Here is a 288,358-nt window from a genome sequence, read left to right as displayed (position 1 = left end):
TCAAGTTTATATCATCATATAACCAATAATAAGTTTCAAGATTAATTACTAAAGAACCGACTATAATTAAACCTTTTGACCCTGATAATTTAACGATAGCTTTTGTGATTTAAATGTGTTTTTCGGTGAATCTTGCATTGCAAATGTACATCACAACAATAGATCCATGTACAGCTGGCAATACTATAGTATTTTGTTGGATGTGTTCAGGTAAATTGTTTGACTATTCATCTCAATATGATCTCATTAAAAAAAAGGAGCAAATTACCTAAATTGAAATGAAAATATGAAGTTTCCCAGCTATAATAACGTCTGAATATTTTCTCAATTGTTTCAGGTTTTCATCAATAACGGCTTCACTCCTGATAAAGACGATTATGAGTTCTGCACCAAAGTTGAAAACATGGTCATTCCTGAGTCTGGTTATTTTGGGATCTCTGCAGCCACCGGAGGACTTGCAGGTGTTTTTACTTATCCAAATACTTATACTTATCCGGTTGAAGGTCTAATGTTGTCTTTGTTACCCTCCAACTGGATCAAAATTGAACCAACAAAGATTAATGGCTGGCATTCAAACATTAAGTTATATGAAAGTAATCTAATGAATGGTTTGTATGCATTTCTATAGCAGGTTCTGTGGAAGAAGAGGTTTAAAACTTCGAAACGTGTTTAGTGTTGCTAGTGGCACTGAAATTACACTCTGCAGCTTTAAAAATATGGCTAAATTTCTTTCAACAGATGACCATGATGTGCTGTCATTTTTGCTGTTCAGACTTGCAGAGCCTGGGCAGAATCTGGTACGCATTTTCCTCGCCACACATTCGCATACACACATTTAAGTATGAATAAGTACGAAGAATCTTGCCATACTTATTTCATAAGTGTCTACCTCTTACTCCATTCCTCTTGTTCATTATAATTGGAGTATGCGTAAGTGTGTCTATGTGCGTGATTGTGTTTGAATGTGTGTTTTGTCTTTCTATAAAGCCTCTCCCAGAAAAAGAGATTCCCAAAGAGGAGAAGGACAAGTACCAGGAGGAATTTGAGAATTTCCAACAAGAGCTGGACAAAAGGAAAGAGGAGTTTCAGAAAGAGCACCCTGATGTCCAGGGGCAGCCCAGTGAGTTGCTCTCATTCTGTCTGAAGTTTTGACCCTCAGATTCACATTCAGCTTTGAGTTTTTATCATGTTTATAGTCAATAGAAATGGCCTGGAAACATTAAGAGAAACTCGCATAAAAACACAGAAATCTTGAATGGTAAAATGCATCCATTCCAAATTCACTGATCTTAAATCTATGGAAGCTTGTTTCCGTCACGGAGTAAAAAAATATAAAATGACTTCTTTTTTTTTTTCACAAATTTGACTTATCACAATTTGAGTTTATATTTCTCAATTCTAAGAAAATATTCAGAATATATTGGTGCTGGTAACCCAATGCATGGGACAATAGTGACACAAGAATAAAAATATTCATGATTCTGAAGCTGAAAATACAGGATTATTTTAGATGAATGTGCTTGCACTCTGTCACTAACTAGATATATTTAAAATAATGTAGGCCACTTTTTACTGGTAACATAAGATATTCGGCATTATCAGGACCCACAAATATTCCCACATTGCATTATTATACATTATATTAGTTTCATGTAGTACTGACACTAAAACTCTGAATTTTTTCTCACACAGTAATTTTTATTTTGGGTGAACTATACACGATACATATTGTCACTATCCACGATACATATTGTTGCATTTTTATATTGCGATATATTGTGACACGGTTTATTGTTACACCCCTAGAATTTTGAGATATAAATTCTCAATTGTCAGTTCTCTCAATTCTGACTTTACATCTCGCTATTGCGGGTTTTTAATTCATTTCTGAGAAAAAAGTCAGAATTGCAAAATATAACCTTGCAATTCGGAGAAAAATAGTCGCAATTGCGAGATAAAAAAAAAAAGTCAGAATTGTGAGGAAAAAGCAAGAATTGCAATTTAAATTTTTTTTTTTTTTTTTGAGTGTTGAGATATGAACTCTCAATTGCAAGTTCTAAAGTCCAAATTGTGAGGTATAAACCTATTTTTTACAGTCTATGGTATAAACCCGCAATTGCGAGGAAAAAAAAGTCTGAATTGTTAGAAAAAAAGTCGCAATTACCTTATTTATTTTTATTGCATTGCAGAAACAAGCTTCCATATAGATCTGATTGGATTAAGTTTGATTTGGTTGCTTTTATTTAAAAAAAAATTTGATATAAAAAATAATAATAATTATATATATATATATATATATATATATATATATATATATATATATAATTTTATTTTTTTAAATCTAGATTTTTTTTTTTTTTTTTACCGTCTTTAAGGGCATTTTAGGCGCAACATTTTTCCCTAAACCATGCATTCTCTGTGTTTATTCACAGATGTATTTACAACAGATTCTGTTTCTGATTCATTTTAAATGCCTTGATGAAAAATGAAAATCCATATTTGTAGAAAAACATCTGTTCAGTGTTTCTCTTCTGGCAGTTGAGGACCTGTTTGAAAGCGTTAACGACCGGGAAATCCGTCAGGTGTTTGAGGGGCAGAATCGAATCCACCTGGAAATCAAGCAGTTGAACAGGCAGCTGGCCATGATTCTGGATGAACAACGCCGTTATGTGTCAGTCATCACAGAGGAGATCTCCAAACGCACACCACAAGCACAGTCAGGACAGGTAGGACATGACAAATGCATTTAACAGCACCGGACACTCTTACGTTGACCAGATTTTTATATTGAATGCCATGGTGTCATCTCGGATCCAGTCAAAAACCCTTCATGAGATGTTATGACTTTAAATTGGTCAGTTTGTAAAGCACCAAAATTACATGGTTGATTTACATTCTTACATTTATTAAGCGAATTTATGTTCTAACCTGTCTTTGAGCCTAACTTATAGTTTACTTGCTTTTAGGCTCCCACTCATGAAATGGACACCATTATTAATACGCAACATGAGGTTTTGAGAAACCTTAATGAAGTAAGGTAAGTCGCCAAGAAAAAGTCATAAGTTGCACTGGGTCGAAATTCCATTTTGTTTACGTTTAGATACGTTTAAGAAATAATGTAAATAAAACCAAACATTTACAAATATTATAAACATCTATTTTAGTTCCCCTTACTCCACAACAAATCCTTTAAATTTAACGATATTTAGAACAGAGCAGGAATGAAAATAAGTACAAAACAAACAATTAATAGTGGCATTCATTATAAACAACATTTGTTATAAATGAATTTATTTAAAGTGAAACTAAAACCAGCGGCTGCTACACAAATAAACTTGCAAACACAAATGCAAATTTGGTTTTGTTTGCTTGATGTTAATTGCATGAGGTAAACCGCGTCTGGACATACAAGTCGCAGCACGTTTCAGATTTAAAAAAAAGATGCGATTTATATTCTGGAAAATACGGTATGCTCCAAAAAAATCCCTAGCCAATGAAGTGTTAAATCGCATACAATCTCTGAGTAAAACAACTACTTAGAGGCCTTAGCGCATTACATGCCTTTGCAAAAAACTGAACAACGCAACAAATTAGGTTTCATCTGTTAACTTTTGTTTGTTGTGTCTTTACGTAAAGATCTAAAGATGTTCGTCGTTTAATCCAGATTAAATACGTTTGTTTGTTATTCTGTTTTGACCTCTGTAATGTCAGCACTGTTTTTTTGTTTTGTTAGCGGACAGTTGTTTGTTTTCTTCCAGGTGTTTTTTAAGCGAGGTGTGGACGAACAAGGATTAAAGCACAAAGACAAAATCGAACAATAAGGCTTTAGGATTAGATGCCAAAATACAGCATTTAAAACTCTTTAGCCGTGCAAGTAGAGGATTAGCCCACAAAAGACTGTTTTTACAACTCTTTAACTCGGATGTGACCAAACTATAATGATTGTTAAACCGACTTTTAGCACAACACTTACCGGTGGTTTTGTTGTTTGGGATTTAGCCAAGAGGTTTGTTTGTTACGGATGCATTTAGATTAAGATTTTCTTAATAACCCAATTACATCATGTACTTTTATTAAAACTGAATTTTACTACAACAGTTGCTTTATTATCTTTTCCTTATCTGCACAATCTTGAATATTTTACACCATCTTTTCTGTCAACAAGATGGCGTTTAAACGAATCTGTCATTTTTCAAGGCATGCAACATTTATAAAAAGGTATTTGTTCGCTATTTAGTGCAAATATTGCTACCTTTATTTTTGCTATTAGCAAAGACATAGCAGTCTTCATCAAAAGGCCAGCATTGAGGCCACATTGTCATCCTGTTGTCGGAAAGACGTTGAAAAGATCAGTAATCTGTGTCGATTGTTCATTTAGGCTAATCCTATTGGCGCGCATTTAAACAGCATTTGGTCCGCAACAAACAAATGCTCAGTTGATCGAATTCATTTTATAGATTATGCACATATTAAGATCTTGACCTTTTCTCTTTTTTTTTTATCATAATTTCATATTACTCAAAAAACGGCTTCCTCTGACATATAGGTCATTTGAAGTGGATAAAGATTACTGGGAGATTCTAAATGTTCACTTTTTGCCTCAAGGGAGATTTATGTCTTTCCCCCCCCTTAAGAAACAAATTTGATTTTGTTTAGGCTCCTTATGGGCCTCTGTTTGATGGATTATATGCGAATCTTTAAATATGTCCATCATACACCAGCGAATACATGGTCTGCTTCTGATTGCTTTCTTGCCTTTGTAATTCCCCAAGGAGTCTGTACTTATGACTTACCAAACGTTTTCATTTTGCCCATCCCCTCATATATTTATTTGGTATTTTTTTATCCTTTTAATCATCTTAGAATTTTGAAGACGATATCCAAAGAAATGGGGTTCGGTCACAGGATAATATGTGATCAGTAAAAAAATGATGTTAAACTAGAAGATGTGTTCCTGATTAAAAGGTTAAACCGTACGCTGCTCTTTTTTTAAATGTGGTTTGACCTTGTTTTGATTAAACATTTCACTATATATTATAAGAATTTTATATAAAAAATTTCATCCTAAATGTAATTTAATTCCCTTTTTTTCCCAGAACGTTATAAGAAACAAAACATTTCTTTAATTTCCTTAGGGTTTTCTCTTTAATCATACAGTACTGAAGTATTTCTTCATTGTTTTGTTTATAATCCAATGTATCATCTTTTTTTATATATTTATCTAATACTACATCTTTAATGACTATTTATAGCTGAATGAAAGTGTCCCCCCCGAGGAAAGCTGTGGCATGGCCCGAATGGGTATTTCTTAATCATCTGAAATATGTTTAAGAAAGGGACCATGTTTTTTAGGAAGATTAATTTAGCAATCATTCCTGCTTGCGCTCCATGGTAATTTCATTTTTTCTATGAGGCTGGAGGATAAATGGCCTTTTGGGAGAGTTAAGATGAGGCTTAAAAGATTAGATTGGGACAATTCACTGTAATATTAAGATTTTCTTGGCTGAACTCCTTGGGCGCAGAAGTCATTTGCCAGTGTAATCAGGGATTTTTCACCAGCGTTTTTTTGCATGCAGTGCTCCTGAGATACCACTAGAGGTGAGAGAACGGCTCAACTTCTATAACAGCCAGAGCTGAAGAGTTTGGTTTGTTGCTCGTTGAGACATGAGGGAGTTCAGGAGATCCGTATTTGACAGTCCTTTGTTGCATGTCTACAGTTTTAAATTTGGAAATATAAATCAGGTACAAATAATTTGCATTTTTATTTTATTTCAAAGGTTATTTTATAACCATTTTGCTGGTGAATATTTGTCCTATGGTCATGTAAAACTTGGAAATATCTGGGAATTTATTAAAATCGTATTTTCCATGCCTGGAAAAGATATTGAAATGTGATCAATCTTAAAAGTCAAATGGAAATAATTGTGTGTGTGTATATAATATTTCTCTACATGTGCGCTCAGAAAAAAGAATCCTCTATTGAAACGCATTCAAATTTCAGAATGTTGTTTGTCTTTTATATACCAATAATTATAATCATTTAAGTCTATTAGCTTTAATGATTGGTGCGTTAAATGCTGCAAATTTATTGTAATACTTTGAGTGAAGAGAGGAAGTGCAAATCATCTTTTTGCATTCTCATGTCTACAATGGAGCAATAATGTCATGAAATCCAGATAACATGAGCTTTGTCTTAAGAATCAGATCAGATATTCAAAGCTTAAAGCTGTTTTATGCATTTAAAACTCAGATTAAGTCTTGTGACACTGTGTCTCAGAGGAATTGATTGTTTGATACGATCCTCTTGTATGACATACTGTTTCCTTGTATGTAAACAGCAGACAATGAGTTAGCCTTCCTTTTAAAGCCTTAATGTTGAACCATCTGGCATGAAAAATCTTTGAAAATGTTCAACTTGAAAAAAATTTTTTTTTTATAATTAAGTATTTCTTATTGTGTCTGACTCAATCCTTATCAGATTCATGAATGTTTTTCAAAACATGAGGGCAAATGAAGCATTGCACTAATGTTGTGCTTTGTAGGGACTCGTTGTCAGGCTCACTGAAACAGTTGGCAGTGGGTCAACAGCAGGGTAACGCTGGCGGACTTGGATCATACGAGACAATCCAGCACTTCAATGACATCAAGGAGCATTTGCATGTCGTCAAGAGGAACATCGAACACATCGTTCAGAAAAACGTGGTGAGTTCCCAATAAAGCAGCATTTCTGATATGGACAATACATTTTATAGCATGGCATATGTGTGGCTTAGCTGACAAATAGCGCACAGTTGGATTTCATAGTCATAGTTCGGATTTCTGTTCAGAGTTTGACTAAAAATGTATAAATGGAAATGTTTACAACATTTTTACAACAATGCAACTAACCAACTAAGCCATAAAAAGTATGTTACTTGAATAAAAAAGGTTTAACTGAAATAAAATATTATTATTATTATTAATAACTTATTTATTTCATCTAATTGCAAGGCATCATTCTCATTTTTTAGTTTAACCTGATGGTTTAACTTACAACTGAAACTGAAAAAAATGAAAACTACATTTGTGTGTATGTACTCAAACTTTAACTAAAATTAAAATGAAAACGGTTGTGATGTTGGCAGTGTTAAAATTCTATAACAATTGCAAAAAAAGACGCAACTACCAAATGTCAAAAATTTTGGACATATTCCTTAGAATCCCGCAGAAAAGGCACAATGTCCTGAACTTCCTTCCTTACCCTCCTGCCTCTCTACCACACACTTCCTGGTCTTCATCGTCATTCAGTCCCTCCTCTTCTTCGGCTACGTTATGTACAAGTGAGTGAATCTTTATGTTGCAGTGTCCATACAAAGCTCTTTAAGAGGTGTGTAAGAGAGTTCTGGGTGCTTCTTACAATGGCTTCCTCATGTTTTGGTAGTTAAAGCTCTGAAATCTCTCTCAGTGTCTTCGAATTAAATGTTCTCTTGTTCACATAATAAAAAAAGCAAGACAGAAATTAATCAAGACTGAGATTTTGTATGCAAGGAACAAAAATAAAAAGGTAGGTAATTTTCAGAGCGGCTAGCGATAGCAAATTAGCTTTGAAAGCATAAGATCCCATCCTCCTTTTAAAGCGTCTCCAAAGCCACTCCTCTTTCAAAACACATGAACACACAGCAGAGTCACGAGAGACGGTGTTAAACTACCTCACGTCTCAAAGCGCATTACATTAATAATAATGAACATAACTTGAAGAGCTCTGATCTATACTACCTGACTGCTGCAGATTTATTTTGGCGATGATGGTGTTGACATTGAAACGCATACATTTTGAGTCGCAAACCTTCAAATCTCTTTCAAATTACAGTAGTTATGGCGTGAACGCAGCAAAAGCTGGTTGTTTTGGTTCAGGAGGAACTGTAAAAGGTGGCTTCTGTTTTGTTTGTGCCGCTCAGTGACTGACATCTGTCTAATTCTGCATAGAGTGAAATGCGCTGATGATGTGTGATGTTTGTGCGCGGAGGTATGAAAATACATATGTTGACACTTACAGGCAGATATGACATCATACCATTGTATTTGGACGGGCTGCAATTATTAGACAAACATTTGATGGTCCATGGACAATATATATTCATATAAATACATTTAGACCACTTAACTTAGTGATTGCTATCAGGATGTGAAGAGACTTTCAACCAGCATAACAAAGATTGTTTCTGGAACAACTCGCCTACCCTGCCTTTAATGCTTCTCTCGTTTTTTGTTTCTCTCATCTACTTTCAGGAGTCAACAGGAAGCAGCAGCTAAGAAGTTTTTTTGATGATTCGTAGCTCTTGGTAAAACACAACACATGTAAATTGTCCATTTTTGTTAATTTCCAGTTTGTTTGTTTCCTGTTTGCAAACTGTAAATTATTGTACTTGAAGACTGAAGCATTTTGTTTGAGAATTTTTTTTAATTCGTCATTTTTAATTTGATCAGATTTGTACAGGGTTTGAACGACTGCTCTTTTCCAAGTGTGTGTGGCATTTTCAATGGAAGATTCCTGAATATGATGTAATATATTCTTTAGAGGTCCGACATTATATTTACTATTCAATACTGGTCCAGGAATCATTTCAAGATCTCAATCACTGTCCCAGGAACGTTCTGAACTGTGGTGACTGAAGCAATTAAAATAAGATCGAGCTATTTTAACACATTCACTTTGGCATTACCTTTACAATAAGACGTATTTTTCCTCCACAAGTGTTAAAGCTTTATTGTACTGGCGAAAGCAAGAGCCCAAAGGGTGCGAATGTGTTCTTTGAATCTTTAAAAAAAACTAAAATGTTTTTCTTCTCAAACAATTTACATAAAACAAATCAAATTACCTTGGTGGTGTCACATTTTGTCAACTTAACATACATGAGTGTTTTTTTTTTTTTATTTTGTTTTTTTTTATTATATTTATGCATATCAGGTGTTTTCAGATGTTATAGACAAACTTTTATGTTAGATTTAATAAATTGCGTTTAATCGATTTGACAGCACTAGTTATTTCTATAAAATAATAATAACAAAGTTAATTATATCAGTAGTAAGTCATACATGGCACACAAATTATGTTTTCTACTTTTAAAAGCTTATAAAATTCATAAGCATTTAGTCATAAACTTGCCAAAGATTATACGTTCTTAAAAGTTTTACAAGCCTGTTACAAGAGTATATTGTAATATAATTCACAGCTCATCATAGTGTCTAAATGAGTACAGAAGTGCGGAAGCTTTGAGCTCCTGGATGCAGATGTAACTCTGTCTGACAGGGACGGCCTCATGCCGGGGATTATGTAAGGAACCCAGCCGTGAGCCATAGTGCTGCTCTATAGAAGCTTCTGTGACCCGGGCCATCGTTAGGGATTAGATCAGAGACAGAGGGCTTTAACACACTTTCTCCACCTTCATTCAGCTCCAATCATCACAAACAACTGATTGCATGTTGGTTTAAAGGCTTTCTGTCAATGGTGAGGAAAAGGAACGGGAGCGATTACAATCCAGAATGTTTTGAAAAAAAGTATTTTGTTATGGGAAATATTAGAAATGTAGCTTACTTGTAAGTATTATATTATAGTATAGTATATTACATTATCATATTACATTATTTTTTTTATTTTTTTATTTAATTATTTATTATATCATTTTATTTTATTTTTATATTATTTGTTTTATTTTTAGATTTTTTTATATATATTATATTTTATTAATATTATATTTGTTTTTTTATAATATTATTTTTATTTTATTTTATTTATTATTATTATTTAATTTTATTATTAGCTTTATTTATTTATTTTTTTGTGGCGCTATCAAATCATTGTTTTTTGTTTTTGTATCCCAACTAGCCAGCAGATGTTAAATACGCCATACATATAGAAAGTTAGTGTTTGCGTAATTTGCTTTTTAAAATGTTTATGCAATATTAATAAATAATTATGCTCAGGAAGTTACGGAATCACTGTGTGGATGATACAGGCTTTCAGCGTCCTCTTTACTAGCGTCCTTTTGTGACATTCGAGAATTGCACGGGGATATGCCAATGATTCTTAGTGCTGATAATCCAGCCGTTCCCTCCCTCTGTCTCTCTTCGCTCTCGATCACTGCCCTACGCTTCAGATGATCACGTACTCTCGCTCTCTTCCCCACCCCCTCCCCTCTCTTTTCAGGGGATTACATGGAGGGATGGCGTGTACGTTTAGCACATCTGTCACTCCATCCCACCATGCTGTGCAATCAATCCAGCACAAGCTCACTGGACCTATGGGAGCACAAGCTGTCTAAATTGGCCACAAATTAAAATGGTCTCCAATACGTTTTAAGTTCACCTAGTTAGTTTAGGACACTTTGGATTAATTTATTATTAGTGCTAAGTGACGTTCAGGTTATATTTGCATTTTACCTTCAAACTTCCTGTATGAATAGTAGTTGTCTTCCAAGGCAACTGTATTGTCACCATGAAAATTACAATTTTAAGACCTTTTTGCACAACAATCCACTCTTTAAATGACCTTTCCTTCAGGAATAATTTGTTTTCGCCATGTTTATGCTTCCAATAGACTCATAATGGAACAGTTATTGGACTGTGGGGACACAATGGTGTCCTTGTTGCTTTAAGTGTCTTCACCTTGGACAGGCAATCTCAGCTTCGCCTCACAAAATTTGTTTAGTTTTGTGTATCAGGTCAATTCAAGTTGCAGTTTGACTGTTGTCCCACAAAAGAGGGACAATAATCGAAATGCAACATGAATTGACCTGATTCTTTGAATTCATCAACTGTGAATAATAAAATAAGTTCGTAGGTATCCCACCTTTACCACAGGACAATCATTGTGTCAAAGCTTGGAAGGGACATAATCACCTTACAAAATGAAAGCGCAATAGTCGTTTTTAGGTCAAAGGATCAATAACTGTTGAGTTAATTTACAAAGGTCATGGGAGGTCAAAGAATCGAAGATGCTTACTGTGTATTGTCTCAATATCTGATAACTGAGCTATTTCTTGTTTAAACCATGCAAAATCTAACTTAAGTCTTATGGTAGAAACAGCTTAAATCAGTCTGAGGTACACCACCTAAGCTGTTTTTACGCAGGACAATCAATGTGTCAGAGCTTTAAGAGATATTTAGCTCACAACATTCAAGAGTTGTTTTGTAAGACAATAGTCAAACTGCAAGATAAATTGACCTGATGTACTTGTCAACTGCAAATGATAAAATTAAACGAGACCTTTCAGTAGTTCTTTTCAGTTTATGCTGCTCCATGTGTGAATGCTATGCTACACGCTAATATGCTACTTGGCGAATTGAATGTCTGAAATGATCTGTTCTTTGTTTAAACCGTGCAAAATTTAACAGCTGAACAGTTTGAAGTTGTGTGCTTCTTACCTGACACCAGGTTGGTCAAGTTTAAAAGATTTTAAAAAGTTTGTTAGCTAAGTCAGTCTGGAAGATCAGCTCAGCTAAATTAGCTGAACACCATCTTTGAAGAACTAGACGACCTGAAGAAGACCATCTTGGCCAGTCTGGAAGACCAGCTAGAACACTGAAGACCAGTTTGGTCACGTTGGATGACAAACTAAACCACCAGAAATCCATGGTAAGTCTTTTTCTTTCTTTTTTTTTAAATGGTATTTAATGTCATGTTTAATAACCATTATCTGTTTTTCTTGAAACATCTCAACAGACAAGTATTGAAGAACGGATGAACCACTTCCTGGATGTTTGCTAGTAAATATGGTGTGTAAATTTGCAGCTCCTCGTCTTCATCCACATCCTGTGAAACAGATAAACAGGTTTGTAATCCTGTAGCTGTGCTTCGTTGGGCTCAGAAGGGGTATAAATGGAAAATCTGGGAACTAGCTGCATTGGTCAGTCCCTCATTAAGTAATGTGATTAGCAGTCAGTGGGTGGATACAACAAATGTGACGTCAATGGCGGACGCCAACCTAATCTCCAAAACACAAAATTCATAGTTTTCTCTCTGATCGGTGACTACTACTGATATTTTTTTTCCCTCTAGTTACAGCTTATGATTGATAAATACATTGGGTTCTTTCACTTTTATTGTGTGGAAAAGAGAAAGCACACAGCCATCTGCCTCTCAGCGTAGACGGCTGTATCTTAATCCAGATTATGGCTGCACCATAAACGGTTTTTTTTTTTTTTTTTGGTCCCCCTGGCCGCCATTTCTAGTCAACAGTGTGTCCTTGATAACAGACAGGCAGGTCGGTTAGCCTAGCTCCAATTAGACCACCAACAATCCATCTGAGGGACGTCTCTACTGGAAACTATAAGGAGTTTAACCAAAAGAGTTCAAGGAATCACAATTTGACGTCAAGCTAGAGCCTCCAACGGGGTAAATAATGGCGTTTTTAATCAAAAGTATGGTTGGGAACCCACTCAAGGGAATGGGACTTGGAGGAGGAGAGGAAAAGGCTGAGGCGGAGACCCCCAAGGACCCCGCAGCGGCCGCCGGCATGACTAGAGAAGAATATGAGGAGTACCAGAAACAAGTAGTGGAGGAAAAGTAAGTAAAGTTCGGGCCTCTCTGGCCCTATTTGTCCTTGCATATTTATCATTTAATGACCTTGACAAAGTAAGTGGGGGAAAAAAACATGCATATGGCATCTTGTATATTATGTTTTTAAGTTTGTTTTTTATCGATTGTTTGGTTCTTAGTGGGATCAATGTATTATTTATCCCAATGACAACTGTTTTGGATCCTTCTTCCATCCTTAAAGGTGTTGATGCATTACAGAAACACTTTTAGGCTGTTAAAATTAAAAGCTGCATTGATTTCTATTGCAAAGTGCAGCTTAACATGCATGAGGCAACATGAGCAGTGATGCAAGCTCATACATCTGAGTGATGTATTCATGCTAAGACCTGCACCTGAACTATCTCAGGGTGTGAAGAAGATGAGAACGTCAACCATTAAAGACGAACGGACTCCATGTTGGTATCAGAGAGCAAGCGTCAGATGCTAGCTGCTAATCAGTCCTGAGAGCAGAGCTTAGCGTGGGTTATCCTGGCCTTGTTGAGCTGGATAATGCTATTTTTAGAAACAATCACGGTAGCAAGGGAGTATTGAAAGTATTGGAGAATTATGAACCTCTGCATATTTCAAATCTTCCTTCCTTTTTTTTTTGTTAAAAAGACATTTCATTTCACTGTTGAAGTGCAACAATTAAAGTCAGAGTTATCTTAGAAAAAAATCTTTGTGATACTGAAATTCACAGTGTTTATCATTCAGTGCTGCTTATATGGGAATATGGTTAAATAACCAGATTAATACATGGATTGATGCTGCACATTCCAGTTAGGAAAAACATTTGCTTTTTGGTACCAATCATGATTGAATTTTTATACATAAAAACTATATAAGCAAACCAAATACATTTAGAAGTACATTTTACTCATTTTGTGAAACACTGTATGTGGTTCTGTATTTAAAATATTTATATTTAAGTTTATTAAGCTTGTTGCTTTTCGTATTGGGACAATAAGGAGATTTTCAAATCATACGGATCAAATTGTACAGCAACAAAAAAAAACTATTGCCAGTTTAATCCTAAGATTTGATATTATTCATGTTCAAGTGAGATGAGATAACAACTAGCATCAGCAGGCTCACTTAAGTAGAAATACGACCAGGTTAAAAACAGATGATTCATACAATAAACACACATGTCTGCTTTGAGATTACATCTAAACATCTGAAGATCTGAGTGTAGCTTCAGATCAAACATGCAAAGGATTTTATTATCTAAACTAGCTTTGCTTCAAGTGTAGTCGTCGCACTGCCTGAACAATGCCATAAGCATCCTGAAGCTCTTTATCTAGAGTTAAGCTGTAAAGCTAAACCCCAGGGGTCATGTCATTCTACCGCTACAGTGTTCTGTCACGCACACATTTTTAAACAAAATGTTCGTGCAATGCATGTTTTCCAGTGAATTATACATGTTTACCGATGGTATGTTTTTTTTTAACATGTACTGTATTACATAGTGTATTAATCAAAAAATTTTTTTTTAATTCTGTGTTCTTCTTAGCACGTGATAATGTGTTTTTAAAACATTTCCACAGAATGGAACGAGATGCAGATTTCTTGCACAAGAAAGCAGAGAGGGCGACTCTGAGGGTTTGTCTACGAGAAAAATACCGGCTTCCTAAAGTAAGTCCCTTTGCTCCCCCCTCCTTTCTCAAATACTTTGTCGGTTTTCAGTTGACAACTGATTTTAACTTTTTTTTTTCATCAGTTTGTAAGATTATTTATGTACACTACAGTTTTGAGGTTGTCTTTTGAAAAGTCTATTACACTCATTCGCTGCATTTATTTAATCAAAAATATAGAAAAAAAATTTGTTAAATATTATTACAGTTTAAAATAACTGTTTTCTATTTGAGAATATTTTAAAATGTAATTTATTCCTGTGATGCAAAGCTGAATTTTCAGCATCGTTACTCTTCAGTGTCACATGATCCTTCAGAAATCATTATAATATGCTGATTAGCCAATCAAGAAACATTAATTTTTATTATCAATGTGCTGCGCAATATTTTTGTGGAAACTGTGATTAATTTTTTTTGTTGAGAATTCTTTGATGAATAGAAAGTTCTAAAACAGCATTTATAAAAAATATATATAAAAAAAATTGTAACATTATAAATGTCTTTACTGACACTTTTGATCAATTTAATGTGTCCTTGCTGAATAGAAATGTGTTAAAATAAATCAATTAAAACTGATCCCAAACTTTTGAACTGTATGGAAAATGGAAAGTCTTTGTTTTAGATGCTGGTCACCAAGTTTTCAGCATTTAGAATAACCTAATAGCATTTTACAGTGCACACAAATGGTCCTCCAGCGTGACATGAATTTTATAGTAACTTACCGTAACAGATATTTATTGGGTTGAAAATAATTAATCTCAAAAATTCCTAATTTGCATTTGGCTCACACACATGCACATACACACAAATGTATTTTCTCCCATATGGATGCTTTGTGTGGCTCTGAGCTCTCGGCACTTCCAATAAATAAGCTAACCAGATTAAGAGAGTGAACTGAGGTCTGCGCAAACCTCCAACAATATTGGCTTTCCACAACATCTGTTTGTCTTTTTAGAGCTTCGGTTTCTCTCTTAATTCTTCAATATGTGATGCATTAATGCAAAATGGCTAACAATTAAGAATAGTCTAAAATGTTTGATGCACTCCTCTGGTACTCTTCGGTCATTCTTGTCATTCGTTTTTTTATTTTTTAGAATGTTTTACTTTATCGGAATGCTGCGAAACTTGGTAAAGGTTTTGGCACTTGATATGTGAATGCCCAAAAAAAATCATGGACATGATTTTGAAAATGTAAAAATTATAAATTGTACTCCTGGGAATGGGAAAAGAATGGGAAACTAATTTCATCTAGTGGAAACTTTTTGTACTGCACCCACACAAAATATTACTGAAAGTACATTTTTTTTAGATATCAACCTAAAATTTGGAACACAACCTTTTTAAGATTTATGGCTTTGATTTTTCTCACAGTTTTAGAGTAAAATTGTTTTGGAAAATATATATTTCATTAAAAAATTGAACTTTTTTTTTTTTGGTGTGTGCTTAACCCTTGTGCATCAATTAAAAAAAGTTACTCATAGGTCCAAAGAGGACAAAAATGTCCATGTCAAAAAACGGTCATAAAAAGTTGAAGCTTGGGAGCACAGACTTAACTTTGGTATCATTTTAAAGAATACCCTTGGCAGATTATTGCTGAAGTAAAAATTTTTTTATAAGTAAATCCAAAAAAAAGTTATATAGGTTTAAGTTTATGAAAATTATTTATGAATATTATTTTATATAAAATATATATTTTATGAAACAAGTTGAACTCTAAAACGGCTAGAAAATCAAAGCCATAAATCTAAATAAGTTGTGTTCCAAATTTGAGGTTGATATCTCAAAAAATGAGCTTTCAGTAAGATTTTGTTTGGGCGCAGTACCAGACTTTCCCCATTGGATCCCAGCAAAACTCCTCTGGTCACACAGTGATTGGCTTTGTTATTTGCAGTTGAGTTTTTCTCTATCAATACTACAAACACACACATGCACACAAACAATTTTTTTTTTTATATAACACACATACCAACCACACTCTGACATCCATACCAACACACCCACACAATTATCATTGCATAATTTATCCAACTGGCTCTATAATAGCTCAAAATTCATGCAGTTAACAGTAACAAAAAAACAAAAACTTACTCATAGGTCCAAAAGGGACAAAAATGTCCAAGTCAAAAAACTCTCATAAAAATGTTATGCTTGGGAGCAAATACTTAAGTTTGGTCTCATTTTAAAGAAGACCCTTGGCAGATTGTTGTTGAAGTGAAAAAAGTGAAAAACGTGCAACCAAATTTTTTTTATAGAAGTTCAAGTTTATGAAAAATATTTATGAACATTATAATCAATATTTTATATAAAATATATATAATTATTTTGTGTAACTAGTGCAACATTTTTTTTTTTTTCAAATGAAATGGGGGTGAAATAGTAAAATTACAATAAAAATAGACACCTGTGCCAAAATTAATGCAGTTAACATAAAAAAAAAAAAAAACTTACTCATAGGTCCAAAAGGGACAAAAATGTCCAAGTCAAAAAACTCTCATAAAAATGTTATGCTTGGGAGCAAATACTTAAGTTTGGTCTCATTTTAAAGAAGACCCTTGGCAGATTGTTGTTGAAGTGAAAAAATTGAAAAAAAGTGCAACCAAAAAAAATGTTATAGAAGTTTAAGTTTATGAAAAATATTTATGAACATTATAATCAATATTTTATATAAAATATATATTTTATGAAACATTTGGAACTCTAAAACTGATATAAATTCAAAGCCATAAATCTAAACAGGTTGTGTTCCAAATTTGAGGATGATATCTCAAAAAATGAGCTTTCAGTAAGATTTTGTTTGGGCGCAGTACCAGACTTTCCCCATTGGATGCCAGCAAAACTCCACTGGTGAACACAGTGATTGGATTTTCGATTTGCAGTTGAGTTTTTCCTCTCTCAAATATTACAAACACACACATGCACACAAACACATTTTTTTTTATAACACACATACCAACCACAATTAGACATCCATACCAACAAACCCACACAATTATCGTTGCATAATTTATCCAGTTGGCTCTATAATATGCCGAAGCAGAAAACAGGAATAAAGCGAGTATTTGCTTTATAGGCCTAATCTGAAAAAATGGCACCATCTGATAAAAAATGGTAAAAATGTCAATTTTGAAGCCTTGCCAACAGAATGAAAGCCTATTAAAAAAGATTGCATCATTTTATAGTTAAACGGCACAGGGATTAAAAATCGCAGTTTTAATGGGTTTCAATGGGGACATTTTTGTCCTTAAGGTCCTGAGAGGAAGTATTTTGTGTAACTAGTGCAAAATAGATTTTTTAAAGAAAATGATGATGAAATAGTAAAATTCCAATAAAAATACACACCCGTGCCAAATTTTATGCAGTTAGCATTAACACAGGCAAAGTGATCAAAAAAACAAAACTGAAAAAGCCAAAAATGTCCTCAAGGATGCACAAGGGTTAAACTTCTATAACCACTTTTTTTTTTTTTTTTTACACTTAAGCAATTATCTGCCAAGTGTCTTAAGTTTGTGCTCCAAAATTCAAGATTTATAATGGTTTAAGTTCAAATTTCAGTTCTCTGCTCGAAAAGTGGTTCACAGGTAATAAATGGAATATAACTATTGCATAAATATAATTTAGTACCATAAAATCCCCTAAAAATATTAAATAAAAAACATTATCAAACTAAAATATAGTACATTAATAATATCAGTAATTTTTTTAAATAAAGTTAAAAATAAAGGTTCTTTACATCTAAGGTTCCATGAAGAACCTTTAACATCCATGGAACAAAATGTTCTTTACACTAAGAAGAAAATGGCTCTTTTAAGGAACTGTCCACTGAAAGGTTCTTCTATGGCACAAAAATGGCTTTTATGTGAAAACCTTCTTTTTTTTTTTTTTTATATGTATTAATTCTAATTGTGTATAACAGACAAATCTTGAAATTCATTGGTTGAGCCAATGTAAGGCTGGTCGAGCTTCAAAAAACACTAATGTAAATGTGTCCTAAACAGTAACAACATGACTTCTGTCCCCGTTTGACTCCCTGTGTGTATTCCCCCCTCAGAGTGAGCAGGACGATAACATGCTCCAGATGGCAGGGGATGATGTCGATGTTCCCGAGGAGCTGCTGAAGATGGTGGATGAGGACGCCACAGAGGAGGAGGAGAAGGACTCCATCCTGGGGCAGATGCAGAACTTACAGAACATGGACATGGATCAGATAAAAGAGAAAGCCAGCGCTACACTGACAGAGATGAAGTCCAAGGCTGAGGAGAAGTGTTCTGTCATGTAATGATTTAGCAAATTCACACATTTACAATCCAGGTCTGCGTTTCCCAAAAGCGTCGTAATTCTTAACTTAGCTCAACTTAGCTCACAATGCTTTTGAGAAACACAGCCCTGGTTTCTTTTGGAAAAAAAAAAAACAGTATCTTAATTTTCCCTCCGCATTGATTTATTGCTGTTCAGGTTTCGGTGACTCTTTACAATAAGGTTTCATTTGTTAAAGGGATAGTTCACTCTACAATGAAAATTGTCATTTATCACTCACCCTCATGTCGTAAAGAGGCTTTTATTCACATTTAAACATTGATCAGTAGGTTCAGTTGAGCTTCTGTTTATGTTCGCTGATCAATGTTGAAATGTGAATAAAAGCCTCTTTATGAACTTCTTGAAGTGTCTCACAAGTTGGTAGTTGTGTAGCTGTCTATGGAGGGACAGAAATATCTTTATTTGTGTTCCAAAGATGCATGAAAGTCATATGGGTTTGTAACGACATGAGGGTGTGTAATTAATAATATAATTAAAAATTTTGGGTGAACTATCCCTTTAAAATGAACTATGAACATACTTCTACATCATTTATTCATCATGGTTAACCTTAATTCCAACATTTACGAATACATTTTTAAAATCAAAAATCAAATGAGACCTTATTGTAAAGGGTTACTAAAGTTTCATTTGAAGACAGTCACCCATTTTTAATTTCCAAAGCTGCAACATCTGATCAGCTTTTCAGCCTCTCTGAATGTCATTTGCTTGGCCCCATATTTTCTTTTTTTTCTTTTGTATGTTTTGTTAATTATGTTGTAGTGTCTTTTCTTTCCCTTTTTTTTTTGTGCATATGTTGCAATATTTACCTGTAAATACATCTAACAAACATATAATGACTTGAACCAGAGGCAGAGGAGAAGCTCTGTTTAATTCTCCCTCCTGCTTTTTTGCACAAGGGTTGAGGTGAATGTGATGCTGTTATTTCTTCTTTTCTTGACAGCAGACCATCTAGCATTGGCGCATATTGTAATGATTATTAGAATTCTTTAGTCTTATGTATTAAGTTACTTATGTAATGTGAGGTAAATAGGCATGAATATGATCAATTGTCTCATGTGTAAACAGACGAATAAAACAGACGATTGAAAAACTGCATCAGTTTAAAATAAGTCATTGTCTGTCAGATTTTCTTGGCCATAACATGCATACTTGCAAATATTTTATAGCGTTACATGCACAAGAAAACAGCCAAATCCAATAAAAAGGGCCTGAAAAATGTTGGTTTATTTAGCAATACCAGATGACAAGATGGGAGAAAATAAATATTAAATGATTCTAAGTTCGTGGTTATTAAAAAAGAGCATGTTTTTGGAGTTTTAAGATTACCTGATAATAGGATTACAAGGTCTAGGACAAGTTAAATTCCTTCAGTAGACATAACAGTAATTTTGTCTGTTCGCATTATATGACCTCATATTAGTGGAAATTTGCACTTTAAAAAATTGGCATGCCATTTATAATAAGATAGACAAACCAAATGGGTATAAAAAACAACATGCTTAAAATTGCCTACTTAAAAATATGTACTTTTCCCTTTTCTGTAAATATTCTTATATTAAAAGCCTAACCAGAAAATAATATTAAAGTATTTTTAGGTAGACTGATAGATAATTGTTTGAGTATAGGCCTATAAACACGTTCTTGTATTTTGCGGTGTTTGGTTTTTCGTGTGTGTGTGTGTGTATCTTTGAATAAATCTCGGAATACCAACATTATCTGTTGTAATTAGGGAAAAGCCAAGCGGTTGAAAGGATTTGGGCTGTTTTGGATAGAGGGGGGAAAGTGTGTAATCCCCTCAAACCAGCGTGTGTCCTGCGGATTATCAGACTGCTGTCAATCTTTGTTCGGAGCTAATTACACGTATCCATTCAATATTGAGGAAGTTTGCAAATTCTTCCAATTAACTGCACCTCAATTGTAGGCCAGCTCTCAGGGGTCGCGCGCTTGCTGCTTGAGATCGCGTTTTGTTCATGTAACAAAATCTCCTAATGGCCGAAGCCACTCCATGCTCGAAGTGTAGGCGTAAAGGAGTTCTTGGCGGTGTTTTATCGGTTTAGACTGGTAATTAGGCTTCTTAAATGTTTGATCACCAAAACTTATGATAGTTCAGTTAGATATAGGCTAATAGTTAAATCCTACCAATTTATCAAATTTTAAGGCTATTCTGAGCACATTCCATTCAGGTTTAAAGGGTTTCAATATTTTGCTGTTCACAAACAGACTTTAAATAACGTTCTAGAACTTGTATGAATAGCCAACTTTGTTATTTTTGTTAGTATTTTATTTTTATAGGATAGAATATTATCGCCTTTACAGTACAATCTTCCAAGAAAGCCAGAGCTTTAAATGTAAATGTTTTACATTTTTAAATGTCGGCTCTTTGTTTTGTTTTATTTTATTTTTATTATTTTTATTTAAGGCTATTTAGACCCATTTTAAAATATAAGTAGGCCTAACTCTTTGTTTTATAGGCCTATATATATTTTAATTAATACAAATTCCATTATTATAATAATTTCTTCATAGGCCTACAAATAATAGGTCTACTTTAAACATTGATCTCGTTTGAATTCAAAACATCAATCAAATAAAATTAGAAACAAATATAGAAATCTCTAAACAGACACTTTCCGCTTTTACTGTCACCTCATAGCTGTGATTTTCACATTGTCTCTTTTAGCTTAAACTGTGTGAGCTTTTTTTATGACGCTGGTGCCTAACAAACAACTATTTCGGTGCACGTGGTTACCAAGGAGAATTTTTGTAAACTGACGTTTTTAATGTTATTTTTGCGCGTGCAGAGATCTTGTAATTATGATCTGTTTCGGCCTTAAAGATGTAATCCAGCCCCAGTTCCTCTCATTTCTACAGGCCATCATGGTCAAGACATCTGGAGTGGGAAAAGATTATTTAAGATTTATGTAAGGCGGTTTATAAAGCTGCCATTATGCAGAAGAATCTCTGGGAGGAGTTAAATGCTCTTCTCAGGGACAATACTACATCCCTCACTCCGGCCAATCTGACGTTTCTTGACGTGTCGAAGGGGATGTCACTCACACAATAGAATCCCGGTCGAGGGGAATCCATATAAGGCCCCTGGGGGCCACTGCATCCTCAGTGTGTGCAGGACCACTACTGGAGAAAGTTGCTTGACTTGCCTCTGCTGGGACAGTCTGGACTATATTGGAAATTGATGTGCTGCTGAGTGTATTGAATAGGAAATATAGCTGAGCTTTCCATACTTTGTTTTTTTTTCCACATCAAAACGTTCGATGAAGCTTGTTGGATCCCAGTCCCAAGACATGGAAGAGCGCCTCTCCCCATCCGCGCGCTTGGTTCGCAGTCCTGGATCCCAAACGAGGATCCACAGCATTGAATCCATTTTGGGATTTAAAGGAGAGAATTTGTTCCACCCGGCGTTTTCCTATGGATCAGGAAAGCCCGTCAAAGACACTGAGCTCTTGCTGTCCCCGAAAAAGGACTCTAAGAACTCCAAGAACTTTGATGGTGAGTAAACAGATGCGTAAAGTTTCATTTTCACGCTTTAAAACTGGCCATTTTGGCAGCACTTTATAGCAAAATAACTTACATTTTCAAGGTATTAATAATCTACATGTACATCTGATGCATATTTAAATGGGCTGTTAATATAAATTGAAAGGTTTATTGAAAAGTTTTAGGCGTGTTAAAATTTATAGGCTATATTTAAATTGTAAATGAAATAGACGTTAAAATTGAATGAAATTTAAAGAAAGAAAGAAAGTTACATTATTTAAAGAATGATGGGCTGTAAAATATAATTACATAAATGACAATGTTAGCATATACGGAATATATAGCCTACCAATGCAAGTTTAATGACTTTTTTTTTATTTTATTTTTTTAAATATAAATAATGAAAATGCCTGATTTTTAACTAGAATATGAACACGTCACACCTTCTCAAGGAAAACTTTACATTATTTTCCCACAGGTGTGTGTAGATCTGCTGTTATGGTCAGTCCGGATCCAGATGCGGATGGCGGTAAATTATCGGATGATGAAAATCCCAAGAAAAAGCACCGGCGGAACCGGACCACGTTCACCACATTTCAGCTGCACGAGCTCGAGAGGGCGTTTGAGAAGTCGCATTATCCTGACGTGTACAGCAGAGAGGAGCTCGCGCTCAAAGTGAACCTGCCAGAGGTTCGAGTACAGGTGAGCACAGCGCGTGCGCAGCACAGATGATGGGCTTCATGAGCTCTGTACTTTGAGAATAAGATAATGACACATATTAGAAATAGGATTTCGCCTTATTTATGTGACCTTTCTTTTTACATGTTCATCATTGGTTTCTTTAGTTAGCCTACTTAAAAATATATAGGCTATATTAAAAATATATATATAAAAAAACAAAAACATTTTCGTTAATTTTTATTTATTTAATATAGCCTAATAAATGTTATTTTTAATATAAAAGTAAAAAATTATTATAATAAAAAAGTATTTATATATATTTATATAAATATATAGGCCTATATAATAATAATAATACAAACTCAAATAAAATAAAATAGGATAGTACTTAACAACGTATTTATTTATTTATTTATAATTGAGGTTATTTTTTATAATATATAGGCTATATAAGTAAAATTAGAAAAAGATAAGAGATTTCACATCAGTCATTTTTTCTTGTGTTGTACCAGAGTAAATTTGGCCTTCTCTTTGATTTCATTGGAATTTTATGTTCTGATTTAAAATGAGTAAATATTAGAAAATAATTTTAGTGACAGCTAAGTAACCTTTATCAAGGGGAAAAGGGTATCAAATTTAATTGGGTTTCAAATAACAAGTCAAGTAAATTATGATTCCATCATAAGCAATTGAGATATATATATATATATATATATATATATATATATATATATATATATATATATATATATATATATATATATATATATATATATATATTGATAAACATCAATTATGGAAACAGATGAATCCATTTTTGCAAGTGTAGACTGTACATTCTTACCTTAAAGAGCTATTTCTGGTTAACCCAAAAAGTTTTAAATTGATATATATAGGTTGGTTAAGTCATGTTATATAGATTTTTTCGTCTTAAAAGCAGTTAATTTAGATGTTACCATTTTTAGGTCACCTTTTTTTTTGTGTGTGTGTGTGTGTGTATTTGAAGGGTTTTTACATATTAAGAGCATCTAAACTTCCCTCACAATGTGAATTTTCAATATGTGCAACGTCTGCGTTATAAACTAAATCCTTTCTTATGTCACATTTCAGGTGTGGTTCCAAAACCGCCGTGCAAAGTGGCGACGTCAAGAGAAACTGGAGGTGAGCTCCATCAAGCTGCAGGAGTCCTCCATGCTGTCCATCCCCAGATCAGGGCCACTGTCTCTGGGTAGCGGTCTGCCGCTGGAGCCCTGGCTCACCGGACCCATCTCTTCCTCCGGCTCTCCCCTGCAGTCCCTGCCCAGCTTCATCACCCCTCAGCAGGGTGTTCCAGCCAGCTACACCCCTCCACAGTTCCTCAGCTCATCCACGTTCAACCACCCTCTGCCCCATATCGGGGCGGTGTGCCCCCCTCCGCCGGCGTATCAGTGCTCGGGGTTTATGGATAAATTTTCACTAGAAGAGGTAGACCCACGAAACACAAGTATCGCCTCGCTAAGAATGAAAGCTAAGGAACACATCCAGTCTATAGGGAAGACGTGGTAGACTGAGAATGATGCTGGACTGACTGAGACACTCAGAGACTTGTTTGCATCTCCTTTAACTTTCCAAATCACAGTCTGTTTGGTCCTGAAAGTGGTTTTCACTTCTGTTTGTCGTTCATAAACCTCCCCGAGTTGTTCATTGTACATTACTGTTTTTTTTTTGTGTTTTTTTTAGCAAGAGTTCAATAAAGCTTCCCTGCTAATTCGCACATAATTCAACCATTTTTGGACCAAAAAAGCATTTAAAGATTGAAATAAATATTGATTATATAAATTTGTCCCATTTAAAATAGCCATTCAGTGCTATAGGGTTTGTTCATTGTATTGTACAAAGCAGCTGGCCAATTTCCATGACGTCTTGTTGTATGTTTTCACTGTACAGATGAATTTTGTATTTTATAATAAAAACAAGCTCATAAAAATATAAAATGCAATCTGTCTCCAATAGTTTTTAATGCTTTTTTAAATTGTTGAGGTTGTCATGCTATATGACTACATACAACTTGAGTCAATTTTTATTCCATATTTATTATAAATTCATTTTAATTTCTACAGGCTATTAACTATCATTGCATATAGGGTAAATTCTATATAATCCTAGATATTTGTAATGAATTGTTTATTATATCCTCCTGGGACCCAGGAATAGACTTTTGTCCTCTGTAGTGTACATTATATTTTAGTGAATTTCTCTGACACCACACATGTCACAGTTTTAAGTCTGGATGTCCTGTAAAGAGCATGCACATCCAGGGCTTCAGAGATACAAATACATGGAGGTGTCACCATGACAATAACTTCTCCTTGGTCTTTAAAAATGACTGACATTACCTTAGTGATAAAATTTAGCACTCTTATGGAAAATTATAATATTCTGTAATTATCGTTTAAATCTGACTCATTTTCAAATTGTTTGTCTTAAATCAACAACATCTCAGGAAAATGTATGGGGTTTATAATCAAAATATGGCTTTCTGTTATACAAAACAGGGCACTGATTTCAGACATGTCCACTGTATAGGACACCAGAACTTTTGTTTATCAGGGAGACACGACAAGTGAAACAAGGGAAAGAAATGATATATCAATATTCGCTCACTGTGGCGCTTCTCCTTCATTATGCCGCCATCTAGTGGTTGCGTTTGGAACATTCCTCTCCGCCCACACTGTGGTAATAGACTAATGTGCTGGGTAACTGATTACATGTAATCTGGATTACGTAATCAGATTCCAAAATTAAGTACTTGTAATTAGATTAGATTATGTTTTTTTTTTTTTTTTTAAATACTCGGGAAAAATACTATGGAAGTCAATGGGTGCAGTCAACTGTCTGGTTAACAACATTCTTCAAAACTCATGCAGGTTTGGAAAAACATGAGGGCGAGTAAATGATGACAGAATTTTCATTTTTGGGTGAACAAACCCTTTACGAACCCCTGCAGTTTAATGCACTATATGTTGTTGATAACAAGGAATGGATTTTTTTTTCCTCAAAAGTAATCTAAAAGTAAGTAGTCAGATTATATTTACCTAAATGTGCAATGTAGTGGATTACGTTACTAATTAAATGTTTTGTCATGTAATTTGGAATTAGTAACTGACTACAATTTGTAAGCAATCTGCCCAGCACTGCTTACAATCTACACATTTTTAAATTTGTGGTGAATTTTTAGGTTGTGTTCTATTTCCCGCCTTCATTCAACTTTTTATTTTTTATTATTATAATCAGGAGTTATTATAAATCAGGGGTAAGTCCACAAATACACTCCTCAAATACAACAACCCCATAGTTGTAATTTTTATAATTTATACGGTGTAAAATTCAAATGAAGCATGTATTATAAAGCTGTATGATGTAGATAATTATTTCTCGACACACTAAGATGTGTAAACCTTTAAAATAAAATAGAGGTCCCTCTCAAGAGGTACATATTCACAAATTCATATAGTCAATATAGTTGTTTGCATTACCATATTCAAGACACCCGTACCAAACCCATGTACGTCTGCATGAACACACATCACGACTATCATCACCAAATCTAACATTTGGGATTTTTGCAGTAATTTTATCAATGATGCATTAGATTCTGATTGATGCTGAATTTCTTTTAGTGGTCGCTCATCTGTGACAAATGAGGAAAGCACACATCCCAGTGAACTAGATGAATTTAACCAAATGAAAGTGGCTCCAATTGACATTTTTCATTGTTAGAAACACTGGTGTGAATAATTGGAGCCATTATTGCGCACAGACAGCTGAGAGCGGGCGAGACAGGCCATCGACAATTTCCTGCCAGTTCTCACAGACAATGCAGAGGTTGTGATTTAGTTATTCAGATGGTCATTGGTGTGCGGTGAAGAGCTTTCCTGTCACCTGCCTGCCTCTGTTAAGTGAACGCTTGACTAATAGGCCGTTTATGGCCAGTCACCTCAATAGATCAATCATAACCAATAATAAATTTACTTTCAGAATGAGAAATTCCGTTTTTTTTTTTACTCTTCTGAGACACATACTAGCGCATTCAGCTTAGTACATTTACTGTTTAATCATAATGCATGGAAAGCAATGTATTTATATGTAGCAAATATACATAATACACACTGTCATTTTTATAAACCGCAGATAGCCCAACAAGTTCAAATGTATTATATATTATTCAGCTGAACTATGACTACAAAGCTTATATGGTGTCAGGTACCAAGAAGATGAATTCATTTATAAAATAATAGCATTAAATATACAGAATGATGACACTCAGTTTATGTGTATTTCATTGAGATAGTGACATACAAAAATATAACATGCTTATTTATATGTTGTGGAATAAAGTGATTTGTATATGACAGAGCCAGTTGACAAGCGAACTTCAAACCACAGTCTTTCGTCCAGTTTGTCCTCAGCTTTGGTTGTCATCCTGCTTTCTCAAAGCCTTTAACAAGAAGTCCTCAACCTGTATGGGAAATATATACAAAAATAAACATTCTTACAGTATAGAAGAAACAAAGGACAAAAAACGAAGTAATTAATCACTAGCTACTAATTACATCTTCAATAGTGTAATTAGATTACTGTACTAATTACTCTCTATTGCATTATTTTTAACATTAGACGTAAATTTTGTTGTTAAATCCACTATTGTTCTATAATCTATTCGATGTTTAATGCAATTACATCAGAAGTAACCAATTAAATTACAGACAATTTTAAAGTAATCCTTTGCTTTACTTTTTCAAGGGAAAAGTAATTGAATTACAGTAATGAATTACTTAGAAATGCATTAAACCCAACACTGATCATCATTATTTTGTCAAATAAAAACACTAGTCTATTAACTGTCCTGGTAGCGGGACACTTATTATTGCTTTCTTTCCCTATCACATATTTTGGTAATCATCATAAATTCATCATTCGAATGCTTAAACGCTCGAAATTCATGCTGTGAAAACCATTTCTATGCATGAGAGTTAACAGGTTAATAATAATAATAATGTTTGTTCATTATTGCAGACCAATTATGTGATAAAAAAGCACTATTAGATCAGAACCTTATGCACTTTCCATGCGTTTTGCATGCATTTATGCATGAACATAATGATCTTGTTAAGGATTTAGTTCCTATGTTCTCACCAGTTTGACTTGTCTGTCTCTCTCGTGATCTTCCTCCCACTGACGTCTCCTGGTCAGCATGCGCTCGAGCAGTTTCAGAGCATCGACCTCCTCTGTGCCATCCTGCGCTCTCTCCTCTCCTGTCCGTCCTCTCATGAGCGCATACAGGAGTGGAGGCAGATGTTTGTTGAATCTTTCCAGCAGCAGATCCTGGTCTGGGGTCGTCCTAAAGGTCTTATCATCACCTTCTGTTTCCTCTGGTCTGACCTGCTCATCTGTGCTTTTCTTGCCCATTAAGTGCCCTAAAACAAATATAGGTCATTATAGGCTGATTGTTGCTCTGATTTTAAGTAAAATGCATGCTCTTAATATAAATATGACTAAACGTATATGGATTTAATGTGGTTGCAAGTGTGACTGGTCCTATTCCTACCCACTCTGAGCGGGGATCGAACCAGTGTCACATGCATGGGAGGTGGGTGCACTAACAAGGACGTTAAAGACTGCAGCCAGCATCAGTTGCTGGTGCTCCTCTCGAGGCCAGGGGAGTGAGATATACTTGAACAGCTCTTTTACTAGCTGGCCTCTGTTACACTCGCCTCACTTCCATCCGGGTCACGGCACCAATGTGACTGGTCCTACTCCTACAGCTCAGAGCGGGATTTAAACCAGAGTCACCGTCATAGGAGGCGGTCGCACTAACTAGGACACTAAAAACCACAGCCTCTAGAGTCAGTCGCTAGTGTGCTTCTTGAGGCCGGGGAAGCGAGTTTTACTTGAACAGCTCTTTACGAACTGGCCTCTGTTACACTCACCCCCCTAAACCTCACTCCCATCCGGGTCACGGCACCAATGTGACTGGTCCTACTCTTACAGCTCAGAGCGGGATTCAAACCAGAGTCACCGTCATAGGAGGCGGGCGCACTAATAAGGACACTAAAAACCGCAGCCTCTAGTGTCAGTCGCTAGTGCGCCTCCTGACGCTGGGGGAGTGAGGTTTACACACACAGCTACTAGATGCAGGGTTTTTCCTACATTGAAAAATTTTTGGCGGCCGCCAAAACGATTTTTTGTCCCGCCAAAGCCTTATTTGATCAGTAATTGGGTTTTGCGAGTGAAGCAGGCTACTGATGGAGAGAACGATCACAGCGCCCCACCCCCGCACGGGCACTCTCCGTCTTCAGTTCTGTCTTTGCTCTCTCCCTCGCATCAAAATCAACTGATCATAAAGGTCGGAAGACCGAATCCATGTTTCACGTGGTGCATTCGGAGAATATTTTTGCTGAATTAGCGTTGGGTGTGAATTGCAGTAAAAAAAAGTTGCCTTATCTTCTCTTACAGCTTGTGACAAGCATTCCGCACATGCAGCTGACATAACTTTAAATAAACGCAAAAAAAAAAAAAAAAAAAAAAAAAAAAATCCAGTTTGAAGTGGTTTTTAGGGGTGTGCGATATGACGATTTTTGATCGTGGACGATTAAAATGTCTCCAAGATCTGCTTTTGAAGAAATATCGTAGAATCGTCCATTATATCTGTTCTGGCGCCTCCCAACATACTAAACAACGCGACGTATGTTCACATAAATGTTAACGCAGCGGAACGGGACACTGCAGTTCATAATTTGCATGTGCTTTAATGCCTTGTCGGTTAAACATTTAATTCGCGTGCTGATGCGCTGTTCTGACGTGTGGTGTGAAGCTCACATGCACTAAAAGCCTGTCTACCAGCGCCTGGTACTAAGTTATCTTTCGAGTCTTATTGTGCTTATACTGTTAAATACACACAAGGTTTATATAAACAAAGTCGGTTATGTCTAAAGTGAAAGCAAACTTGAGAAAATTGAGAGAAAATCTGCTTGTCAAATGCGTGTATATTAGACGCGTCGCGCGCAACTCTTAAAGAGACAGTAGTTATAGTAAACACGCTGCCGCTTGTCCTTAAAGGGATAGTTCACCCAAAAATAAAAATTCTCTCATCATTAATGCACTCTAATGTTGTTCCAATCCTATATTAATTTCCTTCTAATATTTTTATAATATAATTTTTTTGGAGAATGTGGCTATCCAAACAGTAGCTAATCCCCATTGACTTTCATAGGAGAATATACTATGGAAGTCACTGGGGTACATCAACTGTTTGGTTACCCACAATCTTCCAAATAACTTTTATTTTCAACAGAAGAAAGAAACTTATTCGAGTTTAAAACAACTTGAGAGAGTAAATTATGATAATTGAATTTTTAGGAGAACTATCCCTAGTAAGACAACAAAATGCAAAGAGAAAATCACTCACTGCTCTTCACTGATAACTTTAATAAGTATCAATGTATAATTTATACAGTGAAGTCTATGTTTTGTTTTATTTTCATATTTGTTCATTTAATTACTTTCTTTTCTTTAAGAAAAAAAAAAATCACAAACTGTTTCTTTGTATTTATTTTAAATGTAACATTTATTGTCGATATTGGGCTTGCGGATCATGTGGGTACTAGAGTACTCTTTGCTGCGTGTGGATGACCATGTCGGTCAGCCACCACCGAAGACCAATTTTGACCCAGGAAAAACCCTGTAGATGGCCTCCATTATACAAGCAAAAAGCATAATAATGCATATTATGTATTGAAAACACACATATTGAATCTAGTCTGGTATTAATGTGCAAACAAAATGTAATTTGAGCCAAAATAATCCATAATTCCTTCCATTCATCATGTCAAGATAGACTTCATGAGAAATTGTTGAATACAACACAAGTTCAGTAGCACAGAATACATCTCAACAGAACTAATTCAGACTCAAAATACAGAATCAAAAGAACATATATTACACCTTCTTATCTTAGCAAATTCATCACACAAACATACAAAAAGCCAGTTGCACAGCTCCTATTTTCATCCAGTTAAGATACAGGTGTTAGTCTGCTCTTTACACACCATGGATCCACTTTCACTCATCAGTCTCAAAGCTTAAGTGACACTTGAGCGTTTTGCAATCACTCCAGATATAGGCTACATAATACACGCACTTAATAAACTTCCACTGGTATGTTTAATCAAGTGGTTTATATTGTTATCGTTGCCTATAGTTATACTGATTTAATTTACTGTAAACTCTTAAAGCATTTCTTCAGTTTTTCAATGGTTTGCATGCAGGTCTGTTCAGCAACAAATCCTTTTATCCAGAACCATTTTTGCGTATATGTTTTTTTGGAGATCAACAATTCTAGAGGTTACATTATAGGTCCTCTAGATCAGCATATTTGTACTTATCATTTATTTATTCCACTTTAAAATGTATATTTTACAATTTGAATGTTATGTTTTAATTTAATAGCTTATATTTTATTACAGCCTGTTATTGTACACATCTTACTACTTATCTGTATAAAAAATACACTGTTGTTGCTCATTTGACAAATAAGACTTTGACTTCAATTCTCAACATTCAGTATTTAAGCACACCAGTGACTCTACGCATTTAATAGAATTTTCTATTTAAAAAAGTAACAAATGTAAATGCAGAGTAGCTTGTTTTGGATTTTTAAAATATGCAAGATAACTGCTGCGTTATGTAATGTAACATCAATTTAAATGCATTTACTCGGCTCCAAAACCGAGTATATGCTATAGCTATATGACCCAAACGTATAGGCTATTGTTGGTTTTGGTTTGGGAAAATTAAAAATAAGATTTTCACTCACCAACAGCCCAGTGATTTCCGCGTGGATAAACTTTTCCAATTGGTTGTACGTCTGATGCATACACACCACAGAGTATAACAACCAGAATCATGGACACCACTAATCTGGATCTCCATACGAGGCACATAACGCCCATATAAGACCCCTTCACCTTCCTTGATCAGTTGGCTACTCCTGTAACTACTCGTACAGTTATTGCTAGTAGAGGCCCCTGTAATGGTGCATTTGGATAATCAGTTCATTTATATACTCCCGTGACGACGACCACTTAGAAAGTGAAAGAAAATGACGCGATAATTTCCTGCGCTATAGAGAGAAATTGTCGTGCCAATGTCTGGATGGTTCGTGAGGGTGTTACGCTGAAAGTTTAATGCCCCCTCCCAGGGGTTCTGCGTCAGTATCTTGATGGGTTAGGCTACTTGATATAAAAAAAAATACAGAATGTCATGTTGAGCTAACCTGTCATTATCTCAGCCACGGGCTATTATGCTCCCCAAGACAGATTAAATGTGAAGTGTCATCGGTATTTCATTAGATGTGGGGTAAAAATAACTTGTAAATGGCTCCTTATTGTTTTCTCCTGCAGTTGCTTTATGTCATAGGAAAATGGTGATAAAAAAACAAACAAAAAAACAGTTGGCTAATTTAACTGGTCTCCCATTCTGACCAGCTAAATAGTGCACAAAACTCCTGTAAAACCAGCCACCAGTCCACATAAGGGGATTTTTTTTTTTTTTTTTTTTTATGAATAATGAAGTTCCTGGTAATGGACACTGCAGCCTAAAGCTGTCAACAGATCTCCAGTTACAAATCTGTTTATATTATAATACAGATGAATTTAAGACATTATAGGCATCAAATAGATAAAAATGTGTGCGTGTGTGTGTGTGGACCTGGTAAACCCTACATAATGGGACCTACAAAGATAGTGATTTTCGACCTTGTATGGACATTTTTTTGTCCCCATGAGGAAAACAGTTTATAAATCATAAGTGTGTTTTTGAATATGTAAAAAATGCAGAAAGTTTTCTGTAAGGGTTGTGTTTAGGTGTATTAAGGTTAGGAGATATAGAATGTACAGTTTGAACAGTATAAAATTAGTATGTCTATGGAAAGTCTTCATAAAACGTGAAAACACTGTATAATTTTTTTGTACTGCTAAACAAGCATTTTGATTCAAATAAAATGACTATAAAAATGGTCACAAAACCCCAGTTACTGCCGGACTGCACACAATTATGAAATAAGGAGTTCATATATTGCAGACAGCTACTGTAAAAAAGGCATTATAGTGGATGAAGTGAAAACTTAAAACTACCTAAAAGCTTAAATACCACAGCGAAGAAAGTACACACAACTCTGTCCATCATTGTAAAGTGCTTGGTGCAGATGTATAATTGGGAGAAGAATTTAAAGCATTAAGCGTGATGAAATTACTTGCCACTTTTTAATGATATCCGCTGTTAATTTCTCATCTCTCACCCAGCAAACAATGGCAGAATGGAAGTTTCTGCAAAGCCCACAAACAAGCATGTCATGCCATGGATAATAGGAAAAGCCTCAATAAAAGTTAAATAGTGTTAATTACATGGCAAACACTGACTGTTCATGCCTGCATTCAATGGCACTAAAGGAGAACAACATCCCCTAAAAACCTGTATTGTTCTGTAAATCAGAAAGAACAGATGCGCTTTGATGCTTGTGCTTTCACTTGGATGGAAAAACCAACAAGTGAACAATGCATGTATGCAGATGAGGCGATGTGCGTGCTTTTCTGTGAGTTATCATATTGGGATAATGTTGATGGATGTGTTTAAAGATGTAATAGTTCAGGATAGTGTGACCCAGATAGCAAAGCCTAAAAGAATGGATGATACCTCAAAGGCATCAGTTTTGTAAACAGTCCAGCAAAAAGCAGGACGGGCAAGGTGGATTTCTCATGCTGTCATTTACGTCATCATAATGGCTAATTCATGAAATGAAGTTGAATGTCAAAAGAGAACTGTTAGGTTATAGAAGTGAGTGGAAATAATCATTTGAAAAATCTTGCAAATCAAAGTATACTTTACATATATGTTGCGTAAAATGTTTTTTTCTTAATTAACTAAAATATTAGCAAGATATAAATAATAGATCAATGTGTCACAATTGGTCTAAAACACACACATACACACACAAAACTATATATATAGGCAAACTAGACCTAACTGCAGACAGTATTGCCCTGCAACCAATAAAATGTAATTCATGGAAATAAACACAGCATCACTTTCACCACTAGATGGAACTATTTGGTTTCATTTGAAGGTTATCAACCACATTAGGCTACACTAACTAACTAGTCTGGTGGCCTATCTGTTGATGAGAGGATGTCAGTTTACAAGGACAAAAGCTTCCATATTGGCACTTATGGAATAATAATAATAAAAACCTATGATAATAATAAAAGCCCAGTCACAGCTGATTATGGTAATGTTGATAATGATCTTATTATTTGATTTCATCATGTAAAAAACAGCATTTATTTGCAATATTGCAAATTGCTGTAGGCCTATATAGAATGCACTCGCCATAATAAAGTCATTTTAATACGTGGTCTTGTGGTCTTGTTTCGATATATGATCTCAGATCATTAACCAACCGTAGATTTTCTTTATCCAAGTGCGGTAAATGAATTGCTCGTTTGAGTCGGATTTCAATGAATCAGTTGAACCGGTTCACATAGCCGATCTTTCATCATACTGAACCCTACTGAACCCATAGATATTATATGACTGAACCGACAGAACGAATGTTTCACGAAACAGAGGTCCGATAATTTCTCGAGTCAGCTCCTCAAAACAAAACCTCAAGTCACACATTCAAAAGGGATCCGGATTAAGTGAAAAATAACTTTTTTCCAAACACCACAAAAGTGACAAAAAAGCTTATTCAAAAAAGCACTATCATTTCAGCTTGATAGTGTTGCCTTCTATGAATATCTAGGTTCTAAAATAAATACTTCTATTCTGAATCAAGGCTGCAACAAACTTCACCAGGACACATAAAATGACACTTTATAAAAAAACATAATAAATGTGTTAGAGCATAATATGCTACGCTGGAAGTACGCAATTGCGTCATGACGTAAAAGAATCCCTGAATCATTTTTGGAAATTATCTGTTCAAAAGAGCCGATTTGTTGAATCATGCCGCTGTGAAAATCGCAAGGGCTTGTGGGATTGACGGTCACAAAAAAGCTCAGCTCACAACATTAAAGCAGTGAAGTACAAAAAAAAACGAGATTATATAACGCAAATGTTCGTTCCATACCGAAAACCTTTTAAAAACGCGCAGCAATATATGGGCAAGCTTTGAGAGAACACTTCCCAAAAAAAAAAAAAAAAAAACCTATTTTGTTTACCCTTAAAAAGAGCGAATAAATACTCCGCGGTGGGCGAGATATTCGTGGTGGCATCATAGTACGTTCTGCTACTCAAATGTTCAATGTTGCAGCTGGCAGTATTATTACACGATTTGAGCAATCAATAGGACACAGGCGGTCATGTGACTGCGCTTACATCTCGGGGGGTGGGCAGCAACCTCTCCATGTTACTGCTGTATTCGGCGGGGGGAAAGCCATGCATTCTCGATCATTTTAGAGCAGTGCTGTCATGAGGGCTTCTTGCACCCATGAGCAACGTTTTGCAATGCTTTTTGACAGCACTGCAATGTATTCCTGAGTCCCTCTTTCATGCATACTGATGATGTCTGTCATTCTAGGTTGTGCTGTGCATAGCTGAATTTGGTGGTGCAACAGCAAGAATCATGGCTGGCCTTCTTGCTTTTGATATTTGCCTTTGCTGCCCTGCTGAGAAGAAGAGCCCTCACATGCAAGCTTTTAATTGAGACAAAGCTCTTTCTTACAAAAACCCACAGGTAGGTCAGCATCTGTTCTTTGCTCTTTGAATTGATACTTCTGATAGCTGTCATTGTGGAAGGCCAAGAGGGTTGCTGATAATGGGGGCGTAGTAGTGTGGAGAATATACATTACATGCATTTATTTACCATAGCATTGCTGCCGTCATGGTTTTCTGGTTTTATGATTGGAGGTTTTTGTTAGCTGGACTTTAAATCTGTTGTTTTTTCATGCAATAGCTACATGCATTCATATTCTTCTCATTCCAGAAATCATCAGAAGCGAACCTCCCTGTAAATGATTCAGGGTCCAGGGCTAAAGAATCCTCTGGTAGGCCACAATGAACAACCACCAATGTTTTCTTTATAAAACACAAGAAATGATCATCATTTTCTTTGATTATTATTTTTTTAATATTCCATTCCATTTTTTTAACATATCCCCATTTTTATTTAAAGTCAAAATTAAATCGAAATGGACCCCATTTACTTTATAGGTAATGATCCTTTGAGAAAATGCCTATATTTAATAAAAATGTATTAATATATTTATATAAAGTAAATATATATATATAATTGATTTTATATCTTATATTTAATCGAAATGATGTAACTTGCTCATCCTGTGAAACGATTTCACTGCTGATGTCATCACTTAGGCCGTGCAAAGCTTTAAAAATAACTTTTTAGGCATATTGTTTTTGTAAACTCGCTTTCGGTTTGGCTGCATACTGGTACGTAACGCCCACTTTTCACAATACAGTCAATTCCCAAATGGATAAAATCGAGTCCCGTCCTGGATTTTTTCTCATTGAATATTGAATATTCAGTCAACAATATTGGTTGTAATAATTAATTATGATTGGAATATAACTTTATCCATTTTTATTTAAAGTCAACAGGAAATCAAAATGGACCCCATTTACTTTCTTCATACATGTCTTGCTCATGTTATAGATGATTTTTTGGGACAAAAACGTCTTTGTAATATTAAAGGTGCATTGTGTAATATTTAGGAGGATCTGTTGACAGAAATGCAATATCATATGCATAACTATGTTTTGAGTGGTGTATAAAGACCTTACATAATGAACCGTTATGTTTTTATTACCTTAGAACGAGTCATTTCTATCTACATACACCGCGGGTCCCCTTACACGTTAAGTCGCCATTTTGCGCCACTATGTTTCTACAGTAGCCCTAAACGGACGAGCGTGTTTCGTCACTATGTTGTTCTTTGTGCAAAGAAGCTAGCTAAAGTCAGCGAATAAAACACTGACACAGTGATGAACAAGTAACAATAATATTTGCAATAACATATCGTTTTACTGAAAAATTAAGTAAACATAATTTCTTAATTTATCTTTGTAAAGAAACCTCATTGCTTAACTGGCTACTCTCTGCTGTCTCAGACGACGACATCTCTTCCTGTCGGCCACCGTAACTTCTGTTGGTTGCGATTCGTAACCTCACCACTAGATGGCGCTAAAATTAACACACTGCACCTTTAAATGAAAATGCTGTAACTTGCTTATCCTGTGAAATGACTTTACTACCAATGTCGTCACATAGGCCGTGCAACGCTATTAGATAATGCTAAACGATAGCCAAACATTTTGTATTATTAAACTAATTTACATTGTGTTTTTGTAAACTCACATTTGGTTCGACTGCATACTGGTACGTATGAATGAATGAAATCTAAATGAATACTGGTTTACATGGATATACATCAGATTAGTAGTGCAATAGGTTGCAAATGGAAAAGTTGACTTTGAAGAAAAATAACAAAACGGAATTTGCTTTGTGACTCATGAGTTCATAAGTTCATGGGCTCGTCTTTCTAGTGTTGGTAATAGCGTTTGGTTGGTTTTGACTTTAGTATTTTCTGCTTTGTTCAGTGTCTCAGATTAGTTTGTTTGCTTGGCAAAGGCCTAGTAGAAGAAACAAGAACATCTAGTGCTTATTTTTTTATAAATGGTGCCGCAGGGTCATAAATTAAGAAAACATCCACAACCATTGAATGATTATTGTAAATCATGTCACTAAAAAGGTTCTTTTTTTTATTCTCAATTTCATCATTATCTTTTTGAAATATGCCTGAGCCAATAGGATTGAATGTTTCTGTATGCACATGCATGAAAAAACCACAAGCATACGTGATTCGACTGCATTCTATCTTCAATCTAGCCAACGCCATCATGGGCCTTTGTTCTCTAAGCAAACGTCACTCCAGAAGAGCTTCCCTTCTCCCCTTACACCCCTCCTTCCAGTCCCGTCTCATATTCCCTCATTATTTCTCCACCTCTCCACTGCCTATTTCTCTCGTCACTCAGTCTTTCTCCTCAAATCTGTTTGTCTTCTTTGGCTGCAGCAGCTGGTTGCAGTCTCGAGCCAGAGTCTCATCCCGCATCCCCCTCCCCCCCACGAGTGCACGCAAAGACAAAAGGCCAGGGCTGCTTGTCAGAACACTGCCCCCTTCCTCCCTGCGCTGCCGTGCATCTGCAGAGGAGAGAGTGACCTATAGAACAGAAACCAGCAGGCTCATAGTGAAGAAAAAAAATCACACTCATACAGAATGGGGCCTGGCTGGACTGACGTCTTGCATAAGCCTTTCCACGAAGATTCCCGGTAGTAGGGCCGAGAAGCGGGGTAGGGCGAGAGCCTACTTTTTCCCTGTTTGTGTGTCTCTGTGTGTGTGTTTTTATACGTGTCACGGCCTTTGTTTTCTCTCTCGTTTGGCAGAGACCGGACACGGTTGCCCAGGGCTGGAGGATTAGGGGACGAGCAGCTGATTTTAATTGACAAAGATCCGTGTTTCTCACTGGTTTTCCGGGGAAAACACGAGAGGAGGAAGCAGGGACACTGGCTAGAAGAGAGGAACAGGGACCATGGAGAGAGTGAGGGAGAGAGAGAGAGGGAGAGGGGAGGCAGAGAAGGAAGTAGAAACAGTCCAGTGCTGCAGAATGGGGTAAAAGCGAGAGGCACAATCAAAAAGAGGTCAGGTACCGAGCCTGTTTAAATTCTACTTGCTGTCTCTGTGTCTTGTTTTCTTCTGTCAGGAAACTGTGCTCATCTTGTGGTTTTGGTTTACACAGTGCTTGTGGTTTTCCTTTGGAATGTGCATCTGCTTTTTGGCTTTTAATTTTTCCTTCTCTCGTCCGTCCGTCCATCCATCCATCCATATAAACCAGCTCTGAGCCTCTGGTGTGCATGTATTTTTCATAAACGTCTTCCATAGTCTGTGTTTCTCAGGCCTAGCGTTTGATTCAGCTCGGCAACGTGAATTGCACACGCATTCTGAACACAAACCTCTTCGATAATGTTAACACACACTCTAAGCAGGAATATTTTGCAGGAATATTGAAGATTTGATGAAGAAACTGGCAGCTCCTGTGTCTCCTGTGTGGCTGCACTGCAGCACACACATTATGCAGGGTGACCGGAACCGGCTGAAACCGGTTTGAGGCAGACGAGGAGGCTAGGAAACAATACAGTCACTGTGCTACAGGCAGATAGCCGACTGCTTCATGGCAGCCAAAATGGCAAAGGGGTCTTCAGGAGTGATACAGCCCCGAGCAGGGATGTTAGAAAGACAGTCTTTACACACCTTGAGACGGTTATGCACGTCAGGGTCGGGAGGCAGCCATGAGAACTGAGCAGATATGGTGACCGTGGGTCACTGTGCTGTTATTCATAGTGGTCATCATCCAGAATGGTCTTTGGCGTGCCATCCCGTGTCCCTCCTGGTGGATTGTTTCTTGATGGGCCCTGCCTAGTGCAAAAAGTGGATTTTTTTTCCCTCTGCTGTCAGGGAGAAAGGAGGAGGAGGGTGGTGGTGTTTTGTTGTGGAGGTGGTAAAAGGAAGGAAGGAAGGAAGGAAGAAGGGAAGCAAAGCAAGATTGTTTGCTGTAGTTGTCGGAACAACAAGGGTGAGGAGTGGCTCATTTGCATGTTTCCACTTCTATATGTTTGCATGTGTGTGTCTGTGTGTTCACTTTTATTGTGTGTGATAATCTATATTGTTCAAATAATTGGACTACTGCGTCGTACAGTGGCCTGATTTAAAAGGCCTCGGATAGAAATCCGAGAATCACAGTTGTTTTCCTGTGAGCGGCACCCTCATCTGAAATCAGGCTGCTCAGCTGTAAATGTGTTTAGGCCCCATACTGGCTTTAACAGCTTAATGTCTTTCATTAAAATACTCTTGTCCTTGTGTTATATCTTTTTCTGTCTTTTGTTGCTGCTCCTCTGCTTACGTGCCTTACCACATTGGCTTCATTGTGTGTGGGGAAGGCCGTCTTGGCCCTGCATACCCTGTGCGTGCAGATGTTATTAGCTGTAATGGAGGCAGGGCTGCAGTGCAGGGGGGGGGTAGCTAACCCTACTAGCACAACAGCTTTATTTTCCTTATATATATTTTTTTTTAATTCTTCTCTTACCACTTTAAATATTCCAAAATGTTGATGTTCATATGTTGGTTGATTTTTAGTTAGTGCTGATATTTTAGAATCAACCTTATGGAGGACCACATCTGTTTTTGTTGTTTGTTTTTTGCAAAATGTATTATTTACACAATGTGGTCTTCTTAAAATTCGAATTCTTTTTTTATTTTATATATTCCTTATTTTATCATTTATGTATTTAAGTCCTTTATTCATTTCTTTAATAATCTGTAACTGTTATTCTTACATTGTGTTGTTTTTGTATTATACAAATGTATTCATTTATTATTAATATCTCTTTTATGTATTGCTTTTATTTTTGCAGATTTGGTCCTGCATACTAGTGCCTTTGCAAAAAATGCTTAGGCTTAATAAACAGTTTTCTGTTTCTCTATATCTTAATGTTTATATTATTTTTTACATGTTGTATTTGGGGCTTTCTTAATATTTTTCAGCACCTTTATATACTGTTTTATTTACTGGTAGACTAAAAGTCCTATACAGAATGTCATGTCCAAATAATTCCAACTTTCCTTTCTTATTTACATGTATTTAACTCAATTTGTATCCCAGTAAGAGTTATAGTATCAACAGATATTAGCATGATAATATAATGATTGTAATATGCATTTTGGCGCATATATTTTAAATAGTTTTAATGCCTTGAAAAGACATTTTGCACTGGTTGTGGTCACTTTATATATTGCATAGTTCAACGCAAGAATATAATGTTAAAGGCAAGAATACTGGCAATTTTTTATATTTGTAATACAGTGTGTAATATAAAATATCTTTCCCCTTTTTTTCAAAGGTGTTTAGCTCATTCTTTTAAGACCATGGGCGACATGAAAACCCCAGACTTTGATGATCTACTTGCAGCCTTTGACATTCCTGACATGGTCGATCCCAAGGCTGCTATTGAGTCCGGCCATGATGATCATGAAGGACAACTCAAACACCATGCCCACCATGAAGAGGATTCCCATGTCTCCTCTGGTCCAGATGTTGGGGTTAGTGTTATTGTTAAGAACGTCCGGAATTTTGATACCACTGAACATCTCTCAGAGAAGGATGTTCATCCTACTGTCGAAAATGGACTGCACAACGGTTTCTTGCCTGTTTCACCCAACAATAGATACAGCAAAGAGAGTGACAAGCTTCAAAAAAGTGAAATCCATGGGATGGCAGGAAATATCTCCACATTCAACCAGTTTAGTCCCATCTCTAGTGCCGAGGAGTTTGATGATGACGACAAGATTGAAGTAGATGACCCTGCCGACAAACAAAGTAATTTACCATTTAGACCGAACCCTCTAACCGGTCTGAGCACAAAGGCTAAAGAGCCTCGTTCTCAACTCACTAAACCAGATGGTCCATCTAGACCAAGAACAAATGGCAACTACAATCATATGAAAGTAGAGAATAGTAGCACTAATGGCACAGTGGAACACTCAAACCTTTATGACTCTCGAAAACCAAGAAAAACTGAGGAGCCCTCCAAAGAAACCTCCAGATCCCAAGAAGCAAATGAGCCTGGAGAACCAGTCGTTGAGTTGAGTGCGACCAACCTCTCCCAAGCCAAGGCCAAATCATCTGCAAAGCTCTCATCCTGCATCGCTGCAATTGCAGCACTCAGTGCAAAGAAAGCTAACACAGAAGCAATGTCTCCAGAATCCCTTGCCACACCTCAAGACTCACCCAGAGAGGCTAAAGAGATCCCTAAGGTTACAGAGAAATCACCAGAGCAGGAGTCAGCTCTGGAGCTTGGCAAGAAGATGCTCTCAAAACAACCAGAGAGTCCTTGCAGTGTTACCAGTGAAAGCAGCAGTAAAGGGTCTCCAGCATCTCCAGCAGGATCCATACCAGTCATTCCCAAAGTCCGCATCAAAACGATCAAGACATCATCAGGGCAGATTAAGAGGACAGTTACCAGAGTCCTGCCCGAGTTTGATCCTGACGTCTTGAAGAAAGGTATTGATTCTTCATCCAATGTTGTCTCTTCTCTGCTGTCCACTCCAATCTCGACTTCTGTTTTCTCATCTCCCACTAGAACAACTTTGCCAACCACAGTAGTAGCTACTTCTGGAGGCTCTGCCATTGAGGTAACTAAACAAATGACCATCAAACCCGTGGCCACTGCCTTCTTACCCGTCTCAGCTGTCAAGACGGCAGGCTCCCAAGTAATTAATCTGAAACTTGCCAACAATACAACTGTAAAAGCCACTGTCATACCGGCGGCATCCGTTCAGAGTGCCAGCAGTGCCATCCTCAAAGCCGCTAATGCCATTCAGCAACAAACTGTCATGGTGCCTGCTTCTAGCCTAACAAACACCAAACTTGTGCCAAAGACAGTCCACCTAACTAACTTAAATCTCTTGCCTCAAAATCCATCAGCAGCTGAGCTCCACCAGGTCCTGACCAAGTCTCAACAACCCATCAAACAAGCCATTTTGGCCCAACAACAACAAAAGAAAGTGTCTCGGGTCCAGGTCCTAACTAGCTCCCAGAGCTCAGTGGTAGAGGCCTTCAATAAGGTTTTGAGTAGCATTAACCCTGTGCCAGTTTATGTACCCAATCTCAGCCCTCCGACTTCTGCCTGTATATCTTTACCATCCCGTGGCTACAAGTGCTTGGAATGCGGTGATTCCTTTGCCCTAGAAAAAAGCCTAAGTCAGCATTATGACCGTAGAAGTGTTCGCATTGAGGTCACTTGCAATCACTGCGGCAAAAACCTGGTCTTCTACAACAAGTGCAGCCTTCTGTCACATGCTAGAGGACACAAAGACAAAGGGGTTGTCATGCAGTGTTCACATCTCATCTTGAAGCCAATTCCAGCTGACCAGATGATCCTAGCGCCATCAGTAACCTCCACCGCTCCCACCTCTTCAGCTAATCTTGGATCCTCCATTGTGGGAAGTCAAGGGAAGGGAAACCCAACCACAGTGATCTCCGCACCCTCTTCAACCCCCGTTGTCGCTGCCATGCCATTGGATAAGGACACCGCCAAGGTCTGCAAATCGAATCTGAAGTGCTTGGAGTGTAGTGAGACATTTCAGGAAGAGTCATCTCTTGCAATGCACTACCAGCAGGCTCCTGAGTCAGGTGGACAGGTGAGTGTATGTATTATGTGTGAAGAGTTTTGAGTCTGAGTTCAGGCCAAGACCAGAAGAGGGTAGAGTCCAGTCTTGAGTACTACAACACTGACTTCCTCTTTTATTTACAAAATATATATATATATATATAAAATGTATTATTTCATTAATTACTCACCCTCATGTATATCCAATCCCGTAATACTTTTGTTCATATTCGGAACATAAATAAAGATATTTTTAATGAAATCTGAGTGCTTTCTGTCCCTCCATAGACAGCTATGCAACTACCACTTTGACGATTTTAAGAGTTCATAAAGAGATTGTAAAAGTAATCCATATGAATTTAGCAGAGTAGTCAATTTTCTGAAGAGACTGCATCGTTTTATATGATGAACAGATTGAATTTAGGCTTTTATTCACATATAAACATTCATCAACTCACACATCAGTTGTGGTAAACGCAAGCTCAAGCATGTTCACTTGACGTGCAAGAACCAATGAGGTTCATTCAAGTGTTACGCAGCACGTTTGAGCTTCTGCAAGAGGTTTGTTCTCACATGTCAAGTATGTTCGGTTGAGCTTCTGTTTATGTTCGCTGATCCATGTTTACATGGGAATAAAAGCCTAAATTTAATCTGTTCATCATATAAAGGGATTGAGTCTCTTCAGAACATTTGGATTAAACCACTAAATTCAATTGGTAGTTGCGTTGCTGTCTATGGAGGGACAGAAAGCTCGTAGATTTAATCAAAAAGATCTTAATTTGTGTGCCGAAGATGAACGAAAGTCTTATGGGTTTTGAAACTACATGAGGGTGAATAATCAATGACAGAACTATCCCTTCAAAGACTTTTTTAACAATTTGCTTGTGCTTTTCCTTCAACTTAAACAGAAAACCTGCACCATTTGCCAAATGCTACTGCCAAACCAGTGTAGCTTTGCTTCCCATCTGCGGATCCATCAGCACAAGTCTCCATATATCTGCCCTGAATGTGGAGCCATCTGTCGGTCTGTCCATTTTCAGTCCCATGTGACCAAGAACTGCCTGCACTACACACGCAGAGTGGGCTATCGGTTAGTACTGCATTACTCTCTATAACTGTCAAGGCAAAAACAAACTCCATGATTCCTAGAAATGGCTTTATTTTTCATGTAAAAGATGTTTGTTTATTTATTTATGCAAAGCAAATGAATACAAAATGGGAGATTTTTAACCTCAGCCGGAGATCAGCAAAACTGTGTAGTTATTTTCTCTGACCACTAGGGGTGTAGCAATGAATGATGCCACAGTATATCACAATTAAAAAATGCAGCAGCATACATTGACTGAGGATATGAAAAATGTATTGCAATAAATCATGCATTCTTTTACAAGAAAAAAAGTATAATGGGAGTATCGAGTCACGACTTCAGTGTTGTGTATTGAACCAAATTGTGAGATGAGTGTATCCACCCCTACTGACCTCATTTTATTCTTATTTCTGAGTTGACTTAAAAGCTCCTATTTATGCATAAAACAAGTTGAAATAAAAAATTTTAAAAGCTGTGTGAAAAAAAGCTAAGTGTTTAATTGGTTTTAAGTGGAACATGAAATGAGGGCTCATCATGCTTTCAAAATGGCAATCACAGAGCTATTCACTGTTATTATTCTGCCATTCACCCATGATTGATGCCGCATTAAAGGTGACTGGCATCGATTATGGAAACAAAAAAGATGGTTAGAAGAGTAACACTTTCTTTTTTTCTTCTTTGGACATAGCTGTGTTCACTGTAGCATCATCTTCGCTGACGTTGCTGCTCTCAAGTCACACATTCAGGGGTCCCACTGTGAAATCTTCTACAAATGCCCCATCTGCCCCATGGCTTTTAAATCGGCCCCCAGTACACATTCCCACGCCTACACCCAGCATCCAGGAGTTAAAATTGGAGAGCCTAAGTGAGTCATTTCTCTATAAATGTACAGAATTTATAAAATAGTGTGTGATTCATGATATCTTCTTTGTTCAGTTTCTATTTTTCTTTCTTATTGTTTTGAAGGTTGAAAATGTCTCTTTTTTTTTTTCTTTTTTTTTTGAGAAACCACATGAAGTAAAGGAAAATGTATAAATAGCCAGTAAATATGGCAAAATAAACCCAAATGGCTCATCTGATTTTATATTCTATTTATTACTTGACAAATGAGTAAATAATAGACATTAAATATTGATTTGAGTTGAAGTAATTGTATTATGTGAGAAGAAACACTGACGTGAAACCCACACAGACTGTTTTTCTGGGATAATGTATGGAGCGAATTATGTGCCATAATTAAACAAACAAATCCAGCATTTTGCAAACAAACTCGATCTACTTCGCAAAGAAAAACTCGACTCGCAAACAAACTCGATCTGCTTTGCAAAGGAAAACTTGACTCGCAAACAAACAGAAAGCAATGTGCAAGTACAAAGGTCAGTTTGAGTGAAGAAAACCTCAAAAAGGTTCATTATAGATCAAATAAGACAGAAACACACCTGTTCACCGGTCATTTTCCTCAGCTGTAGGCAAAGGCAAGTTTCAAATCAGTGCTTCTCCCGGGAGACTAGCGCTAAATTAATCCCCTAGTTTAGCGCCATCTACTGTTTTAGATGCTCAACTGCATTTGTGAGAAAATCTGCCTGGACACATTTGTGAGAAAATCGAGCCGAGAGATCTCATTAAAAGCCATGTGTCACACAATCATAACAGACAGATATGCATTTGTATGCACTAGATTTGGTATTTGTTCAAAGGTCACATGCAATTTGTAGGATGGTTTGTATTTATTTGTGAAGTATTATTTTGGCTCATTTATTTATAGTTGTAAAACACAATACATATTTTTTACTCCACTGCATTTTCACTCAAACTGACCTTTTTACTTGCACATTGCTTTCTGTTTGTTTGCGAGTCGAGTTTTCCTTTGCAAAGCAGATCGAGTTTGTTTGCGAAATGCTGGATTTGTTTGCTTAATTATAGCACATAATTCGCTCCATAATAATGGGCTGTTATACAGTTTGAGCAGTCATTATACAAAAATATTTGACCTCAGAGTGCTACGATAGACCAATCAGAAACAAGTATTTCATAGATCTGGATAATATTGTTTATAGCAGATGATACTATTGGATATTTATGCTTTGTGGATTGTTTTTTCACTAAGGTAAAACACTATCCATCTTCAGTGTTATTTTCCTATCGTGCAAACGCACGCATGCACTAAACACTGCCATCATTCTGACAAAACAAGCTTGCAGTAATTCTTAGTAGTAGTAGAGTGGAGAGAAACTCAATAGGTGTGTCAAATCGCTTCGTTTAGAACTCATACACCACTGACCTTTTCAGGTGCAGAAAGAAATTATGCACGGTGGCTTTAATTACTGTGCCCTCTCTTTGAACAAGAGGCCTGTCAGCACTTTTAATGAAAAGGCCAGATGGTTTGTTTGCACTTCCTGTGTTACCTGTATCTATGTTGGAAACATGATCAGCTGGTTTATTGACAACGTGAGCGTTTAATGCAGATGTCAGATACATAAATGAGCTGACAAGTTTCCGTATGGCATAATTCCTTCAACACAGCATTTACATTTTAGACAGAGAATGTTGTTTCTTTTGTACGGCCTGAGCTATTTAACCTTGTAATGAGAAGTAGGAATGTACACCTACACAAGTAGGAACAGGCAACCAAATATTTTAGAAAGTACTCTTTTCACTGGCAATGTATTATGTTTTGTTTTGCAGGCTGATCTACAAGTGTTCCATGTGTGACACCGTTTTTACCCAGCAGACTTTGCTCTATACGCACTTTGACCAGCATATATCTAATCAGAAAGTGTCTGTCTTCAAGTGTCCAGATTGTTCGGTGCACTACGCCCAAAAGCAGCTCATGTTGGATCATATTAAAGTAAGGGGGTCAAATCTGTGAATTTTTTATTAATTGTCATTTGCCATAATAAATTGTAGTAACAGGTCATTATTGCAATTGAAATCTTATATATATATATATATATATATATAAATATATATATATATATATATATATATATATATATATATATATATATATATATATATATATATATATATATATATTTTTTTTTTTTTTTTTTTTTTTATGAATTTACGTTATTAAAAAATGTGAGTATGTGTATATATATATATATATATATATATATATATATATATATATATATATATATATATACAAATTTTTTTAATAAAGTAAATTCATTTAAATTTTAAATCTTGATATTAATTTTAATTTTTTAACAGTTGCCATTTTATTATTATTTACTATTTAATATGAACAGTTATAATTGTAAAATATTCATATTAATAAACATTTTTTTTAATATATTATAATATTATTATTTTTATTTTATTTTTTATTTTTATTTTTTTAGTCCCTGCATGGCACCTTAAAGACCATCGAGGGCCCTCCAAACCTGGGCATCAATCTCCCTCTCAGCTCCAAACCTACTAATTCCATGAGCCTAAATAACAACAACAACAAGGAGAGTGGCTCTATCAACAGCCTTGAAAAGGGAGATAAGAAGCCAACATCACTGACAAAGAAGAAAAGTAATGGGACAGACCTTCCCAAAAAAGACCCATCGTCCACCTCCTGCCCTGGCTGGACTTGCATGGAGTGCGACCGCTTGTTTACACAGAGAGAAGTCTTCATCGTGCACATGAAAAGAGAGCATGGGAAGGTAAAATAAATAAATATAAACTCAGCTCAGAGAGACCCAGGGCTATAGGAACGATCTGAAAAGTCTGGAAGAAACATTATGAGCTTTAATTGAATGTATACATTATTGCACACGTATAGGCATGATTATGATAAATCTTTTTCTTTCTGCTACACCAGCAACTGAAAAAGCATCCGTGTCGACAGTGTGAAAAGTCCTTCAGTTCCTCTCACAGTTTATGTAGACACAACCGAATCAAACACAAGGGCCTACGGAAGGTCTACTCATGTCTGTGAGTATCATGTGTTTCTGTACCATTCATGCTTGTGAACTCAGTTCTAGGTCCCTCATGCCTGGAGGGGTCCCTCGGTTTTCATGCTTAAATACACTTCATTTTACTCTAAAGCCAATCTCAAACATTTATGAGTGTCAAACTGATCTCTCTTGGGTTTTCACAGACACTGTCCAGAACCTAGTCGCACTTTCACCAAAAGACTGCTGCTAGAGAAACACATTCAGTTGATGCATGGCATCAAAGACACAGAGGCCAAGCTTCCAGCAGATTCCAGCAGCACAGAGGCCACCGTGGACAAAGAGCAGGTAACCACCAGACAGACTAGCACATATGCATCTGGATTGTCTGGGAATGTTGCAAGTGCATTAGACAGATGTACACTACTGTTAGAAAGTTTGGAATCAGGAAGATTTTTGCAGTGTTATTGAGAGAATGTGCTCATCTAGGCTGCATTTGATCTAAAACGCAGTAAAAACAGTAATGTTGAACTTGTGAAGTATTATTACAATTTAAAAGAACTGTTTTCTATTTTAGCATATTTTCAAATGTAATCTATTCCTGTGGCAAAGCTGAATTACAGTCTTCAGTGTCACATGATTTGCTGCTCAAGAATCATTTATTTTTTAATGTTAAAAATAGGGCTGTCAAAATTAATCGGAGAAAAAATAACACGTTAAAAAAAATAACGCGACGGCGCCTCCGTGTCCTGATTATATTGTCTGCTATAGCCTATTTGCTTCTTATTTAATAAATCCAGGCAATTGATTAATGAAACATTGATTAAAATTAAGATACAATTTATACAAAACGAAAATCACATTAAAGAAAGGTTTTCTACAAAAAAAACTAAAATTAAAGAATTGGTCAAAATCATGTCTGCCCACTGATATAGGCTACTGTCTCCGATATATTGCGCATCTTATGATCTTACTCATGCTGTTATCCTTTCATATAATCAACATATGAAATAAAAAATACAATTATTTTATTTAAACATTAATATGAGACTAAATGCCTACTCAAATGTAATGTTGGAGCGGGATTTGAGTGAACGCCGTCTTACCGGTGAGCATGTTGGGGGAGAGGTACGATTTTCGAACAAACATCGAATATTATTTTTGCTTATAATGCCAATCCTTAATATTTGGTGTTTTAAATGCCTGTTTGAGGTCTCTGTGAACGTTTTAAAACAGTATTTTAGTGCCGCTTTCAGAGCGGTCACGTCCGTAACGGAGAACTGTCACGTCCGTAACACTGTTTTTTCCTCATAAATGCGAAAACGAAAAATAACATAAAATGAATATTTTATGTTCTGTGGAGAGCCCAACCCTTCTTCATTCAGTGGGTACTATTACTTTTGGTTTGCGCAGTGTAATTCATAGAATTACTAAAAAATATTTTGGCAACAAAAAGTTAGAGATTTTTTTTGTCATGTCCGTAACGCATGTGTATTTCCCTCATATTAAATATAAAACGCATGCGTAGACTGATATTTTTCTAATGTCTGGACTCCTTTATTAAGGGAGTATAGATATATAAACAGACGTTTACAATATATTGGTATTAAATGCATTTTCTGAGAATTTATATTTCAAGTTTTGACTGCAAATGTCACGTCCATAACGCTGGAATTGCCCCAATGTAATGCATGCTTGCTATATAAAAGTATTAATTTCTTTAAAAAAAAAACGTTATATGAACATGTAAATGACCTTATGAAGTCATAGTCTTTTATGAGAGATGCACAATATATTGGGACCATATTGTATTTTAGATTCTTTCATTTATTGATCGATATAGGTCAAAATTGGATATTTAATTGTGCACGCTAATTTTGAGATCCATTAAAATGCTGTGATGCCTTAAAAACCATTGATTTTAGATTTAACGGTTTTTTTTATTTTTTATAATGACTATTTTTTATATAGTCTAACAAAATACTATATCTATATATATATATATATCTGGCATCCATCTGCATGAAACTAACATGAACATTGAAATTATTATCAGCTTATCATTATCAACCAGAATTTTTAAATTTCAGTGTTTCATTCTAAATATTTTAGCATTGCATAAAGCATTGTTGTTATTTTGTATCCCCAGTTACCCAGTCCTAAACGAAAGCACCACTCTGAAGATGAGGATGCCGAGAGGGAACAGGAAGTGGAGGAGGGCGGAGGGGACGTGACTCCTGGTAAAAAGTCCAAGAGCTCATCCTCACAACCTCTTAAGAAGCTAAAGATCAATGTCTTCAAAACACACAAATGCGCCGTGTGTAGCTTCACCACCGAGGACATCGTGAGTTTCCACGAGCACATTCCTCAGCACAAGACCGACGTCTCGTCCTTCCAGTGCCGTGAATGCGGCCTGTGCTACACCTCGCACCACTCCCTGTCCCGACACCTGTTCATCGTGCACAAGATGAAGGAAGCCCAAGGACTCGGACGCCACAACGGTCAGCAGGAGAACACTCCCAACCCAGAGGCCAACGACGGCATCCCAGATACTCAATGTAAAGTGTGCTCCAAAACTTTTGAAACGGAGGGAGCCTTAAACACACACATGCGGACACACGGAATGGCCTTCATTAAGTCCAAACAGCTGAGCGCAGCTGAGAAGTAAGAGCGAGGTTGTGCCCCCTAGTGGATGGATGATGGTTTGCAAGGAATTCTTTGTTTGTATGTTGTCATAGAGAACGTGTTGTATTCCTTCACTCCGGCCTCTTTGTATGCTCATTTGTTGTGCATACGTATACATATATATAAATATACATATATATACAAAATGTATAAATCTATACACACAGAATGTGTGTTTAAAGATGTGTAATATATTAAAAACTGATTTATGTGTATTTAATTATCTATGAGAACACATTTTGTATACTTTATGATAGATGTTTGTATGCGTGTTGGATAGACCTTTTTTATAGATTTTTATTTTATTTTCTATTTTAGGCTGTTCTCGTTGTCTTCTCGTGGGAACAGATACTGTCCAAAACAGCTGTGTCAGTCTTGGGATGCACTTTCGGTCCTAATTCCCGAACTGCTGCTAAAAAAAAAAAAGTGCACAGAATGTCACAGTTACACTTCTCAATGAGGCATTTTGCACTCCAAAAGGACAATCAGTCCACAACTTACAACACAAGCAGGAAAAGCATCTCCTAAAGCGGCCGAAAATGGCGTTTGACTGAAGAATTGGTCATGGAATTGAGCCTGAAAGCTTCTGTTCTGTCAATTAGTTGTCCATTGAAAGCTACTATAATTTAGCACTACGGAAGAACATGAAAGTAGTTCTTTAAATCTAAATATATCTGCCACTGCCAAGAGGTCGTGTTGAATCAATATGTGCTTTCTTAACTTTAAAGTGTCGTCACACCCGGACGATTCTCCTCCCTTCATTTCTTCTCAGGCAGCTTGTTCCAGATCATAACTTTGAGTTATTTTTGATTGCATTTGCATTTGTATTATTCACATACTACAGTGGGTCAGCTTTGTTCTGTTATCACGAACCATATTTCGAATTGATGCCCATTTAATTTTGAGGTTCTTTGGGAAGCATTATTTGTCATTTGAATCCAAATCCACTTTGCTTTGCAGATTTGTGAAAGTATAAATGAAACAAATCCTGAATATCTTCATTTTATAAGTTCCTACCCTATAGTTCGTGACCCCACTCGTCGGTTTCTCATTCATGAAATCAGTAAATCATAAGTGCTTATATACTACACATTGTGGTCAAGTGCCTCCGGCGCTCAAAAGCAACGTCCTTCTGTTTTTTGTTATTTTTTTAGCAACATGGAAAATTGTTAAGTATAATGTTCCACTCACTGGGGAGTGGGGGGGAGCAACAAATGCTGCCTTTACTATAAATGAATGTTTTGGTCAAATGTGAATCGAGCTGTACACATTTTTTTGTGTTGCTTTTTTCTACCCCTCCAACTCAGCTGTAGCATTTCATTTCAACGTTTCACTTCATGATGAGCTCAGTTGTTCCTTTTTTTTTTTTTTGATTCCATCTCGAACCGCTGTATTTTGCTCTCCTTTTCCTTTGGATATACGAGGACGCATTATGTGCATGAGAGAAGCCATTCACAGTGGTTGTTCTGTTTTATAGAATGTCTTGCTGATGTTCGGTAGACCTTGTTCTATGTTTGTGCAAAAAAACCTGTTATCATTAATAAATGATGCATAAACAGGAATGTTCAGTTCACATTTATTTGTATAACGCTTTTCACAATACATATTGTTTTAAAGCAGCTTTACAGAAAATGCAATGCATGCATTTAAGGGCAGAAACAATGAGCTCATTGAAGTAATGAATATATGTTCATTATCCTAATGAACTATCCTGTATATCCTAATGATTAGGATATATAGAAAATGTAGCATTGGTGCATGTTGATTCAGAATATCTAACATATTTAAAGTGTTATGGAGTTTTGTAAATCTATTTTAATTAGCTGAAACGCATTTTTGTGTTAGCCGCTGTCTTGGTCACCATTAATACAAATTAAAAGTCAGAATAAGGGATCAGTGTGAATAAGGGACGCTACAGTGTGATTGATGCGTTCATGTTGGCAGGGGTGACATTGACTATAATGCAACTAAAATAAATCACACTGTACCCTAACTCTCAAAATAATTAATTGGTTTGAGTAGGGCAAAACAAATTAGTTCAATTAACTTTTATGAGATTTTAGAACTTTCTTTTTCTTTTGAGTTCACAAAACTCAAACATTTGAAGAAATCTGAATGTTTCATAGTTTTGAGTTTTATAAACTTGTTTCTTTCAATTTAGACAAACTTAAATATAACTGAAAGTGGGCTGGGATTTCTATTTCCCAGCATGCTTTGCCATGGCTCTCGAATGTTTGCTAAAAATTAAATGTTATAATATTTTTGTGCAAGATTAATGTTAAGTGGGAGGTTTAGTAGTGTTTAATGCTTTGCTATGCTAATTAAGAAGAGTTTATGTTGTACAGTAGTACATTATGTTCAATTTTCTATATTGCAGTATTCGTTCAGCAATTGCTATGCTATGCTAATGCTATCAAAGCAATAGTATTACCAACAAGTTAGCATTTGTTGAATTAGCTAATTAAAGCTAGACAAGTTTCCTCTAATGAAAACATAAGTTGAGATAATATGATGATTTAAATTAAATAAATGAATGAGCTTACTCAGATTTCAAGTTAAAAGCAAATAAAATGTCTGAGTACAAAATAAAAATTTCCTATAACTTAAAAATATTGATGTAACTTATTACCTTAGTTTTGCCAACTGCAGGTTTACAGCGCACAAAAATCCCCGTAAAAAAACTGTAATATTCCGTCAGCTGGGGTGCTGAAAAATTGTTCATGTAAGAGGGTGTTTTGTGTGAGAGAGACTGTATGTTGTGAGTGTGTGTGTATGTTGAGAGAGTATGTGATGGTGTGTGAGAGTGAGTGTGAGGATGTGTGAGAGAGAGTGGATGTGGATGTGGGTGAGAGAGTGAGAGTGAGGATGTGGGTGAGAGTGTATGCCAGGATGTGTGTGAAAGGGTGAGTGTGAGGATGTGGGTGAGAGAGTGAGTGTATGAGAGGATGTGGGTGAGAGAGAGAATGTGTGTGAGAGTGTATGCGAGGATGTGTGTGAGAGAGTGAGTGTGAGGATGTGGGTGAGAGTGTATGTTAGGATGTGTGTGAGTGAGCGTATGAGAAGATGTGTGAGAGTGAGTGTATGTGAGGATGCATGTGAGGATGTGTGTGAGAGTGAGTGTGAGAGAGTGAGCGTATAAGACAGAGGTCTTCAGTCCTGCTCCTGGAGGGCCACTGTCCTGCAGAGTTTAGTTCCAACCTGCTTCAGCACACCTGCCTTTGAATATTCAAGCGATTCTGAAGAGCTTGATGAACTGATTCAGGTGTGTTTGATTAGGGTTGGAACTAAACTTTGCAGGACAGTTGCCCTCCAGGAGCAGGATTGAAGACCTCTGGTATAAGATGATGTGTGTGAGAGAGTGAGTGTGAGGATGTGGGTGTGAGAGTGAGCGTATGAGAGGATGTGGGTGAGAGAGTGAGAGAGAGGATGTGTGAGAGAGAGTGTATGTGAAGATGCGTGTGAGAAAGTGAGTGTGAGCATGCGTGTGAGAGAGAGTGTGAGGATGTGTGTGAGAGAGAGTGTGAGGATGTGTGTGAGAGAGAGTGTGAGGATGTGTGAGAGAGTGAGTGTGAGGATGTGTGTGAGAGAGTGTGAGGATGTGTGTGAGAGAGTGAGTGTGAGGATATGTGAGAGAGTGTATGTGAGGATGCGTGTGAGAGAGTGTGAGGATGTGTGTGAGAGAGTGAGTGTGAGGATGTGTGTTAGAGAGAGTGTGAGGATGTGTGTGAGAGAGTGAGTGTGAGGATGTGTGTGAGAGTGAGCGTATAAGAGGATGTGTGTGCGAGAGAGAGTGTGAGGATGTGTGTGAGAGTGAGTGTGAGGATGTGTGTGAGAGAGTGAGTGTGAGGATGTGTGTGAGAGAGTGAGTGTGAGGATGCGTGTGAGAGAGTGTGAGGATGTGTGTGAGAGAGTGAGTGTGAGGATGTGTGTTAGAGAGAGTGTGAGGATGTGTGTGAGAGAGTGAGTGTGAGGATGTGTGTGAGAGAGTGAGCGTATAAGAGGATGTGTGTGAGAGAGAGTGTGAGGATGTGTGTGAGAGTGAGTGTGAGGATGTGTGTGAGAGAGTGAGTGTGAGGATGTGAAGAAAAGGTCAAGAATAATTTGCAACCTTTGTCCAATTTCGATCTTGTCACAGCTCCCTGAAAACTATCAACAAAACAGACAACATCTGCTATTCTTACTTTTGTCAGATATATTAATGACAGAGAAAACAAGCTGTTCACAGTCCAAGTTACGAGGATTTCAAAAACAACATGGACTTTGGAATCCAAAACACTCAAGGTTTTGGAATGGAATAGAAGCTTGCCTTGAAAGCATTTGTTTCTTTTGTTTAGTATCGCAATATCGCAAGTGTTTCAGTGTGTATCGCAAGTGTTTCAGTGTGTAGCGCAAGTGTTTCAGTGTGTATCGCAAGTGTTTCAGTGTGTAGCGCAAGTGTTTCAGTGTGTAGCGCAAGTGTTTCAGTGTGTAGCGCAAGTGTTTCAGTGTGTAGCGCAAGTGTTTCAGTGTGTATCGCAAGTGTTTCAGTGTGTAGCGCAAGTGTTTCAGTGTGTAGCGCAAGTGTTTCAGTGTGTAGCGCAAGTGTTTCAGTGTGTAGCGTAAGTTTTCAATGTGTATTGCAAGTGTTTCAATGGGTTTCGTCTCAAACGGCCTCTCATACGGAATGGCTTAGTGCAGGCGCTAATGGATCCTATGATGTATCTCGTAAATTACCCCACTTATAATACCCAGAATGGTACCAAACTTATACAGTAGTATAAATAGGTTCTGTACACATAAAAAAAAGGCATTGGAAAGTTTGTAAGTACATCAGTAGTTTATTTAAATAACACTTTCCTTACGGCTCATGCTACCGCTAACCTGGACGTCAACGTCACTTCAGTGACTTGTGATTTGTGATTTGGGTACTGCTGGCACACTCCACTAAGCTTATTTATCTCTTCTACGATTAACTGTACTGTTGAGGAATGGATCAGGTGCTTTGCCTGCAACTTCATGAAAAACATGGACAGATTTCTCATGTATAAACTTTTCATTTGTGCAGGGTCCAGCATATCCTCCTCATGCCCATCGTCATCTGCCCCTTCACCTGAGTGGCTTTCAGTAACAGAGAACTGAGACTCACTAGGAACTAAAGGAAGACAGTATGCACCAGAGACATGCAAAGCTGTGGAGTATTTGTGCTTTCTAGATAGGTGGGACGTGAAAGATGATTTCACTGAAAATGAGCGATCACAGTTTTTGAAGGGGCAATGCACCTGCTCTCTTTTTGAAATGTGAAATTTAAGGTGACCCAAAAGATCTGAAAGATCAATCAACTGTTTCTGACAGTTTGTAACTTCACATGTGAAGGGTCCCTGCAGAGACTCACACTGTGACGCAGAAGATGACTGCCGATGATGACGGTAAACATGACATTTAAATGCGTTGTAATTTCTGAAGCGTAACTTACAACCTGCCATGCAACATGCATTATAGGTAATGTGCCTCATTTCTGTGTAGCCCTTGCTGTTGTACATAACCTTTTAGGCTTTTCACAGAAACACTACAACTATTACAAGTGTAATCTGCAAACATCTTTACATGGTACAATGATCACCTTTTTCCACTGATCTTGATTTTAGCAGCTCGCGCAACTTATCTGCAGGGAGAAACAAAAACAAGCATGTAAGTGTATAGGACATGTTAAGAAATCTACAAATATTCTAAGAAATGTATTGATAAATGTATCTAAAGTACTATCCGTGTAACCAGTGAATCCCTATTAGTTTATGTGCTCCTGTTTCAGTGTTTGTGCTTCAATGACGACAGCGTTTTAATTTTGAGTGGTGAGTTGGCATGAAAGCAAGTATATTGTGAAAATGTCCCATTGGATTGTAGGAAGTTGGGCAGTGCTAACTGGGGTGAGGGGGTGAGTTAGCGTTTTTGATGAAAGATTACAAGGGCATATTAATATATATATATATATATATATATATATATATATATATATATATATATATATATATATATATATATATATATAATAATATTGTGCACGGATAACTCATTTATAATAAGCACTGCAACATTCTGTAAAAAAGTTATAATTTTCACTTTTAATTTCATGGCTACTAAACTGACTAACTACTAGTGCATTCAACTGTTTGAACCAGTTGAAAATTGCAAGGCCAAATTATGAGAAACAATTAATTGCTTATCTGGGTCTTCAGGCTATAACAGTTACAGTCTGTTGGTTTACCTCACCTCCCGATCTAAGTCGTTCGTTCGTTCATTCAGTGACATCCTCATAAAATGTATCCTTGCGCCAAGGCGGGAATTCCTTCAGTTCGAATATTTAAAATCTCCATAGCTGTCATAAAATCTTCTTTCTCTCTTTTCATTCCGGTAAAGGGTATATAAATGCTAATCTATTAATTAATATGTAATATCATATAAATATATATATTTTTAATATATTTGTGAAGTATTTATACATTTGCATATGTCTTCACAGTATTTCTTCTGTGAAAAAAACGTGTTTTTTTTTGTTTGTTTTTTTAAGGCATTAGAGAAAATATAATTTTATAAAATTTCTTCTGTCTTGTTAAACGTGCTATTTGTTAAGATTCAATGTTAATCTTTCTACCTTAAATATTTGTGAATATAAGTGAATTTTTGAGACTGAATGGAGTTCTCAAGTGTCACTGAAATATTTGTTTTGTCTTTTATTTCTCCTTACATGAGACAATGATATTAATTTAGACTATTGCTATATAATGTGGATTGCATAGCTCAGATGATTTGGCCTTGGAAGAATCTTATCAGAAATATTTAAGATTTTTTTTTTTCTATCCAGATTTTGTTCTTCAGAGCAGAACTAATCATGACCACATTCACAAAACAAACGTTGTGTTGTTGTCGAGTTGTTCATGGCCTCCCGGTGGTAAAGGGCTGATTATGTCTGGTTGGGTGTGATGGACTAGCATCCAAGCGTGTCGATTAGATTTCCATGGTCATTTTGAATGACGGGTCACATGTCCACCTCTTCTCCCATCATGTGTTCAGGTCTCACATTATTTAAACCAGTGAAACGGCCAAAATGAATCACTGTACAAGATGCCACGGTTCACATGGAGTGCTGTCACTCTGATGTACCTGTTCGTTTTTCACGACGCATGTGCCTGCTGGAACGTGTCACAAAAATGCACGGGGGACACAAAAGCGTTCCTTGCGGAATTACAGAAAGAAAGTCCAAGAAAATACGCAGTTTTGAGTAAGTAATAATGCCAGACTTTTACTGTAGGGGGGGGGGGGGGGGGGGGTGTCAATGTTGTCAATGTTTTCTGGTTGAGCTTTGCTTTTTATTTTACTCCCAGAATCATAATCATGAACGTAATTATTGGCTGACTTTGACACATGGAACTCTGTTATCAGACATTTAAATTTTTTTTTTATATATATTAATAATATTTGAAACATTGTTTAGAATATATTAGAGGTGTGATTAATTTTATGTTTTATATTTTTTATATAATTTATATTAGTTATATATTTTTTAAATATATCATTTTTTTAATTATATATAAATATATACATACAGTACACACACACAGATATAATATTATGTATGGTATATTTATAGTATTTTTAATTTATATTATATTTATGATGTTAATTATGTTGTATCTTTAATTATTTTTGCATTATTATTATTATTTTATCCATTATTCTCTATTCATTATTGATTTATACTATTGGAAACATTTAATATTTTTTTATTTGTTATAATATTTTATTTTATTTGTATCCTATTTAATTTTTATATTTATTATATTTATTTGAATTTTTTTCTCTTTATTTATCAAAAAAAAAAAAAAAATTACTTTATTGAGCAGAAGAAACTTCTTTCAAAAACATTAAAAATAGTAATGTTTCCAAACTTTTGGCCTGTACTGTATATATACATAAACATAGCATGGTTTGATTGTTTTTCATTTCCTCTGTCCTGCTCCACTTGTTGTAGTGTATGATGCGTTTGGTAAGATAGGCAGTGATGTTGAGGGAGGGAACGTGAACAGACCTGGATCTCAGAGAGAGTGTCTGTCCGTGGAGGGCCCCGAGTTCAGGGGACAGTACTGCCAGGTGTTCCTCAAACAGGTACGGGTACACTCACACAAACAACATGTACACCTCAATCCACAAAGAAAAAAATATTTTATAAAATTGCATATTTTTTACAATAAGTGTGTTATGTATCGTGCCGAAAGAGTGATCGTTGGTGATATTTTTCTGTTGTGCAGGACAGGGTGGAGTACTTTGTAGGTGTTTGTGTTCCAGACTCTTGTACAGAATCAGACGTCCAGATGCTAGTGGTTTATGGTGAGTGACATCATTGTGTCTGATGTACACAAAACAATTATGCCACCCTTAAAATGTATTTTTTCATTGCATTAGACAAACAGTGAACCATGTGTTATTTATTTGAAAGCAACATACACAAATTATAGATTTACTGGTTCTTTATCATTTTTGTGTGGAGCATACAGTATGTACACCTGTCTACATTTGTGTGTTTGTTTCTACAGAGGCATTTGAACAGAAACATATTTCTTTGCTTCCTTCTGTGCCTTCAATCTTGATGTCGGATTCCACATTTGGCATATTTATGACTCAATGCTTCAGTGATTCCCCCAATGTTGACCTGTCTGCTATAGTCTGCCTGTGAGTAACACACAAACACACACACACATTTTATATACTTTATTTGACTCAAAATTTCTATTTGTTTTGAATAATCCAACAGATTAAAACAAATCAGCACATTGTTATGGATTATACAGTTCTAAGGGTACATGAAACATCGCCTTTTCCAAATAAGCACACTTCCTATAGTTGCTGAGATTGAACAGTACTTTGCCAACTGTTTGGACCCTGTTTTAGAAATCCCCCCAATGCAAAGTCCACGGATTGCCAGCCTGTACATGACCTAGACTACCAAACATAAGCACAATAAGCTGGTATTTGTACCCAAGGTTCTTAATGGTAGATATCAATGATTGATATCTTAGAGCAGTAAGAGTCCTCCATAAACAAGTCAAAAGCACGACACCTCAAAAAGTGTAACTGTTTAGCCATTCTGAGAGATGTTAACAATATGTGGTGTATTTAGCAATTCCTAAAAAAGTGTTTGCAGGTGAGATAAACCATTCAGACTGTACAGTAGTGTGTTTAAAGTTCTGCTCATCAGCCACGCAGGGAATCTGAGCAGCAATGAGGTCCACAAGTCTGTCATGTCTGGCAGTATATAGTCCTTTAAAGGCAGGGTAGGCAGGATTTTTCTAAAAAACTTTTTCCCAAATTTGTTTAAACTGTCTTTATATACCAATACATAATTAAAATGTAAGTACTCTGAAAAAGAGAGTATAAAAATTGAGTGTCTGTAGTCCTCTCAGGACTGCAATAAACACAGCTACTTATTCTATTCACTCCCACCCCCTCCCTTCTGGGCTCCTTCCAAAGCCACGCCCCCAAAACACATGAACGCACGATGCCGACCGCTCAGCTGGAGGAGGACGCGTTTGCCAGCGCCGAGCGGAGAGGAGCGCAGTTTATGTAGTGACATCATGTCAGAATCACATGTAATAAAATACCTAACTTTATCATTATGAATATAAACAACTAACATGGTTGTTAGTACTCACTATCAAGCTAGCATATCGACACTGGTAAAGTTTAAAATATATTGAGTTTAATTCGGTAACGAGCTAGTAACATAAGGCAAAGCTAAAAACAGGTTGCATTGATACACGTTTTCCCATTACCATCAGTTACACTGTGATGAAGGTGAATTTCATGTAAGATTCATAACATATACGGTGTTTTGCATGTAAGAGCTTCCATGATGAAAGGACTGTTGGCTCTGATGAGGACTAACGTTACACTCCGGTGACAAGTAGCCTACCTTTCTACCTTACTAGTTCCTTTTTTTGCCTTGTTTGCCTTCGCTGACTGTATATGCAGGTACTGGGGATTTTGACTGCTCTTTCTCTGCCATTATTGTGATTCTTCCTAGCCTCCGTGCCTCTCTCCGTGCCTCTTCCCCACCTCGAGTCAAATGGGTGCGCGCATGTGGGCAGCTCCTGTAGCAGCGGGGGTGGTAGCCATGGTAGCGAGGGAGAGTGACAGTCGCCCAGCCAATCATTTCATTCGTTCTGAATGGAAATAAGTAGCTGTGTTTATTGCAGCCCTGAGAGGACTACAGACACTCGATTTTTATAGTCTCTTTTTCAGAGTACTTACATTTTAATTATGTATTGGTATATAAAGAAAGTTTAAACAAATTTGGAAAAAATTTTTTTTGTAAAAACCTGCCGACCCTGCCTTTAAGAGATGAACAACTGTTCATGATGTGGGCAATGGGGTGTTGAGGGGTTGTCATGCAGCATGCAGAGGGGCAAATGGGTGGAGGGAAACCACAGTGATAAGGAAGAACCTGCAGACGTGCTTTTATACAGAAAGTGAGGATCTCCTGGTGGCATTGCTGTAGATGGTGTGTGATACAGGGTGGTCCGCGCAGGGCAGTTTTGCCAACTTTCCCTGGAGTTTCAGACTGGACCAGTACTCCATATTTTGGGCTCTTTGAATAGACAAGAGAGTCTGCCTTGATGTTCTAGGCTGGAGCAGGTGAACAATGTTGTTATGGTGCAGCCTGGCTTCCACGATGACAGATGGGTCCTCTACGACTGCATCAGAGACCTCTACAGGTTGGTAGTGGGAGGTCCACTTCAGTTTAGTACCTGTCCTCCAGCATAGGTCGTTTAAGTCTGGCCAGTCATTTATTTATTTTACTTTTTAGAAGTAGCTTTTTCATTTGACTTATGATACTTGTACATGTACGGAGCACCTAAAGGGGAAAAAAAACATGAGATCGGAATGAGATTAAAACTTTTGCTTTTCTGCAAGAAACTTGGCATTCTTTTTAAAAGAAAAATGTGCGTTCCCCCAAAAAACGTTGCAAAACATTTGCGACAGAATGCAAAAGCATTGATGCATTTCTTTCCTTCCATCTCATATTTTTTTCCACCACCATGTCCCTTTTAGAGGCTCTGCACATGTGCCCCATACGCTAGAGTGTTGTGTCTGTGATTTCCAGGGCGTTGCTATGCAGCTGCTAAGGTATTTTAAGACTTTTTTTTTACCAGGGTGTTCTGTGTGGTTGCTTGGAAGTTACTATGCAGTTTCTAAGGCATTTTGAGACATTTATGCAGTTGCTAGGGTGTTCTGGGCAGTTACTAGGGCATTGCTATGAAGTTGCCAAGATGTTTTGAGACTTTAGACATTTGCTAGGTTGTTCCGGGTGGTTGCTATGACGTTGCTAGGTAGATGATAGGGTGTTCTGGGTGGTTGTTATGGAATTGCTATGCAGAGACTAAGGTGTTTTGAGACTTGATGCGGTTGTATAAGCTTGTTCTGGGTGGTTGCTAGGGCATAGCTAGGTAGATACTAGGTATTGTTGGTGATTGCTAGGCGATTGCTATGCAATTGCTAAGTTGTTTTGAGACTTTATATAGTTGTTCTGTGTGGTTGATAGGGTGTTGCTATGCAGTTGCTAAGGTGTTTTGAGAGTTCATGCGGTTGTTTGGTTGTTCTGGGTGTTTGATAGGGTGTTGGTAGTTTTGGGTGTTTGCTATGGTGTTGCTTGATAAATGCTAGGTTGTTCAGGGTGGTTCCTAGGGCATTGCTATGAAGTAGCTAAGGTGTTTTGATACTATACGGTTGCCAGGTTGTTATGGGTAGTTGCTTGGGCATTGCTACGTAGATGCTAGGTTACAGTTTGCATGGAGTTTTTGAGACTATACAGTTGCTACATTGATCTGGTGTTTGCTAGGGTGTTGCTAGGTAGATCATAGGGAATTCTGGGTGGTTACTAGGTACATTGCTATGTAGTTACTTGGGTGTTTTGAGACTTTTGATGCAGTTGTTCTGGGTGGTTGCTAGGCATGTTGTTTTGGGTGGATGCAAATGCAAATAAGCATGTTTTTCTTGGAGCAAAAACATTAATAAGTGTGTAAGAGTATTTTTTTTGTGTGTGTGTGTCTCAGGTTTGTTTGCTGTGCATTATTGGCACTTCCTCTCATAGCTTCCATCTATGTGGCGTTAATAAAAAGGAAGAGAATGAGAGAGGTGAGGCCAGCGGTGGGTTTCGCTCAAACCTCAAACACCAACCAGTACGGCGCTATCTTGACTAATGGCTCGGCCAATCAGAGTAAAGCAAGCAGTGATGCCCCTGATGCCTCACAAACGAGGAATCAAAATGCAGAAAATGACCAGCAGGGCAAGTACACACACAGAGACATACAGATACCCTTTTTAGAATTTATAGCAAGTGTGACTGTGCCTTGTACATAAAATGTATTTTACCTATTTTAATGGATTCTTTTTTCACATTTCATGCCCTTTTCTCGCATTATTTTCCCCTCAGCGGTGTTATCATGCCTTCAGGCGCTCTCTGTGCAGAACAGCAGTCAGGGGGTGCTCGCCATGGAAAGCTCTGGAAGCAGTTATTCCTCTCTGAATGGCATCCGTATCCTCAGTCTACTCTGGATCATCTCAGGCCACACCGTGCAGCTCAGTGCCTGGAGTAACCTGGGTGAGAGTGAGGGGGTGATATCCGTATCCATGCACTACTTTGACTATGAATTGAGAGAAAAGTGTTATTCGTGTCTTTTACTCGATTTGTTTCCATGTAGATAATGATAAGAGGTGGAAGGACATGGTAGAGAAGAACCCTCTGTATGTCTTGGCCTTCAGTGGGCCAGTGTATCTTGCGGTTGACTCTTTTCTGCTGCTGGGGTAAGACCATCTTAGCAATAGAGCGCAACAGTCGGGTTCCAGAAGTAAAAACTCCATTCATTTAATTTTTAATGATTACTTATAAACCTTTAAAGACAGCCTTACTGTGAGCTACAAGGTTGTTGATCGATGGTATTTGCTTCTGTTGAAGCCATTAGACTGCATTATATACGTTTTTGATCCTATCGGAGAAATGAAAAACACTTCCGGAACCAACGCTGCTGAAAAAATGGGCTGTTGAACTGGCTCAGATGTCATATTAGACAAAAATATGAAACATTGTCAAGGTAGCCAGGAGAAATTAAAGCAATCAGGATCAAAAGCAATCTATGATCATCACAGTACTATCATTCGCCTTCACTTGTTGGCTATTCATTAAAAAAAAATAAAAAAAATAGTCTCTGTTTAAAATAAAGTGGCAGTCTTTAAAGACACTAATAATATGCTATTTTTAAGCCACATGACATTTAATATTCATTTATCGGTATTTAAGTGGTTTTTAAGATTCATAAACTTTGTCTAACGTTTTATGGGGTCATTTACACTACACCATTTTCAACTAAACACTTTGTATGTGTTTTGGCCGTTTATTTACACTACAATGGCAATTTTGAGGACTGAAAACACTGAAAATGATACCGTTATTGTCTCAGTGTAAACTACAAAAACACAAATTTGTGAAAACGGTGACTTCATGCACATGCATATTATGTGTTCAGTCTATAGGCGTGTAGTGTTTCTTTACAAAGTGACATCGCCCACTACTGGGATGGCAGCATAATACAGCGTTTTTAGTAGCTTTTGCGGATCCGTGTGTACGGGGATCGTTTTGACAACATTGTCATATGTACGTGAAAAACGCAAAGAAAAAAACCTTTCTGTTTTTAGTACATTGTTGTTGTAAACGTACCTTAAGGCTTTTTTTATACAATTACTAGTGTGTTCTGGGGGGTTGCTAGGGCGTTGTTATGCAGTTGCTAAGATGTTTAGAGACTTTTTATGTGGCTCATTGTGTGTTTTGAGTGGTTGCTAGGATGTTGGTAAGTAAATATTAGGTTGCTTATTAGGAGTCATTGCTAAGGTGTTGCTATGCAGTTACTAAGGTGTTAAACTTTTGTCTAACAGTTTTACAGAATTGAGAAAAGTTGTTGCCATATGGCAATTCTTTAATGTATTTTCTCTTTGGATATTCATTTAATTTAATGGGATCATTATTTATTTATTTGGATTTGTTTTAAATAATATGCTTGTATTTATTCATAAAAAAAAAAAACAGTTGTGATTTATGTTTCAGAAAAATGCCCAGAAGAATTATGTACAATTGACTTTTAACCGTTAGGATGGGCAGCAGGGGATTTATGCGTAACTTACTAAATTATGCCTAATTACAAGCAACTAACCATATACCAAACCCTATATAGAAAGTACATGTAGTTAATTAATATTACTCATTACTTATTTGTGTAGTAAAGTGTAACCAAAACATTGTTTAACCATGTTGCATGACATAATCTCCAACTTAGAATAACTGTTTTATTAGTATTGACAGTGTGTTGTTTGTTTGGTTGTGTCAGTGGTCTACTGAGTGCCAAATCACTGCTAAACTCCATCCAGAGGTCAGATGACACTCTCAGCTTCAGTCTGGTGGCTCATTTCCTCTTCAAGCGGTTCAAGCGGTTAGTTTTATCTTCATAGCTTCCAGTCAAGACATATGTTAGTTCTACGCCAATTTTTCCTGGTTGATATTCTGATAATCATCTGCCTTAGTATCTCATCTAATTCTTCCCAGGATTCAACCTCTCCACCTCTTCATCGTGTGCCTAACCATTGGACTCTTCTCCGTCGTTCAGAGAGGGGTCTTCTGGTTCATAGCAGAGGACGAGGTCTTCAGCTGTAAGAAATACTGGTGGTCAAACCTGCTCCTCATCAACAACCTCTTCACCATCACAGACATTGTACGTCTGGGAACCTTTTGATTGATCTGATCACTTCACTCGTGTAATTGCAGCATATGGTTAAAAGTACATGACATTATTGCAATAAAAAATAACTTCTTTTTTAAGTGTGCACCCTGGACGTGGTATCTATCCATTGACTTCCAGTTCTATGCAACAACACCTTTTCTGATCTTCCTGTACAGAATGTAAGTTCAGTCCTTTTGCCTGTATCATAAATACATAATTTATTACCACACCACCCTTTATATCTCAACGTTTTTTGTTTTTTTTTATCATTACAATCATTTGCTAATAAATTTTTTCTTTTATTTATATATATTTTAAATATTTTAATAAAAAATTTTTTTTAGTAAATGGTGATTTTCATTAGAAACAGAGTAAAGGCAATATAATAAAATAATAAAGTAATCTAAAAAAATTGCTTAAATTAAAAGCTTACAACAAAAAGTAGCTGCAAATGATTGTAAATAGTTTAAAATAATACGCTATCGTTCAAACGTTTGGGGACATTACGATTTTTATTAATATGAGAAATGTCTCATACTGTATGTTCACCAAGGCTGCCTTTATTTTGTCAAAAATACAGTAAAACTGTATTGTTAAATATTACTTCAATTACAAAGAACTGGTTTCTATTTTAATATATTTTAAAATGCAATTTATTCCTGTGATCACAAAGCTGAATTTTCAGTGTCACATGATCCTTCAGAAATCATACTAATATTCTAATATTGGTTCTCATAAAACATTTCTTATTATCAGCGTTGAAAATAGTTGTGCTATTTAATATTTTTGTGGAAATTGTGATACATTTTTTAGGATTCTTCATTGAACAGAAAGAAAATATTGTATAAAAATAATTTCTTTGAAACCGAAATCTTTTGTGACATTATGAATGTCTTTGCTTTCAAAAGCTTGAGATGATGAATATGATTTAAAAAAAAGAAAGTAAAGAGAATGCAATGCAAAATAGTTCTTAAAAATTGTCTTTGTTTTCATTAAACAAACCATGATTTCTCATTTCTTTCTTTGCGGTAAAATATGAAATGTTCTCGACAGGTTTTTTGAGATTCACCCATGTAAAGGCTGCCAGGTCATAATCAACACCTCTTGCTTATTTACAGAAACAAAAGTGTGCTTGTCGTTGTGTCGTCGATTCTCCTAATGCTCTCCAGTGTAACAGGAGCCCTGATCACCGGTTTCCTGCAACTCCCTGTGCACCAGCCAACCACACTGTAAGAGATCTTCTTTTTTTTATTGCATCACTAAGAAAACACTCCCAATGAGACAAAATCACACAGGCAAAGCAGGCATTTCTGCTCCCAATGCAATACAGAGTCAGTTTTAATACCAAGAGTCTGATTTTTGTTCCCTTAAGGGATAGTTCACCCAAAAATGTCCCAATTACTCTCTCTCATGTTTATCAAACCTGTAAGACTTTCATCTTCGAAACACAAATGAAGATATTTTATATGAAATCTGAGAGACTTCTGTTCCTCCATTGACAGCCTACGCAACTACCAATTTGACGCTTCAAAAAGTTCATAAAGAGATCGTAAAACTAATCCATATGAATTGAGCGGTTTAGTCCAAATTTTCTGAAGAGACTGCATCGATTTATAAGATGAACAGATTCAATTTAGACTTTTATTCACATATAAACATTGATCAGTGAACATAAACAGAAGCTCAACTGAACCTACTTGACACCTGAGAATAAACCTCACTGTCAACCTTATTTCTTCTTTCACGTCAAGTGAACATGCTTGAGCTTCCGTTTACCACAACTGATGTGTGCGCTGATGAATGTTTATATGTAAATCTAAATTCAATCTGATTATCATATAAAGCGATTGTGCCTCTTCAGAAAATTTGGACCAAACCTCTCAATTCATATGGATTCGTTTTACGATCTCTTTATGAACATTTGAAGCGCTGAAGTGGTAGTTGCGTAGACTGTCAATGGAGGGACAAAACTCTCTTAGATTTCATTAAAATATCTTAATTTGTGTTCCAAACATGAACAAAAGTCTTACGAGTTCGGAACTACATTTTCAGGTGAACTAACCCTTTAAATGTTACCTATATCTTTCAAATAGCTATTTAAATGTAATTCGTTGATATTCTGTACTGGTTGACTTGTTTTCAGGGCCTACGAAAGCTATTTTCAGTATTACTACAACAAACCCTACACAAGATATGGACCATATCTGCTGGGCATTCTTGCTGGAATATACATGACAACCAAGAAAGAAAGACTTATAAAACAACAGGCAATGTGTTTAATACTTTTTACTTAGTCACAGTATTCGTTTTTACATCAAAAATGAGTTTTCAGTCACTTAACGGATCATTTTTGTTATGTGACAGTGGCAGGTAGTCATAGGTTGGCTCTGCTCCCTGTCAATCATGGCCGTGTTAGTGGGATTGGCCTATGTGCTGAGAGACGTCCCGCCCTATCCGTCCCTTCCCCATGCTGTTTATCAGGGGACACACCGCTCGCTCTGGGCCCTGGCTCTGGTCTGGATCATCCTGGCCTGTGAGGAAGGACACGGGGGTAACAAGAAGAGCTTTGAAAACTCAAATTGAAGTAAAAAATTATAATTAAGGCATAACGTACAGTCAGCTAATCATTATTGCAAAAAAGCAAACCATAACAGGAATGGATTTGCATCACCCTGAGGAGTTAATTTCTGTGATATAAAGAGTAGCTGATAGTACATCTTACCCATTATTACATGGCTGCTACTAAATAAATGAACATTGATTTGAATTGAAATTAAATGAAAGAGACTACATAGCGATATGAGGCATGAAACCAGCTGTGTAATAATAGCAAATCATTTTAATAAGCACCTTTCAACCATAATTAATTAACTGCCAACCAAATAAAAATGCATGTAAGTGGTGTCTGTTAAAACATACCTAAATATGTATCTCTCTGCACAGGGTTTGTGGATAAAATTCTGTCTTTAGGCCTGTGGGCTCCCCTGTCTAACATCAGCTTTGCCTGTTATCTGATCCACCCCATTATTATTATACTGTACAATGGCAAACAAGAGACAACCATGCACTACACAGACTTCAACTTTGTAAGTATTCTCTTCAAATAAATGCAAATGAGAGCATGCAGGACATGCATAAAATCTTGATGTTTATATACTGTATATTTCACTAGCAAGGACCACGCCACAACTGCACGGAATTAGCTATTAGCTTTGTGAATGAATGAGGGTCGAAGGAAAAGGGGAAAGATGTTAACGACGGATCTCCGTCTGGCTGATCAGGGAGTCTGACCCGGGAGACTCAGAGTGGGGGCTTCGTCTCGGTAGTCAGTAAGCTGAGTTACTTGAAGACCCCCCTGGATGCAGCCTGGAAGTAAAATTGAGATGTTAGAGATTGAAGGAGAGAGGATTGGGGTCGGGGGGAAGTGGGATGGATGGATGAGTTGGAAGGGGAGGGGTGGGTGGGTGGGGTCGAGTTAGAGGTTGAGGTTGAGGATGGATGGATGGATGGATGGATGGATGAGTTGGAAGGGGAAGGGTGGGTGGGGTCGAGAGCTAAAGGTGGAAGGGTAAGGGTGGGTGGGGTTCGAAAAAACTGAGAAGAACGGTGTGGTGAAGGTGGGTTCGGTGTATATATACAGACTGGGAGAGAGAGCTGATTAGTTGAGGCGTGGTCCTGCTCCCGAACTTCAATTAACTTATTAACTACATATATATATATACACACACACATTAATAAAGGTTAACACATTGTTCATTGTTAGTTCATGTTAACTAATGTGGTTAACTAATGTTAACAAATGAAACCTTATAGTAAAGTGTTAAAAATGTTTAAAGGGGCTATATGTAGAATTCAGTAACCCCTTGTTATTAGTGACACCGGTGGCCGTTAAATTAACTGCATCCAGCAACTTATTACTGGTGCTCGCACTCATACACACACTCCATAGTGACGTGAGCGAGTCTTGGCCAAAACAGTGACTGAACGTGATTCACCGGCATCATTTCGACAGATGAGCTTAATTAAATCACACTGTTATGATAGTTTCCTTTTTATTTTCCCATGCAAACCGTCCCTTCACATAAAAATCAGTCTACAGGCTTTCATTGACAACCTAGGAAGTCGGGGAAGGTCTTGTGTTTTTAAGTTTCATTACAAGCTGTTCTCACATTGGCAATAAAAAAGCTATTAATAGCCAACATGAAAATTATTACATAAAGCCCCTTTAATGTTTTTGAAAGATGTCTCTTATCCTCACCAAGGCTGTATTTATTTGATCAAAAATACAGTCAAAACAGTAATATTGTGAAATATCATTACAATTTAAAATAACCGCTTTCTATTTTAAAATGCAATTTATTCCTGTGACGGCAAAGCTGAATTTTCTTAAGTCTCATGATCCTTCAGAAATCATTTTAGTATGCTGATTACTCATGTTGAAAACTGTTGTTCTGCTTGATGTTTTGATGGGATTCTTTGATGAATAGAAAGTTCAAAAGAAATTGGTTCGGAATGGAAATCTTTTGCAGCACTGTAGGCTAAATGTCTTTACTGTCACTTTTGATCAAGTCAAATCATGGTGAACTGTTCGTTCTCTTTCCGGATGCCATTTTTAATTAGCATTTTGTCTTCTTTTCTCTCGTTTTCTGTCCTCAGTTCTACCTGTTTCTGGGTCACCTGCTGTTGACAGTCTCTATAGGTTACGTGTTAACTGTGCTAATTGAAAAGCCGTATCTCTTCCTGTCGAAACGATAAGTCCTGCTTCAGTCCCTCAAAACTGGAAGATTTACATATATTTAAGAGAAAAGAGAAGATTTAATTACAGTATATTTATTCATTTATTACCCTTGTACCTCATTTCATTCTGTGAAAGCTGTAGATTATGTTTTTTGAACAGTGTTAGAGAGCTTTGCTGTTGTCATTTGAATGCATACAATAAATGATAGCCTATATTGATGTACAGAATTAATAGAATTGAAAAGTGTAACGCTATAGTGTATGGTGACATATAATGACAATGCTTGTTCTTTTGTTTGTTTTTTTAATAATGTAAGACTCAAATTAACTGTGATGGTATGGTATAATGATGACATAAAATGGTATCAGCATTAAATATTACAACAGCCATTTTTTTAGGTACTTTTTTGTATGCATTTTATGCAGGAAATGTCTCCTCTGCATAATGGAATGATGTCATGCATGACAAACACCAGTACCTCAAGTGTGAGCAACTCAAGACAATAAAACTCTGACCAGACGTCAGCATTTGAAGTGCAGTTGAGGTGACCAGTGACCACATCTTAATAACAGGAAGTGAAAGGTGATTCATGTAACAATCCATCATTGTAAATAAAAAAAGAACAAATCAGCCCATTAGTCACTTAAGAAAAGAAGGCTTGCAAGTTACCCACCTGATATGAGGTAATCAGGTGATTACCCACCTGAGTGCCTGCTGTAATCTGGTAAACCACAACATCTGAATCATATGAAGACAATCAACATCAAGTAGTCAATCAACTTTCCAAGAGGCCGATTACTGTAGCTATTTCACAATTTAGAAATTACAGAACTACTTTAAAACGTCATGCAACTAATTTAGACTTTTGTGTAACAAGTTCAAACTCAAATTAACCTATTGCAATAACCCTAACTTAACACAAGCTACTTACTGCACAGTATACACTATATAGCCTTCTGCATAGTACAGTTAACAAAAAAAAAGCAAGTGAAGAAGTAAACCTCAATTCACGGAATATTTTTATTTTTTTAATATTTCCAAAATTGTGTTAAAACGTTTTAAAAAATTGCATTGCATTGTGGGATACAGTATTTCAGTTAGTATGCTTTATGGGTTGTTTTTAGTATGCACTGTTTTTTGCTAAAAGTACCCAGATGACATAGGCTACTACTTCCGGCGAGGTTTTGAAGTGTGAATTTATTGAAACATAGGCCTACAGTTCGAACAACCGCTCGATACAAAGAATCGGACTTTCCAAAGTTAAAAGGTACCTGAAAGGTAATTTGAGACTTTTGATGATTTGACAGTCAGTGAAGGTTTATTAATGTTAGTAGTTGGGGAAAAAAGTGCCTGAAGCCTGACATCCATCTTTAAAAGAGTGGGCTAATCTATTTATTTAGAACACCACGTTTACATTTAATATTTTTTATTCGACGATTTGCTTAGTCTTTTCAAGAAAAGAAAAAACACATTCCGTTTTAAGGTTATAATATAATGTAAAAATGTACATAATAATTCATATGTCTACAGCGCCACCTTGTGGATACAATGAGAAACAACATCAGGATCGCTTACCACTTTTGGTCATGAGCATAACATGACTCCAACACTAAGTATGCTTTACTGGCACTGTACTTATGACGTCAGTCTTAATCGTTTGCTATTTGAGAGCTGTGAAGCTGTTTTAGCAGGTGGTCTTATCCACGAAAAGTTATAAATGCATGGTGACTTTATTTGTCAGAATGTTGATGGATGCTTCTTAGATTAGTCTTCCCATTCAATTTCGTGAATGAATTAACATGACAAATTCAAATCAAAGTAATTTAGCCCCTCTGAGTCACTTTGTCCTGACATTTTTTTCATTAAAGAGTGTCTTTTATTGGGTCAGCTGGAGCATAGTCCTGAGAATGAAGTCAAAGGCTGTCCCACTTTGTGTTTTCTGCACCTCTCGGCCTCCTTTAACACCCCACCGTGCATACAGTGATTCATATGGTGCAGCAAGATGCCCTGTGCAACAACACATACTAGTGAAGTTATATTTAACTGACTTTAGAAAGCTGACACTCTGGACGTTTTCCATATCTCCACTCAAGAATGCTTCAGGTTCTGTGCCAGAACAGGACTAGATCTGTAAGCATGTGTCTGGATTGGGAATAACAACACAATTAAACACTTAACAAGCTTATTTACGTGACTGATGAACTGATTGCGCAGAGATTTGTGATTTAGGACTTTAGAGGACATGGGTCACGCTGTATTTTATACATGATTTTCAACTGGGCTTATATGATCTCACAAACACACAACACATAGGCTTACACTATTGTTCAAATGTTTGGGGTCAGTATTTTTGGGGGTCAGTATGTTCACCAAGGCACATATTATTGAGATGTAATTTAATGGTAAAAGTGAATTTTCACCATCATTAGCAGTCTTCAGTGTCACATGATCCCTCAGCAATTATTCTAATATACGTATTTGCTCAAGAAACATTTTTATATTATTACGAATTTTGAAAACAGTTGCACTGCTTAATATTTTTTTTATGAAAACCATGAGACATTTACTTTGATGAACAGTATGTTCAAAAAGCATTTATTTGAAGTATATTTTTTTGTAACAACATAAAAGTCTTTACTCACTTTTGATCAATGAAAAGTATTAATAAACTAACTGTGTAAATATGAAACACATCCATGAATTAAGAGATTAATAAATCAGATTTACAATTTTATTGATAATCGTGAGTTGGTTTAATATTTATTCTCTGTGATCCAGAATCCAGACAGTATTTAACGGATGCTGAAAAATATAAATGACTAAAGCTGTATTGTATTTTTTCATCATTCTTAAACTGATGATGTGAGATTAACCTTCATTTAATACAAATTTCAAGGCTATTCACTCACTGTAATACATCAACACAAGCTCTGTGCAATCTGTTCTCAAAATTGTTTAACAAGCATGTGTCTGAAGTGCTTTGAGTGTGTAGTGATACTCTGTTCTTTGATAAGAATATAAGAGCCTGACATCATACTACATGGTGATCATTACAATATATATATATAGCGGTGGGCAAAATTATTAGAACGGTAAGATTTTTTTATGTTTTAAAAGAAGTCTCTTCTGCTCACCGAGGCTTTTTGATCCAAAATACAGCAAAAACAGTAATATAGTGAAATATTTTTACAATTTAAAATCACAGTTTTCTATTTGAATATATTTTAAAATGCAGTTTATTTCTGTGTTGGTAAAGCTGAATTTTCAGCATCATTAAACTCCAGTCTTCAGTGTCACATGATCCTTCAGAAATCATTTTAATATGATGATTTGATTATCAAGAAACATTTATTATTATTATCAATGTTGAAAGCAGTTGTTTACTTTTTTTTTTTAAGGATTATTTGATGAACAGAAAGTTCAAAAGAACAGCATTTATCTGAAATAGCATTTCAGTAACATTATCATTACCGTTTAAATGTTTGCGGTCAGTAAGAGTTTATTTTTTTAATTAATTTTTTTAAGAAATTAATAATTTTATTCAGCAAGGATGCATTAAATTGATCAAAAGTGACAGTATAGACATTTATTATGTTGCAAAAAGCAACATTTTGGCCACCACTGTATACATAAGATAATGTATCAGTACCCATAGTAAGTTTCAAAGTACCATGTTTTTTCCATCTAATACCATCAGTATACCATGCTGCCGTCGGAAAACAGTTTTATATGACCTATAACATTCTATTTTGAAGTGACTGCGAAGACATTGCGGCCTCCAAGAAAACAAATTAAAGATGTCCAAGTCCTCATATCAGTGTTTATGAGTGTGTTTGCGTGCGTGCGTGCGAGTGTGTGTTTCCCTTACGAAAAAGTTTATTCAAGTGTGCTATTAGTATACTTCTTTTAAACTAAAAATAAGAAAGTATAATTTGTCTACTTATTATATAGGCTACTTCTCAGAAATATATACTTTATGTAGCCTAGGCCTACTTCTCAGAGATTAAAATTGCACTTAAGTATAGCTGCTTGACTTATACTGACAGAAAGGTCTAAGTATATTTGGCCTACTTCGAGATATAGCCTACTTTAAAGTATAATTAAGTATTATACTTGGCTGGTAGTTGTGTTTAATCTTTTGATTGAGTAGCCTATTAAATACTTTTTACACATAGTTTTGCATAATGTCTTATAAACTTACATTGTTTGAAAATATTGATTTATAAAGGAAACTTCCTTATTCTGAGTATCTGAATTTTTCTGTAGGCTTGTGTAGGTATACACTTTTTTTTTTTATGTAGGCTACTAAAAGTGGGGCAATTTAGTCCCAAGCAGTATTGAAATAGGACACTTACAAGTTTACTACTTGTAGGCTACACTGACATTAGTATACTTACTATGTAAAGTAGTCAAATATACTTGAACATTGCTTAAGTATACTTCATTATACTTATAGGCAGTTGTTAATCTGCCTGACCCGGATCTGCCCAGCAACTGTTCAGACACACATACTAACACACACTCAAAACATCAACATGGCTTGTTAAACAAACAGGAATGGCCATGCTGAGTTTAAGCCTGTCCACACCTCTTCCTGTATACAACACAATGCTGTCAGTGACCGGCTCATAAATTTATCAGAAAATAATACACCACACACAGATGATGTAACATGAATGATGTAACAGTCTGTTGTGTGTTTTATTACAGTGTCAAAACCCGGGACTGTATGCCGTCAACCTCTCAAGATGAGCTATGTGCTATGAGTTGTTTCTCCTCTGGACTGAAGGTGAGAAGTAGTGTCTCTTTCTGTAAAAAAAATTGTAATTGTAATGATAGCAATGTAAAAGAAATATTTGTGTATCTATTTTTTCATTTAAAAATAACCCATCAGTAAAAATATTAAATGCTGAACCCATTTTTGCACAACACCACATATCTATTTTTACAGAAAGATATGTTGTGATGTTTTGTGTAATGTAATGCCACTCCTCTCCTCGACTGTTTATGAGAGACGTCTGCATTCATAGACGTGTGTGTGTGTGTGTGTTTGTTTTAAGAGGTGTCCAAGTGAGGCTCAATGGGGAACTAAGGTCACACCAATTGACCTGTAGATGTGAGGTGAGTGTGTGTGTGTGCGTGCGTGTGTGTGTGTGTGTGTGGTCCAAATGATTGTGAATGGCAAGCAGCAAGAATTGCTTAGATTTCCAAATACCCGCAGTACTCAGACTCTCTGCCACAAGGAAAAGTGCGTACGTCTGCTTAGACCTTGACGTGGTGCTAAGCACTTTTTCACGTCAAAGACCGTTTTTATGAAATATGATTGTTGGCGTGGATTTTAGCGATCAAATCTGTGCGTACGCACGTTTTATAAATGAGGCCCCCCATGTCTATGGAAAGTCCCCATAAAGCATGGAAACCCAACGTTTGTATGTGTGCATTGTTCATGACCCTGTCTCAGGACACAGACTGGAGTCAAGGGTTTACGCCCCCTTCTTTTTAAAGATTAAAGACTGTATGTCTTTATGTCCCACAGAGACCAATCGCATTATCGCAACACATTCTGAAACCTCAGCATGATTTTAACAGCCTGCAAAGCTTAAAGGTTTCTCGACCTGTGCCCAACCCTAAGCTGGAGTATGTGGGATAAATTTGATGCATCCAGAGACACACTTGTAAATTGAGGGAGATATTAAACATTTTTAATTTTATTTTTATTAATTTTGCACTACATTTCACTACTTCACATGGACTACATTTATAGTACTTTATGGTGCTTTTGCATCAAACCCTTTATGCAGATTGTTTCAAAGCAGCTTTACTGTGATAAACAGGAAAATAGTGACCAATGACGCAAACAGAATTCAATTCGGCTGTTAACCAATTCTTTAATAACAAAAAAGATAATAATAAAAAAGCATGCAGCTTGTTGACAGCTTCTTGAATCAGTTCACGTAGGTGATGAGACAGAGAGAGAAAGTTTCCATAACTGTGTTCCTCCTATCAAATGCACCTGTTGGAAAGGCCACCTCACATTACAGATGTGTGTGCTGGAGAGAGAGAGAGCATTTGAATAGGAGGATAAGGTGATGGATATTAGGGCGTCCAAGGAAAGAACGAAGCACTTCTGAGAACCACGCAATCTTCTTCCTCTGCGTCAGAGCTCGTAGGAACAGATCCTCCCCGTGGAGCTTTAAACATTTCTAACATAGAATCCCTCTATCTGCGCCTGCAACACTGATGCAGGATAAAGACTCGGCCAAACGCCTCTGAGAGGCATTAAAATACCTTTCAATGTCAAATTCCCCTCCATTGTTCTGACAGTAATAATCTCATTCTGGCTCCACAGATGAAAACACCTCGGAGATCTTCTTCATGATGTTTGTCAACTCTGATTATCGCAAGGCAGGTAAATATAGCAGTGAAGTGATAAATCGTAGGGCATGGCACATGTCTCTGCTATCAGGTAACCAACTTTGAACTAAGAGGGATGTTGACTAAAAATAAACCCTCTCCCCAAACCCCCAAGACCTTTCAGCTTTACGTGAACCTCATATTCTCCAGACCGACATCACTGTTGAGTATAATTGGCCATTTGGAATTATTAATACTTTTTTTAAGGTAGTGGGATTTTGTCACTGGGATTTTCTCTGTTAGGACAAACAGTTTCTGTTGTGAATGCAGGGAGCTGTGAGATTTTTGGATGGTCTCTCATGACCGATGTGTCCTAATTAAGGTAATGGACTCTCAAAGGTTGTGAGGTTTTATGACTTTAACTTTTAATATCAAATCATTTTTGTATTTTTATTTATTTATTATAATTAATTACACTCATTTGTTTATAGTTATGTTTTCTGTCACAGTGCACTTTTCATATTCTAACAAGATTTTTTTTTTTATTATTATTATCATGACTCTGCTTTGAATACGTACACAAAACTTTTTGTTGTTGTTGTAGTTTTGCATGCACATTAAATGAGTCAGATGTGTATATAAAATAATAATTGACCTTATTTATTTATGGTTTGCGTTACTTCTTCATAAGTTATTTATGAAGTCTTGCATCTGATTGAAGTGCATGATGACAGTTTAAGAGTAGCTTTAGAAAATCATGCGAGTAGGAAAAACAGGGCTGAGTCATATTCATCTGATAGCTCTGACGTAGGAATCACGTATGGAAATTACGCACACATGGTTTGATACAAATCTAAATGGAAAATCATTTGACCAATCAGTCATTCATTTTCCAGTTCAGCCCAACACCATCGGGCAACAATACAGGTTGTTTGTAAAGGAAAAACCTAGCATTATATATATATATATATATTGTTGCTGATTTTGCCCATGATGTATTATAAAACATACTGTGGTTGTACAATGGTGTATTGATAGTATCAGATACTGAAAAACATATTTGTGTATTATAGTATTACCCCTTATTTACACAAATTTCCTAAAAAGATTACCATGTATAAAAAGCACAGTAGTGCTTTTTTGTTGAAGCTCTCAATTTCTATGCGTCTAATTGCTTTCTTTTTCCTCTTTTCCTCTCTCGCAGTGACGTGTGCGCAGTGATCAAGAGAGAGGAGATGACAGCTGAGCAGGTTGACAATCTGCTGCTCTTGGGCAGAGATGCTGTCAACTCTTCCCTCGCTTCAGTGCCCATAGAGCAAGATGAGCCGGCCCATGCCCCGGGCAACCAGACGGACGACAGCTTCAGTCCCGTCCCTGATCAACAGCCGGATCCAGCTTCAGAAAGCTCAGGATTAATGCCAGTTATGTGCCAGGGCAGGACCATGGAGATCCATAGTCCAAACATTCACGGGGCCTTAACGCAGCCTATGGATCAAACTGCACTGATTGAAATGAAAATAAATCAACCAAATGATGATAAAAGCGATAATTGTGACTTTGATACTGGTGTTGTAATGGAGACTGACAACATTACGAACAGCATTAACAACCCTTACGTAATTAAACTCATGGACGTGGACAATATGATAGACGGAAATCAAAATAACAAACATAGTGATTTAAACACTATAGAGGATCCAAATGATACTCATGGGACTTTAATGAGTCTAGAAGTTCCAACATTAACAGAACACGACAGACAAGAGGAAATGGGCCAATACACCATTTTAAACCAATATTCCTCCTCTGAGAGTGTTGGACTTGAGGTTAGCCAAATGGCTAATGATGACGGTCCCCTGGTAAATACTGTCTCTGATGTAACGAATATTGAGCATCACTATGACCAACCATTCTCGATAGCAAACAATGAGATTGATGTTACTTCCTCTGAATCGTTCATCCAGACCTGCCAGGATACACCTGAAGGTATTGATGTAGCAGTGGAAGGAGCAACTGCCTATAAAACTCACCCAGAGATGCATGCCATTGCAGAGGGCTTCACAACCTACCAGACACCAAATATGGACAATCCAATAACTGACGTCCCTATATGCTTGGGCGATTCGCACGAAGCAGACACTGTTAATATCTTAACACATGCCTCCACATTATTAGATTCTTTGGGGATGAACAACATCTTGGAAACAGCTGACATGCCTATCAATGACAGTGACGTCATTCAAACTGTAATTAAAGACTTGGCTTCCTCAAATGTTGGGTTTTGCACTGCTGTTTTAACCCAGACGGTTCAGAATTGTCATCAGGTTTCAGAAAATGATGTAACAGAATTGGAATCCAACAGAACTGATGATTCCATGCTTGACAGAATGATTGATACAAAATTCTCATTGGAAGACAGTAGAGTGCAACCATTGGTGACTTGTAGCCATGAACCGAGTCCAACAATAGGTAATTCTGAGTCAATTTTCCCCAAATCCATACTTGAAACCCCAGAGATTGGTGAAAAACATGAGAAGGATCTCTCACAATTGGTCCTCTGCCCAACAACAGTCACAAATGGAGATTTAGGTAAACGTTCTGAGGAGATCGAGGGCGCTTGCTTAAAGTTCACAGGAAGAGAACGTGATGTTGAGGCTGGTAGTGAGTTGTGGCTGGACGCTTTCCAGTTCTTGGCAGGTGAAGAGGATGAGGGTGCTATTTTTGACAAGTGCTCTCCCAGCCCCCTTACGACCCATCCAGACAACACAAAAGCCACGGACCACACCAGGAGAGAGAACATTTCAATTGACCACCATGCTGAGGACTGGGAGCTGAGGTTTCCACCTGTTGAAAGGTGGTCGTCCTCAGACAGCTGGGCTAGCGCTCTTTCAGACTGGTTCCAGGCTGTTAACACCTATCCGGAAGACTCTTTCACCAGCGCTAACACTTCAAGCACTGGTTCTAAGCACAGTATGGCAATCCAGGACAACATTTTGGAGCAGAGGACAGGTCCACAAAATGCAAACAACAATGGACAGACTGGTCTGTCCCTGAACCTCCTAGAACCAGAAGAACCAGGTCAAGCCTCAAGTAGAGGACAAGTCGAGTCTGATAACACTAATGGAACTTTTTTTAAACAAGGAGATAAAGACGGGCTTCCTTCTCATTTAGACGCAGACAGTCGGGACAATGCAATGATGGAGACTTTGGTTAAGTCTGAATCCCTTAAACCAGATAATAATGCAGCCATGGATACGTTTAATGCATCAAAGTCATGTATGTCTTCTGCAAATGAATTCAGTGCCAAACTAAATGGAAGTCAGCACATCTCTGGAGAGCTTTGGAGTGGAAAGGTGAGATGACTAGCACATTTAAAATACAATTAGCGAAGGCAGATTTAGACTCTGGAGTATTCTTTAGATCTTTTGCGATTTGCGTTGAGAGATTTATACTTCAGAGTTTTCAGTTTCACCTAAAGGTTAGTTTTGGTTACCTGCACTGAAATAACCTCATACTGAGCTTAGGTATTTTAAAAGCTGAATCTGAATGTAACTACTACACGGTTTCAGAATTAAACAGAAATTGACCTTTGTACCCTTAGTTCAGTAATGGGATCATCACACGTACACCATGTTACTGAATGATTTCTGTATTCGTATACCATGGAATTTACAAGCTACTGAACTTTAAAGAATACACTGTACATCTCCAAAAACATGCTATTACTGTCACATAAAAAAATAAATGTATTATTATTTTTTACATTGTTTTGTTAGTGACCATTTCCATTATGTAAAAACTTCTACTATGACAGTATGTGATCTGAAATAGCCTGTCACCTTTAACATTTCCTTTAATAGATCTTACACGTGTTGAATACTTTCATTATTTATTATGACACTCATTCCACACAGGAATTTCTCTTCATAATGTACACACTCTCTCTAGCTCTCATACACACACATACAAACACATTTACCTAACCTAATTTACTTAATCTAATTATAATAATTAGAGACTAAACCTAAAAAAAAAAAATCCCTACATGTGAATTAATTTTTTCTTTCTTTTTTTTTTTTTTTTTACTTTACTTTAATTTGACCTTTTTCTACCCAAAAGGAAGTTTTTGTGTTACTTATCTAACTTCTAAAGCCATTTTTGACAAATTCATCCCCATAGTATGGCTCAGACACACTCACTAATACTTAAACATTCACCGTCCCCGTCATTCATGACAGATAGCTGTGGCTGCTGAGGAAATGTGAGGTGCAGAGAAAAATACTGATAAACAAAAATGCAGACTAATTATAGAGAGTGGCAGATGATAATAGACCAGAAAGCAAAAAAGGAACTAGAGAGGCAGGGGGTTGAGGGGCACGAGCACAGCTGAGGGCCGAAATACGACCCCTGCTCGCAACTTCAGCGTCGTACTGTACGTCAGTTTCTCCAATCCCACAGACCCCTGAGCCAGTGGGAGAGCTGTGATTGGTTCACCTGTGTTACACAGTGACTGTGATCACTATAATAGAGATGATCCCTACCATTTCCAACCGCATGTGGCTTTAGACTGCTGCATTAAAGCATAATGATTTTTGCATTAGGCAGACCATCGCCTCAGTGAGGTATGTAAACAAACACAGACATGCAGTTTGGACGAGGATAGGCTTAAATTGTGACTTGTTAAATGATTCTAATTCTTCAATTCCTGTGTTGAATTTATTGTCTCCAGATAGGCCTTTCTGTTTTCTCCATGACATTGAATGTTTTTGTCCATGTTTTTGTGTTTCAGTCGGAGGGAAATACGCTGGTGGAGGTGACTGAAGACAAAGTTTCCGTACTCGGATTGGTCTTCGATGAGGAACGTCAAAGCAGCTTTCCCTCTCCGAAGATCTCAGCTTACACCAGCAACAAGAATTTAACTGGCTGTGTGAGTGGCGATGAGCGGCGTCACGGCTCCAATGTAAATCTGCACACATGTCCCTCTCAATCGGACATTCACTTGTCTTCTGAGGCGGGGCGTGCTGAAGGAAATGGATTGTTTGTGCATTCTAACTCTGAGGACTGTACCGTGAAGCCAAGAGAAGAGAAAAGAAATACAATTCCAGAGTTTATTATGCCGTTTGCTCCACTCTGTACTGGAAAAAATTTCCTCAATCATAGTTTATTGAGAGAGGACAGTCCACAAGCTGATCTAGATCTTCCTCCTAAAGGGATTATTAATGAGAAACACCTTAAGAGTGATCAAAAATCAGTCAGTAGTGACAATTCTTCTGAAGACCGCTTTCATACATGCCCTGAGCAGTCTTCATCTTCATCCGTTGTAGATTCAGATGATCCTTCCATCAAGTATACGCTTTCTAAGTTACTTTTACTGACAGGAGAGCATTTTATGGTGTCTGAGAACAAACGTGTTGCATATGTTACTCTAGACTTGGAGGAACCCAGAAGTTTGAGTCCTTTTTCCTTGTCAAACTGTGAGGAACTACCTAAAACAGACACTATGCCTCAAAAGACCTCAGATAGTAAAACACGCACTAAACATAAGGAGAAACCAGCTGAGAAGCAGCAACATGGGATTCAAACATCAAAAAAGCAAGATCTTCAGTTTTCATCCCATGTGAAAGACAAATTCAACTCAGAAGAAGCTGGTTGTAAAGATCATCCGGTCACTGTCATTGAAACCATCGTCGTCACAGAGAAGGTCGTTCCTAAAACCCAAGGGAAGAAGAAAAAGAAGCATGCGCAACATGGGACGCCAAAACCTGAGAATGATACACCAACTAATATAGGGAGCAGGATCGCTCAGAAGAACACAATTGGCAAGACGGAGAACCTTGAAGTGAAGGTGGCGTCAAATGGTCTGGAAAAATCAGCATCTCATCTTCCCACCAAAATGGACATTACTAACAAAGATAGCACTCAAAAAGTCATGACAGTGAGACCCAAAGTAGAACCCAGTGGGGCCAAGATGAACCCTGCCAGCATAAATGCCACTCAGAAAGCTGTCCCTATAAAACTCAAAGCAGACGCCAGTAACACAGCCAAGATGGAAAATAAGACGTGCACCTCAAATTCTCAGAGCACGTGTTTATCCAGTATGCTAAATGACGACATAAAGCGCAGGCGAATTGCAGACGTGTCTGGAGCAGTTTCGATAAGGACAAGACCACAGCTGCCTGCAATTTTCCGCCAAGCAAGAAAAGATGGAGAAGATGTGCCTCGAAGAGCTTACAGTGATGCCGTCAAGCAGAAGATTCCAACACCCAAAGAAGGTTCTCCAAATGCATTCCTGTTCAACTTAGTTTTAAAAGTCAATCCAGTAGAACAGAGCTGAAGTCTACGACATTGGCACTCGGGGAGCAGGATTGGTCCTGCTCCATAAAGCCCAATGTCCTGCAGAGTCTAACTTCAACCTGCCCAAAACACACTTGTCTGGAAGTGTTCTAGTAATCCTGAAGACCTTGATTAGCTTGTTCAGGTGTGTTTGATTGGGACTGGAGCTAAACTCTGCAGAATAGTGTTAGGATTGGACACACTCTCATTAGAGCATTATTGCCCGGTTTCACAGCTTAGTCCCAGACTAAAATTCATGTTTGAGCTGTTTTAACTAAAAGCAACTTGCACTGACATGTCGTAAAATATGTCAGTGCCATTGTTTTGTCTCAGTATGCAAACCGGTAATGTTTTTTTTCTAAGGCACGTTTATGAAAAGCGTCTGTGAAACCAGGCCTTTGTGTTTTATTTTTACCAGTTCCTGAGTAAGAAATGTCAGAACCCTGCTGGAAAAAACTCCAACTTGAACTAGTCTTTGCTGGTTTTAACTGGTTTAAGATGATTTATCTGGTCTCCCAGCCTAGTTAAGGTGGTTTTAGTTGGCCTCCTTAGGGAGACTAGCTAAGATTATCAACAGATTATGGCAGCAGATTATCAAATATTGCACTAATAAGTGGCCATGTGAAAAATGGTTTATTAATGACATATTTGTATGTGTTTTTGTTGTAGTTGTGGTTCCTCGTGTAGTCTCAGAGATCCAGGCTGACCCAGTCCCTACTGACCCCCGAAACATCTTACTTTGGTGCCAGTTCAGTCCCATCCCACCTGATGCCACCATTAAGTGGACTAAAGAGGGAACAGTGCTGTCAAACATAAACAAAGTGTAAGATAAACCCTCTTTACCCATCAAGTCCCCACTTTATCGGCTGACTCTGGGTCCAAACATAATTAGTTAACTAAGATGACTACATTTCTGAAGAACATCGTCGTAACTTTTTTACCACTTGGTGTCACTCTGTTCTTGTCTAAATCTGCTGTACATTTTGGCAGAGACCTGACTGAACATCAGAGCACTGGTGATTCAGCCATGAGTTGGAGTGAGAGAAAAATGAACCTTTTACATAACCATGTGATTCATTCCTACGAAATGCTGACTATGCCTCAGACACTCTGAAACAGGCCTCTGCTTTCCAGAATTGTCCTTCTGAGTTGTTTTGTAAGCTGTAACTGAAGTTCTACTGTATATAATATGGATTCAGGGATGAACATCTGCGTTGACCACTGTATTTATTTAGTCTTTAGGGCTTTGATTAAGTAATTGAAAATATTTGCCCAGATGTGTGAAGAATTATTGATTTACTAGGTTTTTCTTTTTTCTGCAGAGAGAAGGATGATGGCCGCTTCACACTGACAATCCTGAATGCTTGCAGTAAAGATCTAGGGCTGTACAAATGCAGTCTGAATGCCGCCAACGTTTCTGTTTCGACATTAGAGTACCATCTCACATCTGAGGGTAAGACACAGAGGGCTGCTTTCCCAGATTAATCTGATTAAAGAGGCTATAAATTAAGATTTTAATTTGCTAATGTACTCCATGACTAAGCAGAAATTTACAGCAGGATATTTAATTCGCGCTCTGAAGCTTCAGCAGAAAGATTGATGTAATAAACAACAAAAAGAAATAGAGATCTTCCCACTTTCAAAATGACTTACTGAATTTGATACAACTTGACTGGTAATTTAGTACATTCTGCAAGTATGCATGTGTGTGGCATGAATACAATTCAAACATACTACAATACTATTCAGGTTTTAAAGAAAATAATATGTTTATTCAGCTAGGATGCATTCAGTTGATCAAAAGTGACAGTAAAGACATGTATGATGTTAGAAAAGATTTCTATTTCAAATGAATGCTGTTCCTGAAAAAATGCATCCGTTTCCACAAAAATGTTAAGCAGTACAACTGTATTTATTTGATCGAAAAGAACAGTAAAAACTGTAATTTTGTGTAATATTACAATTTAAAAGAACTTTTTCTGTTTCAATACATTTTAAAATGTAATTTATTCCTGTGATGCAAAGCTGAATTTTTTACTCCAGTCTTCAGTGTCACATGATCCTTGAGAAATCCTTTTAAAGGGATAGTTCACCCAAAAATGAAAATTCTGTCAGTAATTACTCACCCTCATGTTGTTCCAACCCCGTAAGACCTTCGTTCATCTTCGGAACACAAATTAAGATATTTTTGATGAAATCTGAGAGCTGGATCACTCCTCCATAGGCTTCTAGGTGACCGAATCTTGCTGGCCCAGAAAATGTATTAAAGAGATCGTTAATATAGTCCAAGTGACTACAGTGGCTCAATCTTAAGTATATCAAGCGACGAGAATACTGTTTTGTGTGCAAAAACAAACAAAAATAACGACTTTATTCCACTATTCAACGATCTCTTTAATAACTTTTCTGGGCCAGCAAGTTTCAGTCCCTTAGAAGCCTATGGAGGAGTGAGACTGCTCTCAGATTTAATCAAAAATATCTTAATTTGTGTTCCGAAGATGAACGAAGGTCTTACGGGGTTGGAACAACATGAGGGTGAGTAATTACTGACAGAATTTTCATTTTTGGGTGAACTAACCCTTTAATATGTTGATTTGCTGCTCAAGACACATTTCTTACTGTTATTAATGTTGAATATGATATATTTTTTCAGGATTCTTTAATGAATACAATGTTCAAAAGCACAGCATTTGTTTAAAATATACATTTTTACAAAACATTACCAATGTCTTTGTGACTTTTGGCCAATTTAATGTGTCTTTGCTGGAAAAAAAAAGTATACATTTCTTTAAATACAAATTTTACTGACCTCAAACTTTTGAAGCGTAATGTATAGATTTCTTCATTTTAGTGTCAAATATGTACAATTTATATCTGGGAAACCAATCCTCACATTGTAAATCTGTAAACATGAGAAGACAATAACATAATGGCAGATAGCTTATTGCACACATTGACTCAACTGTCTACATTTTTAATTGCAGTGCTTATGGAACTAGTCATTCCCAGTCATGATCAACCAGGTAAACAGACCTTAATTTAATGGTCTTTAAAGAATCTGCAGAGTAGCAAAACTATTATGAACATTTTATTTCATTCAAATCTGACAGATGTATGTTTTTAATATGGATGTCATTGGTTAGTTATACAAAAGTTCTCCCCCTATTTAATCTCCCAGCTGAGCCCAGGGCTGTGAACGGGGACGAGGAGAACGTCCAGTGCAGCCAGCTTCTATTTAAGGAGGATTTTCTCTCAGATCAGTACTTTGGAGAGAATCAATCCGCTAGCATTGTGACTGAGAAGATTCACTTCGGTGAAGGCATGCACCGCAAGGCTTTCAGAACCACTCTTAGAGAAGGCAATCTTCCACGATTTAACCCTGGCCATCCCTGCGTCCTGAAAGTTCACAACGGCATCAGCTATGGGACTAAAAATAATGAGGAACTTGTCCAGAAGAACTACAGCCTGGCTGTGGAGGTGAGAATGGATGTCTTCAGGGAGATGTTTAATTAAGAAATTAACTTAAGGAAATTTGGGACTGATTTTTTTTCTTCTGTATTAACCAGGAATGTCATGTGCAGAATACCGCAAGGGAATATATTAAAGCGTACAATAGTGTGGCCAAGTCTGCTAAATCATTTGGAGAGGTGCCAGAGTAAGTATATCAAAACTTTACAACTGTCTCCTTACTGTCTACACAATATTGACATTACACACTTATGTTTAAGTTATTTAACATAAGTTATGTTTTACACACTTATGTTTGTAATGTGAGGTGTAAAAAGTACTGGGAAACTTGTACGTACTTTACGTACATTACGTGAAGCATTAATTGATGCTTAAACACTCAATTAAAAGTTAAAGGTATCTAACCAAAATGTACTTGTGTGAAGTGAAAACGTTTCCACATTTACTTAATTAAAAAGTAAACTTAATTAGCATTTGAATTTTGACAGTACTGAACTTAAGAATTAGGAAACGTCATTTTCTAATTAAAGTAACGTCTACAGTATGTTCGGAAGTTTGGGTTGGTAATATTTTTTTATATTTTTTAGAAAGAAATCTCTAATGCTCACCAAGGCTGCATTTATTTAATCAAATATACAGTAAAAACAGTAATATTGTGAAATATTATTACAAATGTAAAAAAGTGTCTTCTATTTGAATAGAATATACATTTATTCCTGTGGTGGCAAAGCTGAATTTTCATTAGCCATTCCTCCAGTCTTCAGCTGCTTGTTATAAAAAAGTGGTGCTTCTTAATATTTGTGTGGAAACTGTGATACGTTTTTTTTTTTTCAGGGCTCTTTAATGAATAGAAAGTTCTATAGAACAACATTTACAGTTGTAATCCAAATTATTCAATCCCATTGCAAATCAGGTTAATTGGCAAAATTTACAGACTTTTAGCTGTTTGCATTGAACAAATCAAACAAAATTGAAAATGAAACCGCTTCAAGTGGTTTCCCCAAATTCAACAGAAAATGCCACTTATTATGACTTCTGCAGTCTTAAAATTATTCAACCCTTCTTGGCAAGCACCTTTAGTACTTTAGTAGAACACCATTTTGCTGTTACCTGCTGCAAACGAGATGTATAACCAGACACCAGCTTCTGGCAACGTGTCTGAGGAATCTTAGCCCATTCCTCATGAGCAATGAAATATTGCCAGTTTAAGCCTCCAGTTCAGAAAGTTTCAGGTCAGGTGACTGATGGCCACTGTAGAATCTTCCAGGACTTCTTCTGCAACCAAGCCTTGGTGGAATTTGAGGTATTCTTGGGGATCATTGTCCTGTTGGAAGGTCCAATGATGCCCAAGCTTCAGCTTCCTCACTGACGGCATGCCATTCTCTCCTAGGATTTCCTGATACTTCAATGAATCCATCTTGCCTTCCACATGCAGCAGGTTTCCAGTGCCAGAGGATGCAAAGCAGCCCCAGAGCATCACTGAGCATCACCATGCTTAACTGTAGACAGAGTGCTCTTTTCAGCATATGCGTCATTCTTCTTCCTCCAGACATACTGCTGATCCATAGGGCCGAAAAGTTCCAATTTTGTTTCATCGCTCCACATAACAGAATCACAAAACATCTGTGGCTTATTTATATGATTTTGAGCAAATCGGAGCCGACCTTTCTTGTGATTTTTACTTGACTTTTACTGTGCAAACTGAAACCTCAGTCTTGCTGCAGGTCTTTTGCAGTCACTTGAGGGTTTTTCTGAACCTGCCTTCTCAGAAATCAGGTTGCAGCCGTTGATGGTTTCCTTTTTCTGCCACTTCTAGGCAGTGTAACCACTGTTCCTTTAACTTTGAACTTGCGAACTGTGCTTCCAATGGTGTCTCTAGGAGCATTTAGTGCCTCCGCTATCTTTTTGTATCCTGTTCCTTGTTTGTGAAGGGCGATGATATCTTCTCTTAACTTTTTGAACCATTCTTCTGACTTAGCCATACTGTATTTCTAACATGCAGTGACACTCATATATTTCATGTGTTCTAGCTCAAGCACACCTGGTGCAACTAATGAAGCCCTTGATTAGTTGCGTCAGGTGTGCTTGAGAAAGTTTTTGCAGATTTGTGCTGTTGTGAGGGATTCTATTCAGGGGGTTGAATAATTTTGAGGCTGAAGAAGTAATTTTTTGTTTTTTGTTTTCATTGCAAACAATTTTGCCAATAAACCTGATTTGCAATGGATGTTGAATAATTTCGATTACAACTGTATTTGAAATAGAATTTCATAGAATTGCAACATTGTTTTTTTACTGTCGATCAACTGAATGCAACCTTGCTAAATAGAAACTATTCATTAAAAAATATCTTTCTGACCCCAAACTTACTTGTATATTTACACACAAAGAAAGTGAATTAATCAGCATTCATAAACATTCCCAGAATCATCCCTATTTATTTGGTGCACCGGCCATCCAACGACATCCCTTACGCCACGCTGGAGGAGGAGCTGCTGGGAGACTTCGTGAAGTACTCTGTGAAGGATGGGAAGGAGATCAACCTGATGCGGAGAGACTCTGAGGCGGGACAGAAATGCTGTGCCTTTCAGCACTGGGTCTACGCACAGACAGAGGGCAACCTGCTGGTCACCGATATGCAGGGTATTTCATGTACTTCAGTTTTACCACGTGTTGCACATCATGACATGTACAGTATAGATGTAAGTTGTAGATGGAGTGAAGCAGAACATTTTTAATATTCACAATTTTTCTCGTTCATGAACAGGTGTCGGTATGAAACTAACAGATGTTGGGATTGCTACCTGTAAAAAAGGGTAAGTTATAAATCAAATATCTAACAAATTTATCCTTTAAAATGTTTGTTTTATTAAATATATTGAAATATGTAAATATAAAATCTATCTAATAGAAATCTATCTAATATAATAATAATAGTAAATTTTTTAAATATCCGTTTCATATTTTAATATGTAAATATAAATATCATAGGTCTATCTACAAAATTAGAGCTGCACGATTCTGAATAAACTGAGAGTTGTTTTAAATGATTCTCTCATGATTCTGAATGGACAACTAAACAAAATAACTAAATAAAATAACTAATTTACTAGAGGTTCTGACAAAATGGTAGGCTAAAAAAATATTTAATTAATTTGAATGAATTTTTTCTAAAACAAAATGAATCAAGTTTGAATGAATGATTTAATGACTCTCACTTAAAGACTTCACTTGTTTCATTACTGGATGAATCAACGTTTTTTAATGAATCTCTTGAATGAATGATTCAATGACAAATACATTTTAACAGTCACTTCTCGCCACCTACTGGTGAAACAATGTAATTAATACATTCTTTATTTGAAGCGTCGTTACTTTCAAATGGTGTTTTATACTCTTTGATCGCTACATTAAAATCAATGTTTATATTTGAACTATAAACTTTTATCCCAGTAATCCTGTGATAGTTTGAATTATTGTAACACAGAAATGATACTGTGATGTTGAAAACATCTCTCTGGCTCAGTGGCAGCGCCAACATAAATTTGAATAATTCCACTGAGATCGTACTTTTCAAAGGTTTGAATCGTTGTCATTTAGGAATAAGATTGCGTGGGTGTTTGAATTGCGATCGTGAGTTTTTAATGATTTATCGTGCAGCTCTAATATAATAAATTATAATAACAAATTATTTAAATATCCCTTTCTTATATTTAAGTGAAATAAAAAAATAAAAAAAGTGTAGTTATTATGAAAGCAGTAATATTGATTTGTGTTGGTGCAGCTATAAGGGATTCAGGGGAAACTGTGCCATGTCCTTCATTGATCAGTTCAAAGCTCTGCATCAGTGTAACAGCTACTGTGAGCTCCTGGGCCTGATGTCCCTCCAGCCCAAGCCAAAACGCACCGTTGGCCCCCCAAAGCCAAAGACACAACACGTGCCAAAGAAAAAAACTTTCGGCCCTGTTCTGAGTGGCAAATCCTGATTGGACAGAAGCCCTGAACATGTGCTTGTAGGATAAGTAGTGTTTGCAGGTTTTAGCAATGAAGTCTTGCTTAGGGACAATTGTGTTTCTGAGATGTTTCTTTAAATGTAAGATGACATTCATCTGTAAGGACATTAGGGAGGTTACTTCTTTCTTGAGAGTTCTTTGTGCTATTTTAAATGAGCTTATTGCTGATTTGTATTTATTTATTTTTTATGTTTTTTAAGGGGTGAGTGGATTGTTGAAAGAATTTATGTAATTTTTTTTGTTAAAATCAAAGAAATATAGAAAGTTACCAGCATAGGGTTTTCATCCTGATTTGCTCTGTTGAAAAGTTCATAATAGTGCCAGTGGTGCTGCCATCTTGTTTCTTTATTATTAGCCTACTGGCACTATTCTATAATAGACATGCCAAAATAATAATGTTATTATGAATGTTTGTTATGATAGTACTAAAGCTTGATGAGCAAGTTCACCCAAATATGAAAATTCTGTCATTAATTACTCACCCTCATGTCGTTCCAAACTCGTAAGACTTTTGTTCATCTTTATAACACAAATGAAGATATTTTAAATGAAATCTGAGCGATTTCTGTCCTTCCATTGACAGACTATGCAACTACCGCTTTGAAACTTCATAAAGAGATCATAAAACTAATCTATGTGAATCGAGCAGTTTAGTCTTTTATTCACATATAAACATTGATCAGTTAAAATAAACAGAAGCTTAACCGAACCTGCTTGACACACGAGAACAAAAGTCATTGGTTCTTGCGGAAGCTCAAACGTGCTGCGTAACACGAGAATGAATCTCATTGGTTCTTGAGGAAGCTCAAACGTGCTGCGTAACACGAGAATGAATCTCATTGGTTCTTGAGGAAGCTCAAACGTGCTGCGTAACACGAGAATGAATCTCATTGGTTCTTGCGGAAGCTCAAACGTGCTGCGTAACACGAGAATGAATCTCATTGGTTCTTGAGGAAGCTCAAACGTGCTGCGTAACACGAGAATGAATCTCATTGGTTCTTGAGGAAGCTCAAACGTGCTGCGTAACACGAGAATTAATCTAATTGGTTCTTGAGGAAGCTCAAACGTGCTGCGTAACACGAGAATGAATCTCATTGGTTCTTGAGGAAGCTCAAACGTGCTGCGTAACACGAGAATGAATCTCATTGGTTCTTGCGGAAGCTCAAACGTGCTGCGTAACACGAGAATGAATCTCATTGGTTCTTGAGGAAGCTCAAACGTGCTGCGTAACACGAGAATGAATCTCATTGGTTCTTGCAGAAGCTCAAACGTGCTGCGTAACACGAGAATGAATCTCATTGGTTCTTGAGGAAGCTCAAACGTGCTGCGTAACACGAGAATGAATCTCATTGGTTCTTGAGGAAGCTCAAACGTGCTGCGTAACACGAGTATGAATCTCATTGGTTCTTGAGGAAGCTCAAACGTGCTGCGTAACACGAGAATGAATCTCATTGGTTCTTGAGGAAGCTCAAACGTGCTGCGTAACACGAGAATGAATCTCATTGGTTCTTGAGGAAGCTCAAACGTGCTGTGTAACACGAGAATGAATCTCATTGGTTCTTGAGGAAGCTCAAACGTGCTGCGTAACACGAGAATTAATCTAATTGGCTCTTGAGGAAGCTCAAACGTGCTGCGTAACACGAGAATGAATCTCATTGGTTCTTGCAGAAGCTGAAACATGCTGCGTAACACGAGAATGAATCTCATTGGTTCTTGCGGAAGCTCAAACGTGCTGCGTAACACGAGAATGAATCTCATTGGTTCTTGAGGAAGCTCAAATGTGCTGCGTAACACAAGAATGAATCTCATTGGTTCTTTCACATCAAGCAAGCATGTTTGAGCCTCCGTTTATCACAACTGATGTGCGGGTTGATGAATGTTTATATATGTGAATAAAAGCCTAAATTAAATCTGTTCATCATATAACGTGATCATTTCTCTTCAAATTTGGACTAAACCGCTCAATTCATATGGATTAGTTTTACGATCTCTTTATGAACTTTTTGAATTGTCAAAGTGGTAGTTGCGTAGACTGTCAATGGAGGGACAGAAATCTCTCAGATTTCATCAAAATATCTTCATTTGTGTTTCGAAGATGAACGAAACTGAAACGACATGAGGGTGAGTAAATGATGACAGAATTTTATTTTTTTTGGGTGAACTATCCCTTTAAATAGATATTAACTTTATGAGTGAGATGAATGGTAAAAATTGTTAATGTAACTGCTAGAATTGAATGTTGGAAGCTGCTTATTTTCAATGTTAAAATTTACAAAGTAAAATATTTCTTTTTTTATTTCCTTTACTGTTTAGTTTTACTTGAATGATCTATGCTGTTTGTCTCTGGGAAGGTAGGATAAGGTGGTGAATATGATACTATGGAAAAGTTTGCACACTTGCCCTAGTAAACAGCTGTTGTAACCGTAAGAATGACAATCCTCCCACCTTCACGTTTCCATCATACTTTGAAAGTCAAATGACTTATTGCCTCATTACTATATATAAACACACACGTTTGAAGCAACATATTTGTCCTGTTAATGAATCGCACAAATGAATCACCTGCAATTAAAAACTGTGATGTTTGCTGCTTTATGCAAATCTAGATAGTCTTATATTTAAGTATTAGTAGTGAATATGGATTGAAGATCATAGGTTATAAGATTTCTGATTTGACTGAACCTCAGTCCTGTTGTATTGGCTTTGAATGGCCTTTTCTGAATGATATAATGTATACTAATAAATATTGTTTTTCTTTTTTTTTTTTGAGTATGGGCTTGATTTTAAATCACAAATCATGTGTTACAAATAACATTTGACCCATTAAAACACTTCAAAATTTGCTGATTTTATTGTCATGAAATTACCACATTAATACAGAATACAATATGAAGGAAGCAAGTATCACATGACATGCATACTGAACTCATTATTAATAATCTAATAACAGCAACTGGGTCAGTAGGCAGACATGATCTGTTCATCAACCTTACACACAAGGTCATACGTATTCATGTAAAGACACAAAGGTGTTTCATATTCCCACAATAGAATCCCACAGCCTGTGACATCATCTGTTTCTCTTCGCTGCTGATTGGCTGAGGGGGTCGTGAGGTCTCACCGTGACTATTTAGTGTGATAATGGCGTTTGACGACAGAGGATACAAACACCATTGTCACACTCCACAGCTCAGGAGGACAACAAACAGACAGACAGGAACATTGCAGGTGTATAACCGTGTTTGTGCTCATTCCAGAAGTAGTTTTATCAACTGTTGTAAATTGTAACACTATACTTTTACTTTGTAGTATGGTCATGATATTGAATTCGTCTTAACGTTTCAGAATCTCATCTAAACCCTCAAAATGATCCTCTGAACAGCAGCTTGCACTTAAATGAACAAGGCCAGGATTGGTCGTCCTTTTCCCGCTTCTCTGTCAGTCAGCAGCCGGTTATCGTCTTCTGTTTACATGCTGGTCAGTGGTGATGGGAACAGTGCAGATGGTTTCCTCTAAACCATAGTTTGTTCTCATTTATTATTAGTACAATTTTTAAATATGTTGTAACAAAGTAACCTAAACAACATCCTTCAGAACTTAAAGTTCTGCTAAATGGTTCAATTGCCACTCCATATGGGATATTAAAATGTCATGTACAAGAATATGACTAAGGTAATGCATAATTTTTCAATATAAGCATCATGAAGTCAGTGTCACATGATCCTTCAGAAATGATATGCTGATCTGATGCTCAAGGAACATTTCTTATTATCAACGTTATTTTATGAATAGAAAGTTCAAAAGAACAGCATTTATAACATTATAAATAAACATATTTTTGTTTCTGGAAGTTAAATACATTTTAACAAAATAAAATAATAATTAAACATTTTATTTCAGATAGTTGCCAAGCCTTCTATTTTGGTGTACTATTTTTTTTTTTTTTTTTAAGACCAAAATTACTAAAATTTTAAATTAAAATAAAAAAATCTTCATGATATAATTGTATCTCAATGCTACAAAAATAATAATTTGCTGTCAATTTTCGATCAGTTTCACGCATCTTTGCTGAGCAAAATAATATCAAGGTCCACTGATTGAAAAATAGTTGGAAATGTCTCTTCTTGAACTTGACACTTTTGATTTAGTGTTATGTAAAACTTGTTTTCTGAAGACATTAAGTTTAGGTCACTTCTGATGTACAAACACTCACTGACCCTTTTGCTTGCATTAAAACATATTTTTTTTGTAAAAAGCAATCATTTTGTTGTTTATGAATCATATCTAATCGTCATGAATTTCCTACTGAAAAAAATGACACAACCTTAAATATTAATATAGATAATTATTCTTTTTTTTTGACACCATATCCTTTCTCAGAGTTTCTGTGGACAAGCTGACTTACCACAGACCCTGTTTTGTAAAGATGGCTGATCCACGTGTTCCTCCATGCTGTAGGAATAAAGAGAGCACTGAAAAAGAAACACTTCACAAAACAATCTCTCAGTGAACTACAAACACTATGTATAAAACACTCACACACTCTTATATCCTCACATGGTCTCTTACAGGGTTCCTCAATCTGCAAGAAAACGAGAAACAAGTCCAGTCTCTGAACCGAGTTTGCCATGACTGGTCATTCTGCGCTCCTTTAACCTCCCTATATGTACCTAGAGAGGGTTTAGTCAAACAGTTTTGTGATAAGCTTAGAGAAGTATTGATCCGCAGTGACGTGGGGACGAGGTCACTAACCCAAAACCTGCGGGTGCTTATGAAAAAAAAAAAAAAAAACCTTTTGAAAAGCAGTTTCCAGTAAGCATTCTTACAAATGCACCAGCAACATTTCAGACATCTGAACCCATAAAAACAATCATGCGATATAAATCGTGGCGAGACCTTCTGAAATGCTTTGATAGGCTCTTGAATCAGTGATTGAACTATAAGATAATATGGTTATTGATTTTGTCAGCCCAAATATTTCAGCAGGTGCAAAAGAAAGATTATACTGACACTAGAGGACTGTATTTATTCCATTCAAATCCACGTAACATAACCGTCTTACCTACTTTCCAACACAGTGAAGCAGTCAGGCCTGCCGCAGTGTTACATTAACTGAAGCTCATTCTCTGAATAGGTGCAGGGGAGTTTGGAGCTGGACTTGTTTGCGATTGTTGAAAGAGAGCACTTGATAAAGTGTACAGGACAGCAAGCCGCTTTTATTTGCTTGTCCTTGGATCTGATAGCTGCCCGATTGCATATGTGAATGAACTGAGTTTCCTTCACCGCTTAGCATCACAGCTGGACACATGGCATGAGGCACGGCTGAGCAACATTAATGGACAAATGACCAGAAATGATTTGACTCGCCAAGTAAATCAACCGTCTAGAAAAACAAATACGTTTTTGAAACGTCATCATATAGAAAATGTAATGCATATAAATCATTATTTTGTATTGTGAATAATATAAGCATAATTCATGTTAAATAATATGCAATTATTATCATAAGAAATGTCAAATATAAAATATTTTACAGATTTATTTTGGCTTGTAATTAACCGAAAAAGTTGCAAAAACTATGACTTGACAGTATTCCGGCACATAAAATAATATCAATATTATTTGATTTAAAATGTAAGTATGAATGTTGTCTTTTTTGGACAATGTCAACATTTTCATTTTCAAATTTCAATTTATATACAGTCATTCAAAACTTTGGGGTTAGTAAGATTTTTTTTTTTTTTATATATATATATTTAAGAAATTAATGTTTATTCAGTAAGGATGCATTCAATTGATCAAAAATGACAGTAAAGATATGTATAATGTTACAAAAGATTTCGTTTTCAAATAATGTTTTTCCTTAAAAAAAAAAAAAAAAAAAAAATCCCCCCAAAAAATATATCACAATGTCCACAAACATTTGAAGTAGCATAACAATATTCAACATTGCTAATAATAATAATAATAATAAATGTTCCAAATCAGCATATTAGAATGATTTATGAAGGATCATGTGACACTGAAGACTGAAAATTCAGCTCTGTCATCAAAGAAATGTATTGAATTTTAAAAGCTATTAAAACAGTTCTTTACATTTGTGAAAATTATAAAAATGTAACTGTTTTTACTTTATTTTTAAACAAATAAATGCAGCCTTGGAAAACATAAAAGACCTCTTTCAAAAATTTAAAAAAAAAATCTACTTTTCAATAAGATCGGTAAGTGTACTATATGTAAATTACTAATATGTAGCCTATATATATATATATTACACAATTATATTTTATTTATAATCTGGAATTATAAATATAAATATATATAAAATATATATATTTATATAAATATATACAAGAGACTGATGTAATTTTTCATTATGCATACACTTAAAAAAAAATTATATATATATATATATATATATATATACACACTCACCTAAAGGATTATTAGGAACACCATACTAATACTGTGTTTGACCCCCTTTCGCCTTCAGAACTGCCTTAATTCTACGTGGCATTGATTCAACAAGGTGCTGAAAGCATTCTTTAGAAATGTTGGCCCATATTGATAGGATAGCATCTTGCAGTTGATGGAGATTTGTGGGATGCACATCCAGGGCACGAAGCTCCCGTTCCACCACATCCCAAAGATGCTCTATTGGGTTGAGATCTGGTGACTGTGGGGGCCATTTTAGTACAGTGAACTCATTGTCATGTTCAAGAAACCAATTTGAAATGATTCGAGCTTTGTGACATGGTGCATTATCCTGCTGGAAGTAGCCATCAGAGGATGGGTACATGGTGGTCATAAAGGGATGGACATGGTCAGAAACAATGCTCAGGTAGGCCGTGGCATTTAAACGATGCCCAATTGGCACTAAGGGGCCTAAAGTGTGCCAAGAAAACATCCCCCACACCATTACACCACCACCACCAGCCTGCACAGTGGTAACAAGGCATGATGGATCCATGTTCTCATTCTGTTTACGCCAAATTCTGACTCTACCATCTGAATGTCTCAACAGAAATGAGCCAACATTTTTCCAGTCTTCAACTGTCCAATTTTGGTGAGCTCGTGCAAATTGTAGCCTCTTTTTCCTATTTGTAGTGGAGATGAGTGGTACCCGGTGGGGTCTTCTGCTGTTGTAGCCCATCCGCCTCAAGGTTGTGCGTGTTGTGGCTTCACAAATGCTTTGCTGCATACCTCGGTTGTAACGAGTGGTTATTTCAGTCAAAGTTGCTCTTCTATCAGCTTGAATCAGTCGGCCCATTCTCCTCTAACCTCTAGCATCAACAAGGCATTTTCGCCCACAGGACTGCCGCATACTGGATGTTTTTCCCTTTTCACACCATTCTTTGTAAACCCTAGAAATGGTTGTGCGTGAAAATCCCAGTAACTGAGCAGATTGTGAAATACTCAGACCGGCCCGTCTGGCACCAACAACCATGCCACGCTCAAAATTGCTTAAATCACCTTTCTTTCCCATTCTGACATTCAGTTTGGAGTTCAGGAGATTGTCTTGACCAGGACCACACCCCTAAATGCATTGAAGCAACTGCCATGTGATTGGTTGATTAGATAATTGCATTAAAGAGAAATTGAACAGGTGTTCCTAATAATCCTTTAGGTGAGTGTATATATATATATATATACACACACAGTGCTATGCATACGTTTAGACACCCATGCTAAAGTTGACTAAAAAGAGGAATAAAAAAAATCATCTTTTGGAAATTGAACTTAATGCCTTAATTAAAAAAATTAGGAAAAATACAACCTTTAAGGACACCAATTTTCTTTGTGAATGAATAATGTATCGTAAATAAATAAATGTTCTTCCTTAAAATACAGGGTGCATAAGTTAGTACACCCCTATGTTAAATTCCCATAGAGGCAGGCAGATTTTTATTTTTAAAGGCCAGTTACTTCATGGATCCAGGATACTATGCATCCTGACAAAGTTCCCTTGGCCTTTGGAATTAAAATAGCCCAACATCATCACATAGCCTTCACCATACCTAGAGATTGGCATGGTTTTATTTCAGTTAGCCTAATAGCTGGTTTGATTTGCATTGAGAGATGATCTTATGGAAAGTACTCCATGCCAATCTCTAGGTATGGTGAAGGCTATGTGATGATGTGGGGCTATTTTAATTCCAAAGGCCAAGGGACATTGAACCAGGTTTTGGTTATTTTGGCAGTGTGGGCAGGTGCAAATCCTGCTGGAAAACGAAGGAAGCATGAAGTGCTCTGAAAATGTCCTGGTAGACGGCTGCGTTGACTCTGGATTTAATAAAGCACGGTGGACCAAAGTCCTCTTTTCTGATGAGAGCAAATTTTGCATCTCGTTTGGAAACCAAGGTCCCAGAGTCTGGAGGAAGAATGGAGAGGCACACAATCCAAGATGCTTGAAGTCCAGTGTGAAGTTTCCACAGTCTGTGTTGGTCATCGGCTGGTGTTGGTCCACTGTGCTGTCCACTCAACGCAGCCGTCTACCAGGACATTTTCAGAGCACTTCATGCTTCCTTCAGCAGACAAGCTTTATGGAGATGCTGACTTCATTTTCCAGCAGGATTATCTGTTTGATAATCCGCTGAAGCCCACGGTCAGCTCTTCTGCTGGCGCATCTTCTCCTGCCACATTCCACTAGACTTTCCATTGATACGCTTGGACACAGCACTCTGTGAACAGCCAGCCTCCTTAGCTATGAACCTTTGTGGCTTACCCATCCTATGGAGGGTATCAATGATGGTCTTCTGGCCAGTTGTCAAGTCTGCAGTCTTCCCCATATTGATCCTAACTGAGACAATTGAACCAAAGTGAAGCAATTTAATGACACCTGGGAAAACCTGTGCAGGTGCTTTGAGTTTAGTAGATGAGTAGTGTGTGACACTCAGTTTAAAACATTCACGCCCTGTAAAATTTGGGCTGATTTCTTCACAGTATTCAAATTTTTCGTGGGTTTTATGAGCTGGAAGCCCAAATTATGTACAAAATAAACAACTGAATCTATAATCTATGGAAGTTTAACGTTTTGAATGGAATTATGGAAATAAATAAACTTTTTCATGATATTCTAATTTTTTGGAAAGGGTCTGTATATGTATATGTATGTATATATATATTTTTTATATGCATAATGAAAAATTACATCAGTCTCTTGTTTGACAATTATTTCTAAATATTTCATAAATTATGTATGATTGTAATGTTAAGCATAGAAGTAGAAATTCAGAGAAGTCAAAACAGCCTTGAACTAGATTAAAAAGACTGAATGGCTGCCAGATTTGACCCGGTCAGCAGCGCCTGCAGCTTTGAAACAGGTCAAATCAACAGAACATTAACATTGCATATCTAGAGAACCCCCACAATATTCTCTTCGACTTCAGACAATCCAGTAAATGATAAAGCACAGTTTATCTCAACCGCTCAACCTTCAGCTTAAAATGAAACCTGGAATAGACATGTAGGGGAATTTACAAGACACATTGCAGTTAGAGAGGTAGAAATGCCATGAATTAGTTTTCAACTTTTACCATGAAATCAATGTGAAGAAATACTACAGAGCCCCTAATGGGACATGCTGATGGGAAAAAAATCGATTCTCAATGCTTTTGCTCACAAAACATTTGCTTTCAAAAAATGCTTTTCTTACTTAATATTTTTGTCTTGTTTCCAGTCCAAATATCAAAAACATTCTTAAGTCAAGATGCATTTACTAGATGAGTAAAATTAGATAAGATATTATGTCTTGTTTTCCGGGAGAATTAATCAAAATTAAGTGAGTTTTTGCTTAAAACAAGCAAAATTATCTGTCCATGGGGTAAGAAAAATAATCGTAATATTCAAACAGAAACAAGATTATATTTCTTACCCCATGGACAGATTATTTTGCTTGTTTTAACCAAAAACTCACTTAATTTTGATTTATTTCCCCAGAAAACAAGACATAATATCTTATGGCATTTTACTACTTTAGAAAATCCATCTTGATTTAAGGTTTTTTTTTATATTCGGACTGGAAACAAGACAAAAATACTAAGTACGAAAAGCCTTTTTTTGCAGTGTTTTTCCAGGGAACACAAATGTTTCACGAGTGAATGCGAAGTTTCTCGGGGGAATGCAAATGTTTTGCGAGCGAATGCCAAGATTTTCGGCAGAACCCAGATTTTATGCGAGAGAACGCAAAGGTCTTGTAAGCGAACGCAAAGTTTTGCGAGGGAACGCAAAGATCTCACGTTTACGGAAAGCGAACGTTTCTCAGGGGAATGCAAATGTTTTGCAAAGGGAACGCAACGTTTTTGAGCAAATGTTTCTCAGGGGAACGCAAATGTTTTACAAAGGGAACGCCAAGATTTGTGAGCGAATGCAAAGTTTTGCGAGTGAACACAGATTCTCGGTGGAACGCAAAAGTTTTGTGAGTGAACAGATTCTCGGCATAACAAATGTTTTGTGAGCGAATGCAAAGATTCTTGGTGGAACATAAAGGTTTTGTGAGCGAATGCAAAGTTTTGCAAGTGAACACAGATTCTTTACGATTTTGAGAGCGAACGTTTCTCGGGGGAATACAAATGTTTTGCAAAGGTTTTGAGAGCGAACGTTTCTCAGGGAAAAGGTTTTGTGAGAGAATGCAAAGTTTTGCAAGTGAGAGAGCGATTTTGAGAGCGAACGTTTCTCGGGGGAATACAAATGTTTTGCAAAGGTTTTGAGAGCGAACGCAAAGTTTTGCGAGTGAACAAAGATACTTGGGGGAACGCAAATGTTCTGCGAGCGAACGTTTCTCAGGGAAAAGCAAATGGTTTGCAAAGGGAACGCAAAGGTTTTGTGAGCGAATGCAAAGTTTTGCGAGTGAACACAGATTCTTTACGATTTTGAGAGCGAACGTTTCTCGGGGGAACGCAAATGTTTTGCAAAGGTTTTGAGAGCGAATGCAAAGTTTTGCGAGTGAACAAAGATTCTCGAGGGAACGCAAATGTTTTGCGAGCGAACGTTTCTCAGGGAAAAGGTTTTGTGAGAGAATGCAAAGTTTTGCAAGTGAGAGAGCGATTTTGAGAGCGAACGTTTCTCGGGGGAACGCAAAGATTCTCGGCGGAACACAAATGTTTCGTGATCGAACGGAGTTTCCCGGGGGAGTGCAAATGTTTTGCGAAGGAACGCAAAAGTTTATTTGGGGGGGGACACAATTTTTCTTCCCATCACCATGTCCCTTTAGGGGCTCCGTAAAATCCAAACCCATTTGACACTGAAAATCCTATTTAAATTTGTATTTTAGTTCCTGCATTTATGCCAAAACATTTTGAGATTTTTTGGATAAAACGACAACACACCTAAATTCCATTTATCAGTTTATTTCGAATGAAGTTATACGAATTGCAAAGTCTCATGGTGAGCAGGAACCAGACAGTAAATGTTCCTCATCAATAAAAAAAGAACTGCCCCTACAAAAGAGGAAGGGTAATTTATAACAATAATCATAATGTTATCACAAACCTACAGACCCACAGCGGCCTGAAAAGTGTGAGTGGGGAGGCGTACAGAAAAAAAAAACAAGAAGACTGGAAAAGAAAATGGAAAAAGTCTGAAGTCTCAACTCCAGGTGGAGCTCGTTCCTACAGAGCTGATCCAGACGTCACACTGAAGAGTCAGGCTGACTCCAGATTAGCTGTAGGGATGAGCTGTGATCTGATATGTTAGCAGCAGGCCGATTATAAACAATAGATATTGCACCAAGTAACTGAGTGCTTTAAAAAGAAAGAAATAGATAATCACATTCAAGTTCACAAAAAAAACAGGTGACATGACCCTAGTGTGTGATCAATAAAGTGCCCTTATAGGTACAGTGGTGTTAGAAGAAACGAGATAGAATGAAACAAAGACAGAAAGAGAGAAAGAAAGAAAGAAACGTTTACGTCCTGAAAGTCTACGAGACTTGCAGTGTTGAATCACAGCGCTTTTAAGATAGCTACACTCTGTGTCGCTCTTTAATACTTCCAACCGCGTCTTTCCCAAAAACAAACTCATTTACAGCATTATGAACAGGTTTAATCATAATTAAGATAAGAACAATACTTATTACAATTGAAGAAAACCCTCTCTGACAAACTCGTTTACATGTCCAATGCATGTCCGTAACGATTTTATCGATCTTTGCTCTCAACCAAGAAGGAGAATAGCTTTATAATTACTACGTAATCATATTGAAACACAAGATACATGTTCATGCCAGTTTTCATAGCAATACAATAATCATGTTTGTTGTTTGTTTTTTTGTTTTTTCTTCTTTTTTTTACCCACGATGATATGGATATAGCCAGGCAATTGATGCATTTTCAATAACGTTGTTTAAAATAGTAAACCACATTGTTGGTACAAATATCCGTTTACTCGGTAAGAATGACAACAGTATCATAATAACAGCGATAATAATAAACTATTAAAAACAATTATCAACATCCCGTCGCTTCTTGGCGTTGCAAAAGAAGATAAAAAATAATCCTCGACGAAGGAAGGGGAAACTTGGCGAACTTTGCCGGATAAGGGAGGATGAGGATGCGCCCTTCATCCTGGCTGTGTTTCCTAAGGTAATCTGGTGTAAGTAAGACCTGATAAGTGTCCATTGTTGCCTCTTCACTGAACTTTTATTATGTTAATGTAAAAATGGGATTGATTGCAGTGGTTTTTATGCTGTATAAAGGCCACGCCCACTCTGAGGCCACACCCACTGAGGCCTTCAAATACCGAAGTTTCGATTACTGTCAATATAAAAGTTGCCACGGCCTCAGAGCTGGATTTAAAAATAAAACGTGTTGGGAGAGAACATGATTTGTGGGATACTGCAGGGCTGTTTGGCGTCAAAACTCGTTCACAGCCAGTGTCGTTCAGGCTAGACAGATACATGCATATACCGTGTGCTGACATCACACACACATGCGACCGCTGGGTTCTGGCTGTACAATGGCAACTCGAGAGTGTGTATATGTGAGTATAGATGTGTGCGTGTTGTACATGTCTTTGCTCGTTGGTTGCATTGGGAGATGGTGTGTATATGAAGGGATTTGTTTAGTCGACGCCTTCAAAGCCTTGGGCGTTCTCCACCGCCATCAGAAGCTTCTCGCGCAGGTCTTCAAACGACTCGTACGTCGGGAGGTCCAGGCGATTAAAGCTGAGCGGGAAGAAAATGGAACAATCAAAGAAATTACAATCTACAGAGTTTTGCCGTTTCAGAATATTACAAAAACGTGTTGTTTCATGAAATGGAAATGAAGGGAATATATATTGATGTTCTCGATTATATAACGTGGTCGAATCCCTCTAGGTCTTACCAGGTGTGAGCACGAGGGAGCTTTTCAGGTGTCCCCCACTGCTCGATAGTAAACAACTGCGGCCCATTGGAACCTGTGAAAGATCACATGACTCATCAAGGACCAATCAGGGAAGGAGCTATTCTATGGCTCTCAAAGGGCAACACTAAGATCGGAAAATAGATGAAGCTGCTACAAACATCTTATATACTGTATTCATTAAAATGTCAAGATAAATGATACAACAATACTACTGCAACACCAGTGACATTTTCTGAAATATTGAATTAATATTATACTATATTAATTTATTAGTTAAATATTTACCTTATGTAGATATGTTGTTATGATGTAATACTGTATGTTATATATTAATGTTATGTTATGTTGATATATGTTTTTTGATATGTTATGTTATGATATGTTGTGTTATGATATATTATCTGTTATTTTGTTATATGTTACGTTATTTGTTATATGTTATGTTCTAACATCTACATGTATAACTCATCTACCGTAGAGTTCAGCAAAGCCGTTCATTGGCACTCTGGATGTTCCGGTGACAAACTGCAAAAGTCTGATCCTCTTTTCGGCATCCATTAACAACACAGCCTGAGTAGAGATAAAGAGAGACATGGTTAATACCAATAACATTTATCTGTTTATGCTAGCGGCATTGAAAAGAGGTCTTGAACATTCAACATTGGTTCCCCTACACGGTTGTTTCAAGGACGTTTTTTTGCAACATTTTTCCATTTAAATAGGCATCAGTGGAAAAAAACTCCACTTAAAGCTTTTTTTAATAAATGTGCACAAAAACCGACCCAGTGAATTAGGATATGTTAAAAATAATTAATATTACCCCAAAACGTTTTATATCTAAATATATCAAAAAGGCATCGTACATTTTTTTGTGTTTTGCCGTTTAGTCATATTTTTATTCATAGCGACAGTTGTGAGAGGACATGAATTTACGGAAAAGAGAGCAGGGAAAAGGATCGAAAAATGCAACAAGCTACACCAGGGGTCAAAGTTTGGTCAGTACTGTAAACCCCTGCTGATAGATGCCATAACTACACCATTCTGTGGCATACAAGAATCTTTCTCCATCGACTGTCATTCAAAAATCTGTTTGCCAGCTGTGCAACTGCAACTGAAATAAATTGAAATAACACAGATATTTAGAAAGAATGTAGAAAGAGCAAGTCTGGCTCCAGACTGCTGATAAGAAGTTCCTAATGACTCTTTCATCAGAGTAAACACTCGATGAGCCTCACATCAAACAGACTTTGATCTGCCACTGCCCTGCGGTGTACTTGGCATGGGCTCAGAAACACTCATGCACACAAAAGTTGACACACTTGACTTTTTCGTGATGTTTGATATCTGTGTTTAAAGGCATGAAATTAATTTTGAAGAAAATATGCATTCATGCCTGAATATACTGTATTTATACTTATTATATAAAAAAAAACAATTATGCATTAGTTTGAGCAGCCAACAAGTGTCAGAACTCCTTCAATACTGATTAAAAATCATCCTAGGATGCACTTCTGTAAGTAAAAGGTATAATAATAATAATAATTTGTAAAGGTACAAAAGCTCGGCTTTTCAGAGATGGCGAGAACTGAGGAAAATGAAATAATGTAAAAGTGTAAAGTAAAATGTATGTAAAATAAAGTACTTTGAAGATGAAATATAAGATCGTTTTAATTTGTTAAACATTTTTCAGTGACTATATTTTCTTCTTTCATAGTTCAGATGACTTTAAAATTATTATAAATGTAGAAATAGTAGTAATAAAGAATTACTAGTAGGTGTAACCAAACTTATATTGCACACACACACACACAGAGACTGTTTTTTCTACACACCTTCCAGAACCACTGGATCACAGGGTGATTAGGACAGTAGCCATTCTTATAAACAGTGTGCTGCCTCCAATCATTGACATCCACGTCTCCCAGACCACACATCAGCAGCTGGACACAAAGAATACAGCACATTAATCAAACTAACAAACACAAACCAACATCTTCACCCTCAATATCCTGTAGATAATGATACATACATACACACATATATATATATATATATATATATATATATATATATATATATATATATTTTACTTTACAAAAGATAAGCACTTTATCTTATTTGTTTATTGTATTTATTTGGAACTAGAAATAACATTATTCATAACATATAAATCAGGCATTAGTACAAAAACAGCTTCACAGCTGTCAAATCACGTAGAGGATACACTGCGGTATAAATAGTAAAGCAGCAGAACCTCTACTGGCTGACACATTTATACCACGGTATATAATACAACGCCTGTCTTTATTAGTTTTTTATTATTTGCCACTACGACCAGTAGCACCTCACTGCAGTACGCGAGATCCAGGGGGCGGAGTTGGATCCAGATTTAAGGGGTGGAGATTGGTAGGTTTAGGGGTGGGTTTAGGGATCAGGGGGTGGAGATGGGTAGGTTTAGATTTATGTAAGGTGGGAGGAGTTGGATCCGGATCCAACTCCTCCCCCTGGATTTCGTGTTCTGCAGTGAGGACCATCTCAATACGACGGGCATAAATTTATCTTTCCACCACTATGCAAACAACAGCCTGGACATGAACACATTATCCTGTGCTCATGTGCGAAGAGCTGATTCATTCAACAAAACAAGATTTTTTGGCTCTTTTATGAAGTGTACGTGTATTATTCTATGGAAGTCTTGGACATGGAGGATGCAGTCTCCATGACAACGGCAGACACTGAGTAATCGGTGTGTGGGAAGTTGTTACCTCTAGTTCATTTTCGTCAAAAATCTTTATCAAGTCGATGGGAATGAGCTCTGTGAATCCCTGTGAAACAGATATGAGAAACATGATCAAAACATTGCATGTCATTATAGCACGTTGGCATGCAAGTATGATGAATAATCTAACTTCTGCTACCACCTAGTGGCATTAGTTGAAATTACAGATAACTTTTGATTGCGCAAGGAATTTGATCACGTACTTCCAAAAAGGCGTTCATCTGTTTCTGCACCCTGTTCACAAACCGCCACTGAATCACCAGGCTGTGCAGAGCCAAAAGAAAAGACATTGTTAGTATAAGAAGCCATATGTAAGATTCTACATACAGAGCAAAAGAGCAACTCACTCTATGTATTCTTTTTTGTTGTCATTGGTCACAACCATGTCTGATCCGCTTGGCTTCAAATCCACCTGATATGTCTATAAATATACATATATAAAAAACGTATACACATATATAAAAAAAACATTGACAAAAAATATTACACTTACATAAATGACTAAAATTAAATGAAATCTAAAACAAACACAGACATTTAGAAACATGATGGTGTTACCTGTCCAAAGTTGTCCTCATCAATGCAGAACCGCAAATCCAATTCTGTGGGGTCGTTTTCCAGAATCCACTTTAGAGAGTTGTAGTATTCACTGTCCTACATAGTGTACATGAACATAAAACATAAGAAAAGTATATATACTGTATATATTCATATTACTAACATTGTAATCAACGCCTCTAAACAACATTTGGTAACAGCAATAACTATAAATTATGCATAATAACATGCAACTAACCCTAAACCCTATAGGCAGTACGTAAGTATGTAATATTGCTCAGTAGTATTACTCCATTATTGTTAAAAAATTATTTTACAGTGTCTTTGTTACACATTACATGTAGTTACTAAAGTAATAATACATAATTACATGCACCTAATCCTAAACCAAACCTAATCTAATCTAGCCCCAACCCTATAGTAAGTACATGTAGGAAATTAATATTACTCGGACCTTAAATGTATAATTAAACTGTAACAAGGACACTTAAAAATAAAGTGTAACCCCATTATTCTCTATAAACTATTACTCTTTATACTATTAATATTACTCTATAAGTATTACACTGTAATAAGGGTTACACTTTATTTTAAGGTGACATAGCTACATTTTACTTACTCGAATAAGTATTGAGTAAAAATGTTATAGAGTTAAGGTTAGGGTTTGGTTTAGGGTTAGTTGCATGTGATTATACATAATTTACTGTTATTACTAAAGCAAGTACATGTAGTAACGTGTACCGTTACCTTAAAATAAAGTGTTACCAAATAAAGTGTTAGCCAACATTTCAAAGACAAATCTGTCTTATAAAGTTTTTGCATTGTGCCTCTATGGGTTATCTCTTAAAATTGGTGTACATGTGTGTTAACGCACCACTGACTCCATATCATTCAGGGTGATCTGTTTGCCCAGCATCATTTTATAGAACGGCCGAATAAAGAAACCTGAAAAACAAACAAGAACACATTTATGTTTTCAACTGGGGAAAGAAACTACAAATCAAACTAAATCCACAAACAAAAACTGATACCATGGTATTTATCAAAAGTGAACAATAAAAAGAAAGAAAACGTCGGTAACACTTTATTTTACAGTGTCATGTAGTTACTATAGTAATAACTATAAATTATGCATAATTACATGCAACCCTTAATCCTAAACCTATAGTAAGTACATGTAGTTACTTAATATTACTCCATACTTAAATGCATAATTACAGTGTAACAAAGACACCTTAAAATAAAGTGTAACCAAAAAATTACACGAAAAAGCTTCTGATCGGCTCTTGAAGGTCCTCAGCTTACGTACCATCCAACAGCTTGCCGTGATACACAGCCATTCCAGCCACCCGACCAATGAACTTGAAGTATGAGAGGTGATCCTCATTGCACAGGCCGGAGTTTGGATTGATCTGAAGGGTGTAGTTATCTCTGCAGAAAGACAGATGGGAGACGGTAAATGAATGAATGATGATGCCAGCTCTGCTGTGTTCCGTAATGAGTGTCAGTGGCAGAGATCTAACAAGATAACAGACCAGCTCAGTGAAAGAGCAATAGCAGATAGATAGACAGATGTGCTGGTATATGGTAATACGATATATCATGATAATGAACATTGCACAATATTGTTATCGTGAATACTTCAAAATACCGTGAATAGTTATTTATTACGAATTATTCTGATTTGTTTGAATGCATTTTAAGAATCATTTTCCCCATCAACTGTTTAAAATGCACCGCTGTATGCTGCGTCACAGAGGCACACACATTCTGATGTAAACAAGCCCAACGCGGATGAGAAGCGCATGGCGGAACGAGTCAATGAGATGCACTGAATAAAAAAAGTACATTCACTCTCAGACAGCAGATGGCGCTGATGGAACAGCAGACATGCAGACCCCGAAGCTGCACTACTTTCTGTTTCTGAACAGTATTTAAATGTTTTAAACAGCCATTTTGTATGCACAATGGTGTTCATTGCAGCACTGAATACTTATACTTGGACTTAACAGGCTATTTATGTAAAAAAAAACGTAAAGATTTTTGCATTTTGATCTGGAGTAGGCTACAACATGCCCTAGATATTGTTTGAAAATGTTTTGGTTCTTTATTGTTAACAACGTTAAATAATGAGACCTTATTGTAAAGCGTCCCCTATTGTTCTTTATAATTCTTTTGCACTTTAATCATTTTTCATTTAGACATTTTTGTTTACTTTTTTGTATTGTTTTATTGTATTTAAATGTTCAGTTCTTTTTATTGTAAGGAACAAAGTTTTTAAACCTGTTATAGTATGACAACACTTTTTTTTTGCAACTTATTTTAATATAGTGATAATACCGAATACTGTGATAAAAGCTTCAGCAATTATCGCAACATAAAAATGGGATGCTGTCACATGGCTAATAAAGACAGACAGATGGACAGACAAGCTGACAGTTAAATGCCAAGCTGACAGGGTCTGTTCTAAAATGGTTCACCTCTTACTTGAGTGATAGATCATTTTGTTTGTCTATTAATAACATTTTGTCAGAAATGACATATGGAGTTCCTCAGGGTTCGGCTTTAGGTCCTATTTTGTTTTTATTGTATATTAGCCCTCTTGGTGAAATTATTCGTAATTTTAATAATGTGTCTTATCACTTTTATGCTGATGATATTCAGTTGTACTGCTCATTCAAAGAGTCAGAGTTAGGTAAATTAACTGATTTATTGGAATGCCTGTCATGCATTAAGACTTGGTTATACAACAATTATTTACAACTGAATACAAAAAAGACTGAAACTTTGATCATTGCTCCAGAACAAAAACTACCCCAAATTAAACAACATCTCTGTTCCTTGGACTCATCCGTCCAGTTGAGCCTAAGAAACCTTGGCGATTTGTTCATCCAATCGATGTCTCTGGATGGTCATTCTAGACAGTTGGTCAGAAACTGTTTTTATCATTTGAGAAATATCTCTAAACTGAGAACAATACTGCCCAAAGCTACCATGGAGATGATCATTCATGCTTTTATTTCTTCACGGTTAGATTATTGTAATTCTCTTTTTACTTGTTTTAACAAAGTTTCTCTGAGCAGTCTCCAATTGGTGCAAAACGCAGCAGCCAGGCTATTAACAGGGTTAACACAAGGGTTGTGTGGCTATGATATAGCCTAGTGTTATGTAATAAAGGCTTGATTTATTCATTTATTTCGTTTCATTTTCTTAACAATTAAGATGCTGCATGTGCGTCTCTCCCCCGACTTTCCCAACAAAAATCCCGCCCCCTCTCAGAAAATACATAAAACTGACATTACTGAGCTATATGCGTTTAAAAGTAGCCTATTAAAATGGTACAACGGCATTGCTCAGTTCAACGTGTTGGGAAATCGGGCATTTTGTCCCGTGTCAGCATTTATTCAAAAGTTAATAACGCTCAACATTCAAAAGGTAAATCAGGATTTCCCACTTGTATTATAGGCTTAGGCTATTTCGCCACGTGGATGCCCAATTGAAGCTCTCACAAGCACAAAATGCAGGCATAGAATATGTTAATAAAGTCTTTATTAACGCATTTTAGACGAACAAAAACAGGTAGGCTAGTACTATATAAATTACAAAGGTTTAATTGGCATCTTTATTTCAAACGACCCGACCGACCGCGACCCGAATATCATTAAAAATATTTTTGGATGACCAGTAACCGCGGGTGACCGCAGGCACCTGCTCATTTTGGATCAACCCGCGCATCACAGACAGACAGACAGACAGACAGACAGACAGACAGACAGACAGACAGACAGACAGACAGACAGACAGACAGACAGACAGATAGATAGATAGATAGATAGATAGATAGATAGATAGATAGATAGATAGATAGATAGATAGATAGATAGATAGATAGATAGATAGATAGATAGATAGATAGATAGATAGATAGATAGATAGATAGATAGATAGATAGATAGATAGATAGATAGAGATCAAATTTGCCAATGTAGTGCAAACTTGACAACACAAAACTGTAGTGCACAAACACATGCGATACTTACGTGGCTGAGTACTCAAACAGCCCATAATAAGGGTTAAACATCTCCTTGGAGAGCAGGAAGAACCATTCTCTGGCCACGCCCCCATAGTCCAGGCCTTTCTCCGATTCAAACTCGATCCACAGACGGGCCTTCAGGCTGTCGGGTCTCTTCAGGGACATGATCCGTCTGTATGACTCCTCGAAGATGTTATTCCTGTGCAGCTTCATCTCAAAACGGTTCGGAATATCTGCCTGCGGGAGAGAACGCGAAAACAAAACATAACATAAAATGATATCCTGGAATTCATGATTGAAAATAAAATAATAAATTGAAGCTCACTGTTGGTTAGTTAACAGCTTTGAGCTTCACACTAACATTCTCAACTTATTATTAATGCCTGAAACAATCACAGTACTGTAAACGGCTGTTTTTGTCGTGTGAAGAACAATTTAACACCCAAATAGAAAAAAAAAAAACTCTTCACTCCTTGACAAGGATTTCACACAGAATAAATTAGTGTGTCTAGGAATACAGTATGTAACAGGAAAGAGCTTACAGCAATGTCTCTGAAAACGCTTCGTTTCTTACCGGTTTCTTTAGCTTCTTTCTGAAGTAGTCATACTTCTGCTTGAACTCTCTAGAATACGGCACCGCCTAAGAGAAGACAAGCAAATAAACAATCAAACAAACACATACGTTTAATATCAGCGTAATAAAATATATCACTGGACGTGCTAGAAACCAAACATGAGTTTTGAACATCAAATGTTCTTTTGAAAGCATAATTTCTAAGTATACTTCGATGAATCTCACAACATATGTCAAGAACAGTCATATTTTATATCAAAACATTTTTTTATTTCCTTTTATATTATTAACAACAATTATTATTATTATTATTATTATTTAACTGTAGAGTAAACCAAATTTGTATTTGTCGGAATGCCTCTAATTAAATAAGATTTATATATAAAATGCCAGGAAAAAATACAATATTGCAGGATATGAGTCACTGAGACAAAATACTTAATAATCATTGATATGTATTATTTAATAATAATAAAACAATAGCCTTCTGAATATATGCAAATACAAATATATTAATATACATACAAATTATACACACACACAAATACATATATTTACACACATACACGTGTGTGTGTGTGTGTGTGTGTGTGTGTGTGTGTGTGTGTGTGTGTGTGTGTGTGTGTGTGTGTGTGTGTGTGTGTGTGTGTGTGTGTGTAATTTCTCTCTCTTTCTTTCCACTTGAGACAAAACCCAATTGCAACAACAACAAAAAAGCGCTAGAGGAAACCAGAAACAAAAATAAGAGAAAAATTGTGACTGAGAATAAAAGCACACTCACAGGTCCAGTTATGGCAGGACTCTGGAGGCGAGGGTCTTCCCACTGTGTTTTTTTGGTGTCTGAGGGGGAGAAGTGAAACTTCATTAGCTCACTTCGCCATTTTCAGTGCTATTTGATACAGATTATATTTACACTACACCAACCACTGGACAATGCAAACACTAGAGGTCGTTTGTGAATGCGTATAGCTGACAGACAGAACAGGTGTGTATCGACCGGAGCAGCAGATTCAGCAGTGGTTGAACACACCTGTGTTTGTGGAGCGCGACAGGCACTGAAGGCATGTCCGAGTTTATTGATGCATGAGTAATATGATCTCACAACTTGTGTTACCTTAAACATCTAAATAATTATTGATCACACAGCACAGAATAAAGAAACAAAATAACAAATAGAAACTTGAGCATATCTGTGACTGAATCCTGCTTTACTGTGTGTGTTTAACTGAAGGTAGGTGGGATGATTATTGTTCTCAATAGTAGATGGCAAAATATGCTGCACTCCAAACAAAGTATATAGTGATGTAAAGATGTACAGATATTTAGATATATGAAGACCTCCGATGCAAAAGCCTCTAAAAGCCACCTATGTCAAAAATGAGATGATAATATTGAGTGAATGCTCTCTGCACATAGTAATATGTTCATCAAATACTTTCACTTCAAAATCACTAAATCCCAGCCTCAGCCCATTCAGAAATGCTGGTACTTAGGTAGAAACCTATAGATAGGAGCCTGATAAAAAAAATTATATTAAAACGTTAGACGGACTTAGAGGCTTTTGCATCTGAAGTCTTCATATATAATATAATATTTAAAATAAATGCTGTTCTTTTGAACTTTCTACTGATAAAATAATCCTGAAATATATATATCACGGTTTCCACAAAAATATTAAGCAACAAATCTGTTTTTTAATAATGATAATAATAAGAAAAGTTTCTTCAGCATATTAGAATGATTTCTGAAGGATCGTGTGACACTGAAGTAATGATGCTGAAAATTAAGATTTAACATAACAGGAATAAATTACATTTTAAAACGTCAAAAATAGAGCATTTTAAATTGTAATATTTCACAATATTACTGTTTCTACTATATTTTTGATAAAATACATTTTGAACTGATGTCTTGTAAGCATTTATAATTTGTCTTTTTTTCAACTTTTAAATCACTCTGAATACTGGTATCTGCCAAATGCATAAATCCTTCTAAAAGAGTATATAAATATATATATATTTCTTCGCATTTGTCATGACCTTTGAGCCGGGTTATGATATATATATATATATATATATTTATATATATATTTTATGTCATAACCCGGCTCAAAGGTCATGACAAATGCGAAGAGGATTTTTTATTTTTTGTATAACATGCTGAAATAGGTTTTCCGATATATTTTTTTCTGTGGACCCTTGCAAGCCCCTGGAGCTCAATTTAAACCCCCCTGCTCCAGATGTGTCAGCTTATTTTGTCAACAAATGAGTGTCCTTACTGTGGTCAATGTAAAAGGTTCTTCCGTCTGCATGCACTCGTTCCTCCCACCCAGGCTGTGGAGATTCAGAGAGAGAAAGAGAGATGTTAAAATAATCCAGATGAGACCACCAGGCCTGATAAACCACTCATTCACCAACACAATAACTGTAACAGATAATGTGATGGGAGAAAGGAACAGAAAGATATGAAGATTCCTGAGTTCAGTGTGGGAGAGCTTCCACGACAGGGTTCCACTGGCATGCAGAAGAGAGTTTGTTACACACTCTCGCTCTGACAAACACACACTCGCATTAACATACTGTCCCTCTTTTGAGAGCGGAGACCCCCCGAGACCTGCAAACCCACGTCAATACCAACATAACGGGCAACTGCCAGGCCTGACAAAAATCACAGCCAGGGAGACACATCCAACAATTCATAACCCACAACATCAAGGGAAGCTGTTTAACGACCCACACACGGGATCCGGAGAGGGGACAAGACCTTCGTTCACGACTGAGAGACTGTGAGCCAGCAATGAAGACAGGCGCAACACCATGGCTCTCGTGCTGAACGGGCATCAACCAAAACTGGTATTGAATGAAGCACTGACTGACTGGATGGATGGATGAACGCGTTGGATATGGATGGATACACGCGATGGATGGATGGATGGATGGATATGGATGGATACACGCAATGGATGGATATGGATGGATGCACGTGATGGATGGATATGGATGGATGCATGCACGCGATGGATGGATGGATGGATGAACGCGTTGGATATGGATGGATACACGCGATGGATGGATATATGGATATGGATGCATGCGATGGATGGATGGATGGATGGATGGATGGACGCGTTGGATATGGATGGATGAACGCGTTGGATATGGATGGATACACGCGATGGATGGATGGATGGATGGATGGATGGATGGATGGATATGGATGGATACACGCGATGATGGATATGGATGGATGCACGTGATGGATGGATATGGAAGGATGCACGCACGCGATGGATGGATGGATGGATGGATGGATGGATGGATGAACGTGTTGGATATGGATGGATACACACGATGGATGGATATGGATATGGATGCATGCGATGGATGGGTGGATGGATGGATGCACACAATGGATGTATGGATGGATACACGCGATGGATGGATGGATGCATGCGATGGATTGGTGTATGGATGGATGTATGGATGGATACACGCGATGGATGGATGGATGGATGCATGCGATGGATGGGTGTATGGATGGATGGATGGATGGATGAATGGATGCATGCGATGGATGGGTGGGTGGATGGATGCATGCGATGGATGGGTGGGTGGATGGATGCATGCGATGGATGGGTGGGTGGATGGATGCACACAATGGATGTATGGATGGATACACGCGATGGATGGATGGATGGATGCAAGCGATGGATGGGTGGATGGATGCAAGCGATGGATGGGTGGATGGATGGATGCACACGATGGATGTATGGATGGATGCAAGCGATGGATGGATCGATGGACGGATAGATGTACATGATGGATGGATGCAGATGATGGATGGATGCACGCGATGGATGGATGGTCAACACAACCAGAAAGAGATACGTGCAGAGAGAAATATAAAGAAAAACAGTACACAGGAGGAATGACAGAGAGAGATGAACCATGACAAATAGAAAACTGAAAAATAGAGCTTAATAGAAGGGTTCTGGAAGTAAAAATCCAAGGTATCCAAGGTTATGGATAGTAAGTTCAGCAACAATGTCTTTCAAAACACCTACTAAGAGTTCTGGAATTGTAGAGTGAATGTAGCTTTTACATTAGCATATACCATCACTGCAATTTAAAGCAATGGTTCTTATCTGGTGGGTCGCAAACCAAAAACCTGTATTTTGTTTCAAATTCACTTAGCATTTATTCAATATTTGGCCCAGTTTTTCAATCCATGTGTAAGATAAATCAGACTTTTCCTGCCGTTTCTGCATTTACAAACCAGTAAATTTTCCTATTCAGGCAATATTATTTGCAAAATTTTGCATACTGTTTGACCTACGCAGGTGAATAAAAATAAAATAAAATAAAAGTAAATATGCTGTGTTCATTTATTGGTACCAGTTATTGTGATTCATTCATTAATTACTTTAATTTATTAACCTTTGTCTTTTTCCTTATTATCAAATATTTTTTGACTCTGAAACACATGTTATGATTTATCTTGTTGGTTTGGTTCAAGGCATAAAACTTATTGAAGAATATTCAGAAAAAATACTTCTGGAACCAAGGCCAGTCAATATTGAGCTCTATAGAGAGACTGAAAAAAATCAGAACAAGAAAAGCAAAGACTAACAAAGAAGACTAACAGAAAGAGTGAAAGAGGGAATAAAACAAAAGGGGGGGAAAGGCACAGTCATCCATGCCAGCAATGATAAGAAGGGGTGGAGAGTTCGGTGGGCAGGCAGGAAAACACGCAGGCAGAGAGAGGACCGACCTCCTCTGGAAGATTCTGCCACAAACAGCATCGAGCGCAGAGCGCATCACGTTCCCCCACGCCACCGAAAGACCAGAGAGAAATCACACACACACACACACACACACACACACCACCAGCTTGTGAGACAGCAGCACTACAGTAAATGCAGAGGGTATCATTTAGATAGTTGATTAGAATTAATTGAAAGAAAATTAGGTTGAAGTGCTAAATGTAAAAAAAAAAAAAAAAAAGCCAATTCAATATATTAATAAGTACTTTAATAGTATATAAATAATACTAAAATAACTGATGGACAAAGGTGGAAACAACAGTATATTTTAGATATTTGATATGATATTTGATTTAAAAAAAAATCTATGTTTTGAAGCCACAGCAATGCAGATTTTTGCATATATTAAAATGTTCTTTTTTTTTTATATGCATATGGAAATTTCAATATTACATGAAATCATGCATGAAAATAGATGTTTATTAGATAAGCCCCTGTTTGCAGGTTAGTTCCTGGCACATATTCCCACTGAAAACCTGAGAAGAGAAGGTGCGATTACCAAACATCAGCTTCTAGGTGTTTCAAAGATTAAAAAAACAAAAAAAAAATCAGTTTCTTCCAAATCTTATTATGCAAGATGCATATTGCACCAACTCTTTCTTGCTTAACGAAAGATGCGTCAAGACAAATTGTTCTCATATACGCATAAAAAAAAAATAAAGTGCTCACTGGTGATCATTTTGTGCTACAAAATCACCAGGGGACGCATTATTTCCAGGGTTCAACTTTTTTTTTACATATATTTATAAATATAAATATAAATATTACTTTAAATAAAAATATAGATTTTTGTCTTCTCATCAACAGGATTATTTATTATTTAGAATGTTTTATGTTTTGCATATTTGCAAAAGGTTCTTATAATAAGCCAGACCCTGAGGTGAAATAAGACTTGTCGTAAAAATGAGCAGTACGAATCATAATTTTGCCTCTCATATTTCCATTTTTATCCGCTTAATTTGAGAAACATTTCACGTATGTTGACACATGGTTTGCGTTTACACTGGCACATCTGACACAGATCAGAAATTTGTTGCACATGTGTAAACACAAAAATCCACACAAGATCAGATTTTTTCACATCCCATCTGAACTACTTCCAAATGTGGCTTTAAATCAGATACTGTACATATCCAATATCTGGAAATATGACCTGCGTCTAAACACGTATATCCGATTCCCTTTTGAATTCCAAGCCAACACAAGGCGAGGTTGACATGTTTGGCCACAAAGATAGCTTGTTAATGTTGTATTATGAAGTGTTGTATTATGAATATGAATGTGCCTGTATGTGCTTGCCCTAAAATTCTGCTTTTTTTCCCCTTTATAGTTAAGAGAATAGAAACTGGTTTTCAACCTCTGAACCATTGTCCGCTATTGAAAGCTACATTATATTTTTCAGCAATGAGGTGATAACTTTGCTGTAATTCTCTCTCTCTTGTTTATTCATTCAAATTAATAAAAAAAAACAAAAAAACGTACCACGTTACTTTAGTTCAGAATTCTAGGTCTAATGAGCCGTAGATAAAATAAACTAAAATGAGTTATTTTCCCATCTATATCTGTTCAGTCAGATTTTGCGCTGCAAAAATCCATGACAGCTTTTAACTTATTTCCATGCTGGGAAATAATTATGGCTACCTGACGTGAATTATGTAAATAATTTTAGTGCGGCCATTAAAAACCAGAGGATTAACCATGTCACATAGTAAAGCGTTCAAAAACAGAATTCATTTTTAGGACGCTCTCATTGGTTTCATACGGAGAATAAACAGAGAATATTTGTTTTTGATATGAATTGCTTAATTTAAAAGTAGCCACTTTAAGCTTTCTACAGACATATCTCATGTATGTGTGGCAAGTACTCGCTGAGTTTCGATTCATTTTTGTGATGCGCTTCAGAAAGAAGTTCACAGAGTGAGGCGGCGGAAACCGCACACTGTTTGTTTTCTTCTTTTTTTTTGTCGTTATTGTGAGAGTACATTTTCAAATTTTGGTATTACTCTACAAAAAAATGACAGAGTATTTTAAGTCGATTTTGCTGCTATATGGAAAAAAAAATCCACCAAAACGAGCTGGCGCCTTCGACTACCCCAGAGGGTTAATGTGAATACAGATATCAGATACCAGTCTAGCATGTCTAACGGGAATGTAAACAAGCGGGACAACGGTCAAAAGATCCGATCTGTGTGTGCATTAAAGACTTGCAGTGTAAACGCAGCCATGGAGTTCTGAAGAAGGAAAAAAAAAACATAACTTCGCTACACAATAAGTCACAACAGCTGTTTCCCTTAGTAAATGCTTTGATTGTGTCTGATTTGAATCTTGCATATCTCTGTTATTGTATTATGTTGCAGTTCCTTATAAAATTTACCATCCAACTGGCAAGCATTGCATTGACTTGCCAAAGGCAATTTTGGCACTTATCGAGGCCAGACTTTATGGCTGTTCTTAGACAAGTAGAACGATAAATAACAATAAAAGAAATGATCTCACATGAGCTAATCCACTGTCAGGTTTTTGTAGCATTGTTCTGTGCATCAGTGTTAAATAACTAGGCTTGAGAATGTAGTTTAATAACAAAGAAATCCATGAAACACCCCAGCCAAATTCCTGTTGTTGTGTCATTCGTTGCAGCTGTCTTGTCAGACTTAATCCTATTTTTTGCTTTGCAGATTGAATTAGTTTCACGATTCTTGTGTGATATGGCTGTTGGTTTCATGATCGTGCATTGCCGTGTCACAAACAAGGACACATGTCAGGCGAGGCTGTTGAAAGAGCTCGGGATTGTGGGTAATACTGCTCAACGTCACTCCTTTTATACTCACAGGAAGTGGGCCGAGGTCACCGGGGTCCAGGGATGCTTTTGTCCTCATGTGAACGGGATACTTTAAGCGTGGATCTTCCTGAAAAGAGAGAAAGAGAAAAGAGAGAGAGGTTGACACATGCTCAGATTTTCCCAGAAGGTTTTATCCTCATTTAGCAGTAAATTGCATTCACTGTCTGCTGCCAAAATGCAGTTCTTCAGACAATAAGTAATTTAGGAATGATAGTGTTTTTTTTCCATGGGGAGATTATGCAGTAATTACACATAGGCCTAGCGAAATTTAAGTCTTCTTGTGGACATTTTAAAACCACTAGCAGAATTTAATAAAGACATACTTTGTAAATCACCATGTACTATTTTAAACAATCATGAAAAAAGACTTAATAATGCCTGGAAGATAAAAATCTATTTGTTTTCATTTTAAAACCAATTACAAAGAACCTCCATAGAGGACACAATACATCTGACACAGAAATGGACAAAGGCGAGTCTGTGCTGGGGTAAATTAGGGCGCTGGAGGAAAGCTGCAGTTCCTCTGCCAGCCACCAGGTGGCACAGTGATTCTGTGTGGATCATGCATGCATCACCCAGGGCCTCTCTCCAGATACTGAGTGGGGCACTGAAGTGTGCAATTGTGAGCAAGACTGTGTGTGTGTGTGTGTGTGTGTACAAAAAGTGTGTTTCCCAAATACCTTTCATGCATCTTAACGCAGGTGAACGAAAAACACCACAAAAAACCCCCCAAAAAACCCAGATCTGATCTACATTTTAAACATTTGATGAAACAGCAACCACTAAATATAATAATAATAATAATAATAATAACAAAATAATAATAACAAAATAATAATAATAATAATAATAACTTGGCTGTTTGTATTAAGGACTGTTTGACATACTATTACAGTTTTTATATTTTTAATTAGATTTTATTTTCTGTTTTTATTTACATTTTATTAAAAAATTTTTATCGTTTAGTTGTTTCTGTTATTTTTATTAGTTCTTTTTAAAATGTCTATATAGTTATTATAATGCTTTAGTTTATTTAGTTTAAGTTTTACTAGTATTTGAACTTAAACTACATAAAATAAACATTAACTGAAATAAAATCAAATATAAAAAAAAACAAAAAACTTATTTTATCTTAGCTAGTTGCAATCAACATTTCTCATTTTTGTTAAAGTAATGAAAATGTTTTTTTAATGGTTTTAGTTTACATAAATAAACCTAATGGAAGACTAATGTTTTGCAAATTATACACATTAAGTAATAAAAGTATAATAATATGATAATCTAGCATTGTGAATAAAGTCGAAATATTTCGACTTTATTCTATATTTCGACTTTATTCTCGAAATGCTAGAATTTATTTTTTTTACGAATTGTTTTTTTGTTTTTTTTACATTGCGGTTCAGGGCTTCCGTAGTATGATAATATGATTCATTAAAATAATATTCATGATTCATTATGCATGGATAATAACAACAACAGCAACAATAATATATTTAATATAATAAAATATAACATAATATAATTATTATTAAACTATATACATTTTAAGTAATAAAAGTCTAGTAATGATATATGAGAATAATGAATAAAATAATACTCATGATTCATTATACATGCATAACAACAGCAACAATAATATAATAATTATTATTATTACACTGCTCAAAACACTGCAGCTGCAAGCAGACAATGCAGGTGTATAAAGTCATGAGAAGAATCAACCAGTCAAGCTACAGGTCAAACTCCTGATGGTATTTGTATCGTAGTAAACAAATGCTTAGTGATGATATATAAATAGATGACCACATCTGCGGATAAAGCATAGTTACGTCAGCAAATGAAAATAGCTCCGTTCCAAAACCTAAAGAGCTGTTGTGCTCCAGCAACAAACGTGCAAAACATAGTGCACTTATGACTACAACAGAGTTTGCAATTACCGTGCTACTAAAATAACAGCGTGATATTAGGAATACAAATAAATAGCACACAAATATTGTGCAGAACAGAACATTTTAATTTGCTATTTGTTAGTGATTTTTGGACCAACATTTATCTCTTCACTCATGGCCAGTTTGCATTTGTTTCCTCAGAGCTCATCACAATGCATTCTGGGATTGCCCTTACCGTGAAGAAAACAGTGGCTGCGTCCGAAATCGCATACTTCCCTACTATACAGTAGGCAAAAAAAAAGTATGTGAGAAAAGAATTAGGTCCAAATTCCTCAAGTACTCATAAAAGAGTGGGCAAAAAGTACCCGAATGACCTACTACTTCTGGTGAGATTCTGAAGTGTGCATACGATGGACACTTTACTATCCCATGAGGCCACAAGAGAGGATTTGTGAATGGCAGTGAAGCGACACAACTGACGCTGGTAGGTTATATGACAGTGACAACATGAAGAATGAGGATTACATTCATACTACATACACTCATACTATATAGAACGTACTTTTTTAGCGCTCGCCAAAAGAGTCTTATTCAAAATAAGTACACACTCAAAAGAGTATGCGATTTCGGACGCAGCCACTAACTTGCAACAGATTTTGTGAGTGTTTGTCTTACCCATGTTGTGTTTCTGCTGTTGTGGTCAATGAAGAACGGCCGTCCGTTGGGCGCTATTCTCATTTCCCATCCAGGGGGCAGGAAGCTCTGGTTTGCTTTATGCTGGGATTTAGGTGAGCTGTAGGGAGAAGGCTGGGGGGACTGAGGGTTGGAAAACGTGTCCTTTACGGCTCGCCGTATCTGGGCGTTATTGGCTCCCTGCAACAGGAAACAAGAGTCAACGTTTATCAGACTCCGTTGTTTAGGTTTAACAGCTTTTTTGTGTAACTAATTAGACTTTTTTTGTGCAAGAAAGACTTATACGAATGGGAAATGTCACAAAATGTAAAAGATTTGGAAAATGCAGAACGTGTTAATGAGACGGCACGCTGTTATTTAATCCTGCTAAAATTTTAATTAGCGCACAACTTTCACCTCCATTTCACCTCTTCTTTTCTCTCCCTCTTGCTTTTTTTTCCCCCACAAAACAAATGTTTCCCTTTCAACTCTTAAATTCACATGGCCCTGTGTAACTCATTTAAACACAAACCCATATTTCTTTCTGTAAACTTTCAAACCTTTGTGAAATGTTTACCCAATATTCCACAGATCATCTGACTTCAGATGTGGAAAATGTACAACCTGTCATGTGATTAGTCCTAATTGCTTATCTGACGAATGAATTCTGGGTATCCTTTCCTTCTAAAAGCTAAACTAGCAAAGGAAAAAAGATGAGAACAAGCAATATAACTTTGTTCCATAAGTGTTCATAACTCTAGAACATGAACTACAATGAATCAGCTCTGAGCTCAAAGTCTATCAAAGTTCAAAGAAATGTAAATTAAAATGGGATATTTTCTTTTTCAAAAGCTTATCGCCTTTACTGAAACTTTTATATTATTCTTCACAGACATCTAGTAAAAAAAAAAAAATTAGAAAGTCTACAGCATATAGTTATAACAGCTAAAATATATTGTTGAATATTATCATAAAGCAAGCTGAGTCGGAAAGAAGCACAGGGATTTTAATCAATTCCACACCAGGCAGTCCCATGCCTTTTTTGCTAGCCACCATGTTTTTTGCACGGAAGTGTGCGGCTGTAATTAGCAATAATTGCTATGAGAGCAAACATAAGACACTTATTCCCCCCATCCCCAACATCTGCAGATTAGCTACAAGAGCTATTGTTTATTCCATTAGCAAAGTCATTCTTCACAGCGGAGGCCATTAGCTCTGGCTGAGGCCCATCCTGACAGATTCAACTGTTTGCAGTTTTAAAAGGAAAGTTCTGGATTAAATTACAATTTGGGCTTTATCAACAGTATATGTGGTCTGTTGCCGTGGATTCATATTTTTGGATTCAGTTTGTAAGAAGCATCACAAAGAATTCATTTTATAATATATAAAAATATTATAATACAATATATTTTTATTATTTTATATATTATATTATATTTTATAAAATATATTATATAACATATTATAATAACATATTATATAATATATAAAAATATATAATATTATAATATATTTTTATTTATAATAATATTATTTATTTGTTATGCTTTTTTTTTAAATTAGTGATCAAAATTATTTCCAGTGGTAATCAGCAATTAGTATAGCACAAGACTTTTTCAGGATCACTAGAGTTACTTGTTTAAAGCTATTCCCACTAACATGAATAATGTTTTAAGGCTATACTAGAAAATATTGCCATAACATTCTATTTCTCGATCTCGAGATATAGATATAGATATAGATATAGATATATCAGAACAAAGGACTATAAAAACAAAATAAGAAGCAGGTTTAAGGTCAGACATGGATTTAGAGCAATAGAACAGAAGGAAACTATGAAGTCATGGCTGTTTGAGAGATTAAACGTCTTTTTGGCAATGGTGACACTTTGGCGAGTTTCACGATAAGCAAACGGACAGCTGCCCCTACCCCTCGATTCAGGAGCGTCAACTGATACGAATTCACAAAGCGGGGGTAGAAAACAGCCCTGTTCCCTCCACGCACACGCAAGTGCTGATGAGTATATTAAAACTTGATACAAACAACAGCTGCTCAATTCAACTTTGTGATCACGAATAAGGACAACTCCTGAAAGCCTGTGGCAAGATTAAAAACACATCCCAAGATGTTTTACTCTTTATTCAAAGTCTTCAAAGAATTGTTGCAGTTTCTGGGGAACATTAATAAATGAATAAAAATGCCAAGTTGCCATTCTGACAGTAAATACTACAATAAATCCTCTCATCATGTGTGAATAGACAGTATGTGTGTGTGTGAATCGCAAGTGTCCCTATTTGAAGAAAAATAAAAATAAAGACAAAAATTCACAAAAATCCAGTGGTGGATGAAATGCACAAATCAAGTACTTGAGTAAAACACAGATAGCCTAATACAATATGACTCCAGTAAAAGTAGAAGTACTCATTTTCACTTAAAAGTACAAAAGTACTTGAATTTTAATGTACTTAAGCATTAAAAGTAAAAAGTACTAAATCGATGAACTACGTTTATTATTTATTCTAGAAATAACTAGTAAGATTAATCATTAGTCAGCACTAATAAGAAAGATTGTGAACAAGTGAAATAATATACCATATACTATTTAAAAAATTAGGAAAAACTAGGTTCACTGGAACGAATCAGCTCGCTCATGAATCGGACATCGCTATCATGTGGCTATTTCTTCAGTTAGAAATAACGAGGAACGATATGTTTTTATGATATTATGCTTTGGAATGAAGTAAAAGTTTCTCGAAATAAAAATACTCTGATAAAGTACAGATACTTGAAAAAATATTCTTAAGTACAGTAACGAAGTGAAGATACTTTATTACTGTCCAACCACTGTAAAAATCTAAACTTTAACTGAAAAAAAAAAAAATTTATAGAGAAAAACTGAAGGAATTAAATGTTTTCTTCAAAACGTATGCCACAATTATTGGCACCCCTCGAAATTCTTATGATTGAAAATGTTACTCAACTATTGCACTTTTTTGTGAAGAAAGTGATAGAGACAATAAAGTGATAGAGACAATAAACTAGCACAGCTATGTATGAACTTGGCTGACCAGGGCAACGATCAATTATACAGTTTACTAGGTACTATGCAATATACATCAGAATTCAGCAACTGACCAATCAGAAACAAGTATTCTAGCGAGGTGTCATAATGTGCAAAAATTAGGGATGCACCGAAATTTCGGCTTTCGGTTTCAGTCCAAAATGGTTTTGGAGGGCTGAAATCATTGACCGAAACAGACGTTTAGCGCTATTCTGTGCACACAATGTGGATAAGCTACAACAGTTAAAAAAGTCAGATGTGTGGACACTAGCTCTGGATTAACAATATTAATTTCTGGATTTGAATCCGTAATGATATGGCTTCTTAAATCTAAAATCTTTTAGTCTGTGCTGTTTTCTGTTGATGCGTGACTTCGGTACCAAGTCGGTACTGAAATTTTAAAAAATGTGACGATACCAGCATTTCTCTCTAGCATTTTGTGCGTTGAACGGATTCTTAACCACCTCTGGTTGGCAATTGCGCTCAACATGTCTCTGATTGGTCAATGTGTTCACATGCACAACATATATGTTGCTACAATGATCAACGCTTCAAAAACATGTTGTAAATAGACATTTGTGTCATCAATGTATATTAACATGTTTTTGAAGTGTTGATCATTGCAGCCAATCACAGACATATATGTTAAGCGCATGAACACAATGGCCAATCCGAGACATATATGTTACAGTTTATTGTCGTTTAAATATATTTTATATCATATTTTACCAACAAACTGGAGTAGAAACAAATCTGTTATTAAAAAGTTGATATAAAAACTGCCTTATGCCAACAACTCAGTTAGAGCTATTTGAGTATTGATTATTAAATAAGTTTGATAATTACATTTAAAATATTTCAATTGATTATTAATTTATTTTCGGTTTTCGGCCAAGTGCATCCTGAATTTTCCTTTTCAGTTTCAGCCCAGATTTTTCATTTCGGCGCATCCCTAAGAAAAATATAATTGAATATCTATATCAGTGTAGTAGATGACATTAACTTAACCTAAGGTACCCAACTACCCTTTTATCTGCATCAGCATTTCAAGAAAGTATGGTTGTTTGGACTTAGCATTTAGTCTCAGAAACATTTAATAAAACAAGCAAATAACAAAAAAGGGTTTGCTGGCAGCTGTAAGAGAACAAGATGATGACTGATAATGGCACTACGCTAAATAGCGGGATTATTCTTTTTTCCTTTACTGTAAATCGAAGTGAATTAAATTACCCTGAATTGAAAGGTCTGGAGAAGATAGGTCAGGAAATTGTCTCTCTACTGACTTTGCTTTTGGGACATCAGACTTTCATATTAAAACGTATCCACGCATAATACAAGGGCTACGACTAATCATTTGCCTCAGCTGTTCATACCTAAAAGAAGCCAGTGGCTGTGTGCAAAGAACGTAATTCTGATTTCCTATCTCGACCAACTGCGTGTGGACATTGTGATTATATTACACTGCACAGTCGCAATGGAAACAAAACAGGTGTGAAACCCAAGTTCAACATTAACACTTGTCTAGCACCAAATGTAATAAACATATGGCAATCAACTGCACAAAATGATCATCTGAATCTCAATTGTGCCAGTGACATGATTCAAATCAAAGATGCACAAACACAAGAAAACATCTGTCGAGACTCAAGCTTTGTGCAAACAACTTTTACCTCAGAAGTTTATCTAGAAGGAATCTTTTTTTTCTTTCTTCAGAACTCCATGTCAACACATATAATAAACATTCCTCACATTAAGCCACCAAAGTGAAAAAATGAGGGGCAAAATTACAATGTGCATGAAACAAATGACACAATGACCTGCACTGTTTGTCGCTAATTTGCGAGGAAAAGCAAAGCAAAATATGGCATGTACAAATGTCAAAAAATAATTTGAGAAATATTGAATGAGAAATTAGTGTTTTTGAAAGAAATTAATATTTTGTATTCAGCAAGGATGCATAAAATTAATCAAAAGGGACAGTAGGAACATGTAATATTTAAAAAAAAAATTAGTTTTTATTTAAATTACTATACTTTTGAACTTTCTAGTCAAAGAATCCTGAAAAAAGTATAATGTTTTCCACAAAAATATTCAGCAATCACAGCTGTTTTCAACTTTGATAATAATAAATGTTTCTTAAACACCAAATCAGAATATTAGAATGATTTCTGAAGGATCATGTGATACTGAAGACTGGAGTAATGATGCTGAAAATTCAACTTTGCCAACAAGGGATTAAATTACATTTAAAATATATTAAAACAGAAAACAGCCATTTGAAATTGTAATAATATTTCACAATATTACTGTTTTACTGTATTTTTGATCAAACAAATGTAGCCTTGGTGAGCATAAGAGACTTCTTTCAAAAACATTTAAAAATCTTACCGACATTTATGTAACACTTGACACTTGAAACTTGAAACTTTGTATAAAAACATTGGTAAAGAACAGCCAAGACTGTTTGAGATGAATCAAACATATGCTAGATGGACTGGAGCTTGGAGGAGGGAAAAGTGCGTAGGAAGTGAGGGGTGGAACAGAGGGACTGACGGATGTTCTCACCTCTACTGGGGAAGAGAGAGTGACGGTGGGGGAACTGAGGCTACGGGGTCTGCGCACTTGTGGTTCGATTAGATGGTTGCTGGAGGAGGAAGGGGTGGAAGCGGGGGGTGTGGCTGCTGTAGCGCCCCCTGCTGCCGCAGCTGAGGTACTGGCTCCATCTTCAGTGAGCTGTTGGGCAAAGAGAAGGGTTAGCTAGCTAGCCACCACAAGGTCAGGTATATGGGCGAACGCTGCATTCAAGGTTTACAAAGGTCCAGAATGGAGAGCAAGGTCTAAAATAATATAATAGGAAGCAAAGGCTAATTAAGCTGATGAAAATTATCAATAACCGTAAGGTTTAATTTTATTATGGGGACAAACATGGTCTGTCAATATTTTAAGAAAGTTAAAAGAGCAGAAGAGCAGTTAAAGAGGACCTACTGTATTATACTTTCTATAGTGTGAAATGTTGCTGCTTGAGCATGAAAAACATCTGCAAAGTTACAAAGCCCGTTCCAAAGGGAGTTATGGTCTATATCAGTAAGCACTTTCAGAACTCCCTGAAACGTCTCGATTGTAGTCTTGAGTTTTCTTCCAGAAATGCACACTTCACAATATTCCTCATAGAAATAATTCCTGCCTAAGACATATGCAAAATAAAAGGGATTAGGCCAAGTTGAGCTCTGTTAGTAGTATGTTGAAACTTGTGGTTGTGGTTATTTCCGAAACATGCTCAAAACAGTTGACCAATCACAACACGTTCGTCCAGTCGACCAATCAGAGCACACTGCTCTTTTTGGAAGGAGGGGGTCCATAGATACAGGACCTAAACAGAGTGTTCCTGACAGACTGTGAAGAGAGGTGCTGCATCAATGTAAAACGTGAAAAATAATGTGCATGAAACATTCAAGCATGAAAATCTATTCTAGTAGACCCCAAAAACAAAATCAAGACAAGGGCATAATAGGTCCTCTTTAAATAAACCATTCTACCTGTACTGTTTTAAAAAGAAAAAGAAATGGAGAGCATCCTACAAAGGATGAAGAATTAGTTTACTAGGACAAGGAAGAGGACGATAAGATATAGATCAAGAGGGACCAGAGTAGCAATAAATAAATCAAGGGAACACACAACGCTGGCCAGAACAAACAACATCCAGACGTTGTGAAGGGATGAGCACACAATAACATGGATGCAAACAGACAAAGGCAGAACAATAAAAAATGATGAGACCGATGCAGTAAAACAAAGATGGGTCATAAAGAAAGAATGTATAAAAGTCACTCAGATTTGACAGTGGATGATGCTGCTGGAAAACACCTGATGAAGAATAGACCTCCGCTAGCTTTAGCTAGGCTACGCTAGATTACGTACCTGCAGAACGGGCCGTGTCCACGTGGTGCTACGGTTGTTATGGTTGACGTAGTACATTCGTCCCTTGGGGTCCTTGCGTTCCTCCCAGCCTGGCGGAAGGCCTGGTGTGGTCAGGGCATAGGAGGCCGATGGAGACTTAAAGTGAAAAGGACAAATGAGTGTGTGTATTCAGAAGCCAGGAGAAGCAGAAAAAAACTTGCAGAGATTGAAATCTATTTAGATTCATTCATTGTAACAGGACTGACAGTGATATCAGGGTCATATTTGTATGAGAAGCCTTGTGAACTGATATGACATTTAATATGATGATTGTGGGAATATTGTCAGAATACTAACACATTTTCACAGACACAAATGTAGATATAAACACACTCACGAGAACACCTAAGCAACACAACGTACAAAACACACTCCGCTCTAGGTGACATGACGTTTGAAATGTCTCCGATAAATGTGTCTGGGTGATTTTACATTTAGGGTGAAGATGGACAAGTCGAGGTGTAAAGCAAACCCTCACAATCTCTAATTTTATGGTCATACACATGCTGAAAAAACTGGTATAAAACAAAAAAAGTACAAATATTTGTGAAATGAGATGTGCCACCTTTAAAATAGAGCTCCTATAAGAAAAAAAACTAAACAATTGTTTAAATTAATTAAAACAAATTAATAATTTATAAATATAAATTAAATTAAAATAAGTAATAATAAATGTAATTATATTAATTTTAATTATTATTTAATAATAATAACCACCTCATTATAAATTAAAATAAATGAAATACAAAAATATATAAAAGTATGTTTAAAATATGTTACTATGATAAAATATGTTTAAAAAAAGAAGAAGAAGGGGAAGAACCAAGAAGACAGGAGAACACAAAGTACAACATGTGGATATTACCATGGTGTCCTCAACGCCTGTGACCGTTTGTGCTCTTGTTCGTCGGGTCTGGGAGCTCTGCTGGACAATAACAGCTGCTTTTAGATGGGGCGGGCAACTGCCCAGTTTTGGGCCAGTGGGAGAGGGGAAATGAGGGCAAATGGAAGGATAGGGTCAACCAGAAAGTGTAATGGTGAGAAGGGGAGGGGGGTTGATTTCAGGGTGGTTTTGGTTATTTTAGGTAATTTTTGACAGCTGAAGGGGGTGATTTTGTGAGAGGTGCCCCGCAGTGTGACGTAAAGATACAGCAACCCCAAAAAAGTGGAATAACAAACGGGATGTGATTAGATGAACCTCAGAGAGTGGGTTTAATATGAAATCACTGTTGAATAATTAGATTTGAGAAAACATTGAGATTTGATTCGATTAAAGAATGATAAGAGAGTGCATGCAATACCCAGGTGCTTATTTATGGAGAAAAAAAAAAAGCATAATTTGTAATTAAGAGATGATTACATTTTCAACATTTTGTTTTTGTCTTAAAATGACAGTAAATCATGACAGCATTTTTATTTTGCATGAACCATTCCTTTAATTAATTCATATAATTGTAAGGGAACTCCACACATTAACAATGAAACTATGAAACTAAAACAAATAATAATACTAAAGCATTTCAAACTGACTCACACTTGCCTACTGACTCACCGACTGTAAAAATACTGAGGAAACACCACCTGGACTAACATCCGACTGGCACACAGAGTTTACATTTCAAATGCTGAAAGCTTCAACTCTCTGACAGTAAATGAAATGCTCTCCATCTGCGTTTATATGGATGTAATAAAAGACACTTGTCTCAAACAGGGCAATCCTATAAGCCATCCTTTCAAATAATGATTGAACATTTGCACTGGTGTGAAATGTCAGCCTCCTTGCACACAGGGACAGGAAGTGTGGGGGAAATGCCACCTCTCGCCCACGCTGATATCATACAGATTTGCAAAATCCCTCATCTGCAACTCTGAGAAGCACTTCACAGTCAGAGACAACCGGGCCACCAACCAACCGGCCTCTTGTAAGAACAAAGTAGACGGAAAAGGCATCTATTTGAAAGCGGATTCAGCCGGATGAGGAAAAGCGTTTTTTATATCCAGCGTAAAGGAAATGTTCCTTCAAAGTTCAAAGTTCAAGAGTGCTGTTGAAGTGTGGAGGTAAAAGATTAATGTGACTACATTATATTCAAACTATTCAGGTTTGTACTTTTAAGACTGCTCTTTAGAATAATCCCAGGCACTAGGAGATGCCTTGCAAAAACTTGGACCAGATGAGTAAGAGTAACTCACAAGTAAATCAGGGAATAAGATATAACACTTCAAGGAACGGTTGACCCAAAAATGAAAATCATGTCATCATTTACTCATCCTCATGTCATTTTAAAATTGTATGACTTTCTTCTGAGAAACACAAAAGATATTGTGAAGGGCAAAAGTGGTATCATAAAAGCAGTACACCCTGACTATATTACAAATCTAAAAACCATACAATATATGACAGTAACAGATTTACACTACTGTTCAAAAAATTTGGGGTCTGGAAGTAAAAAAAAAAAAAAAAAAAAGAGATTAACACTTTATATTCAGCAAGAATGCTTTAAATTGATCAAAAGCAACAGCAAAGACTTTTATTATGTAACAAAATAATTATATTTAAAACAAATGCTTTTCTTTTGACTTATTCATCGATAAATCCTGAAAACAAAAACTTATTACGGTTCCCACAAAAATATTAAGTAGCAAAACTGTTTTCAACATTGATAATAATAAGAAATGTTTCTTGAGAACCAAAAACCGCATATTAGTATGATTTCTGAAGGATCATGTGACTGAAGACTGGAGTAATGATGCTGAAAATTCAGCCTTGCTTTTACATTTTAAAATATATTAAAATATATTAAAATAGAAAGCCCATTATTTTAAATTGTAGTAATACTTCACATTATTACTGTTTTTACAGTATGTTTGACTAAATAAATGCAGCCTTGCATTTAGCATAGGAGACATTTAGAGACAAAAGAGACAAAAACATTAAAACAATCTTACTGACCCCAAATGTCTGAAAGGTAGTGTAAATTCTGGCTTTTCCTAAAATATGGCTTTAGATAACATGGAATATAGAGCATGAGTTGTATGGGCTACTTTTATGGTACATAACTTTTTTTTTTTAGAGGTTACGATATTTTGTTGTATGAAAAAGAGCAGAACAAACATTCATTAAAACATCTCCTTTTGTGCTCCATGTAACAGAAACTCCAGCAGGTTTGGAACGACATGAGGATGAGTAAATTAAGACAATTGTCATTTATGGGTGACCAACTCCAGAGTCGAGTGTTGATATGGTTCTGAACACCTTGTCAGTACATCTAGTACTCAAATAAATAAAGCTCTACAAACAACTAAATCATACAAAGCTTAGAAGTAAATCCAAATTGAGTGTGCATCACATTTGCTTTATGCCTTTATAAGGTTCAATATCTGATCTTAATCCATAGCACAAGGTTACTGCGCGAGCTGCCAGATCTTATCTTGGAAATTCCCAGCATGCACTGGTCTAAATGCCATGATACAATAATGAAATAGACACCAAAACAGAAGAGAGACTAACCCAATCTCTTAACCCTTCCACAAACCTAATTTCAAACAGTTGCACACCGTAGCGAGTCACGTGAGACCAGCCGGCAGGAAACTTTCTGAAAATAAATACATAAGTCAAGGCTGGGAATCATGCCTTTTAAATGAAGCAAAAGTGCTTCAAAGATGTGGTGGACTTCCAGTGAAACATCCAGTGTCTGTGTCTGTTTCCTGTCTCATGTAAACGGGAGCAGTTCACACGGTGACCTCATCCACACGGGTAATTTAATTTTACCATATGTGGCTTATCTGCTGTAAAACAGCATTTGGAGGATCATTTAAAAAGACAGCACAATGTTTTTCTTGTGCATCGATGCATCTTACAGCATTAAAAACCAAGTTAAAGTACAAAAATACAATAGATTTACATGCATCCAAGGTAAAAAAAATCCTTACTAAATATATAATATACATTGCACATCACCTCATTTCTCAAACGGTTTGTTCGAAGTTTCGGTCTCTCTAAACCCCTCCTTTCTGCAAGCCTACTCTGCTCTGATTGGTCAGATGGCATAGTCTGTTGTGATTGGTCGACCGCTTAAAGCGTGTGTCGAAAACGAAACGACCATTACCATTTCTGAATTTCAGTTCCAGAGGCTTCCTAAATTCTCAATGACCGTACACACTGTAAGGACAGTAACGACGGAGTCGATTTTACCATATCAATTCGAGCCCGAGAACAATGATGAAACATTGGAAGAACTAGTTAAAAATCAACCCTAACCTCAATCACAAGGATGACTTGAGCAGGACTTTTCTCAGTGGTACGTTTTTACTTAGTTTGTGGAACATTATGAGATGTTACAGCTGTGTAATTCCTCTACATCAGCATTAACAAGTGTATGTCCATCAATAAACCGATGTGTAAATGGAAATGCCCCTGTGCAATGACAATTGATTACAACTCTCTTACAACTCAATTGATTACAACTACACTTTTTTTCCAAACATTACTGGGAAAGCTGCACTGTCAAATGTTCCAGAACTCCCACAGTCACATTATCACCATGGAAACATGTTAACTCATCCGATGACATCATAATCACCACTATAGCTTCAATAAATCAATCCTGGGAGCTTAATAATACCCTATAAGTCACTCTGAATTATCCTTTGACATACACAGATTACGCACACAAAAACACAAAGACAGGTGATGTGTTTCTGAGTGAACATCAGGTGACATTTTATATAACGTTGACTATTTTGTCACTTACATTATATAATGCTTAACATCAGTGAAATATGAATATATTTATTTAAAATATATATATATATTTAATATATTAATCAAATTTACAAAAAACGACCTGTGCATGTGCATTAATGATCTGTCAAGCATTATGTAATGTGAAAAGGTGTGTTATTTATCTTTTTCAACAGATATAGTACAAAGTGGGAGGATAATATTAGTAAGAGATGGAAAACATTGTCAGGAAATCCTCCATGTCGGACCTGAACCTTTACGAGCACCGAGGCTCAATGTGCCAGGAATGCCATGGCTCCAAAGTTGATTAAAGTCAACAGTATTATTCTCAGCATTATGTAATGTGAAAAGGTGTGTTATTTATCTTTTTCAACAGATATAGTACAAAGTGGGAGGATAATATTAGTAAGAGATGGAAAACATTGTCAGGAAATCCTCCATGTCGGACCTGAACCTTTACGAGCACCGAGGCTCAATGTGCCAGGAATGCCATGGCTCCAAAGTTGATTAAAGTCAACAGTATTATTCTCAGCTCATTCTAACAACTGTAGGTTGGGAAATGATTCGTTTCCACGTGGGATTGACTAGATCATGAAAAGTGATGATGTCATCTTTAAAAAGTAGAGTTGTTTGAGAGCCTATTTAATCATTTTGATGAAAAATTACAAAGACAAACATTTTTTTCCTCTTTGAAATGATCAAATTTAAGACAGGAATGTGTATTAGTGAAGTAATTTTAACTTCATGTTTACTTCAAAGCATTTGAAAGTGTTATCACATATTCCTACTGTCACATTATTGTCATTCCCAAAGGTAGCCAAGATGTTCATTAGAGACAACAGGATTTGAAGCCAAAAGAGTGAAAGATGATTCGGTCCTGTGAGTAAAACAAATCATCACATGCAGTGAGGAGGAGAGGTGAGGAGGAGAAAAGTAGGTGTACCGTTGGTGTGGGAGGTTGAGTTTGATCACTGACTCCATCGGTCATACTAGAGGAGCGTAGCCGAGAGGAAAGATGACTCTGCTGGTGTAAGAGAAAGAGATAAAAAGGCATTAGACACGGTTATAAATAAATAAAGACATAAATATCTAATATCTATATGAGTGGCCATTTTCTAAGTGGTACAGGCCCTAAATTCATACAGCCAGCAAAAATATAATATTTTGGCCTCTCTCACTCAAATTTGTACAGTTGCTTATGATCTGAACAGCAAAAAAATTATTTAAATTATTTCATATTTACACATATATACATTTCTTTTTTTTTTATATCAACTGCTTTTAAGTAGTTTTTTGCCATTTGGGATGTGACTAAATTCATACAAAAAGTTAAATAGCGTCCAAAGCATAAATCTAAATTTACTCACAAACATAAAATAATAACCTATACATAGGAGCCTGATAAAAATATTAATATTAAACAAAACCTTTAGACGGAGTTAGAAGCTTTTGCATCTTAAAGGGATACTCCACTTTTTTCGGAAATAAGCTCATTTTACAACTCCCCCAGAGTTAAACAGTTGAGTTTTACCGTTTTAGAATCCATTCAGCCGAACTCCGGGTCTGACGGTACCACTTTTAGCATAGCTTAGCACAGATCATTGATTCTTATGAGTCCAGTAGCATTTCTTTCAAAATGACCAAAGAGTTTCAATATTTTTCCTATTTAAAACTTGACTCTTCTGTAGTTAAACCGTGTACTAAGATCGACGGAAAATGAAAAGTTGCGATTTTCTAAGCCTATATGGCTAGGAACTACTCTCATTCCAGCGTAATAATCAAGGAACTATGTGGCTGTACCATGAGTGCAGCAGGCGTAATGATATGACGCAGCGCCTGAAAATAGTCCCCAGCCCGGTAACTTCTTCCAACGTGACCGGGACTAAGTTTGTCTAACCTATTAGATCTATTTTCAGGCGCTGCGTCATATCATTACGCCTGCTGCACCCATGGTACAGCCGCACAGTTCCTTGATTATTACGCTGGAATGAGAGTAGTTCCTAGTCATATAGGCTTAGAAAATCGCAACTTTTCATTTTCCGTCGATCTTAGTACACGGTTTAACTACAGAAGAGTCAAGTTTTAAATAGGAAAAATATTGAAACTCTTTGGTCATTTTGAAAGAAATGCTACTGGACTCATCAGAATCAATGATCTGTGCTAAGCTATGCTAAAAGTGGTACCGTCAGACCCGGAGTTCGGCTGAATGGATTCTAAAACGGTAAAACTCAACTGTTTAACTCTGGGGGAGATGTAAAATGAGCATATTTCCGAAAAAAGTGGAGTATCCCTTTAAGTCTTCATATGTATATATATGGTCACGTCGCATTCGAAATGACAAAATGCACTTGAAAGCAGTGGTTGAAAATAAATGTATATAATATATATTCATATTAATATACTGTATATATATTATATAATTTATTTTCAAAAACAGCTTTCCGGTACTTTTTTTTTGTCATTTCAAATGTGACGTGACCAAATTCATACAACGAGTTAAGTAGTGTCACTCACATGCGCCATTCGATATGTATTTAATGGTAGATGAGTTAGCGATTGAGCGATTTTAAACGCATCATTTGCATGACTGTATAAATACAGTAATGCCTCTGGCGCTTATGTATCTGAAATGCTTGATGAATATAGCACTACGGCAGATGTCATGATAGGCATCAGCAGAGGAAAAATGTTCAGTTTCAACTTCCCTAGGCCCCGTTTATTAAACATTCAGTCTAACTTTCAGCTACAAATAAGAGTCTGTAGCACCTTCAGCTCTGTGTAACAAAATTCATTCTGCACAGATCAGTCTGGACATGTAGACTACATTGTCTGAACAAATGGAGAATGTATTAAGCAATTTTATTGTGAAAACCACAATCTAAGTCCAAAAGAAAACCAAAAAGAGACAAGCCAGTGCAAAGAATTTAACAAAGAAATTTTTCCAAACTGAGTGGCTCCTGTTCACAGAAGTTTACAGAAGACCCCTGCGCTGCCTCCACAATGATTCACCGAGTGATTCAGCATGAGTGTGCAGAGGTACACATGTGTGGATGTGCTTCAGAGTCAGCTATTAGTTCTGACATCATTAATAACAAAATTTCAAGAATTTCAAATGCAATACCCTTAAGTAGACTAAAAAAACATGCCACTTGTGCTTGGAGTCAATTGTTTTGTTTGTGATAATGTTATGAAACATGTCAAATTGTGCAGACATCATATTTTGGCCAGGCTGTCATACAAAGAACTTGTGCAAAAACAAGAGAGTAACAACAAAAGATTATGTTATAGCCAATGTAGGCTTTTTTTTCTGTAAGCTTTTTGGTTTTCTATGCTTTTTCTAAGTGTTTTGTTCTTCCCTCATATATTAAATATTTTCCTCATATTTTGATGGTTTAATCAAACTTGTAGGGTCATTTAAAAACAAACATCCCCTACGGACATCACTTGGCCACTAACTGTATATAAAGATGTATTTATAACATCTATTAACATAGAAAGATATTTTGTTTGTTTGTTCGTTTTTTTCTTTCTTACCACAGCAGAGCTGGGTCCTGGGATTTCTCCGTTTGTGTCTGGAGCGAGAGACAATCTAAGGCTGATCTCATCTGAGATTTCTGGAGTGCTGGAGAGGGGCATCGCCAGAGAGGAGGGTCCGGACAGAGAATGGTTCAGACCTTCAGTCAATAAAGTTGGGTCTTCCTCAGATATGGGTTCCCATGACTGGAAAAGGAGGGATATGCATGAGCCTAACAGAATATTGTTTTTATTACACTAAATATATAAAAAATAAAAAAATCTGATATTCTTATGATTTTTTACCCACAATGAGGGGGAAAAAAAGCTAAAGCTTTTCGCAGAAATGATGATGCTATCTAACTCAAGTCATAGCCTCAGAGGTCAGGGGTTAAATACTAACGTCGTCTATGTCCCTGATGTCCAGCTGCTCATTTTCCAGGTCTTCACTAATGTGCCGTCGAGAGCGGAAAACTCTGTGGGCTTCCTGGTTAATCTGCCGCAATTGATTATCATTTTCCGTTTCTGAAACCACATCCCTAAAGCACAGATGGGGAGATAAAAATTGTTCCGCACATATTAGAGTCTGGTAAGGTTTTACGTCACAAAGAAAAATGTTGTAAAACGTTGATTTTAGCATTTAATTGTTTTTGCTTGTTTTTACATGTGCTTTTAGACCATTTGGATAAATGGCAAAAGAGGTCACATACACACTACTGGGCCTCTTCCACTGCGTGGTGCGGTTGTTATGGTTGACGTAGTAGGTCCGGCCCAGGTTATCCACCTTCTCTTCCCAGCCTGGAGGCAGTGGAGGCAGGAGCTGCTGAGGTCTCTGTGAACCTGGATCTGCGGAGTCTGTCACCTCCCACCCCTGAGAAGAAGAAAGTGAGAGACAGAGAAATAGAAGTTGAGAGACAAAAAAGTAAGTAAGAGTCAGATGTTCAACAAAAGTAATCATTTTAGTACCAAAAGTTTTCCACACACAAAAAAAAAACATCTAGGGACAATATTTCTGGGACAAGGGATAAGATCATTTTAATATCAAGAATATTTCAATAAGGAAGTCATACGTCTTGAAGTCAGTGTGCCATTTAAATCTTAAAATCCTGTTCCATCTTAAAATCCTGGTCCACCAAGTTATGATTAGTATTGCAGTTGCTTTGACACTGTACTATCGACTAGCAGAGAGAGAAAAATATTAAACCAAACCGAAAACTGAACAGTGGGAATAGAAGTCAGAGAACAGGAAGCTAGAAAGTTAAAGGAAGGAAATGCCAGACAGTCAACCGGTTCAAGCCAAATGGCATACTTTAAAATGGAAAATGCCAAGTAGTCTGTGGGGATGAGAGGATAAAAAAGCATAAAAAGCCACTAAAAATCACTAAAAAGCAGGAGAGAAAGCAAGAAAGGAGACATTTAATTGTGTCTTTTCAGATAGAAAACATTTCAAGCCTTCTCTCTGTTATGTGCCAGAGTCTATAAATTTGGATGGTCTACATCTACACACAAACGTTCCACATCTAATTTAAATCTACATGTTTAGACATTTACTATTTCATTTAAGGTCAAGTTTTAGTTATAGTTTTTTGTCTTTTGAAAATGTTCCGTAATTAATTTGGCACTGCCCTTGTTATTAATTTACTTGCATTTTGGCATTTCATATTTATTAATTTTAATTGATTTAGTTGATTAAATTAGTTGATTATTAATTTGATTGTCTGAACCAATTATTACTTAAAAAAAAAATTGATAGGGCATTATTGATATAATTTATTAAAAATGTCAATCAATCTTTGTTGCTATAAAAATAAATAAAAAAAAACTGATTTAAACCTGAAGTAATTTCTTTTTGAGATGAACGCTGAGGGGAAGTGGAGTCATTTAAAGGAGATCAAATTACATACATTCTTCCTGCTAATGGGTTGGTTTTACCTCAGCTTCTTCCCTCATCTCGCTGCTTTCCTCTTCGTGCCCGCCGTTCTTTGGCATGTAGGCCATTTTCAGTCTCAGGTAGCCTTTCACCCTAGACTTATGACTACAGGACATAAAAACATGTCATCACAGAGTCAAGTACAGTCATCAGAGAACAGTAAAATATAGTACAGACATCAACATTTTTACATATTTTGTTTTCTTTCCTTAAGTCCTTAAGACCTTAATTACACCAGAATTTAAGCAGAATAATTGTTTGAAATTATTTTAATATTTTGAGAGCCTCAATATCTTTCTTAAAAAACATTTTATCCATATAGTGACATATAGTGTATAGTCAAGTGGAGTAATCAACGAGTATATTAAATATATAGCAAAGTGCACAAGCATTAACTGTTCCCGTGCAAAATCTTTGACTGTAACTATAGCCACTAAGCATTAAGGGGATTCACTGGTGTTAGTTTGGTAGTTGCACATTTCGTTCTGAAATGTGCTGTATCGAAGCAAACGTACTAGGGCTGCACGATTTGGGGAAAATGTCATATTGCGATAATTGAGGTCAATATTGCGATTACGATTGCGATTGCGATATAATAAACAAATGGTTTCATGAGTCAACTTGCTTGGTTCTAAAGGAAAATAAATGCACACACAGATTAGTGATAATCAGCCTAAAGAAAAAAGTTCTTTAGTCAAAAGCAGTGAGTGTTTTTCTTTGTTCCCTTTGTTCTTTGGTGAACTTTAGCGACAGATTTTTTATTTATTTTTTGCATTTTAACAAGAACAAAACATAATTTACATACAAGAGTACATATAACCATACATGTCAGGGGTAAGAAAAAAAAAAAAAAAAAAAAAAGAATAACTTTAGCGACAGATATAATTAGTGGCTACTGTGTACTGTCCCTTTAAGACCAGCCACTGTCAGAGACGCGGATCTCACACGCCTCATTCTTTCACGAGTCATCACAACTCTTCATGTTCATCATAAGACTACTCTTATGTTATGAAGATACTCGACAAAAATACATTTTGGCATAATTGTGTGTGTTATTGTTCGTTCAAGCTCGAAAGAGAACTGTATTCTGTCATGCTGTTTTGTGCGCACGCACGATATTAGCGCGAGTCTTTCTGTCTATCAGGACATTCACAGGCAGCGCGTTCATTTTGGCATACATGTGTGTTGTTCGTTCTACCGCGAAAGAGAACTTGATACTGGCGCGCGTCTATCTCTGTGTGTGTGTGTGTGTCAGGAGGAAATTCACAGGCAGCTCGTTATGTCTTATTCTGCATGAATGGTTTAAAAGCATTTGCATTAATAAGTGCGTTAACAGCGCTAATTTGTTTTAATATAAAATCGCAGCATTTTGCGTCATATAATCGCGTAGGCTTGACATCGCGATTGCGATTGCGATACGATTAATCGTGCAGCACTAAAACGTACGGTCCTGTGAATAAGGTAAATAAGTGCAAAACCAACACATCAGACTGTTGTAACTAAAAAATATAACACTAAAGTTCTTGTACTGTGTTTGTGAGAGCTGCATATCCACTGACCTTCTTGGACGGAGGAGAAAGTCTTTAAACGTGTACGGCCGCTCCATTGCAGGGTCCTCCGTCTGTACAAACAATACAGAAAATAAACAAACATGCATCAGATCTGGGCTAATCTCAGTGCAATCTCACAAAGCAATAATCTATAACAGTCCCAGCTTGGCTGAAGGTGGGGAACGGGGGATAAAGACCCTTGGGTGGCGTCCAGCTGTCTTATGTAACACTGTTCTCCCGTTACATTTAAACTGCCCACAGGTTGGATATTCGTAGCTGGTCATTAGTGGCTACAATCTGATGGAAATTGATGGAATTGGCACCTCTGCCAGTGCCCGAAACCAAAACTATGTGAGGAAAGATTGGAGGCCCTGAAGGAAAACGGGAGAGCTTTCCTGTTTGGCAAGTCTAGATCAAACTAGAGGTGAAAAGCATTCAGACTTCAAAACCAGAAAGAACTCAAATCTGCAAGGTATCTTAATAAATAAACACTCCAAGGAAATATATATCAATCTATACATGTCTGATCCAAGTATAGGAAACCACTTTTAAATATTCAGCAATAAGTGGTCTGGACTGCAACCATGCAGAAGTGAATAGTAGATATGTAGGCGGCCGCAAGGAAAACAGACCAGACTCCGTGTGCGAGACTAAATATGCAATCCAGCACAGAAATGTCACTTAGCCACTGGAAATAGTTTCAAACGAAAACAAGGGTTGTTCCATTCCAAATCTTTTCCTAAATGTCCACTGCAAGAAAACTATCTCTTGCTCAAAAGTTAACTGGAACAAAACGCCATTTTGAAAACCAATGACTTTATCAAGCGCAAAGCTTGCCAACACCTGTCTTCTTTGAGACGCTGTGTGGTTTGGACTGTTTTGAAGAAATAAGGTAAATGAAAGGCTGTGCTATGTTGCAAAAATATTAGTTACTGTACTAGACTATTTTAAAAACATTTACATTTTAAAACATATTTGTGTTTGAAAATGATACAAATAATATGCATTGAAAAAAGAACACTTTAAGATAGAATAATATTTACATATACAATTATAATCCATGCACACATACATATATACAGTATCTGTCAAAAGTTCAGAAACATTACAATTTTGTTATGTTTTTGAAATAGGTCTCTAATGCTTTACCAAGGCGGCATTTATTTAATCAAAAATACAGTAAAAACAGTAATATTGTGAAATATTACAAATTTAAAAGAACTGTTTTCTATTTGAATATATTTTAAAATGTATTTTATTTCTGTGATGCAAAGCTGAATTATCAGCATCATCTTCATTGTCACATGATCCTTCAGAAATCATTCTAATATGCTGGCTGATATGCTAATATGCTCAGGTAACATTTCTTGTTATTATCAGCGTTGAAAACAGTTGTGCTGCTTAACATTTTTGTGGAAATGGTGATACTTTTTTCAGGATTCTCAGAAAATACCACTTTAAATTATACAATTTTAGGACTGTAAGTGCCAAGTTACCACAATTTGAGAACCACTGTGCTAGAAGATAGTGTATCATATCAAAGTTAGAAATTCTAGTATTGTGACAACACAACTAGAAAATATACAGTCCATGATGACATATAAACCTAGCCAGTGCTAAGATTTAAAATCGATTGGCGTTGTAAAGTGATTAGCTAGGTGGTCAAGAATTTTATGTGACATTTTAACATGAACGGAATGCTGCATTGACCAAACATTAATATCATACTGAATAATGTTGTGGTAGGGGCTAAACTGGGCCACCCTGGAAGTCCTTCTTATTTTTGGCAGAGTGATTTTTTTTAGTTGGGATAGCCCTCTCAGAAGCAGCCTGTGTGTTTACATTCCAAGCAATTCCCTTTCCACTCCGTACAGGGATATGGGCTTCAACATTTTGAGTTGCTTAATTGCCGTCATGTGACCCTCAATAACTTCCATCTCTTAACCTTTCAGTTAAGAGCTAAAAAAAAAAAAAAAAAAAAGATATCCTCAAACCAGATATCTACTTGAATGTCACAAGAGCACATGAACTTACCGGTAAATGGGTAAGAGGCACATCCACCTGCCCAAGGAAGTCATCTCTGGTCTATATATGAAAGAGAAAGAACAAGAGAGGGCGAGAAGAAATTAAAATAATTAAAAAGTAGTAATGTAGAGTTTTGGCAGTGAAACAGTGACTGACTTCAGCAGGACTTGGCAATGAAAACCACAAAGATGAGGACAAATACACATCTGTATAACCCAAGAAGAATGAATGTGTATGCATTAGAAAGAGAGAGAAAGGAAATACAGTAATAAGGGCAGTGTTCATTTCAAAGGTATCACTTTAAAAAGGGAAAACCTGACAACCAACCCAATGAGGTGCAGCAGATAAGTAATGAGTAAGGGTCAAAAGTCAGAAGGAGTGTATTAATGTATGAACCGCCAATCGCAAGCTTTCAGTCCATCCACCAATTCCAATAAGCCAAACTGTGAGATTGTCAGCTGTAATTGTCAGGTAGTTGGGTCAGGGTAGACCAGTAGATTACCTGACCAAGGTTGAAATGCCCATTCTTGGACCGATCATGACCAATGCGAGCCTGTGTGTGGAATAAACTTATTAAGACAACAAAGACGAGCACATCCTCGCAATCTGGGGTGCACACTGTTTAGGGCACTGAATGTATCTGTAAAAACGAATTACCATGAACATGCTTTATATTGAAAATGACATTGATGACAAACAGTAAAATATTTTAAATACACAGAGGGTGTAGTTAACGGGAACCACATTTGGGAGAACGTTGTCCAATACCGATTAAATCTGAGATCTTTAGCAACATCTCAAAACTGGTCAAACTACTATATAAATACAGAAAAACAGTTCGGCAACAACAACAAAATCTTAAGCATATCTGAGCATATAAAAATGTTAATAAATATAATAAATTTCAATAAAAAAAAAAAATATCATAAATAAAAAAAAGTATATACAGTATATATAAAAAAAAAAATTTCAATAAAAACAATGACACCCAGTTAGTCAGCACCAGAGCAGCAGAATGGGTGTAGCTTTCGGACAACAACGCTCATTTATTGTGGAAAGGTTAAGTATGAGTCACTATTTGTGGTGGTGAGTGAAAAACAGGACCACAAATACATTCTCAACCCCCTATTCATCATGGAAAACCCACCATGTCTGAGACATTCCTCTGATTAAATGTTAAGTGTTTCTGAGTCAAATGGGGTTAGAGCCACCAATCCACCAACAGCAGTTGTGAATCACAAACAGAAGCTAAATGAAGCAATTAATTAAACCCAAAAGGTATGAAGGAATGACCTAGGAAACTCAATACGCTAGTTTAATCTTAAAGGTCACATTGCAGAAGAATTATGTCTTGACAAAGATTCGTGTCACTAAGCAAACTATTGTGCAATAAAAAAGATGCTCTAAATAAGTACAAATTATTTAACTGATGTCTTTGAGACCATTAAGATATCATGTCTTTATGACCCTGAAAACCCTTTTCCCACACAATGGTCTGAGTGTTAAAAATAAATATTTGCTTAGTCATCGTCTATTACAGAGCTGAGTTAGCAGTTGACTTGAGCCGTTAAAGAGGCTAAAATGTGCAGAAACAGAGAAAACAAGCTGAAATCAAGACAGCAGGAACATAAGAACCAACAGGCCCATGGGGGAATTAACGGAATTTCATGGAATACCATGTTGTGCTCTTTACCAGAAGGAGAACTTGTTTATGAAACATTAGCTACATTACTTAGGTCATGTAGCTAAGGTTTGCAAAGGTTAGGGTCAGGGGTTATGACAATAAGACCCAAGAAAAAACTTCCGACAACTGATCTGCAACACTCAGAAGTGCTAAAATAAGACTGGAGCCCCCACAAATTTAGCAACAGGGTTCCTTTCCGAGCCACAACAGTAAGGTACCACCACAGCAATAGGAAATGCTGATAGAGCTTGACTAAATCTCATTTTCATTCTCTCAAGTTGTTCTTCTCTTACCTCTGAGCACACACAGGCTTTTTAAAGCACTAAATCCTGAGTTCTGCAAGAAAGCTGCCACAGCAGACTTAAGTGAGATTTTCCCCCCACATCCCCTCATCATGCTTGCTAAAACTTGTGGGACAGCAAACAGTTGCATGTATTAACCTGAGCACTGGCAAGTCAACGGGAAATCCAAACACCCCACAGGGAACAGATGCAATAAATGATGACTGAAATTTGATATAGTTATGTGAAAGCTATTGAATTCTGGAAATTCTGCAAAGCATCTTATTAAAAAGTAGTATTGATACAGATCTGTAATGTAAAAGTGGATAGTCTTTGTAAACAAGAACTCTACAAGTTATGAGGTATTACAAGCCTTACCTTCATAATTCAGCAAATGTCATAAGATACATCAAAAGACATGATTGAGGAATTCAAAAGAGCAATCATGACAGCAAAAAGTAAACAGATCTGTGTGAGAGCGGGGTTCACTTCAGTTGATGAACTCTGCTGCTGGAACATTTGGCTCTTTGACTGACTCATTTCCAGTAAGTCTTTTGAGCAGGTACTGGAAATACATATGCTGCCGATAGCTACCACGGAAATTGGGGAAGGTATGTGTGTGTGACATTCCTGATTGTGGAATCGGAAGATTCTTGAATGTGGACATCTCAGAGACTCAAGACCTTCCAAAATGTGAAGTCCCAATTTCCACATTCCATCAGAAAGATGCTGTTATGAATTCTGTACATGATAAATACTAGTTCTAGTACTAGTAACGGCACTTAAAGTGTGTCTGTGTCAGCACTGCTATGATGAATTGGCATCTAACATGAGTAGGAATGAATCACTGAAGGGGCTTTCGAATCTCAATGGTAACCTGTAGAGCATAACTAATTATATGTGGCATATATAAAAAAATAATTAAATGCTTAAGAAGCAATAACTCAAAACAAAGCCTTGAGCTTAATCTAACTATTATGCATGGAGATTTTCTATATTTTTCAACAGTATATTAGCACAGGTCTGTCAAATCTTTGTTTTAAAAAGTTACTGGAACTAAGAAAAGCAGTATGTGTAACTATATATTAGACCCTAATCACCACAGAACAGCTGTTACTAGAGATGAACAGTGACCCAGGCCAAGGGAGAAAGGCCGCTTTCAAAACCAACAACAACACTTGACACGGGACTAAAGATAGAACAAGCTCCTCTTAAGAGAAGGAAAAAAGACAAGTGGACATGCCCCTATGAATGAAGCTACATCTGAAAATGCTTTTAGCTTCTGTATATTTTCCACTTCTGAATATCATATTGAGTATAAGAATTTGTATGCTTGTTGGGAAACCAAAGACGTGGTTACGTCTTGCTCCTGGCCCCTATTTTCATGGAATTTTCACTTCCCAGAATGTGGGTAAGTCATTCCTGATCCCACCTCCTCTTTCCTGCTACCTCTTCTTTCATCTGTTTTTCCCATTCTCCAGCCACTTAAAAACTATTAAAACACACTTTGCGAGGTTTTCACCTAACTGCATTCTTTGGGTAACGAAACAATGGCATGTTAATAAAACAGGCCTTAAACGTTAAAATGAATCAGCACTTCATATTCAACTCAACTTTAGACCCTCAGTTGTAATTACCTGTGGATTGCTGCAGGTAGGCGCCTTTCCAAAGCTAATATCCTGTGCATGGATGGGGCTGTGCTCGCCTCCCTGGCTGAAATAGATCTTAAACTTGGGCTGTCGCGAGTTCTGTTCCTTACTAATTTTGAATGTGCAGCCTTGAGCTCTGTTCTCAACAATCTCACTCTCAGTCTCCATTTCTGAGATCGGGGCATGAAGGTTTGGCATGGATCCGAGGCGTGAAGGACTTCCTCTGAATTGCAACGGTTGCGAAGCACTCCTCTCAAGACGGATCCGAGGATACCGCACCAAGCGGCTGCCTTTAGAACCTGTAATGCCTAAGTCACTCATGTCAGCTTGAGAAGTAGGGCTCGGGTGCCGTCCTTGGTCCTGCTGAAGCTGGAATACCAGTCTTTGCATGCCAGGACCTCTGTCTGAGCTTTGCAGGACAGACCAACGGCCATTCTGTCCATCCTCGCTGTATGGCATGATCCTAAACTCCTGGGGATCGGAGCCATCTGCAGATCTTCTACGAATACTGAAACCTCCAATGGTAATCCCTTGAGGACTTCCATTGGGTACACCCAAACTAGCATAACCATTTTGTCCATCACATGGCCGGACACAAAAGACTTGCCTCTTAGGTTGGATCGGCTCAGTACCTGGTTGACTTTGTTCCACATTTTGGCAGGATGTGGATTCTACTCTATGGTAAGCTGGAGGTGGAGGTAAGAACCAACTTTCATCAGGCTCAGTGTAGGCTGGAGCTGGATCCTGAGGGTACCCTGGAGGTGGATCAAAGGGTAATGCATCTTCTTGAGATGCAGTTGAGCGTTGTAGAGATATCTGGACAGACGTGCTCTTGGTCGTCCGTGGTTCAGTTTGACTCTGGAGCTGTGGGATGAACATGGAAGAGCTTCGCTTTAGAGAGGCATCCGAAAAAGTAACTGAACCTGACTCCGGGCTTTCGACAAGTCCTCCGTTTTGCGGCTGTACATGGAACATCATGGCCCCTGCGCCACTATAGCCTCTCTCATCTCTGTCTTCCACAGTCCCATTCAGCTGCTCAAACTCTGGTGCAGTGTTACTGCGTCCAGATCCAAAATATAACCGAAGCCGGTGAGACATTCTCCTGTCTGCCTTGATCTGTCTCTGTCCAGCTCTTCCTGGATCTGTCTCACCCACCGTTTAGTGTGTCTGATCCCCTTTTGCTCTCCCTCTCTGTCTTGCTCATCCACCCTCTTTCCTTTCTTTCTCTCTCTTTCCCTTACTCACAGACAGAGGCTGCGTTTCGTTTCACAGCTACCAATGAAGCGCTGCCAGGGAGCTTAAAAGTTCAACCCACAAGCTTCAGGGAGAGAGAGAGAGAGAGAGAGAGAGAGAGAGAGAGAGAGAGAGAGAGAGAGAGAGAGAGAGAGAGAGAGAGAGAGAGAGAGAGAGAGAGAGAGAGAGAGAGAGAGAGAGAGAGGGATCTGGAAAGAACGGGAGACGGGGGAAAGAAAAAAAAACATCCCATGTGTCAAACTGTTCGAGCTGTAGTTCGATAGCGACAGTCAGCAGAAATAGCCCAAGTGGCAAGCTGCATTCCAGGCGTGATTGGATAAGGACGCCTCGTGCTCTTACAAGCAAAGGTGAGGGTAGGGTGGCCAAAGTCACATGATCCAGATGGCACCCACCCCCAGTTCCCGGTTAGACCCAAACAGCACTCTCTCAGCTGCTACTGATCTGTCAGAAGGAACTAGACCGCCCGGGGTGGAATGAGAAAGAGAGGGATCACAGCTGACTCAGGAAACACTCTCCACAAGCTCATAATTCTTTGTGCTCATCCCACACGCAGGGCACGTTGGGCCAAGCCAAGTTGGGACATGGTGTGACCCATATCTCAAGCTGGTAAAAGAAGAATTTATCCATACTCCCAAAAACAATCAAACAACACAAAAACAATGCACACAAAAACTAATAAATAAGTCCTATATTGGTAAGCAGAAGATAGGATTAGAGGTTTACCACTATCATTACAGACATTCTCAGAAATACCCAGGAAAATGTACATTTGCTGGAGAAATACTACATCTTTTTATGTTGGGGCCTCTGTATAGACATTTAATATTTCCCATCAAGCTTCTTAAGGGCTGACATGGCTGAAATGTTCCGTTTCACTAAAAAAAACTCAAATTAAGTTTTAAACCACAACAGTCACTCTCTTTCAACACAGAGACAATGATTCAGGATGCAGCCGAGGGACCATTTAATTAGAACTAGAGAAAAAAAGAAGAAAAAAAAAAAACTACAATCATGAACACTCTAAAACAAAACCAACAAAGCAATTTACTTTACTTTTTACTTTGAACATTTTAAATTGTGCGTAATCTGAAAAACAAATATATAAAACGTGTTTTACCTTTTCTGGAATTTTTTGAAATATGATCAATCACTGACAGCCATATTTATCATATATAAGCCACAAGCTTGTGTAATTTTTTTCTCTTTCTAAAAATCTGTTTGGGTAAATAATTTCAAGTTTTCGTGCTGACATTTGCTTTTGCACAACAACCATCATCCATAAAATCTGAATCTTTAGATCAGTATCCAGAACCCTCTGCTAACAGATATGCAAATATCATAATGATTTTACCCAGACTGCTGACAGGCTGAATAAGTTGCTAAAGCCGATGTGCAATACCCACATCATGTACTAGAGAGATGACACTACACTGTCTGTACTCAAACTTGAAGAGACACTGCACAAAGACAGAGCTTTGTCTAAGAAGAAACAGAGGGCACTTAATTGCCAGGAGTGTGAAAAACTTCATGTATATCACTAATGGAATGGAATGGAATATATTGTAGGTCAACAACTGTATCCATGTAATTCAAATTAGACAATTATTAACAATAATGTAAAATGAACCAATCAACATGTAACATTTAAAAAATTTCTGAAGAGAATGTGAGATCCGCTTCACCCAAGCAAAACTCGCCACCACAATTCTAAGGAGTGCTGAGCGGTTTAGTAAAAAGTTACAATGTGGTTGCTAGGGTTTTCTGCATGGTTGCTAGGTGGTTGCTTAGCAAAAAAGCCAACCTAAAAACCAAAACAGTCTGTGATATTCTGAAGTCTTTGGGAATTTTTGGGGGGAATTTTTTGGGGGAATTTTTTCACTTGTTTTTATGGTCCACTATCCAGAAATCACAAGTCTGATAGCTTAATACTGAAGTAAACACCAAACAACATTAGAGTGTGTCTGTGCAGCAACACCAGCCCAACATAAACCATGAAGTCAGTGCAGCATCTTATTGGATGGAGTGACCGAGACAGACTCCTACTGAAAGAAAGGCCTTGATTGTGAATGTGTGGGCGCTCTCTAAAGGAGGTATTGTTTTGGAGGGCACACATGCCTTGCAGTGGCTGAGCTGTGAACAAAGAATGGAGACATCATGGCGTAAGAATTAGTTTCAAAGCACCAAGCATTCTGGGAATTACAACAGAGGGTTTCTACAGTGCTACCTACACATTTAATGACTTTCCACTTAGTTTTTAAGAAATGGTCTTTATATTACCTGAGACATTACATAACCCTTAATAGAAAACATTTGGCTGAATGATGGCAAACGGGTGTTTTTTGATCTGGCATGTTTTCAAGAAGCACATTCGCTCACCCACACGACTCAGGGATGGTTATGTGTCTCCATGACAGCGGTTTTCGGAAGGAAAAAAAATTTAAATCTACAAAATTTGCTATCAATTGTTGTGAACAACCCATCGATCTACATCTTAACTATAAAAAGAAGCCATTATCTCAACTGTCTTCCTCGGATCTCAGTAAAATATGCACCAATCGGTACTAGAACTTGGGAACCACCATGCTGTGTTAATTACAGCTAGCTGTCAAACAGTTTGAGGATACAAAATGCTTTGTACAAAAGAAAGTGGAATAACAGTTGCTCTTACTGAAAAAGCAAGAGACAGTCAGACAAGCAGAAACTGGGAAAACAGCAAAGAAACACAACGTTACTGATGAGAAGACACAGGGAAGAAAATAAAGAGATAACAGAGCGATGGAAATAGACAGAGAGATTCTGTACGTGAGAAAGCGTGAGAATCATTAAATCGGTGTTCAGTCAGTGGGACACCATCCATGTTCTCCCTCAGACATATAAGGAAGACGCTCAGATTCTGCTCAGCTCTGCATTGAAACTCGGCCAAAACTCATCACACAGGGAGACAACAACCATTTCCCTGTGGACTGCAACAACTCATGCGCACACACACACAACACATCCATCATAGAGTTAGCACAGAGAACAATCCCACTGTCCAGTCACAAACCAAATGCTATACTTAGTAACATTAGCTGTACTTCAGATCCAGAGCTATAAAATGCACTCAGTGGTTCTCAACTGGTTTTGCTTCAGCCTCAGATTCTACACTGGACATCATTAAAGTACCAAAATGGTATATGTTAGAAAATTAACCAAAATGTGTATACATAAAAAATAAACAAAATGGGGGAAGAAACACTTCTTTCTTTTCAAAGATAATAAGCCTAATTATTTGCTTTTAGCATATTTCCCTTGTTCCAAACCTTTTTGTGACCCATTTGTAGGTTGCAACCCACCAGTTGAGAACTACTGGTTTGAAAGATGCAGTTGCACTGTTAACAGCTCAAATTGCCTAAAATATCTTTCTATTGAAACTTACATGTCATGTATTTAAATAAATTTGTTGTTACACGTTTGTAATGATGAAGTTGCAATTTAGTACATTTAAACGATATTAACCCTTTGACAAGTACAATCACACTGGTGTGATTAGAACATTCAGTGCATCATACAGACTATACAACGTGTTTATTTACATCAAGTATTAGGCAACTATAATATTTACTCTATTCTTCTCCCACTTCACCGGCCACTTACTTTAATGTATTTCGGAAGAAGTGGATGAATCGATGTGCTGTAAATGCGACAGATACGATTCTCCGAATTATTTACAATATTTTTAAAATGTACTTTAAATCTACCTGTACATGACTGTAATTTGCTAAACATTACCAATTACGGTAACACTTTAGTATGGGGAACACATATTCACTATTAACTACGACTTGTCTCAAACTCCTAATTTACTGTTAATTAATAGTTAGTAAGGTAGGTGTTGTAGTAATTAAGTTTAGCTATTGGGTAGGATTAAAGCCCGGGACACACCAAACCAACCCCAAAGAACTAGCGTTGATGAAAGCCGACTGTGTTGTTGCCTCGCGTCGCCTGCGTGGGGGGAAAAAGCTGCACTTGAACACACTGAGAGAACTACAGGCGACTGTCAGCTAGAATGCGCGTTCTGTGCCTGCGTGTAAATGAGACAACTGTCTATTTCAGCAGATATATTCATCTATATTCGTCATTCAAAAAGGGAAACCTGACGCTGCAGGCTGCAGAAACACAAACCATAAACAAAGCAGTGCGTGCTTACCGTTTTGAATATCAATCCTGCTAAACACTTTCTTTATTCCACTCCACTCATGTTAATATTGAAATATTCGCCAAGGAACACTCAGGTAAGATGACGTAACATTAGAACAGCCTTTTATCTGTACCGTTTTGACTTTTTTGCTCGCTGTTTTGCTATTATTCTCGTGCACTGACTCGTTCACTAAGCTGAACAGCCAATCAGAGTTCCCTCTTTCACAGCGTCAGACTAGAGCCAACGGTGTGGAACACACCAGGAAAACTAGTCGGCCGACGCTCAAAAACTGTCCGACATTGCCCAACGGCCAGTCGTCGGCTTGGTGTGTCCCGGGCTTAAGGGATGTAGAATAAGGTCATGTAGAATAAGGCATTAATATGTGCTTTATAAGTACTAATAAACAGCCAATATCCTAGTAATATGCATGCTAATAAGCAACTAGTTAATGGCGAGAACTGAACCCTAAAATAAAGTGTTACCACAATTACTATAGACCAAATTTTGAGAGATTTAGTAAATTCAGACAATAAAACAGTCTTCACAATTCTTCACAATATGAAAAACACTCTTTGTGACAAATTGGGAACAAAAATGTTCCTAGAGAAAAACTGGTCAATCGGATTTGTAAAAATGACCTCTAAACTGGTTCTTTTTCCACATCATCACCCCATTAGAAATACAAATGGTTTGTACTGTAGGTAACTGCATACCAAGCAAAGCAACTGAGCATCGTTGCTATGGGGACACTAATGAATGGTTTAACACTGACATTAGTTACATAACAGTGGAAATTCTTTCATTGTTACACAATTAATACATCATTTAATAATGTATCTATCTTTCAGTGCAGGTCAAACAACTAAAGCAGTCATTTTTTAGGCCATTTTAATGATTCTTTTGGAGATACATTTGAGAGGTGCAAGCTATTTTCAGACAAAATTTTGTTATGAGGAGAAAAAAAAGTGAGAACTGGAGCACACAAGCTTTATTCCAAAACCCAGAGAGCTGCCTACTTAGACTGCATAACATGTCAAATTAAGGCATCACATGTGCTCCCAGCTCTCAAAGGGTAAGCTGCAACATTATGTTGCCTTCTTCAGTCACTAAAAGCTAAGGCAGCACTGTATCATTCACTGAAAAGTCAATAGAAATGCTAATTATAAATACAGTTATATTACATTCAATATGAAAAGATAGAGTTAAAAATTGTTTGATTTAATTTTCTATTTTAACTATTTGCGTCATGTAATTTTAAAATATTGAGTTGCTGCCTATTAGTCCAGTCATTTTAAGCCAAAATGAGGGTCAACCTTGAACAAATTGCAACAGAAGCAAACTCAACTGATTTTGTATCCTCAATATGTCCTGAGTAAGGAAAAAAAAGTCCCGAAGAATCCCATTAGTGGAAAGTTTCGAAAAAGACCCAAATATAGCCTATTCATACGCCTATTCATTCTTTTTCTTACGTGAATAGGGTAACAAATGTAACCTATAGATATCACCATGAAAATTACTGAGTTGATTACTTACATCAAGACAAACAAAAATTGTATTACAAGTTTTTTTAAATTGTTTGTTAACATGGACAAACGGTGCATAATCTAACTATGTATGTGCTAATTTGCATAAATACCACAACAGGTCTAAACATTGGGTACAGCCAGGTGAAAATGTCTTGTTGAATCTTGTAGATATATAACAGTAAAATACTTAATGTTAAGGTCTGAATGGAACCCATTTAGGCTACCCATGAGCATTAATACGTAGAGGCAGGAAGAAGTACTTTAGAAACTTTTTTCAAATTTTCCCCTAATGGGATTCTTGGGGACTTTTTTATCCTTACTCAGGACATATTGAGGATACAAAATCAGTTGAGTTTGCTTCTGTTGCAATTTGTTCAACCTTTTTTCATAAAATGACTGGACTATATATAAAGCGTACAATTTCTATGTTCTATGACGATTTTAGTACACTGGCTAGATAAGCGAGTGTTTTCTATTTTCAAACCTTGCATGGGGGATTGTGGGATTGAAAACATAGAGGAGCAAACAGTGAGAGTGTCAAACAGTTAAGAAATGCTCAACTTTATAAACTTTATGAAAAAAAGCCACTCGGCAGCCAATCACAGTGAAGTGAAGGCGATGACATCTGTCATCATAAGCATTTCAAAATCTGAGTTTCTGGTGAATGTTGTCCTGAAATCACATTGCTAGACGTCAGATTTAAATGTGCATGCATTCATTGTGGCAAGGCTGTGGCTCAATAATCAAAAATTGTCAACTGTGCAGTCAGGAATATAGAAATTAACTAAGGCAATTTACTAGATTTTGGAGCAGAGCTAGAGAGTAGTAACAGAAAACACCAACAGGTCACAATATGTCACACATTTAAGAGAAGGAAGGATCATCATGCCATTAGTATCTATTAAATGTAACACAATAGAACCAGTAATGCCTGCTACAATTCTGACTGACATGTACTGTCAGGTGGAGGTGGTTCTTACCAGGCGGTTTTCATCAAACACCTCAAAAAGAAGCCGGTGGTTTTGTGGGCAGACCTGACCGAAGAGAGAACACAAAGTTATAAAAATGTTTTTGAGCAACATTGTCAAAGAAATTCAATTAATAAACCAAAAATACAATAGCTAGTAAAAAAAAAAAAAAAAACACTTCTCAGTCACATGCAAGCCACCTAACCATACAAAGCAGGCATTTGCTATGTAGATATAAAACCATTTTGTTGGGGGCATTATCATTGGCTTAGAATAGCACCTATAAATCACGTCCGTGTGAATGGACTTCTAAACGAAGCAGCTCTGCAGAGACGGAACACAATCTTTCACTAGATTGTTTTACGTACGAGCAACATTTCCGCCCATTGACGTCACACAAAATGATGTGCTGCTTCTAATAATAGATTATTACAATTGTAGAGGTGCCGAAAGGTGAGGTATAACAACAGATGTGCATTCCGAGATATATTACAAAGCGCTGATTTCTCGATAGCACTGGACAGAGTCAAGATTTAATAAAGAAAACAAAATTGCAGATTAAAATGTTAGCAGGGTGCCTTCCAGTACAAAACCCAGCAGGTGAATTTATGAGTTAGATGAGCCATGTTTGGCTTATAAACATTCTGATAACCAAAAAAATTTAAAAAGCAACTTACTCTGAAATAGAATTCCTCATTCCATTTGGGATTGAGAGTCTGAAAAAGAACCAAATATGTTAATTTATGCGTTTCAACAGTTTCTGTGATTAAGATTTTTTTCTCTAACCTTTCAAAACACTAATGAACAATTCACTAAACAGGTAATTTTATTAACTATAACATGTTTTCCACAATTACCAATTGCACAAAATCCTGATTATGTGTGAGAATGGGGAGTGGATCATTTCATCCAGTTATTTTAACAACAGTGATTAGCATTCCATTATCTTGATGAGATTTACAACACAAAGGAAATTTAGAGCAGGAGACCTTGGCTATTATTTACAATACTTGAATAAAATATTTTATGGTAGCTTACAGAGAAAGATAAATAGAAGGCGGGAAAGAGGGGGGGGAGGGGGGTGCTGAAATTCAGACAGAGAGAGTGCACCGGCCCTTGACTGGTATCGATCCTTTTAAGTGGAAGAAGAACTTAATCATTAAGTCAACATGGCAGATTGATTGACAGTTTAATTTAAATGTCCTAAGATGAGTACCTTAATTGATTTAACATAGAATAGAGACAACAGAATGCTTCTATTTCAAATTAGTTTTACAGTGTTCAGTTTTTAACAATCCCAATCCTACTTGGATGTCGAATGTCAGATTTTCAATGTGGTCTCAAACTTAAAATAAGACGCTAATTAAAATGACATTCCCACAAGAAATTAATGATTGGCGGGTCATAAACATACAAATACGTGTAAACTGATATGATTCGCACACACAAGCATGCAGGATGCTGTAAATACGTCTGCTTTATTGGTCTGTGAACTATGTGTTAAAGCTTGTGAAAATACTTTGGGTTATTAAAGCGCAGAAATACACCCAGGTGTAAATTATACAGGAAGAACAAAGTAATGAAGCTCTGGCCGATACAGCTAAAAAAAAATAAAACATTTTAATAACATATAACAGCTCTTACATGTTTAAATGTTTCTCTCTTACAAACTTTTTATTAAAGGCATCAATATAACAGCACACAGTAAACACTAATATTAATATACCTACATTTATTACTTCTAAGTTAAACATTTTTCATCCAAGGACAATTGAGTGATGATAGACCAAATCATTGAATTAGAGTTTTGAATTGATTCACTGAAACAAAACAGTTTGAACTGATTCACAGAATTTCATTGTCAGCTAAATAAACCCGCCAACTCTGATTCATTATCTTACTGTATGTCTTTGCTCATCTCTTTTATTGTAAAAGTCAGCAAGTCATAGCGGTGAACTGAAATCCTCCCTCCTTACAGTGACTAAATGACTTATGGCAGCCAGGGCATTCTCTCTCCTCTGATTTGATTCTTCCTGACATGCCCACTGCGTCTAACAGTCAACTGCTTGCCTGGTTTTTATCCTACTTGGTAATACAACCAAATCAAATCAACTGGAGGGTCATTTTCTACACATCAAATACTCAACTACTGTTCCCACAACTACTAGTTCCTCAGGGCTCTGTATTCAGGCCGATGGCATTATCTGTGGCTCCGTTATCAAACCACATGGTTTCTCTTAGCAGTGTTATGCCAACGACACTCCGTTCTAGATCCTATAATCTCCCTCCATTTCCACTTTCTTCATAGTCTGCATCTCTCACGTTCCAGAATAGATAACCAATCATCACCTTAAGCTTAACCTAGACAAGGCTGACTTCCTCTTACTCTTGGCCAAACAGCCTCTAGTCAATCCATCTCCATGTCTATTGAAGGTTATGCAGTTGTCACCTCCCGACTAACAGACTAATCTAGTCATAGCCTGCAACTCAAATTCCCTCTAATCCATCTTTGTCTAAAAGTCTTCAAAAGGTAATTGCCTATTGTAAAACTAATTTTGCCGTTAAAAACAGTTTAACTGGCATCACACCTACAGTACTATGATTATGTAAACTCTAACTAAATAATAAACTAAATTAGGAAAAAATAATGGTTTTCAATAAATAATGAGCAAACTTCATTAACCTCTATTTTACATACAGTATATTTAAATGTCAGATCTATATATTTTTTTCTTTCTGCCTAATTTTGGATTTGTTTTAATCCTGAATTTGCATCATATGTTATCATCTAAGGTCCTCATTTTTCCCCCAAAAAATGTATGTTTTCCACAAAAAAAAAAACATTTTGATTAATGAAATTTGAGGTAAAATTGCATAACCTCAAATTTTTGTAATTGGCAATTTTTGCTATTTGTAATGACACTCAAAACTGCCTGCTTTGTTTTATTACATTTGCATAAAAATGTACGAGTGCAATATCTTCCTGACACTTTTAATTGTAATACGTCTACTAAGTGCATTCGTGATAAATTAAGACTAAATGTCTCATATAGGCCTACAGTAAAAGATATACGTAGATATTTCATAATAGGCATTTACACTTTTAAATGAAATCTGGTCACAAACATACATCTTTGTTCAATGAGACAAGATACTCTGCTGTTTTGTGCCACAGACAATTGAGTTCCCAGACTAGTTCATCAAAGCAGGATGCTTAAAGCATCAGTCAACACTGAGACCTGAGGATTGAGGCGGCTTATGTTCCACACAGCGGTGCATTGTCAGCTATTAATAACCTGAAAAGTCTGCAGTCACAGCACAGGAGACTTCAGAGTAAGGACTTTCTGATTACTGACTTAATGGAACTGAATGGACCCAAATGCTGACTGACTTGCCAAGTCGATTTATCGCCTGCCTGAGACCAAACTCTTAGTTTTCATTCAGTGGTCTAAATGAAACCTGTCAAGAATGTCTAAGAAATATTTCACCCAAAAATCTAACGAAATAGGCTAAAATAGATTTTGCTTAAGAAAAATCAAGCCTATTTTTTTAATTGTGACATTATTTTAATGACATTTGCAATAAATAAATGACAATTAATAAACAATTTTTTTGTTCTCCCAATTCTCATATCATCATCATATTGGTAACACTTAACAATAAGGTCCTATTAATGAACATTAACTAGCCTTAACTAACATTGATGAGCAATACATTTGTTAAAGTACTTATCTTTATACTTATCTAAAGTATCTTTGTTAACATAAAATACAACTGTTCACTGTTAGTTCTTGTTAAAGCAGGTTAAATTAATAATAAAATAATATTAATAGATACAACTTTTGATTTTAATAATGTATTAGCATATGCTGACGTTTACTAAATAAGATTATTACATGCTTTAGAGGTTTTTTTTATTTTTAACTAATGTTAACAAATGGAACCTTATTGTGAAGTGTTTAAGCTGATTTAATTAAATCATAAGTGTATGTGTTAAAGTAATAATCAATACTAAACAATAGACATTTGATTTAATGTTGTCTTTAAACATACATATTTATTTATTTTGATTTTGTTGTGATAGGTAATCTGGACTTTTTTTCATTACATTCACCATGTCAGAATCTCTCAAATATTTTTTCTAAAGAACAATATTCATAAAAACGACCTTATTCTGCCCTTAAAAACACATTTTTTAAGCATTATCTGTTAGTCAACCAGATGCACTCCACAGCCTATAAGACATTTGCATCAAAACAAAGCATGCAGTTTGCTTTAAAGAGGTCTGTGAATGTTACACCAAGGCTCATTTCAATTGCTAATTTCTGGTGACGTTATCATAAAGGACTTCTCTGGGCATCGTTGTTTATTTCCTTGTGTGTGCATTCCAAGGACAAACAGATAAATAGGGAAGTATGAATTAGTACTCCATTAACGTCACTGCACACACAAAAAAAGCACTCTGTGACAGCGAATGTCATGAAACCTGTCAATAACATGACTGGGTTATAATTTACCTCACTATCAAAAGAAAGATATAAGATGATTATGTTTTACATAAAGAAAATTAAGCTTATTTTAAAAGTATAAAGACTGATATTGTCTCCATGACAAATAAACATTTTCTTCCCCAGTTCACAGTATAATAATGCAAATATAAAGTTCTCTCATTTAGAGTAGTTAGCATACATTCACATGGTCCTGAATTCTTAAAATTATACTGTTGTATCATATTATTCAAGGCCTGATAAAACTACGAAAGCTCATGCAGTACTGCCACCGGTCTATGGAAGTACTCCTCCTAGTGGCTTTAACATCTTGAACAATCACTTGTTTATCTCCTCACTTTCAGTTCTTTCAGTCATCCTAAAATCTCTCAGAAACATTCAACTAAACCCTAAATGTCACAGCTGCTGAGTGCAACTGAAACTCACCTTTTTGATGGTTTTCGTTTGTACTAAGCCAAGCTCTCGGTTTTCATCAGCGACATATAGGGAGAGTTTGACATACGGATCACTAAAGAGGGAAAAAGAAAAGAGACAAAAACACATAAGACCTTAAGACAACAACAATTTAGAAAATGAAAAGTTTATACAATCAAAAACTAAGAAAGATCACCATTTATTAAACAGTGGATTTATATTTTTACAAGACTGATAGATCACTTTTTTTCCCTCATCTTGTACTATGAAACTTTCCTTTGGCTGGTAAGGCAATTAAATAATGAAGAAATAAATCTGTCATGTTTTGGCATTGGGAAAATAATTCCCAAGGAGATAAGCTACCAGCTTAAGGGCCCAGCGTTTAATTCTTACACAAATACACACATAATTTGTTATGTAACAGTATTGTGTGGAATATATTTATATTTGTTGCACTGTACTCTGAAGTACCATAAAAAACTTACTGCAGTACAATTTAATCAATTTATGTACCCACCCAACAAAGATAACAATGTGAAGCTATAAGTAGAAAATATTGTATTTTTGTACAAACATTAAATGGAAGTATATTTGCACTGATTTGGCAGATTTTTGAGAATAGTATCTGCATTTCCCCATCCAACTCAACTAACACTCAGAGCAATAGGTCTGGGTGAGGTAAAGTTGGAAAAGTGGTCAGGAAACCGGAGGGAGACAAAGAACGGAAGCCATAAAAAAATTAAGGATTAGCACAGCAAAACTCATTATCTTACCAAACAGGAACAATTAAACGCACAATGAGGGACTGAATCAAACAATAGGTCAGTTGCATGTTGAGCCCCTATCCCATATGGAAAAGTTGTATAAGAATCTTACAAGACGAGTACGCTTGATAGTAGTACTTTTGAACATATTTTGCAATAAAGCTCAAACTGTAAAAGTGTAAAAAAAAAAAAAAAAATGTATCGCATGAAACTTAACGTAAATACAGGATTGTGCAAATATCATTAAGCTATTATGAGAAAAAATGATGTAAGGGACAATTGTGTTTTCACTGTACGTTTAAAGGAAAACACACACATTCGAATTATTCATTTATCACTACTAATGAGCCAAAACATTATGACCAACTCACAGTTGAAGCGAAAAATGTTGATAAATTTCCTAACAAAATCACATGTCAAGTTCTGAGTAGATTAGATGATTAGTGATCAATTTGTTATTGTAGTCGATGTGTTGGATCAAGCACAAATGAACAGGAATAAAGATCTGAGCGGCTTTGACAAGGGCCAAACTGATATGGCCAGACGACTCCGTCAAGAGTATCTCTGAAACGGCAAGGCTTGTGTGTTGCTCCCGGTCAGCAGAGGTGAGAATTTACCAACCGTGGTCAGAGGAGGGACAAACCACAAACCGGCGACAGGAGGTCTAATATTACACAAGTCTAACAAAATGTGAATGATGGTTATGGGAGGATCGGACCAATCAGAGTTCCTATGATGACCCCTGTCCACCGTCAAAAGCACCTACAATGGGCATGCGAGCGTCGGAACTGGACCTTGGAGCAGTGGAAGAAGGTCGCCTGGTCCAATGAGTCACGTTTTCTTTTACATCTCCCAGACGGCCGTATGCCTGGGGAAGTGATGAAATCAGAACGCACTGTGTGATGGCAACAAACTGGTGGAGGGAGTGTGCCGCAATGTTCTGTCCAATCAAACCCTGGGTCCGGCCTTTCATGTGGACACGTGCCACCAACCTAAACATGGATGCAGAACAGGTACACCCCTTTATGAAAATGGTTTCCTGGTGGAAGTGACTTCTTTCAACAGGATAATGCACACAGCACAAATTGTTCAGGAATGGTTTGAGGAACATGATGAAGAGTTCAAGGTGTTGCTCTGGCCTCCAAATTTCCCAGATCTCAATCTAATTGAGTATCTGTAGGATGTGCTGGACCAACAAGTTTGTTGGTCCACAAGCGGCTCCACCTCGCAACCTACAGGATTTGAAGGATCTGCTGCTAAAGTCTTGGTGCCAGAAACCACAGGACACCGTCAAGGTCTTGTAGAGTCCATTCCTCAGCAGGTCAGCACTGTTCCAGCAGAAGGATCAACAGCATATTAGGCAGGCGGTCATAATGTTTTGTCTCATCGGTGTATATAAAACGTATACACTTTTCTAAACGTATAGAATTGGTTACGTACTTCCCATATGGAATTTTACACCTGACACCTGAAAGAGATTACATCGACTTTAAATACAAGGAGACATGAAGACTTTTACATGACAACAAACACAAAGTTCGAGGGAAAATGTCATCATAGTCATCTTTTTAAGAACTCAACGGAATTTTCCTGAATTTACTGAAAACAAAACACTTAAAATAGAAAACCTAAAACAGAAAGAGTTGTACAAAAACAGCAGGCTGTGTGACTAGGAACTGCTGATTTGACTGAATCCCAGGTGGCTTACTCTCTCCGTAAGGGTCTAGTGGGTGTTTTCATGCTGGTTTATTAAACTAGCAGACACCTTTCCCCCACATCGACTAAGCATAGTCTCACATTCTAAAAATAACAAAATCTATGCATTTTTTGCATGTGCTAGGGGAAAAAATAAAACGCAAAACCTGTTTTTAAGTATGGTCTAATCCCAATTTCCGATCCCGAACTGCCATTACCAATTATATTATATAATTTGGAAACAATCTTATGATGTCATAGCATCCCAGTACTGACATGTTAGCTTATTTAATTCTTAAAAAGGTGTACTTTAAAATCGCCAGCAAGTATCTAATTAGTCATTTCAGTAATTAGTATAAGTATGTAGATTGGGTTTCAGCCTGAAAGTCACTGCTACGACTGCACTGCATTTTCATTCATTGGCTTCTGGAACAGTTATTTAGCTTCCTTTCCTTTTCTTTAGACCGTTGTACAGCTGAAAACAGTCTTCTCTGGTTTTTAATTGCAGTGTCTGGATTCCCCGTCGCCTCTAATTGAATGTTTATATAAGGATTTGGCTTTTCTTGATTAGGATAAAACAATACACCACTTTTGAGACTGGACATTCTTGCCTTCGTCAACACATTACTCATTTCGAACACAGATGGATGAATTTCACTTCCAGGCGCGGATTTAAAAAAAAAAAGTGATGAGTGATATGTTTATGTGCAGATGTAAAAGTAAAGTGTATAAATATAAAAACGTGTATAACAAATGACAAAAATGCCTAAATCATTCTGAGAATAGCCTGTAGACAAAGGCAAGAGTCGGAAAAAATCAGTTTGCTTTGGAATTTCTTCTCTTGGCCAGCACTAGAGAAACCCCAGATGCCCAAATCACTGTCCCATTTTCCCGTGTTAAAGGCCACGGAGCCGCTCAGGTGTCATAAGAACACTAACAGTGCACACCGTTACCATAGAGATGGGCGACTTTGTCATGGGGGACTTGGTTCAGTACTTGACTCTGTGCAAAAAGCAGAAATGAGAAGGGAACCAAGGGAAATACAAAACAAGTCTCGCCTCTGAGACAGAGGACAGTATCAACTGACTGATCTCAACTGATTCAAGTAAAGTAAACTAAAGGTGAACAGGATTATTGACTGTGTGTGCAAAAAACATTTCAAGGTTGATAGCAATCTGCGGTCAAATGACAACACAAGGTTTACGAACTATACAGCTCAATGTAAAATGGCTCGCTATAAATAGATAAAACTAAAATTCAACTAAAATTACTGAAACAAATATATGGATGAAAGAATCCCAAACTAAAAACACACTGTATGCTGTGTATATGTTTTCACAAAATCTGAACTTTTCAAAACAAGAAATTCTTGACTTTTCTGTATATCTTTAAGCCAAAACAAATTAAATCAGCATGCGTTACAGTATATCAAGTTTAAATCTGAAAGAGACCAGATGTCACACTTTTTCCTTTTCTTTTTTTCTTTAATAAAAGATCAGCTTTTGCAAAGTAAGTGGGCTCTCTGGCTATTCTCACTGTCAGTCCAAATTAGATTATTTGTGTATCCGATTGGAGTCTGATCTAAGGCGTTTTCAGACCAGTGGATCGTTTGCTTTGTTCCAAAACGGGCTTAATTTGTTACAATGTTGCATTTTCTTCTTGATTCAGTTCACTTTCACAAGGCAACATTTCAAAGCGTACCAAAATGTGTTTGAGCAAGTCACATGTGAGTAAAACATCCTCTTAATTGGTCAAATTTCACCTGTTTACGTTCCTCTGTCAATCCATCTTGATGGATGACGCAGAACATTTTCGCTCCGCAGGCTTATTATGACTTCTGCAGTCTCAAAATTATTCAACCCCTTCATGGCAAGCATCTTTAGTACTTAGTAGAACACCCTTTTGCTGTTATGACCTGATGCAAACGAGATGTATAACCAGACACCAGCTTCTGGCAACGTTTCTGAGAAATTTTAGCCCATTCCTCAAAACAATGACCTCCAGTTCAGTAATATTCTTGGATTTGTGTGCTGCAACCACCTTCTTCAAATCCCACCAGAGATTTTCTATGGGGTAAGTCAGGTGACTGATGGCCACTGTAGAATCTTCCAGGACTACTTCTGCAACCAGCCTTGGTGGAATTTGAGGTATGCTTGGGGATCATTGTCCTGTTGGAAGGTCCAATGATGCCCAAGCTTCAGCTTCCTCACTGACGGCATGCCGTTCTCTCCTAGGATTTCCTGATATTTCAATGAATCCATCTTGCCTTCCAGACGCAGCACAGATAAAGAGATGCTCTTTGGTTTTCAATCACAAAATCTCACACAATCAGACACTACTGCTCTTTATATAACACATTCCCCATTATGAATTATGATGGAACTTGGTCCGTTGGTCCATTGGGTTGGATTTCTTTCTCACCTCAACCGAACCGCCCCAGAGTTTGTTTTCAATGGGCGAGACCACCTCATTCAGGCGATCTTGGAGTAATTGTTTTGGTGTGGATCCGAGCACGATTGCAGTGTACAAAATGCCTATGAGAAATGCAACAGGGTCCGAAGTAAAAGTTCCAAACGAGCCAGGTGCGAAAATACCCTAAAATTATTGACTGTCCACATTGTGTATTGGAACTGTTCAGATCCAATTTGGGTGTTCCATACAGCACTTTCATTTTCAAGAATATCTGCATTGGTTTCTATGGCAATGATGTTGCGTTGGTAATGATAATAATTAATAATTCGTTACATTTATGTAGCGCTTTTCTAGGTACGCAAAGCGCTTTACATGGAAGGGGGGAATATCCTCAACCACCACCAATGTGCAGCATCCACCTGGATGATGCGACGGCAGCCATATTGCGCCAGAACGCCCACCACACACCAGCTTACTGGTGGAGAGGAGACAGTGATGAAGCCAATCAGTATATGGGGATGATTAGGAGGCCATGATGGACAGAGGCCAAGGGGCAAATTTGGCCAGGATGCCGGGGTTACACCCCTACTCTTTTTCGAAGGACATCCTGGGATTTTTAATGACCACAGAGAGTTTAACGTCTCATCAGAAGGACGGTGCTATTTGACAGTACAGTGTCCCCATCACAGAGGTTTAACGTCTCATCAGAAGGACGGTGCTATTTGACAGTACTGTGTCCCCATCACTACACTGGGGTGTTAGGACCCACACAGACCACAGGGTGAGCACCCCCTACTGGCCTCACTAACACCTCTTCCAGCAGCAATCTGGTTTTCTCAGGCGGTCTCCCATCCAGGTACTAACCAGGCTCAACCCTGCTTAGCTTCAGTGAGCAACCAGTCTTGGGCTACAGGGTGATATGGCTGCTGGCAAATGGCTGTAGGTACACGGCAAAAACAACCGCCGCAACATGGAGAGTTTGTAATACAGATGTTTTCCTATTTATAACATGCACAAAAAACGGATTTGGACTAACAGTCTGAACGTAGAGAGACTTCGAGAAATTAAGTGCAGATGTTAGATATGGCTTTAAATTAATTTCGCTATTCAGTACATGAATGATTCGTCAAAAGAGGTAGCAAATGAGAGAGACATACTGTTCGGAGTCAGATTTTGTTCTATCAAACCCTCCTCACTTTTTCCGTTGAGACATCTGTGATGGTGCCTTGTGGCGTCTTATTTGCTCAGCTGCACATCTTTTGCTTTAATTAGCACAGATGTAGCATCATCCTCATGAACCAAACACGTCAGACTCAGAAATACTCATGCCGTTGAGCAATCTGTCCATAGAGGAGATACCCATAATGCGTATTAGAATGTCTAATATCTACGACCAGTAGGAACTTGGGATACACAAACACTCACGCTGACACACACACACACTCTAAGACCCTGTGATTGGAGCAGACAGGTCTGATGGAACCTACAGTAGATCAGCACAGTTAGAACATAAGGAGCTGTGACGTCTACACCACAGGAGCAAGTGTGAGACAGAAAGAAACAGAAAGCTGATAGAGCAAAACGAGAAAGAGACAAATACAAACCATTTTACACATCAATTTCTTTCCTCATTCAAACCAAAAACTGACATTTGTAGAACATTTTCTGTATAGTATTACATTAAATACAATTTTACTACTCTTACATTTGTATAATTTAATCAGTGTTAAATGTCTGAAGCTTTCAGGATATTTACAACAAATCTTTTCAAACACTTTTCTGATGACAACAGATGATAATATGAGGAGATGGCCCACTAGAAAAAAAAAAAAAAGAGTAGAAATCTTAATGCTCAATATGACAAAGGAACTTTAACTTTCAGTTAAAAGAACTAGTCGCCTTTTTGATAGAGGCATGGCCTGTTTTAATTAATCTAGAATGAATATGCAAGGGATAATACATGGCTATCTGTGCATTAAATGATTTTAATGCACAACATGGAGGCCTCCGTGAAGCGCATACAAATCTTTAATGCACAGCTAGCCATGGATTATCCTGCTTATATTATGATCATTTGACAGCAATGACAACTTAAAGCTGTTGTTGATGTTTGCAGCACAATATTTGACCGGAAGGATAACATTAAACATTTGCTTGCGTTGGATCAGACATAGAGATACTGTGTAAAATTACATATTTATTTGAATGAATGAATTTAAGAGTTTTTCAATTAATTATCGAGAGAGAGAGAGAAAGAGAGAGTAAACGAGAGAGAGAGAGAGAGAGAGAGAGAGAGATAGATATGTCTATGTCTGTGCAGAGTCTCTCTTTATTAAAAACCGTGCTGTCAGTTTAATTACTTAAACTGAGAAATATAATGTAGCGCCTCAGTAGCGAAGCTATTTTATTAAAAGTCGTGGGGCAGTTTCTGTGCTTCTGAATGTTTCTGTATGTGCACAGCGTGTGTGTGTGTGCGCTTCAATGAAAACAGCACATTAATATAGAACGGTGATTAAACTGACTCTGAGTTACCTGTGCATGAAAGTTTTTTTTTTTTTTTTTTTTTTTACACTTTCCAGCCAATCAGAATTGAATATTCAGAAAGACCATGGTATAATCACATTTACTGTGACAGCAGTGGCAAATGGGCACTCAAGGGTTTCCACAGCATGACGGTTACCATATATTCATAATTAGAAAATAGCTGAAATAATGTGGTGTTACCAAGATGAATGATCCGACTCACCATAAAGAGAATGTGCTAATATCCAGTTATATTATATAGTTTTATTATATTATCAATTTGGATGATAATTAGCCAAGGTTAAAGCTAAGTAGGTAGTGCAGTTTCGTAGAGGCTAGCAATAGCAAGCTAGCTTTGAAAGCATAAGATCCCACCCTTCCTTCAGAGCGCTCTTCAAAGCCACACCAAAACACACAAACGTGCACAACCAGAGCAGAGTCTGCAAAGCACCACGAGAGACGGCATTAAACTACCTCATGTCTCAAAGCACATACCATTAATAATAATGAACTTCTTTTATTAATTACTATAAAGATGTGAAAAGATTTTCAACCAGTATAACAAAAAGTGTTTATGAAAAGCATTGCCTACCCCTAGCTGTAAAGGTGCTGTATATAATTTTTTTGTTTACTGTACTAAAGCATAAAAATACCATAATATGTTTGCAGATATTTAGGAAACACACCAAGTTCACCAAGGTTTCTCTGAAAAAGAATGCTACAGCCAGTTATTCTACTTTGAAATGTGCGTTCCGTGTCAGAATGTCTGTTTTTGTTTTGGTCTGCATGATCCCACCCACTGCCAGTTTACCCAATAGTATTTTCGACACCCCAGGTTGCCAGGTTTCGCCAGCGCAATGCAGACATGGAAGCCATCAAACGAATTGGGTTAGTGATCACAGATTCTATCCGACCCAAAAAGTCTCGGGATCCATTTAAAAAGCTCTATGACCAGAGGCATATTAAAACACAGATAATTTAACTCTTGGTCGCCTTCCATTGTCAACTGTGGTTGTTCCTGTTGCGTGTCGAGTCTGAGGATGAGGGGGCATGCAACAACTCTCTCCGATATTTTTCATTTTGGTATAATAATACAGTATCCATTTTAACCACTATCTGTCAATATTACATATTACACCTTCAACGTTTGTAAGAGCCCTCTCTTTCACATCCTCTGGGACAGTAAACACCCACTATATCTTGGATATTATAACATTCATTTTTTGCAACACTGGTATGAGAGTGAGATTTAGTAAACTAGCAGTTCAAACACGGCCAAATATACACTGACGTTCAAAAGTTTGGAGTCAGTAAGACTTTATTTTTAAGAAAATTAATACTTTAGCAAGAACACATTAAATTAATCAGAAATTACAGTTAAAGGTGCATTGCGCAACTTTTCATGTTAAAAATACCCGTTTTATAACCCATACATACTTAAACAATTGCCTGATGGGCTGAATGAGCCCTTCTCTGATCACTGCGATTGCCTCTATAATCCTGTACAGTAAAATAAATAAGAGGGATTCGGGTCGGAATCTGAGACTGGGCGTGACGTCATGCGCGTTCACGGCACGCTCATATGTCTGGCAGGTTTGTGTATGCGCCGACGCCGCCATTCTCCGTAGAAAATGGATTCTAAGAGACCGGCTTGTAGTTCATTTCAAACACCAACGCAAACTCCACGTAAGATAAAAAAAGAGAACTTTTGTCTAGTGCAACCAAAAGGTCCAAATTGGAGTCAGACAGGCGTCGGGGTAAGACGAGAGTAAACATAGGGAAGGCTTTCAACAAATGGAGAAATCTCCGGTCTGCTCTAGGGCTCAAACGGGATTCTCAGTTGGCTTTTTTCTTGATAAAAAGGTAAGATATATCCCATTCTCTAATGTCTGATACGGCCAATAATGACAATAAATGACGATCCATAAAATGTGTAATGCTTTAGCGTAAGCTAGATAAATGTACAATCGGAATAGGTTTTACTAACTTACCATTGTCAGTGATCAGGTTCAGAATGATTGTGATATAAAATGCTGATATATAAGTTAGATACTTAGACACTAATTTTGAGCAAATTACTGCTTAATTACGATGTATTGCTATTGGAATATGCTACTTAGCTGATCAATAAAACAGGCTAAACCCCCGCAAATCTTCGGCGGATTAGCCTGTTTGGCTTTTATGGTAACGTCATAGTGCCACTTGATTGTTTATTACCTTGAGACATTTGGGTGTACTTTGTTGACCGACTGTGTATGGTATGGTATCATGATTACTATTTTGAGCTTTTACAAAGTAATAACTTATATTGTTCATGAACGTGTTTCCATAATAATAGTCATAAGTGGATACAGTAAACACATAACACAGTTCAACATGGAGATAGATGGGAATAAAAAACGAAGTTTTCTACTACCCCCATTTTTTCCCTCACACATAAGTGTGTTATTTACTCAATTGCCTTTCCTTTCACATATTTTAAATTACTTGCAGATTTAAAACTTTATTACCTCTGAAGACATTATGATTGTAAACAAAAGATTTGTGCGGCTGATGCTCCTTGGGTTATGACCAGCTCGTGCTCGTGCAAGCGTGCGTGTGCGGTCCGTGAGCGTGCACACCTCTGGTTGCAGTTTCGCTTGCCGCCAGAGGGGGCGTAGTTCTGCGAAAACTCAGACTCTTGCGCAATGCACCTTTAAGACTGTAGTGTTACAAAATGTTTTTATTTAAAATTAATGCTGTTCTTTTGAAGCTTCTATTCAAAGAATCCTGGAAAAAATGTATCAGGTTTCCACAAAAATATTCAGCACAACTGTATTTAACTTTTATAGTAATCAGAAATGTTTCTTAAGCATCAAATCAGCATGTCGGCACCGATAGCCTCATGGGCAAGTGTGCCGACATGTAGCGCTGTTGTGCTTCGGGCGTCCCGAGTTCGAGTCCCGGCTTGCGGACCTTTCCCAATCCCATTCACCCTCTCTCTCTCTCTCGCACCTCACTTCCTGTCTAGCTACTGTCCTATCCTAATAAAAATATATTTAAAACATCATCAAATCAGCACATTAGAATGATTTCTGGAGGATCATGTGACACTGAAGGCTGTAATAATGATGCAGAAAATTCAGCTTTTCCATCACAGGAATAGATGACATTTGAAAATATTTTAAAATAGAAAACTGTTAATTAAAATTGCAATAATAATGTCAATTTTATTGACATAAATGCAGCCTTGGCAGGGCTTGGCAGGATTGTCACAAACGTTTGAACAATAGTGTATATGGGTCAATGACGTATAAGGATTTTCGACAGGCCAATTTTAAAATACAAAAAATAATAATATCTGTTGCAATTGTTCAAACATTAAGGATGTTGTGTACACCTAAATTAATTTAAAAAAATAAATTTAAGTGATTTTAGTGTTTTTTCATCTAGATGAATTGTCCGTAGCCTTAAAAAATGTCATGTGGTGCGACCGTGATTTATCTTAAAATTAATTAATTTCCTTAACATGGTTAAACATTATTTTACAAGTTCTTAGTAATTAAAGTGTTAAGAAACCAAGTATTTGCATTTCTTTTGAGTTTTTGTAAATAATTATCTCATTTTAAATCTAGTTAACAGACTTATACTCACATAAAACTGATAGAAATGTTTTAAAAATATAATTTACTAAAGCATACTGTATCAGTGATTCATATTTCAGCCACAGAAATAAGATATTTTATTTAGAATTTAATACAGCGATTGCTTTTATTGGTCGCACCACATGATAAGTGGTCGCTCCAAATGACACAAAGACCTTATATAGTTCAAAATCTATTTAAAGAGATCAATGAACAATACATTTTATACAAAAAATAGATTTAAACCAGATTTTATACAAATTTCACAGAATTTTCCTGAACATAAACATTTTATGATTTAAAAAAAAATTAAATCACTTCACAAACACAAGTGCACCATTTAATTTAACTTGACTTAGAATTTCTTTCTAACAAATAATAATGTTATAGATATAAATTATTTCATAAAAGTATTGTATACAGGTAACATTTGGAGTCAATAGTTTTTTTTAAGTAATTAATACTTTTATTAATCAAGGACAGTGTCACACTCAGGCGCAGGCTATAATGTTACGAAAGATTCTATTTCAAATAAATGCTGTTCTTTTGAACTTTCTATTCATCAAATAATCCTGACATATAAAATGTATCACAGTTTCCAAAAAAATATGAACATTGATAATAATCAGAAATGTTTCTTGAGCAGCAAATCATTAGTGACCCTGGATCACAAAACCAGTCACAAGTCACACAGGGTATTTGTGGCAATAGCCAACAATACATTGTATGGGTCAAAATTATCGATTTTTCTTTTATTCCAAAAAATCATTAGGATATTAAATAAAGATCATGTTTTATATTTTGTAAATGTCCTACCATACATTTAGAAACATTAATTTTTTTGAGTGAATATAGCAATATCGCAAACATAAATGGACAACTTTAAAGGCGATTTTCTCAATGTTTCGATTTTGTAACACCCTCAGATGCCAGATTTTCAGTTGTATCGGCCAAATATTGTTCTATCTTAACAAATCATACATCAATAGAAAGCTTATTTATTCAGCTTTCATATGATGTATAAATCTCAATTTAAAAAAATTTTACCCATGTGACATTGACTCATTGAGTGGTTTTGTGGTCTACTCTAGGGTTACATATTAGAATGATTTCTGAAGGATCATGTGACACTGAAGACTAGATTAACAATGCTGAAAATTCAGCTTTGATCACAGGTATAAATTACAATTTACTACATATTCACATAGAAAACAGCTATTTTAAACTGTAATAATATTTCACTCTTCTCCTATCAAGGTACTCTGCTCTTGCTGCAGGGTCGGAATTTTTTCGTTTGGCAGTGGCATCTGGTAAAATAGATTAAAATAAATTTAAATTAATAAATAGGCAATAATAAAAACATTTTATTTATTTTATTTATTAATTAATTTACTAATTTAAAAATTTTTTGTTGCATTTTTCTCATATTGTACAAAGAGTAAACATAAACTGTCTGAAATATCTAAAAAAAAAAATCCCAAATTGCAAAAAAATCTATTCCAAATGATAATGTAAAGTACTTTTTTAATATAAACCGTCAATTGAATATAAAAGCATAAATCTGCCAATCTAGGACATATATCTATCATGGAAAACAGTCTGCAGTGGTCGCACCACGTGATATTTGGTCGCACCACATGATATTTTCGAATTTAGTCAAAATTTACAGGCACAGAATTGGCCACCTAAACAAAACAAGCTAGCTTGCCAAAAAAGGTCACTATGAAATTTATAATAAAAATATATATTTGTAGAAATAACTTTAATATTACATTTTTTTTGAGGTCATACCACATGACATCCAAATGTGGCAACTACATACCAACCATTACAAAAAAAAATTCCAATTTGAGAGAATTACAAACCTGCTTGCTGCTTCCATGGGTTCTTGGTAAATTGGGTTTATGATGTAACTTCCTGTGTTTGAATAGTTTTCAACATAAAGGTCCCAAAATGGTAGTTCCTTGATGGTCGCACCCCATGATATTTCATAAAATGGACATCATCGGATAAAGTTTGTTTGTATATTATGATGGAAATGTAAATACAAATGCTTTGAATTTTTTTAAAGGATTACAAAACATTTTGGAAATCATGCCAAATAGTGCAGAAAATAAATTTGAATAAATTCAGAGTAATTTCAAAGACGTTTTCAAAACAGAAGTTATGGCCGGATGGTTACACCACATGATGTTTTGACACTTTAAATAACAAAAAAAATTTAAAAAAATAAGTACAGGTTTTTGAAAATTTAAAGTGAGTACATACATGGGAGAGGTACTACAAATATACAGTATCTTTTTAGGCATTTAAACCCATTTTTGCCTGAAAAAATGCAATCGGACAGAAAATTTAGGCGTCACGTCATTGACCCATATTCCAAACAATACAGCCAAATGTTGTAAACGCCATTTATTGGCTATTTTAGTTTCATAGTAGCAACTACACTGAATCTTAAACATACAACACTGCTCCTCACAAATAAAAAACCTAATAAAATATTGTGGCACTTTGTCTTAAAATAGATGAAGTGACTGACTGCGAGGGAAAAAAAAAGGAAGGAAACACGTCGGTCTGCGAAGCAGCAAAAATAAATAAGTGTATTATGCAACATAGCGGACAACTGCAGATAAGGGTGTATTTATCTAAGTGGCATAGACTTAGAGCCAATGTGTCATTACACATTACAGAGAGCCAAGCACCAGACACCTCCACTTTGAAGTTGAAGTTCAACTCTTAGAGATTTGTGACTAGGTGACAATTGTTAAGCCTTCTAAGAATTTAAATGTTTGGTATCAAAGGTTAAACCTGCAATGAACCTACTACAAGAAAAGTGACCCCAAAAAAAAATGTCTAAGACATTTTAGCAATGTTTAAAGCCAATTTTATTTTAAACTTTAAAATTTATTAGGCTCTGCAAATGTATTAAAATTTTATGGTACAATATAACCATAACTTTACAAATGTCCAAAGTCAGGTCTTGTAGGCTGTAAGCTGTAAATGTGAGTGTTATAATTTTCTGCCCTAAGCTCACGTTATTCATTAGCTAAGTAATAGAGTTTGATAAACGATAAACATGGACAAACTACATTGTAGGCATTTCAGGGGCCATAAATGTAAACAGTTATAGGTGATGATTGCCTAATAAATGCATGAAGGTCCTATGTTTTTTTGTAGTTTACTTTTCTTTTCTTTTTACAACATTTTGTATTATATTACAAAATGCATAGTACTTATTGTAATACAACATTTCGGCAGTTTCGTTTCATATTTTGTAACATAAAAAAAAAAAAAAAAAATCTTCTTTTAGATACTTTACATCAATCACCATTTACTTAATTTGTATTTTTGTTTCTTTTTTTTAATTTCTTGTATTTGTTTTAATTTAATTGTTAACATTTATATATTAATAATTCATTTTAATTTTTTATTTTTTTATTTGATTATGCTATGGTATGGAAATTGGTATAAGGAATCATGGTTTTAACTGCTGTAAGTTCAGTAAAGTTATAAACCCTAGTGCAAAGTTGGCAGGAAATGCTGGGAATGGCCTATAAAATGAATAAACAACACATAAATAAACATTTATGTCTATTCTAATGCCCATCTGACATCAAACACAGTACATACAAGATTCAAAATGTTAACTGTTGAGTTCAGAAATCAAATTGTCAGAAATGAATGCACTCTCTGACCTCTGCCTTCAGGACCTGAGAACTTTAAAGTCAAATAAATAGAACTTGCAACATTGCAAAAATTAGATCAACCAAGCATTTTCCCTTTGTGCTCCTTTCCTGGGAAACAGATCATTTGTTTGGATAAGTCTATTGTCTAATTCAAGAGAAAGCCTCACAGAGTGCAGCTCAGTTGGTCTGCCACATGAATGAAGGAGGAAATACAGACAAACACATTCATACACACACACACACACACACACACACACTTAGACGGTTCCAACATTTGCATTTGCTAATGAATGCGTGAAAAGACTGAACAGGTGCACCGTTTCTCCGGACACCTCCTTTAGTTCTTTCTTACCTTGCACCAATGATGTCCTTCTTCGCCAGATCAATGCCAGCAATGACCTTGACACGAAGAATACGAGATTCATTCTGCAAAACATGACACACAGAAAAAGACCATCATGAATAAATCAATACCTCTAGTATGAGTCTGGAAGCAAGAAAAAAAGAGAAAAAAAACAGCCCCATGGCCTAAATTTAAGACTGGATAAGAGTGTCCTAATTTCACCTCACTTCTCGTCCAGGACAGGACAAAAAAAAAAAAAGAGCATCTTAAAGAAATTAGGAGGAAGCTGCAGCCAAAAAAGCTTTTGTGTTTATTGATAGACACGGACACGAATCTGTTTTAATGATACATCGTCTGTGAGAAATAAAACCCTCTGGGAGCTTTAAACGTTTTATTGTCTTATGACTGAATAAAGTGGTCTAAACTTCACAGCTTGGCCTTCGAAATCTCTCCAGCAGTAGATCCGATACGACCACCATTTCACGACTCCCACTCTGCATAAGTGCATCCCGCCTCCAACATCACTTCGGCCTGCATTCAATAGCTATTCATGCTGCTCACAATTACACAACGAGCATCTTATTCGCCCTCTCGCTTTTGAAGCTCACCAGCCCAGAAAAGACACACTGTAAGAGGGTAAGAAAGGCCCTCTTCTCCTGCTTTACCCACTTCTGCTCTCTACACGACTGAAATTCTTTCTATTTGTCTGACGATCTGCATTATCACCAGACATGCATCATTCGTGCAGCCGAAGCAAACAACCATGTGACAGCTTGTATTTATTCTTCCTGTCATATATGACCTAATTATTACAGAACGAATACAGTACGGATGAGACTGGAGAAGCCTTTATATTCTGACAGGTACGGGCGTTACCGGCCTCCCACCGGGTGGCCCAGACTGATGCAGCTAGGCTTTTTATTAATCAAATGCAAACAAAGACTAGATTTATCTGTGGAGAACCACTACTTAGTATCAAGAAAAATGGATTTACCCATTCGTAAACCATGGTTAAAAGTTTTTTTTCAGGACAGAACAAATATTTTGGTTTGCAATTAAATCAAACCAGTTTTTACAATACATCCCTTGTTCATCTCACATCATTTTGCAACAAGTATAGATCTCAGAAGATGCTTCCAGGACATTAAGACCAGTTGCATATAAAGGCAAACAAAGCTCTATTTATTTATTTATTTTTCACAAGCATACTCCCTAATCCAGGTCTATATTGTACAGTATTCATCCTCACCCTAACCACACTGCCAGAACTTGTTGCATTACGACACAGACTGACGACACGCCTTTATCAAATAAACTTGCAAAGAAAAAACAGCGCTAGCCTTCAACTCCAATCAGGCTTATGAAATACCCATAACAGATCTCAAGTTTAGAACAAGGATGACAACAAATCTGGACAGCAGAAATGTCAAAACAGGTTTTCCAATCAACAAATGTATTTACACAGGAATCACAATGGTAAACAATTTGAAAGACAAGTAATCAATTTTATATTTCAAAGCAATCATAAATAATTCGGTCACACTTTAGATTAGGGCCGGTCCAATTCTCACAATTAACTAGCTATTAACAACGACTTTTGCCTCAATAAACTCCTAATTAGTGCTTATTAATAGTTAATAAGGTAGGTGTTAAGTTTAGGTATTGGGTAGGATTAAGGGATGTTCAATATGTTCATGCAGAATAAGGCATTAATATGTGCTTTAAACAACTAATATCCTAGTAATATGCATGCTAATAAGCAACTAGTTAAAAGTGAGAATTGGACCCTAAACTAAAGTGTTACAAATAATTTGGTAAGCATCTAGCATGAAAGGATTGCAAATGTGTGTTTTCCTTTTACATGCATTGAACACAAACACATCTTCAGAGCATTGCCTCTATTGACAATTGAATCATAACTGACCGAAAACCTTGTCCTCCGAGACCACTCAAACTCTCAAGCTCTCGGATAAAATTCAAAGCGGCGGGTCAGAGTTGGAACATTCATTTTCTGCTCGTAATTACGATTATTTCCTTGCCTGTCCCTTAATCCTCTAAATGAGGTTAAAAGATCAGAAGATACAGAACGCCAAGCGAGACACGAAGTTACTATCATGTCTTCCATTCTTACCTGATCCATTCAATCACCTATACACTCTAAAAACTTGAGATTAATTAATAGGGCAGGGATGATGGCTGGGTTTGTCCACTAGTGGAAATGACAACTCATCAGTACTGCCGATGAAGGCCAGAGCTGCTGTAGAGGGGACTAGTAGAGGATGCGAGGATGCATCCTTGCTGATTTTTGTGCATGCAAAGAGAGGAAATCACGTTTCACTTGCACTTGTTCCAAATGTGAAAACATTAACCAGGTTAGCAAGCACTTAAATTAAAATTAGTATTAGCAATACCACTAATTACTATTTGGTCATTAAGATGACAACATGAGTCCCCCTGGAGTAACGCGACCTTGAATGTCTTGCTCAAGACGAAGAAGGTTGATGAAGATTTGAGGCTACAATCTTTTGGTTCCCAGCTCAGATGTTTCACCATCAAGTTACGTCAGCCACAACAAACTCCATAAATATGTTGACTGGAAACATTAGCAAAGGAGGACCCATGCGATCAAAATAAAGTGGTGTTTACTACGTCAACAAAACTTTACCGGCTCAATATGTCAAGTCTATAAATAAGGACGAATGGCTTTGCCACAACCATAGTTTACATGCCTGACTGATATAATAATTAAGTCACAGGGCTGCAACTGATTTTATTTCACACTGATGTAAGACGTCAGGAAAGTATTACTCAGGCTGTGGCTGTCAAGCCGGATAATTAGGATTAAGATTCCACGAGCCTCTTAGAGAGCTGAAGCTTCGACTAGTTTCCTGTGCACACCCAACGATTAGTTCAATGACAGGTTTGGTATTTCCAAGTAATATATCATCGGGTCTCAACTGGGAAACCTTGGTCTGCTGGGGTCATTGGGAGAACTGCAATTCAATATTGTCTTAAATGTCAACAACAGCACAACACATTAGCAGTTCCCTAGAGGAAGCCATAAAATGTTGACGGTTCACAGTCAAATCACTGCCTTTACTTTAATACATGGTTCTAAGCATAGGCCAAGTCATAGAACAAAGTTAGAGTCGGTCTGTTTGATAGATTATGTATTTGCATATTAAGTGTAAGGCAGAAAAGAGCCAGACTTTGTACACCAATACAGGTAAGATTTGGTTTTCTGAAGCCGAACTAATAAAACAGAAGCTAAGGAATCTACTCATCTGGTTCATGAGTTAATGTTTAAGTAAGAATTCTGTTGTGCTGTCGGCGCCAATTGCCTCGTGGGCAGCGCGCCGACATATAGCGCAGTTGTGCTTCAGGCGTCCCGAGTTCGAGTCCCGGTTCGTGGACCTTTCCCAGATCTCCCTCTCTCTCTCCAACTTCGCTTCCTGTCAACTAACTGTCCTATCATAATAAAAGGCAAAAACGCCAAAAAAAAATAATCTTAAAAAAATAAAAAAAATAAAGATTTCTCTTGTGCTCACCAAGGCTGCATTTATTTTATTTAGAAATACAGTAATATTGTAAATTGTAGTGATAATTCTATCTGAATGTATTTAAAAATGTAATTTATTCCTGTGATGGCAAAGCTGAATTTTTAGCAGTTAGTCAGTGTCACATGATGAAGGTTAATTTGTCTTTAATAATGCTTGACATTTATATTAGTTAGGCTAGTTGTTTTTATGGTATTTTTAATCCATAGGCAAAAGTTACTTGTGTAATTGTGCTTTGGTTTTTGTTCATAGTATTCAGCTACAATGCAATGTTTTGCAATAAGACTTAGAATAAATGTGAAAAAAAAAAAAAAAAACTCTTTATTGGAATCGAAATTAGGAATCGATACGCGGAATCAGAATCGTTAAAATTCAAACGATTCCCAACCCGACTCCCTGCACAGAGTTATTATCAAAGGGCTTCTGTTTTTAACCTGTCTAAACACAGATTTGCAAACCATTTGTATAGATGCTTTCATCAGCAGTTACATAATCAAGACTGCTGAGTTCAGTGGATACGTTTCCATATCAATGCAGTTCATAATGTTATGGCACCTGGTTTCGTCAGAACCAAGTCTGCCTTATTGAAAGGTTCACTGTAAGTGCTTCTAAGCATGTCATCATGCTCATTTTGCAATATATTTTTTAAGTGGCCCTAAAGATCAGTCAAATTACACCACAAACAACAGGAACTGAGAAGCCTGCATGCTCAGCAGGCCAATAACAACAATAATATAAATTATGATACATTTTAATTGGTGGTTCTGACTATTTTTCTAAGCAAACACACCTACAATTTTCATCTGGCAGACAATGAAACCACCATAAAAATCTCTTAGATTTATGTTGATGGAGGAAGTCAAGGGCAATCTAGGGACTATATAATATCTAAGGAGTAGTGATGTACCTATAAAACTATCTTCAAAATAGTCGTGGGATGCATTAACCATCTTAGGGAAATCCTGCATAAAGTCATGTATCTAACAGTCTCAATCAGCTCCCTAGGTTGTGAAACAGTACATCATGTACACAAATTCGGGCACTGGTAAGGAGTCGGACAGTGAGGGACCTGCTCATAACAAATTGTAACATTACCTCTCTAGCGATGTATGTTTATGCTGAAATATAATGAATGGTTTGCATTTGAAAAAACATCTATTGCGTGTCATGTGTAGTGAACTGGCTCACATGATTTATGTTTCGCACTTCAGAACTTCCGTTAAGGGAACATTCTCACAGTGCATTGGGACTTTTTAGGGAGTGAACGATTCAGTGCACTGGTAGGATTTTGCAATTGAGGATTTTGCCCTAAAAATAGCCAACTCCTTGATCAGTGCCCTAGGGAGCTGATTGAGATGCACCCCTAAAATACAGAAAGCTATCACCATGCTAATTAAACACACAAAACTTGTTTAATTAGCTAAATACAGACAACAGTTAGCCTAAGTAGTTTGGGGTCAATGTTTTTGAAAGAAGTCACTTCTACTCACAAAGGCTGCATTTGATTTGATAAAAAATTCTGTAAATATGGCAATAGTGTTGGCAATACATTTTTTGTAACAACGTAAAAAACAATTGAATGCATGATGTTTTGTTGAGCACCAAGCATTTGAACAGTGGTGTAGGTTTAAAAACTATGCAGATAAACTAGTCAGTTCTTGTTGAGAATCAGACCAGTGAGCAAACACCTAGTAACCACCAAGAACACCCTAGAAACCACATAGCAGTCTTGTGAAAACCACACAGAACACCCTAGCGAAGTCAACGAGTTTGGCAACAACACTAATAAAAATCTACATTTAATTATTAGTGTTTGTACTCCTTATTTGGAGACTATGGGTTCATTCAGAGCTAAACGTGTAAGAAGTGGGCAGCAGTCCAATGTTAAGGAATTTGGTTTTGATAACAAGGTTGCAAGTTCAAGCGAAAGACTCCCTTTATTAATAGTGTCATTAAACAACATACTTTATAGGTTGTTCTATGGGAAACATAGCGACGGGGCAGAGAGGTGGAAGATCTGACCGGTTACATCGCTGACCTTCAGAAAGCATGCGGTTGCTATGTGCGGAATGCTTAATTACTGCCTATTGTTTCATCCTACTCTGCAACTCAGTTACTCTCTGAACTGCACACAGAATTAAACACAGTTTCCAAATCCAACTCATTCCATGCATTCCAAATTCAAAAATTCCATTAAACACCATTAAATTGACAACACGTTCCAAAATATAAAAAATTCAAACGCTTTTCTATTCTCATGCTTCTTTCGCACTTAGAATTCATGGACGCAAATTGATACATTAATATGAAATACTTTAAATATAAAAATGCAAAATGTTGACCTTGGCTAAGAAAGAGAGAGAGAGAGAGAGACACTCATTCAATATTGACAAGAAAATAAAACATTTAAAAGGAGAAGCACTGCCTGCAACCTAAACACACAAGAGATTTTCTGCAGCATCATTACATATAAATAACATAACTAAAAATAATTCTGAATTTCTGATATCTGGCTGCCATCAAAATAGAAATTACAGTTGGAAAGCACTATATGGTGTATACTTGCCCTTAGGGGTAAACAAAGTAATACATCTATCAAAAGGGGAACTAGCTTTAGTAGTAAATGGTAGATTTTGTAGAGTCTCAGGTTTCTCAGGTTCTCTAACTTCATCTTAGGACCTCAGCACAGAGGCATGCCACACGGATCAAGAAAACATGATTCAGCTGCAACTATAGCTCATGTATTTTTAATGAAGATGATGTAACAGCATGTCGCTGTATCACATTCCATGCTCATGACGCTGAGCGAGTGAGTGCGTAATCGAGTAAACGTTTGTGTGTCCTCCCTGTGTGTAAAACACACATCCACAGGTCCAGATTATCCGATTATTGTTATTATTTAATGGTTCCAAGAATGGTTTTCTTTGACAACCTACTCTGCTTTTTGTATGCTGTAATATACTGTATGTACATCCTACCTTTACACATGAATAATAATTATGTGATGTGACGGTCACTGAGCAGACTTAACTTATTGGCTATGTGCTAATCAGAAGGTAAATTAACATCGTTCATGAATATTCTTCAACTGAGCACTCCCAGATAATTATCAAGCAATGTATGCATTACACATTCGTCTGTGATATAGCCTAATAATAACGTCTTAATGTCTCTTAAATGTCTTCATTTTAATACGAGACATATTTTTATGTTCAAAAACATCTAGTGCGCAATGGACTAGCCAAAAATAAAACCAAAAATGGACAATTCCAAAATGAAATGCAACATGTTTGGTTTACATTAAATGTCAACTTATACATACTTTCTCTGTTTACTTGGTTGGAAACATGAATTGCAGCAGGGTGAAATAGAAATTCTGTGACAGTAAAGACATTTATAATGTTATGATATCTAGGCCTATTTCAAATAAATACTGTTCTTTTGAACTTTTCATTCATCAAATAATCCTGAAAAATATATATTATCACCATTTCCACAAAAACATTAAGCAGGACAACTGTTTTCAACATTAATAACAATAGAAATGTTTGAGGACCAAATCAGCATATTAGAATGATTTCTGAAGGATCATGTGACACTGATGACTACAGTAATGATGTTGAAAGTGCAGCTTTCCTATCACAGGAATATATTACACTTCTAACATAGGCTATATAAAAAAGAAAGCAGATATTTTAATAATTGTAATAATATTTAACAATATTAGGCTACTTGTTTTACTGAATTTCGATTAAATAAACACAGCCTTGGTGAGCATAAGAGATCTCAAAAACATTTTAAATCTTTTAAATGGTATGGTATATATACAATAAATATTTGTCACCAATTCATTGTGCATACCTAAACTACACATGGTTATCTAATAAACCTGTATTCCTCAATGGGAGTTTAAAAGTCCACAAGAGTTTTGTCAATAGAAGGTCTAAAGGAATTGCCAGACTGTTCCTAAGGGATAACTTGTCATTCCTGTGTAATGACAGTGTCTTGGGAACTGAGGTCTATAGGAGTAGAAAGGCACGATCATGCCCAGCAGGAACTCTGGGAGCGAGTGATGGGATCCCACAGGACAGAGAAAATGTTGTGTGGTAAACAGACCCGCTGACAAGGCTGACTCCAAGCCAACTTGATAGATGCTTGTCGCATACTGATGAAGCGATGCATGTCGTCTACGTGTGGTGTGCGCCTGTGTGTATTTTGCAATAACTGGGATACCATGTCAACATGATGGGTTACTGGAGGGTCACAAAAGCAACGTTTACATGCACCCAATAAAAATCCAATTGTGTTTTCTGTATTATTATTATTATTATTATTATTTTATTTATTTTTTTCACATCCTGCCCAATAATGTCTTACAAAAATGTGAAAACTGAAGGCTATGAAAACAAATATAGGGAATTTATCCATGATAACAGAAACAGTCTCAGAAAATATTATGGTTTATTGGTACACGGTATTAAACAATCAATTGTTTGAACAAATGCTTCATTATAACAAACTTGAAACCATTTGTTTGTTTCAAAAACATCAAAAGCATGTCTAATTAATTAAATGTAATAATTGATTGTGGATTAGATTAAAAATGTATTTTTAGCATTAATAATTTATTAAAATTAAGAATAATACAGTCCTATGAAATACATTTTTCTTTTTATGACTTAATACAAATATATTATGAAAAACGGTGGTAATCAAATGAATGCATAAAACTAACTATTTTATTAATGTTTTAAAATGTAATCAAATGAAAATTTAGGCTAACTTTTATCCTTTTATTTTTAGCCAAAGTGCTGAACAACAGAAATGTACTAAATAAAACAAAGACAAATAATTTAATTCGTTAAATAATGTTGAGATAAACTGTATTATTGTTGTTTTTGTTATCATTATTTTGATAAGTACATTCTATTATACAATAGTAATATATTACTGTCATAACTGGAATCTGAATGCGGGTTTGCAGTCGACTGTAAGAAAGGAGCGGTTTAAGCAGAAATGATTGGAGAAGCCTGTCATAAGTCACCAGAGAGAAGTATGACATTTCACCTCAACATTGAGTTATATTTGAATTAAAAATTACGAGATCAAAAAAATGCTTGGATGATTAATTCACAATAATAACATGCATTTAGAAAATAGATCAGGTGAATTTTCATTTAATGCTGACTTTAACCAAATAAAGTTTACACTTTTTGGCCAGATCTTATTTTCTATAGCCTAAGGTTTTCTCAGGAGAACTTCCCGAGAGAGTGAATATGGGGATGTTGAGTCTTTTCTCCTGCTGTTTAACACCCAAACACAAACATTGAACAAATGCTTAACTTTGATCATCCACCGTTTAACCTGCGGATGAACATCTAGCTAGTAACATTCCTCTCTTCGTTTACATTAAACATATCAAGACCCATCGTGCACAAATTATTAATTAACTTTGCCAACTCATACGTTACAGTTTCGGGATTTGGACTAAAAGTACTTCAGTACTTTTCCACATAAAAACTTGGTATGCTTTGCATAGGCCAGGTCACATATCTTTCCAGAAATTGCTGACTGGATAATTTAATGTGATACGGACTTAAATATGTAGCTGCCAACTTGTACAGTAACTCGGGTCTCTCCTTTGGACTCAAATATCAACGCCTACATAAACACTTCACTGATATTTATGCCTATGAACAATGTGTGGCCTTGAACTATAGCCTATCACCATCAGCGTTAAAAACTAAAAGACATATCTAGTATGCCAGTTGAGAGAAACAGCATTTGACTTAAAATGATGAATCATGAACGAACACCTGCTTCCTAAGGCGGCCCTCAGACTCTCAAGACAGTTGACCTGAATTTTCAGGGGTCACACCGGGGCCCTGTTATGACAAACAACATGGTGTTGTGGTTGCTACAAAATGTGCTGTAACATTATTAGAAACACTGTAATACTGGTGTCACCTAGAAACTAGAGATACATCTTGATTATCATGCATTCATCTTTTCACCCACATGGTTTCTTCAAGGCAATATCATGGAAAACTATTAATGTGTTGCTACAAATAACTCTTTCCTACAAATAGGGAAACAAAGACATCCATCAGTCAGCCATTTATAGTGTCAATGTCAATAATATCAACACCCAAAAGCAACAAGATCCTGATTTCTGACAGGTGAGCAGCCAATCATAAAAAACAACACATTATGCCTTAGAACACTTAAATATAGACTAGTATTTTGGAAGTAATAGGAAGATATTACGATTACATTTTCTAACACTAGATATCTCATTTAATCTAATGGAGAAGTGGGAAGAACAAGCTGATGGCAATTGGCATTTAAATACTTAATAACCTTCCTATTTATATTTGTAACAATAAAACAATTGTATTAAGCTTACTGAAATTGATCCTGATCATGTCACACTGGAAACCCCATTAAAAAAAACTGAAATCAGGTATTGAAAAATTATAAACATACAGTATCAATATGGTAGGAGGCATAACGTTACATTGTGTCTTAAAGATGGTATGGTTTAGAAAAAAACTGTACTTACTTCATCCTCTGAGAGTCCATAAATGGGTTCAAAATTCGTAGCCATAAAGCCAAAAGGCAATTTAATACACACATACACGAAAACACACACACACACTCGTGTGAAAGCTGGAACAATAGCAAAGTCTGTCCTCCTCCACCTCCTGTGAATGCAAGTTGATCCAAAGCAACGAAGTCTGAATGCAAAAAAACGTTTATCCTTTTAAACCATATCGTCACAGAAGATGTACGTCCACCGGTTTAATCTCATGTAACGGCTGAAATTCGGTGAATACACGCTTAATTTCCCCCAACAATATGATTTCCCCTCGTCAAGTGCAAACGCGAATCATTCACTTCCTCTCAGGATCCCAAACACTCCCCGCTGAATTGAGTGACAACGTACCGCGCCAATCACAGGGTTTTCCGAAACTCGGAGAGGACAGACTAGCCAATCGGTGTCGACTGAGGGCGGGGCAAAGTTGTTGCACTCTTGTGGAGTAATCAGGGATGGGTAGTTAGATCCCAATATAGGATCCATAAGAGCTTGACGTTTGTTTATAATATCACATACATATCTGTGGGTCTGTATGTATATATTATGTTTATTAATACTTAGGCCTTTTTAAAAGCCCGTGATAAGCTTCTTGAATCTCAAAGCTGGTAACTGGTCTCCAATAGCAGTGCTCTATCACCCTCTAGAGTTAGAAGAGCGATTCTGCCAAACATGTGCCAATCTATGATCAACACCCAACATTGGGCAAAGTCCAACAGTTATGCATCATGATTCATTGTACATGTAAAATAGCCTAGAGGTACGGAACTAAAAGAAGTTTTATGTTGGTTTTTTCTTGTATTTTATTGCTCTTGGCTTTCTGCACTGAAGTGATGTTTAACAGACTGAAAAAAATGAAAAGGATCATACAGGAACATTTGAGAGGGGAAAATTCAGGTTTGTGAAATTGTAAAGGAAAAAACTGAAAATGAAGGGTTAAAACAAGATTCATTAAGAGTCATTAAAATACTCTCTATTATTAATAGAGAAAAAATAAAACTATTCACCTAGATTTTTAAGCATATGCCTAGCTTTTCAGGTTACACGATTTAACAAGTGTGCATAAAAAGCTAAATGTATTAAAATAAATTTACAGTTTAAAAACTTTAATTAATAAATTCATTAAAATAAATAATATATCTAAAAAACAAAAGAATACGATTTTCCCCTTTTTTCATGTAATCAGAGTTAGAAGCGATGACATTTCAATGTATGAATGATTGTTGAAAAAAAGGGTTCATACGCTGTACATGTTATTTCAGAAGTACCCATAAAGTTTAGATATGCACCAGCAGATGTCCTCATATTACCACTAAAACATAATTTGCCCTGGATGAGTGGCACATCAAACAAGCACTGTGGTGTAATGCATTAAATAGGGCTTTACGTTGTAAGCTCAGAAATAGGTTCGGGAAATATCAATAAAAACATTTCCAAATATATTGTTACTTTACTGTATATAATAGATACTTGCAGCTTGGTTTATTGTATTACTTTGAGAGTGTGGTACTGAATTCAATAAAGCTCTTAAAATGTTTTACTGACTCATGACCGTCAGACAACATTACATATAAAAGTTGTGAGTAATCTCCTGTTAACCTTAAACTACTGAGATAGGATAAATATAATAGGTCACCTATGCCAGTAAGCATTATGTCAATGTTAGTTCAAGTTCAAACACTTCATGATTTTGTAAAAAAAAATAAAAAAAATTCTATAACACAATGGACACATTTTAAATCAACTCTAGTTCCAGATGGTAGAATTACGTAACACCAAAACACGTTGAGTTCAGCAGAGGATTTTTCTTTTCTTTTTTTGGCCCACTCCCTAACCCACCCAACTATGAGCGGAAATTCATTCCTTGGTTGGGAAACCGTTATTGCTGGAGGGTTTTCGGATGTGGCTGATGGAAATCTCACCGGTGCAGGTGTGCAGGAGTGGAAAGTTCTAGTAAGAAGAGCACAGATATTGGGAGAATGAGATAAGATTCGTTAGAAGCAACCTTTTTTTACACGCACAACTGCTTTTTAAGCTTTACATCACACACAACTAAACATGACCCCGTTAATGGCTTCAATCGCTCTAAAAGCAGAAGGGGTCAGAGTTCATTGGCTACATCATGATGTTAATCCAGCATCTTGACAGATTCAGTTTAGTGGTGTGAGTATATATTTGGACGGATAGCCACATTTTTGGGTGATTGTAAAATCCTGGATTTATTGCATGATGGAAGAGAAGATAAATGCTGTCTTTTACAGTAGGGAAAGAGGAAGGACTTTTATGTAGGCCTACTAGTATTTTATTCTGTACAGTTTTATTGATGCCACAGACAGTAATTGATATAGAAAACGCAGACAAATTAAAATTGTATTGTTTAGAAGTTGCTCTTGTATGGACTAAGGGAATGGATTTGTTGCTTACAGTTTCAATTCAGTATCAACTAGTTGAGATGTTTCTCCTAAAATTCCTTAGGATAAAAAAAAAAAAAAAAAAACATCGGACAAAACGTGACAATTATTGAAATATTGACAATAAGAGTTTAGGGCTAAATGAATGTGGATTACATAGCTCAGATCTTTTGAGAATTTAATGTGAAATGTTGAGTTCTCACTGAGATCTCAGATTTTTGGCAAATCTGTGCACAGATGAGACTTTCTTTGATAAGTGTTGATTTGTTTTGTCTTTCCAGAATAGATCTGCTACGCTGCTGCTGCAGAGCAATATGGGGCTTGCTACTGCCAATACAAACACAACACGCTGCTGTGAACAAGTAAGACATGCTGCTGCTGTACAATATAGATGATTATACATGATTTACCCGTAACAAATCTGTACAAGTGGAGCTGGGGAAGGTGGAGGGTTTCTGAAGCGTGCTGCAAAGTGCAAACTGCTATAGCAGACACTGACCAAGTATTTGAAAGATGAGCAGCAAGCTCATTGGCTACTGATACAGCAGGAACCAATCAGCTGTGCCCTATAGAGAATAGAGAGCCTAAGTCCCTCCCCTCCGCTTCCGGCTCATGATGGGACCTTATTTCGGAAAAAAATTGTATGGTAGTCAATGGCGAGAGACAACTTATCTTTTTATTCCGTCTGAACTGTGCCCTGAATTACACATATGATGTTTGTCAATTTAAAAGATAATTATGAAAGTCAAGAAAGTCGCAGTTTGTCATAAAACAGAAGAGTAACATTTAGTTTTATGTGAAAATCGCTCAATGAACTACATCTCTCGTCTCGCACTATGTACGTCACCAACCTGGTCTCCTATGTGTGCAGTCTGGTACAAAACACTCAGGCATGACGGCGTAACGTTACGATTATAACGTAAGACTATAGAAAAAATGACAGACGTTAGCTTCATTCATTGAGAGAAAAGGTATGTGCGCCTTTTGGGTTTGTAGTCTTTGTAATTACGTATTTTCACAGTCTTATACCTCAACAGTTTTACATCAAACTGCGACTTTCTTGACTTTAAAATGTATATTTTAAATTGACAAACATCATACGTGTAATTCAGGGCACAATTCAAACGAGATCAAAATATTTGTTGTCTCTCGCCATTGATCACCATACAATATTTTTCCGAAGTAAGGTCCCATGGTGGTCAACCGGAAGGGGAGGGACTTAGGCTCTCTATAATGTGATTGCAGGCAGGTTGAGTTAAAGACCTATCAGCCTGGGTAATCTGGAGTTTCATGACAGAACTTTGAATTCAGATTTTCTTCTATTTGATTTGTCAAATTATGTTTTGTCTCAAGTCTCTGGATGTTGTGGGGCTGTCTTGGCTGACACGCCTCTGCAACATCGCGTGGCGGTCGGGGACAGTACCTTTGGACTGGCAGACCGGGGTGGTGGTCCCTCTTTTCAAGAAGGGGGATCGGAAGGTGTGCTCCAACTATAGGGGGATCACACTTCTCAGCCTCCCTGGGAAAGTCTATGCCAGGATACTGGAGAGGAGAATCCGGCCGATAGTAGAACCTCGGATTCAGGAGGAACAGTGTGGTTTTCGTCCCGGTCGTGGAACACTGGACCAGCTATCCGGTCCCTGTACGACCGGAGCATGAGCTTGGTTCGTATTGCCAGCAGTAAGTCAGACTTGTTCCCGGTGCGTGTTGGACTCCGGCAGGGCTGCCCTTTGTCGCCGGTTCTGTTCATAATTTTTATTTATTTATTTATTTTTTATTTTTATTTTTACGTTCCTTCTCTCACCTATGGTCATGAGCTGTGGGTCATGACCGAAAGGACAAGATCCCGGATACAAGCGGCCGAAACGAGCTTTCTCCGCAGGGTGGCTGGGCGATCCCTTAGAGATAGGGTGAGAAGCTCGGTCACTCGGGAGGAGCTCAGAGTAGAGCCGCTGCTCCTCCACATCGAGAGGGGTCAGTTGAGGTGGCTCGGGCATCTTTTCCGGATGCCTCCTGGACGCCTTCCCGGGAAGGCGTTCCGGGCATGTCCCACCGGGAGGAGACCCCGGGGAAGACCTAGGACACGCTGGAGAGACTATGTCTCCCGGCTGGCCTGGGAACGCCTCGGTGTCCCCCCGGAAGAGCTGGAGGAAGTGTCTAGGGAGAGGGAAGTCTGGGCATCCCTGCTTAGACTGCTGCCCCCGCGACCCGGCCCCGGATAAGCAGTAGAAGATGGATGGATGGATGGAATTATCCTCTAATTTCAAAAGCATTTGTAAAATATGTCTAATGTTTTACAGGCACCTGAACTGACAACATGATACCACAAAAACTGGAAGCAAGACTAACCTTTTGGGAACATGATGGGATGAGAAAGGTAAGGATCTACAGTTCAGAAGATTTGGCAATAGGACAGATGACTGACAGCGGTAGAATGCAAATGGCAGTGCACTCGTTCAGTGTTGGACAGCTGGCGTGAGCCTGACATGCAGTCGACCCTCTCTGGCCATGATGATGGCTCAATCTCACAGATTAGAGGATTGGATGTAAAAAACAGAGGGAGGGAGAACTGAGCCTGTGTGCATATTAATTCAGAAGTCAGGTGCATGTAAACAATACAGAAAATAACATACAGTAGCCTATATGTTCAAAAGTTTGGGGTTGGTAAGATGTTTTTTAATGTTTTTGAAAGAAGTCTCTAATGATCGCCAAGGCTGCGTTTATTTGATTAAACATACAGTAACATTGTGAAATATTATTACAATTTAAAATAGCTTTTTTCCATTTGAATATATCTTAAAGTGTCATTTATTCTTGTGACGCAAAGCTGAATTTTCAGCATCATTACTCCAGTCTTCAGTGTCACATGATCCTTCAGAAATCATTCTAATATGATGATTTGCTGCTCAAGAAACATTTCTTATTAGTATCAATGTTGAAAACAGTTGTGCTGCTTAATACTTGCAAGGAAACAAATGATGAATAGAAAGTTAGAACACCAATTATTTGAATTTTTTGTAACGTTATAAATGCATTTACTGTAATTTTTATCAATTTAACATGTCCTTGCTGAATAAGTATTTAAATATATATCTTACTGACCCCAAACTTTTATTCAGCTTGCTAAAAGTAAAAATTATTAACTAACTAACTAAATAAAGCAAAATAAAATGGACTAACAGTTAAACTGAATTATTTCATATGTATATGTATATCATATTTCAATGTATATGTATGAAATGATTAAAACTTATTTAAACCAAATAGCATTGAAGATAACAAACAAAATGTAGGCCTAAATAAAAAAAAATACACTACTAATAAAGTTGCTATTAGATCCCAAATTAAAATAATGTATTTGCAATTTTAACATAATGTGTTTAAAAAGATTGTGCCACAAAGGAGCCATGAAACTTAATTGTAGTATACTGGCGTAGCTTGTTTCTGGGTTTCTCTCAGTTTAAAACCCCTTGTCTGGTCCATAAACCATTTTTGCATGTCATTTGGCATTCACTTTTTTTTTTGTATCTATACATACTTAAGTACACTAAGGCACACTCTCCCTGAGGTGACCTTTAAGTGCTTTACTCAAGGGCACAAGTGAATTTGAGGTCAATTCAATAACCGCACGGTGCACGGGAAATCATAACATTAGTATTAAATCTGTGTGTGTTTTTGCAATGTCTGTGTGTGCATGTGTATTATAGCATGTAATTCAAAACCAGCTGTCTTATTCTCTAGCAGGCCAGTAAAAGCCAAACTCATCAGCAAAGGGTGGTTCTTGTCTAATAAAATCCATGCATGTTTACATTACAAAATGAATAAATACTGACCTTTACATAACTTTACTTATGACTTCACTTTATGACTTTATTTTATGACTTCTGAATGTTTTCAGAGCCCCTTCTCTCTACCCATTAACTGGCACAGCTCTCAGCTGACCATAGAAACATTGATTTGCAGAGGTCATTTTTGAGCTTGTTTGATCTTTGAGCCATGCAGGATTTCCTTCAGTCTGCCGGGGTGAAATGGGCCTTGAGTCATACAGTATCATGCTACTTGACCATGTGCCGTGGAAAATTTCAAAAGGTAATTTGAAAAAGTCAAGTTTTAGTTTTATAACAGGTGCTTTGATCCTGCATTTAAATATAACCATTTTAGTTCATCATTGACTTGAATTTGACCTTAAAGGAATAGTTCACCCAAAATTACGTTATTCTCCCTCATGTTGTTCCAAATATATTTTTCAGTCATATGATATGTTTATGGTGTCCTTCTTGAAGTTTGAACTCTCCAGTCTCCATTTATTGTAGATGCATGAAAAATGACCTGTATGTTCTTCAAAAATTATCCATTTGTGTATTGTAAAAAAAAAAAAAATGAGGGCGATTAAATAATATTTTTCAATGGGTGACCTATAGCGTTAGTGCTTTGCAACAAGACTGAAAATTTGACCATTAATCAGTGACATCATTCATTATTTACTCCCTTGGTTGTGCAAAGGATAAAGAGTGTGAGAAAATCCCAGTAGATCAGCAGTTTCTGAAATACTCGGACCAGCCCGTCTGGCACCAACAACCATGTCACGTTTAAAGTCACTTAAATCACCTTTCTCTCCAATTCTGATGCTCAGTTTGAACTTCAGCAGATCGTCTTGACAATGTCTGCATGCCTTAATGCATTGAGTTGCTGCCATGTGATTGGCTGATTACGTTAACGAGCGCGGTAATGTACTACCTAATGAAAATCTGAAAAATTCATATCAAAACATTTTCACATGATTAAAGTGATTCATCTAAAACTGGGCAAAAAATCTTAAATAATGCTTATTAATGTTGAAGACATAATTATTTTATACATCATGTTCCCATATAGTTCACAAAAGCCTTTTATCATCCACTTATACCACTTCAAATATACTAAATGGTGGACCTCTGTGACTCAGGATAAAATTCAGTGGAGATCATCAGAATTATGGTATTATTTTGGCCTAGGGGAAGCAATCTCATAATTAATTATAATTACAGAAATGCCACTTTATTCTAGAGATGAGACATTGGCAAATGTCTTGGATTACTTTTGGGAAATTGAATTTTAGGAATTACCTACATTATACTGAATTAATAAACAGTCACTAAAATTTAAAGAAATACTTAAGCTGCTGCTAAGAGCTTTTATTGCATGAAAATCAACATGGATAAGATATTTAATTCCTATTTAATCTATTTTTTTTTTCTAGTTGTGCATGTAAGCATCACATGATCACATGACATCAGTCCAATATCTTTAAGTTCACTGGGGATAACAACATGGTGGCAGTAAAATGTACATGAAGATATAAACTGACATTTATTTATTTGCTATAATTAGCTATTAATTTATTTGTATGGATGTTTGTTTATAATAATAATAATAATAATTATTATTATTATTATTAATCTTATTATAATTATTATTATTGTTAAGGAGCCATTTGATGCAAGGCTTTCTTTTTTACTTAAAAAAAAAAGAAAAAGAGGAGAAGGTACTTGTCACGTTTTGGGTTTGTTCTTGTCATGTTTCTGTGTCATGTCTTGTTTCCATGTCTGTCATGTGATTCCCTGTTTGTCATGTGATCCTGCCATGTCTTGTCATTGGTTTATTGTCTGATCATTGTTCACAGGTGTCCCTTGTTTTGTCATTAGTCTGTGTATTTAAGCCCTCATGTTTGCCATGTGTCTTTGTCAAGTATTGTTTCCTGTAAGTCTGCTGTTGTGCATAGTTCATGCTTTGGTTTTTGTTTTCATGCCACGCCATGTTTTTGTTTCATGTTTTGTTTTAGTTATAATAAACTGCATATGGGTTTTCATCTTTCAACTTGCCTCCAGTGGACCTCTTATTACAGTACTGGGTTACTTTTTCTCATCCAACTCCATGAGCTACACTTGCTTTCCTCCTTTATATTATGTCTTTTTATTGCATTATGCATAAGTCATTCAGTTAAATGTTCACATTTAATTAAAAATGTATACCAGTTTGCAATAAAAAAAAGGTATGTCATTACATACAGTGACAAAATATCAAAATAAGTGGGTTATTTATTTTAAAGACAGACAAGCGAACTTTTTCCTGTGAATAGACTTACAAATATTATTTATGGCTAATTTGGTGAAATATATGTGATTATAGTCTGAAATATCTGAAACTGACTCCATCCTCTAAAAATCACTGCACTGGTTTGTTAAAAATAATTGGGGGGAAAATGAATAGAAAAGTGAAATTTCTTCTGAGAAAGGTATAGCACATAACTACAATATTTATTTGCAGATACAATTTGGTTTGTTGTTAACTGATTCCATTTTTTTTTTTTTTTTTTTTTTTTATGCGGTTTGTTAAATTTGGAAATTGTTATAGAAAGTTTAGTTGTCATGGTGAAACATTGTAAAACCTTATTGGACTATTGTGTCTCTGGTGCATGAAACATCATATTTCAGAGTTATTTGTACTGTGCGCACCTGTAACCTCCTTTGATTTAATTGCATTCTTTATGGCATAACAGTCTGCAATAACCTCAGTCTGTATGTAAAAGCCATTAAACCTTTACTTAGGCTGTAGGTCATTGGTGACAGAAATAAAACCTGTAAAATACTGTGAGAATGCTGTGATGACAGTGAGTTCTCAAGCATCATGCCTAAAATATTTACATGAGATTTTAAAATCACATTTGGTGAACCCTGTTATTATCACTGTCCCAATAATCTCTGATTTGATATACTGTAAGTGTTAAAGTTCAAGAAAAGGTTCAAAAGTCTTCATTAATTCACTTAATTCCAGAGTTCTGTGAGTTACTGTTTGACATAGACTAGTGATATGTGGTATATTTGTTATTGACTATTTGTTTATGTTCTGTTAAGCATAAACTCCCCTTATATGTATTCAAGCTGGACCTGTGAGGTTCTGACATATCATGTCTCATAAACTGTGCCATTGCTTTCCCCTCTCAGTATTCATTTGTTGTCTATTGCCTGGCTTTACCTTTTTTATTTTCTTGAAACATGTTTATCCTTAAACATTTCTCTCTTTCTAGAGACTGTAGACACTAATATCTTTAGTTGTCCATTTTCAGTTGAAGTTGGCATAATCAGAGCAGTCTAATCTAGATCCTTGTTGCAAAAATTAGGTAATTAAAAATCTTTAACAGATTGGCCCAGCTCCGAAGATTTATTACAAACGCATCCTTTGATACTGAATGTTTTATTACCATTCCTCGTCCTGATGCTGTGTTTTTCCATGGCCGTCAGAACACTGCAATGTCACTAATAGGGGAAGTTCCATTGTATCCTAGTAATCTGTCAATTTATAGCCATCTCATTGAGACGCTCTGAGTGGCAAACAAAGTACTCAAGAGAATGATGTGTAGCTTTTATCTCAACAGGTTTTACAGTGTTTGAGCAAGAGCAGAATATGTACAGTCATGTGTTTGGACAGCAAGTGCCAGCAGTTTGAGTCATACCGGATTGTCATAAATAACTGCCAGCTGTATCTTACATTTAAACAGGTTCTATCTATCTATCTATCTATCTATCTATCTATCTATCTATCTATCTATCTATCTATCTATCTATCTATCTATCTATCTATCTATCTATCTATCTATCTATCTGCATGATTATCAATAGCAATAATTTTATTTTCCTAGTGACCAATTCTTACATTTTTACTTTTGATTTGGGACCCAACGATCTTTAGTCCATTCTTATTCATTCATGTATTGTAAAAACTCCAGCATCAGCACTGACCGAACTGTCAGTACAGAGCGCAAAATGGGAGGGGTTTGTGTGGGAGGGGCTGAGCGACCGAGACCACGCCCACTATCAGGCAGACCTGTTAGACAGGAGATGCCCATCACCCGGACGCCCGGAGGCATTTGACTTACCTGAGGGCTGAAGGAACACACGTCTTGCTCAAGACACCATCTAAGCTTTACGAGCGGGCTGTTACATAAGCAAGGAAAGCAGAAATCAAGCAGTTCAATGTAGCCATCCTTATAGCACGATCATTAAAGAGGGATTATAGGAGCTCTATGAACAGCAGGTAAGCGCAGAGCTGCTACTTTTCTGCTGTTTGAGATCTCGAAGACATTGTATCGAATGCTCTTGACTGAATAGAATTTACATTCGAATAAGAAAAGATACTTGCATGCTAGCGTAATGAACCCAACATGGTTTATAAGGCAAGAGAGTATATTTATATGGTAAGGTTCTGATGAATGATTTGACTGAACTGCAATATTTACTTTTACAATACTATTTTATCTACTTATTTTAAATATTTCATATTTAATAAACTTTACTATTTATATAATTAGTTATTAGATAGTTAGCATGCAGTGTGCTTCATAGCATCTGAGTTAACTGCTTTTATTCAGATAGATAGATCTCTAATCTAAGCAGTAAGATTTATTTGTATTATATTTAAGTATCTTTAGTCTCTCTCCATTCCTATGACTCTCTATATAGTTATATTATGTATAAACTATAGATAGATAGACAAGACAGACAGATGATAGATAGATAGATAGACACGAAATATTTAAGATTTTCTAAGATGTACGAATTTCAATTGTATAGTAAAATTCCATCAAATTGAATTGAATAATCCTTGAATGATCCTATTATTGATAGTATGAATTAAGGATTTTACATAAGTAAAAAAACAACAACACTTGAGCTTAATACATTTTCTTTGTATAAATCTTAATGGAACGAGGGAATGGACCATTTAGTTTATGTGATTCGTATTCATAAATTTAAACATATTTTCTTTTCTTTTTTCTTTTTTTATGAATACGAATCACATCATCAAATGGTCCATTTGAATGTGATCAAATGGTCCATCAATGTGATTATTCAATTAAATTTAATGGAATTTTACTATACAATTGAAATACGTAAATTTCAATAGGAAACTTTTATTTAAGTTTTATTTATAATATGAGTGATTACACCAAGAACAACATGTTCCTGGATCAACACCTGTGTTGAACCTAGAACAAAGTTCCAATCAACCAATCAGATTTGAGGGACAAGTTTACAGTTTATAGTTTATGTCAAGTTTAGGCTTACAACCAGGGTTAGGTGCTTCTACATCAGTGTTATTCACCTATCATTTCTCTCTAATTTGAGGATAACTTATGGGTAGAGTTAGGTTTAGAGATATAGGACTTAGGGTTAGGGTTAGGGTTAGGGTTAGGGTTAGGGTTAGGGTTAAGTTTCAAACAGGAATTTTGTTCCAGGATCAACAAAATATGTTGATTCAGGAACATATTTTACTTGCTGCATGCAATTACTCATGAAGCAGGCGTTATCATTGTGTGCTCATTATTATACATTTAACAGGCAGTGTAATGTAAAGTGTGACTTAAATATTTTTGATTTTGACGTGATCATCAAGTTAGCTCACACGGCCCAGAATCAGAGCAGGGCTTTAGAGTCTAATTATATTAGAGATTGGAAAGTGCTGATATAGGCGTTCATTATGTAATGAGCTTTGCATCGGTCTAATCCTGGGCATAAGAGGACAGAATGGCTGTGAAGTCTTCAGGGTTTCAACTCGGCAATGAGTGTCAACAGTTTAATAATGGGTGACTGCTTCAGAGTTAAAGGTTGTTTTGGTGTCTGTCATATTTGATGCTTATGTCAGCTGTTTTGCAATTCAAACAGAGTCATACAATTAAAAATAATCTTAATTATTCATCTTGATATGCTGGGCATGATATGAGGTCAGATAAAGTGTACAGTATGAGCAGATATCAGCCTTTTCTATTTATATTTTTGAATTTAATATTAATTTGATATTCATATGTAATAAACCCAGTGCTTTGTGTGGGACATGTGCGGAACACACCGGAAGATCTGGCAATAGCTTCTTTACCTGATTACAGGGAGACATGCCACTTCCTAAGCAGTTCAGCTGATTGTATCAGTGAGAGTGTTCAACACTTGCAAATCGCTCTGGTTGTTTATTGAGCTGGCTAATAAAACTCCTGCTATCATAGTCTATCTTTTGTTGGTTAGAGCCACCTTGATGGCCTGGATCATAGCAGCAATAAGGCATGTGAAGTGTATTCATACGTTTAGATGAATACCTAAATATGTGCTGCGTGCTTGATAAAATGTGTGCTGCATCCGTGCTTCATCTCAATAAAATTAAAAACGCAGCAGTTAAGAAAGCATCTGATCATAGCGATGTGGATGCAAGCTCTCCAATTCACCCGCATTATGTCGACAAATGAGGTATTTAAAATGACACGATACAGTAGTTTGATCATAAATTATACATTTGAGACTATACAGATCTGGCTATGTGACACTATTTGAATGAATCCATGACACAATGACGTTACATTACTGAATAGCTCTTTCGACATTATCCTGAACATTGTATAAGCATTCATTTCATGTGTCATTGAACAGAAGAGAGGCTCTCTGGACTGGAACCTCCTTTTGATTTTCCTTCACATAAAAATCTGTCTACAGGCTTGCACAGTCAACAGGAAGTCTGGAAGGTCTCAAGTTTTGTTACAAGCTGTTCACACATTGGCAATAAAAAAGCGATTAATACATGGAAATTCTTACACATATCCCCTTTAAGCCAGCTTAAGCAGCTTTTCATATATATCGCTCTTAAATTTTCAGCTTCTATTCAGCACTGACCTATTTCCTGTTCACTTGATTAACTCATTGACCTCTGCAAATGCTTCTGTTGCTCGGCATCATCAGGTCTGGAACGGATCCCATGTCAGAGCGATGATGTTGTTGAGTCATTGTTTGCACTTGGTTTACTCAGTTTGTTTTTGTATAGCAGTTACTTTTCTTTCTTTTTTTTACATGCCAGAACATAGCTTACAGTAGTTCACCCTAAAACTTTATTTACTCACCTTCATGTTGTTGCAAACCTGTGTATATATATATAAAAAAAAAAAATTCCAGTGGAACACTAAATGATCATTTCACAAAGCTGTTTCCCATATAACAGTAGTTATAAGAGCTTCGGTGGCTAGGACGATTTTCATTGAATAATTAAAATTCTATCCTGTTCATTCTACAAATCCATTGCATGGTATCGGAAGACTTGATATAGTGCATATATGGACTACTTTTATGGCAATTTGTGGACTATTATAGTTTTAAGTCGTTTTTGGAACTTGACAAACGTGACTATAAAGTTACTTTTTTTCTTTAAAAAAATGGAACATCAGTCTGGCAGGTAATTCACTAAAATTCTGTCATCATTTACTCAACGATGTAATGACTTCCATAGTATTTATTTTCCTACTATGGAAGTCAATGGGGTATCAACTGTTTGATTACTGCCATTCTTCAAAATATCTTTCTTTGTGTTCAGCAGAAGAGAGAAATTCATACAGGTTTGAAACAGCTTGAGGGTGAGTAAATGATGACAGAATTATCATTTTTTAAGTGAACTATTCCTTTAATGTCAACACCTTGTAACAAGCCGTCAAAGCCTCTCTGAAATCAGAAGTGCCTTATAACATGAGCAGATTAATGGAGTAATTTGGGGGAAAGCATTCCCCACCAGGAAAGAATCCTCAGTCTTGCAGAAACATGAATTCACAAACACAAGTGGAGATATTTGTCTGCAGGGGAAGATGTTAGAGAGCTAGTCCGACTGGTTTCACCGTTTAACAGTTGTTAATCTAAGGTATTGTGTTATTCCATCAACAATAACAATTACTGATGTATATCTATACTAACGAAGTGTGTTTTGGGCTCTGTGCAGTACATGTGCTACTCATTTTCTTTGTGTTTTGTATCTCTTTAAGGCAGCTTGTAAATATATAGCAGCCATTCATTTATATCAAATTCAGATGAGACTGATTCATAATGCGCTCACTTACATTAAAGTAAATCTCAGGGCCAAAAGCACCTCTTCATTGATATAATGTAACAAATCAAATATTAAATTACATTAAAATCAAACAGTTTGTGGAAACTAATTCATATAACTATACGATTGAAGTGAATCGTTTCTCTTTAAGGGATAGTTCACCCAAAAATTATTCATTTACTTACATTCATGCTGTTCTAAATTTCAGCAAGTTTTGACATTTTCCTTTTTTTCTCAATGTTGTTTTGGACCCCATTGACTTTCATTGTATGGGGGAAAAAAATCTCCAAAATATCTTCTTTTGTGTTCTGCAGAAGAAAGAAGAGTTTGGAACAGCATGAGAGTAAGTAAATGATGACAGAATGGTCATTTTACTACACTTGTTGTATACTAAACTAACAATGTGATTCACTTCAAACACGTTTAAAGTAATTTAATATTGAAATAAAAAATGTTTTGAGTGAACTATCCCTTTAAAAAAAAGCCAATTAAAAAAAGACCAGACTCTTTCAGGGCATGTGTCATTAGTAGCCTAATTTATCATGAGTTTACACCCTCCATGTGATCTGATTATACCTGAATGACGACAGACTACTTTAGAGATTTGCTGTGAATTAGTCTTACGCAGTCATCGCCACCCACCTGGACGACTAGATATGTCCCCAAAGACACAGGTCCCACCCGTCAACAGTATCATGATCCTAATCCCTAACATTAGTCTGGATTTGGCTCACGACCGATCATCTTTCAGGTCTATGTCACCCACTAGTGCAACACTACACCGCCGCTCACACCTCTAAAGAAGAGGTGGGTTGGATGGTTATGTATTGTGCAGCTGGTGCAGAGTTTCACTGCGGGGGCTGGAGAAAAGAGCAATTGAAAGAACAACACATTGTAGACAAATGTCTGAACACAGTAAACTGTCAGGAAAAAAAAGTGGTTATCGACTGTGAAAGTTTTCAGTTTCTGTTTGAGCTTCCTGCTATGGTTTTCCACTAAATTCTGGATAATATCTAAACAGACGGCCCACATTCTAGGAAATCTTGTATTGTGTATTCGAAGGCAGACATTTGGCATGTGACAACATGCAGTTTATATATCCCAAACATCCAAAAATGTGAAAAAGCATACTTGGATGTGTGCAGAATTTTGAAATTTCAACATTTAGTAAACTATACTGGATTTGTTTGCAGTTTTGTTCCAGTTGAATTTATTTTTAATAGTTTATAGGAAAGTTGTTTTGCTAAAAATAAGTTCAAAGATTTTTTTTTTCTTCTGTCTACAGTGCAATATTTTCATGTCAAATACTTTTGAGACATACGGAGTAAAATATTAAAGGGTTTAATTGCATATAAACTGTGTGGGTTTTCTGAAGCAAACATACAATTATGTTCACTACTCTCTAATGCACTCCTGCTGCTGTCATATGATTCACCACCTTGGCATTTTATTTTCCACCAAGAGGAACAAGCAAAATACATTTTATTTTATTGCCATGACTACAAGCACTATTCTATTCGACTGAACTGATGTTTTACCATCTTCAGTGATTGGTTTAATGGTCATTTTAAATGGAAAATTGTACTTGCTAAGCTATCTCTTTTTGCTGAAACAACCCATATAACCTCATTGCTCTGCAAAAATATTCAAACTATGACAGACATGCATCCGTTCATTTGCATTCTTGCGTGAAATCTGTAGTTAGTAAAAACTAGGTTTGCATTCTATATTCGCATATTCTATATTTATGCACTTAGTTTCTGATGAACTATGTAGTTAATATACATTAGCCCAAGTGTTGTTTAATACAATAAAGCCCCTTTCACACAGCGCTTTGAACCCGGGAAATTGCCGGCAAATTGCCAGAACGCCTTCTGTGTGAACGCAAACATGACCCGGGATTGATGCCGGGATCGATGCCGGGTTGGGGACCTAGTAACATTGCCGTGTTCAGTCCCGGAACGCGCGCTGTGTGAACAAAAGCCGTAATAATGCCGTGTGATGACGCTGAAGCCGGGATCGTTCGCCAGCTGTGAAACGGTAATGGCAAGTTTATGATTCGAATCAGAGAAAAACAATCAACCCGGTCACAATAAATGCGTCTCTATAGCACGCATTGTGTTTATCGTGCAATTTAAACGCCAAAATGAGTTTTTACGTGCATATGATACGGGTAGGATTAGTCGTGTGGGGTGCGTGTGTATTACACGCAATAAAGTGCGTATCAAATGCACGCGAAAACTGCGTATCATATGCACGTAAAAACTCATTTTCGTGTATAAATTGCACGATAAACACAGAGAAATCGCAGCTCATAAGCAAACTTAAGATGCTGCTGAGACATTACAAGTCACATCGATGTCACGTGTCTTTATGGGATTTTTACGGGTTGTGTGTGAACGCACTCTCTGATTCCGGAAAATCACTGGCAGTGTGAATGAACCAAAATCAAACGAACCCGGGTCACTTTATCCGTGTATTTTCCGGAATCTCTGTGTGAAAGGGGCTTTTCTTGTTTTTGTTTTGGGGTTCTACTTGAGTATAGGTTTCCATGCTTGAATGTTCAAAAAACAAAATTTTCTCACATATTTTACATTGATGCATCACCTCTCTTCACAGTCTGTCAGTAACACTATATTTAGTTCCTGTCTCTATGGAACCCCTCCTTCCAAAAAGAGCAGTGTGCTCTGATTGGTCAGCTGAATCAGTGTTTTGTGATTGGTCTACCGCTTCGAGCATGTCTCGGAAATATTATACCCCTTACCATAACCGCATTATTGAAAAAAGAAAAACAGCATCTCTTGGCCTCAACAAGGCCTCGCACCCTTTATTTTGCATATTCCTTGGGCGGGAATTATTTAAATGAGGAAAATTGTGATGTGTTCATTCCCTGTAGACAATTCAAGACTACAATCAAGGCGTTTCAGGGAGTTCAGAACTGATATAGAGAATAACTCTCTCTGGAGTAACTTTGTGCTTTGTAACTTTGCAGACCTTTTTCATGCTCAAACAGCAACATTACACACTAAAGAAAGTTGAAAATGTAAAAAAAAAAAAAAGCATAATAGGTCCTCTTTAATTCCTCGCAATGCAAAGTTTAAATGTAAAACCTTCTATACATAAAATGATGGGGTAAAATTAGGTCAGGTAATCCTCCTAGATCTTTTCATAGCTTTAACCTGAGAACATTAATGCCAGCAAGACCTCTCAGAGGTCTATCTATGGAATTATAAGGGCCAAAAATGGAATACAAGAGTCGCGGGTGGGTGAGACCGCGGGTTGCTAGATAATCTTTAGATACGTGCCGACTTGTTGACAAGCCCATGCTTGCTACTGTTCGCCCGGCTTAGCGGCTTACCCCCACTTGGAAGTTATGTAAGATAGCTGTTAACAGTAGGAAGGCAATCTTCTAATGCCAATTATCAGATCAAATGGAACATTCTTAAAATCAAAGCGTTATACAGTGGATAATGCCAACAGGAACGTATACGACAAATGAGTGGAAGGAATCTGCTGCTAGATGTAGATGATTATATTCTTGCTTGCTGTCACCACAGTGTCTGAATTTTCATTGTACGTGACTGTAACAATTGTCAGTGCCTTTTCTGCAACAGTTCAGAGTGCACTATTTGTTTGCCAATGGACAAGCATTCAGCACATTTCCAAGTCAATAAATCAATGCAAGATCAATGCTTCTGGGTTGTCATCTTTGGAAAGGCCTTACTTAAGGCTGCTTCTACCCGTTGATGTTCATTTCTTGGCATAAATGCATTGAAATAATGTGCTACGATTGAAGACCGACAATCATTTTCTTTTTGATTACATAATACATGGCAGTATATACACATCATGGTCAGACATGCCCCTTTGTGCTATTTGGTTGTAATACTGGATTAAACTCGTCCCAGGAATCTGTTTTGAAAATTAAAGGGTCAGCAATCCGCACACCTTTATATCTTTACTAACTAATTGCCAATTAGTTAGGTTAATGCACAACAAACCAATTAGATGACAGTGTAGAGAGACAGTTTATTAAAAGTGCTAGTATTTTTGTGTGTTCTGAATTTAGTAATTATTTCATTGGTTAAAACTCATCTTTGATAATCAAAATGACATATTTCCTGTGAAAATAATTTCTTCATGCCATAAAATAGCTTAAATGTAACTACACCCTTGCTTCATTTAGTATACACAGAACTTGATTTTCACCACAGGGTCATTCATCTCAATTATATATAATTGAGTGTCAATTGTACTTGGTATAATTGAGCTCCAAATCAGCATATTAGATCCCAAGCCAGTTGCAATTTTTCAGCAATGAAAAACAACAATCCAGTGTCCTCCTTCAACCGGCATGCTTGTTGAACTCATTGAGGCGCTGGTGGGCTGCCAGCTTGTGTCATGGCAGTGTCTTGCACTATTCCACTTTGCATCGAGAGGGAATGAAGCCCAACACAGTTGGACCTGGTCTTTCTGTTATGATGATATAATCTCTTACGTAATCAGATGTGGAGAAAATGCCAGCTGGAGAAGCTTTTTTTTCGTTCTTTTTTTTTTTTTAATCTGTGATGCCACCCTGTTCACCAGGGGAAATAAAAGTTCTCTCTCTCTCACTCATTTTCTATCCGTCAATGTTTATGTCTATCTCAATCTGCTGTCCTAATATCATGCTTTCCATGTGCTTAGTGCTTATTTGTCATCGGATTAATGGTAGGCTGGAGATTGAGCCGATTCCGGAGGAGTCAGATGCCAAATGTATTTGCATATTATTTCCATGCTTACACCGGTAGCACTTAATATCGTAAAGCTGTCAGAAACTGATATGTTAGGTGAAAAACAAACTGATTGATTAGCTTGTGCTCTCATGCTAACGGCTAAATGCTTAGGAAAACAAATTGCTGGGAAATGGTAATGCATTCATGTCCTTTTAGTTTCCAGAGAATTGTCTTAATCATGTTTGCTAGGGCGAGTCAGGACTTGACTTTTGACAGGTCAAGTTTCTATGAATTATACAAATGTGACCTTGGACCACAAAACCAGTCACATGGGTAATTTTTTTGGAATTGACATTTATACATCACACGAAAGCTGAATAAACAAGCTTTCCATTGATGTATGTTTTGTTAGGATATGACAATATTTGGCCGAGAGATACAACTATTTGAATATCTGGAATCTGAGGGTGCAAACAAATCGAAACATTGATAAAAATCGCCTTTAAAGTTGTCCATTTATGTTCACGATTGTGCTGCATTCACTCACAAAAATAAATGTTTTATTTATTTACGGTAGGAAATTTACAAGATATCTTCATGGAACATGATCTTTTTCTTAGTACCCTAATGATTTTTGGCATAAAAGAAAAATCGATAATTTTGACCCATACAATGTATTGTTGGCTATTGCCACAAATACGCCATGCAACTTATGACTGGTTTTGTGATCCAGGGTCACATATGAGCAATAGATTTGGACTTTACAGAGCTCAGTTACATACACAGGCAAACTTTGAGATTTTTGCAAGTTGATTCAAAGCCGTAGGTGACATACTTCAGAAGTTTTGAATAGTTTTTTTCGGACAAAAATACTACATATCTCCACAACCTAAATTGCACAGCTAATGTGTGTTCTGATGATTGTCTGAACGTTTTGCATCATTAGTGCTCAGATATTTTGCTCAAAACCTTGGCCCATAACTCAGTGTGCACGCTGGAGATACAGACAAGAATTAGTGGTCAAATTGTGGGTTTTCTTAAAGAATAATAAATTATTAGACATACGTGTTTTAGTGATTCTAAGTAGGCAAGCACCCATGTTTGGTATGCATTTAAACACTTTAGACCCCCTTAATTCAAATCTCTGGCCCTGTAAGACTTTGGCACTAAATAACATTAGTGTCAAAAATGATCAGTGATTTACTAAATTCACTAGACTTACATGTAGCTTTAATGTCTTGGCTGCTCAGGTTGCTCATGAATATTCATTAGAGAGGTTCACCTTTTGTGCTCTGACCTTTTCCTTTTTTTTTTTTGTCCTGCTGCTCTTGTTTATTCCTGTTTCCATTCCAATTTCTTAGTTTCTACCAAAGTAAAAGGAAAGAAAGTGAAATTATGACCACAACTAAACTAAATACACAGTTGTGCTGCTTAATATTTTTGTGGAAACAGGAAACAGGTAATACATTTTTTTCAGGATTCATTGATGAATAGAAAAAGAAAAGAAAAGAAAAAATATAATATATTAATTTACAGTATAAACTTTGAACCTGGTTACCTAGAACCTGGAAATTAAAAATTATGGATGATAATGGGGTTATAATAATTGCAAACCCCCAAAAAACATGGATAAATAGTAAATAAAAGAGCTGATATAAAATGTAAGGAACTATACGGTTAACCGGAGCACACCTATTTGGGTAGGGTTAGGGTTAGGGTTAGGGTTAGGTTAACCGTATAGTACATTTGCGTGTGGTCACGTGTGGTCCGGATAACCGTATAGTACCAAATGTAATCCTGTTCCCTATTTAAGTTTAATATCTTGCATTAGTTTAACATTTGACTATTTGTTTTGCTGTGTTTGTCTGTTTTGATGAAAATTCAAGTTGAAAATAGTTTCCGTAGAACTTTAGACCTTTGATTGGAGGCATGGATCTGTCTGGCTATTTTATGAGTTGAGCAATTCTTACTGGAAGTTTCACATATGCCAATAGAAGTGTTTTCTTCCATTGGCAGAAAGGTGATGTTGAAAAGTAAGTTTAAAAGCTTTGCCTCAAGGTAAGTCATGTTGTAAACATACAGAAATTACCTATAAAACTAGTAGGAAAATTCCCACACTAAGAGATACTGCTCTTTTACATGGTCCTTTGCATGTAAAATGTAGAAAGTGGCGGTTTGATGACCGCTATATTTTTAACTGGTTGGCAGTTGGTTGCAAAACCTCATGAAATATAGATAGTACCTTTTTTATAGTAACTATGAGTTGAACTGATCTGAATTGCTCCTGTTCTCTAAAATGATAAGAAGCACTGAAGGAACTAATGATTGCGAAAGTGTTGAAAGATGTATGGAGCCTGAGGGAAAAATATGTACAGTAAGTCAATGATTTTGCATTCGCATGCAAAATATTTTTTCCCCAAAGAAACTTTGCCATTGCTTGCAAAAAGCAAAGTTTCTCAGGGGAACGAACACTTTGTTCCAGGAAAAATATTTAAATAAAAATAATGAAATCTGATCTGAACAAACAAACAATTTAAGAGCAAATGCTAATGCAGAAAAATCATTTCATTTATGTTATTTTATTTTATGTGAAATAGAACTGCTTTTTTAAATTTATTTTTTATGGATCATATTCAAAATATCAGAAGAGGCATATTTGATTGCTCTGGTTTGTAAGCAGTTGATATTTTCAGGTGATAAAGTTTTCCAAATAAATATGTCTTTGTTTTGTCCAGTGTCTGTTTCATTGTAATGGTCCCACATTAACATGATCTTATGTTATACTGTACACAGAAGGCTCATTAACACGTGAGAATCACTTACAGTACTGTATCTGCTCTCCTCAACAACCTGTATTTCTGTCTGTCATTTTTTTATTTGCTTGTGCACATTTATATTTGTAACAGATGTATTTTGTATAAACATCTTTCACAGTATTTCCCCCATCTATTAAAGAATCATTTGGGCTCTTTATGCCAATGGAAATCATAAAGATCTAATATCTCGCTTTCTCTCTTATCTCTCACTGACAGATCATCTAAGGCGTTTAGAAGCCATCAGGGACAATGAGGAACTCTGGGGCCGTGCTGATTTTGACCTTTATTACCAATTTAATATCACAAGCAGCAGGTGAGCAGTGTTATTGCTTATAAACCTACAGTAAGCAGTTCAACTTGACTAACTTTATCTTTACACATACACTATCATTCAAAGGTTTGGGGTCAGTAAGATTTTGTAAAGAAGTGAATATTTTATTCTGCAAAGATGCATTTAATTGACCTTAAATGAAAGTAAAAACAAAAGATTTCTGTTTCATATAAAGGCTTTTATTTTGAGCTTTTTATTCATCAGAGAATCCTATTTTTTTTTTAATCAGTTTTCGCAAAAATATTTTCAACATTGATAATAAAGCCGACCCCAAGCTTTTAAACGTTAGAATGGACTTGTCATCCATTTTTGCTTAGTCTACTGTTTTGTATTTTTAATATTTAACATATACTATAGTATATACATACATACTATGGAACTGAATGATTGCCATTTTCAAGTACCATGGTATTTACATGGTTCTCCAAAGTGCTTAAAAGAATACCATGGTAGTTTTTTTGTTAGTATATTCGTGAACAGTGTATCATAGGCCTTATTAATGCAACGCAAAGCAAACTAATTAGTGTAAATCCTTCATTTTCCCATTGAATTTAATGTGATAATTTACATACAAATAGTCTTACACACAGAAAAAGATCTATTTTACAAAATGTAAAAGTTGGCATGAAATGGAAGTCGAGGAACTTTTCTCCCCTATTGTGACGTGTATTAGAGTGAAATGGCTTCTCGAACAAGAAAAAATGTAGGGCGGGACTTGATTTGGTCCGTCGATTGATTGGATGATTGTCGTTAGCGATCTCACGTGAGTGACAGTTTGTCCCGCCTTCGCATCATCGGAAAAGTTCTTTTGATTAAAGATTACAAGTGCACATTAATTAAAAACATATATTGTTCACGAATAAATCATTTATAATAAAAAACAAAAACAATATTCCATAAAAATAATATCAATTTTGATATCATGGTGACTTTAAAGGTCCCGTTCTGCGTGATCCCATGTTTCAAACTTTAGTTAGTGTGTAATGTTGCTGTTAGAGCATAAATAATATCTGTAAAATTATAAAGCTCAAAGTTCAATGCCAAGCGAGATATTTTATTTAACAGAAGTTGACTACAAAAAACGGCTCGATTGGACAACACCCCTCTACTTCCTTCTTTAATGATGTCACTAGAACCGTTTCTTGACTAACCTCCGCCCACAGGAATGCTCCCTCAACTCTACTGGCTACTTGCGCACTTCTTATAACTTAGGCTACTGTGTTTACTCAGCTCTTACGGTGATTTTCTGAAGTAAAACTGACGCTTCATCTTTTGTGTGATGTACTGTCACTTTTGTGTGAAAGTTAATAAACTTTATTAAACTCATCAGTACATGTTTGATCATCATTCAGACAGCAGACTTGTAGGCTATAATAAATAATGGATACATAGCCTACAAGCAGATGACAAATACGTTATAAAAACCGTAATTAAACTACTAAACCATACCTGTTTCATCTCTATACAGCACTCTGTCTCTGACTCTGTTGGCATTATTGTCCGACTCGAAATGAACGCCGTTACTGAGAGTTTCTGATATTATCATCATTCCGTGAGATGAAATTGTCCTGAGAGACTGAGCGCGAGCTCATGTAGCTCCGCCCCCTGTGTCGTCCAGCAGCACCTCATTTGCATTTAAAGGGCACACACTGAAACAGCTCGTTTTTCTGAGCCCCAAAAAATGTCAATTTAAACATGCTGTAAAAAATTATCTGTTGGGTATTTTGAGCTCAAACTTCACATACACACTCTGGGGACATCAGAGACTTATTTTACATCTTGTGAAAAGGGGCATAATACGGGACCTTTAATGTGTCACGGAAGACTACTTCGCCACTGGTTCCTTCGAGATTTAAATATGGGGTTTTATAATGGGGGTTTTCAATTTATGAGTAAAATAAAGCCTGTGGGATACATGACTTGATTGTACTTTGACGTTTTGTGCTTCAACTTAAATTACACACACCCATAGTGAAAACGTATGTTTTTAAAAAGTAACTAGAAAAGCTTGGGGTGTGAGTGTGTGCAGAGTACGTTGTAGCACACAAAATGTCATAGTAGCCTATCATCAAGTTATGCTTACCACATAGGCCTACTTTATTTTACTCAAATTTAAACCCCCCCATTGTAAAACCCCATAGGGAAATCTTGAAGGAACCAACGGCGAATTAGACTTCCGGATTCTCTATTCACTCTAAATGGGCACCATATATATCCACAGGTGTCAGTTCCCCAGGCAAACCCAGACTCACAAGCTGTCGCTCTCCAGAGAAGGAGACCTTCACCTGCTGGTGGGAGCCTGGAGATGACGGGGGTCTGCCAACCACATATGCCCTCTACTACCGTCTAGAAAAGTCAGTCTCTATTCTTTATCCTTTTCTAGAGCCAAGAAAGCATTTCCTTTCTAGCCTCAGTGTTTAATGAGCATCTTTTCTTTGTCTTCGCCCTTTCCTCTTCAGTAATGAGTGGTTTAAACTAGATTTTCTCTGCCATGTGTTTATTTCTGAGCTCATTTGTGAAATAATCAGAAAGATATACATGACTTGCTTACAGCCAACACACAAGTGCCCACACACCCTGCCAAATACAATTTACTCCGATTTTCACCAGAGCACATCCATGAAGTGTTATGCCAACATTGTGGCTTTGAGATTCAGCAAGTACTGTAAACAAACAGATCAAACTTACATAAATACCATGTAATGCCACACCGAGTGGAGTTCGTAGAAATTCATGTTCGTACAGTTCTCATGTGAAGAATGTGCTGAATTCTAATATTTCAAGGGTGCAGTATGAAATGAGCTTGTAATGTTGTTGGGATACGTTTACAAAAATGTTCATACACCCCTGCAGGGAAGATGAATTGTCAATATTTTTGGTCCGTTTTCCCAGAAAGACTGTACATTTACTGCAATAAAAGGTTTATTTTGTCAACTTTAAGGAGTACACTACAGCTACACTACTGTTCTAAAGTTTGGGGTTGGTAAGATTTTTTTAATGTTTTTGAAATAAGTCTCTATTGCTCATTTATTGAATCAAAAATACATTAAAAACTGTAATAATGTGAAATATTATTACAATTTAAAATAACTTTTTTATTTTTTATTTTCAAATGTAATTTATTCCTATGATGTCAAAGCTGAATTTTCAGCATCATTACACCAGTCTTCAGTGTCACATGATCCTTCAGAAATCATTCTAATATTCTGATTAGCCGCTCAACAAACATTTCATATTATCAATGTTGAAAACAGCTGTGCTGCTTAATATTTTTGTAAAAATTGTGATACATTTTTTAGGATTCTTTGATGAATAGAAAGTTCAAATGTACAGCATTTATTTGAAATAGATTTTTTTATATATATATATATATAATGTAAAAGTATTTGTCACTTTTGATAAATTTTCTCTTAAAATATATATATTATTGACCCCAAACCTTTGAATTGTAGTTTAGATTAGTATCAAAGCTAACAGACATGGACTAAACACTGAGAAACTTGTTTTCTTTTTGGCCCAAACATACAGTAGTAAATGAAAAGTACACTGATCAAGTTTAGTTCATATTTTGATGGTAACATCATGAGTTTTGAGTATTATGGTTGGCACATTTATCATCAAAATATTGATTTCAGTTTTGGATGTGCATGTCGGCTCTGATTATGGATTGTCACAGTGTTCAGACACAAACTAGCTTTAGAAATGTTCATATTAAATTCCGGTGTCTGTATCATTTCAGTTATTAAGTGTAAATCTGTCTGTTGACATCTCTCATATTCAGCTCCGAGACGGTCTACGAGTGCCCGGATTACAGAACCGCGGGCGAGAACTCGTGTTTCTTCAACAAAAACGACACATCGCTTTGGGTCAACTATAACATCACCGTGGTGGCCACTAACGCCCTGGGGAAGAATATATCAGAGCCTGTGGAGGTGGACGTGGTCTATATAGGTATGCTTATACTGTATGTTGTCTTTATAAGCTTTTCTGTAGGTTCTTCCTTTACTTTATCACCCCCTTCCCATTCATTTCTCTTCATCCGCCCCTCTCAGCTTATGTTCTTTCCTGCATAATGTGTCATTTGTTTGTAATTTCGTTTATTAGTGCATATCGGATGTTACAGACTTTATTGCGGTCGAGTCATCAATGAGAGGAATGTTATTGCTGCCCGTCTGGAGTCACTGTTGCGAAAGAACATTATTCTGTCGTCTGGGTCATAGAATATTACACACAGTTTCCGTCTGTCACATGTTCTCTCCCGCATTAAGCCAAAAGGGTAATTTTTACCAATATAATTTATTTGATTGGTTTATTTTTAGTTCCTGCACAATTTGACATGTCAAGTTCTTTCGATCTGAACAATTTGTGCAGTCCAATTCCTTCTTATCATTAACTCATATGTACAACTATAACTGAGACTAAACTTTAACTAATGTTTTTTATTTACGCTGAAGCGGCGAAACACTCGTTCACAATACGAAGCACACTTTTCTGTTCTTTCTTTCATCCTTCTTCAGCAAGTTTTCAGGTTTGTGTGCAAAGGTCACTTAGGTTGACCTTATTAGGTTGACCTTACCCTTAGTCTGGAAGAAACTAGTTTTCTGAGTTATTGCTGAATGTACGGAATTTGAAATCAATAGTTCACCCAAGAATGAACATTATGTCATCATTTACTCCCCCTCATGTCGTTCAAAAACCTGCATGACATTTTTGGAACACAAAAATATCAGAGCTACTCTACTCAAAGCTACAGTAAAGGCAAGATTTTCAGTCTTAAGTCTGTTCCTCATACAAAGTGATCATATGGCTTTAAAAGTCAAATTGAACTCCTAATATATTGACATTCAGCAATATATTATATTTAAGGCTAGATTTACTAAACATGGCAAATTAGCATGAGAGGGCAAAACCAAAAAAGCTCAGATGGGAGTGGAAAATCTACCAAGAGCAGCACACATTATCGTCTGGTTAAAAAATTTTTTTGGGGGGGTGTTAAATAATGGTGCAAACACCAGTAAATTGACTTGCGCAAACCTTAGAAAATCACCTTGCATGATTCATTTGAATACTCTCCTCCCTTAAATTTTGTGTCTGAAAGGGAAACTTCTACAAATGCATATGAAATAAGGTCAGCCGCAAAAATAACCCTGTCCATGCCTTTTCAGCGCAAAGTTTTCACTGCGTGTCTTTAGTCAATCCTGACAGTAGTTTTGTAACTCCAAATAAGGGTTTGCGTTGGCGCAAGCTGTTCGTAAATCTGGCCCTTTGTGACAGAATCTTCATTTTTGGGTGAACTATCCCTTTACATTCAAAATGGTGTGATGTACACTACCATTCAATAGTTTTGAGTCAGTTTTTTATTTTTATTAATACTTCTATTCAGCAAGGACGGATCCAACTGATCAAAAGTGACAGCAAAGACTTTTACATTGTTACAAAATTTCTATTTCAAAGAAATGCTGTTCTACTGAACTTTCTGTTCATCAAAGAATCCTAAAAAAATGCCTCGTGGTTTTATATCACATGATCATATTTTCACATTAGTAGGTTTACCTCTTGTATATTGTACTTATCCTATCCTGTCCTCTCTATTTCACCCACAGTTCAACCGAACACTCCAGAGAACGTCACAGCAGAAGTGGTCAAAGAAGAGCAGGGTCCTTATGTAAAAGTGACCTGGGAGAAACCACGAACCGCAGACACCCGCTCAGGGTGGATCACGCTGCTTTACCAGCTACGAGTTAAACAAGAAAAAGATAAAGAATGGGAGGTGGGTTGGAAAAAAAATAATAGTGCATCTTCTTTAGAAAGTGTTTGATTATCGAGTAGTCTAGATTTATTACCGTTTGCACTGGACTATTTAGATTTGCGCCACCTAGAGGAAACGACTAGAATGCAGTTTGTCATCTTCACAACATAAAGGACTTTACATGCTTGTTTTCTTGATATGATGGACTGGTGTTATCATCTACCTTGTTGAATGTGAGCTTTTTAAATATTAACAAACAGACTAGAGAACAGTTAACAGTTGTTTGTTTGTGACTTTATCCAAGATCTTAAATGAACGGAACGCAGTTAAATCAGCTGTTACACAAAGCAGTTTAATCATTGACTGTCCCAGCCTGGGTTTATGTCTTCATTAGTCCTCAGAAACCTGAGGGAGGCTAGATATGCAGAACAACAGGGACTAGATCAAACCAGATTTGTTTTTTTACCCCAAAGGCTTTGCTTCAGTAAGACAGAGGCATGAACAATAATGATTGCCTAGTGACAGAGTAACCCGAGAGCAATAGTATTGGCTCTATGAACTGAGACTACACATGTAACTGATGATCATTGCTGATGCTGCGATTTGTCTTGATTTTAAGAGTTAACTGCATAAACATTTAAGTAAAGATTTATTTTGATCTGAATTCAACCAATAACATCAACATATTTATTAGCAATTTGCAACAAATTGAGTTTTGATATTTGTATGTTATTTACTTTTAAGACATTTTATTAATAATTAAATATATTTCATGTATTTTTATATTGATCAGTGATCTTAAGTGTTCTCTTTATGTGTGTGTAGGAGTATAATGCTGGCATGCAGAAGTACTATAACGTGTTCAGTCTTCACCCTGGTAAAGAATACATGGTGCAGGTGCGATGTAAACCCGATCATGGCTTCTGGAGTGAGTGGACCCAAACCAGCTATGTCAAAATGCCTGACTGTAAGTCTTTTTTCTTATCATTTTTTAAAGTAAACTTGGTTATCATAAATGTTTTTAGGGAGATTTTATTCTTTGAGTGTTTTTGTTCCAAATATACTGTAGATATTACACACACACGGGTCAAAAGTCTGAAATAGTTAAGATTTCTAATATTTTTGAAAGAAGGCTTATATGCTTAGCAATGCTGCATTTATCTGATCATATTGTGAAATATTATTACAATTTAAAACAACTGTTTTCTGTTTTAATATGATATATTTCAAAGTGTAATTTATTCCTGTGATGCCAAAGCTGAATTTTCAACATCATTACTCCAGTCTTCAGTGTCACATGATCCTTCAGAAATCATTCTAATATGCTGATTTGCTTATTGGGCTCAATTATTAATAATGGTTCTTATTATTATCAGTGTTGGAAGCTGTAATACATTTTCTTTGATGAATAGAAAGTTCCAAAGAACAGCATTTATGGGCCATTCTACAGAATTGGTGCAAACTGCTGTCCCTCATCCAAAAAACACATTTGAAAAGCATTTAATTATTAAAATCTTAGATGTTTACTAAGATCCTTCAATTATCTATTGAAACCCACAATAATATTTAAGATATCAGTAAGCTTTATATATATAAAATCATAATTTATGGGCTACTTTCAATTAGGAGGTGGCTGTCCCAAACCCTAACCCCTAAATTTCAACTTGTGAAAATGATATTGAAAAAAATTTTGCAAATTTTTCCATTCTTGTTTAAAAAAAAATATTTTAGTTTTTTTTAAAAAAATGAAGTTAAAAAAAATATTTATTTTATATTTTATTTTTAAATCATGAAACTTTATCAAAAAAAACATGTCCCGCATTTTCATGTCACTACCAAAACAGTGAATGTTGTAGTCCATTGGCTGAGACTGATTTTAACCACACTCCTACATTTTTGATCAGGAAATATTCCTGTGTCCCTCTCTCTCATGTGCTATATGGTGAGTAGATTGATCCCATCATTTTGAGGTAAATGTGTTCTAAAGTCTAAAAATCTGTGTGTAACTTTAAGGAATGTCACTACCAAACTCATTTTTTCTGCTATTGAGAATTTTTTTTGGGATGTTATTCCATAAAATTTAGTTGTTATATGTGTTCAACTGTTCTGACCAGTGATTGCTAACCATGTGCTGATTAGCATCTTCGAGCTAGGCTCAAAAGTATCTAAAATTGTCACTACCAAAACAGTCACAACCGAAACATTTTCTTGAAGTTTCGGTTGTGACATTGTTTTGGTAGTGACAAAAGGGAACACATAATCCTTTATTTGGAGGAATAAACTACATTTTAGTACAGTTATGCAAATAATTACTACTGTAGTATGTTTTAGTAGTGTTTTAGTATGCAATATTCTGTTAAAATTCTGTAATGTAATGAGGTTACAATTACTTAAGGTTGCAGTCCATGATACTAGCTTAGGTGTAAGGTTGTTGTCAGTAATGTTAATTTATATGATTAACTTGACAGGGAGAATGACATAAAACACCAACATGCCTAAAAAAAATAGAAAAACTACAACAGAGAGACAGAGAGAATACAAACAAAGGTTGAGGGAAGACCCAGTGAAGTACGAGGAATACTTAAGGAAAGAAAGAGAAAGAAATAAGAAACGAAGGGAAGAAGGAAAGTTGAAGAGTATCAGTGAATTACCTGACAGGGAGCAAAGACATGTCAGAAAAGCATGGAGGAAAAGACACAGGATGATGGTGAAAAGACAAAAAGAGGTGGAGACATTTTGCAGGGCTTCCACACCACCTAGTACTTCCAGTGAGGGTGATCAGACACCAGTACACACACACACACACACACACACACACACACACACACACACAGTTCAGTGGTTCTGGAGATTTATCTGAATGAGGAAAATTATTCTGAAATTAATGTTTTATGTACACACACACACACACACACACACACACACACACACACACACACACACACACACACACACACACACACACAGTTCACTGGTTCTGGAGATTTATCTGAATGACTCATAAACAAAATGTTTAAAATGTGCAAATAAAACAAAGTGGTTCTGAGTCTACATTGTAAGTTGTTGTTTTTTTGGGAAGAAAAATCTAGGAGCATACCTCTTCTCACTTGCACCTCAAGACCCAAAGTATAGAATAGCTCTAGGTGTTCTTATAAGATATTTACTGTCAGATGTGTGTCTGCTATATGTACTGACTGCATATGTGCATCATAGTTATTTATTTATATTAACATAAAATGTGGACAGTCTGATTCAGCCATGGCAAACTAATTATTGTGGTCACTACCAAAACATTACTGTCACTACCAAAAATGTGCAGTCACTACCGTAACATGGGATGTTTTGTCAAAAATAAAGTATATTGAATTGTCAACTAAGATGTTATGATAGTGTTTGGTTCAATGCATATTCAAACTAATGAATCCTTAACTTTGAAATCAGTACGATAAACTTTATGCCTTCTACAAAGAAAGATTGGGTTCAAAATACAACAAATCTCATAAATCACACTTAAAATATTATTAAAATTATAATCTTTATTGATTTCACCAGTAAAAATATTTTTTAAAAATAGAAAACAATATATTTATAAGGTAGATGTAAACAAAATCTTAATAGGTCATTATAAGCCTTCTTAATAAATTATTTAATATTGTGTTTCGGTAGTGACAAATTTGGGGAGAAGGAAAATATTCCAGCATTTTCTGAAAATACAATATGAGAATTAACTGCACAATTACTAGAAAAGCGTACCTTGGATATTATACAATTTGCATACATGCAAAATTTGTGGGAAAAAACAAAAAAAATTCAAGATGTTTCCAACTCTGACTTTGCACCAATTCTGTAGAATGGCCCTTATATGAAATAATAAATCTTTTGTACCAGCACAACTATTTTCAACATTGATAATAACTATAAGAAATGTTTCTTGAGCATCAAATCAGCATATTAGAACGATGGTGAAAACTCAGTCCTGTTTTTACTGTAAATGCAGCTTTCGTGAGCATAAGAGACTCTTGTTTAAAAACATTAAAAATATGAATTATTCCAAACGTTTGACCCTCTGTGTATATTATATTTATTTTTATTTATTTATGTTTATATAAAATTGATTGTTTTCTGCATTATACGAATTTAATACAATTAAATTCAGCATATCAGCATAACAATTGGAGTTGAAAGTTACATTATTTTCTAGTTTAACTTACATTTGTAATCCAAGATTTTCAGTTCTAAATCTTTTTAACTTGCCAGCTGCTAAACATAAAAACCTGCACCAGTAATGATGCGAAAAAAGGTAACATCTGAAAATACGTGCCCTTTTTCAGCTTAGACACATGTAAGAGAAGCAAAACATTTCTGGTCCAGTAGGTTGAGGTAATCTTGAGGCCTATTAAATGATCATCCAGCACCGCCAGAGAGCCGTTTCAGGACCATAGCCTGTGTTCCTATGTTCTCCCGCTGAGCCTGAGAACAAATCTGTTCTACGCATATGTATCTAACAGAGCAGACAATTCTAGAGGGAGTCCCAACAGGCTTTCAGTTTCTCCAGGGAGTTATGACCTCATCTTTACCCGGCTAGCACAACCTCAGCCACGCATGTTTTTGAGTTGCAGCTCCTGTTGGGCCTCAGTTGCCCTGGAGCTTCCGTGGAAAGTCAGGCCCGGTGGGAGTCGCACCTGACGACGGCAAGCATGAAATAGAGCAAAATGAGTCAGAGATCAGCCTGTTTCCAGCTCACAGCATTTTCACATACCCACACTGTTCCAATTAGTTTATTTCAAGAGTTTTTTCATAGTATTTTTGGTTATTTTTTAAATGCAGTGACCCAATTTTACCCAATGTTTATCCTGTTCTTTTTCATTTTTTATAGTACTGTGTGTCACCGCAATCTAGTGTCATAAGTAGAAAACAAATTGCAGTGGAGATGCACTCTATTCATCACCATTTCCTGTTTTTGTGTTTGTGCTGTATAGATATACCCAGAGAGCGTTCGCTGTGGATCATAATAACGATTTTCTCTGTCTTCTTCGTCCTCGTCTTCACCTGGACGCTAAACATAAATAGAAACAGGTGCGTTTTTGAGCCTGAAACATTTCCACCACTCAGCCCTACATTCATCTTATTTTTATTTTTTGTTTATTTCATTTTAAATGTATTTTACTTTATTTTAAATGTACAGAGCCCCTAAAGGGACATGGTGAAGAAAGAAAATTAATTGCGTTCTCTAGCAACTGCTTTGCACTCCCCGAGAAACTTTGCTTTTGCTCGCAAAGAACACAAAACATTTGCGAGAGAACGCAAAAGCACTGCCAAATAATTTTTTCTTCACCATGTCCCTTTATGGACATCAATATATTGTTATTGTTTACAGATATATTTCACTGGTTGAGATTCATCTATTTAGTTTTGCATTGGCAAATACCTATTAGTTCATTCATACCTATCAGTGTGATTGAAATCAAATTTGCTCTGGCTATTTATACACAATGTTCTTGCTGACAAATACTTATGTAGGATTAAACTGCCATTAGAGGATTGATCCAGATTTTGCAGTACCTCACTTCACTCTCAAATGTAGTTTTAGGCCAGTTTCTCTCAACATAGATTTAAATAGACAAAAGATAGACTAATTACGTGGTCAAATAATGTGAGGGATTCTCAATAGTACAAGGACAAACGGGATACAAAATTAATCTCTTAATCCTGTCGGGACACGTGGAAGCTTTTGTTCCGTATTGTAGATAAATCCCTTTTCAGTATCCATAGTGCTTATATTATGATCATGCATGAAAAGCATTTGTTGATAGACATTGTTCTTAACCTTGCACAAAGAAATGAAGACCAATTACTATCAAACACCTTAGGAAAATATAATAATTGTTTATCTAAATAAATCATCCAAATGAGTACATTTATGTTATTATATAGATATTATAAATACACTACTAAAATGTATTTAAAGGCACACTATGTAAGATTTGTACCTTAATATAACCGCTTCGAAATAATTTCGATGGTAAACGAACTCGTAGTAGGGCGAATCATCCCGATAGCAAAGCAGGGGGGGACGCCACTGGCAAAACGTACTCGGTTACTAACGTAACCTCGGTTCTCTCTAGAGAGGGAACGAGTATTGCGTAAGCTAGCTTACGCTGCGGGAAAGTCTCCTTTCACGAGATACTGAAGCCAAAAATTATCCTAATTTTTTAAAACTTGTCAACGCAGTGCGGCAGCCTGCAGACCTAGGGCAAGCGAATCGCGTGCCCATTGGCTGCTCTGCGGCAACTGCAGCAGCCTATGGCTGAGCCTTGCGCGTGACGTCACGTCCAATGAGCGCGCTTGGCGCGCTTAGTGCGTCACAGCCCGTCATTAGGGGTGTGGCTTAGCGTATATAAGCAAGGAACAGAGGCTGCTTCGCTGGTTTCTGTCGCATGAAGCGAAAATGAGCTCGTGGCGAGAGCACGGCGGGTTACGCAATACTCGTTCCCTCTCTAGAGAGAACCGAGGTTACGTTAGTAACCGAGTACGTTCTCTTACGAGAGGTTCTCTCGTATTGCGTAAGCTAGCTTACGCTGCGGGAACACCTTTGTCAACGCCGTGCGCGCGCCCAGCATCCTGAATGAGTCCCATGGGGAGCCCAGGGAACGCGAAGCGGAGCTGGGCGGCCAAGATACCACAGTACACAAGCACATAATATGGGGCAGGGAGCGGCACAGCCGGTCCAACTAACACTTCCATATAGTGTAGCTCAACCAGTAGAGCTAAATCAGCAGCGTAGCCCGCGCACAGACAGTGAGCTGGCTTACGCGAGACTTAGACTGATAGCACTTTGGCCTGCAAGGCGGGAACTTCCAGGTTGTAAAACCTAACAAATGTGGAGGGGGAGGCCCAGCCTGCCGCTGCACAAATGTCATGAATGGGAATCCCACTGGACCACGCCCACGATGAGGCCATGCCTCTGGTGGAGTGTGCCCGAATGCCCAAGGGGCACTGCAGGTTTTTAGATGCGTAAGCAGCTGCGATAGCATCGACTATCCATCTGGACAGAGTGTGTTTCGAGGCGGCGAGACCCTTGGTGCGCCCACCAAACGAAACAAAAAGCTGCTCTGAACGCCTGAAGGCGGCGGAGCGCGAAATATAGCTTCTCAGCGCCCTAACTGGGCAGAGGAGGTGACTATCTGCCTCGCAGCCAGTATTCGGCAGGGCTGAAAGGGAAATGACCTGCGCTCTGAAGGGAGTGCCCAAAGTTTTTGGGACGTACCCATGCCTCGGTCTGAGAATAACTTTAGAGTCATTGGGTCCGAATTCGAGGCACGCAGCGTTAGTGGATAACGCGTGAAGGTCTCCCACACGTTTTACTGAAGACAGTGCTATCAGAAAAACGGTTTTGAGCGTGAGGTATTTCATATCCACAGTTTCTAAGGGTTCAAAGGGATGTGCTTTCAGTGCGTCTAAGACCAGTGAAAGATCCCACATAGGAACCGAAGGGGGTCGCGGGGGGTTCATCCTCCTCGCTCCTCTAAGGAAGCGGATGACAAACTCGTTCCTTCCTAATGCGCGGCCCGGCTCTGAAACAGAGAGCGCTGAAATGGCCGCGACATAGACTTTGAGCGTGGAGGGGGACCTGCCCGCGTCCAGTAGCTCTTGAAGGAAGCACAATACTTGCGAGACCCCACATGTCTGTGGATTGAGCCCTTTGGTAGTGCACCATTTGTTAAACACAGACCATTTAGACGTGTAGAGCCGCCTCGTGGAGGGGGCTCTAGATTGTATGATCGTGTTCATCACCCCTTCTGGTAGATCAGCATGTAATTGTTGAGGCTCCACGCATGCAGAGACCAGTGCTCTGGGTGGGGATGCCAAATCGAGCCGCGGGCTTGAGAGAGAAGGTCTCTCCGCACCGGAATCGGCCAAGGGGCTGAGTCTGCCAATTGTATGAGTTCCGGGAACCAAGCTTGGTTCTCCCAGAACGGGGCTATGAGGAGCACTGTGTGGCGCGCTTTCCTGACTCTCTCGATAACCTGAGGCAGCAGAGAGACTGGTGGAAAGGCATATAGCGGGCCGCTGGGCCAAGACTGGGCCAGCGCGTCCTCGCTCTTTGAAAAGAACGCTGGGCAGTGCGCGTTGTCTTTTGACGCAAAGAGGTCGACTTTCGCTCTGCCAAAGCGGCGCCACAGCGACTGGACTGTTTGGGGGTGTAGAGACCACTCCCCAGGGGGAACATTGTCCCTGGACAGTCTGTCGGGGCCCTCGTTCAGATGGCCAGGCACATGCGATGCTCTCAGAGAGCGCAGAGAGTGCTGAGCCCATACGAGGAGGCGTTCCGTCAGGGCGCAGAGTTGCTTTGATCTGACACCGCCCTGGCGGTTCACATAGGCCACCACTGAAGTGTTGTCCGTGCGGACTAGAACATGGTGACCATGGAGGAAAGGGAGAAAGTGCATGAGCGCTTTCTCGACCGCGAGCATCTCTAGACAGTTTATGTGTAGGAGATTCTCCTGGTCTGACCAGTGGCCAAAGACCGGTCTGCCTTCGAAGAGCGCTCCCCAACCTAGGTTGGACGCGTCTGTCGAGACAACTTTCCGGTGTGAAACCACTCCCATATTCACTCCTGTGTGATACCATTCGGCTGCTAGCCAGGGCTGCAGGGCTGAGACACAGACCTGAGTCACTCTGATTAGCGAGCCGCCGGTCGCCCAGGCTCGATGGGATACGCGCGTTCTCAGCCAGCGTTGCAGCGGGCGCATGCGCAGTAAACCCAGCTGAAGAACCGCTGCAGCTGAGGCCATATGCCCCAGAATGCGCTGGAATGCCTTCAAGGGAACCCGGTTGCCTTCTTTGAAGGATGCAGCGAGGCGCTGGATGCGGCGCGCGCGCTGCTCCGACAATCTGGCCGTCATCGCCACCGAGTCCAGTTCTATTCCGAGAAAGGAAATCGACTGCCGGGGCGAGAGCGAGCTCTTGGTCCAGTTGACCGCTAGACCCAGACCCTCCAGGTGGTCGAGTAACGCTGTTCTGTGAGACACAAGTTCTGTCTCTGACTGCGCTAGAACGAGCCAATCGTCCAAGTAGTTCAGAATTCGCATTCCCTGACTCCTCAGGGGAGCGAGAGCCGTGTCCATGCATTTCGTAAATGTACGGGGTGCTAAAGACAGGCCGAACGGCAGGACTGTGTATTGATAAGCTCGACCGTCGAAGGCGAATCTCAAAAATGGCCTGTGACGGGGAGTTATCTGGATCTGGAAATAAGCGTCTTTCAGATCGAGAGAGATAAACCAGTCTCCTGGGCGAATTTGCGCGAGGATCTGTCTGGTTGTAATCATCCTGAACGGCCGTCTCATGAGAGCCTTGTTCAGATGTCTCAGATCTAAAATAGGTCTTAATGCTCCGTCCTTCTTGGGAACGAGGAAGTAACGGCTGTAAAAGCCTGACTCGCTCAGGGAAGGATGTACCTGTTCAATGGCCCCTTTTCGCAGCAGCTTTGTTATCTCTGCTTGAAGCAGATGTGCTGTTTCCAAACTCACTTTCGTTTCCGTCTGCGCTAGAAAGCGCGGAGGGCGGCGAGCAAATTGGAGCGAATAACCGTGTCTTATGGTGTTGAGCACCCATTCTGACGCGCCCTGAATAGCCTCCCATGCTTTTGCATGCATGGCTAGGGGTCGAATGGTCTCTGGGTTCAGATCGCCGCGTTGCGCGGGATGGGGAACCTGTATCAGAGAAGATGGGGCGGCGCGCGCGCCGCCGATGCTCGGACACGAGGGCAGAAGAACAGGGCTGGCCGACTGTGCAGAATTTAGTAGCTCGATCTCGGACGATGGAGCGTGAACTGCTGTCAAACATCCCAGGCGCGAGAGCGGCGTGGGGATTATGGTGTCTGAAAGTGGGCGCGCGTGCTCGTGAGCTGGCGCGGGATTTGCACTTATGACACGGCCAGTGTTTGGGGGCTTTATGAGGTTTGCAACCTGTCTGGCAGAGCGGGCAGTGGGCAGGTGTGAGCACAGGGCTGTGGGCACATTTCCTACACTTGATGCTCGAGCGGGAAGTTTCCGCTTTAAGAGATAGCGCTCTGGACGCGTTGCCATGGGAACCTGGTCTGTGTGAGGCAGTGAGCACACGGGAGTGGGCACTTTTTCTATACTTAATACCCCTGCGGCTTGAGCCGTGGCAAATTGAGGTAACTGAGTGACAGAGCGAGCAGCGAGTAGTTGTGAGCACGGAAGTGTGGGCACATTTACTACATTTAGAACTCGAGCGGTGTGTGGCCGCTTTATGAGAGAGCGCTCTGGGCGCGTTACCATGGGGATTGTACTTGTGTGAAGCAGTGAGCACATGGGTGTGGGCACATTTTCTACACTTAAAGCACTTATACTCTTTTTGAGATTTATCTGGGTCGCCGTGAAAACGGCGTTTGTGTGCAGGCGAGCGAGTGTTAATACTGGCTCGTTGGCTGCGGTGTGTGCTGCTGCAGTAGCCTGAACATAGGGGACTGACAGAGCTGTGCGTTTTGATGGCGGTCCGGCCGTAGCGGGACTCAACCATCTTTTCCTCCTTGCGGATGCTAGGAGGACTTCGCGGGCTCGGGCTTCAACACGATCTTGGACCGCGGGCCCCGTGGGGGCGGCGGTCTGTGACGGCTGGTCGAGCGCGACCTGGGGCGATTGCCCTGGCGTCGCTGCGAAGCGCTGGGAGGCTTGGAAGAGCGCTGGTTAGAGCTGCGCACAGGAGGCTGAGTTTGAGGGCGGCCTGTGGCTGAGCTCGAACGGCGGGGCAGGAAGAGGTCCATCGCCTGCGAAGCCTTCTGTACTTCAGAGAACCGATCCACAATTCCGCTGACCGCAGGGCCAAAGAGGCCGGTGGGCGAGAGTGGTGCGTTGAGAAACACAGCGCGCTCTGACTCACTCATGTCCGCGAGCGTCAACCAGAGATGTCTGTCGATGACGGTGAGCGCGGCCATGGATCTGCCGATGGCTTGAGCAGCGGTCTTGGTAGCGCGCAGCGCGAGATCCGTAGCGCTGCGCAGATCGGTAAAGGCAGACTGATCCGAGCCCTTCTCGTCCAGTTCACGGAGGAGGTCGGCTTGAAGGATCTGAAGAATAGCCATTGAGTGCAGGGCGGAAGCAGCCTGGCCGGAGGCGGCGAAAGCGCGGCCGGCGAGAGCTGAGGTGGTCCTGCAGGCTTTAGACGGCAGGGCAGACTTTGAGCGCCATCTAGCAGACGGCGGGCAAAGGTGCGTTGCCACAGCATCCTCAACGGCGGGGATGCCGTTATAGCCGTTCTCGGCGGCTCCGTCCACCTGGGAGAGAGCCGAGGAGACTGGCGAGCGGAGTCTGGTGGAGAACGGAGCGTTCCAGGACTTAGAGAGCTCGGCGTGGAGCTCAGGCAGGAAGGGTGCTGACCTAGAGGCAGGCGCAGGGCGGCGGCTAGGCAGAAAAAACCCGTCGAGGCGATTGGGCTCCGGCTCCTTAGGTGGGGACCAATCCAGTCCCATTCTCTCGACCGCTAAAGTGAGGAGGCGGAGAAGCTCTGCGTCAACACTAGCGCGGGTTCGAGAAGACTCCAGAGTCGAGGGGGCGGAGCGGTGCGAGCCCGACCACTCCTCGCTGTCAGACGCGAGCAGAGAGCAGCTGTCAGCGGCATCATCTGCATCGTCCCCCAGGGCGACGGCAGTGCGGGCAGTGGCCGGCCGCTGCGCGTCGGAGAAGGGTGGGGGGGAAGGAGAGAGCGAGGCTCGCGGGAGAGGTTCCGGCGAGCGCTCAGCTGTAGCGTCCAGTTCCGGCGGCCTTTGAGAGCGACGTTTCTTCTTTCGTGGCCCGGAAGAAGCGGCCGGAGAAGATGGAGTTTCTTCAAGTTTAGCGAGTCGAGCCCGTAGGGTCGACATCGGTAACTCCTCACACTGTTCGCAGCCGCCCTCGGAGAGAGCGCGAACAGCGTGGTCAAAACCCAGGCAGAGAGCGCACAGCACGTGGCGGTCTCCGTCGCTGAGCGAGGCTCTGCACGAGCCACAGGATGTGCGAGGCATTTGAAACAACGCCTCGCGCTCTTTTAGATGCAAGTGTGTCGCGGCGGACACACACACACACAACACAGAGCAGAAAAGGATATATGTGCCGGATGGCGCAGCAGGCAGGGAAGGCTGAAGGCGGCGAGCGGCCGGCGTCCTCAGGCTGAGATCCTCGGCGTGCTGGTCGCTGGATTCAACGGCGGCTTCCTCGGAGATCAGCGATGCGAAGAGCTTCGCTGAAGAGACAGAAATCAGCGAAGCAGCCTCTGTTCCTTGCTTATATACGCTAAGCCACACCCCTAATGACGGGCTGTGACGCACTAAGCGCGCCAAGCGCGCTCATTGGACGTGACGTCACGCGCAAGGCTCAGCCATAGGCTGCTGCAGTTGCCGCAGAGCAGCCAATGGGCACGCGATTCGCTTGCCCTAGGTCTGCAGGCTGCCGCACTGCGTTGACAAGTTTTAAAAAATTAGGATAATTTTTGGCTTCAGTATCTCGTGAAAGGAGACTTTCCCGCAGCGTAAGCTAGCTTACGCAATACGAGAGAACCTCTCGTAAGAGAACCAGCAATGCAAGTTTGAGAGGTGGCGCCCCGACAAATTTCGCGAGAATCAGGACTTGCTTTACGGCACGACGTGTTTGACCCACATACATCAACAACATATGAAGCAGCCTCTATGGAAGACACTAGCACGCATTTCAGACGTGAATCATGGCAGAGTCGACGAAGAAAGCGCGGTCGGAAGAGTGCAGAGACGGCTCTGCGCAAGTGGTATTTACGACATTAACGTTAAATACAAGACTCTAGGGGTCGCTGTTTGAGAAAAACGGAAACTGCATAGTGTGCCTTTAACCTTTGAAGAACAGTTTTGAGCAAAATGTTGAATTCAATATACATTTTTAGAATCTCACTGTTTTTTTGTTTTGTTTTTTCCCCCCGAATATATTTGTATTCAGTGTGAAGCTTTGTTTGCTGCCTCCTGTTCCTGGACCGAAAATCAAAGGATTCGACAAACAGCTGCTCAAGGTAATAAAACGGTCACTCATGGAAGTCAGAAGAGCCTGTTTCCAAATCATCTTTGAAAGTTTTCAAGTTAGCTTTAAAGATAGACTCTTTAAGATAGACTGAATGTGTTTGTTGTAACGCCAGACAGCAAAGATTGAATGCTAAGTATTGTGTTATGCAACCATTGAAAGTTAAATCAATTCAAGTGACATTTATTTATATAGCAAATATAAATGTATATACAATACAGATTGTGTCAAAGCAGCTTTACAGTAATGAACAGGAAAATAAAATTAACGTTGCAGAATTCATCAATTATGAAACAAATTCAATTTTAGCTGTAATACAATACTCTACATTATGTCTATAGTGTCATTATTCAGCTTAAGCTGTGTCGATGTTGCAAAGTTCATCAATTATGAAATGAGTTCAATTTAGCTATAATAGTTTAAAAAACATGTGACGTTTCGGCCACCATCGAGGAAACGTCACTAACTATTAAAGTTGAATTTATTTAAGAGTGAGTGCTGCACCTTTTCCTAACTTTCATGAATTTTTTATTTTTTTTTGGTTGCACCTCGTCTTCTGTTGGTAGAGCACCATTTTTGTATATTTTTCAATTTAGCTATTAGCAGCTCTACAGAAGGCAATAGTGTCATTATTCAGTTCAATGTTGATTCAGTTCAGTTCAATAACAGTGTTGATGTTACAAAGTTAGTGTCATTTTCCAACTCAATTCAGTTCAAATTCCCGACTGAGGAAGCCAATTTTTAAGAAAAACTTTTTTTGTTTCAAAAATCCATAATGCCTCAGAAGACAAATTATAATAATCTTCATACCCCTTGAAATGTCTCACACGTTCATTCATTGGAAAGCATGTGCTGAGGAAAAAAAGGTTTTGATATCTTTGAGATTATTTGAAGTGCATTTTTGGGCAGTTATTTCAATTGCTTTGCTTTCTTTACAGAGCGGGAAATCAGAGGAAGTTTTCAATTCTCTGGTGATCCAAGGTTTCCCTCCAACCACCGATTATGATGACTTACTGGTGGAGTACCTTGAGGTGTACGACAATGAGCAAGAGCTGGTACTGGATGGTAAAGATCTATCAGAGGAATGCTTGAAGTCCAAAAGCCCATCGGACTGCGACTCCGGCCGGGGCAGCTGCGACAGTCGCACCCTGCTTTTGGAGAAGTGCATGGAGGGACGGGAAGGAGGCGGAAGCGATCAACATCAGTATAGCCAGCATGGAGAAACGAGCTGGGCTTCAACTGAAAGCAGTGAAAGCCAGGGCCCTGAACCCAGCTCTCCAGAGTCCCCTGATGGACGCGTCAAGACCTGGCCAGTTGTGTTTTCGTCTCCCCAACCTCAACTTCACCACCACTACCAAGTAGGAGCTGCGAAACCGGCCTACCACAGCGTCCCAGAGATCCTCAGCCATTTGTCACCACATGCAACGGCAAGCAACTTTCACCAGCTTCACCATCAGGACATCCCGCCACAGGAGGGCCTCTTCAGCAAGGCGGCCTGCCCACATTCCCAAAGCTACAACCAGTTCAATCGGGACGGCTCCGACACTCCTGCTCACTGCGTGCCTCCGTCACGTTCCTTGGAATACTTAGAGGTGCAGAGGGTCAACCCGGACAATATGCTACTTCTTAGGCCGCTTTCAGACCCTAACCGTGAGGCTGAAGGGTCCGATCGCACCGGGGAGGACTACAGCAGGGTCAAAGAAGTGACATCAAACAATATTCTGTTTCTGCAAAGGGAAACGTCCCATCAGTGTGTGGACGATTACACCCAGGCTGATCAATGCACAAGCCAGCAACCACCTCACCCCCGCAAACCTGCCGTCCACCAATCGTACAGTCCCATGCCACAGGAAGGCGTGAGGGTGATGGTAAACGGTTACGTGGATTCAACAGTCTTGATGCCATCCTACTAGCACATAGTGGTCCAGTGCATGAAGGCAGAGATGTGATCCGCCTCGAATGCAGCTAAAACTAAACTCTAAGACTATCAACAGCTCATGCCAAGCCCTAAAAGAAGCGCTTTATCTTGCTACATTGGTTTAAGAAAGAGGATTTATATTTATACAAATGATACTTTTAACTAGGTGTAAGCAAGAAGGACTTGTTTCAGAGCTGAGGTCTGAAAAAGGTCTGTGCGCTGTGAACTTTACGTGTGCAGTTTGTAGAGCGTTGTAAAGAGACTGTGAAGTCACAGAGGTTTCTTTAACAGATTGTGTACTTTGATGAGGAGACGCTTATAAACACCAAAAAAAAATATCTTTTTACACTTAAAAGAACCGTTTTAAAGTCTTTGAAGTTAACATGAAATCAAAATGGATCCTATTTACTTTAATGTAGATTTCTGCAAAATTCCCAACTGAATTAATTGTCTATCTCTGGTACAAATTGTACTTTACATTGGCTATATGTTACCCCATAGCGAAATAGCCATTTAGGCTTTAGCTGTGTCTCAAACAACGCACTATACGCTATGCACTTATGCACTATTTACTCAACCGTGTTGTGTGTGAATTTTATAAGGTTATTTTGTCATTCAACATCAGAGTCTGATAGCCCCTCCCCCTCCGTTACATAATAATCATTGGGGTATTTAAAGTGTTAACTTTTAATGAATTTTAAATTTAATAGTATTTACTTGCATATTATGGTGTTCATTCTGGAAACATAGTGTAATCTCAGCCGTACAATTCAAAATGTCTTTGTATATTTATGGTGCGCTCATGCAAATGTAAAGACATGAAAAGGGATTTGAACTGATTGTAAACTGTAAAATTTGCCTTTGATATTTACAACTCTCAGGTGGAGGTAAACTCGCTTAAACACTTCTGCCGATTGTATTTATTATAAATGTTATTGGTACTGATTTTGAACACAAAGGCACAACAGGTGTAAAATTCAAATTAAAAAGTAAACTGCCAGCGTTTTTCCAAGTGAATTATTCGCTGTAAGAATTTGTGTTTCTCTGAATGTTAACCCCGTGAGAATCTATTTTTCCAAATCTGTATAGGTAGCTATTAATTCAGAATCGCAAATTTTTTATGTTTGATATAAAAAAAGAAAATGTTAAAATATTTTATAAAACTAATTCATTCCAAAATAGCCAGATAGTTATTATCTTGTTGATGCACAAATCGCTAACCATTAAAAACCAATTACATGGAGGCGAGTTAACGAAATAGCCCTTGCCAGTGCTAGAGTCAAGCTCCAAGTTGCCTTATTTTATGCAGAAATATCTGAGAGAAGACTGGTGTGTATTTTGTTGGATAGAGTTAAACACACTAAACATGTGTTTATGTCTAACGTGTACATGTAAATATAAAATAAATTAAATTGTTATATATAATATGTAGAAATGCATTTATATGTAACCTACAGATAAATAGTTTTGTTGGGTTTGCCTAAGCCATACAGTATAAATCATTCTATAATCTAACTTTGTTGATTTGTGAGTAGCATAACATTTTTTATGTCTTTGTTGTTCAACAGTCATACAGTCTCAGTTTCATGCATAATAAATCTGCATTGACAAAGTAATGCATCAATTCTTCTCAGGCAATGGCAAATCTGCTTAATGTGTGTTTGTAACAGCATCTAATTTAATGTGAATTCTCAGGACAGTGTGAAATAATATTTCAGTCTTTTCATCTGAGAGTAAGCTATCAAAGAAAAGGCATGTTGCTAGGCATTCAAGCTTTGTTACTGAAATCAGTTTTTGATTTCAATATAGCCTACCAAACCCCAATTTAATCAACAACTGCTGTATTTAAATTCAAAAACATTAGTTTGTTATACACTAAGAATATGTCTTGTTGAAATGATGTTGCTATTTTCTTTACTGTCTTTTTTGTGTGAATTCAAACAACTGGAGGTGATGAAATTAAACTTGTGATGTTAACCCATTTAAGTTGACTATAATACATCTTCTGTAATACATCCTTATTGTGTTCTGCTTTTCCATAACAAACATTATTTGTGAAAGCGCATAGCAAAACCATTAAACACATGCTCAGACTGTTTCAGGTGTGTTGGAGTGGTTATTATGAGAATGATGGCTTAAACACATGTACAGTACACCATAGAGTTCATGGAAAATATTGCTTAGTAGAAAATAATTTATTGGGCTTAAAATAATCTCACTTTTTTTTTTTCTACTTCAGCATACACTCACCTAAAGGATTATTAGGAACACCATACTAATACTGTGTTTGACCCCCTTTCGCCTTCAGAACTGCCTTAATTCTACGTGGCATTGATTCAACAAGGTGCTGAAAGCATTCTTTTGAAATGTTGGCCCATATTGATAGGATAGCATCTTGCAGTTGATGGAGATTTGTGGGATGCACATCCAGGGCACGAAGCTCCCGTTCCACCACATCCCAAAGATGCTCTATTGGGTTGAGATCTGGTGACTGTGGGGGCCATTTTAGTACAGTGAACTCATTGTCATGTTCAAGAAACCAATCTGAAATGATTCGAGCTTTGTGACATGGTGCATTATCCTGCTGGAAGTAGCCATCAGAGGATGGGTACATGGTGGTCATAAAGGGATGGACATGGTCAGAAACAATGCTCAGGTAGGCCGTGGCATTTAAACGATGCCCAATTGGCACTAAGGGGCCTAAAGTGTGCCAAGAAAACATCCCCCACACCATTACACCACCACCACCAGCCTGCACAGTGGTAACAAGGCATGATGGATCCATGTTCTCATTCTGTTTACGCCAAATTCTGACTCTACCATCTGAATGTCTCAACAGAAATCGAGACTCATCAGACCAGGCAACATTTTTCCAGTCTTCAACTGTCCAATTTTGGTGAGCTCGTGCAAATTGTAGCCTCTTTTTCCTATTTGTAGTGGAGATGAGTGGTACCCGGTGGGGTCTTCTGCTGTTGTAGCCCATCCGCCTCAAGGTTGTGCGTGTTGCTTTGCTGCATACCTCGGTTGTAACGAGTGGTTATTTCAGTCAAAGTTGCTCTTCTATCAGCTTGAATCAGTCGGCCCATTCTCCTCTGACCTCTAGCATCGACAAGGCATTTTCGCCCACAGGACTGCCGCATACTGGATGTTTTTCCCTTTTCACACCATTCTTTGTAAACCCTAGAAATGGTTGCGAGTGAAAATCCCAGTAACTGAGCAGATTGTGAAATACTCAGACCGGCCCGTCTGGCACCAACAACCATGCCACGCTCAAAATTGCTTAAATCACCTTTCTTTCCCATTCTGACATTCAGTTTGGAGTTCAGGAGATTGTCTTGACCAGGACCACACCCCTAAATGCATTGAAGCAACTGCCATGTGATTGGTTGATTAGATAATTGCATTAATGAGAAATTGAACAGGTGTTCCTAATAATCCTTTAGGTGAGTGTATATGACTTATTATTTTTATGGTAACTCTTTACAATAAGGTCTCATTTGTTAACATTAGTTAATGTATTAATTAGCAATACATTTGTTACAGTATTTATTAATCTTTGTTCATTTTAAAATACAGTTCACAGTGCATTAATAATGTTAACAAATGCAACATTTGATTTTTAATAATGTATTAGTAAACTTTAACTAAGATTAATTAATCTTATTGTTAAGTGTTATTGAATTTTATCATTGTTTATAAAATCTAATTCATGATTTTATAATGGATTTTCATATTTTAAGAAAACAATCTGGGTCTGGAACAATAAAACAATAAAAAAATACATATAAAATCACTTTAAAATTATAACATTATTATAACAAAATTATAATTGTTATGCAATAACAATGGCATACAGTATTTTATATTCTGGACATTAACTCATTTAGCATTTCGTGGATACAACCTGATAAGACTGAACAAGCTAGATTTGGCATAGGCCTACTTTTAGCCACATATTAAATGTAACAATATAAAATCCAAACGAACAGCCCTTCTCTGTGAGTGTGAAGGGCCGGACGACACTTCTCATGGAAGGCCTCGAGACAGACTTTACCCCCACACGTCATTGGTTGAGTCAGACCCTCCCCGAGCCCTCTTTGGGGAAGAATTCGCCGCTTCTCAACACTTACATTTTAGATTCGTTGCAGAAGAATTGTTCTGAAAACAGTAATAATGCATAAAGTTTGTTCTCGGCTGCACGGCCCGTCTGGGTTAGGGAAAACGGATTCGTGGAAATCAGTGAACGTTTGTGTGGAATTCCACAAAGGCGGTGGTAAGAATGCAGTGTTTTTGTCTCCACATTTAAAGTGACCGGAACATTAGTGTAAAGTTTTGCATAATTGTGTTGCGTAGGCCTATTTATACTCCGACCATAACGGTACTGTCATAACAAAAAAGTACGAATAATAACTATGCGTTTGCTCTGGTTTGAACATTACCATGCCAATACCACGGTATCTTTGATGACGAATGACTGCCCTGTCACATCTATCTATCTATCTATCTATCTATCTATCTATCTATCTATCTATCTATCTATCTATCTATCTATCTATCTATCTATCATAAAACTAGAGAGAGACTAAAGATACTTAAAAATAATACATTTTCTTACTGCTTATAGAGAGAGAGAGAGAGAGAGAGAGAGAGAGAGAGAGAGAGAGAGAGACAGACAGACAGATAGAACTATGCATTTCTAAGCACTAAAATGTACCTCTGCCCAGGTGTGCTATGCCAAAAATCAGCAGTGAAACACACACCACCTGTCCTCCCCCAGATTCCCCCATGTGACTATAAACCTGAGCCATATCAGGTAAGAGGTTAATGTCTGGGGGCATTCATAATAATTCACATGGAGAAATCAAATCATCAAATACACAGAGAAATCAATTTATCTTTAAGCATGAATGAATTCTCCTTTAGGGCATGTCTAAAGGCCGTTTACTAGAGATTAGGAAACACACCTGCAACCCCATGACCATGAAGGTCACATATTACAAGAAGCCAGTCTTCATAAACCAGGGTTACATGCAGTGGCTGTGGGATGTGGATGGAAGACGCTATCTGGACTTGTTTGCGGGGGTGGCCACCGTCAGTGTAGGACACTGTAACCCGTAAGGTTCAATTTGTTGCCATGCAACATCTTTATTTGTTTATTTCATGATTGTGCATTATAGTTTGCTTGAAATTAAATAAATGACTGCAATTAGCCTAGATTAATATTTGTGTACTTGTTTCTGCATGTCATTGCCCTGAGCTTTTACATGGGCTTAGTTTTTGTTTATGAAATGGTGTTAGTTCTAAAATCGAATCAGAAGTTTTGAATGTGGTTGCAGGAAAGTGACACAGGCAGCCGAGAAACAGCTAAGGCGTCTATGGCACACAACACCCATCTACGTGTACCCACAAATGCAGGAGTATGCGGAGAAACTTACCTCCCTTTTGCCAGACCCGCTGAAGGTATGTTTTCATTGCTGGAAGTGGAAGGTTGAGCACAGCCGGATTTCAAACTGGGGATGACTGTTTTATCTTAGGAAAAGTATTAAAAATATAATATACTGTAAATGAAATAAAATTAAATGACTAATATATACAAAAATTAAAACCATAAGCAAAATGTTATTATTAATCAATAAATAACAAAACAAATCAAAGGATCTCATCCTTATATAATAAAGAAATGATAAATATACAGAAAATTATGCTATTACATTTCATTGTGCTTTCTAATGTTGGAAATGAGATTAATTATTTTTATTGAAGATACAAAAAATAGGGAAATTGATACAAATTAAATATTGTCCAAATTCTGGTATATATATATATATATTTTTTTTTTACAGTATCCACCTTATTTTGCAACGTGAAAGTAAGCTATTTTTTGGATACTTTTGATTCATTAGCCGCTATAGGTAAATATGGAGAAAATAGCACAATGCAGTAAATGGTAAAGCCGTTTGTGCTACACACCAGTGTTTTTACAATTACAACAATACATTTAAAGGGATAGTTTACCCAAAAATGAAAAGTCTGTCATTATTTACTCACCCTCATGTCGTTTCAAATCCATAAGACCTTTGTTCATCTTCAGAACACAAATGAAGATATTTTTGATGAAATCTGAGAGCTTTCTGACCCCCCTATAGACAGCAACTTCATAACCAAGGCCCAGAAAGGTAGTAAAGACGTCTTTAAAATAGTCGCATGTGTGTGATGCTGACGCAGGAGCCGGCCAATACTGAGCTTGCGTTCTGACGTAGAACCCGGAAGCGCTGCACTGTTTTACTACATGAACAGCGTTAGAGACTGACATGGAAGAGAGGAAATTGTTTGCTTTTTGCACACAAAAAGTATTCTCATCACTTCGTAACATTAAGGTTGAACCACTGTAGTCACATGGACTATTTTAACGATTGTCTTTACTACCTTTCTGGGCCTTGAAAGTGGTAATAACGTTGCAGTCTATGGGGGGTCAGAAATCTATCGGATTTCATCAAAAATATCTTCATTTGTGTTCTGAAGATAAATGGGTCTTAGAACGACATGAGGGTGAGTAATTAATGACGGAATTTTCTTTTTTGGGTGAATTATCCCTTTAAATAATATGGTAAGAAATGCCAGTTTGCGATATCAAGCTGCATAAGCCGTTTTAAACAGCTAGAAATAACTGGAAGCGAATGACACCAGAAGCTCTAACGTTAAAAATAAGGTGGATAAAGTGGGTCTTTAAACATTGCAATATATAGCGACCTTTATATCATAGGAAAGGGACTTTTTTAAATATATATATATATATATATATAAAAAGAAGGAAAAATGAATTAATATTTTTATTCAGCTAGGATGCATTAAACTGATCAAATGTGACAGTAAATACATTTATAATGTCACAAATGATTTATATTTTAAATAAATGCTGTTCATTTTTTTATTAATCAAAGAACCATGAAAAAATGTATCACGGTTTCCACAAAAATATTAAGCAGCACAACTGTTTACAACATTGATAATAATAAGAAATCAGCATATTAGAATTATTGGAATGATTTCTGAAGGATCATGTGACACTGAAGACTGGAGTAATGATGCTGACAATTCAGCTTTGACATCACAGGAATAAATTACATTTTAAAATACATTCAAATAGAAAATAGCCATTTTAAATGTTGATAATTTCACAGTATACCAGTTTTTACTGTATTTTAGATTAAAATAAATGCAGCCTTGGTGAACAGAAGAGACTTCTTTCAAAACCATTAGAATAACTACCTACTGACACAAAACTTTTAAATGATAAATGTTTGCATGCAGAAAATGTTAATACTTTACATATATTTCCCTTTGTAATATTGTGATGGTCTTTTTTTCTAGGTTGTGTATTTTACCAACAGTGGCTCGGAGGCTAATGACCTTGCAGTGCTGATGGCCAGACTTCACACAGGAAATTTTGACGTCATCACTCTCAGGTGATTGAACTTATTTGCCAATAAATCTTTCCATATCTGAACAAAAATGGAAGACGAGGGCAATCTGTTGGTGTCAGCTCAAGCAGCCCTGTTCAACCATAGATACAGTAAATCACTGCATCATTTGTGTTTGTGTGCGCAGGGGTTCTTATCATGGTGGCAGTCCACAAGCGACAGGTCTGACGTCCAACGCAGATTACAAATATCCCATCCCCTCTTCTCTGGGCTGCCATAATGTACATCTCACACCCACACATCTCTCCTTCTGTCAGCTACCTGCTTTATAATGTGATATTCCTCGGTATCATGTCCACAAACCAAATTATAAGAGGAAACATCAGAAGTTATTTTGGTGTATGTGTTTAATGCAAAAGTAACAGAATTACTGTCAGACCTCATGAGGTTTGAATAACAACCCAGTACATAAGATGATATCTGTGGAAGCTTGTTTCCGCCTTGGAATAAAACAAATACAGAAGGTGATTGCAAGTTTTTAATCTCACAATTCTTACATATTTATTTCTCGCAAATGCGAGTTATAAAGTCCGAATTGCAATATAAATGCGCAATTCTGAGAAATATAGCTGCAATTCTAAGAAATAAAGTCAGAATTGCAAAATATAAACTTGAAATGTAATTATAACATTTATCTCGCAATTGCAAGCTTTTATCTCACAATTCAAACTTTATAACTCACAATTGAATTCTGAGAAATTGATATTTATGGAACCTGTTTCCACTTTTGTGTTGAAAAGTCAGAATTGTGATATAAAAAAAATATAAAAAAAATCCTTTTGTATTTTTGTTTGTGTGGCGGAAACAAGCTTCCATAATTATCTGACCCATACAAAATATTAATATATTTTATTTCAGCATTTTATTTAATGATTTAAGTGCCATTGCAAAAAGAAAATAAAGGAAAAAAAGAATCCCAAACATTTTCTTAGACAGTGCTTTTTCTTTTTAAAAATCAGTTTATATATGAAGTTTTTCTTGAATTAAGTTTATTTTTCTTAGTTGCAAATAGTTTTTTTCTTGGTTTAAGCATAACATTTAGTGAGGTTTATAATTTAATTTAAACAAGAAAAAAATGTAAAGTCCGATTCTCAAGTAAAAAGAAAAGAAAGAAAAAAAAGAATTGAGAATATAGTGCATTTTCATATTTGAAAAGCAGGTTTTAAAACTGTATGTGTTTGAGTTGTGAGATCTGCCTTGCAAAACTTTGTGAGTTTTATTTCCTATGTGGGTTGTGTTCATTGTAGACCATGTGTCCCGATGTGTTCAGCGGCCTCTGGGGAGGAAGCCAATGTAGAGACTCTCCAGTTCAAACCATCCGAGAATGCAGCTGCTCCCCAGGTACAAACACACACACACACACAAACACACACACATTAGCATAATGAGAGCATATCATCAACTTCTACTGTTTTTATATAAAGCTAATAATATATTAGAAATCGACAGCCTAACCTTAACCCAAACGTAACAAATATATATACTATAAATATGGTCACACTTTAGATTAGGGTCCAATTCTCACTATTAAAGAACTATTACCTATGACTTTTGCCTCAAACTCCTAATTACTGCTTATCAATAGTTATTAAGGTAGTTGTTAAATTTAGGTTGGATTAAGGAAATGTAGAATAAGGTATTAATATGTGCTTTATAAGTACTAATAAACAGCCAATTTCCTAGTAATATCCACGCTAAGAAGCAGCTAGTTAATATTAACCCTGACCTATAGTGTTACCATAAATATATTTATGTTATATATACTATGTTACTGAAAAAAAAAAACAGATCTTCAAAATTAGTGATTCCCTGTTAAATACTGTAGCTAAAAAATATTTGTTTAAAGCACAAGATATGATTGTCTCATTAGGTCAAAAAAATTCCCAGCATCCAGCATCAATAAGAACATTCTAGCAATGTGCTTAAAACCACTCAGAACATCTTAGCAACACCCTGGCAACCACTCACAAGGCCCTAGCACTGTGGCAGCAAGTTCTGCACAAGCACCACTCGCATTTTCATCAAATCTTATTTAATTGTTAGCACAAATGTCATGCATCATTGATTGCGAATCTCTGTTTCTGTCTGTTCTCAGGTCACTGTCAGGCCAATGATATGTATATCAGTCAGCTCAAAGAGATGCTTGCTACGACCGTTTCCAATCGTGTTGCTGCCTTCTTTGCAGAACCCATCCAGGTTTTATTACACCATACATTACAATACTCAACAACACTCATACATTAAACAAACAAATGCTCTGAAATTATAAACTGCGTGTCCTAAAAGATCAGCACTGAAACTGCTGTAGTTTAACATACTTCAACTAACACAGTTCTTGTCCAGTTGCAAGTATTGAGTAATTTGCGTCGTTCAAATGATAAGTGGCACTTTAGCTGACAAACAAAACCACATCCATTACCCAGCACTTTGCTAAAAGATGTAATAAGTTAGTTAGTACAACATAAGTGCTCGCATTTTCAAAGCAGGATGTCAGTATTTTGCTGTATTATGATATATTGTAGCACAGCCTAGTTAATGGAAGATTGCATTTAATGTTTATAATTATCTAAAATGATTCTGATCAGCAAGTAAAGTCTTCCATTTTCATCCAAGCGTAATTAAATAAACAGGCCAGCAGCATCCATGGAAGTAAAGTCTGTCAATACTTTACATTCTGTCTGCATTTTTATATTTATTGCATATTTTTTCCAGCCCTGACTAAAATCAACAAATATGCGATATGTTAGTGTACGGTTATAAAAACAAAATTCCACTAACAAGCTCATTGCCCTCAAATATTAACATGTGACAAGTTATATCATGATTTTCATCTTTCTGTAGGGTGTTGGTGGGGCTGTTCAGTTTCCAAAAAACTACCTGAAAGACTCCTACCAGCTTGTTCGGGAGAAAGGAGGAATCTGTATAGCGGATGAGGTCTGAAGAGTTTGCTAGTAAATCCTATTCTGTACATCAGTGAAGCCAAACATGCATGATTGGTGCTTCAGATAGTAGAGATGACTCAGAATTATCACTCTTATATTTTTTTAAAAACAAACCCTAGGCTGCATCCAAAATCGCATACTCCCCTACTATATAGTAGGCAACAGAAGAAAAAAAACGTATGTGACAAACGTAGTAGGTCTGAATTCACAGTACTAAATAAAACAGTTGGCAAAAGTCCTCAGATTACTTACTACTTCCGGCAAGATTCTGAAGTGTTCTTAAGATGGACACTTTACTATCCCATGAGGCCATGGGAGAGGATTTGTGAATGGCTGTGAAGCGATGCAACTGTAGCTGGTAGTTCACATAATAATGACAACATGGCGAATGTAGTACGTCCGGATTACTTTCATACTACCCACATTCATACTATATTGAAAATACTTTTTTAGCAGTCGTGAAGTAATTATTTAATCAAAATAAGTACCTACTCAATAGAGTATACTATTTCGGACGCAGCCCTAGTGAAGTGAATACTATGTCACTCTAATGCAGTAAACAGATATACCTGTGCTGTTTCTTAGACATTTTAATACAAAATTCGAAATAACATTTTAGACAATAACTGGACAGTTCTTGCTGAATTAAAATGCAAAATTTGCTGCATACTGCCTTTTATGTAAAAAAAAAAAAAATGTGTATGACAATCAATACATTTACAATTATTTCAGACAGTACATAACCTAATAATGCACAAGTGCTGTCCAATTGTCATCTTAAAAACAAATTGAAATGGAGGTTTAAGTCAAGTGCATTGTTGTTTACAGTAAGCATGCGTTGAGTTAAGATACCTTTTTCACAGTTCTGTATCTTAGGACTCTTGTTTTGATGTGTAGCTCCTGGACAACAAGGACAACGCCAGACAACACTGGTGTTTAAATGCACAAGATAACCAACGGCTTGAACAAGGAACAGGTGAAAGTGATTAGTAGCTAATGAGATTAATGAGAGTAACTATGGAAACAAACCAGGGACTAAGGAAACAAGGCTAACACAGGAAGTAAATCACAGAAATCAAGAGAACAGGAATTACATATCAAAATAAGAGTCCTAACACACAAAACAGGGGAACACGAAATAGGAATCATAACACTTTGTTGTATATCGTACAATTTGACAAAAGTTGTCCAGGTATTCCATGCTCACACATAATTTGCATACTCTCCAGGTATGCATACTGAAAAAAATATTACTATATTATTACTATGCAATTACCAAACAGCCCATTTCAACAGAAGAACTGTATGTCCAATGCAAAAACTGAGGTACGCAGAATAATTAATTAAAAAAAATGTTTTTACACAAAAACACTTCCAAAATTTGATCAATTGTTTTATTTTGTTTTACGCCTTCGTGATATGTAAATACTTGCTTGATTCCTGCACTGCAATAGTTTTTGGGTGTAAGTTTTACTTTGAACAATTTTCACTGTAAATTGCTAGTAAATTTCACAAATAATAACAAAGAAATGGCAAGTGACACAGTGAATTAAAAATTAAATGTTTAAGTATTTTCTTGAAAAACATATTCCACTAATCTTTGTACTTACAACTTTGAAAAATCACAATTACAGTGTGAAATGTTTTTTTTTGTGGTATTTTTGGTTCTTTTAGGTCCAGACTGGTTTTGGCCGCACAGGGAGCCACTTTTGGGGTTTCCAAGGACATGACGTCATTCCAGACATGGTTACCATGGCAAAGGGCATTGCGAATGGCTTCCCGATGGGGGCTTTAGTCACTACAGCAGGTGAGGCTAGTGCCTATTACTGTTAAATCAGCCAAATTCTGATGAACTTATTGTGTGTTTTGCTAACTTAAGCTATCAATGGGTTTTTAAAATGTATTCTGTTTTAGCAAGTTTGTGTTCATAGTCTAATTGAACTGCCTTTAGACATGGAGATACACACACACTTACCCCTGGTTTCACAGACAGGGCTTAAGACTAGTCCTAGACTAAAATGTAAGTCTGAGCTGTTTCCACTGAAATAAACTTGCACTGACTGATCTTAAAAATATATCAGTGCCTTTTTAGTTTCAAGATGCACATCGGTAATGTTTTTTTTTCTAAGCATGTTTATAAAAATTACTTAAATGTCCTAATTGATCTATGGTCTAATCCTGGCTTAGTCTAAGCCCTGTCTGTGAAACCGGGCCTTAGAGTCTTATTCTTCAAAGTTTAATGAGGGGCTATGCAGAAAAGGGAACGGTGAAACAGGAAGCAGCGCTATGAATTTAAGTTCCCTCATGGCAGTCAATTAAAATGTTATCCGAACAAAATGAACCACAAATTATAAATTAAATCTCTCTCATGTAGCATTAATAGGCTCAACGTTGTGTTCACCTCACCTCACCTCACGCTCTGCGTTAAATGCAGGATATTCTTTTTTTTAAGAAAGTTTTATTTGAGATAGCGCTCCTAATGTGGTACCACAGGTCCACATTCACCTCATTCACACATGTGGATCAAATAATGAGTTCAGTTCCTCATTAGTCCCCACATACTTGAACGTTGAAAGCAGGCTGGAGTGCCACTGCTCACTGTCCTATTTTTTCATTCACTCTAATTGGTCCTCTGGCTCTCGCTGTTCGCTCTTCATCCTGTGAGAAGCTGAGAGAGAGAGAGAGAATTGTGTTAAGTCACATACACCCTGAAAAGTTTGAACGCATCTAAACAATACATTTCTGACAACAAAATAAATAAAACCTAAAAACTTAAAGCATCTTTTCAGCATTGATGTCATGTGATTTGCGTATTTTGCAGAGATTGCCAGATCATTTGCGAAGGGAGTTCATTTCAACACATTCGGAGGAAACCCATTAGCCTGTGCAGTCGCCTCATCAGTGCTAGATGTAAGTACAGATCATTTGACTTTTTAGTGGTTAGTACTGTATACTGTTAGTTTTATTTATTTCGTGATAAATTATAAACTAGAACAAAAATAAAATAAGAGATGTGGTATCGTGGTAAATAATTATTATGGTATCTACGTAGTTATGAGTGAGTAAACAGTGCTAGGTATAGTAACTGAATACATTTATTTATTGATTCTCCCTAATTCTTAAAAATGCCTACTGCACACTCAGAGGATATAGATTGAGAAAGTCTTCCTGTTTTGGAATTGCACACACCGGCCACTAATTGGATTTAGAGAAATCATTTCACTTTGAAGGAGACAAAGTTTGCAATTGAAAACTTTGCAGTATAAACTCTATTCAACCCTACATTTCTATCTATGTGATAAATGAGTTAGGTCAAAGTAATCTAAATGTAATCAAAAAATAGTCAGAATACATTTATGTAAAAAGTTGAAAGCTAATAGATTACATTACTACCTAAAATTTGTTTGTCATGTAATTTATAATCAGTAACGACTGATTAAGTAATCTACCCAGCACTGATTATAAACTACTACAATAATGTACATCATAAAATATCTGGTATCAGCAATAGTGAATACATAAAATGTCTTTTTAAATGAGATAATAAATAAACTTGAACAAAAATCTAAATAATAGTATAATGATGGATGGAACTGCATTATTTGAAGTATTATATGATTCATACTAGCTAATAAATACTTGAAATTGAAAGCTGTATGTTGCTTTCAGACAATAAAAGAAGACAAGATGCAGGAGAACAGTGCTGATGTGGGGACATACCTACTGACCGAACTGGCCAAACTCCGGGAGAAGTACGAGATCATCGGCGACGTGAGGGGAAAAGGTCTTCAAATCGGGGTGGAGATGGTCAAAGACAAGGTGAATGAATGAAAGTTACATGCATTTAATCTGTCTGCTTCACATACATCCAAAAAAAGATTATCTACAATAAATAGGTGTACTTAAGACCTGCTGTATATGATTGGGATTAATAATTTGTAAGAATACAAACCATTTATCATTATCTTTATATGATATCATATCTTTATATGTTACCCTATCTTAAAAAGAATGAATGAAGCGAGTCTATACATTTATTTGTTATAGAAACTAGCCTACATTTCTGCCCAATGTCAGCAAGTATCCGCAAGTACAAACTCCCCAGCTTACGAAAACAGCATGGAGTACATATTTGTCAGCTGAAGGATCTTTAGTAAAGACATTTCGTTCCACCTGAACTCATGCCTTGAATACACAAAGACATCTGGCGGTACACGTGTCCCACTGTGTACAGCTTTAATGATGGAAACTGCCTCTCATCTGATGCTGTAACCTCACTTTTACCTTTCAGGTATGAGTGCATTAAGCACAATCTAGTGCAGCTTTTCTTTTAAAAGGAGCTCAGAATAAAATTCATGAAGAGACAAATGCAGATAAAACTACATAAAAAACAACACGCTTCAGCTTTAAATGTCTTAAACCCTCTTGTTTTGTGAATGTTAATCCCAATGACACCTCAGGCTTTTGCTCGCTTCAGAAATCAGTGTGAAAATCCTTAAGCTTTGTGATTGTGCACTCACTTCATTAAACTTTATTTGCAGAGCAATCATGGTTTCTTGACCTTGAGGTACGAGAAGAGTCGAATGTAGGAGTTACTTTAGCTCCAGATGGAATAGTTAATGATTCAGAGTGTTTGTTGTGAGTGTATGTCATTTTCCTCACAGGGAATGAGCAACAAAACTTGTTAGTCATTAACTACAGCAGATAGCAATGAGACAGCATGTTTGAACATTCCCAGAAATACACTCCGCTCTCTGCCGGAGTTAAAAACACCCAGCGAACCTCTCTCACCTATGGTTATTTACTGGAAACTGTGTATAGAAAGATAGTACAGACACACAAAGTACGCTTCAGTGACATTTCAGCAGATTTCCGTGCTATTAAAATGGAAATTCACTGAGTGGAAGAAGTACTCAAAAAAGAACATTCACTCAAAACATTCATTTTCTAAAACCTATTTGACTTTCTTTCATTAAACATGAAAGGAGATATTTTGCTGAAAGTCAAAGCTGCTGTTTTCCATTTAATGAAAGTGGAAGGTGACTTTAGCCAAGCTCCAAAAAGCACTGTAATATTGGTTCATTTCACTTTCACTTTCTGTGTCTGTGCGTATGTGTAAAACAGAGCAAAGATTGGAGCTTGGCAGTACTTTATCACTTTAATTATAATTACTTTATTTCATTTTTCCAAACATCTCCTTTAAATACCAACAAAAGAAAGTCACATAAGTTTGGAATGACATGAGGGTGAGTAAATGACCGACGTTTCATTTTTGGGAAAACTATTCCATTCCATTTTCTAACCAAAAACATGTTTAATCAAGCAACATACTTGAAATCGCTCTCTTAAAACCCACTTTGAGATTTCTCTCAAACCCATGTCTAGGTCACCAGAGACCCGCTCCCTCGAGAGGCCATGGCTGAGATCTTCGAGGACACTAAAGACATGGGCGTGCTGATTGGAAAAGGGGGGCTGTACGGACAGGTAGGCGAGGTGACAGGGTCTATATGTAAAGTGATTCGTGCGGAGATGGAACATGAATGCATGAGGTGTATAGCTGGGGATGTTGTGCAATGGAAAAGGTATTCCAGGGATTCGCTTCGGTCCTGTAGTGGCATGGTCGCTCAGTGCCTCAGGAATCCTGCTTGTCTGAACTTATAGAAATAGTTACAGTAAGCAATGAATGTAAACTTAAGGGAACAGTTCACCCCAAAAAGATAATTATTTTTCTTCCCCCACCCAGACGTTCAGGATCAAGCCTCCTATGTGCATAACTAAAGACGACGCAGACTTCTTCCTCGCTGTATTCAACCAGGCAGTGCTCAACTACATGGAGAGAAGATAAGACATGCAGAGCATGATGAAGACACATTGGCTCACATTTTATCTGGAAAATGTCACATTACAGAACAGGTCTGGACAGTTAATCTAAAGACCACTAAAGGCAACTAACACATTCTTCACACCTTGCGTCAAGAACGGTTCTTATCAGTTACTGATTTGAGTACACTATACTTCAGAAACGTAGCACTTTCACTATAAGCACGTATTCACTATAAGGTACTTATAAGCACTTGACTGACTATCTAACACCAGATCTTTTAAGAAGTTTCAAAAACTGGGACCAGTTCTATTCTCAAATCTTTTTGGAGACATGGAGAAAAACATGAATAATTCTAGTCATCTTACCTTCATGTAATAAAGTAATTTAACATTTATTTGGTATATTAAAATTATTTCATTATATATTTGAAACTATTGTCATCTCAACATTATCTTCTAACAATACACCATGATATACCCGGTATAACAGGTTTGTGTTGTTTTACAGGTACAGATACATCTTACCAAGTTTTCAATTGATTTTATACTGTCAGAATAGAACTTTAAAAGACTTCCTTGCGCAACAAACAAACCTAATCTGGTACAAACTACCTTTCCAATAAGGGAATTGTTTTCAGGGCTGAAAAAAAGTGACAAGTATCTAACAAATGATGATTTCTTGCAATGCTAAATAAAGACTAAAGCACATTTGTAGACTTAAAAAAAGATTAAGAGATTTCTACAAGTGTATAAATATAGCTGCGAGCAGCGATGACGGGCCCAAGCCGGTGGCACCGCCACCCTGGTGCCTTTACATATACATCAACTGCAGGGTCGTGACTCGTGTCTAAAACGAAACTGTTACAAATACATAAAACAAGTTTGGAGATTTTTGAGGGGATAAAATTCAAACCAGACCCAGTTCAAGTGACATTCATAGCTTATACCATTAAGGCAAGCAAGGTCATAAATAAATCTGTTGTCTCTTAAACCGTTATATGAAGAGAAGGATATTTTTGTCCTGCAAAGACAGCAACTGTTTATTAAATAAGCATCCGTTATTTTTTTTCTAGTTCTTTTTGCGATCCTTTCCTGGAAATCCACTGGTATTGTTTTGCATAACACTAAGCCTTTTTATACTGCAGCTGACCCGTTTACACACGTGGTACATTAAACATATTTGAATGTTTAGCTTTGACCTCTTTACGATCTTAAACCCAATGGTCTTATTACTAATAATAACATTGTTGTGAGATTTTGCGGTCCATAGCGCATTTCTCCAAACAGAAGTTCCACCTTCCAAAACATTTCCAATAAAATGAAAATGTCAAAAACATCCATGTTCAAAACATCCAGTGGAGTTTTATTCCTCACGTTGCCTTTTACAGTTTACCACTTTGGAATGGTCACTTTGAAAATGCAACTAAATGTGACATAAAACGTGCCATCATAATTATTCTTAACTTCCTAAAAAAAAAAAACGACATATGCACTACTCTACGTCTACTCAATAGAAGTCTCATTCTCCTACAGAACCGCTCTGACGCACCAGATTATGCATCAGTCATGGTAGGAATAAATGCCAGTTCTATGGATATCTTTTGGCATATGGTGCATTACAAAAGAAATGTCAGCCCACAGGGCACATATTCATTCTCATAGGGACAAAAAGACACGCGGGCCCATAAACGCACTTCCTGATGGTTGCACAACTGCATGCCACCAAACGAGGTTTTCTTGGACAAGCGTACAGTCAGAGGGGCTTCAGTCTTTCAGTCTGCCTCTCGGTTATCTGTTCTTCCTGGTGTCCTTCTTTTTCTTGCACGTTTGTGCAGCGTTACTAGAGTAGAGGGCAGTGGCGTGGCCTGTGGTCTTCAGGTGATCGAAAAGTTTATTCCTGGTGGCAAATTCATACTGACAGGTCACACAGCGGTTCACTTCCTTCTATAAGGAGCAGAAAATAAAACATTGAGAAAAGGTTACATTAAGCTTTACTGCCACCAATTGTTGACAGACATTTCTGAGAGCGATAATTAACTCATTTGGGGGAAAAAAATTATAAATTGAATTACGATTTTTCTGATAAAAACTGTGATTAAAATGTAATTAAAACAAATCTGCTGTGCTTGTTTGAAGGGCTGCATGATTTAGCCAATATTTTGTGATTATATATCAATATGGCATAATAATAATAATTATTATTAGTAGTAGTAGTAGTAGTAGTAGTAGTAGTATTTTATAGCCATATTGATATATATTACTAAATAAATCTATAAAAATGACCAAAAAAAAAAAAAACATTACTATAATATTTCCCTGTAAAATAAAAAAAAATCCAAGAAATTTGAAAAATGTGTAAAACAAATGTCTTAATTTCCTCATTATATTTTGATGGAAAACTGCAGGGAGTCTTTCAAGCTTTTCTTTTGATTGATAAGCACTTCTCATTACAAGCATGGGAAGAATAATTATTTCATTTATACTAGTTTATTTATTTCAACAGTGTGTAGAACTACTTTATTACACCAATCAGAATGAGAATAAACAAAGCTGGCATATGCATACATTTGATTAAATTATAGATGATTATAGAAAATCTATATGAAGTCGTATATGACTGGATGATGATTATAAAACAGCTGTAAGGCCATAGAGGAGTGGCTGCTTGCTCACATGTACACACACATACACATGCTAACGTAAGTACTGTACACACCTCTTGAGCAACTTCTACACCGCCATGTGGTTTGCCGTTCTTTTTAGAGTCTTTTCCACCTTTCTTCCCTTTTGACTTTTCAGAGCTGTATAACGTGACATTAAGAGTTAATCTCAGTTCATATCAATATACAGAGGACTTTATAACAACATAACATTTTAAACCGGTGGATAGTTAAACAGGCATATGAGAGGCACCTTTTTTGGTTTGCGGGTTCACATCCCTCTGGTTTTAGATTCTCATCTGGACCCTCAGAGGGGACTGGGGCGTCCTCGTTGTTGCCCGAATCAGGTGCAGGTGGGGGACGCTCTTCTGTGGACCGTTGGACTGGACTGTCCATCTCGGGCTCTTCTGGGAGATTCTACAGAACAACCGTATTAGAAAAATTACATTTTACTGGATCAAGTCTAGCCAATTCAAATACTTCTGAGGTTAGATTTCAGTGACTTACATTTGCGGTTTTCTGCTGCCGTTTCTTTTTCTTCTGCCTTTTAGATAATCTGTAATCAAATGAACCAATCAGTGGACAGGAACAGCCAATAATGCCACCAGAGGCCTCGTTTAAGTACACAAACTTATAGATGTTCTACAAACTCCTTTATTTATGACATATCTAATAAAGAAAATGTCATGACATTATGTATGATCTATCCTATTGATTTTAACATTAATATTATTAATAATCTTTTTACGTTAGCATGTGACACAGTAGACGCTTATAAATCAGGCATATATTGTGAAATACTATAATAGCAAAACAAACAAATTATATTTGAAGAGCACATCTCTAGAGCTATGGTTTACTTTTGTCTTGGTGTGCCACCAAGTTCATCACTATCATCATCATCATCGTCCTCTTCCTCCTCTCTCTCCACAGAGTTCTGACTCAGCGACTTGTCTTCCTTCTCCAGCTGTTGCCGTAGCAATGCCACCATCTCTCTGTGTTTTTTGGACTTCTCATGGTTTTTCATGCTGATGTGAGAGAAACAGATTATACTGCTAAATGATATCCATGTAATGCAAATTAGTTCAAAACATGCTGTTTGTTTGTGATTATTAAATTAATTAATAAAAAGTAGGCTAAAGTAGAAAAACAACACCTAAGAAAAAAATTCTAAATCATTAAATATCTACACTAATGTTAGTGATGTGTCCATTTACACTACCATTCAAAGGTTTGGATTTTTTGATCACAAAACATCAATTGATCACAAGTTACAGTATGAAATGAATGCTACAAAATATTTCTATTTAAAGCATTTCTAATGAAATGCTGTTCAGTTGAACTTTCTATTTATCAAAAAAAAAAAAAAAAAAGTTTTCAACATTGGTAATAATAATAAAAAATATTACCTGAGCACCAAATCAGCATATTAGAATGATTTCTGAAAGATCATGTGACACTGAAGACTGGAGTAATGATGCATCACATCAGCTTTGCATCACAGGAATAAATTACACTTTAAAATACATTAAAAAAGAAAAACAGTTAAATTCTAATAATATTTCACAACATTGCAGTTTCTACTGCAATTTTGATCTAATAAATGCAACCTTGGTCAGCAGAAGAGATTAAAAAAACAACTAGAATGGTAGTGTAAATTTTTTTACTTCATAAAAGTAAACCAACTCCAGACCTGAACTAAAAAATTACATAATGTTTATTAATTTGTGAAGTGGCCGACTTAAAAATGTGAGGGGTGCAGTGCACGTGTTCACTCTGCTCCGTTCACTCACGCTTTATCGGATTTGAAAGATTTGTCACAGGCAGGGCAATACAGGTCATCATAATAGTCGTCCATTTCCGCGGCACCATCTGCCTGCACCGCATCTGACAAAGGTCAAGCAGCTGTTAGATACGTTCCATCCATTACTCACCAATGTTTTACAGTATGATTAAGGTATTTTTCATGACTTGGTGATGCTCTGTGTATCATTGCATTATGTATGAATCACTCTGACTTGTTCTGTCTATTTATATAGTGACCTCTACAACTATTTGGACACTGATGTCACACTTTAAAGTCACTGCATAGATTTAAAATACAGTTTTATACAAGAAAAAAAAAAAAGTGTTTCGGGACTGTTTTTAATCCTTCGAAACTTTGTTCAGTCTCAAAATGATGAGCATTGAATCTTTGACTGATCCCTGAACCTGTGACCTCCTGTACCCAGAATCCGCTCAAGTATACGTGTACGTCATCAGAACTCACCTCCCCCTTCAACGTTTGCCCTCTCCTGCCCGTTTTCCACCTCCTCCTCCTCGTCCTCTTCACTCTCTGATACGTCACCAAACTCTAGACCGTACTCGGCTTCCATCTGCTGCAGTTCTTTCTCCAGCTCTGACATGGCCGCCCAACTCTGTTCCTTATAGTCTTCCGCCAGCCTAATGGCACATAAATCAGCATATTAGAATGATTCTGAAAGATCATGTGACACTAAAGACTGGAGTAATGATGCTGAAAATTCAGCTTTGCCATCACAGGAATAAATGACTGTTAATTTATTCCTGTTACTGTAGAAACTAACAACTTTCACGCACATCTGATTGATAGATAAACCGCGCACTTTTAACAGGTAAATATACAGAAACTGAATAATCAAACCCTTCACAATCTTCGCTGCATAAATGATATATAGATTAAAGCTATAAAAGTGATTTTCTTTTTGTCTTTTGTTCTTTGATCAACATTAATGACACAGACACCAGCAGGTTTATTAGGCTGCTGTCACTTTAAGACTTGACGTACAAGTAAAAATATGTTTTAAAATAAGTTTTATTTACTTACATAAAATATAACTATATCAGCTAAAATTAAGTGGACAATTTAATATATGAAAATGTGTGTGTATATAAAATATATATATATGAAAGATCATGTGACACTGAAGACTGGAGTAATGACTGATCAAATAAAATGCAGCTTTGGTGAATGCAAAAGCTCTGATATTTCAAGGTTTTACATGACTGTGGGGCTATATCTATCTATATAAAGCTAAATATCTCTCCCAGTTGACACATTTTTACCATTGTATGGACAAAATATGCCGCCATATCACCCAGCCCCATAAAATGGGCTAATCTCACTCACTTGGCCTGGTCGAGCTTCTGTTTTCTCCTCAGTTCTTCAGCTTTCTTGGCCTTCTCCGCATTCTGCTCTTCCACCAGTTTCTTATGGGCCTGAACGCGCTTGTCACGTTTTCGGACAAAGGCCACCAGTGACCGCACCAGCTCGCTGTGCTCTTTCCTGGCCTTGTCCCTGGTTTTCTTGTTCTCTTTCTCCATGGCTCTCTTCTCCCAACGGTTGGAGGCCTGTCGCGTGTCGTATTCCTCCTTCCACGCAAAGTTTTTGCGCGTACAGAAGCTCTGCCAGTAGCCGTAGAATAAATGCACCACCTGAGAGCACCAGGGAGACAACATTTTGAGAAAATGTCAAACAAATGTGAAGAGAACCTATAATACTATATAACTTTCTGGATAAACTTCCTGGATGCTTCATCCTTTTAACAGAAATATGAAGAGGCTTGTACATTCATCCTCATTTCATCTGCTTCTTGCAGGCCTCCACTAATGACAAATGACTCCCAAACCTCCATTAGGTAAAGTGCAGGTACGGGCCACACCGGGAAAGGGAAATGGTTTAGATCACTTAAGAGGCTTTAGGTCTAACTGGAGTGGGTGAACTTTATTGTTCAGACCCTGGAGAAAATATTCTCGACTACTAACGAGACGCTGGATAGCTTGAACCAAATGTGAAGTCTTCAGTCAAGATTTTCCACAATCTGAAATGTATTTTTAGATACGAAATACTGCCGTCCTACTGTTACCTGTACTAGCTTATTTGGACAAGTATTTAGATGGGAAAGCTTTCGTGTTCCATTTATCTAAGTTAATAATCCACAGTCTCATTTGGCTGAAAGGTCTAAAATGCACTAGACCCCCTGAAGAACTCTGATGCTATGTTTGTCATGGTACAATCTATACATATCTCTCAAACAAACCATCTCAAAATCATCTTTTTTAAACAATTCATAAAAAAGAAATGTCTCTCAATTCTGTCTCAAGATTTGTTCAGTTTTCTAACAATTATGGTTCTGATTCCAATTCTTTAAAGCTTCCATTAACAATTTTATGGGTACTTGAAGAAGTTTGTGTCTTTAGACTGATTCAAACTGATAACAGAATCATTTTTGACCGATTCACTAAAAAGAGCCAGCTCAAAAGAGTCAGAATCATGTACAGTACCATTTAAAAGTTTGGGGTTGGTCAGATTTTTTTATAATTTTTAAAAGATGTCTCTTCTGCTCACCAAGGCTGTATTTATAAGATCAAAAATACAGTAAAAACAGTAACATTGTGAAAAATTATTTCAATACAAAATAAATGTTTTCCATTTTAATATATTTCAAAGTGTAATTTATTCCTGTGATGCAAAGCTTTAAGTGCCTTAAGTGTCACATGATCCTTCAGAAATCATTCTGATATGCTGATTTGCCGCTCAAGAATTGTTTTTTTATTATTATAAATGTTGAAATAGTTTTTCCTGCATAATATTTTTGTGAAAACCTTGTTTTCAGGATTCTCTGATGAACAGAAAGTTAGAAATCCAATAGAAATCTACTATCTTTTGACCCCAAACTTTTCAGTCATTTAATTTGCAAATCACACCACACTGGTGACACTGTGTTTTTTATGTAGTGTGTAATCGGCGAGTTAATCGCAATAGATAGTTATATTGTCTATTTATTATTTTTGCATGATGTTGCAACTTCCAATCATCAAATTTAATTCAGATTCAGAATGCAAGATCCAAACTCCAAAAACAATCCGCTTTGTATCTGTAGATTATTAGAGAGCAGGAAACACTATCAAAGTATTTGAGTGTGCTGTTCCATCTGCACTTCTGATCTTAGTCAAAGACACTAAGAAACACTCATCTGAAACAACGAACAGCTCATTGCTAGAAGGACATTTTGATAAAAGCAAACCAGCCAGAAAAGGCCAGCTTTGACCACAGATGCAAGACGACCCGCTGTTAAAGGTCTGCAGAAGTTTCTACTCATTCTGCAATGAATCATGGGGTGGATCAACAGCTGTCCTCTTTACCATATCTCTCTGACCAACAACTTGCTGCTCAAACCATAATAATCTCATGCCTCCCACCCAAAATTTGTCAGGACATTTGACAGCAGTAAAAGCTGTAATAATGTGTGCTAGTGTCTACATACAGTGTCATAGTCACTCTGAGAGTCTCCAAATGAGGGAAACTCATCCTCCTCGTCTTCCTCATCTTTACTGTGCTCCATCTCCTCCTTTACAATAGACTCAAACAGGTTCCTGTATACAGTGTAAAAGCCCTACAGAGACAAAATACACATAACACATCAATTTCTACAATTAATAATCTGAATCACTCCAAACTGAAAGCAAGACTTGGATTGCAGTGCATTATCAACATGAACTTCTACTGCCCTCCAGTGGTACATGATGGTGTCCACTTTAACTGGTTTAGGGCTTTTTTCTTTAATATCAATGGCAGACATTTGTATGGAAGCCTGTTTCCCCCACAGAATAAAACAAATCTGAAATTGTTCCTATTTTTCCAATTCTGACATTTTAACTCGCATTGCCAGTTTATAGTTCACAAGTCTGAAAAAGTCAGAACTGCAAAATATACACTCGCAATTGCGAGAAAAAATGTCAGAGTTATGAGTTTTCTAGATAAGCTCGAAATTGCGTGATATAAAGTCTGTTCGCCATCGCAAGAAAAAGGTCAGAATTGTGAGATAAAGTCACAGTTACCTTTTTTTACTTTTTCATTCTGTGGCGGAAACAAGCTTCCATACATATGAGCTATACATTAAAAATAGATAAATGGAAAATGCAACATTTTCAATGAAAAAAAGGATGAACGGACACCTAGGTATGCGGCTATTGACCAACTAAAAACACATTTTAATATTCACCTGTTCGTCATCTCCATAACCAGAGTAACAGGTGACAGTGAAGAACTGCACCAGATCAATGCTGTCGTCCTGGTACTCTCCGCTGACTCCCCCTTTCAGCAGCGCCTCTCGGTGGTTATCATACCTTAAAACAAAAGTAACAGCCATATTAATACTTAAATATTAATGGATGTATAATGAAGACTGTTCACTTGAACCAGCCATTTAAATATACTAACGGCCAAAAACTGATTAGTATTACTGGTACTTAGTCCCACATACTACTAGACTAGACTACTAGAGATAAATGTGTCAGAAAACAACAGTAATTGTTATTTATATAAGTTATAACAATAACTATGTAATGAATTACTGTTGCCATATATTTGCAATACTTTTGCAATAAAAGCTGGAATTTATAAAGAAATAATGGCTATAAATTCAGCAATGGCATACGCTGCAAGTATATATATTTTTTTATATATATATTTAATATATTTGGTTTTCATATTATATTACTGATTTGTTTGCCATTTTGAACCCAGTTCACAGTTTTGACAAATCCTCATTTCTGTTAGGCAGATAGACCATGTAGATAAGCAGAATTTGCAACAATAACAAATACTTCTCTCTGTCATTCCAAGCCCATATGCTGTTATTTTTTCCATAGAACACAAAAGGAGAATTTTGAAGAAGCTCTTTTGTATAAAACAGCAGCAGCCAGTTCTGTCAAAAAGCTCCACAAAAGTAGTCCATCCATACCACCATATGGAAAATAGCCATTTAAAAATTCACCTTTTTGTGTTCAATGGAAAAAACAAAGTGGTTTGGAAAACATGAGGATTAGAATTTAAGAACGTTAACGTTGGTGTGAACTATTCCTCTAACCCTTTAACTAGCGCCACAAGCTGAAAATGACATACTTGAAATGAAAGAGCTGCAGCTTGAAGAACGCTTTGGTCTTTTAAAAAGACTGTGAGAATTTCTTGTCAAAGGGTCAGAATTTATAGTTTTTAGTCACGTGTTGTTGTGGAGCCCTGGGGGACAAAACAGCCATAAAACTGCAGCACAAATCTGTCAATTATCCATCTCAAAAACAAAAATATGTGAACACGATGCAAGTTTTATGTACTTGTGATCCATATACAGCATTTCAACCACTAAAAACAGCAGACCGTTCCAAACGCTTAAAGGGATACTCCACTTTTTTTGGAAATAGGCTCATTTTACAACTCCCCCAGAGTTAAACAGTTGAGTTTTACCGTTTTCGAATCCATTCAGCCGATCTCCGGGTCTGGCAGTACCACTTTTAGCATAGCTTAGCATAGATCATTGAATCGGACAGGACCATTAGCATCTCTCTCAAAAAAATGACCAAAGAGTTTCGATATTTTTCCTATTTAAAACTTGACTCTTCTGTAGTTACATCGTGTACTAAGACCGACGGAAAATGTAAAGTTGCGATTTTCTAGGCTGATATGGCTGGAACTATACTCTCATTCCTGAGTAATAATCAATAAACTTTGCTGCTGTACCATGAGTCCAGCAGGCGTAATGATATGACGCAGCGCCTGAAAATAGTCCCCAGCTCTGTAACTTCCAACGTGACCGGGACTAAGTTTGTCTAACCTATTAGACCTATTTTCAGGCGCTGCGTCATATCATTACGCCTGCTGGACTCATGGTACGGCAGCAAAGTTTCTTGATTATTACGCAGGAATGAGAGTATAGTTCCTAGCCATATCAGCCTAGAAAATCGCAACTTTTCATTTTCCGTCGGTCTTAGTACACGATGTAACTACAGAAGAGTCAAGTTTTAAATAGGAAAAATATCGAAACTCTTTGGTCATTTTTTTGAGAGAGATGCTAATGGTCCTGTCCGATTCAATGATCTATGCTAAGCTATGCTAAAAGTGGTACCGCCAGACCCGGAGATCGGCTGAATGGATTCGAAAACGGTAAAACTCAACTGTTTAACTCTGGGGGAGTTGTAAAATGAGCCTATTTCCAAAAAAAGTGGAGTATCCCTTTAACGTGAAAAACACTTAGTTGTGGGCTGCACCAATAAGGATTGAATTAAGCAAAGTTTAATGCTAATCAAGGATTTGTTGATCTGGGTTTTATTTTAAATCGAGTTTTGTTGCACCTCTTAATTAACAAATCAGGGATTTCATTCTAACCTGTGATTAAAACCTTCATCTGCGATTATTTTTTTCCGCCATGATGGACTCGCCAGTTGAACAGCAACAATGTTAATATCCCATTTCCTTTTTTATTGAGCAGCAGAAACTCTCTCTCTCTCTCTCTCTGAAAATAGTAGCTCTTACCGATAAAGGGAAATAAACTTGTAAAATGTCAACTGTCTTTAAAAACTGCTACGTAGAAAAACCGTTAGAATTAAAGGCTGATCAAGCAGCATAGGCGGAGGGTGAACCGATCCCAGGCTTAATCCTAAAGCGCCTTAATTTACACTAAAATAGTGATATTAAAAGATCAAATTCAGTTTACACCTTTTTGATGATGCATACTCTACACAGGCGAGCAAATGAGCCCAGAATATGAATGCAACGTGTTTTCTTTATAATGGTTTTTGATAAAAAATTAAACGCTTAACGAGAAATCTTGTGTTGCATTTACAGTCTGTGTTGATCTGCTTGCCTGTACAAAGTATGCATCATCAATAAGGCCAGGTGTATATTGAATTTGGTCTTTCAATATTACTGTCTAACTACATTAGTACTTACTAAAAACCTGTCAAAATGACTGGCGGGCAGCGGAGGAAATCCTTGTTTTTCCCTCCAGGTGGATGTTCCTATAAGGGTGTGACGTCACTTGAAAACTATTAATTACTCAGGATCAGTTTAAGAGAAGCTCAAATAGACTAAAACCATTATTGTATGAAATCCTTATGACGCGAAGGCCAAGTATGGCAACCCATACTCAGAATTTGTCCTCTGCATTTATCCAAGTTTGTGCACACACATTAGGATCAGTGAGTTGTATGTGCACAGAACACACACACAGTGATATTAAGACTAACAACGATGACACCAAGATACATTTTGTACCAAGTTCTGGTTGAAGTTTGAGAGAGAAAAAACTGAAGAAAACCAAGTCTAAAAGTATTTCACACGGCAGAGTGGCGAAGGTCGAACTGCTCAAGTCAATAACTGAATACGAGAGTTTGTGGCTTTGAAGCTAAACACACACTGGAATGAATTACTCACTGAACATGGGACATTTTCTCACCATCTGATTCTGTGCACACCATGTTTCTTGTACAAGGAAGTTCTAATATTTACCAAACTGATACTGGTTAAGATCCCCAAACAGGACAGAATCAACAACTCTTACCATGGGGGTGGGAGTGGATTCCAACAGCTGGATTTATTCATTTACTTGTTTTTAGTTTTCACAAACATGCCTTGCTCTAATAAGGCAATTTGCATTTTGGATCATAACTCTGGAGCCTATGAATTTTTATCTCGCAATTCTAATTTTTTTTTTTCACACAAGGGAGTTTTAACTCCTATTTTGTGCATAATTTTGTTTGTCAAAAAAATAAAAGGAATTGTTTCATTTTCATTTGCTTACATTTTAACAGAATAAACTAATTGTTAATGTTTCATGCCTTCATTTGATTACCACAGTTTTTGATAATCAATTTGTATTAAATCAAAAATCCAGAACAATTAAAATACAGAATTTCAACAAAAATAATAATAATAATAATAATTCATAGGGCCCTATTATTGTAAGAAAAAAAATGCAGTAAACTATTAGGCTGTAGAAGTTTAATGAAGGCATATAATGCTTTTTGATTGTTGGAATCCTGAGGAAAACACAGAATTTGGGAAAAATAAAAAAGAATTTGAGAAAAATTCAATGTAGGCTATTTTTGTTACATTTTTAACTGTATAGGTTTCATGATTTCAATTGATTATACATGCTTTTTTGATTCCTAACATATAATTTAATCATTAAATCTGAGTCCAAAAAAATTAAAACAGAACTAGGGACTAAAACCCCGACTAAAATGCATGTTTGAGCTGTTTTAACTGAAAGCAACTTGCAGTGACACATCTTAAAATGTCAGTGTCATTGTTTTGTCTCAAGATTCACACCAGTAATGTTTTTTTTTCCTAAGGCACATTTATAAAAGCTACTTAAATGTCCTAGTTGAACTAAGGCCTAATCCTGGCTTAATCTAAGCCCTGTCTGTGAAACCAGGCCACAGTGGTGTCGCTTTATTCCCAGGGTTTGTTGTAGGTCTTACCAGGCTCTCTCCTGTGGATCACTCAGAACATCATATGCAGCCTGGATCAGTTTGAACTGCTCTGCAGCCTCATCTGAGTTATCCAAGTTCTTGTCTAGAATCAGAATAAAAATATGATACATTATTACATTATTAAACTGACGTAAGTCCTATAATTAACAGCACTTGACTTGACAGATCATCGCTGAGGAATTGTTAGAGAACATGTGCAAATACGAGACGACACCAACAGCCTCATAATAAAATGGGACAATTATGGAATAGATTAACTTAGATGAAATCAAATACCTGGGTGCCATTTCAAGGCTAATTTCCTATAAGCCTTTTTCAGTTCGTCGTCCGACGCGTCTTTTTTAACGCCCAGCACCTCATAGTGACACTTCATCCTGACTCGGACTTGAGGGAGATCTTACACAAACTGTAAAGGCTAACGTTAACGTTATATCCTTTGAAGACCACTGTCATTAACTAAAGCACACACGAAATGTCATCAATGAGCCCACGTGGGTCACAAATTAAAACTATAACAGCGCTAACCTAACAACACACTAAATATAATAAAAACGAGATATTAATACAAACGATAAACGAGCTTATTCATCAATTTCTTCGACAGTTGACATATTTACACTCGACAGAAAAATCACACGAAGCCGGTGTCGTGTGGATCTGCGGCGCATGCAATTGACGTCACACACGAGGAGTGCTGCTATTGGCTGAGAGTTGGCTGTTACTTTTTTATAGATTCTGTTTTTTAGTTATTTATATAAGATTTTATTTGTGTTTGCATTGACAAAATACAGCGAGGATACAATATATTTTAAGAATAAATTAACATTTCTGAATATGTGCCATACCTCCCTAGCTCAAAATGATCTAATATATATTCATGTTTGTGTGAGCATTAACACATTGATATAATACATTACAAACATTAGATTAAAACGTGTATTTATTTTTGTTATTTATTGTTCATGCAAAATAAAGCACTCATTCAGTATTGTGTTGTTAATTTAAATTGAATGGGTGGGACTTGTCTGTCGTTAACCTTTGAAACAATGCAAACCGCTATTCTGAGCAGGAGTGGCTTATGTTTTTTTTTTTTTCTAAGCTTCCTAAGGGTTTGCACACAATTGACAAATGCTGGCTATTTTAATCTTTCAGGGGGACATATAGCTGCTGCAATAACGAGATCTGCTGTATGAGCAAAGGTTATTGTAGTCACTTTTGTTCTGCATCTAAGGATTGGAAATAATTATTAAAAAACTAACATCATCATGCAATCAATGAGGGAAGTAAATCTGGATACATACAGTTTGTCTCTACTTACGGCAAAAGAAGATATCCTGAATCCACGATCGTCAACAAACTGGTATAGTGACGATTTTTGCTTATTTCCTTCTTTTTTTTATCCATACATTATGCATGTGAAGTTGGTTGAAATTGAAAACGTTTTCACAATCCTAAAAAACAACAAAAAAAAAACAGTAAATGTTTCTGACCATGTAACATTAATGTTACTAATGAAATAGCTAATACATCAGTGTTACTTTAGTATCACTGAGTGTTTGTAAATATTTTTAATTATTTTGTATTTTCCTTTTTTAGTACGTTTTAGTAGGCTAATTTTGGTTTATGGTTTTGTCATATGTATTAGTTATCGTTTAAATATGTCTATATAGTTTTAGTTACTTTACAAAATAAAAATAAGGAATGCTGCTTTGACAATAGAAATAAAATAAGTATCGAAAGTGTTTTGGTTTAAGTTAGAATACCCTTTACATGCATTTAAACTAACAACAATAATTATAACGAATATTAAATACATTATAATATGATATAATCCGCATAATATCCTAAATTGTAAAAGCGCAAAAGTCTTAGCAGAGGATGGTTTCGATCCATCGACCTCTGGGTTATGGGCCCAGCACGCTTCCGCTGCGCCACTCTGCTTGCTGGTATGCCACAGGCACTCTCTTGACTCTTGAACAAAACACAATTTCCGTTGCTCTTATTTAGCCTTTTAAATGCATTACTTATTCATAAACGCCGACAACAACATAAAACACAACGCTCAAGCTGAAATTCCTTGGAAAGAAAGTAAATAATAATGTGCGACTGTTCAATTACACAGATGGCTGTAATGTGTGTGTGTGTGTTATGTGTTCGTCAGTGAAGGTAGAACGACCCCGTTTAAATGAATAGGACAACTCTTCATCTCATATTTAAAAGAATTAGGGCACATTCCACAAAAAAGTTACATTTTGTGTCCTATGACTTAGTTTTTTGTTTCTTAAAGTAATTTTTTTTTTTTTGTCATTTGATTCCAAGTAACTCAAGTAGGCCATGTATGGCTCCAAACTAGCTGTGGTGTCTTGATCTGATGGAATATATAATATTTCAAAATGTCTGTCTTATCTTAATGACCAAACAACCCCCTCCCTGACCAATTTCCTCTGTAAATACCCCTGCTTATCTTAATTAGTGTGTTTATCTGCAAAAGCACCCTGTATGACAAACTATCCTACAATCTGACATTATGAATCAAGGGGGTGTGTGTGTGGGTCAGACATGAGTGTGTGAGAGATTGTTTTTGACCATGCTGGGGGCTAAAATGCAGACATATTCACGGAGCAGCAGTTCCTGTTGTTTTGGCAACTGCATGTTGTCACAGGAAACGTTTTAAAAGGGAGAATGTCGCCGCTGGAAGAACTTTATAGTTTGAGAGCTAAAAAAAGTATAATTCTGTTATTTTATGATGGAACTTTATTCAGTCAGTTTGTTCCTGATAAGAGAAACCTTTTGGAATTCTTTCCTGACATTCACACAGCCAGATTTGATTTGATTTGATGTTAAACTCTAAGATGTTTTTTTTTAAACCAAAGCCTCATTAAATTATTCAAACCATATCCTATTTTGATCTTGTAGTTCAGATCTGTATTACATTATGTAGCTGTATCAATTAATCAGATATTCAAAGTTAATATTAATAATGGCTTCAAGCATATAAACAGAGACAGAAAGTGCCAGTTGGCTTATCAAGGTACTAGTCTAAACACTGAAGTCTGGAAAAGCAGGACTCTACATCTTCATAACCTTCCTGTCTCTTTCATTTCCTCCCCTTTTGATAGAATTCACGTATATCTATATAAAGCATAATGTATTGTTCACATCTACAGTAAATTTAAGGTAAGACAGTACAGATGAATAAGGTAAAAACTAATAACTATTAACTAATAGATATCACCACTTTCCTCAGATGATTGCAGTACATTAAGACAATTGTTTTGTATTGCAAGCTTTCTGAACTCTTGTTGAAATATGCAAATGAGGCAAGAACTCAAATCTGACCATTGGATAAAGCCATTTTTGAAATTCTTATTTCATTTTGTTAACATATTAAAGTTTTTTTTTACAGAGGGGATTTTTGATATCTCTTTTTATCACTCCATAAATCAGAAAATACAAAAAACATTTTCTCTATGTCAATAGATTACGCATCCATCTGTAAAAACATTAAAAATAAAGATAACAATAAAACTGTCAAATGTAATGTATGTACTATACGTGTTACTGAACAAAAATAGCCTGGGTTTCCCCATGCTGCCTTGTGCGCAGCGCGATTTTATTCACGCTGCTAGGCAGCCTGGATTCCATGGACCAGATTTTCGCCTCAGCGAGGGGACCAATCACAGAACGGGGAGGGAGCAGCAAGACGATGACGACGTCTATGCGATACACCGAAGCAGTTTGTTTATATCTATGGATCCAACATGGCAGCAGACGCGAAGTTAACCTTTCGATGCAGCCTTAGATAGTGTTCTAAGTAGTTTAGAACGCAAGTTTATTTCGTCTTCTTCCTCGTCGAATTTCTGTCGCTCTACATACGTCATCTGGTATAATTGAAACGATTGGCTATGAGCTACGTGCAGGCGCATTTGATAGACATTCGTAGCGCCCAATAAACGGCTCTGGGCATTCGTAAACCACGCCTCAAATACGAGAAAATGAACATGTGGTTCCCAGACCACGTCTCAATGAGAAAGAGGTCTGACGTTAGCCAGGTTAGAACAAAAAGCTAATTTTGAGAAAATGGCCTTTAAAGATATTTACTGTAATTGAACTCTAGAAGCAAATAGACAAAGAGTAAAATAATTTACAAAATCTTTCCACTAGCCTGAAAGTAGACAAGTTATGGAAGCAAAAGCTCAAAATTTAACAGTGCCTGAAAAAACACTGATTTTGCCTGTAATTTCTTGCCTTAATGAGAAAACATACAGAAACACCACATGCATCACTACATAGCAACATAACATATCAGCACCCAAGCAGTTTAAAAGCGTGTCTTATGAAAGTTAGATATAACATGCATGATAGAGTCTATATGCTGTCAAGGAGTTCAGCTCAAGACATTTGCATGAGCCATTTTCTTTAATATAGCTCAAACTATTCACCTAGAAGTTGAGAAATGTTTGGATTAACAGTCTATGTGATTATCCATTCAAGAATGGCTGTGACATACTTAGAATAGTGATTTCCAAGAAAGACTAAATCATTTTTTTTTATCATTCTAAACGGGGTAATTTCTAAATGGAGTTCTCAGGTTTGTATGTTCTGACATTGTTGTCATGAGAATGTGGGAAAACTTTGGGTTTGTTTTACAGAAGACCCTGGGGATCCAAGAAGGGTCCTGTTTATGGGCGTCATTCGAAGGAAATGCCATTTGTGCCTGATATATACACTACCGGTCAAAGTTTTAGATTGCTCTGATTTTTAAATGTTTTTAATAGAAAGCTTTTCTAACATTATACACTACTGTTCAAAAGTTTGGGGTCAGTGAGAAAAAAAGTTATTTTAAATTGTAAAAATATATCAGAATATTACAGTTTTTTTGCTGTATTTAAAATCAAATAAATGCAGCCATGGTGAACATAAAGAGACTTCTTTAAAATCGTACTAAAATCTAAAACTTTCAAACAGTTGTGTAAATACAGTCAATACTGTACTGATAGTTTTGTTACATTTCTTTTGAATTACACACTAAAAGAGCAAAATCTATCAATAGATCATACGTATATAGATATATACAACCAAAACTCAAACATCAGTGCAGAGCATTCATATGACTGTTAACATTTCAGAGAACTTATTAGTCTTTGTTATTGAGTTATCCATCCTAATGAAATTACACAAACCTTAATATTCCTTGTGGCCGTTTTATTCTCCGTGTACAGGGCTTTATTTGCCTATGATGGAATAATGAACCGGCTCAAACTGGCTGATTCTGGAGGTAAGTGCACGCAGAAAGCCTTTTAAATAATGTTTTATGTTTGTTTTGGAGCTTGTTTTTATGCTATTTCTTTTATAGTAGGTGGATTGAAAGAATTGTCGACTAAACTCCACCCCGTACGGCCACTTTACGGGATGTGCAGAGTGGGCACAGCTCAACCCTGCATCGTTATGATATTATGGGTTAGTTCATCCTCCACACAGTTCACTGTTTAATGTAAAACACTGTACTTTTATTCCCCGTTAACCAGTGTTTGTGGGCTCTCAGGTAGGAAATGAAGTGGACGAGTACCGCAGAGCTGAGTGTGCGAGTCATGTACCAGCGATCAGGAACTTCTTTAAGGTAAAATAGAGGAGGGATTATGGGACAATATCGGCTTTAATTGTATTCAATTTAGAATAGACTCAGATTTTAATTTTTTTTCACGTTGTATTTTAAGGGGTTCTAAAGCTTGTCACTGGGGCAGTAACCTTTAAAGGGATAGTTCACCCAAAAATGAAAACTCTGTCATCATTTACTCACCCTCAAACCTGTATGAGTTTCTTCTGAATACAAAAGAAGATATTTTGAAGAATATGGATAATCAAACAGTTGATGGGCCCCACAATGTTCAGCAGAAGAAACTCATACAGGTTTGGAACAACTTGAGGGTGAGTAAATTATGACAGAGTTTTCATTTTTGGGAGAACTATCCCAACCCCTTAACTGTCACCTTCCCGCTATACACTGAAAAAAAATTATTCGTTGAATTTAATAAAAAAAATTATGGTAAGTGGTTGCACACAATTGATTTTAGCTACATTTAAACAAATGCATTACGTTGAACTAAAATTGATTAGGTTCAACTTAATGCATTTGTTTAAATGTAGCTAAAATCAATTGTGTGCAACCACTAACCATAAATTTTTTATTAAATTCAACGAATCATTTTTTTCAGTGTAGCGGAGGACGTTCAATATATTACAATTAAATCCTAACCTAATCATGACAAACTATATATCGTTGGAAAGGTCTAAGGCTCCTAAATAGATATTTTTGCACCGTTTTTTGTTAGAAATTATGTAGGAACAGAAATAGATGAATTTATGACAAGAGTGCACCTCAAAAAATCTACAGTTTTGACCTTTGTCACAAAAAGTTGACGCACACACTTTTAATAATTGAAACGTTGGTTTTCATGCTAAAAGTTCATAATATACCATATAATCTAGTATTTGTCAATAAAAAATTATAAAATAATATTATCCTCTAAAAATTATAATAGCCTATATATATTATCCTCTAAAATATAATATTATCTTTTTTATCGCTTTTTTTAAAATTACATTACATATTTTAGTAGTTATCATAAATAAGGTATCATTTATCCTGTGAAAACCGTTTTGAAATTGGAGATTGCGTTACCATAGAAACAGTACTCTAAATTATTTTATCAGGCTCCTCCCCTTTTGGGCATCATTATGTTTCATAATTTATGATCAAAATCTTTTCTAATCTTGACAAAACACATATTGTCAGAAAGGTCTGAGTCTCAAGGTTCCATATTTTGTGACAGAAGTGTTATTTGGACAGAAATGTATTAATTTGTTATGGCAGAATGCATACAATTAAATTCAATGGAATTCAATGTCACCCGGTGGCTATTTATGGTATTACGCCTAAACAAAATCTCATGGGAACTTCAATTTTTGTGATATCACCTTCAAATTTAGAACACAACTTCGTTAGATATATGGCTTTGATTTTATAATAATTTTATAGTAAAAAATATTTTGTAAAATATATATTTTATATAAAAGAAAAAATATTAAATAAATTATATTTGATTTAATGTAAATTTAAACTTCCATAACTTTTTCATACTTTAATAATCTGCTATTTTTTCCCCTTTAAAACAAGACCAAACTTAGGTCTATACTCCAAAGCATTCTTGAATTACAACCATTTAAGCTTGAATAGTGCATTTTAATGTCCATTCTCAAAAAGGGGGGTGACAGTTAAGGGGTTAAAGGGACATCTTTAAACCTTATTTACCTGTTAACATAGTACTATAGGGTATTTATTATTATTTTTTAATGGTAAACTGCAACTTTTAAGGGTAGATAAGATACAAAGTTGGCCTTTTAAAGGTTCTGCCTCAGTGAAAAGCTGTTGAATTGTTTGCACAGGTTTTTTGCTTTATTCGTATGTCGAGATAATTCGAATTAGGGAACATAATAGTCGTTCTTGTTTTGGGATCATGAGCTTGCAGATCTTAAATTCGATTTTTTTAATTCAATTTTTTCTTTTAGAAGTCTTGTTAGACTGCATGTCTTGTCAGGATGGATTATATGTTTAAATTAAAAGCATGAAGATGTTAAAAAATCGCTATCTTTGTCTTTCTGGTGCTTCAGGAAGTTCACATCTTTCTTCCTGCCCACACTTTGGATGAAATCACAGAAGAGAGGATCTGTACACTGGCCTATAATGCTTCCGTGGTCACGAAGGGGCCGAGAGGGAGACCCGGACGCCGGACGGAAGACGGACAGGCCATTGTGGTATGACGCCATGACTATTTCTTACCACAAGACTTTACGAATCCTGAATGATGAAGTTGTTTTGAAAAGTTTAGCCAGTCAGGCAATTAAACTCTATTAAAATCAGGAAAATGGTAAACAAATCAAACTGACTCCACAACATTTCCAGGGCACTAATTACAAGCGAACAATCGCAGCCGCAGAGATCCAGAGAATCCAGAGAGATTCTTTCTGGGCACAAGCAGAGGTACGGTGTGAGATTTTACATTTCTTTTTCATTGTTGCCTATTATTCTTTACACGGTTGATATTATCAATTCTGAATGTTATGGCAAGAACTCTCCAGATCTCCAAATGTGCTGACATTACCAATACACCTCCAAAATAAATAAATAGTAAATTCTGGTACCACTCTTTTTATGTGTAACTGGTAATAAATCACAGTTTACAATTAACAAATAATAATAATAGAAATGAAATACAATTTTGTTGTTGAATATTTTGTGTATTCTTCTTCCTTTTAATTATGAATCCATGGCACATTATTTTATTGGATTTCAGAACTTACACTTTTATTTTTTATTTTATTTTAAAGGGTTAGTTCACCCAAAAATGAAAATTCTGTCATTAATTACTCACCCTCGTGTCGTTCCAAACCCGTACGACTTTTGTTCATCTTTGAAACACAAATGTAGATCTTTGTAATGAAATCTGAGAGCTTTCTGTCCCTCCATTGACAGTCTACGCAACTACCATTTTCAAGCCCCAGAAAGGTAGTAAAGGCATCATAAAAGCAATCCATGTGACTCCAGTGGTTTAACCCAAATTTTACGAAGCGACGCAAGTGCTTTTGTTTGCACAAAAAAATCTTAATTTATGGCTATTTACAAAATATTAATCTCCAACGCACTTTCATGAGAGCACCAAGACGCATGTGTGTTGTGTTGACGCGAGACCTGATGTTGTTGCGTGAGTGTGCGTTGTAGATTAATATTGTGTTACAGAACAGGCTCCCGCACCGCCTCCTCTTCACCACCGGAGGGAACCGTCTCCGGAATATTAACATTACTCACCGAACTCCAATTCCCATAATGCCTCTTACCTGGGACTGATTGCACTACACACCTGCACCTCATTCACACACACATATAAACCACTTCCACACATTCACTCAGTGCGAAGTCTTGATCTGCCCCGGCCATCATTTCTCGTGTTGGATTTTGTTATTGACCTTGGACTGTTTATCGTTGCTGACTATCTTCTGCCTGCCCTGACCTGGATTGTTTATCGACCTCTGATTATTGCTGCCTGTCTCGACCCTTGCCTGTCTACCTGGTTTGTCTCTGCCTAACCTGCATTGCCCCGTTTGCTGTTATTGACCATTCTCTAATAAAGCTGCAAATGGATCCCATTGTCTCGGCCTCTTCACAACAAATATTCTGCATCACTTCATAAATTTGAGGTTAAACCACTGGAGTCACATGGATTACTTTAACGATGCCTTTATTACCATTCTGAGGCTTGGAGGGACAGAAAGCTCTCAGATTGTCGTATGAATCTTGTCAAACAAATGTCTTACGGGTTTGGAACGACATGATTAATGACAGAATTTAAATTTTTGGGTGAACTAACACTTTATCAACAAAAAAAAGAAAGATAATTGACAGCTAGCTAACTTGTGTTAGCAAGTACAAGGCTTACCCAACTTTTTCCCTAAAAGTCGCACGCAGTACAATAACAGTCAGAGGTCGGTTTCTTACTATATTTCTTTACAGAGAGAAGAGGAGGAAAGGAAAAAGGAGGAACAGCGGAGGGCAGCAGAGGACAGGAGGCAGAGAGAGAGAGAACGAATGCTCCAGGAAAAGAGAGAGGCGATGGAGAGAGATAAGAGGTTGAATGAAAAGGAACAGAAAATAAAGGAGCAGAGGTCAGTCAAACATTCCCCCATGCACAAAATTCCCAAGGGCCAAAAGTGAACTTTTAAAATTATTTTTTTAATTTATTTTTATAGGAGAATACAGGCCAAAATGGATGCAGAGGCCCGCAAACAAGAGAAATTAAAATGGGTATGAATAATGTGTTTCTGTGTGTGTTTACATGCACGTTCAATGTTAATCTATTTTTATATATATATATACAGTGAGGAAAATAAGTATTTGAACACCCTGCTATTTTGCAAGTTCTCCCACTTAGAAATCATGGAGGGGTCTGAAATTGTCATCGTAGGTGCATGTCCACTGTGAGAGACATAATCTAAAAAAAAAAATCCAGAAATCACAATATATGATTTTTTAACTATTTATTTGTATGATACAGCTGCAAATAAGTATTTGAACACCTGTCTATCAGCTAGAATTCTGACCCTCAAAGACCTGTTAGTCTGCCTTTAAAATGTCCACCTCCACTCCATTTATTATCCTAAATTAGATGCACCTGTTTGAGGTCGTTAGCTGCATAAAGACACCTGTCCACCCCATACAATCAGTAAGAATCCAACTACTAACATGGCCAAGACCAAAGAGCTGTCCAAAGACACTAGAGACAAAATTGTACACCTCCACAAGGCTGGAAAGGGCTACGGGGAAATTGCCAAGCAGCTTGGTGAAAAAAGGTCCACTGTTGGAGCAATCATTAGAAAATGGAAGAAGCTAAACATGACTGTCAATCTCCCTCGGACTGGAGCTCCATGCAAGATCTCACCTCGTGGGGTCTCAATGATCCTAAGAAAGGTGAGAAATCAGCCCAGAACTACACGGGAGGAGCTGGTCAATGACCTGAAAAGAGCTGGGACCACCGTTTCCGAGGTTACTGTTGGTAAAACACTAAGACGTCATGGTTTGAAATCATGCATGGCACTGAAGGTTCCCCTGCTTAAACCAGCACATGTCAAGGCCCGTCTTAAGTTTGCCAATGACCATTTGGATGATCCAGAGGAGTCATGGGAGAAAGTCATGTGGTCAGATGAGACCAAAATAGAACTTTTTGGTCATAATTCCACTAAATGTGTTTGGAGGAAGAAGAATGATGAGTACCATCCCAAGAACACCATCCCTACTGTGAAGCATGGGGGTGGTAGCATCATGCTTTGGGGGTGTTTTTCTGCACATGGGACAGGGCGACTGCACTGTATTAAGGAGAGGATGACCGGGGCCATGTATTGCGAGATTTTGGGGAACAACCTCCTTCCCTCAGTTAGAGCATTGAAGATGGGTCGAGGCTAGGTCTTCCAACATGACAATGACCCGAAGCACACAGCCAGGATAACCAAGGAGTGGCTCTGTAAGAAGCATATCAAGGTTCTGGCGTGGCCTAGCCAGTCTCCAGACCTAAACCCAATAGAGAATCTTTGGAGGGAGCTCAAACTCCGTGTTTCTCAGCGACAGCCCAGAAACCTGACTGATCTAGAGAAGATCTGTGTGGAGGAGTGGGCCAAAATCCCTCCTGCAGTGTGTGCAAACCTGGTGAAAAACTACAGGAAACGTTTGACCTCTGTAATTGCAAACAAAGGCTACTGTACCAAATATTAACATTGATTTTCTCAGGTGTTCAAATACTTATTTGCAGCTGTATCATACAAATAAATAGTTAAAAAATCATACACTTTGATTTCTGGAATTTTTTTTTTTTAGATTGTCTCTCACAGCGGACATGCACCTACGATGACAATTTCAGACCCCTCCATGATTTCTAAGTTGGAGAACTTGCAAAATAGCAGGGTGTTCAAATACTTATTTTCCTCACTGTATATATCTATTTATATCACAGGAGCAGGAAAGGGAGCGTGAAGAAGAGGAAATGAGAGCTAGATATTTCCGCTCTGAATCAGAGGAAAAATCTTCGGTGAGTTCTGTCAATCAAACTTAAACCTGCATTAAACTGCTGTATATGGCCTATGAATTTAATGCTGTGATATAATACTGTTTATGGCCAGCAGGAGGCAGCAGCTCTTGTGTCTCAGCGTGTTGCAAAAACCAGAGAGTTTTTCAGACAACTGTCCTCCTCAAGCGTCCACACAGCCTCCAGTCCCATCTCACCACATCCAGGTAAAGTGTAAAACAAAGAGAATCGAATCGGCATGTGTTCCCACCGACTTGAACGGCGAAAACGACTTCGCTACTGCATAACCTGCCCATAAACATATATATTGTGTCTTACATTTTAGAACTTATTTTAAAATCCAAAGTAATTTATTTTTGCATTTTTATGCCAGCACAAGCAGCTTTGATGTAATGATCAGAAGTTTTTCAAATTGTTATTGTATTAGCAATTATGAAATGACACGGAATAATACATTTGCTACATTCATTAATCTAGGTTAATGTTTCGACACTGTAAAAAGTTATATGATCAGTCAGTTATGACAACATATGTTTTTACATTGCTTTAACTAATAAAAAAGTCAGTTTAATGTAATTTAAGTTGAAATGACTGAAAGTTGATTGCACTTAAATTTTTTTTACAGTGTACATACAGTATTTCTACACTACTGATTAAAAGTTTGCAGTCTATGTTTTAGGAAATTAATACTTTTATTCATCAATGATGCATTAAATTGGTCAAAAGTGACAGTAAAGATTTTTACATTATTACAAAAGATTAATATTCCAAATAAATGGTGTTCTTTTAAACTTTCTGTACAATAAAGAATCCTAAAATATTGTATCAGGGTTTTCACAAAAAGCCGCACAACTGTTTTCAACAGTGATAATAGTAAGAAATGTTTCTTGATCATCAAATCAGCATATTAGTATGCTTTCTGAAGGATCATGTGACACTGAAGACTGGATTAATGATGCTGAAAATTCAGTTTTGACATCACAGGAATAATTTGCATTTTAAAATATATTAAAATAGAACATTTATTACAGTGTTTACTGTATTTTGATCAAAGAAATGTTTCAAAACAAAACAATAAAAAAAAATCATTTTAAATTTTAGTTCATCATTAATGTATTAACTAACAAACTAAAACTTAATGTAAAGTGTTTTCCAGTTAGGTAAATATATAGTGAATTCATAGTGATCACTTGACACATTTGAGTTCAATGTTTTAAATCAGATGTGGCTGTAATGTATAGAGATATTCAGCACGAAAAAAAAGGGTGTTTGGTAACTGAATGTGCGTCACGACTGCCACGTGTTGACTGATTTGTTGATAATAATGACAGTAATCTAGTTTTGTTTGTAACTGTGATTTTCCTATTTTACTGCCATTTGTTTTGAAATCTCTTTCTCATTTTTTGCAGTCAGGGGTCTCAATAGACAACTGCATCGCAGTCAGACGGACAGTATCTTCAGTTTCAATGAATCGCCTTCTTCTCCACCTGTATCCCCGTACAGATCATCATCGGTATCTCCTTACTTTCAGTCAAGTCCCACATCCCAGAGCCAAACTCTTTTAACTAACTCTGCAGCTTCCTCATTGCAAAATTGTGCAACGGTATCTATCAAAAGCCAGATCCACCTGTCTTCAAGTAAGACAGTGGAGTCACATGCCGTAACTGAGGCTGGCCCCGCGCCACTCCTCCAAACTCAACAACCTTCGACTGATGCAAATGAATCTGAAACAGAAACTTCTATTGGTAATGTACTAGATAGCCTGGTCTTTTATCCACCTCCAGCAACTGCTGAGCAGCTCAAAACTGGGGAATCAGAGATGGTGGATGAGTTTCCTCCACCTCCCTCTGGTTTTGAGAATTCACCAGAACTGGTTGTGAACCAGCCTGAGACACTTGTTGACCCCTTAGACACCCCTATGTCATCTCTTCCTCCATCAAGTCTCTTGGTACCTGAGCCCCCCGCCAGACCGCTTCCTGCGCTGCCTGTTGCCCCACGAATGCTGAAAGACCTGGAACCAGAGAGAGATTTTACTGCTCGGGCATCTGTTATACCTACGGTTGAGGAGGAAGATGTGGAGGAAAAGAATGAGGAAAGGGAGATTAAAGATGAGGGGAAAGATGTGCCAGGGAAGGCTGGAGAGAGAAGGGGTCAGGAAAAAGGGAAGGGAGGTCAAAAAGAGGAGGAGGAACATGATGGGATGATTATGGGAAAACGTGAAAGTGAAAAAGAATCTAATGGGAAAATGTTGGAAGAACGGGAGAGTGGAAAAGACCAAGATGGGAAAATGTTGGAAGAACGGGTGAGTGGAAAAGAACAAGATGGGAAAATGTTGGAAGAACGGGTGAGTGGAAAAGAACAAGATGGGAAAATGTTGGAAGAACGTGGGAGTGAAACAGAAGAAGATGGGAAAATGGAAGAACGTGAGAGTGGAAAAGAAGAAGATGGGAAAATGTTAGAAGAACGTGTGAGTGGAAAAGAAGAAGATGGGAAAATGTTAGAAGAACGTGTGAGTGGAAAAGAAGAAGATGGGAAAATGTTGGAAGAACGTGAGTATGGTAAAGAACACGATGGGAAAAAGTTGGAAGAATGTGATAGTGGAACAGACCAAGAAGGGAAAATGTTGGAAGAATGTGAGTGTGGAAAAGAACAAGATGGGAAAATGTTGGAAGGTTGTGGGAGTGGAAAAGAACAAGATGGGAAAATGTTGGAAGAACGTGAGAGTGGAAAAGACCAAGATGGGAAAATGTTGGAAGAACGTGACTGTGGAAAAGAACAAGATGAGAAAATGTTGGAAGAACATGAGAGTGGAAAAGAACAAGATGGGGAAATGGTGGAAGAAAGTGAGTGTGGAAAAGAACAAGATGGGGAAATTATGGAGGAAGAAGAGAGTGAAAAACTACAACATGCAATTATGTTAGAATGTGTATTAGAAAAAGAGCAAGATAGGGAAATTACAGAAAAACATGAGGAAGATGGGAAGAGTTTGAAAGAATGCGGGAATGAAAAAATTATGGAAGAACATGAGCAAGATGTAAAAATTGTAAATGTATTTGACAATGAAAATGAACAAGATGGGAAAACCATGGAAGCTTTTGAGGCTGAAAAATATGGGAAAATGATGGAAGAATGTGGGCAAGAAAATAAGCAATATGGAAAAAAATTTGATGTGAGGAAATGCGAGGAAGAACGTGACAGTGAAACGGAACAAGGTGGGGAAATTATAGAAGAACCTGAGGTTTACAAAATACAAGATGGGAGTATCATGGAAGAACATGAAATTGAAAAAGAACAAGATTGGAAAATGATTGATGAATTAGACCGTAAAAAAATACAAAATGCAAAAATACTGTTAGAACATACGAGAGGAAAAGAGCAAGATGGGATAAATGTGGAGGCATTTGACAGGAAAATAGAACAAGACAGGAAAAGCATGGAAGTATTTGAGACTGCTCAAACACAATATGTGAAAAGGATGGAAGAATGTGGGCAAGAAAATGAGCAAGATGGGAAAATTGTAGAAAAACGTGAGGATGAACATGATAGTGAAAAGGAACAAGGTGGGGAAATTGATGGAAAAATTGTGGAAAAACATGGAAGTGAAGAAAAACAAGATAGGAAAATTGTTGATGCGTTTAACAGTGAAAAAGAACAATATGGGACAAGCATGGAAGTACTTGAGACTGAAAATATACAATATGTGAAAATGATGGGAAAATATGGCCAAGAAGATGCGCAAGATGGGAAAATTGCAGTAAAACATGAAGACGGGAAAAGTCCAGAAGAACACGAGAGTGAAAAAAAGCAGGATTGGAAAATGATAGAAGACAAAGAACAAAATAAAATACAAGATGGAGACATCATAGAAGAACATGTATTTGAAACTGAAAAAATTCAATATGTGAAAATTATGGAGGACTGTGGACAAGAAATTGTAGACAAAAGTGTAGAAAAATGTGAGGAAGAATATGAGAGTGAAAAAGTACAAGATTTGAAAATTATACAATCACGTGATGATGAAGAACAAGAAGGTAGAAGGTTGGAAGAACAGGATTGGGAAATTATGGAAGAGCTTGAGAGTGAAAAAATACAAAATACAAATATGATGTTAGAATATATGAGAGAAAAAGAGCAAGATTGTAAAATTGGGGAAAGCCATGAAGACAGAAAAAGTCTGGAAATACACAAAGAGCTGAACTGGAAAATGACAGAAGAATATGAGAACATCATGGAAGAACATGAAAGGGAAAAAGGACAAGGTGGGATGATGGAAAAGCGACAGATCCATGACAATGAACGAGTGTCACGTGTGGATGTGGACAGAACAGTGAATGTGCCTGTGCTCAGGGAGGAAGAATCATATACAGAGATTATAAAGAGGGATGAGGCTACAGAAGAAGCTGCTGAACAGGTGAAGAGTGACCATGGAAATGAGAAGGAAGAGATGAACACACCTTTAATCCACACAGAAGAATCCAGTGCTGATACACTTTTCTCCCAGCATTCACCACTCTTCCCAGAATCCCGTGCAACAGAGCCTCCTCAATACAATGACACATCTATTCCTGAAAGTATTTTAAGCACTCAAGATAAAAATGAGGCACAGATGGCCTCCTCACACCAAATAAACTTACCAACTATTCAGGTTGAGTCAAATCTTTCCAACCTGAGCATTCAAAGAGATTCAGATGACACGAAAGAGAAGACATATGAATCTGTTGACTGTCAAGCTTCCTCCAAAAACAGCCCAGACGCCTCGTCCGCTGAACGGGGTCCTAGCACTGAAACACACGTTACAGTGAAGAATGAACAGACTGACGCAGAGGCTAAAATTGTGGACGGCACCAATGATTTGGCTGAAGGGATCAATATTGATTGTGAGACATCACCTGTATCTGAGAATCAAGCCAGGATTGGACAGTCCGACGAGAGGGAGGGGCTTGTACCTGTCAGTCATTTCCAAGACCCAGGTAATGATAATGGTGGACTGGATAGATAGTTCTTTCATCAACATCTTAATATCAAGTATTAAGTACTATTATAGATGCCGCATGTAATGTACATTACTCTTGAGAAGTTTGGGGGTTGTAAGATTTTTTTGAATACTTTTATTTAAGGACACATTTAGTTGATCAAAAGTCAAAATGAAGACATTTACAACATACAAAAGATTTCTAGAAATAAGTTTCCAGAAAAATATTAAGCAACTGTTTTCAACATTGATAATAAGAAAATGTTTCTTGATCACCAAATCAGCGTATTAGAGTGATTTCTGAAGGATCATGTGACACTGAAGACTGGAGTAATGATGCTGAAAATTCAGCTTTTCCATCACAGGAATAAATTACATTTTAAAATATATTCAAATAGAAAACATTATTTACATTTTTTTTTTTTTTAATACAATATATGTAGCCTTGGTGAGCAGAAGAGACTTCTACCAAACCCGAACTTTGCTTGTAATTTTGTGAAATAATGTAAAATTGTTTAAACACTTAATTGTCTCAGTAACATTTGTTTTTGATAGCCAATATTGATATAAATGTTCATCGTGTTCTAGATTTAAAAAACAGATAAACATATAGGTCAAAGAGTTGTTTTCACTACAGGATGCCAACAGTTTTCTCCCAAATATGCCAAATATGAGGATGTTTTGTGACAGGTACCATTTTAGGCGAGCTTTGTGCAAATAAAAATATTTTTAAGAAAAATAATGGTAACAAGTTTCATTAGTTAACATTATGTATTAACTAACATGAACTAACAATGAGCAATACATCTGTTACAGTATTTATTAATCTTTATTAACATTAGTTAATAAAAATACAGCTGTTCATTGTTTGTTCGTGTTAGTTCACAGTGCATTAGCTAATGTTAACAAATACAACCTTTGATTTTAATAATGTATTAGTAAATGTTGAAATTAATATGAACTAAGATTAATAAATGCTGAAGAAGTATTGTTCATTCTTAGTTCATATTAACTAAGGTAGTTAAATAATGTTAACTAATGAACCTTATTGTAAAGTGTTACCAAAATAATAAAACAAATTTTATGTTTAAATAAGAAATGTAAAATACAGTGTCTTGGTTGATTACAAATATTTGTGGCCTATAGAGTTCGGGATCGTTACGTCACGTCGCAATGCATTGTGGGAATCACGGTACGGAAGTAGATTTGCTGTATAGTAGCGTATAGTAGGCAGTAGGTAACGTCGGTCATTTGGTCATTAATTGAGGTCATTTTTTTGGAAAAATGGTTCAGTATTGTTGTATTGTTATTTTTAATTTTTTTTTAAGTATCGTTGTTTGGCTTCATTATGAAGTTTGTCCGTATATGGTATAGCCAACTTTTTTTTGTCACGGTCCATAACTCTTTCTGGAGACTGGCCGGCTACGCTAATATCTTATTATAAACCGGCTTTTGCGGTGCCTCTAAAATGGCCGCCGTTACCCACAATGCACCATTCCATAACATCTACGCCCGAGCTCTATACATTTTCTCAATTCATTTTTAGCCATGTCTGTAGTCACAGTTTAGAAACTCCTCTCATAACTTATTGCTGCTGAGAGATAAAAAAAAGCTTGTTTTTGTTTGTGGTAACACGCGATGGTCCACTTTAGACACTCTTTTAACTATAAGTAACTTTGCAACTACATGTCAACTAACTCTCATTAGAGTATTAGTAGACTGTCTGCTTAATATCTGCTAAAACTTTATTTTGATGCTTCCCAAAAGACATTCTACTGACTATAAGTAGTAACTTTGCACCTATATTCTACTGCAAAACTTATTCTACTAATCCAATCCCTAACACCTAAACCTAATGCAACAGTCTATACTCTAATAAGAGTTAGTTGACATGTAGTTGCAGCAGAGTTACTTCAAGTTAGTAGAATGTCTAAAGTGGACTATCGAAATAAAGTGTAATCCTTTCTTTGTTATTTTGCAGACACTGCAATAGGCCTAAAGCATTGTATTACTCATCAGCTGGATCTGACCAATGATATAAGTGATGTTGAAGAGGAAGAAGAATCACTCATTGTCAGGGACACAGAAGTGGAGCAGATCTTAAAAGGTGATTCTGATCCTGATCACGAGAATGAAGACTTAAAACACATATTTCTGCAGGATCGTAAAACCATCACAGAAACACCCAGTGACATGAGGAATGATAAGACAGCCGATGAATGATTAATGAGGAACATTTGGAATAATTGGTGGGTGTGAGCTGTTATCTCAGAACAGATCATACTATCAAAGAATGCTGTTTCTGGTTTGGACTGGCATTAATTATAAAATTTCAAGGAGTGGAAGGTAATTCTGTGTTAATTGCAGATTTGTTGTCATTTCACACCAGGTAGGTTGTTTCTTTTCTGAGGGGGTGTTTACACGACACCGTTTTCATGCGTTTTGGGGGAACAGGTTTCAAAGTGCAAGTTTTTGAAAACGATACTGTTATTGTCTCTGTGCAAACTACAAAAACGTGAATTCGTGTAAACGATAACGTCATTCCGTTCAGTCTATAGGCGCGTAGTTTCTTTACAAAGTAACATCGCCAACTACTGGCCTTGCATGCATAATACAGGGTTTTTAATAGTTTCCGCAGATCCGTGTGAACGGGGATCGTTTTGACAATGTTGTCGCCTGTACGTGAAAAGCGCAAAGGAAAAACTTTTCCATTTTTAGTACATCGTTGTCATGCACCAAGTCTCAGATGGTGATATCCTAGAATGCAATAAAACAGCTATACATAATTACCCCAATTTAGGGATTTAGAGAAAATCTCATTATATAATATAATAGTAAATATTTATAATTATAATCTCAAAAGTGCTCTTGCTGGAAGGAAATATAACACTATAATTTTCTACCAAAGTCTACTTAGTATACACCTCAACCTTAAATTAATCTCTTATCAAAAGAACAGAAAAAGTTCACTTTTGCAGTGACCCATGAACAGCAAAGGATTCTGGGATAGATGAGACGTCAATCAGAAACAGACAGACAGAGAGTAAACATTTTTTATCAGGTACACTGAGTGCAAATGCTTTAACTGTTCCATCAGTATCCTTACCTCTCTTCACATCATACATTCTCCTGCCAAAAATATTAGATATGGTATGCAACAACATACCGGTTCCCGTTCGTCAGCTCACTGCTACGCAAGTCAGAAGTGATTCTGACGAATGGGGATCGCTTGCAAGAGCCTATCTAAAACGGGCCAATGCACATTACGGCATGGGATAATTGAGTGCGTCGCATCCTTGTCTTGAAGCGTAGCCAGATGGTGTATGCTGTTCCCTTCTCCTGCAAAGATCTACTAGTGTCTTTGAGTCTCTGTCAAGAAGAATCTCTGGTACGTGGTGTTGGTGTGACGAGTGGAACTCTCCCCAAATGTTGACCAATAGTGGGGCACATTGTCACATTGGAACCTGCAGCTTATTGTAGGGTTCAGCTTAATTAAAGGGGTCATATAATGGTACATGCACTTTTACAAGTTGATTGTACTGAAATGTGTGTTGGCAGTGCCTGTACACAACCATCATAAAATGATAAAAATCCATCCAGTGGTTCTTTTTTAATCTCCTTATATGTTTTCCCCGTCTCAAATCAAGCCGTTCGACCGTGTGACGCCACACGGTCGGCCGCCCCCTCCCACGATTGTTAATTGACAGCAGCGTTTCAACACAGACCCGCCCTGAGCGAGCTGTCATCATAGTCCGCGCGGTAGAGATGCGCGGTTGGCGGTTACAGCCGCGGACTCCGCGGATAAACCGCGGATCGGGCGGATGACGTGACGAAAAATAATATTTTAATTAAATTCGGGCGGGTGGCGGGCGGTTGAACCAATCAAATGAAAAATATATGTATACACCAATCAGTGGATGGCGGGCGGGTGCGGTTTTGAAAATTGGTCAAAAACGTTGGTGCGGATGGATGGCGGACGGATGATGAGTTTTGTGATGCGGTTGCGGATGAAATAATAGCCCATCCGCGCATCTCTACCGCGCGGACATTGTTGATACGCTGGAGCAGAATGGCATCTAAGCGATTGTGGTGTTCTGTTCTTGGGTGTAATAAGGAACACAGCAGTCATTTTGATGTTCCTAAATCCGAACCACTGAAGACACAGTGGCTGAGTTTTGTTTTCGAAGGGAATATTCCCCACGATCAACGTCAATGCTTTCAAGTTTGCGCGAATCATTTCAGACACCAGACTGCTTTACAAACGAGGGTCAGTATAAAGCTGGTTTTGCTAAGAAGCTGCTCCTGAAAAAAGGATCCGTACCAACTATTCGTGTTCCTGCTGCACCTCCAGAAGAAGAAGTGAGTGTAACGTTTTATTAACCTTTATATTAATCTTTATATTAATCTTTGCAAATCGCTAGCACGCTTCACGATGAATGCGGCTAAGGTTTACACTCAGGGTACATTACGGCATGTTTTCTATGTACGACGTTCTCAATATAATTCATAATCCCACGTTTATAATGAACAACGCGTTATGGTTATTGTGTTATTACAAACTGTGTACGCAGGTGTTAAAGTTAACGTGGTAACACTACACTAAGCTTACTTTAATTGTCAAACTTCTTCGGTGCCGTCATCTTGTTCCGGGTCCGACTCCGGTTCAAATTGATACGATTGGTTGCACAGATGTGTCCTCAGAGACTCCCGCTGCCATTCTTTCTCCAAAATATTCCCTCAACTGTTGTCAAGGCAACACTCCACGTGTGTTGCGTCAGGTCAAAACGCCCCACAGAACAGAGGGGCGGGGTGAGCAAAGCTCATTATCATTTAAAGACACATGCACTTAAATGGCGTGCTGAAAACAGAGCTGTTTTTGACCAGGTAAAATTAGTGTTTTCTTACAATACTAATGAGAATTTTTAATTAAAGTATATTACAAACTTTTCATTTAGACCCTAAAGAATCATATTAATTTGATTAAAATGTAAAAAAAAAAAGGCATTATATGACCCCTTTAAAAGAGTAAAACAACTAAACATAACATGATCATATAACATTCAAAGGTAACACACTGAAAGATCTTCCATTTGTTTGGGCCAACCAAGTTTGTTGTTAATAAATTTGCATCCATTCTATAACATCTTAAAACATGTGACAACATGCCCCAATTAAAATTGTGACAACTTCCCTGAGCTGGCAGTTATTAAAAAAAAAACAGCATTCTAGCCCCGGCCATCCCTTACCTTTAATGGGCCCCTAAAAAATCTCATCGACCCAAACAGGTTATCTAGATATCTGTGTGCATACATAAATTGTTTACTAATATGTCAATCATATCTATTAAGGTTATTCATGCCATGTTTATCTAGAGTGCAAGTATCAGACAGACTAGAAAAAAGCGTTAGCATTGTTGCATATGGAGTTGACCACACCTCTGGCTGCTATGTTTGATGAGACCTGGCTTAGCGAGATCCATGTTTCCATTCAGAAATCATTGCTGCTTTCAAAATAAATCTGACAGTAAGAACGTTCCCCTCCTTAACGACAAATGCTGCCATTTTGTAAGCAGACAAGAATGCTTAAGCAAATAAACAATAAAAAGAAGCCAAGGTAACCCTATGGCTGCTTGACATGTAGATAAAACAGACTGATGTCGCTGTGACACTATAGATTTATTGAGGGACTGAAATATTAGTTGACTTACTAGTATCGGTTAGCAGTGAATGAAAAGTTACATTGTTGTAGCAAAGTGAAACTTTTGTTAAATCTATAGTGAAAACCACAGATTAAACCGGTTAAAGTTCTTATCATTAACCGAAACTAAAAAACATAAAATACATTTTCGTTACTTGACATAAAATTAACAAAAAATTAAAACAACAAATAAAAAAATATATATATATATAATAAAAAAAATATATTTGTATTTATCATTTCAGGTAGTTTCTAATTTTTCATTGTAAAATAACTGAAACTAAATGTATTAAAACTAAAAGCTATATTTCTTCCTATCCTCCTAAAACTATATAGACATAAAATAAATTACAACTATAGTTGCTTATTAGCATACATATTACTAGGATATTGGCTGTTTATTAGTACTTGTAAAGCACATATTAATGCCTTATTCTGCATGATCATATTCTACATCCCTTAATCCTACCCAATACCTAAACTTCAACGCTACAAAAATGACCTTATTAACTTTTAATAAGCAGCAAAAGTCGTGGTTAATAGAGAATATGTTGTCATATGAGCAACATATTATGAGAAAGTGTTACCAGATGTTAAATCACAGTAAAATATTTATGTTTCAAAAGATTTCTGTTCATCAAAGCATCCTGAAAAAAAAGCAGCACAATCATTTTGTTTTTCATCATCATCACTGTCTTCACCTGTTTAGTTAATTATCTTCATTATTGTCATCATTAGTTCAGTTCTGTCACCTGTGTTCAGTTAATTTACTCATTATCATTATGTTCATCACCTGTCTTCACTGTGTATTTAAGTTCCTTGTCTTCACCCAGTCATTGTCGGTCAATGTTTGTGAATAGTCACACTGTCACGAGTCTGGATCTTGTCTTTTGAATAAATAATTTGCTTATTTTGTATCTTCGCTTGGAACTCCTCTTCCTTCTACCCTTAAACGTTACACATTTTCAACTAGCATAATAATTATTTCTTGAGCACCAAATTTTTTAAGGATCATTTTAAGACTGCAGTAATGATGCTGAAAATTCAGCAACATATATACTGTATGTTGTGCGTTTACAAGTTCACAGTTCAATCATTGCTATTGTGTTCAATCAATAGTGAATTCAAAATAACTGCAATTCATCGCAATTACAAAAAATATAAAGATTATGTTCTTAAAAAATATTCAGGAATTAGTTTGTTGTGTATTTTTTGTTTAGTATCAGTTCTTGCTGAAGAAGATGAAAGATTTATGGCAGTTTCTGCCATACATCAAAAATTTACGGAAACGAATGCTCTTAATGCAAATGTACTCTTCTAACTATAGCTCTAAACTTGAATTGTAACATTTCTAAGACGTCAGTGACAGGAAAGGCATTGGTAATGGTCTTATGTAACATCCGGTCCTTTGTTTTAATACAAAGAAATTTAATTTCTAAAAAAAAATCTTGGAATGTAGCAAATAGAGTAAATGTTTTCCTCAAAAATATAAGACAGACCAACTGATAATTGATAACAATAATTGTTTCTTGAGCAGCAAATTAACATTTGCGAATGATTTCTGAAGGATCATGTGACACTAAAGACTGGAGGAATGATGCTGAAAATTCAGATTTGCAGGAATAAATGACAATTCAAAACATTCAAAAAGAAATAAATATAATTCACAATATTACCTTTTTACTGTAATTTTTATTAAAACAATGCAGCTTTGGTGAGCATAAGACACTTAAAAAAACATTCAAATATTACAGAACCCAAACTTTTCAACTCGTGTGTATATTCATAAAAATAAGTCGAGTGGTTAAAAACAGCTCAGGTGAACATTTTATACAAAGACTTATATAAAATACCATGAAACAATTCTGTGCTAAATAAACCATATGAGAGAAATTAATATGTGTGCGTGCGTGTGTGTGTGTTTTACTGGAACAATGAGTCTTCTGACTCTTCTGGGAAATTAACTTGACAAACAAGTTTATAAGCTTGTTCTGTTGATCCTATGACATCCATAATGCACACTGACATATACAGTGTGTACGTAAAGTATTCAGACCCCCTTAAATTTTTCACTCTTTGTTATATTGCAGCCATTTGCTAAAATCATTTAAGTTCTTTTTTTTTTCCTCATTATTGTACTTACCCATACCATTTAAAGATGATTATATATGACATATCGTTCACAGTATTTATTTGAATGGAAGAAGTCAGATGTTGCAACTGACCCCGACCCAGGGGACAGTTGCAACACAACCCAGGGACGGTTGCAACATGTTAAAAATACCTTAAATTTCATTAATTATGAAAAGCGGTCATATAGGGATTGTCAAAGTTTTTATTTTGTTTTTTTTTCGTCATCTACTGAATTTTTCGTCAACGATACCAGGGACACCGAAACACCGGGGAACATGAAATTTGGTGGGCATGTAGCCCCACTAGACTTTTACGGAAAAATTTTGTTTGGTCCCCGGGGGCCACTCCCCCCCCCGCACTGGGCCCCCCCAAACCCAAAAAATGCAGTTTTTCCTAAATAACTACCTGAACCGTGGCACCAAGGATGAAGAAATTTTTATGGTATGTTGCTCTTAAGGGCCCACATCAACCTAGCCCATAATCACTCATTTGTGATTTGCGCCCCTCCCATAAAAAATGAAAATGCAATATTATTCTGCTTTAATCGCCCCTATCTTCAGTTGAGATGTTCAGAACTGCACCATATTTCATGTGTATGATTAACTTGACATCCTCTGGGGGTATGCTAAGTTTCGTAGAATTTCATCCATGGGGGGGTATAAAATAAATTCATTTATGTGCACATTTAGTGACTGTACACTCATCGGCCTGTAGATGGTGGTGTTGAGCGAAGGGTTGCTGGTTTAGGATGATACTGTCACTAAGGTTGTCAACTGTCCCGTATTTTGGGCCTAATTAATTTGTCCCGTGCGTGACCTCCCGTGTCCCGTTTTTTGACAAGCTGATAAACCACTGACTGATACAACAGCAACAGCAGCAGTGCTGACCACGACACTTGAGAATGATCACCGACACCTGTCATCATCCAATCACAGCTTTTTTTAATCACTGTTTTGAGACAAATCATTGTTTGATTTGCGAACATCCTCTGCCGTCGCTTCCGCTTCAAGCCGGACTCATCTCGCGCTAACGGTAATTTCCTTTCACTGTCCACGTTTTGATTTCGGCTAATCAATTTTGGCGAATGCAAACACACAAACACACACGCGCACACACATGTACGCACGCATACATACACGCACAGACACACACACACACACACACACACAGACACACAGACAGACATGCACATACTACTACTTTTTTTAGGTATATACATAAACACGCAATACAGCCAAATTGCTCCACGTCATTTATTTTTGTGGAAAGCCAGTGCAGGCCTGAGCGGCGGTCATATTTTGTACCGCCATGCGGTACATCTAGTTAACTTAAGTTTTTTGTCTCAATGAGCATAGAATTCTGAAAATATTAACTGTTTTAGGCCTGCTATAATATTATAGGATTATTTATGTCAATAATATTATTGTAGCCTATTATTTATTTATTTAGTCATAATTACCAAATAACGGTTATTGAGTTTTGTTTGTTCATGTGTAGAACATAGGCCTACATAGGCCTACATAGATTCAGTGTGCAGGTGTTACAGATGCTATTCAATCTCTCCATATTTCAGTGTCAGACAGGAAGAATTGAACAATTTGCAATGCAACAAACTTTTATTAAACATGCAATTTATAACTTGTTGCAACCGTTCCCAACCCTATCAGCCATGACAGAACATCATACGCCTGTTAGAAACACTGACTTTGACACATAACCATGTCACTTAGAAGTCAACAAAACAATAATTCAAACTAAGTAAGTTTTGATTAATTCATACAAAATTTCAGGACAGTATGACAAAAATATATCTCATGAAAAAAATTACTTTCATACCTCCAAAACAAGTTTTGTTCAATAAATGCAGCAGCAGATGTTGAATATGTCTACTGTCTTCTTGGTGGGGGGAGGGTCTAACTGTGCATGTTCAGTATGAGTGTCATCACTCTAGCTTGTTTCTGATTGGAGAAAAATGACATGTTGCAACCATCCCCTGTTGCAACTGTCCCCGGTCTCCCCTAAATAAGAGTCAAAGAATCCCGTTTATCACAGAATATTGTACAGTATAAATGCTGACGTGGGTTAAGTCAATATCCTGTTCATGTTTTTGCCGTTGTCCTGTTTCTGATGTGGATTCTGTGAAGGTTTTCTTTATTTAAGGAGCTTATAAAACACTTATAATGCACATGAAGGAACAATCTCTAATCATTGCATTAGGGTTGTATTTGAATAAACTATAAATGTAGATTCATGCGGCACAATTAGTTTTTCTGGACCTTGACCACACTGGAGACAAGTCAACAAATACGCCTAACCATTTTCCAGAGGTCTGATTGGCTGCTGGAGTTGTCATCCTGGTTATATGTGAGGGAGGGGGCTGGATTTTATCTCAGTATTCTGATTATAGTGTTCAGTCTGCTGGTCGGGGGACATCTGAACTCTGTGTGAGCGATCACAGATCGAGAGGAATAATCATGGGCGGCTCATACTCACAAGAGGACCATGAGAGGTTTGCTCTTCAGGTTTATGAAGGCATTTTACAGTATCGACCATTCCTCTTACCAGATGTAGGCATAGATGAGTCTCTGCTGAAATATTCTGGTCCCGACTCTAACGCTGTGTTGCAGACTTACTCTCATCAGGAGCTGCTCAAAGCAGGGCCGGGTTACGTCAGCAGTCTTGGATCTGCCATTGGTGCACTGACTTCAGTCCCGAATGCTGTTGGACTTGGAGCTTTGGTGATTTCCATGATCATAGAGATCATCGCCATCAAGAGCAGCACTCAGACAAGTGCTGACACAGATGACACATACAGCCTGTTACGACGTGTGTTTGGGGAAGAGAAAGCTTCGGGTGTCCGAGACACAATTTCAGAGTATCTGAAACGCCATCGCATGTACATGAACAATAACCAACGACTACGGGGGGAATTAAGGAGACTGGAACAGCAGCTGAGCAACCATCTCACCATCCTCAGAAACTCGCTGCTGAAGGACGGACAGATGAGCGACCGTGGGTTCAAGATCTGGGTCAATGGCGCCGCCTTCCACGTCCAGATGCTGATCCATGAGGCTCGACTGGAAATTCCGGCTGGTAAACCTGCATCAGACTGTGTTCATGAAATCAAAGCTGCAATCGATGTGTATTTACAGAACCTGGATCCTTTGCTGGAGAAATACAAGACCTACAAGATCAAGTCAGATAATGGTGAAATTCAAAGCTGTAGTAGTGATGTTAATTTTCTTAGCCCTCCTAGCCCGTGTGATTATCCAGATTTTATGACGGCTTTTATGGATGTTGTTTACTCAAAGTATGAACCGATCAAAGGTTTAAAGAGTTATTTTTCAAATATGAAGAACAATGTCAACTCTTCAATCCGTGACCGTGGTTCATTCACTCTGCCGTCAGCTGCAGGTTAGTTTAGATATCTGGTGTTGATGAGGGATGGCTTAGATGCTGGAGCGTGCGCTCATATGTAGAGGTGTACTCTTCAATGCACCGGGCCTGGGTTTGACCCCGACCTTTGGCCCTTCGCTGCATGATTTTAACAAAAAAGTATATATATATTAACGCAACTCTGACTTCCTTTTTAAAAAATTAATTAAAAAAGTTAATTAATTTTATCTTCCTCAAACTCACGCAATTGTTTCATTTTCAAAAGATGCTACTAGTTTCAAGTATATATTTAGAATAACCTAAATTATTCACAATGAACACCGTGGTGGAAATGACTGTGGTGGAAATGACATTTCCCCCCTTTCTCTCTAAAATATCATGCTATGTTAGCCTGCTAATATTAGTTTTAGAGTTAGCATAAAATATACACAAATTACACATTATTAAATTAAATGTATCCAGTTATTTGTACGTCCATGTGAAATATGAGCCGTTTGGAAATGACGACTAATAAACATACTCTCAGTTTTAGTCATATTTACCTTGATTTTTCTTCTATTCATTACCCCCTAAAGAGGTCACCCTTTCACCCAGCCAAGTGGTCCACTGTGGGGTTTCTGTTGCTATGGTTACCAGGTATACAAACCTAAAACAATGATCCCAGGATTCTATTTTGTACAGTGTGGTGGAAATGACAGTGAACCCAAGGGACAAGGGTTCTACTTATGAAAAATATAGGAAAATGTGAATAAATATTGCAATATATAATATGTATAATTGAATTAGACATTATTTTATCATTTGTACTTGAAATCTACATTATTTAAATATTTAATTAAAATTAAGCGAGGTTGAAGGTACAAAGTCTGGCTTAGGGACAGAGGGAAAACAGTAAAAACCATGCATAAAAGGCCTCATATTATATAAAAAAAATAATGACTGAGCCATGATACATTTTTTATAAGTTCCCCTTGGGGTGAAGTAAGTGTGGCAAAAACAAAAAATAAGAAATGTTTTTTAGATTTTATTATTTCGTCCAGGGACAAGAAAAGTACCATAGTTAAAGAATCACCCATAAGCTGCGATTCAAATATAGATGTTATGTAATTTTTTGAATAGTTTAGTTTATTTCAGACAGACAACTTAATTTCAACACAGTTGAGCTAACAAACAACAGCATATTTACAGCAGTCTGAAACAAGTGTAGGCCTACTTTTACTTTTACTCTGAATGTCTGCTGCTTCAATCCAGATGAGTAAATTTAGTAGGCCATAGGGTGTGAAAATTGTACAGCTGTGGTATTAGTATAGGGTGTGAATTCTGTAAAGAAGATGTGTAGATTTTTGGTACGGTGTGTGGATTTTGTAAGAGGTAAAGGAATTTCAAAATGTTTTTGTTGAGTTATTATTACACAATACTTTTTCTGACCTTTTTGAATCTTGCCCCTGACAAATAACCCAAATTACAAAAAAAAGACTAAAACTAACACTAAAACTAATAAAAACTAAACTAAAACTAAGCATTTTCAAAAATTAAAAACTAAACTAAACTAGCAAACCCACTTTAAAAACTAATTAAAACTAAACTGAATTTGAAAACAAAAAGTCAAAACGAAATAAAAATAAAAACTAATGAAAAATGCAAAACTATAATAACCCTGATTGCAACCAGTCGTCCTGTCCCTGCAGCTGAAAAACACCCCCACAGCATGATGCTTCACTGTTGAGACTGTATTGGACAGGTGATGAGCAGTGCCTGGTTTTCTCCACACATAGGCCTACCACTTGCCAAAAAGTTCTATCTTGGTCTCATCAGACCAGAGAATCTTATTTATCACCATCTTGGAGTCCTTCAGGTGTGCTTTCATGTGTCTTGCACTGAGGAGAGGCTTCCGTCGGGCCACTCTGCCATAAAGCCCCGACTGGTGGATGGCTGCAGTGATGGTTGACTTACTACAACTTTCTTCCATCTCCCGACTGCATCTCTGGAGCTCAGCCACAGTGATCTTTGGGTTCTTCTTTACCTCTCTCACCAAGGCTCTTCTCCCCCGATAGCTCAGTTTGGCCGGACGGCCAGCTCTAGGAAGGGTTCTGGTCGTCCCAAACGTCTTCCATTTAAGGATTATGGAGGCCACTGTGCTCTTAGGAACCTTAAGTGCAGCAGAATTTTTTTTGTAACCTTGGCCAGATCTGTGCCTTGCCACAATTCTGCCTCTGAGCTCTTCAGGCAGTTCCTTTGACCTCATGATTCTCATTTGCTCTGACATGCACTGTGAGCTGTAAGGTCTTATATAGACAGGTGTGTGGCTTTCCTAATCAAGTCCAATCAGTATAATCAAACACAGCTGGACTCAAATGAAGGTGTAGAACCATCTCAAGGATGATCAGAAGAAATGGACAGCACCTGAGTTAAATATATGAGTGTCACAGCAAAGGGTCTGAATACTTAGGACCATGTGATATTTCAGTTTTTCTTTTTTAATAAATGTGCAAAAATGTCAACAATTCTGTGTTTAAAAAAATGACCTTAAATGATTTTAGCAAATGGCTGCAATATAACAAAGAGTGAAAAATTTAAGGGGGTCTGAATACTTTCTGTACCCACTGTACATGTTGTATTTCTACTTTTACATCTATGGTCTTTTACTTGACATGTCTTGTTTCTTATTCTTTAGCTTATGTTGTAATGTAATTATCCATTGTGGAAAAAACATTATCCATTGAATATTTTTTCCTTTGGCTCAACATCCACATATATCATTTTTGCAACTGATAATGGTTCTCTCCATCTCTTTCATGCAGCAGATACCATGGGGACTGTGCACGAATCATAGAAGAGACAGATGACCAATATATGTTTCTCTCAGCTGATCACTGGAGGCCTTTCAGTTATTTACTCGCAATTATTCTCATATGTTCACTTTCACAATACTGCAATATACTGTATGCAAGTAGCACATGTTCAGAACTGTGTCTACAAATGCACTTGATATACAATAGGGTTGAAAAGTCTCAAGACCCAAGATAGTTCACCCAAATATTTTACTCACCCTAAAGCCATCCCTGATGTAAGTTGGCAATAATCTTAAAATATATTGTTTTATATGTATAATCAACATTTGTAAATGAGAAGTTTTATATTGCTCCACTGTTTTTATTTCCATTATGCTGTTCCCACTTTGTACCTTTGTATTCATGTCCAATTTTCTAATACTTTTTTACTTCAAATCAAAGTTTGTAATGTTGTGATTCACCTCGTTGCTGGTTGATTTGGTCCATGGCTTATAATGCTTTAACAAAGACTTTCCCAATGGGAAAATAATTCTGGAAAAAATACTCCCAGAACCAGCGCAGCTGAAAAAGTGGGTGTTGAACTCTATTGAAGCAAAAGGACATACAAATAGCCTATTAAGTCGTCATAAATTCATGGTTTCTATTCAGCTTTTCACTCACATTTCTATATTGCTAATATCATTTTTAACTGAAAAAAAAAAGTTCACTACATTAGAAAGAACTAAAAAAAATTAAAAAATAAATCACAAGTGGACTCCGCTGTAGGCTATGTATAGTTTCAGAGCATATAATTGTATTTATTATAAATTTTTCCTCCTAATGAACTATGTTGTTATTGAAGGTGTCAAAATATGTTGTGTGAGGCAATTCATGCGATTGATCTGTATGTTTAGAACTTTAGATGGATATCTCTTTCCAAAAGAATTTATGAAATGAATCTGTTTTCTGAGTCATTGTGTCAGCTGTTCATTTGACTGATACGAAAATTTAATCACACCAATTAACAAACAGATTACAGAGCAAGAGTGCAAACTTTACAAAGTTCTCTTAAGTATTATAAGCATATTGCTATAGAGAAAAATCTAATCTAAGGAAACTTTCACTACAAGTGCTGTAATGTTGAAGCAGGTGTACATGCACCACTGGCATTCTAAAATTCATTGGCATTCAGGCTTTGAAAACAGATCTTGTCACAATTCTGGTAATCTGATACTGGTAGTTGTGATAATCTTTCAATAACATATTTGAAATGCTTTGGACACCTACGTCATTTACTGAAAACTATCAGACAATTATCTGAATCGTGTGACTTGTTCAAGAAGGGTGTGGTGGCATATGCATGTCTCATGAATATTAATCTGATTATGTAAATAGTATAATATGATCTTTATGGTTTTGAAAATA

At 37.0% G+C, this 288,358-nt stretch overlaps 12 protein-coding genes across 32 annotated transcripts in view; 9 read left to right on the top strand and 3 right to left on the bottom strand.

Moving 5' to 3' along the window:
• The window catches only part of lman1 (lectin, mannose-binding, 1), a 13,754-nt gene extending 4,896 nt beyond the window's left edge, over positions 1–8,858 (top strand). Inside the window, exons 6-13 of the mRNA XM_084387942.1 lie at positions 338–461; positions 739–797; positions 988–1,120; positions 2,539–2,726; positions 2,967–3,037; positions 6,543–6,702; positions 7,198–7,319; positions 8,269–8,858. Of these exons, the coding sequence (XP_084244068.1) occupies positions 338–461; positions 739–797; positions 988–1,120; positions 2,539–2,726; positions 2,967–3,037; positions 6,543–6,702; positions 7,198–7,319; positions 8,269–8,305 (894 nt within the window). The 3' untranslated portion in view covers positions 8,306–8,858. The remainder of the gene's footprint in view (positions 1–337; positions 462–738; positions 798–987; positions 1,121–2,538; positions 2,727–2,966; positions 3,038–6,542; positions 6,703–7,197; positions 7,320–8,268) is intronic.
• Positions 8,859–11,884: 3,026 nt separating this feature from the next.
• On the top strand, positions 11,885–19,609 carry cplx4a (complexin 4a). Its single transcript, XM_084387381.1, has 3 exons — positions 11,885–12,544; positions 14,104–14,191; positions 18,239–19,609. The coding sequence occupies exons 1-3, from the start codon at positions 12,381–12,383 to the stop codon at positions 18,464–18,466; spliced, it is 480 nt and encodes a 159-aa protein (XP_084243507.1). The 5' UTR covers positions 11,885–12,380; the 3' UTR covers positions 18,467–19,609.
• A 1,862-nt stretch (positions 19,610–21,471) lies between these two features.
• On the top strand, positions 21,472–24,667 carry rx3 (retinal homeobox gene 3). The gene is made up of 3 exons (XM_084388372.1): positions 21,472–22,014; positions 22,481–22,704; positions 23,794–24,667. Exons 1-3 carry the CDS (start codon positions 21,780–21,782, stop codon positions 24,226–24,228), a joined length of 894 nt encoding a protein of 297 aa, XP_084244498.1. The 5' UTR covers positions 21,472–21,779; the 3' UTR covers positions 24,229–24,667.
• Positions 24,668–26,703: 2,036 nt separating this feature from the next.
• On the bottom strand, positions 26,704–31,873 carry grp (gastrin-releasing peptide). The gene is made up of 3 exons (XM_084387982.1): positions 31,538–31,873; positions 27,859–28,139; positions 26,704–27,181 (listed from the first exon to the last, which is right to left on the bottom strand). Exons 1-3 carry the CDS (start codon positions 31,671–31,673, stop codon positions 27,128–27,130), a joined length of 471 nt encoding a protein of 156 aa, XP_084244108.1. The 5' UTR covers positions 31,674–31,873; the 3' UTR covers positions 26,704–27,127.
• A 3,229-nt stretch (positions 31,874–35,102) lies between these two features.
• Positions 35,103–50,735, top strand: znf532 (zinc finger protein 532). 7 transcript variants are annotated; one of them, XM_084386689.1, is made up of 11 exons: positions 37,960–38,086; positions 38,180–38,434; positions 40,691–40,889; positions 41,015–42,989; positions 43,867–44,048; positions 44,734–44,910; positions 46,731–46,893; positions 47,393–47,701; positions 47,860–47,972; positions 48,139–48,280; positions 50,082–50,735. In XM_084386689.1, the coding sequence occupies exons 3-11, from the start codon at positions 40,744–40,746 to the stop codon at positions 50,598–50,600; spliced, it is 3,726 nt and encodes a 1,241-aa protein (XP_084242815.1). In that variant the 5' UTR covers positions 37,960–38,086; positions 38,180–38,434; positions 40,691–40,743; the 3' UTR covers positions 50,601–50,735. The 7 variants fall into 7 exon arrangements, with proteins under 7 accessions (XP_084242812.1, XP_084242811.1, XP_084242814.1 ...); XM_084386686.1 differs by lacking the exons at positions 37,960–38,086; positions 38,180–38,434 and adding exons at positions 35,103–35,455; positions 35,705–35,765 and having other exon boundaries at positions 40,691–42,989; XM_084386685.1 differs by having other exon boundaries at positions 37,941–38,086; positions 40,691–42,989.
• Positions 50,736–57,715: 6,980 nt separating this feature from the next.
• On the top strand, positions 57,716–70,481 carry oacyl (O-acyltransferase like; the record flags this gene model as incomplete). The annotated part of the gene is made up of 15 exons (XM_084388042.1): positions 57,716–57,872; positions 58,623–58,756; positions 58,900–58,978; positions 59,185–59,320; positions 62,701–62,933; positions 63,081–63,248; positions 63,349–63,451; positions 65,026–65,127; positions 65,241–65,406; positions 65,515–65,594; positions 66,534–66,644; positions 67,559–67,682; positions 67,780–67,966; positions 68,359–68,501; positions 70,072–70,481. 15 exons carry the CDS (start codon positions 57,716–57,718, stop codon positions 70,168–70,170), a joined length of 2,022 nt encoding a protein of 673 aa, XP_084244168.1. The 3' UTR covers positions 70,171–70,481.
• A 4,229-nt stretch (positions 70,482–74,710) lies between these two features.
• Positions 74,711–90,843, top strand: alpk2 (alpha-kinase 2; the record flags this gene model as incomplete). The annotated part of the gene is made up of 13 exons (XM_084388041.1): positions 74,711–74,766; positions 74,864–74,942; positions 75,690–75,790; positions 77,712–79,860; positions 81,297–82,779; positions 83,510–83,663; positions 84,163–84,293; positions 85,825–85,863; positions 86,019–86,317; positions 86,407–86,495; positions 88,731–88,948; positions 89,073–89,121; positions 90,090–90,843. The coding sequence occupies 13 exons, from the start codon at positions 74,711–74,713 to the stop codon at positions 90,289–90,291; spliced, it is 5,049 nt and encodes a 1,682-aa protein (XP_084244167.1). The 3' UTR covers positions 90,292–90,843.
• Positions 90,844–101,650: 10,807 nt separating this feature from the next.
• Positions 101,651–184,607, bottom strand: nedd4l (NEDD4 like E3 ubiquitin protein ligase). 13 transcript variants are annotated; one of them, XM_084387808.1, is made up of 33 exons: positions 184,234–184,607; positions 174,124–174,197; positions 159,081–159,162; positions 154,824–154,862; positions 154,159–154,212; positions 143,107–143,157; positions 142,614–142,664; positions 140,589–140,650; positions 139,032–139,134; positions 137,810–137,970; positions 137,503–137,638; positions 137,121–137,306; positions 134,530–134,610; positions 129,711–129,770; positions 128,807–128,941; positions 127,454–127,621; positions 121,831–122,028; positions 119,256–119,333; positions 116,376–116,390; positions 113,884–113,938; positions 112,387–112,445; positions 111,606–111,671; positions 111,039–111,268; positions 108,308–108,429; positions 107,873–107,943; positions 106,999–107,094; positions 106,788–106,861; positions 106,644–106,704; positions 106,427–106,486; positions 105,494–105,601; positions 104,135–104,231; positions 103,641–103,713; positions 101,651–103,480 (listed from the first exon to the last, which is right to left on the bottom strand). In XM_084387808.1, the coding sequence occupies exons 1-33, from the start codon at positions 184,276–184,278 to the stop codon at positions 103,378–103,380; spliced, it is 3,054 nt and encodes a 1,017-aa protein (XP_084243934.1). In that variant the 5' UTR covers positions 184,279–184,607; the 3' UTR covers positions 101,651–103,377. The 13 variants fall into 13 exon arrangements, with proteins under 13 accessions (XP_084243934.1, XP_084243935.1, XP_084243936.1 ...); XM_084387809.1 differs by lacking the exon at positions 116,376–116,390; XM_084387810.1 differs by lacking the exon at positions 116,376–116,390 and having other exon boundaries at positions 129,711–129,767.
• A 9,938-nt stretch (positions 184,608–194,545) lies between these two features.
• prlra (prolactin receptor a) lies at positions 194,546–228,263 on the top strand. Its single transcript, XM_084387141.1, has 9 exons — positions 194,546–194,750; positions 206,314–206,410; positions 208,650–208,782; positions 210,210–210,379; positions 212,032–212,198; positions 213,003–213,144; positions 217,157–217,253; positions 225,143–225,212; positions 226,159–228,263. The coding sequence occupies exons 2-9, from the start codon at positions 206,347–206,349 to the stop codon at positions 227,131–227,133; spliced, it is 1,818 nt and encodes a 605-aa protein (XP_084243267.1). The 5' UTR covers positions 194,546–194,750; positions 206,314–206,346; the 3' UTR covers positions 227,134–228,263.
• A 2,957-nt stretch (positions 228,264–231,220) lies between these two features.
• Positions 231,221–243,779, top strand: agxt2 (alanine--glyoxylate aminotransferase 2). The gene is made up of 14 exons (XM_084387816.1): positions 231,221–231,411; positions 231,863–231,951; positions 232,062–232,252; positions 232,475–232,598; positions 234,510–234,604; positions 234,747–234,840; positions 235,867–235,960; positions 236,715–236,815; positions 237,461–237,553; positions 239,236–239,368; positions 240,383–240,471; positions 241,231–241,380; positions 242,947–243,045; positions 243,305–243,779. The coding sequence occupies exons 1-14, from the start codon at positions 231,312–231,314 to the stop codon at positions 243,404–243,406; spliced, it is 1,554 nt and encodes a 517-aa protein (XP_084243942.1). The 5' UTR covers positions 231,221–231,311; the 3' UTR covers positions 243,407–243,779.
• Positions 243,780–244,402: 623 nt separating this feature from the next.
• dnajc21 (DnaJ heat shock protein family (Hsp40) member C21) lies at positions 244,403–257,036 on the bottom strand. Its single transcript, XM_084387815.1, has 12 exons — positions 256,611–257,036; positions 256,323–256,416; positions 252,068–252,191; positions 251,330–251,458; positions 249,193–249,497; positions 248,314–248,486; positions 247,838–247,931; positions 246,905–247,072; positions 246,552–246,600; positions 246,298–246,461; positions 246,101–246,185; positions 244,403–245,328 (listed from the first exon to the last, which is right to left on the bottom strand). Exons 1-12 carry the CDS (start codon positions 256,705–256,707, stop codon positions 245,173–245,175), a joined length of 1,638 nt encoding a protein of 545 aa, XP_084243941.1. The 5' UTR covers positions 256,708–257,036; the 3' UTR covers positions 244,403–245,172.
• Positions 257,037–257,455: 419 nt separating this feature from the next.
• Positions 257,456–287,645, top strand: LOC311277483 (uncharacterized protein). 3 transcript variants are annotated; one of them, XM_084387800.1, is made up of 13 exons: positions 257,456–257,694; positions 261,557–261,612; positions 261,691–261,794; positions 261,880–261,954; positions 264,006–264,149; positions 264,298–264,375; positions 265,903–266,054; positions 266,139–266,193; positions 267,893–267,967; positions 268,059–268,170; positions 269,374–272,934; positions 274,918–275,043; positions 286,964–287,645. In XM_084387800.1, the coding sequence occupies exons 1-13, from the start codon at positions 257,600–257,602 to the stop codon at positions 286,993–286,995; spliced, it is 4,665 nt and encodes a 1,554-aa protein (XP_084243926.1). In that variant the 5' UTR covers positions 257,456–257,599; the 3' UTR covers positions 286,996–287,645. The 3 variants fall into 3 exon arrangements, with proteins under 3 accessions (XP_084243926.1, XP_084243925.1, XP_084243924.1); XM_084387799.1 differs by lacking the exon at positions 286,964–287,645 and having other exon boundaries at positions 268,062–268,170; positions 274,918–275,279; XM_084387798.1 differs by lacking the exon at positions 286,964–287,645 and having other exon boundaries at positions 274,918–275,279.
• The last annotated feature ends 713 nt before the right edge of the window (positions 287,646–288,358 follow it).

Source organism: Rutilus rutilus (assembly GCF_951802725.1).
Source record: "Rutilus rutilus genome assembly, chromosome: 18".
In the NCBI taxonomy this organism is placed as follows: domain Eukaryota; kingdom Metazoa; phylum Chordata; class Actinopteri; order Cypriniformes; family Leuciscidae; genus Rutilus; species Rutilus rutilus.
Note: the sequence above shows the minus strand (reverse complement) of the source record. Positions and strands in the feature narration are given on the sequence as shown.

Bases quoted from the DNA above. Each gene is read 5' to 3' on its own strand.
- cplx4a (XM_084387381.1), top strand. From the start codon at position 12,381: ATGGCGTTTTTAATCAAAAGTATGGTTGGGAACCCACTCAAGGGAATG. The intron at 12,545-14,103 runs GTAAGTAAAGTT...ACATTTCCACAG, and splicing joins AAACAAGTAGTGGAGGAAAA to AATGGAACGAGATGCAGATT. The intron at 14,192-18,238 runs GTAAGTCCCTTT...TTCCCCCCTCAG, and splicing joins AAAAATACCGGCTTCCTAAA to AGTGAGCAGGACGATAACAT.
- rx3 (XM_084388372.1), top strand. From the start codon at position 21,780: ATGAAGCTTGTTGGATCCCAGTCCCAAGACATGGAAGAGCGCCTCTCC. The intron at 22,015-22,480 runs GTGAGTAAACAG...ATTTTCCCACAG, and splicing joins GAACTCCAAGAACTTTGATG to GTGTGTGTAGATCTGCTGTT. The intron at 22,705-23,793 runs GTGAGCACAGCG...GTCACATTTCAG, and splicing joins TGCCAGAGGTTCGAGTACAG to GTGTGGTTCCAAAACCGCCG.
- grp (XM_084387982.1), bottom strand. From the start codon at position 31,673: ATGGGCGTTATGTGCCTCGTATGGAGATCCAGATTAGTGGTGTCCATG. The intron at 28,140-31,537 runs GTGAGTGAAAAT...TATTTGTTTTAG, and splicing joins CGGAAATCACTGGGCTGTTG to GGCACTTAATGGGCAAGAAA. The intron at 27,182-27,858 runs GTGAGAACATAG...TTTCCCATACAG, and splicing joins GAGACAGACAAGTCAAACTG to GTTGAGGACTTCTTGTTAAA.
- znf532 (XM_084386686.1), top strand. From the start codon at position 40,716: ATGGGCGACATGAAAACCCCAGACTTTGATGATCTACTTGCAGCCTTT. The intron at 46,894-47,392 runs GTAAGGGGGTCA...TTATTTTTTTAG, and splicing joins TCATGTTGGATCATATTAAA to TCCCTGCATGGCACCTTAAA. The intron at 47,702-47,859 runs GTAAAATAAATA...CTGCTACACCAG, and splicing joins TGAAAAGAGAGCATGGGAAG to CAACTGAAAAAGCATCCGTG.
- nedd4l (XM_084387801.1), bottom strand. From the start codon at position 147,316: ATGTCTCACCGGCTTCGGTTATATTTTGGATCTGGACGCAGTAACACT. The intron at 137,971-139,031 runs GTAAAACCAACC...TCTTCTTCTCAG, and splicing joins AGATGAGGGAAGAAGCTGAG to GGGTGGGAGGTGACAGACTC. The intron at 122,029-127,453 runs GTGAGAACATCC...TTCCTGTTGCAG, and splicing joins CTCTCTCTTCCCCAGTAGAG to GGAGCCAATAACGCCCAGAT.
- prlra (XM_084387141.1), top strand. From the start codon at position 206,347: ATGAGGAACTCTGGGGCCGTGCTGATTTTGACCTTTATTACCAATTTA. The intron at 210,380-212,031 runs GTATGCTTATAC...TTTCACCCACAG, and splicing joins GGTGGACGTGGTCTATATAG to TTCAACCGAACACTCCAGAG. The intron at 212,199-213,002 runs GTGGGTTGGAAA...ATGTGTGTGTAG, and splicing joins AAAAAGATAAAGAATGGGAG to GAGTATAATGCTGGCATGCA.
- agxt2 (XM_084387816.1), top strand. From the start codon at position 231,312: ATGCATAAAGTTTGTTCTCGGCTGCACGGCCCGTCTGGGTTAGGGAAA. The intron at 236,816-237,460 runs GTTTTATTACAC...ATCTTTCTGTAG, and splicing joins TCTTTGCAGAACCCATCCAG to GGTGTTGGTGGGGCTGTTCA. The intron at 240,472-241,230 runs GTAAGTACAGAT...TGTTGCTTTCAG, and splicing joins TCGCCTCATCAGTGCTAGAT to ACAATAAAAGAAGACAAGAT.
- dnajc21 (XM_084387815.1), bottom strand. From the start codon at position 256,707: ATGAAGTGTCACTATGAGGTGCTGGGCGTTAAAAAAGACGCGTCGGAC. The intron at 251,459-252,067 runs GTGAATATTAAA...TTGTCTCTGTAG, and splicing joins GTTATGGAGATGACGAACAG to GGCTTTTACACTGTATACAG. The intron at 248,487-249,192 runs GTGAGTGAGATT...ATGTGCCATTAG, and splicing joins CAGAAGCTCGACCAGGCCAA to GCTGGCGGAAGACTATAAGG.
- LOC311277483 (XM_084387798.1), top strand. From the start codon at position 257,600: ATGCAATCAATGAGGGAAGTAAATCTGGATACATACAGTTTGTCTCTA. The intron at 261,613-261,690 runs GTAAGTGCACGC...TTTCTTTTATAG, and splicing joins CAAACTGGCTGATTCTGGAG to TAGGTGGATTGAAAGAATTG. The intron at 261,795-261,879 runs GTTAGTTCATCC...GTGGGCTCTCAG, and splicing joins GCATCGTTATGATATTATGG to GTAGGAAATGAAGTGGACGA.